The sequence below is a fragment of the Staurois parvus genome, unplaced genomic scaffold (genome assembly GCF_062004578.1).
Source record: "Staurois parvus isolate SC_StPar_1 unplaced genomic scaffold, SC_StPar_1.0 ptg000059l, whole genome shotgun sequence".
Lineage (NCBI taxonomy): Eukaryota > Metazoa > Chordata > Amphibia > Anura > Ranidae > Staurois > Staurois parvus.
The window spans coordinates 3,520,381-3,792,282 of NW_028317855.1; the positions used below are offsets into that span (position 1 = coordinate 3,520,381).

Genomic DNA, 271,902 nt, shown 5'->3' on the forward strand with positions numbered 1-271,902 from the left:
TTCATTTTTGAGATTTTTTTTTTTTTCATATTTCAGCATACATTCAACCGGCTGCTTCTGGCCCTTGGAGTTAGCTTACATACTAACTGCCTTCAAATACATAATATTATTTTGGGCACTTGCCAGATAATCTGCCAGTGGGTTTTACAGAATGTGGGAGGAAACATGCAACATATTCCATGTACATTGTGTTTGTGGTAGGAATTGCATCCTGGATCTCATAAGGCAAAATGTCCTAACCACTAAGTCATAGTGCAACACTCTGCTACATATTTGTAAAAATGCATAACCATTTTTTTTATTGATATGATAACATCAGCAGCCTATGTCCTTAATTTTAATGAGCCATCACTCTAACAATGTTTTTTTGTCTTTGAATGTTCAGCATGTAGATAAAAACATATTGCTATGATACTCCTAGCAGCTTTAATAAACTACTTTTGACTGCAGTTGAGTCTTCACACAGTAATTTGTGTGAATATTCATTTCAACTATCAAATCACGTGCGGAGGAAATAAGTGAACAGGCATCGCTTCTCACATGATTGGATAATGGAAGTGAATTTATTGTATGAAGATTCTCAACTGTTTTGGTAAATCAGCCTCAATGTGTGAAGTAGAGCTCTGTAGCATTTTGCATATGCGTGAGTTACCTGCAGTGTTGAACAGGTATTGTTATGAAGGATGCTTTGGTGCGGATTTAGAATTAGGCTGTCTCCTATGATTTTAAAGATATATCTACCTAGAACATGGCAATCTGACATAATATGACAGCAGTAAAAACAAACTTCTGATTGAGCTTGTGTTAGCAAGGCAGGTTAATAGCGCATAAGAAGCGTATGTTACGTATTGCTGTTTGTTTATGTGGGTGTACAGAAACATACCCAGGTAAGTTTAGAAACTTTCTTACAGATGTGAAAATGTATTTGTATATATACACCTTATTAATCAAATTATATTTCCATAAAAATATCCATTTTGTTCATGTACTGTGACATTTAATACATGAAAGATGTTTTCGCATGATTGTAATCAAAATACCTCCATAAGTTACATTGATGATCAAATCACTATCCATTGGGGGTTGATTTACTAAGGGAGTAGAAGCTGTTCACTTAGCAAAGCAAATGCTTCCTCTGCAAAGTTTATGTTCATGTATAGCAAATAAAATGAAGTTGTGTTTAATTTTACATACACAATCAAGTGCAAAGTAACTTAAAAAAAAAAAAATAGAACATCGAGCGAACTCAACTTCATCTTGTTGGCTAAACTTAGTAAGCAATGTGTGCATATACTTTAAAAAGTGCACACAAATCTATAATGCATTCTCCCCAGGCACTGCCTTCGGAGTAGAGCCATACACACATGGATTTGTGATCAGTTTAGGTACAAGTGATCACAAAAAATCAATTCATCACCAATTAAAATATTGATCACTGCAAAACATAAGGTATTAATTAAAAATGCTACCAGAAAAAAATTATTAAACGATCATTTAATTGATCTGGACCAATGGTAATGGTGGATCTCACCAGTAGGGACACAGACAGCAATAACGAAAAAAAATCTCTCTCTCTCTCTCTCTCTCTCTCTCTCTCTCTCTCTCTCTCTCTCTCTCGTTCGTCCTCAGGACAGTAGAATAGGGGAAATCTTCCAATGAGAACATTTGTTCTGCTAACAACCAGGAATTCCCTCACTTTGGAGGGATTACCTCCTACTTCTTCTTTTGGCTCTGAGACAGGAAGTGAATAGAAATCATCACAATGTGACACAGATGGCAAAAAAAAATTCTGATGGAATAAAACCTTCCTTTCATGATCCTAACTGAAAAAAGGTTTTAGTTTTTTGTTCTACTTTACGCAAATTATGTTTTGTGAATCTGTTGCAGAATTTAAGTGGGCCATAGAGGAGTAGAAAAATGAACACAAATTCAGCAAGATAGACCAGTCTTTTGATTAGTGTGCCCGCTGCAACAGGCACTTTTCTACTGCCATTGGAACTGAATGAACAAACATGTTTAGGAATTTTTCCAGGACAAACTATTTTCTAATCATTAATTGGTGACTTGTTCAAGAAACAAAATAAAAATGAAATGCACATGAGCTAAAGATATTGATTAAAAAAAAATCTATGTTGAAAACAATTGAAAAAAGTTACATTGCACTGCACAAATACCATAACAATGAAGGGAGTTTGCATTTTAAATCGAACAGAAATCGATCATTCTTCTCATCTATGGCTTGCTTTACGTGAAAATTCTCCCTGTAACAACACTTCATTCTTCAGGCTGACAATGCTAAGGTAGCCCATAGATGATTCTTTTTTTTTTTTTTTGTTAAAAAAAAAATCACACTTCTGAGGTGGATTGGGGAAGCCTCACTTTGTGCCTTTTTATTCTGACAGCAGGGAGACTTCCCCACCATCAGGATAGACTGATCATCACCACTGGCTATATCTGGTGGCGCTGATCAAGTGAAAATTTTCCAACAGGGTGATTGTACAGAAGTTGATCCGTAGATCGATTTCTGTACCACCACCCTACACATACATGGATTGAAATTCAGCTGGTCTCTTTTGATCCAGCTGAATTTTGATCCATGTATGGCCAGCTTTAGGCACTGTCTTGCAGTTAGCCGCAATGTTGTCAGTGGCATACGACCACATCTAAGGACTTGTAACGTTAATTTATATTTTTGGGTTTAGATACACATTAAGTTGAGGTGAAGACCTTATTACAGTTCTCACAGGTTTTTCCCAAAGCCTGAGCCTATTCACTGGTCATAGGTTAGTCAATGTTTCAGATTCATTGAGAGTTATTAATGGGTTCACTGAACATGTTGCCACGGCACCACCTGCCTGGAGTTTGCATGTTCTCCCTGTGCCTGTGTGGGTTTCCTCCGGGTACTCCGGTTTCCTCCAACACTCCAAAGACATGCTGGTAGGTTAATTGGATCCTGTCTAAATTGGCCCTAATATGTGTATGAATGTAAGTTAGGGACCTTAGATTGTACACCCCTTGAGGGTTAGGGACTGATGTGAATGTACAATATATATGTGTAATACGCTGCGTACATTGACGGTGCTATATAAGTACCTGAAAAAAATAAATGTTGAATCTGTATGAAATCAGATCAATTTTATGAACGTAGGTAGGTAATTCCGCACACCACACATGAGAGGTTTGTTGTCAAAATCAGGAGTGTGTGGTCATGTTCTGGGCAGCGAAATATCAGTTGGTCATGGAATGCCATGATCTAAATAAAGGCAGAGTCAAGAAGGAAAAAAGAGACTGGAGGCATGCCAATGAACAAATCAATGGTAGGGGTAGTGAGACCCAAAATTGTATTCATCATCTAAATGGTTATTTATTCTCTTTTAGGACTTGAGTATGGCCAAACCACACCAGATTTATAGCAGGCCTCTCCAGAATTTTGTATCATGTGGAAATAGTTCCAATGTGTTTAGTTTGTTTTGGGAGTTTGTATACAATGTGTATTTATCATTTTTGAGAAAAGTATTTGCTAATTTTGTTCCAAAAATCTTCATTGGCTGCATTGCTTCCTGGGTTGTAACAAAACTAGCCGATAAAAAGAGAATGATCACTGCTCATGGCGATCAACACAGTATAGTCCTAGAATGAGGACAGTGTTAGGTAAAAGTAAAAACAACTTTACAAACAAAATTACCTCTAATGTGCAGTATTTAAAAAAAACAAAACTGCTTTTGAAAACCAAAAAGAGCAAATGTAAATTTCTAATTTCATCTAATGGAAGTATATGGAGGCATCCCACAGCATACCATATTGGAAGGATCAGGAATTGCCACATGAAAGGTGATGGGGATGCCTATAGTCTTGAAGCTCTACAGTGCTGTAAAGGGACCATTGGTAAACTTAAAAGCTCCAAGTAGCTAATTCTCTATTTTACTCAGTGTTCCACTTCCTCCTCCTGCTCCCATCTTGACAATCCCATACTCCTCCACTTTGGTTTGTTCTCCCCAAAGTTCCACTGCTTCAGCTTGGTGCTTTCTTCTCCTTGACCTATGCTGCAAACTGTTGTCATCTTCACTATATCTCCAATGTGATCCAGTTACAACTGGTTCTGTGCTAGAGACTCTTTAGCTACATTTTTGCAGTTTCACTCCTTTGCTGTGGGCTCTTCTCTCCCTGTCTCACTACTACAAGTGGTGGGATGTCATCTCTGTTCCATTAATTTTGGATTTTTTAACTGGTTCTGTGTTGCAGGCTGTATCTTTTCATCTGCAATGTTCTACTTAAGCATTGTGGCCACTATTCCACTTTGCTCTGTGCTTGAAGTTGTAGGCTGTTTTTTTTTTAAATTATTATTAATGTTCTTTGTTTTCACTGCAGCCAATGCTTGCTCTGCTTTCTTGACATTCTCTAATTTATCATTCGGTATTCTTCTACTTTATCATGCCTGCTGTTTTCTCTGTTCATTGTTCTCTGTCTTTCCATGACCTTCCTCTTCTTTCCATTGACCTTCCTCTTGTCCTCATTATCATCTTCCTTCCATGACCATTCTCCTTTCTTCTCCACTTCCACTATCCTCCATTCTGTCTTTTCACTTCCATCCGTGCTTTTTCTCCTCTCTGGTCAACCTTCTGCATTTATATTCATGCCTGCTCTCCTCTCGTTATTTTCATATAACTCCATAGTTTATAAAAGGCACAGGTCCCGTCAGTTCAACTTATATGTGTGTAATGTTTATTCTCTAATAATTTCCATATCCCTGAATATTCTGCTTCCTGAGGAAGACATCTAAAAGTTTTTTGTTTTTTTTTCGAAACTGAGCTAGTACAAGTTCCCGGGGAAGGGAGTTTCCTCTTTATCTCATCTATGTCTATACTTCTTTCTGCTGTGTTCAGTCTTTTTCATTTCCATCCACAAATGATCTCAATCCTAGCCTTTGTTTCCCATCCATGTCTACACACCTTTTCATAGGATTATCCTTCTCCACGTCCATCGGTGTCTGGTTTTCCTCAAATACAATTAAAGTAAGTTGATAATCATAGGTGCTGGAACTGGTAGGATTTATTTTTAAAATACTGGTTTCAATCCAACCGATGATAGAACATCATCGCAATTTTCCCTGTGTCAAACATATGAATTTTCCCTACAGAATATTGACTTGTAGAAAGACAGATTTCCAGTCTCAGATTATTTGATTACTATAAGAAAATGTGTGTGCGTAGATTACCTCTCACATTTGGTCCAGGTAATAGCTGGCAGTAAGGTGTATATTGCTGTGTCAGTGTTGCAAAAGTTTCTGCTATCCCTTGTGGTGCCACAAATATTACCTTTGCATTGCATGCCGTACAGTCCTGGCCAACAGTTTTGGGAATGACACAAATATTAATTTACCTGCAAGGAAACAGGGCAGTCATCATTGCTTTGCATAAAAAGGGATTCACAGGCAAGGATATTGCTACTACTAAGATTGCACCTAAATCAACCATTTATCGGATCATCAAGAACTTCTAGGAGAGAGGTTCAATTGTTGTGAAGAAGGCTTCAGGACCCCCAAGTAAGTCCAGCAAGCGCCAGGACTGTCTCCTAAAGTTGATTCAGCTGTGGGATCGGGGCACACCAGTGCAGAGCTTGCTCAGCTAAGGGAGTGGACTCACAATTTTGCCTAAGAACAGAGCCATGAATAAGGAATGTTACAAAAACATCCTCGGTGAGCAACTTCTCCCAACCATCCAAGGACAGTTTGGTGACGAACAATGCCTTTTTCAGCATGATGGAGCACTTTGCCATAATGCAAATATGATAGCTAAGTGGGAACAAAACATTAAAATTTGGGTCCATGGCTAGGAAACTCCCCACCCATTGAGAACTTGTGGTCAATCCTCAAGAGGTAAGTGAACAAAAAAACCCCACAAATTCTGACAAACTCTAAGCATTGATTATGCAATAATGGGCTGCCATCAGTCAGGATGTGGCCCAGAAGTTGATTGACAGCATGCCAGGGGTGAATTGCAGATGTCTTGAAAAAGAAGGGTCAACACTGCAAATATTGACTCTGCCTAAACATAATGTAATTGTCAATAAAAGCCTTTGACACTTATGAAATGCTTGAAATTATACTTCAGTATACCATATTAACATCTGACAAAAAGATCTCAAAACATTGAAGCAGCAGACTTTGTGAAAATGTATATTTGTGTCATTCTCAAAACTTTTGGCCAGGGTTGTACAATGCTAAAATGAATACTGGTCACCACTACTATCCCTTATTTTTTCTCATTCTTGTGTAAAATATATAGCACATAAAAATATAGCATATACAATTGCTACACAAACCATACTGTATTTAGATGTTATTAAAAATTACCTTTCCTTTTCAATCTACAGCTGCTGTAAAATTCAATGCAATATGGCAACCTAGAGGTGTTGTATACGCTGTTGGTGTACAGAATGCAGCAGGAAATGGCATTTCCTTCTTGTATCATAGTTTATTATAAACATGTGCATGCCAGAAATTTTCATTTCGGATGCATTCGTTCATTGAAGAATTTTGTTTTGTCGTATTCATTATGTTGAACCAATTCAATTTCTGAATTCATTTCATACTGTATCTTCGGTGTTTTGTTTCATATATTCGTTAGTCTGGGTGGATTCTGAAAATATTGCAGCTTTTTCAGAAGATATATATTTCGGGTGGATCCGATATTCATAGATCGAAACAATTCGGAAGTATTTGAGATTTCTGTACGCAATGGAATAAGCCTTGGTTCACATATGTTTTTAGATGCGGTTTGTCTGAATTTGGATGACAGTGTATTGAAATGTGTGTTTTTGGGGGGGGGGCGTTAAACTGTATGCAGTTGAGCCACACTGTGTTTTGCAAAAAGGGTTGTATGCAAGTTCTGGGCATTGTGATACGATTTTGCAGTTCAATACACTATCATCCAAATTCAGACATTGCAAACCGCATCTAAAAACACATATATGTGAACCACATATGTGGTCCAAATTTGATCACACCAAAGCTGATCAAATTCGGACCACATATGTGTGAACCTTGGCATGATAATACAAAAATCAGCAGCTCCTAATTTTTCAAACTTAGGAATTGAATTTGACTGTGGAAGAGAGCTGACTGACAGTGACAATTCAAATTCAATTTAAATCACAAATTTACTTGAATCCAAATTATCAAACAAATTTGAAAATTGAATTCATTTCCCCGTGGGCCCGAACTATTATTGCATCGTGACATCATCTTTATGAAACAAATGCATTTGTTAATGTCGATTATAACTTTTTTGGATTAGTTGACATTCATTACTATGTCCATTCGGAGGTTCATATATATATATATATATATATATATATATAGTGTAGTAGTTTGTTCGTGTTTTGACGTGTTAGTAAAACATATCATCACAACTACTTTGTACATCCAGGTGAATTATACCTTTTTTCATGACAAATTGGGCTTTCATTTGGTGGTCAATGGTAATGGATATATCCTGATTTTTTTTTTTATTATTATCAAAGGAAAAATCTTTTTTTTTTAAATTTAGCGGTGTGGTTCTTGTTACTACCATAACCTACCACCAAAGAACAACCCAAAATAAATTTTCCGTCTCTTGACGATTGCAGCAATACCATATATGTGTATAATATTTGTTGTTTGTACCTGTACTATGGCCCAGAAACAATAGTGTGCATTTTGTTTTTTTACCTAAAACACACTGACACTGATACAAATTTTTTTTTAAATCCTGACCTTGACCCAAACACTAACCCTGGCACTGAACTAGATCAAACATTCTTTTTTTACAAGATAATGCAGCCAGTGCAGAATCTCTTAAACCAAAAAAGAACCCTCAAGTGATTCAGTAGCGCAAAAAAATGTCAATAAAAAACGTATACTTATATAGATATGTAATTAATCAACATAAATAAAAAGGGAAAGTCCATAGAAGAGACTTTTATGGACTTTCCATTTTTATTTATGTTGATTAATCACTTATCTATATATGTATACGTTTTTTATTTATATTTTTCGCGCTACTGAATCACTTGAGGGTTCTTATTTGGTTTAAGAGATTCCGCACTGGCTGCATTATCTTGTAAAAAAGAATGGTCCCAGAGCTAGTTGCAACAATGCTTAAGACACTGGTAACATTACAACAGACTTGCAATAAATCTCCCGCCTGGCAGCAGTTAAATGGATTATCTCCTGAGCTGATGGGAAAAAAATGAGTGCTCATATGTTCATCGTGCTAAAGACCGTGGATGGTACTGCAGCTCTTAGAGAAAGATTATAGGGGAGAAGGATGGAAGGTCTCCCAAACTGTTCTAGAACACATTAGGGGCTCTGGGCATTTTGCAACTTTGCCTACAATCCCCCCTCCCCCATACCAGCTCTGTATGCATGTTAGCTGAAAGAAGGGAGGAGTAAATGCAAGGGATGACCATCTGGGTCCAAACAATCAGATACATTCATCTACAACTAGCTTAAAATCTGCTTTAGGCTAATATCTTCATGGTTTAGCAATGCCACCTTTGCGCAGGCACAGCAGCCTATTTAGTTGAGTGGACTACTGGTCCTGTGTTCCCTTTCGGCAAAAGGTCTCTGAACCTTTTTTTTTTTTTGTTTTACCGCAGCAGCACGGAAACCACATGATGCTGTGTCAACATTTCCATGCTTGGGAAACTGCACTGCATTTTTCAGTTAACAGTTAACAGTTAATGGCATTCTGAAAAGCAGCTCATTTTTATGTGGTTGCATACAGGTGCAGGAACGGGTGTGATTTACACACATTTCTGCACCTGTACAGATGTGAACCTAGCCTTGGTCAAATAGTGGTTTTGAAAAGAATATTGTAGTTCACTGAAAAGCCTGGTTTAAGAAAAGCGAAGGAAGAGCACAGTGTAATGAAAAAATGTCAAAAGTTCTGGACACACATTTTGCTGTATTTGTTTTTGGGTTTTTTTCCTCATGCAGGAAAACATCATCATAACATAAATGCCAAGCAATATCTGATAAGTAGTAGGGCCACACTTTATATCCATGCAGAGTTTTTATGTTTCTTTACCACTTCACTCCAGCCGTACGCATATATGTGGTGTTAATGTTCAGATGGATAGAATAAGGGAGGTGAAAGGTTAAAGTGATTCTAAAGGATACAATAAACAAAAAAAAAACCTGTTATGCATACCAGTTCTGTGCAATGGTTTTGCACAGAGCAATACTACTTAAAAAGTAAAGTTGGCAACGAGGTGAGTATATATAAAATCACTCTTTATTCCATCATAGGAGAATAATGGTTTTAAATAAAAGTCAGCTCTGATGCGTTTCAGCCTACAAAGGCCTTACTCATAGTAAGTAGGATGAAATGCATCAGTTGGCTTTTATTTGTAACCAATATACTCCTTTGATGGAATAAAGAGTGGTTTTATATACTGTATACCTGGTTGATGATTTTACCTTATACTGAAGGACTATGTTGTGGATTGGAACCCGCTTGTCAGGCATTGTGAGTGCACAAAAACAGCTCTAGCCCATTCAATTGTATAATCGGGTTCTAGCACCATATCTTTTGTTATTTGTTTGCACAGCACTCCTGGCACCTCTCCCCTGTTGATTGCCCCCCTAGCAAGCCACTTGCTATTGGGGCACTCGTGCAAGCTTGTTCCCAAGCCATGCTCTGTGTTTCCAGCATGGCTCGGCCCCACCCCCTACTCCCTCTTCACTAGCTGTGATTGACAGCAGTAGGCGCCAATGGCTCCCACTGCTGCCTCTCTATCCAATGAGGATAGAGGTCTAATGCACAGCGCTGGATAAATATTGGGCTCAGGTAAGTATAAGGGGGTCTGGGTGGGGAACTGCATAGAGCAGGTTTTTTAACCTTAATCCATACATGCATTAAGGTAAAAAAAAATTACCTTTAGAGCCACTTTAATTAACAAGTCCCTAGAGACAGCATTGTAGCTAGTATGTGTAAGAGAGGGGGGGGGTTAATGGGTTAAAAAAGATCCCTATGTCACTGCAACAGAGTAAATGCAGCTGCTAATCCATTCATTCTGTGTCCTTTCTTAGGTACTGATCTCTCTCCTGTGGTAAGGAAAAGGGGAGGAATCAGCACTGTAAATGGGTGATTGGTGTTGTGACCAATCACAGCATTCAAGTGGTACCAACCCCTCAGATCAACTGGGTACAGTGTCTCTGTGCAACCAGTGTAGTTCATAAATGGCACTGGGTAAATAAAGTGCCACTAATCCATAGCTGAAAATGTACACTGTTACATAAGTAGTTAATCAGAAAAAAATCGGAAGCAAAACAGCTTCTGCTGTATTCTTTAGAACCCCATAGTGCTCTGTGACACCATTTTCATGGTTGCCCCGTTTCTCATTAAACAGTACCAGTCATATTGGAAAGTTCTCTCTCAAGTCATGAACTGTATATTGGGTTTTTGCACCATTTGTCATTAAATTAAATCGAGCTCTTGATAGGATCAAGGAAGATAATATCTACCTTGTGACCTGCAACTGCTCCTGTAATATAAATTCATATTCCCTAGCCAATTTACAACTAACAAATACTGTATGTAGTTCAGACTTATGATTCTTTGTCCAATCCATTATGGACTCCTACCATGTTAAGAGTTTGCAACATTGTATGTTGAAGGCACAGACCTTATTACTTTTTTCTACTGCTCTGAGGTCCAGACTATATGTTTTTTACACCAGGTAATGCTTTTCCTTAAATGCAAACAATTTCTGAAAGACAGTCCTGTAACAAATTCCATTTCTGTGAAGTTGAAAATGTGTCCCCCCCCCCCCCATTGTAAGTGCAGGGTGACATCCTCTAGTGGCAGGTCCGTGATCTCCTGAACTTACAGTATGTCCTCAATCTTCCCAGGCTTTATTTAACCTGGAAGACTAAGAACATCTAATGGCAAAGAGGAATTGCTGCAGGCGACAGTCTTGAGCAAGAGGCAAGTATTGCAGTCCAAGCTGCTTTTTTATTTTAAAAGTTTATTGGGCATCTTAATAAAGGATAAGTTCACCTTTTAACAAAAAATAATACATGCACAATTTTTTACCTTAAAAAAATGTGCATTTATTATTTTTTGTTTCTGGAGTCGCTAAAACATTGCACCAGCGATCAGCAGATCCGTTCGTAACATGTTACATGTTACACCCTGAATATGGGTGCAACATGTTACAAAAGGTGAACTTATCCTTTAAAAAATTGAGCTTGAAGTTGGATTCCAAATCTTTACAATACTTCAATTGTATATACAGACCATACACCATATAGGGTCCCATTATGTCTGTTACAATGTTATTAAAGTAGGGATTTAATTTCATGATCATATTTATTTAGTTAGAATCTATATCCGCATAAATTTTATCAGTTTACTTATAGTTCATGCATGATTTGAGCTCTTAACGGTATCATTACACACTGAAGCTCCCGTACATACTGTATATACACCTTATGGACCACAGCAATGCTTATGTTCTATGAGCTTATTGATTTAGCGATAACTTTGTAGTTACTTGACATTTTGAATAAGGCCCGGTTTGCACCATACATGCAGATTCCATCATGTTTTCATGTGTGTTTCAGTGGATTTTATGCACACCGCAGATCCCTGCACAGAAAAAATCTGCACGTGATACCAGTGTTGTGGTGTGAACAGGTCACATAGAGAACAATTGTTTTCTTTGTGCCTTTGCAGAAAGCTTGCAGAAAAGCTCTGCACCCTGGTGTGAACGAGGCCTAATATTTATTTCATATACTGTATATCTGAGGGTATTCCAAACACTTCAGTCTCACCCCTGCCCCCATTCTGTTTTCTCTTCTCTTACCTGTTATCCAGGGTTGTCCTTAAAGTTATAGTAAACCTCAGACATGAAATATCCCTCTATAGCAGGGGTGGGCAACTGTGGCCCTCCAGCTGTTGTAGAACTACAAGTCCCATGAGGCATTGCAAAACTGACAGTTACAAGCATGACTCCCAAAGGCAGAGGCATGATGGGATTTGTAGTTCACCAACAGCTGGAGGGCCACAGTTGCCCACCCCTGCTCTATAGTATGTACTTGTCTCAAGAGCACGAAGTTTCATTTCTGACAAGTTTACCTGACACCAGGAGAAAAGTCACATTAAGTCAGATACTCACCTTCACAGGGAATCCAGCATTGTCCTGCTGCAATCCACTGCTCAGGTGCCACAGTCCAGGTCCTGCAACACCATCTTTACCTCTGACCCCTGGCAACTGTGCGTCCCAGTTTGTACAGCCTTCTGCGATATGTGACAGTGTAACAGCAACATTTTTACGGGTTTGAGATCACTAAAACCTACCTGTAGCCAGGTGCTGGCTATGTCATTATACAATGCAAGACCATTTACAGATGAGACTATGATTAAGCCTTTTTACCCCTTGTGCCTAGTACTGGGAGAGCTATATCACTTCCTATTAGCAGAGTGGATCCAATTCTTCTGACAGCAGGGGATCTTGGAACCGGTAGTCCTATTGCCATTACATACTGTATTCCTGAGTGCTGATTGAATTACACATACCAGAGAGCTGAAGAACGAGAAGGATGCTGGGAAAGAAGATATATTCTACAGCTAGGGAGTGGCTCGCTCTCTTGGCATGGGATTCAGAGCTGGACACAGGGACCGCGATTCTACAGAGACAGATTGCGGGCTTACTACTGCAGGACTCAGCAATGATGCCGATCATCACACCGGGATCGCATTAGCCTTTTCTGCACCAGGATTGTCAATGTCCAATCCTCACACAGGCATCACTACTTGAAGCGCTGACAGGCTGTCAGGCGGTCACTCTGCACATCCCTGTAAACAGTCAAGAGCCTGTGCAAGAACTCTTGTTCCTAGGAGGCCGTGTTATCCATAGGATTGGTGAGCAGGCATATCAGGAACTCTTAACATAACAGGACTCAAGCTGCAACATCTAGTTAAAGGAACCTTTTCCGTTCTAAGGCCATTGTTACTCAAACTAGAGTACCTAAGTATATTTGTCAAAGTATATATTTATCTAATTCTCTGCATACCCCTTGTAGCTCTGATGTTCCAGAGGGAGCTGATAGTTCAACAAGTGTTCTCTCCCCCCACTTACTGCCAGTGTTGCAATTAAATAGTTTTAGTGCTGCAAAGCTTACCTCTTAAGACTGTATACCTTGATAAACATTATTAATTGATTGTTTCTATTGTACCAGTGTTATGCTTTTATGCGTTAACTGGGGTTGTGCAGCATAAACCTATTGTTCCTGTGATCTACTCTTTTGAACAAGTCTAACATAGAGGTGTTACTAAAGGACCATTATTTTCTACTATTGAAATATGCCTGAACCCAGAGGGGTTTATTTACTAAAGCTGGAGAGTCCAAAATCAGACTCCCTTCTGCATAGAAACCAATCAGCTTCTAACCTCAGCTTGTTCAATGAAGCTTTGGCAATGAAACCTGGAAGCTGATTGGTTTCTATGCAGAAGTGAGTCTGATTTTGCACTCTCCAGCTTTAGTAAATAAACCCCAGAGTGTCAGGTGTCAGGAGGCTTGCAAGGTCAGGGCAACCACTGGGGACAAGCATTATCAACTGTCCCTTTGTGTGTAACGCTACATACAAAAAAAAAATACTTTTTTGACTGAAATTATTCAGGCTTGGTTGCTGCTGTATGTATCCAAGATAATTGTAAAATAAACAAAACATTTCAAGTATGTGCTGCCAGAGTATGCTGTTTGTGAGGTTTTGTGTAAAAATGGTACTGTTCTGGTGCACCATGCAAAGGTTTAAAACATCCCCAAACCTGTAATTTAAATAATTAGGGGTTTTTCTAATATGTTGCCCTCAAATCCACATGAAAGAGACCCTCTCTCCACTGTACATTATATTTAAAACAACATTTTGGCATTGGTGCATGTCCCCCTTGTGAGTGCCCAGCCTTTTTTTTTCTTTTGCAATAGCTTGCCCCAAAAATGGTCAGAATACCTTTAATAGACTTCAACAGGATTTTCCACTAGGTTCGAGTTCTGAATTTCAAACACGATTCACTGAACCCTCAGTGAATCAAACCTCAGCAAATTCACGTATTCCCCTGTCCCTACTTCCACTGTCTCAGCTGGCACTAAAATCCCCAGTTTTGAATGGTTGCCACTAGGGGAGCAGTGGCATACACACACTGGCCACTTTATTAGGTACACCTGTTCAATTGCTTGTTAACACAAATTGCTAATCAGCCAATCACATGGCAGCAACTTAATGCATTTAAGCATGTAGACGTGTTGAAGACAACTTGCTGAAGTTCAAACCAAGGATCAGAATGGGTAAGACAGGAGATTTAAGTGATATTGAACATGGCATGGTTATTGGTGCCAGATGGGCTGGTCTGAGTATTTAAAAAACTGCTGATCTACTGGGATTTTCACACACAACCATCTTTAGCGTTTACAGAGAATGGTTCAAAAAAGAGAAAATATCCAGTGAGCGACAGTTGTGTGGGCAAAAATGCCTTGTTGATGTCAGAGGTCAAAGGAGAAAGGGTAGACTGGTTCGAGATGATAGAAAGGCAACAGTAACTCAAATAACCACTCGTTACAACCAAGGTATGCAGAATACCATCTCTGAATGCACAACACCTTGAACCTTCAAGCAGATGGGCTACAGCAGCAGAAGACCACACCGGGTAGCAAGGTGTACCTAATAAAGTGGACAGAGAGTGTAACTCACTTCTTTATGTGATGGGCCTAGGGGTAGGCTGCTAGATCCTAGCATGGTAACAAGGGAGGATGTCACATGATCCCCTATACCCATGAGAACAGAGTATAGTTATCAGCTGCAACAAAGAAACAACTGATTTCTCTGCTTCACATATATCTTTTTTTTGAAATGTAGTTTAGCACCTTGGACACATCAGCTGTGGATATTGGACTCTGTATATGGAGGGCTTCTGTTTATTTGTTTTTTTTTCTCTCTATTGATTAAACTAGATGTACTTGTGTTCAACTTTACTATGTAACTCTGCAGCCATGTCCATTCAATGGAAATAAGGTATCCTAGAAAAATATAAAGACCAGAATCAGGAGCTATATAATTTGAATAATTGTTGAGATTAATCTGATATCAAGTATGATTTGGCTGTATACATAAAATAGTTTCATAGCTTACATGGACCACTGAAAATAGACAGGGGAAATCCAAGAAGAAGGGAATGTAAAGATAATATATAGCAAACACATACACGAACATACTTTGTATGGACAAAAACAGAAGACAGACATTGACAAGAACATTGGGATCACACTGCAGAACCTTGCTTTCTATAGTATAGATGAGCCGAGTAAGAGGAGTTTATCAGTTTATTATACAGTATGTTAACTGACTGCATTATTAACTATTTATGAAAGCTGATTTATTAAATATTCAGATTAGTTTTATAATCTTATTGTATAGGTTGAGTACAATGCTCATCAACTGGTTACTTGATAAAGTAAGCCAGTTATTTGTTGTGCTAAACTAATTCATTACATAGATTGATCAGTTTTTTTAACATAATTTTTTATAACACATAAGTCTTTGACTGTGAAGGAGGCATATGCCTTTTGTGTTCTGACAGTGATGAAAGTTCAGTGTCAGATGGTGTTGAAGATTTTGAGGGTTTTGTCAACAACGACACTGAGAGCACAGAAGGTAGTATGCAATCTGGTCCATCTGCTAAAAATGTAAGGGCCAGTAACAGACAAACAGTAGGGACTAATAAAGAAAAGCAGAGTAACCAGGCTGATGCCATGTTTAAAATGCCCAGTACAGGCACAATATTGCAAGGCACTTTATCACAGATTAAGATCACAATGTATCAAAATGTGGTTAATGTAACACATGTGGTTAGTTGCATTAAAATATGGTAAAATTCATGTTAAAATCAATGTGCTAGAAACATGAACCCATCCTTGTAGATGGTTAAACAAGGAAATATCTGCTTATCAAACAACAACAAAGAAAAATTCCCAGCTCACCTACCAGCCAGCCTGCAAGAAACAAAATTGTCCTGTCTCAAAGTTTACGTTAAAAACGGGTTTAGTTTGCACACATTTGCAAATACATGCATAAGCTGCAGAACCACTTCACAGCACCCCAGTATTATCTGCAGTTCTAACGCTATACATTTTGAGAACCTCCTTAGTAAGAGAACATATATAATAATGGATAGATTGAGGGTAGGTATGCCTGGAGGGAGCCCACCCCTCCTCAAAGGCACAGGGGCACCCTGGACACCCAGCATGCAGTACAATGGCAGTAAAGGTGTCCAGTGCTCCCCCTCACCAATTTACCAATGGTACAAATAAACGGCAAATACCCCAACCTATAACTGGCCTTTACAGCAAGGAGCACATGGAAAGGTGGCACATGTCAAACAACAGCATAGAAAAGTATCTGCTTATATCGGCATACAGACTGGTATAAAACCCTGTTTTTACCCTCTACAGCTCTCGTACCTTTGTAACCCTTATAGACCAGAGCAGTTTTTACATTATCACTGTTGGCCTGTTTATTTAATGTCATTAATGTGGATAAGAAATTAATACTTTTTTTTTTAGGTGGGGGGGCGCTGGGCTTTCTTTTAGCAATATTGTCTTTCAAAGAAATTACTTTTCTATGTATTCTATAGACAAAAAAACATAGTAAATGAAAAAAATAAATTACACATTTTATTCTATAGTTTGTCTTGTTTAAAATGATACTAAAATTATGTTTCTTGAAGGTATTTGCAAGTGAAAATTGCTGTTTTTTTTAAATTTTCCACTTTTTTATGCGACACTGAAAAAAATAACAGTGCAGTGAAAAAAAACTTTCAGAATATTAATGGTAAAAAAACACAGAAACAGAAAAAAAACAGTATATAAATGATAGCTAAGATGAGGAAGGAATTAGGACTGATTAGTTATCTGCGAGTTATTAGGGGTAATTAGGAATACATTTTATAAAAAAATATATTTTTCTTTATTGTTGATTAAGGGACACAGGAGCAGTAGTATATTATAGACAGTTGGATTATACTGTCACTTACAGGAGGATTTGAATACTTGCAAACAAAAACCCACTGGTCATCCAGGTATACCCTTCCAGTCCCAGCATTCTTCAGTTTTGTAGACAGTAGTATATAGGAGTAGATCACAAACACAGAGGGTGGGACTTGTGTCCCTTAATGGATTTCACAATAATTGCAAAAATCAGTTTTGTTTACCAGTGTCCCAGGAGAATAGATGTCTTTTCTCTATTGAGAAAAATATATCCCTTTTTTTACTAACCATTATTCATATTTTTTTAACCAAGATGAATTTTTCTTTAATCAAGATATCTACATGTTGCAGAGTTGGGCTCTATACACAGCTATCCAAGTCAGTGCTGATGATTAGCCAATATTAACACTGTACCCGAACTCCCCTGAATCGAGGCCTGCCCAGAATATCTCATTTGGGCATTGGGCTCTGCCAATGCCACTTCTCAGACTTAGAGTATTGTTTTCGGTAGCTGCAGAGTGTGTTCAAGGCTCAGAGCCAAGCCACAGCCACTGGGGTGACACCAATGAGAACACCATTAAGGCCAAAAAGTGGAAGCTACTTCATTATCGGTAACATTTAACACCATCTTACTACCATATTTCACTGGTTACTGTGGACTAAAGCTGGCCATAGATGGATTGAAATTTGTCCAATTAGGCAGGGACCAACCAAATTTTGATCCATTTATGACCGTACCCACTCCAGAGAAGTCGATCTAATTATTAGTTCTCTCAAACAGAACTATTAAGAAATTTTCACTCGATCAGTACATGCAGCCAATTGGGTGCAGTGCTGATCAGTGTATTCCTTCTGTTTGAAAACAATAGCACAGCAGGGAGGATTTCCCCATCCATCTCGATTATGTAGATTGGGTAACCTGTTTGCTTTTCTTTTTACAGATGACTGGTTAATAAAAAAAGATCTGTCTATGGCTAGCCTAACATGCTGAGTAATGTTATGCTGCATCATTAGTTGAGAGTAGCCATACACGCTTTCCACTATCTTCCCACCTTTCCAGTGCAAGGCAGCTTTTTCCCACTATTGCTCCTGGATGCCATTGCTTGTGTCCAGAGACACATAGTTCACACTCAAGTTAATCCTTACTGCCACCTACAGTGACCTAGTCACCACAACCATTAACCTCTTCTGATGAAACTGTTATGTGTAAATCAAGGTTTTTACCTGGTGTCTACTATTGGTTGTGCCTGGTAATACAGTACAACATGCCGGATCCCAAATGCAAAGGTGAGCAGTTCCACTGCATTGGGTCTCTTCACTAACAGTTCTGCTGCGACCTAAAGTGAGCCTCTTAGGGGTTCTGACGATAGCCTAGATCAGTAGCAAATTGTCTGGGAGAAAAAATGTTTCAGGAGTGTCCCAGTCTCCTTATAAAACAGGCTGGAGTAAGGAGTATACAGGTAAAGTTTTGACAGCCTTTGGATCCCAGACTGGTAACATCACTAGTATAATCCACATGCTGCTCCATTTAAATGTGACTCTCACAACTTTATTTTAAATGTAACATGGCTTGACACGACTTGAGTCAACTCACTTCTCAGAGTTTCATACAGCTCTGTTAGGCGTGGCCCCTCTTCCACTTCATCCAGTCATAGTAGAATTTATGGGACAACTAAAAAATAGTGGTTTGTTCCTACTGTGGATCTGACAATACCCCACCCTAAAAACCACTGTTCATACCTATTGAGAAAGCTCCAGTGGTCCCATTGAGGGTCCATTCACATGGGGCGGACTGTGGCTGCCTTCTGCTTGCTCAGCAGGTGATCTGTTTACTGATCCCTCACTGAGTAGGTAGATGACAGGTCCATGTCCACTCCGCTTATGCAGAACAGACACGGACACAGCCCGCTCTCCTCTAGGGTTGGTCAGATGTAAATGGACTGCCTGTACATTTCCACCTGACTGCCATCCAATCCAAAGGACAGAAAGGAAACGGGATCCCCATCCGTCTGTTTTTGGCAGATTGGATGAAGGCCAGTGTAAATGGACACATGTAAGAGAATGCAGGTTCCGATCGGGTCAGCCTGAAAAACGGACAGGTGGACCCGATCAGAATGTTTGTGTGAAAGGGGCTTATTAATTGTTTTGAAGACTTTTCCAAATCCTTATTTTTTCTAGCAGGGCCTGTATTGCAACCTGGTATAATTGTAATGATGGCCTATCAGACTTTAGGGGAGTGAACTCAACTGTTGGTGAAGAATCCAGCTACAGTCTTTACTGACCCTGTAGTTTTAAAGCACTTAGAGCTTTTGCATTTAGCCCTACATTAATGCATTGATAGTCTTGCTGACATTTTTCATTCAGTCCTCTGAATAAGTCTCCTGTCTGTCAAGAAGCCCAAGCCTTAATCTGGTAAATCTTCTCCTGCCTCTGAAGCAAAAAAAGAGTTCCTTTCATTTCTCCCCAGTCTCTCATTCCAAAGCCCAGCCTAAGAGAGGGGTTCAGTACTATACCAGATGCCTGGGTAAAATACATATTAGGAGATTGACTAAAACTGGACTGTGCTAAATCTAGTTCAGTTCTGCAGAGAAACCAATTAGCTTCCAGGTTTTATTGTCAAAGCTTAATTGAACAAGCTGAAGTTAGACACTGATTGGCTATCATGCACAGCTGCACCAGATTCTGAGAGTTTTAGTAAATCTCCCCTTCAATCTCTAGTCTTCTACTCTCTGCCTCTCTCATGTTGTTCAACCTACCCATGTCTTTGCAATTGTTAGAAGACCTCCATTCTGCACTCGCAAACACTTATATTCGCATTCCAGACATGGACAATTAGCAAACTGATGTGGGGAAATGGTAGATAAACCTAGAGATGTTTCAGGACCTGTTTCACAGGTGGTAGACACCAGTTGTGGACTTCCTGGCCTTCAGGTTTAACACCACACTGAGCCAGTTTGTCCCCAGATGTGGAGATCCTCTGATAGAAGCAGTGTATGCCCTAGTACCTTATTGAGATCTATACAACCTGATCCACTACTTTCTTCCTCTTCTACTCTGAGATGGAAGGAATTCCATAGATGTTTATAGCTTAAACTGGCTTACATGCACGTGGAACTTCAACCTGATCAAATGTTCTGCAGACATAATGTGGGCTCTAACTTGATTGGATCTTTTATCTTAAGGTCCGAAACGCTTGAAGCCCAGGTCTTGATTGAGAGGGGTCTTTTTGTGTCAGTGATTCCCAAGCTTCTAAAAGCTACAAAAAGTACTCTCTAATATGGTCCAGTATCCTACATGGAATACTGGCTTTGCATGGTGTGAGAAAAGACAGTTTCATACCAGAAAACACACCATGGGATGAATCCTGACCTTTTTTGCAATCAAGTCTGAATCAGCATTTGGCTTTGAGTATCATCATGGGGAAAATCTTGGCTCTTGCAATCTAATTTCAAATACCATTAAAGAATAAGTTAATCTTTTATAAAAAATAAAAATAAAAGCACATTTTTTGCAGGTAAAAAAATGTGCATTTATTATTTTTTTACATAGCAGCCTGTAAGGCATTGCACCCATGATTAGCAGATTGCGGGTGCAATTCCAGGATCCTGAAGACTCTCAGTCAGCTGTTTGCTCCTACCTCCCATACGTTCAGGCAGCTACTGTAGTATAGGAAGAGTCAATGAACTATAAGAGCGCTCACCAGCACTCTTGTAATTCATTGAGAACTACAAGCCATCTGCTACAGTGGTTGACAGTACTTGCAGTTCATCCATTCACAGAACTCTGTACAGCCATGCATGTTTCTAAATAGTGCCAGTGGGTGGAAGTAAACCCCCCCTCCTCCCGTCACAGGGATTTCTTTTCTTTTTTTCATTCAGCCCACATGCTGCATAAAAAAAAAAGAACATAGCATATGTACCTAACAAGGACCAGTGATGTACTGGTACATCACTGGACTTTGAATGGTTATACCAGGATGATGCCGACAGGCTGCAGGCATCATCCTGGTATGTTTTTTTTCAGCCGGCGATCGGCTTTCATGTATAAGCAATCCTAGTGGCTAATTAGCTGCAGGATTGCTTTTACAAGCAGCGGGAGATGATGCCCCCCCTCCCCTGCTGCCTTCCACTGCCTTCTCAGGCAGTCCCGTGAAATCGGGGGAACCTGAGAATACAGCCGTGTTTCTGCCAGCTGACCATAGAGCTGCTTGGAGACCAGAAAAGTGGCAATCATCTCTATTGTCTAAGAAATCGGAAGCTACGATCATTTCATCACTTCGGTTTCGCAGGATATAAACAGTGCCATTTGTCAATTGGGAAAGCATCTGATCACACCGATCTTGATGAGATTAGAAAATGTAAGGGCAGAGGAGAAATCTACGGTCTAATAGACCCCATATTTTTAAAAAAAGAATACATGACAATGCCCATTGAAGTTATAGGGGATACTTGCATTCCCTGTAATAGCATTAAAAGTGTTTAAAAAAAAAAAATGAAAGGGACAGTGTAAAAATAATAAAAAAATCAAGTTAACTTAAAAAAAAAAATCACCCTCGCCTACCCATGCGCATGCGCAAATGCATGCGCGAGCGTAGACCATGTGTCGGTATGTAAACAGCGGTTGCACCATGCATGTGAGGTATCGCCGTGAATGTCACATCGAGGGCAGTAAATCTAGCTCTAGACCTCCTCTGTAAATCTAAAATGGTAGCTTGTAAAGGCTTTTAAAGTGTTGCCTATGGATATTAAAAATGTATTCAGTTTGTCGCCATTGCAAAGGGCATGTCATGTTTGGTATCTATTTACTTGACATACCATCATCTTTTATATGTTACTAAATAATTGGCCAATATATTGTGTTTTGGTGCATTAAAAGTAAAAAAATTAATTTTTTTCAAAAAATTTGCGTTTGAAAAATCACTGTGCGAGTACTATGTGACATAAAAAATTGCAGCACCCACCATTTTATTCACTAGGGTGTCTGCTTTAAAAAATATTTATAATTTTTGGGGGTTCAAAGTAATTTCCTAGCAAAAAATACTGTTTTTTTTTTCACGTGAACGAAAAGTGTTAGAAAATACTTGGTCTTCAGGTGGTTAGAAGAGTGAATGATGTGTGGCATAAACTTCTAATGCTGAGAATAAAATGCCTCCACCCCCCAAACCGACCCCTTTTTGGAAAGTAGACACCCCAAACTATTTGCTGAGAGGTATGTTGAGTCAATAGAATAATTTATTTTTTTACCACAAGTTTTTGGACAAAAAAAAACTTTTTCCTTTTTACACAAAATTGTCACTTAAATGATTTATTGCTCACACATGCCATGGGTATATGTGGAATTACTCCCCAAAATACATTCTGCTACTTCTCCCGAGTATGGGGCTACCACATGTGAGAGACTTTTTGGCAATCTAGCTAAGTACAGGACCCCAAAATCAAATAAGCACCATCAGGCTTTTAAAGGGCTTTATTTCTTCATTACACTTCCTGACTGCCTATCACAGTTTCGGAGGCCCTGAAATGCCAGGATAACATCAAACCCCTCCAAATGACCCCTTTTTGGAAAGTAGACACCCCAAGGAATTTGATAAGAAGTATGGTGAGTATTTTGCAGATCTCATTTGTTGCCACAAGTTTTTGGAAAATGAAGAAAGAAAACAAAAACATATTTTTTCTTTTCTATTCTATTTTTATATTTCAAAACCTTGTGAGAAAAAATGAGATCTGAAAAATACTCACCATGCCTCTTTTTAAATTTCTTGGGGTGTCTACTTTCCAAAAGGGGTCATTTTAGGGGGTTTGGGGCTATCCTGGCATTTCAGGACCTCCTAAACTGTGATAGGTAATGAGGAAGTTACGCACCGTCAGGCTTTCAAAGTTGAGTTTCAAGCTCCTGTATGTGGCTAGGCTCCCAAAAAGTCTAACACATGTGGTATCTCCATACTCAGTAGAAGTAGCAGACTGTATATTTTGGGGTGTAATTCCACACATACCCATGGCTTGTGTGAGCAATATATAATTTAAATGACAACTTTGTGTAAAAAAAAATAATGTTTTTGTCATTTTCCAAAAACTTGTGGAAAAAAAATAAATCTTCTATTGACTCAATATGCCTCTCAGCAGATAGCTTAGGGTGTCTACTTTCTGAAAAGGGGTCATTTGGGGGTGTTTGTACTGTCCTGGTATTTTAGCATGTGTCAGACAGTAAAAGCTGTGTAAATTCCATTATCTATACCATAGTTTGTAGATGCTATAACTTTCACACAAAGCAATCAATATACACTTCTTGGGATTTTTTAACCAAAAACATGTAGCAGAATACATTTTGGACTAAATTTATAACAAAATTTTAGTTTTTTGGGGTATTTTTTATGACTGACGTGATAAAATATTGTTTTTTTTTCAAAATTTTTTTGTTTATGGTGCCAAAAATAAAAAGCACACAGGTGATAAAATACCACCCAAAGAAAGCTCTATTTGTGTGAAAAAAGGTCATAAATTTATGTACCATATTGCATGACCACGCCATTGTCAGTTAAACTAGTGCAGTGCTGTATAGCAAAAAAGTGCTTAAATTGCAGTATCTATACCATAGCTTGTAGACGCTATAACTTTCACACAAAGCAATCAATATACCCTTATTGGGGTTTTTTTTAGCCAAAAAAATTGCAGCAGAATACATTTTGGCCTAAATGTATGACTAACTTTGAGTTTACTATATATTTTTTATAGCCGAAAGTAAAAAATATCTTTTTTCCTTCAACATTTTTGGCCTTTTTTTGTTTAGTGCATAAAATAAAAAGAGCACAGGTGATCAAGAACCACCGAAAGAAAGCTCTGTTTGTGTGAAATAAAGGGCATAAATTTAGTTTGGGTACAGCATTGCATGACCGCGCAATTATCAGTTGAAATAGTGCAGTGCCGAATAGCAAAAAGAGGCCTGGTCATGAAGGGGGGTAAATCCTCAGGATGGCAAGTGGTTAATCACCCCTGCTAGTAGTAAATGGACGGTCTTATCTATGTTAACTGATACATTTTGCTGGAGAGCTTGAATTTCTGAAAAACAGCTGGTTGCTGGCTGAAATAACAGATGAAAATAGAAGAAAAAAAGCCAAAAAAGAAAGTAATGCAGCCATCACATACAATATAATAAATGTTTGCTTTTGGGTTTAGTACTGCTTTGGGCATAAGATCCTCCAGGTAGCTCTTTGAGTTTCAGGTTGTCTACAGTTTTATTATGTTGTTTGTGGACTTGTTGGCATTTTGTTTTGCTGTGCAACCCTCAGTTGGACCACTTTTGCATATTCTAGTTGTCTATTAAGTATAACTAAATCTAGTGTCCCTTATTGAATGATAAAGAAAACTGTTTTTTTGTACTTATTGTAAAATCTGTTACCTGAAAGGGACAAAGGTTCCATCTTCTGTGTTTGTGATCTACTCCCATGTACTGCTTCCTACAAAAGTGAACGAAGCTGGGAATGGGAGTAGTTATACCTGGCTGGCTCATGGCTTTTTTTTTGCCAGTGTCCAAATCCTCTTGCAGGTGGCTGGATAACCCAATTGTCTATAAATTACTGATGTTCCTGTGTCCATTAACCTCTTCCAGAAATTGATTTTACAGAAAGTACAAAATTCCAGTTTTATTTTGTTACTTGTTAAATGTGCGTGTATTTGCGCACATTTGTGTGCACAATATATTTTTATGCAAAATTGATTACTTTTTTTGATATTTGCACATTAGCACCTATTAATCACTGACTAAAAATGTTGATTTTCTTTTTCTTTTTTTTTTTTTTTTTACTGAGGAATACTCTGCATTTATTTACCTACTTGTATGCAAAGGCACATTGTAAATAAAGGGCTACATTTTACCTCATTAGGAAAAAAAACTATGTACTGAGCATTTTCAAGTTACATTGTGCAAGAGGCTTTAGACTGGCTTTTTACAAGCGTTAAAAATGTTCCCCAAACACCCTATGTGCAGTTATGAAGCTTTTATAAGCATTTCACAAGCACGCCAAACCAAAACCAAAACCACAACCACAAACGCCTATAATAAATTGTAATGTTATTAAGGTACTGCAACTGCACAGCAAATGCCCTTCAAATGCCTGCCAGTGCATTTTTGGAGAGTCACCATAAATTTTAATGGGAGGCATTGAAACGATTCAAACCCTTCCTGACTCGACATGAGGCTTCAATTTTGAAGCGACGCAATGCTAACGCTTCATATTTTGATAAAAACTCCTCCTGACTTGATATGAGTATTCAATTTTGAAGCGGCGCTAATGCTTTATGTTTTAATAATGGGAACAATGCTGTGTGCTGCTAATAGTATCATTTCATAGGCATTTGAGAAGCGTTAAAAACACCCATCAAATGCCTGCTTTCAATGCCAGTATCAACTGCCTTATCCCCTTCCCTCCGATCAGGGGAGGACTGACAACTCATGGGGCCCCTGGGCAATAGGGGATCATGGGGCCCCTGTGTCCTCGCCCACACTCAAACCACACCCAAAAAAGCCTATAAAAGGTACCAGGGACATATCACGGGGCCCCCTACTGACCCTGGGCCCTCGGGCAGTGCCCGAGTTCCCCAATGGTCAGTCCGCCCCTGCCTCCGATATCACAAAAATATGCGGCCTCACGGAACTGGGCTTTTTTCCAAGGAGCCGCATATTTGCATACCTGTCTTTGTGCCAGGAGCACACCGCACAGCGCAGGTATTACTGAGAGCCCCGGGTCTCGTTTTAATGATCGGGACCCAGGACTCCCGATCCCCTTGTTTTTTTTTTCGCTATGAATGGAGGAGAGCGATACAACATATCTCTAGCTCTCCTTGTATAGAGGAAAAAAAAACTGTTTGTTAAAAAAAAAAAAAGAAAAGATAAATAAATAAATATTAAAAAATAAAAGAAAAAAAAAGAAAAATACCTAGATCAAGGTTTGATCTAGTTCAGTGCCAGGGTTAGTGTTTGGGTCGAGGTCAGGGTCAAAGGTCAGGGTCAAAGGTATGAGTATGAAATGAGTATGAGTATGAAATGAGAAATGAGAGTATGAAATGTACAACACAATGTCTATAGTGCAGGGGTTGGAAGTGTATAACATACAGAGTGCAGGGCTCAGAAGTGCATAACATACAGAGGGCAGGGCTCAGGAATATGTAACATACAGGGCGCAGGGCTCAGAAATGCATAACACAGAGAGTGCAGGGCTCAAGAGTGTATTTTGCACAAAATGCAGGCCTTGGGGTGCATGTGACACACAGAGTGCAGGGATCAAGAGTGTATAACACACATAGTGCAGGGGTCAAGTAAAGAGCTCAGAAGTTCAAAGCACAGAGTGTGCAGAGATCAGGAGTATATAATTCAGAGAGTGTAGAGCTTGGGAGTGCATAACGCACAGAGTACAGGGGTTAAGAGTACTTAACACAGAGAGTGTAGGACTCAAGAGTGCAGGGATCAGGAGCATATAATGCAGATAGTGCAGGGGTCAGAAGCATATAATGCAGATACTGCAGGGGTCAGGAGCATATAATGCAGATAGTGCAGGGGTTACTAGTGCATAATGCACAGAGGGCAGGGGTCAGGAGTGGGTATTACACAGAGTTCATTGCAGGGTTTTTGAGTGCTTAATGCACAGGGCAGGATACAGAGCACAACAAAAAATTACAGTACAAATCCTCCCACAAGCTCATATCCCCCACACTACAGATCTCTCCCCAGCATAGACTCCCCCTCCCAGCTCACCCCTTTAGTACAGACCACCCCTTCCCAGCCCCTCTCAGTACACGTCAAACCCAGTACAGTTCCCTCTCTCCCAATTAAACCCACAGTGCAGATCCCTCTCCCCCCCTTTCACCCCGTACAGATCTTCCCGTCCCTTAGGCGCTATTCACACAAGGACATTTTGAATTCTGGGCAGAACTGCCAGAATTGATTTCAAACTGCTCTGCTAAAGTGGCAAATCGCATTCATTTTAATGGCACCTGAAAACGCAGTGCAGTTCTGACGCAATTGTTGCGTGATTAATTGCACTGCAATTGTGGCAAAACGCATTGCGTGACACATGTCGTCCAAAAGAAGTGAACTTCTTTTTGAGAGACACATGTCATGCAATATGGTTTGCCGTGTTTCAGGTGCCATTACAATGAATGGCACCTGAACATGCAGTCCCGCGATTTGTCATTTTAGCAGAGCATTTTGAAGTTGCGGGCAGAATCGCGGCAATCCTGCCCGTGATTCAAAATGCCCTAGTGTAAATGGGGTCTTAAACTCACTCTCCAGATTTAGTGGCATTTCGGAGTGTAAAGTGACTCAGCTGTATCATGAAACCGGAGCTGAGGAGGAGAATCCCTTGGCTCTGAACTGCCACTGTCAGATAGGCAGAAGCGGCACTGTAGTGTAAATGCCATAAGCACTGCAGCTCTGTGAAACAGAAAAAAGTAACACGCAATCACTAGTCCCCTGCACTAGCAATGTCCTTGCGTGGTGACAAAGGTGATGCGAGGGTGATTCTAGGGACACAGACAACAATATAAACTATCCTTACTTTATGCAAAACTAACAAAAAGTTTTAGGTTTATATACACAATAAAATGTTTCGGTTCTGAGAAAGTATCAGGGGAACCACATAATCTATTAAAAAAACAGCATTGGGAGAAATACTGTATGTAGGCTATCATTCCTAACAATCATAGCTACCTGGCTGACATTGCTCAGTCCGTATTCAAACCAGACATATCCAGATATTTGGCATTCACATATCAACCTACACATTTTGTTTACTACAGTTATCAATTAAAGAGGAATGCCAGGCTGATATAAATAATCCCCACTTATTCGAATTACGGTATGTATTTACTGGAAATGATCATTCTTTTTTAATGCAGCTAACATAATTACCTTGAAAATCAAAGTGAAAAAATTATGCAGCAGGCTAGTCCATTATGCTGAAATTTCATTTCAGCAACTCTAAATAGTACTCAGTAGTTTGTATGGCCCCCACGTGCTTGTATGCATGCCTGACAATGTCGGAGCATTCTCCTAATGAGACGACGGATGGTGTCCTGGGGTATTTCCTCCCAGATCTGGACCAGGGCATCACTGAGTTCCTGGACAGTCTGAAGTGCAACCTGGTGGCATTGGATGGACCGAAACATGATATCCCAGAGGTGTTCTACTGGATTTAGGTCAGGTGAGCGTGGGGGGCATTCCATGGTATCAATTCCTTCATCCTCCAGGAACTGCCTGCATGCTCTCGCCACATGAGGCTGGGCATTGTCGTGTACCAGGAGGAACCCAGGACCAACTGCACCAGCATAGGGTCTGACAATGCGTCCAAGGATTTCATCCCAATACCTAATGGCAGTCAGGGTGCCATTGTCTAGCCTATAGAGGTCTGTGCATCCCTCCATGGATATGACTCCTCAGACCATCACTGACCCATCACCAAAACGGTCATGCTGAACGATGTTACAGGCAGCATAACAATCTCCACAGCTTCTCCAGACCCTTCGGGGTTTATTTACTAAAGCTGGAGAGTCCAAAATCAGACTCCCTTCTGCATAGAAACCAATCAGCTTCCAGGTTTCATTGTCAAAGCTTCATTGAACAAGCTGAGGTTAGAAGCTGATTGGTTTCTATGCAGAAGGGAGTCTGATTTTGGACTCTCCAGCTTTAGTAAATAAACCCCTTCATGTCTGTCACATGGGCTCAGTGTGAACCTGCTCTCATCTGTGAAAAGCACAGGGTGCCAGTGGCGGACCTGCCAATTCTGGTGTTCAATTGCAAATGCAATCGAGCTCTAGGGTGCCACTAGAGGACTTCAGGCCCTCAGGCCACCCTCATGAAGTCTGTTTCTGATTGTTTGGTCAGAGACATTCACACCAGTGCTCTGCTGGAGGTCATTTTGTAGCGCTCTGGCAGTGCTCATCCTGTTCCTCCTTGCACAAAGGAGCAGATACCGGTCCCACTAATGGGTTAAGGACCTTCTACGGCTGTGTCCAGCTTTCCAAGAGTAACTACCTGTCTCCTTAAATCTCCTCTCTGCTCTTGAGACTGTGCTGGTAGACACAGCAAACCTTCTGGCAATGGTACGTATTGATGTGCCATCCTGGAGGAGTTGGACTGCCTATGTAGGGTCCATTTATCGCCTCATGTTACAGTAGTGACACTCACCCTAGCCAAACAGTCAGAAAAGATTAGTAGAGAAAAAAAGTCAGTGGCCTCCACCTGTAAAACCATTCCTGTTTTGGAGGTCGTCTCATTGTTTCCCATCTAATGCACCTGTTGTAAATTTCATTAACACCAAAGCAGCTGAAACTGATTAACAACCCCCTCTGCTACTTAACTGACCAGATCAATATCCCAGAAGTTTAATTTACTTGATGCTTTTTTGAGCAGTGTATACATACAGTATGTCCAAGTCAAAACACCATCAAACAACACAATTTGTCTATTTAAATTAAAATTTTCTCAGTATATTCCATATTGAATTGTAACCCTGGAATGTTGTTATTCAAATATTCATTAAGCTGTGTAGGGTAGCAATTTCATCACCCCATATAGCAAATATATAATCGATAAATCTCAGCCAAAGGCTTCAAGTTTTTATTTTTAAAACAAAAGAAAATAGTTTCAACATGTAACATTTCCACTATATTTATGTAAGCATTTGCATATGGGGGTGACATTGCTACTCACTTTTGAACCCTGCAATTTAATTTCATTATTCATTGCATTAAATAAAAAGTAGTTGTTCTACAGTATAATTTAGAATAATTTCTTTATATAATCAATTTGTTTAGTACCATAGATAAGCTACCTCCAGCAATAAACTGTCTTTCTTCCCTTTCACATGATCAATCAAGGTGTACAAATTAGATATCTTATGTAACCAAAATTGGGCACACATGTAAATGTGCATTGTCCAGTTTCAACAAAAGACAAGTTGTATCTTTAACATACAAGGCTGTTTTCATTATCAAAGGTGTAAGTACTTTGACAAATAATTTAGCCAGAAATGTATCCGCAGAAAGCTGGTAGCTGTGTGAGATGTTTGGTTATTTTGGGTAATTTATAGTATACAGGTACTACAGGATATTTTCTATCAAATACACACTGGCCTTTTTTGTACATTAAGTGTAGGACTTGCTGTCAGTTCTTCACAGACAGTATTCTCAGATACTGTAACTGTCACAAAACTCCCTTTTCATAATCAACAGTGTTTACTACTACTATAGATCCACTTGTCTAAATAATGAGATATATAAATTAAGCCAGATGATAAATCTGGCTTAATTTATATATCTCATTATTTAGACAAGTTATGAAGAGTCGATTCCCATGGGGAAAATACACGAGTATAGAATAAATGTTCACATTTTTTAGCTCATAAGATAAAAGGTTGCTACCCCAGCAATCCTGCATTCATTGTTCAAATCTTATTAAAGGTGAGTCTTCTCCTCATCCTCTTATTGGTAGAAGGACTCAAATAAAAATTTCAATATACACTGGTGGCCAAAATGGTGGATACACCTTACATTTTTACAAACTTTTTCAGTTTAAAGTACTTTTTATATAAAAATCTCTAAAAATGTCATAGCACAAGTAAAATGTAATATAGTAAATGGATGCCTTAACAAAAAATCTTTAAATAAGTTCAATTTTGGCTGTAAATGTACCATAATGCATCTTGGCTACTATATAGCATAAAAATTATAATTTCAAGTTTGTCACAATGTGTTTTTTCAATAATGTGTTGGATAGCCTTTGGCCTTAACAACTGCCTGACACCTTCTAGGCATTGACTCTACAAGTCTTTTGACATCCTCTTCTGTGATGCCTGGAATTGATTATAGCCTCAATGAGTCCTCACTTGTTGCTTGGATTCTTGCTCGAGACCATGCTTGACCACAGATTTTAGATGGGATTCAAGTCAGGGCTATTTGCAGACCAGGAAAGCAGAGGAATTTTCTTGTTATTGAACCATTTAAGGCATTTACGAGTTGTATGGCATGGAGCTCCATCCTGTTGAAAAGTCAATTCTGTGCCTTTGTCCGCTAAGTCGCTTATTGATGGGATCAACTTTGGTTCCAGGACCTATTTGATGTATCCCTCTGCATTAATAATGCATCAATAACCTGCATTTATCCAACACCATACCAAGACATGCAGCTCCATATCATGACGCATTGAGGGTGTTTCATTGTTGCTGTCGTGCACTCAGGGAGGCATTCTTTGCCTGACTTTCTTCGCACGTATCGAACACCATCGCTTCTGAAAATAGAAATTCGTGTTTCATCACTCCAAATAATTTTTATTTCAATTTTCTGTTGTCCAATTTTGATGTTCCTTGGCCCATTTGAATCTTTTCTTTCTTTGTTGGCAGTTCAAATATGTTTTTTTTCTTGGTATTCGAGCTCTTAATCCAGCAGCAACAAGTCGACTTGTTACTGTTTGGTCAGACGCTGACAGTCCTCCATCTGACAACACCTTGTTGATATTCTTGGGAGAGGATTTTCTATTCTGCAAAGCAAGTCTTGCAATTCTTCTGTCAATTTTGGGTGTTGTAGCTTTTTTCCTTCCTCTGCCTTTCTGTGTTTTGATACTTTTGGTGTTCGTAAATCATGTACAGAACTTCTGGACTTTGGATGCAGAAACTCTTTGACCCATTTTCCTGGCAATTTCGCAAAAACTATAAGCTTCATTTCTTAATGCTATTGCTGTTGCTCTTTTCTTTGGTGACCAGTCTGACCTTTTAATTGATGGCAAATATAGTTATTTAAGTACATTTTAGGTCAAAATAGCACAATATTATTTTAATTTATTTAATTATTCTAATACATAAAATGGAAAATAGTTTTCTAAGCTGTATGTAAAATTGCAGGCATTGCAACTAGAACCTCTGTTATGCAACATAATGCTTTATTCTGACCAAATACTATAAAATATACACAATAACATACAAACAAAAATTGGCAAAATTTCCTCACATTTTCACCAGCTAGTTTTCTGTTGATCATTTTCAGTAAATCTGCTCCATTTAACTCAAAACTTGTATCATATGTTGTCAAAAAATATTTTGTTTACAAATTGCATAGAATAGCTGATGTCTAGAAGGAAAAAATAAGGGAGTAAGTAAAGATATCAACCAAAATTGACAAAATCAGAAGGTGTATCCACAATTTTGGCCACCAGTCTATGTCAAAGAAATTTTGTGATCTTGTAGTAAAATTAAATGTCCATGCAGTCTATTTTATGTGGGCGAAGTTACTCAAAAGGCTAAGGAATGTATAGCAAGACACAAATAACTGACTAAGAGTTCAAAACATAGCTGCCAGTTGATAGACACTTTATTGACCTTGGAAACAAAATACAGTGTTTCAACTCAAATGTATGATCATAGATGTTGTTCCCAAATTGAAATGGTGAGGTAACTGAGAACATATATTCAAACAATGTGAGATTCAATACTTAACTGGACTGAATACCCTTTAGCTGCAAGGTCTCAGTGTGAATATGATTTGTGCTTGTTTCTTGAATAGAATCTTGTATCATTGTAATTATAATTTTTATTGTTTCCTTTTAGATGCGATTATTTGCTTTTCATCCTCTTCTATGGATGGAGTATGCTATTATCATTACTGATCATGTTATGTTACACAGATGTATCTATTTGATTAAGATGTTATTTAAACTTACTGGCTACTTTGTTTCTAGGTAATTTCTGGATCATTTACATATAATGAAGTAGAATGCTTGACAAATTACATCTGCACAATACTGTTGTATCTGTATATTTGAGTGAACCACTTCCATACTGGGCCAATTTTGGCATTTCACTCCCACATGTAAAAATCATCATTTTTTTTGCTAAAAAATTCTCAGAACCCCCATACATTATATATTTTTTTGTAGCAGAGACCCTAGACCCTAGAGCAGGGGTGGGCAAGCTGCGGCTCTCCAGCTGTTGTGGAACTACATTTCCCATTAAGCATTGCAACATTACAAAACTGACAGTTACAGCTATGACTTGCAGAGGCATGATGGTACTTGTAGTCCTGGAACAGCTGGAGAGCCACAGTTTGCCCACCCCTGCCCTAGAGAATAAAATGGCGGATTTTTTTATAACACAGTATTTGTGCAGCAATTTTTCAAATGCAATTTTTTTGGAAAAAATACATTTTAAATAATTTTAATGCAAAAAAAACAATATATAACCCAAGTTTTTTGTAAGATATAAAAGATGGTGTTACGCCGAGTAAATAGACACCAAAGATGTCACGCTTTAAAAATGCGCACACTCGTGGAATGGCACCTAACTATGGTACTTAAAAATCTGCATAGAAGACGCTTTAAAAATGTTTACAGGTTACTGCTTTGGAGTTACAGAGGAGGTCCAGTGCTAGAATTATTGCTCTTGCTATAACGATCGTGGTGATAACTCATATATGTGGTTCAAACTTTGTTTACATATGCAGGAGCAACCTACATATGTGTTTGCTTCTGCACACAAGCACGAGGGGACAGAGGTGCTTTGAAAAACCATTTTTACATTTATTTTTTTTATTTTTACACTTTCCCTTTAATTTTTTTTCATCACTTTTATTTCTATTACAAGGAATGTAAATATCCCTTGTAATAAGAATAAGGCAGAGATAAGGTATCTCTCTTTATGGAGAGATCTGAGGCCTAAAAGACCCCAAATCTCTCCTCTGTACTGGAAAGCATGAAATACAAAAAAAAACATCGATCCCTGCTTTCCAGCAGAAAAAAAATAGCAGAGCCGAAAGTGACATCATGACGTTGCTTCCGGCCTCCCAGGGTCATAGAGACAGCCTGGGATGATCTGGTCCTCAGCAGGCTCCATGGTAAACCGATGTCGCCTCCAGCTCCCTTATCGCATGGGAGAGCATGGAGAGGTGCCATTGAGCAGCGAGAGGAGAGGGATGTCCCCTCCCACCTCCTGTAAAAGCAATCCAGTGGCTAATGAGCCACTATGATGGCTTTTACACAAGATGGAATCGTTGGCCGAAAAAAAGATATCTGGATGATGCTTGTAACTTCAAGCATCATCCTGATATCTCCACTGAAACCCAAGGACATCATCTGACGTCCTACAGATGGGAAGTGGTTTTTGTCCTAAGATCACTGCTAAAATGATTTACATTCTTGATTCATTTTAACCACTTCAACCCATTAGGATATACCCATACATCCTCGAGTTGAAGTGGATGTACTAGGATGATAGCTGCAGCTGCAGCTACCATCCTGGTACCAATTATTTGAGCAAGCAATGGGCTTTTCTGTAGAGGTGATCCATGTGGCTCGACAGCTGCCTGATCACTTCTACAGGGCATGGAAGGGGGGCCCCTCCTCCTCCCCTACCGCTGCTACCCGCCACCTTTACTGGGCTCTCCTGAGTGATCGGGGAGCCCAGTACTGCAGTCACTTGGATCAGTGAAGCACTGGGAGGGGAGGAAGGTACATCTGTTCCCATCTCTCCTCTGTGATGAAAGAAAGAAACTGGAAGCGTCAAGGATTTTGCCACTTCCGGTTTGTTGTTTGTAAGTTGTTGTCAGCTTGATCAGCATCTGATCAAACCAATCTTGGTTTGATCAGATGCTTTGGAGGCCAGAGAAGAGATGTGGTGTCTACTAGACTCCAGAGCTTTCCATAATGGGGACTTGTCACAGCCCATGCTATCACAAGGGGTAAATAAACAAAAAAGTTGATAAAAAATGAAAGGAACAAAGTAAAAAAAGTTTTAAATAAAATAAATAATAATTTAAAAAAAATCTGAAAGCGTTCCACTTTTGCTCTTGTGCAATTGCATACGTAGGTCCCACAAGCATATGGAACTGATGATCTCATGTAAAATATTGCTGTGAAAGTCAGAGCAAGAGGAATAATTCCAGTGGCAGAACTTCTGTGTAACTCTAAACTGGTAAGCTGGTAAAGGATTTTAAAGTGTCACCTATGGAGATTTTTTGGTCTGTAGTTTGTCACCATTCCAGGGGCTCGCACAGTTTTCAAGTGTGAAATGTTATGTATCTATTCAATTGGCATAACATCATATTTTCTATTTGAACATACAATTGGGTATTATATTGTGTTTTTGTGCACTACAATTCATTAAAGTGCTTTCTTCCTAGAAATTTGTGTTTTAAAAATTGCTGTGCAAATATTGTGCAAATATACTATGCAAATGATTTTAAAAATAATATAAAACAATATACACATGGTAATGAGAAAAAAACATTATAGCTTTTTATTAAATGCATACAATTTGCTATATATAAGGATTATATATTTGTAGCAAGGCCAAGCCAGAGTGCATAAACTCATGGTTCCATCCCTCTCATATTGTGGGTTGGGAATGTATGTGACAAAGTCACATGATCTTCATTTATTTTGAAATGCATAAACAATAGGTGCTGATTGCCCAGTGTCCAGGACCAACCTTGGTTATGTGAGCCACAGCCAACCTGGAACATACACAAGGATTTTGGAGTCTCTGTTGGGTAAACAGATAACCCATAGAGTTATTGGAAGGTAGGTATTTACTTTGACATAAATAAGCAAATACAAGTTTGCTTTATTGTAGGGCCCCATATTAGGGCCCCACAAATGACACAGGTTCATCACTTGTAACCAAGGTACCTAGGGATATTCTGTGCACATGAACTAGAAAGTATTTTCAAGGGCATGGATGCATATTGCCCATCTAAAAATGGGCCATTGGTATTGGAGTGTCCTAGGATATGTACAGTAGCTGGTTGGAAGGTATATTCTCTATTAGGTACTAACCTAAAGGGATTGAGCTGTAAAATGTTGACTACTATTTTTCACTCTCTTCCTTGCCTCGATTTCATAGTGTCTTGTTTTCACATGACTTGCATAGATATATGTTTTCTAGTCAACTTCAGTAATCCTGCTGTAATGATGATGGGTGAGGACACTATTATTACTTGCGTTCCACTCATTATTTTGTTTATTGGTTTAGGAATTGAACATGGCTACAGTCTGTTGATGTTTGTAAATGTGTATGGTATGTTTTCTGGTAGCTCCTTTTGCATCCCTTTTCCCCTGGCTTCCCTATATCCTTTATGATACATTTTGTAAACTACTGTATGAATAAGAACATCAAGGTTATGCACCTCAACATTTAAGGCTTTACTTCAACTACAGGAAAGTGCTAACATTTCAGCACATAATATTACACATACCTTACATCATGTACCTTGAGCCAGAGACTACCTGGCAGAGTAGAGAGTATGCCCAGAAACTGGGAGTAAGAACAATGGATAACATTCCTCTACCTGCTTTAATATGAACAGATGCAACAAATATGTGTGGAGGACATCTATTTTCAAGCTCTGTTAGTTGGATAAATAAATGGATCAATGTATTGTAACACATGCTGCACTACTATATCAATTTATGGAAGTTTGACATTTGATTTAGAGTATCCTAATTACCAGTTTGAGTTTTATAATCCCCGCAAAGGACCACCTAACTAGACAACTGTAGCGCTACCCCCTCAGGGGCTGATTTTTTTTTTTTACTGGTTCTCCCCCAAACAGCACAAATACAGTATAACCATGACACTATAATATCAAAGTGCAGCGCTAATAAAAATGTGTGTTATAATCAATGATGACCAGTGTGATCGTAAAAGAGAAAGGCAACATGTGGTGGTGTCTTACAATCTATCCTCTTTTTTTCCTATATGTCACCTTATCTCTATATTGCTACCTTTTTAATTATTTGTCAGGTCTATATTTAAATTTTTTGGATCTATATTTGTCATTTAGGGATTTTTTCCTGTTTGCTGCCTGTGTATTGTATTATATACATCATCATGTTTCTCATGTTTTCTATATGTGATATTGTTTTTATTTACATTTACATGCAGAACTTTGTACATGTTGTGACCAGTTTTTCATCACAGTCTTATGGAATATAACGCTGCTGGTTGCTATTATATATTCCATTTCTAGTTATGGTCGCCCACAATATTAACCACTTGGTGTTACATTTATATTGTTCTAACGCATGTTGCATTTTTTCCCATTATGCACATCACCTGCGTTTTGTGGGACTTGAATGCATTTATGGGTTCTGTTTTTTATTTTAGTTTTTTAGTTTTTCATTTTGAGGGGTTGCATCATAATGAACATTAGATTGTCCTTGTTATTAACCCCAGTTGTTAATTAATATCCATCTGTGGTTCGCATTCAGTACGATTCCTTCAATCTTAAATGCAGAACTGTTATGTTTTTTTCTGGTCTACAACAAAATGGCGCTTGTCCGACCATATGTCTTCTAGAAAATTGTGTTGGTTTGGTCACATGTCCTCAGATCTATATAAAGCATACACTGTTATGGCATCAGCACTAGGTGGATCCCTTTGAGAACGTGCGTGCGCACGAAAGCATCAGGGAGGAGCCTACGTGCTGACGTCACGCTGCAGTGTCCACTTTATGGTCTGGCAGCCATCTTTGTAAGTGCTTTTTATCCATTGATGATTTTATGCTCCAAGTGGTTGCTATCTTTTTAATAAAACATACTACACTATATGATACTGTCTCCGGGCTTGGTCTATGAGCTTGCCCTCTAGGAGGAATCCCTTTCCTTGGTGCACCTTGGGCTGGAGATGGAGACTTGGCTACTCTACTTTTGATTGTTCATTTGGTGTATCGCTGGCTTCTGGAGAGATCCCACCTTATACAGAGTCACCGGCAGGAGGAACAAGCAGGAACACCCCTTAGTGTCATTCGCTCTGGGCTTGCTTGCTACTTACTTCTTTATAAGCGCTGCACATTGATATTATAGTGTCTTGTTTTGGTGGAGACAGAGGGTTTGCCACATTTTGCTAGCTGCTTTACTTTTTCCTTTTTTGTCTTGTGCTCACTATTTATTCTTTGACAACCATGACACTACCTGCCTGGAGTTTGCATATTCTCCCTGTACCTGCATGGATTTCCTCCAGGTACTCCTGTTTCCTCCCACACTCCAAACACCTGCTGGTAGGTTAACTGGCTCCTGTATAAAATAGCCCTAGTATGTATATGTATGAATGTGAGTTAGTGACCTTGAATTGTAAGCTCCTTGAGGGTTAGGGAATGTGCAATATACATTCACCGGCCACTATATTATGTACACATTGCTAGTGCTGGGTTGGACCACGTTTGCCTTTAGAACTGCCTTTTTTGTGGCAGAGATGGTATTCTGCATACCTTGGTTGTAACGAATGGTTATTTGATTTACTGTTGCCTTTTTATCATCTTGAACTAGTCTGCCTATTCTCTTCTGACCTCTGACATCAGCAAGGCATTTTCATCCACACAACTGCCGCTCACTAGATATTTTCTCTTTTTTGGACCATCCTCTGTAAACCCTACAGATGGTTGTGCATCCCAGTAGATCAGCAGTTTTTGAAATACTCAGACCAGCCCGTCTGGCACCAACAACAATGCCACGTTCATAGTTACTTAAATCCCCTTTCTTCCCCATTCTGATGCTCGGTTTGAACTTCAGCAAGCCTTCTTCAGCACGTCTACATGCCCAAATGCATTGAGTTGCTGCCATGTGATTGGCTGATTAGCAATTTGTGTTACCAAGCAATTAAACAGGTGTACCTAATAAAGTGGCCTGTGAGTGTATATGTGTAAAGTACTGCGTAAATTGACAGCGCTATATAAATACCTGTAATAAATGCCACCAGCCACCCAAGCAACTGTCCATACACTCCGGATCCAGTAAACAGTCAAGGGGTTGTCTTTTTAAAGTTTATTGCTGGAATAGCTTGTAACTGGAGATGGGTTGAGGCATGGAATATACCAAAACCGCTCAGCAGTAGCCAGTAGAGGACAGTCTTCTATAGGAAGTAGTAATAGCTAATAGTGAACAGTCTAAGGCCCCATAGCTGTGGACCATAGGGCAAGAATTTGGGCATCTGATTACCCTGCATCAGTGTGCAACACTCAATACTCAGTGCAGTATCCAGCACTCAACCTCAGGGATCAACCTATGGTGAGATTCTGCAGTCAGATTTGAGCAATATCCATTTGGGCCTTTGATTCTAGTACCTCTAAAGCCTCCTTGAGCAGTTGTTGAGTCCATTTGCTGCCTGGCAACAGCAGCCTCTGCTCCTCTGGATCCCTTCTGGGGATAAGTACCCTGATCGCCAGTGTCTCAGATTATTTATCCACACCTCAGCCCCCTTCTGGAAACTTCACTGTGACAGAATATGAGAGACCTGGAGCAGCTGGCAATAGAAGAGTGGTCCAAAATTCCAGTAAAGAGGTATAAGAAGAAAACAGAAGGAGGCTGCACAGACGATTTTCGCCAGGCCGCTTACCCAGAGAAAATTTACAAAAACAGCTCCTGGACCCCAAGGCTGCTCCGGGCTTGGATCCTACGGATTCTGACTGGACCCCCTCATCTCTAGAAGACCAGGATAGCTCATCCTGCAGCTCTGGAGTGAGTATCCTATCCTCCATGTCTAATATGGTACAGGCCGCTTCACCTGTTGACATTGATACTGAGCCTACCCTTAGAGGGATTCTCTCTGCGGTCACTACCTGCACCTCATCTATTGTGGATCTTACTGGGGAAGTAAAAGGGATGACAGTGGAATTGTCCCTAGTGCATCAAGATATGCAAAAGCTGAGGGACTGCACTACTGCCTTGGAGGGGAAAGTGAGCACACTGGAGGATGACTGGCAACCGTTACACAGAGATGTGCATTATGTGCAATCAGTTTTCTCTACCAACACCACTAGATTGGAGGACTTAGAAAACCAACTATGCTGAAATAACGTGAGAGCAGTTGGTATACCAGAACATGCAGAAGGCAAAAACCCAGTAGCTTTCATTGAAGCCTGACTAACCTCCACCTTTGGGAGTGACTCTTTTTCCCCCATGTTTGCTGTGGAGCGTGCCCATAGAGTCCCGTCACATCCACCACCAGCTAGCGCCCCTCCTCGCCCCTTCCTGTTTTGTCTACTTAACTACCGGGACAGAGACACCATTCTTTCCAAAGCCAGAAGCAAAGTCAACATGTCGGTTGACAATGTTCAAATATCCCTATTTCCGGATTTCTCAGCGGAAGTTCAAAAGCAACGTGCAAAATTCCTGGATATTAAGAAACGCCTCCACGCTCTGGGCCTCCAATATGCCATGTAGTATCCAGCTAAACTCAAGGTGATTGCTGAAGACACATCTCACTTTTTGACAGTCCTAATGCAGCCATGAACTGGTTGGACGAACCAGAACGTCACCTTGCGAATCCTCCAAGAACATGATCTAGGGGACCCTGACAATGCCTTGAACTCAGCTTAGTAGTAAGGTGGGGTATTGTTGCCAATACTTTTTCTCATACTTGTGGCCTTCTCCCCATTTTATATCCACACACCTAACTACTGCTTGCATGTCCACGGGGCATTGTGTGTACCCATGTTTATGGTCCTGCGTGGACCTTTAGGCTACTTGCCTAAGTTTCAAGCATCCACGATGATGGCACTGTTGGCCTATCTGCTGGAGGCATTGTAAGTTTTTTCCTTTTGGTTTGTTAATGGTTTACCTGGGTGACCTACTGTATATATTGTATGGTGCTTGGTAATCTGCCTGCAACTCATGATTTTTTCACGAAGTAAACCAGGCCGGTTTAGATCTCATGGTCCTGGATATCGCTTGTATTTTTCTCTGCTCCAATTGCCCCCTAAAGTCTCCATGATTTTTGCTATTTGTATGTGGCTGTACCCGGCTGGGTTATTTCTCATACCCCTTCAAAAATAATTTTGTTTTTGCCATCTAAGGAACTGTTATTACTCTCCTGGAATGTTAGAGGTCTGGAGAATAAAACCAAATGGGATATTCTACATTCTCTAGAGGAGTGAGTATCCTTATCTCTAAAACCATCCAATTCAAACACATGCAGGAAATGGGTTTCGCTGCATCATGGCTGCGATATACATCCCCCCCACCCTTTTCCACGGAGGTCATTAAACGCTTAGCACAATTTATGGCATTATACCCCGACATTCCCCTTCTGGCGCTGGGAGACTATAATAATTATTTACTCCCTTCTCTGGATAAATTGCCTCTGGGCAATAGGGGTAGACATTTGTCCTTCCTACCTACCCCATTTGCTAATTTGTTGTTAGAATTGGGCCTCCGGGATGTGTGGAGAGTGAAATATCCACCTTCAAAATGTTATTCTTTTTACTCTGCTACTCATGATGGGCTTTCACGTATAGAAATGGGACTTGGTAATTCTGCTATCAAGCCATACAGTGAAGGAAATAAGTATCTGATCCCCTGCTGATTTTGAATGTTTGCCCACTCACAAAGAAATGATCAGTCTAAAAATCGAATGGTAGGTGTATTATAACGCTGAGAGAGAATAGCAACACAAAATTCAAAAGAAATGCATGTCTAACAAATTATATAACTGATTTGCATGTTCATGAGGGAAGTAATTATTTGATTCCCTTCACAAAACATGACTTAGTATTTGGTGGCAAATCCCTTGTTGGCAATCACAGATTTCAGTCGTTTCCTGTAGTTGGCCACCAGGTTTGCACACATCTCAGGAGGGATTTTGGCCTACTTCTCTTGGCAGATCCTCTCCAAGTCATTAAGGTTTGGTGGCTGACATTTGACAACTCGAACTTTCATCTCCCTCCACAGATTTTCAATCAGATTAAGGTCTGGAGACTGGCTAGGCCACTCCAGGACCTTAATGTGCTTCTTCTTGAGCCACTCCTTTGTTGCCTTGGCCGTGTGTTTTGGGTCATTGTCATGCTGGAACACCCATCCACAACCCAGTTTCAATGCCCTGGCTTAGGAAAGAAGGTTCTCACGCAAGATTTGATGGTACATTGCCCCGTCCATCGTCCCTGGTTTATTGTGCATGAAAAAATGTGAGAAAAAATGAGATCTGCAAAATACCGTGGTTCTTTTTAAATTCCTTGGGGTGTCTACTTTCCAGAAAGGGGTCATTTGGGGGAGTTTGGTGCTATCCTGGCATTTCAGGGCCTTCGAAACTGTGATAGGTAGTGAGGAAGTGTAATGAGGAAGTTATGCACCTTCAGGCTTTCAAAGTGGTCATTGGATTTCAGGCTCCTGTATGTGGCTAGGCTCCCAAAAAGTCTCACACATGTGTTATCCCCATACTCGGTAGAAGTAGCAGAATGTATTTTGGGGTGTAATTCCACATATACCCATGGCTTGTGTGAGAAATAAATCATTAAAATTACAACTTTGTGTAAAAAAAAAAAAAAATCTTTTGGTCATTTTCCAGAAACTTGTGGAAAAAAAATAAATCTTCCATGGACTCAATATGCCTCTTAGCAAATAGCTTAGGGTGTCTACTTCTTGAAAAGGGGTCATTTGAGGGTGTTTGTACTATCCTGGTATTTTAGCACCTCAAGAAATGTGATGGGCAGTCAGAAAGTAAAAGCTGTGTAAATTCCATTATCTATACCATAGTTTGTAGACGCTTCAACTTTCACACAAAGCAATAAATAGGGATTTTTTTTAACCAAAAACATGTAGCAAGAATACATTTTTGCCTAAATTAATAATGAAATTTTAGTTTTTTTGGATATTTTTTATGACCGAAATGAGGAAAGTTTTTTTTTTATTTTTTTTTTTCTTCAAAACTTTTTCTGTTTATAGCGCCAAAAATAAAACGGGCACAGGTAATCAAATACCAACAAAAGAAAGCTCTATTTGTGTGAAAAAAAGGATATAAAGTAAAAAATATTGTTTTTCTTCAAATTTTTTGGTCTTTTTTTGTTTATAGCATGAAAAATAAAAAGCGCACAGGTGATCAAGTACCACTGAAAGAAAGCTCTATTTGTGTGAAAAAAAGGACGTAAATTTTGTTTGGGTGCAGCATTGCATGACTGCGCAATTATCAGTTAAATTAGTGCAGCGCCGAGTAGAAAAAAAGAGGCCTGGTCAGGAAGGGGGGTAAATCCTCAGGAGGGCAAGTGGTTAAAAATCAGTAAATGTCATGGCTGTTAAAGAGCGGGAAGACCCAGCATCCTTAATAACCATGACTTAACTGCTGTCCGTGGGGCTCCCCGCTAACAGCAGAATGTATACAAGAGAAATGCCAGCATAAAAAAATAAAAAAACTGCATAGGTGTCCCCTCTCAATCCACACCAGGCCCTTGGTATGGTATGGATTTTGAGGGGAAGCCCACACCAAAAAAAAAAGTTAAAACTGTGTAAGGGTCCCCCCTCAATCCATACCAAACCCCAAAACAATATTTTCTACTTCCTGTTGTAAAACATCAAATTAAAAAAAAAAAAAAAAAATCAAAAAACCAAATTTCTCTGTTTCAAATTTAGACCAAAATGTATTTTGCTACATGTGTTTGGTAACAACAGTAAGCAAGCTAATCCTGAATGGAAAACTATTCATGACAGGTTGTTTACATTGTTAACGTTTGATCTCTAGGACTAATCAAAGCAATCACATGATACCCAGTTACTGGTAACAGCAGGCACACTGGCCTGCAAGTGATTAAGGGACTGTTTTTTGTGAATATTACTTTTTACATTAGTATTTAGCCACCCAGCTTTAACTTTTGTTCTTCTATATTTGTTGCCCAGTGGAATACACTGATAAATGCCATTTTTTAATATGTCCTAATCACTTCCCACCCAGCCACTGTACTTAAATGGCCGGATGGGACCAGTGCCGTTCTGACACAATGTACCCATATGTCCTGTTAGAACCTGAAGCTGCGTCCTGCAGACATAGCACATCACAGATCGGCATGTGTTTTGGGGTGTAACTGCATGTATGCCTATGTTGTGTGTGAGAAATCAAATGTTAAAACGACAATTTTGGTGGCGAATAAACCCACATTTTTTAAAATTACATTTTCCAAAGAATTATGGGAAAAAATTACAACCTAAAAAGAAAAACTCACCATCCCTCTTACTAAATACCGTAAACTGTCTACTTTCCAAAAAGAGTCATTTGGGGGGTATTTGTACTGTCCTGGCATGTTAGGGCCTCAAGAAATGAGATAGGCAGTCAGTACACTTGGTGTGATTAATATTCAGTGATACCTACCATAGCTTGTACACTCTAACTTTTACATTGACCAAATAATATACACTGATTTTTTTTTTTTTTTTTGTAACCAAGGAAATGTAGCAGTATACATGTTGGTCAAAATTTATGAAGAAAAATTACTTATTTGCAAAACGTTATAACAAAAACTGAGAAAAACATGCTTTTTTTCAAAATTGTCAGCCTTTTTTTTTTATTTAGCAAAAAATAAAAAACCCAGTGGTAATTAAATACCACCAAAAAAGCCTATTTGTGTAAAAACTTTGATAAAAAATCCCATATGGGTACAGTGTTGCATGAATGAGTAATTGTCATTCAAAGTGTGATAGCACCCAAAAGCTGTAAATTGGCCTGGGCAGGAAGGGGGTGAAGTTGTTCAGTATAGAGGTGGTTAAAGCAATCCAAATTCTCTTCAGTGTTCCTTGTTGCAGGCATATCATTCCTTTTAGCATCATGTAGTATGGAACAAAGCTTATTAAAGTATGACCTTTTCCTATAATTTATGACAACTGTCATTATGTGTGATCACAGTTATCTGAATTTACTTCCACATCTGCTTTATTTGTAGCTAGCAAGTCCAGCAAAGCATTATCTCTAGTTGGGGCTTCCACTATTTGATTCATAAAATTGTCCTGCATTACATAAAAAAAATTATGAGCCTTAGTTCTGGCTGCCCGACCAATATCAGGATAGTTGAAGTCCATAATGATTATTACATTTGTTTGCCATCTCTAACTGTAAAAAGCTAGATGGATCTCCTCCTTTAATGTTAGGTGGCCTATAGTCTACACCAGCAATGGGCAAACTACGGCCCGGCGGACCTTTTAATCCGGCCCGGCGGACCTTTTAATCCGGCCCGCGGAGCTAGGCTCCCGCTAGGCTCCTCTCACAGTCCGCCCTGAAGACCAGTGTAGCATGAAAATCTGTCTCCTATGAGGATCTGTTCCCCTCGACGTATCTGCGCATGTGCCAGAGATCGCCGATCGGCTGCTAATGCCTGAAACTGGCACATGCGCAGATACGTCGAGGGGGACAGATCCTCATAGGAGACAGATTTTCATGCTACACCGGAACGGCGCGGGAAAGGGCGAGAGGAACGCGCGGAGCAAAGGTAAGTGAATTGACACAGGGGGGACTTGGGGACTTAATATGGGGAATGAATTACTATAGGGGGGATGAATTACTATATGGGAGATTAATTACTATGGGGGATGAATTACTATATGGGGGATGAATTACTATAGGGGGGATGAATTACTATAGGGGGGATGAATTACTATGGGGGGGATGAATTACTATATGGGGGATGAATTACTATGGCGGATGAATTACTATATGGGGGATTAATTACTATGCTTACTATGGGGGAATATTACTATACTTACTATGGATGACACATACACATCATTCACCTACTCTTGGTCCGGCCCCCGGGTCCATTATATGAACCCATTGTGGCCCTCAAGTCAAAAAGTTTGCCCACCCCTGGTCTACACCCTCAATTAATTTGCCATTTGATTTGTCCCTTTGAAGTTCCAGCCACAGAAACTGCACCTCCTCACCAGGCCCTTTAGTAGTGTCATCCCTCATATTTACTATCAAATCGCTCTTCAAAAGGAAAAGGAAACCCATCCCCCTCTTCCATTCACCCTGTCCCTCTGATACAGAGAGTAACCTTAGAAAGTCCTCAGCCATTCATGTGAGCTGTCAAACCAGATCTGTCATATTCCCATGAAGTCAAAATTTTCCTCATAGTTCTCCCATTTTGTTACCCAGACTTTAAGCATTTGTGTACATACCTTTTAATTTTGTACATACACATAATACAATACAATAAAATGTTGGTTTCTACTGTATAAACTTGCCTATGTGCCTTCCAAAGTTTGTGGGTGGTTTTGCTGTCTGCTTTGCTGTTAAAGATTGGGAAACTACATTGGATGACTCATGGATATAGATTTTTCACAACTTTATTAGTTGCTGGCACTTAGATATTTCCTATGATTAGATGTTTGAGACATTTAGGAACTGCAACGAGAGAGAGATTTTCACAGTACACAGCAGGCACCAAGGATTTATTTTTATTTTACTAAACATGTTACAGAAAAATAGTCCATAAAAGCTTCAGATATAGTATGCCAGGCATCATTCAGTTATTAGAAGACATTGTTATATATTAGAATTAAACAGCCATATTATCCACTCCAAACATGTAAAGTATATAAGATAAACAAATATGAATAGTGGCTTTGATATGATGCATGAAGCCTTAAAACCGATGCTAATATTTGGAGATAAATACATTGACTTGTCTTTACTATGTTTCCTACACTTTATGAGGCCTACATTAGCTCTGCTATGTAAAATGATTTCTTAATAAATCTCATTTCAATAAAAAGACTGGAAGATTAATAATGTGGCACTTAATAAAGAAACATAAATTAATCTTATTGACCTTGAAAATAAAGAGAGAAAACAATACTGCTTAGCTAAATGTATAACTGAAATACACCTTTACTGTTTTAATTGCTTATGGATTTGTAACTTTGGCCAACTATTCTTGCAATACAAATGCAAATCTATTTGACAGCAAGATCACTCAGCTACTTCCTAGTTTACCATTACTGCTTCCTGGGTCAGCTTTACCACCTCCCAGGTCAGCTTCCATGCTCTTTTTTCCCATTCAACCAGCGAGGTGAATGAAAACTAACTCACAGATCCCCGCATCAATACAAGCGATGTTGATGCACGGATCTCTTTCGGTGTTCTATTATATTCTGACAGTGGGGGCTCTCCCCCCCACCCATCAGGACACACAGATCAGCGCTTGCAGCTATTGACTGGTTTTCCAGCATGACCATTTGAAGTAAGCTGGTCATGCTGCTGACCCGGCCAACCTTTGGTACATTTATACTGATAAAGTTGATTCAAAATGGAAGCTGGCGGTGGACAGGGGGCAAGAGAAGCTAAACTGCTGAAACAGTGACAAATTGTTACATCACAAAATACAATTTTCACCCATCTGGCTGTACAGTGTGAAAAATGTCTGTAGAGATTCCTAAATCAATTGGCATATAGAGAAGTAAACATGTATTTCAACTGTGCATTTAACCATTTGCTTAAAGCTTTGCTTTTAAATGAACATTTAGAAAATGAAGTTTCAAATAAACAATGAATATTGGGCTTGCTATTGAGTAAACCTCTAGCCAAAATCTAGACTAGAATAGATAAACCATAAGAAGCATACACTACACAATTGTAAAGTAGCTTCTACAGTACAGGCTGCTAGGTTTAATTTTTAGCCAGCCTGCTATAGATTGCTAATACTAAGCCAAAGCAAAATGGATATATTTTTTAAAGTGCTGATATTTCTGTATTTTTCTTAGCTTGTGTGGTTTAATGTGCCAAGTACAAAAAAGTAAAATGGAAAATTTTAGTAACTATTCAAAACATTGTCTAGAAACCAATTCCACATAGTTGGAATGCTTAAACTATCACATACAATGTATTATCTTTTTATAACAGCACTAATAGCAGTACTGGGTAGTAGAGCTATTTTATTCTTCTCACCCAAAGCAATCAATATGGCAGCTCAAGATCAGAATGTCAAATAAAAATTTAAAAAAAAAAAGTGTTTTGGGGGACCTGTCAAAAAACACAAGCTCTGTAAAATTAAAAGACTGCACCATTTAGAAGTTATTTTTATTGTTAAACCACTGATGTGGTGCCAGGATTAACGCGGACCAATCTAGAGGCATTTCTAAGATCCTGCAATTGTTTGGCTGGTTTTCCAACGCCCTCTTCAAATCGCTTTTCAACAACAAGCAGCACAGTGTCATATAAAAAGGATGCATTTTGTCTGATGAAATTTTTCTTTTCGGATTCTTGTTCACATCTTAGACTGTAGTCTACATGTTGAACAGCCACCAATATGATTTCCATCAAACTTTCCAGGAGAACCATATGCAGCTCAGGAAAGTACAGTTTAAGGGCTTCTTCTAAAAAGGCCATGATTTGTTTGGTGAAAGCCACAACTGTGTAACTTAAGTTGACCCAACAATCTTCGCCTGTGTATTGGTCAAAACTGCTTACTCCACAGTTTCTCATTTCTTCTTTTAACTTCCCCAAAGCCTCTGGGGTCATCAGGTTCATTTTCCTCCACATTTCTTCGGAATTACGGTGCTTGGTGGCCTCAATGATAATATCCTTGTTACTCTGCAAAGCAGCCTTTATGTCTTTCACTAGAAAAGTATGAAGTATGAATGTAAGGTCTAGACCTATTTCACCAAGCTGCTTACAGTGCTCCTTGGCAACTTTCACACACTCTGCTGCAGTGGCAAGACTTTCCTTACTATCAAAGACCTGTTTAGTAAAAGCATCAACAAACATCTTCAAGGAAGAACGGGACCATACAATGAAGGCAGAGTAACAACCACTGTTGCCAGCAAAGTCCATCTCAAACTCTTTGGCTGTCTCTAGTAAACTAGTGAAAAAAACATTACACAATTTATGAATATAAAGTATTGTTGCACCTTCAATTCTCAACTGACGTATAGCAGTTTGCACAGCCACAGCTCTGTTCTTTAAGAAAAGCTCACATGCCTTGGTAGACTGACCCAAACGTATAAGCTGAGAAACCGCTCTACGGGTTGCCTTAGGACCTCCTCTTAAAGACCTGTCAGGGGAAAGTTCAAACACCAAAACATCAGTTAATTGTCGAACACGCATATCTATTTTTCCTCTTAATTCCTGCACAGCATGGGTCGAAGGTTTATCTTGCAAGTAATTATTCAATGTATCCAGCAAATCAACTGCCCCTTCAAAATTCCTCTGGGCTATGCAGACATCCAAATCTTCAGGAAGCTCTTGAATCCACTCTAAAGAAAGATCAACCTCTTCCTCCTCCTCCTCCTCTTCATCTTGCTTTTCCTCATTCAAAAATGGGTTAGTTGACACTTCTGCAACAGCAGGAGTAACCATGACAGCTTCTTCTTTTTTACGCTTATCATTTAAAACTTTGTTCTTTTTTGTCTCTTCCAAAACTTCAAGCCACTCTTTCTTGATTTTTGCATTCTCTGCCTGAAAAATTCGACTTTCAGGAAACATAAGTATCTTGAACATATCTTTCATAGGTGGATTTTCCTTTACATTCACTACAGCGAGGTCATCCAAGTTATGCAGTGCATTATATTTGTACATGCCTCTGCGATTTGGTAATGCAGTAGCAATAAGCAAGCAGTCATTCATCAAAAATGCATGAACCTTCTGTATAAGGGTCATGCTGTCCACATCAAACTCGGTCAGGTCTCCATTATATACCAAGTACCTTAAAATAAATAGAAAAAGAGTTAAGTAAGCTATACACAATAACTTCATAATACCTTTTTATAGTTAAATATTTGTTCCTGGACAATATGGTACAATGATTTTTTCCCCCCTTCAGAGTTTCTTTAAAAAATCCAACTCCAGCCCAAACAATATATGTTCTGGCTAGTGCAGAGAAAGACTAGAGGCTCTGCTTCTATTTGATATCAATGTCCATAAGAAAGGATTAGAACTTCAGATTTTTTTTTTTTTTTTGCTTTCCTGTTCCAAAGACAACCAATTATTTTTGTCACAGGGACAAAAAGTGAGGGAAGATATCCCTAGTAGGGTCACTGACAGAAAAAAAGAAAAGTTGCAATTACTGTCAGATTTTTATTTCTATCCAAAACTAAAAAGAAAAAAAAATGCTTCAATATACCCTTTAAAGAAAAACTATGATTCCAAAGAAAGTAAAGTTATCCTTTTACCCTCCTTCCCCACCCTAAATGCATTTACCTGGATCAGATGACTGCAGCCCACTGGAATCTTCAGCAGCTCTGGCTAAAATAATCTTTCCCCTGGCCAGGCTTGCACAGTAAACTCTAAAGACCACTATGGTGACACCTATGGAGCTACACTGCAATGGGAAATGTCACTAAAGAAATCAATGAGGTTCATCTGTGCAAACGTGGCCAGGGGAAAGAAGATTTCAGCCGAAGGTGCTGAAGATTGCAGTGGGCTGTATTCATCCAGATCAGGCAAGTATGCATCTGGGGTGGGTTTTTTTTGGGTCAGGGGGCAAGACACTAACTGCACTGTCTATGAAAGCGTAGCTACCCTTTAACCTGTTGCTGCCGATGCGGTGCACATATGGTGGGCTTTAATGCCGAGCATCTACATATAAGCATGCATTTGTAAACAATTTACTGAGCTGAGTGCACTCACCACGCACTCCTAGCACAGAAACTAACAAATAACGGAAAGCTCCTAATGTATCGGAATGCCGGCCTCTGCCTCCTGGCATGTAGATCAAGTTAAAGGTCCAGGAGGGAGTTGGGAAGGGGTTGAATCACAGTTCTATAATTTAGGTAATAGTACTATAAAACAAGGATATATAACAGCTCTGTACGAAGTTTATGTGATGAGATGCATTTGCAGTCTAAAACAAGAACACACTGGCTGATACAATGTATTTCAGTAACATCGGATACAAATCTCTCACAAGGAGTCACCTGCTTTATACATACAAGATACATATTTATAGAAACCGGTTTAAAAAAAAATAGGATATAGTACACTAAAGTGAATAGTTCTTTTTATATCTTGCAACAATACTGTGCTGTCACCTTTACTAGACCCTGCAAAGAGCTGATCGTGTGTTGTTTCCCACTGGTGCTTACTTAAGGTGGCCGTACACCGCTAGATTTTTTTTCGTTCAGCCTTAAAAAAAAAAAAAAAAAAATCAGACAGATTCTGCTATGCATCCTACACAGACTGGATGAATGAACTGTAGTGCAGTCAATTTTTTTCAAGCCCTGGCGTTTGTCAGAATACTTGAACAGTAACTGCATCTGACTGGATGCAGCTGTTGTTCGGTACAATTCTCCGCCTAGCTTCCAGGGAAGTTGAATTTATATCGCCCAACAACTGGGACATGTAGTTCTGGGCGCTGGGCAGGTAGATTTATTTATTCTTTAGCCCTGCTGTGGGCAAGCAGCAGGGTTCACCTGTCAGGTGGAAGCATTTGGTTGGAAGCGCTGCTGCCAATTGTTTCCACAATGTCAGACTCTGCTCCCCCCAGGGTGAACCGCCCACTGTCTCAAGGGCTCCGCTTGCCCATCTGCTGGCTCGGGAGCAGCTCACCGCCTTCGGCTAGAGGGGAGGGAGGAGAAAGACAAATCCGCTCCCCTTCTTATCCTGACCCAGAAGTGACGTTATGATGTCACTTCCGGGTCCCCATTCAAAGATTTTCCAGCTATCATGGCCAGGAAAGAATGTAATGCAGTGTGATGTACACTGCATTACATTCAGGGGAGGCATCCAGGGTGTTTTAGACCCTGGATGTCTCAATAAAGACAACCTGTCACCAAAAATCATCACATAGGGGACAAAGTCCCCTATGTGATGAAAAAAAAAAAAATTAAGCAAAAAAAAAGTCTTTTTTTATTTAACTGTAAAACATCAAAGTTACACCCAAGCAGATAACCCCCCTCCAAAAAAAAATTTAGGTACCCCCACATATAAGCACAGGCTGGTGTGCCTACGCATGAAAACGTTGATTGCGATACACATTACATAGCGCCGCACACGCCAGAATGTGAGCAATAATTTTAGCATGAGACCTCCTCCATACACTATACTGATGACCTATAAGAGGCTTCAAAAATGTCGCCTATAGAAAATACAGGGTACTGAAGTATGTCGCCATTTCACTGGTGCATGCAAATTTAAGGTTTGACATGTTGGATATTTATTTACTCGGTGCAACCTCATCTTTTATATTTTACAATAAAAAAAAAAAGTAATTTATTCATTTTTTTGTGCCCTAAAATAAACTTGTTTTTTTTACTGAAATTTTGCGGTAATATCATGCGACATAAAAAATTGGAACTACCAGTACGTTATTTTCTAGGGTGTCTGCTTTCAGAAAATATGTTTGGGGGTTTTGTGTAATCTTCTGGCTTAAACTTATTTTTTTAAATGTGTGCAAAAGAATGCAAAAACGGCTCTGGCAACGAAAGGGATAAAGGATAAGCCAGACACTCCCTTTTCCTGACAAGCATCCAATCGGTGCTCATTACACTGCAATGTCTCTCCCCTCCCTGCTATTCTCCGAGTGCGGTACTGGAGACAGGCAGGGAGGGGAGGAGGAGAAAAACAGCACCATGTTAAAATTATTACACGTTTAATACGCCATAAAGCCCCTTTTGATTTTATAAGCCCCAGACATTTCTAAAAAGTACCTCAGATTTAAATACAGTTTTGGTTCAAATTTATTTTTTTCATCAGGACAAGTAGATTATCATGAGGGACAAGTAGATTGGGACACTGATTTAGTCCCTGGACAAGTCAATTTTTTCAAAAATTTCCACACCCCTGCAGCTCAAGTTTTTATGCAAAAGGGTGTTGGGCAGGTGGGTGCCAACAGGGCCACCCACAAAATTAAATGTGTGTGGCCATGTTTAATGCTCTCTGATGGCTGCAACCTTCTGCACTAGATTTTAATGGTCAGGCTGTAAAAATCAGAGGAGGGTTGGGGGGATGAGACACACAGTTTTGTGTATCCAGGGGGCTAGAGAGGGAGGCTGGCGGAATTTTGTTTTTAACGTGAACAGGCACTGAAATTTAGAAAAAAAAAAAAAGTGTCACCTGAAATATCTTGAAAAAAAGGAGCAGTGGTGTCAAAGCTAGTTTAGCAACATTACCTGTTGGATGCTCACATTTAATTATATTCAAATAAAGGAGATCTTCTGTTTCCCACACATCCTCTTCTGCTGCTGTGAACTTGCCTTGCAACTGGCCCTTCAATAAGATGGGCAACCTCACTGGCCACCAGAAATGTATAGGAGGTTGCAATCAAGCTGCATCTCTACCAAGCAGTACCATAGGTTTAATACAGATTTTATAGGGCTGCTTTGGTAAGCATGGTTTATGGAGATGCTACATACTGTAGTTAATTCTGTTAACCCGGCAGGTTGAAATCTCACCAGGTTCGGACAGCTCTACTGAAGTTTTATCAATGGGAATGTGTTTTTTGAGAATCAGTAACATGAATGCTGTGTATTGTCCCTTGCATCACCCTAAGCCATGTCCTTTGCTAGCTATACAGAATACCAGCCCTGCCTACTTGCTATGGAAGTACTGGAGGCCCTCATCTGGCTGCAGATCACTTGTCCAGCTACATCTGTCTCTAAGCTGCTGAGGGAGGGAAAAGGTACTTATCTTTGCTGGGTGTGTCCAGGAAACCAGGGAGCTGTGAGAAATGAAGTTAAAGGAGCCTGTGCCTGTATCTGAGCAAGCCGAGTAAATGCACTCCTACTCACTTAAATTTCCTGTCCCTGGCAAGGGGACTATTTAATTCATCTAACACAGTGGGTAAAAGTGAATCTTTGGAAGTTACATCTCTGGGAGTTCCTCCGGGTTTGGATCTTTGTTTCATCCTTCGGATGCCAGGAGCATCCATGGATGGTGGTTCAGGGAAAACCATAGAGGATGCATGGACCTGAGCTGGATGACCACTGGACTGTGTAATACGGTCAGGATCCATGGCATCTCCTGGAAGTCTTGGAAAAATTATGAAAGAGCCAGAGGCAGCCACAATTGAACCTCTGGAGGTAAAGACATTTATGGCCTTAATGGTTTTGAGGAGTTCACAGTGAAGGAGTCTTTTCCTTCTCTCAGTATAGCATAGATAGGCATGCCTAGTACGGGTCACTGTGGAACAACTCCAGTGACTTCCTTGCATAGTGTTCGCACGTTTCCACATATTGATGTGCGTGTCAGACTAGCAGCCCAGATTAAAAGTCAAATGCTTCCAATTTTGCTTGCTCCACCCATGCCTAACTGCTGGACTTCAGACAGTAGTCTTTTCTACTCACGAATCAAAGAAGTCGTAGTGTGTTTTTTTGTTTTTGGTCACTGTGCATGGAAAGGTTTATTGGGCTGTGGTCCATTTCCTTTGTTTCTCATGAGCTCACACCTCACTGCCTTTCGGGTGGTATGAGATAGTGTGCACCTTCTTAATGCCTAATGAATGGCACCACTTTCGGAAGAACTCTTTTCAGAAACAAGGTCCCTGGTCTCAAGTTATATTGTATGGGCAGTCATAAAAAAGGCAGATGTGCATTCACACCATCAGGGCAGCAGTTTTGGAGGTCTGGTCACAGGTCAATACTGCCAATGCAAGCTGGATAAAGTGGTCCACCATAGCTATATCGTGATGCTTTTGAATCGGGACAGAGTAATAGCTGTTGTGCTTGCTGAAATGCGGATATATAGCAAAGGTTGCTTTCAAGGTAGTTCAGGGTAGTTGGGTTTCGATTCCTGTAAGGCCTTTACTTTCTCAGATTGTGGAGTACAACTTTTCTGGAGATGAGGTATCCTATCTCGAACTAATGCTAGATGACACTTTTTGAGCTTAAACCCATACTGGTGTAGCCAGAAGAACACAGCATGCAAATGTGCAAAATGGTCTTCAAAATGTGTCAGAAAATGATGCTACATTGTCTAGGTAGATTAGGATATTATCCAGGTACATAACCCCAAGGCAAACTTCTGGAATACAAACAGGCATGTTATTCAGCCCAAAGGGCATCCTTCTTAACTATAAGAGTAGCAAAAGAAGTCTTCAGTTTGTCCACCTTGGTAACTTTAATCTGCCAATACCCACTTGCGAGGTCAAGTGTAAAGAAAGATTTGGCCTGTCCCAGTATGGCAACGGAATCCCTCAAACTCTTGGTAACAGCATTCTGATACCTATAATCCACACAAAATTGGAGGGTGTCATCCATTTATATCACCAAGACAAATGGAGCCGCCCATGGGCCATTATTTTTTATTCACCCCTTGTTGTATCATCTGTTTAATATCTGCTTGACTTGACTTGTAGAGGTGTGGAGATATGCTTTTCCCAGATCGAAGGGTTTTCTTTTTTGGGTACTTATGCTCAGTCTCATCGCTAAAGCTCAGGTCTAGTCCCTCTCTGAGAACATCTCTGACCACTTATTCATTAGTCGCCTTACCATTTCTTTTCCTTGGTGATCAGTTGTAGAAGTGGAAGTATTTACGCTCATGCCCACTCATGGTTCATTCCAGCTACCCACTGAGTCATATTCACTCTACGTAGCCACGGCAATTACACTCTCAGAGCTCTATGTGCCCCACCCTGGGGGCTGTCACATTAGTGATCAAGGTCAGTTTGACCACAGCTGTCCCAGGAAGACAGTGAAGCCTTGCAATCCATGGAAAGAGCTGAAAGGAAGTATGAGTTTTTGATTAAGTGGTAACACAACCTCTGTCTAAAATGTAACCCTGAAGATGCCAGCTTTTTTCTAGATGTTAAGAGATACGCAATATTGCCAAAAGTATTGGGACGCCTTTACACACACATGAACGTTAATGGCATCCCAGTCTTAGTCCGTAGGGTTCAATATTGAGTTGGCTCACCCTTTGCAGCTATAACAGCTTCAACTCGTCTGGGAAGGCTGTCCACAAGGTTTAGGAGTGTGTCTATGGGAATGTTTGACCATTCTTCCAGAAGCTTATTTGTGAGGTCAGGCACTGATGTCGGACGAGAAGGCCTGGCTCACAGACTCCACTCTAATTCATACCAAAGGTGTTCTATCGGGTTGAGTTCAGGACTCTGTGCAGGCTAGTCAATTTCCTCCACCCCAAGCTTGCTCATTCATGTCTTTATGGACCTTGCTTTTTGCACTGGTGTGCAGTCATGGTGAAACAGGAAGGGGCCATCCCCAAACTGTTCTTACAAAGTTGAGAACATGAAACTGTCCAAAATGTCTTGGTGTACTGATGCCTTAAGAGTTCCATACACTGGAACAAAGGGGAAAGCCCTGTCTCTGGAACACCACTGGAGGGAGACTTCCTCTTTCCATGACGTCATTGGAGCGAGTCTTCCCCTCACTTCCTGATCCTGTGATCCCACTGGAGGGAGGTTTCCCCTCACTTCCTGACCTTGTGACACCACTGGAGGGAGGATTCCCCTCACTTTCTGACCCTGAGACCCAACTAGAGGGAGAGTTCCCCTCACGTCCTGACCTTGTGACCCCACTTGTGGGAGACTTTCCCTCACTTCCTGATCCTGTGACCCCACTGGAGGGATTCTTGCCCTTGCTATGTGTTCCACACTTCCACCATTTTTGGTTTGAATCCCAACCACAGCACTATCTGCCTGGAGTTTGTAATTTAAAAACACAAAAAAAAACCCACACCCAGTCAGTTTAGGCAGAAAAAACACTTAACACGTGTAAACATTTCCAAGCACACATTAGTAGTAGGTGCGTTTAGCACTTGAGTGTTCAATCATTATAAAGCCCAGAATTATCATTCTGGCAATCAAATGAATTAATGCCCAAGTGTTTGACGTGCCTAAACATGCTACATACATTTACAGGCATCAAACTTTTTTTTCCCTCCAAAACTCCACTGCCAGGAGGAAAGCCATCTAGGGGAGATGGAAAAATGTTCAGTGTGCATGAGGCCTAAAAATGTTATGCTTCCATCTATTCCTCCTTGCACTGCTAATATATTGAAATGCATACCCACATTGTTATAGAGAGAGTACACCTGAATTGTAAGGGGCCTCCAGCTTTTAGATTTGCTTACCCATACTAACAACGTTCAGATCCCTGAAAACTATCTGTGTGCTCAATATGCTGCCTTATAACCAGCATGGTCACCCGTGCCACGTACCCAATGGATTACTTTTGCCATGCACTCGGCAGGGTCACCTGTGCCACGTACCCACGGATCACTTGTGTCATACACCCAGCAGGGTCTCCCGTGCCACGTTCTCAACGGTTCACCCGTGCCATACACCCAGCAGGGTCACCCGTGCCACATACCCAACGGGGTCAACTATGCCATACACCCAATGGATCAACTGTGCCATACACCCAGCAGGGTCACCCGTGACACGCACCCAAAGTATCATCTGTTCCATACACTCAGCAGGGTCACCCGTGCCACAAACCCAACAGGTTACCTGTGCCATACACCCATCAGGATCACCCGTGCACGTACCCAACGGATCACCTGTGCCATACACTCAGCAGGGTCACCCGTGCCACGCACCCAAAGGATCACCTGTGCCATACACTCAGCAGGGTCACCCGTGCCACGCACCCAAAGGATCACCTGTGCCATACACTCAGCAGGGTCACCCATGCCACATACCCAACAGGTTACCTGTGCCATACACCCAGCAGGATCACCCGTGCACGTACCCAACAGATCACCTGTGCCATACACCCAGCAGGATCACCCGCACACGTACCCAACAGATCACCCGTGTCATACACTCAGCAGGGTCACCCGTGCCACGCACCCAACAGATCACCTGTGCCTTACACCCAGCAGGATCACCCGTGCACGTACCCAACAGATCACCTGTGCCGTACACTCAGCAGGATCACCCGTGCACGTACCCAACAGATCACCTGTGTCATACACTCAGCAGGGTCACCCGTGCCACGCACCCAAAGGATCACCTATGCCGTACACTCAGCAGGGTCTCATACCTCCCTGGAGTCTCCAGCAGGTTCTTGCAGCCCTCCACCTTCTCCAGCAGCGTTGTCAGGTTCCTGACTTTCCCCTCCTCAGCCTCCTTGTGGAAAGCTGCCTGCAGCTCCCGGGCGGCCTCGGTGCGGTCAGTATGTAGCAGCGTCTGGGCCACACTCTCCATGATGCCTTTCTGCTCGGTCAGGATGTGACTTAGTTGGTACATCTCTCCCTCCAGGTAACTGATCTCCCGGGCGGTTTCAATGAACTGCCGGTAATTCTGGTAGACATTGCGCTTGAGGCTCTGTGCCGTCTCATCAGCCAGGCTCTGTATGCGCTGCCGGTGCTCCTGTAAGTCCCGATCTCCATCTGACTGCTGCGACAAGCCCTTCACATACTGCTCTGCATTGAATTTGTTGTATTCCAGCTGTCTCCTCAGCCGGAGGGCCCACGCACTAGTTTCAGTCATGATCACAACAATCACCGCTAAACGTTCCGCCGGTGAGAGCTGTCACTCTCCGGACTTCCGGTCAACATGGCAGCCTACACACCCTAGATAGCCGAGCCGCCATTATTGTTAAGGGAAAGAAAGTCCGTAGGCGTTCATATATATCCTTGACCAATCCATTTTGAACATCTTTTTCATATTGTTGGTAGTCACTATTATTCAAACGTCTTATGTAAATCTGAGTATTGATTTACAGGCTTAATACTCAATAAAATGCGCCACTTCCGGTCGATTGGCGCGGAGTACCTGGCGCCGCTTAGTGACGTTCTTCCTGGTCTTCTCGGAGTGAAGTGTACGTCTGCTTACTATGTACAGGCACGTTTTTCTGACAGGTCCTCCAGGTGAACACCATTTCATTATTGGTTCTGGGTTTCACTGCTACAAAGAAAACAAGTGTGTGGGAGGTTAGCCACTTGCCCTCCAGAGGATTTATTCCCCTTCTTGACCAGGCCATTTTTTGCGATATGGTGCTGCGTTTCTTTGACAGTAGCGCGCAGTCATGCAACACTGCACCCAAATGAAATGTATGTCCTTTTTCCCTACGAATGGAGCTTTCGTTTGGTGGTATTTGATTGTGCATTTTTTATTTTTTGCGCCATAAACAAAAAAAGACTGACAATTTTGAAAGAAAACAATATTTTTGACTTTTTACTATAAAACATCCAGTATAAAATATGAAAAAAATCAAATATCTTCATAAAGTTAGGCCAAAATGTATTCTGCTACATGTGTGTAAATTAATTGGTTTACGTGAAAGTTATTGCGTCTACAAATGGCGGTGTATATATACTGGAATTGGAGAAATTTTTTTAATGCTAGTAATGGCAGTGATCAGCGGCTTATAGCGGGACTGTGGCGGACATTCTGACATTGGAGGGGAACTGAGTAATTGCCACTGACACCCCCAGTGACACTAATACAGTGATCAGTGCTAATAAAAAGCACTGACACTATACTAATGACACTGGGCAGGAAGGGGTTAACATCAGGGATGATCAAAGGGTTAACCATGTGCTGTTTTACTGTGTAAGCATGCTGTGTTGTATTGCTCTGCTATGCGTGTGCTGGTGCTGACAGACCTCTCTTCTGTCACTGTTCCTCGGCAATCGTCAGTTGCCGGCTGGGAATCTCCGGCCGGGACCCGGTGATCGACAGCTGTAGCCACAAATGGCAGCGCACGCGCCCCCTACCCAGAAATACAAAATCGCATACATATATACGTGATTTTGCACAGCCCTGCTGCCCTGTAGCAGTACTTCTGCTATAGGGCGGTTAAATAAGAGCTCCAGTCAGTTCTCTGTAAATTAAAAGCAGCTACAAAAACTATCTGCTGACTTTTAATAAAAAGACACTTGTACCAGGATGCAGTGATATGCTCACCTGAGGGGGCGCTGGGGATTGTGTTTGGTGCTCAGAGCTGGCATCTTAACCGTGGACAACTGGCTGTGACAGGCTGTGGCTTCACAGCTGGAGTGCCCACTGTGCATGCATGAGCAGCATTGTAAATGGTCCCGAAGTCTTCTGGGACCTGTCATATGTCCCAAAAGACTGAAGGGAGGATGAAAATCTTCTGATCATCTAGGCGGTGGGAGCGGGTGCCTATCAAACTCCCCAAAAGTGGCAATTCTTTACCAGGAGTGGGGAAGGAGCTCCACTTTAAGGTCCTTAGAACTAGTCTTATATGAGAGCTGAAGTCTGTGGAACTTTCCCATTCTGCCCTCAGCCCCCTCCCACCCCTCGATGACCTGGCTAATTTTGATCCTTTTTGGACAACAGTCGTGGAACACTTTATGTGGCAACTTAAAGCCAGCTCTAGTTTTTTTTTTTTTAAAATCCAGTGTTGGCGAATCCAGTCTGGCGAATACAGTGTTGCAGTATGCCGCTGCACATTGAGTACTAGTGACCATCTTCTGTACATACACTGCCACCTTTACCGGGCTCTCCCTTTTCATCAGGGAGTCCTGCACCAGGCAAGTTGCATTGCCTTTGAACAGCGGAAGAAACGGAAGTTCTCGCCACATTTCTATTACATCAGAAACAATGAGGATTTTGTTTGTTTATAAGGCGTTACCCGTTTGATCAGATGCTTTGGACTCGAGGGGAGATATATGGGGTCTAATAGACCCCAGATCTCTCCAAAAAGATGAATTTTGTTCATCCCTTTTGATAGAAATAAAATAGATCCAAAATAAAGTAATAAAAGGTAAAAAACAATAACCAAACAAAATTTTATCATGAGACTTTTTAGGTACCAAAAAATGAACAAATAAAATGAAAAAGATAATTTGATTACATAATATCCGAATCACAACTTTAAAATCTTTCAATATACTAGTAGTCCTTGTGATTAAAGCGATTCTAAAGGGTAATTTTTTATTTTTGGAAAATAACAAACATGTCTATACTTACCTGCTATATGCAGTGGTTTTGCACAGAGGACCTTGAATCCTCCTCTTCTCGGATCCCCCGCAGGCTGTCCTGGCCCCTCCCAACTACCGGGTTCCTCCACAGCAAGCAGCTTGCTATGGGGGCACCCACTGCTTCATGTGTCCTTTTGCACACAGAGCCGAGGCTTGGCACGACCCCCTCTTGCTCCTCATTGGCTGACTAGCTGTGATTGACAGCAGCGGGAGCGAATGGCTCTCACTTGCTGTCTCAGCCAATGAGGAGGCAGAGACCCGGGACAGCCGAGGCTGTCATACATATCACTGGATCTCAATGGGGCTCAGGTGAGTATTGAGGGGGCAGGGGGCACTGCTGCACACAGAAGGCTTTTTACCGTCATGCATAAAATACATGAAGGTAAAAAACCTTGAGCCTTTAAAACCACTTTAATTTTAGCTTTCAAGTAAATAGATGTTTTGCTGTTGGTCATAATATACAGAAATGTGGAAATTTTTCATTGTAATTGTTCTTGTTTCATTTATATACACTATATTGCCAAAAGTATTTGGATGCCCCTCCAAATCATTGGATTCAGGTGTTCCAATCACCTCCATGGCCACAGGTGTATACAATCAAGCACCCAGGCATGCAGACTGCTTCTACAAACGTGAAAGAATGGGTCACTCTCAGGAACTCAGCTCAGCAAAGTGGAAGCAACTGGGAACAACAGCAAATCATCCATGAAGTGGTAGGCCACATTAAGACAGAGCAGGGTCAAGTCATAAGTCTCCAACTGTCTGCAGAGTCAATAGCTAAAGGCCTCCAAACTTTGTGTGGCCTTCAGATTAGCACAACAGTGTGTAGAGAGCTTCATGGAATGGGTTTCCATGGCCGAGCAGCTGTATCCAAGCCTCACATCACCAAGTGTAATGCAAAGTGTTGGATGCAGTGGTGTACAGCACGCCACCACTGGACTCTAGAGCAGTGGAGACGTGTTCTCTGGAGTGATGAATCACGTTTCTCTGGCAGTCTGATGGATGCATCTGGGTTTGGTGGTTGCCAGGAGAACGGTACTTGCCTGACTGCATTGTGCAAAGTGCAAAGTTTGGTGGAAGGGGATTATGGCGTTGGGTTGTTTTTCAGGGGTTAAGGCATCAGCATACCAAGACATTTTGGACAATTTCATGCTCCGAAGTTTGGTTGCGAACACGCACGTAGGTTATGCACACATATGTAGACCATGATCGCACCACACATGTGAGGTGTCGACTCAAACGTCAGAGCTAGAGTAACAATTCTAATTTGTTGCCATTCCATGGGTGTGTGCAATTTTAAAGCATGACATGTTTGGTGTCTATTTACCTGGCCTATCATCTTTTATTATTTTACCAACAAAAGGTGTTATATTGTGTTTGTGTTCACTAAAATTTATTAAAAGTGTTTTTTTTTCTAAAAAAATCCGTGTTTTAAAAAAACACTGTGGAAATATCAGGAATTTGCAATTCCAGGTCCCTGTTGACAGATTCCCAGCCATCGATTCCGGGAAAGAATGTAATGCATTGCAATGTGCACTGCATTACATTCAGTGGAGCACAGGGGAGACAAAAGACTACTTGTCACCAAAAAAATCATCACATTTAATCACATAGGGGACTTTTTGTCCCCTATGTGATTAAAAAAAAAAAAAGTTAAGAAAAAAAATGATTTTTTAAAAATGTAAGTTACACCCAAATATATAACCCCCCCCCCCCCAAATTTTTCAAGGCCTCCCACCTCCACATATGTACACACACAAATGTAAAAGCATGAGCTGCGGTGCCTATGCATGAAAACAGCGATTGCGATACATACCAGAATGAGAGCAATAATTCTAGCACAAGACCTCCTCTGTAATGCTAAACTGATGACCTATAAGGGGCTTTAAAAGCTCACCTATAGGGTAATAAAGTTTGTTGCCATTTCACGAGTGCATGCAACTTTAAGGTTTAACATGTGGTTATCTATTTTTTCAATGCAACCTCGTCTTCTATATTTTACAAAAAAAATGGATAATGTATTGCTTTTTGTGTCCTAAAATTACTTTTGTGATAATACCGAGTGGCATAAGACATTTTAACTACCACTATTTTATTTTCTAGGGTCTCTGCTTTCAGAAAATATATAATGTTTTGGAGTTTTGTTTAATCTTCAGGCCTTAAATGATTTTTCAAAATGTGTGCAAAAAACACAAAATGGCTCCGGCAGCAAAGTAATAAAGGATGTCAGACATTCCCCTTTCCTGACGAGCACCCAATCAGTGCTCATTACACTGCAAGGTCTCTCCTGTTAGTCCCTGGGTGCGGTGCTGAAGAAAGGCAGGGGAGGAGGAGATAAACAGCGCAATGTTAAAAATATTAACCGTTTACATAGCCATAAAGCCTCTTTTGTTTTTAAAAGCCCCAGACATTCCATAAAGCGCCTCAGATTTAAATACGGTTTTGGTTAAAATGTATTTTTATGTATCAGGACAAGTAGATTGTCATTAGGGACAAGTAGATTGGGACCCCAATATAGTGCCTGGACAAGTAGTTTTTTCAAAAAATGTCCACACTTCTGAAATATAGTGTGAAAAAATGGCAACACCCACCATTTTATTCTTTAGGGCCCCTGCTTAAAAAATAAACAGTGTGTCCCTAAAGTCTGGATACATAGGAAATATCGCTATGTTTTTTTCCTCAATATGCATTTTACCTATTTGTTCAGACTTTAGGGACACCCTGTAGAATTTATGGGGGTTCGAAGTAATTTTTTAGCAAAAAATGCAGGTTTTTACATGCGTGAGAGAAATATTAGAACTGGCCTGGAGGTCAGGTGGTTAAATAAAAATATTGCAATTGAGATTACTATTGGACCAGAGCCAGCAGAGATAATACAGATACTGATGTGGTGCAGTGAGTGGACAGTGTGCATGTGTTATACATTTGCTAGAGGCTGGTTTCTGAGAGATAACACCTGACTGGCTGCTGAGATGTTAACAAATGGTGGGTTCTGGCAGCTGAAAGATTAATGCACATAGGCAGAATAAGAGGTGCTGAGAAGCTAAAGTACATACAGTATATTGAAGCTAGTACTATCCCTCTTCATCAGTTTCTCTAGCACTCACATGAAACAGTTCTTAACCACTTCTCCTCCGCCCTATAGCAGTTTTACTGCTACAGGCCAGTATTCCTGTGCAAAATCACGTATATAAATGTAATTCTGCACTACTGCCACATGGGGGAAATCTTCAGCTGTGAACTGTTACAGCACAAAATGATCTGCAAGTCCAGACGAGCAGTTGCCTTCCGGCACTTGCAGATCATCGGTCAGGGATAGCTATAGCACTGTTGTAACGGGAAAGTCCTGAATTGTTTCTCTCTGTAGAGCTCTCTGTCTCTTAGTAGCAGTTTGCTTTGCATTTTATCATATTTCTTTGTGTAAAAATAAAGAATATCTTTTGTTTTGAATAAACTTTTTCTGATTTTATCTTTTTGTTTTTTTCTCTTTATATTATTGTAGCAAAGTTGTGTATTTTTCATTGGTACAAAGTAAGGCCTCTATTCTCCATGAGAATGGACGCATTACCCCATACTCCTGAAAAAGTGTGGCGTGTACTTTTCTTGCGCGGAAGGTAAAGCAGCCATTCTCCATGAGAATGGACGCATAACCCTACACACCTGAAAAGTGTGAACTGTGCTTTTTTTTCATAGGGGGTAAAGAGGCCATTCTCCATGAGAATGGACACATTACCTCGCACGCTTGAAAAAGTATGATATTTACTTTTATTGCGCAGCAGGTAAAGTAGCCATTCCACATGAGAATAGACACATTAAACCACATGCCTGAAAACGTGTGATGTTTAATTTTCTTGCATGGGAGGTAAAGCAGCAATTCTCCATAAGAATGAATGCAGTATCCTACACATAAAAAAGTGATGTGTAATTGTTTTTGCATGGAAGGTAAAACAGCCCTTCTCCATGCATTCTTATGCATGCATTATCCAACAAACAAAAAAAAGTATCCCACTTTGTGTTGAAGATTTATTTGCCATTTACTTTCTTTTTTCATTTAATTAAAATTCATTTTTTTTTAATAGAATGCCAACATGCATTCAGAACAATGGCCATAACAATTGCCCAAGGAAAAAAGTATAACTGTGATGACAAACTGGGTAGGGGGAGGACTGATCACCTTGTGAATAATCCCTTGGGGATCGGGAACAATCCGTAGAGGGATAGGGGTGTAAAGGTGGGGCAGGCGTGCAGGAGCTGAGAATTGGTGATAGGAGGAAGGGGCGCATGGCCCAGCTGTACATGGTACCTGGGTACAGTGGTGGACCTGGAGGAGCATTATATGGATAATGTACAGCTGGAGCAGATGGAAAAAGTGGCGGTGGCATGCAGTTCAGTTTTGGGCACCAATTCACAAAAAAGAACATTGGGGAGCTGGAGAAAGTACAGAGAAGGGCAACCAAACTGATAAGAGGAATGGAGGAGCTCAGCTATGAGGAAAGTTTAGAGGAACTGAATGTATTCTCTCTTGAGAAGAGGAGATTAAAGGGGGATATGATCAACATGTATAAATACATCAGTGGTTCATATAGTGAACTTGGTGTAGAGTTGTTCACCCTGAGGTCATCACAGAGGACAAGGGGGCACTCTTTACGTCTGGAGGAAAAGAAATGTAATCTCCAAATACGGAAAGGTTTCTTCACATAATAGCTATGAGAATGTGGAATAGACTCCCTTAAGAGTTGGCTCTGGCCAGCTCAGTGGATTGCTTCAAAAAAGGCCTGGATTCTTTCTTATATACACAGAATATAACTGGATACTAACATTTATAGGTAAAGTTGATCCAGGGAATATTCGATTGCCTCTCGGGGAATCAGGAAGGAATTTTTTCCCCTGCAGGAGCAAATTGGATCATGCTTTGCTGGGGTTTTTTGCCTTCCTCAGGATCAATTGTGGGTGTAAGATTATAACTTTTTTTTTTCATGGTTGAACTGATGGACTTTTGTCTTTTTTTCAGCCATACTAACTATGTAACTTCTCTTTGCTGCTCTGTAGGCCCCGACAAGTGCATCCATGCACTGATTTTCAAGGTCCCTGCCAATATCCCCATTAAATCCCCAAAAAAATAATCTTTGGCCCTCCATTCCTGCTGGACTTCCTCCAGCAACTCTGTTGCATTGCTCTGTTTCTACAGTCATCTCAGTCCCCCCTGATGTTGTCCATGCCTATGCACTGATGGGGATTATGGATCCTCTGCAGTAGCCTAGAAAAACAGAAAATTTAATATAGACAATGGATAGATTAGATAGACAGACAGAAAAAGATACCTGAAGTGAAACATCTGTGCTTTCCTGTCTAGATTTTCCAGGAGTGGCTGGTAATGAGGTTACGGGTGTGCTCACCTGCGTGGGTGGGTAGTAGGGAACAGCTTTACACTCTTCCACCTGCTCCCGCTCATCCGTTGACCGTGCGGATGTTGTACTAAAAAGAGAAAAAATTTGAATCAAACATGCAAAAAACATTTTTTTAAAAAGGTTAAAAAAGTATTTAAAAAACATTTACATAAAATAAAGTGTAATAACAAATCTAAAGAAAAAAGAATTTTAAAAAGAAAAATTAAAAATGATTAAAAGAAATTCTCCCTAATACGCTCCCCCACCACACACACAGACGGAAAAAAAAAACTTTGTCCAACTATTTTCTATATTTTGGAAAGTATATATACCTATGTGAATTATGCAGATTAATTTATACATTTAGGCACCGACATATGCTGCGTGCATCCCCGTGCCAGTAAAGGACGGACTTGCATGGGGCATGGAGCAAATCGTCTCTTGAATGGGGCCTTACCCCTATCCCCCTCCTTGCGTGCAAGACTGTCTATCCCACTCTTTCGTCAGATGACGGATGCCGGTCCAGATAGTGTGGGTGTTACAGGTCCCACAACTCAGGATCCATCTCCACAGCGGAGATTAGCTCACTCTGTCATATCTTTGGCCATGGCAGCACAGCAAAGCACAGATCTTCAGCACAGCCATCTGTAACAAACAATGTGAACCTTCTGCTCTCTAGTTCCCTTGTCACCTCCTCCCATGCTCGCCTGCAGAACTCCCGAGCCTCTCCCATCCTATGGAATTCCCTACCCTAATCTGTCCGACCATCTCCTCTGTCCACTTTTAGGCAATCCCTAAAAACTTTTCAGAGAAGCCTATCCTGCCTCTACCTAACAACTATACATGTATTTTCTCCATCAGCTCATCCTCCACATTTATTACCTTTTGTATCACTTGACCCTCCTCTTTTTAGAATGTAAGCTCTAACAAGCAGGGTCCTCTAATTCCTCCTGTGTTCAAGTGTATTGTAACAGTACTGTTTCCCTCATGTTGTAAAGCCCTGTGCAAACTGTTGACGCTATATAAATTCTGTATAATGAGGAAAAAACAAAGGCCACTGGTAACTTCCTGTATAGACAAGAATTTCCTGGATAGTCATTTTAAATATTCCAAATTAACTTTTTTTTTTTTTCTTGGCCACTGGAATCTATTTACGCCTTTAAACGCTTCATGCATTTTTTTTTCTACCCTTCACCTGAACATGCTAGTGATGTGTGTGTGTGTGGTTTTTTTTTTAATCTTCTAGATTGTAAGCTCGAAAGAGCAGGGCCCTCGATCCCCTCATGTTTTGCATTGTATTGGTATTGTTCTGTCACATGTTCTGTCCCCCTTTGTAATGTACAGCGCTGAGTGAACTATTGGCGCTTTATAAATACTGTATAATAATAATAATAATCAGCCTGTAAATGTTCCTCATCTAATATGCCTGTGAATGCCTATGTGCGCATGGACACATAGGCTAGCATTGTAGGGTATTTAGAGGCAGAAAAAAAATGTTAAGCTCCTATAAAAACTGTTTTTTTTAAGCTCAGTGTGCATGAGCCCTAAAAATGTTGTGCTGCAGCACCTTTTAACTCCATCTGTACTTCTTTTGGTCCTTTTAGTTTTTTTTCTTTGTCCCCCTGCAAAGTCTCATAAAAATCTGTGCAGTCTTCTAGTGAAGTCCACTTTTGCAGCTTCTGGCAAAGGTGTGTCAATGATGTTGCGCTGATGCTGAATTCAGAACAGAGTCATCACTCTTATATAGGCTTCCCCTTCTTGAACTACAGTTAGATGACAAAATGTTGTGGGGGGAAGTAACTATCAGCATGTTACTGCTGATTCACAAGCTTGTAACTTGCCAGTCAGCACCTTGTCACATATAGTTCTGCCCACTGCTTTCTGGATTGACAGTAGTGCTTCTTTTGATGGAACCTTCCCTCTGTGAGCAGCAGTGTCTGGGAGAGGGAGCATGTGAAACATAAATGAAGGAGTATTTGGTTCAGTGAAGTAAGGTAAATTAGGTTTTTGCTGACTTTGTGAAGCTTGTGTATCAAATAGTAACTGGATTTGGTACTTTAAAGTGTCTTATGGGAGGCTTTTGTTGTAATTGTTTAGGCATTTTGCACCTGTGCTATACTGCATTGCTAAAAATGATAGGTGCATTTTTATATGCATTGTGTGCCCATTTAGTATGAACAACTTGAATGAGTTTAGAGAAGATGACTCTCTGGTGTCCCTTGGAAGAGAATTCCAGAGTTTTGGAGCGTACCAGGAGATGGCTCTGTTTCCCACTGAGTGTAGGTGAGTAGGGTGGACAACAGAATTTGAGGAACAGAGGTTACGAGGGGGGGGAGTAAGTTGATAAAAGTTCAGATAATGAGGTGCTAAGCCATGAAGAACCTTATAGTTGAGCAAGAGGATCTTAAGGGCTATGCAAAACCTTATGGGTAGCCAGTGCATAGACTCTAAGATAGGCGTAATATGGTCACTTGTACTAGACCTAGTGAGGATTCTGGATGCAGAATTTTGTACATATTGTAGTCAATTAACTGTGTGCTGTTTTACATCATGTGCTGTGTGTGTTTTACTAGGGAAACATGCTGCTGTGTATTTGTCTGCCATGCAGAGAAATACACAGCAGCATGTTCTTGCGGGCAAGAGAGAGACCTGTGTTGTTTACACACAGGTCTCTCCCCTGTCATTTGTTCTCCGGCTGGGACCCGGTTATTGACATGCCTAGCCGCCAAAGGTGGAAATGCAAATCACGTGTGTGTGTTTGTGTGTGTGTATATATATATATATGTGTGTGTGTGATTTTACGCTGCCCTGTAGCAGTAGTTCTACTATAGGGCGGCTGGGAAGCAGTTAATAGTGGATTTAGGTACATCAGCAAGTAGAGCATTGCAATATCCAAGTCGGGAGAACACAAATGTATGGATCAGCTACAGTGTATGATAGTCTAGGACGCAGCCAAGCTATGTTTCAAAAGTGGAAAAAAGATGCTCTGACAACATTTTGTACATGTGGATCGAAGGTTAAGCAAACGTCAAATATTACCCCTAGATTTTTTAATTTTGGCTGGAGCTCAAATACAGTGCCATCGATAGGCTACCACAGCAATGGGCAAACTACGGCCCGCGGGCCTTTTAATCCAGCCCGCGGAGCGTGGCAAACATCGGCTGTCAGAATGTGTGTAGGCGAAGCAGCATGAGGAACGTGAGGGGAGCTAGGCTCCTCTCACAGTCCGCCCTGAAGACCGGAACGGCGCAGGATACATTGGCTGTCAGGATGAGTGTAGGTGGGGCAGCGTGACGAACGTGAGGGGAGGAGAGCTAGGCTCCTCTCACAGTCCGCCCTGAAGACCGGAACGGCGCGGGAACATGGCAAGAGTAACGCGCGGAGCAAAGGTAAGTGAATTGACACAGGGGGGACTTGGGGACTTAATATGGGAATATGGGGGATGAATTAATATGGGGGATGAATTACTATAGGGGGGATGAATTACTATGGGGGATGAATTACTATGGGGGTGAATTACTATATGGGGGATGAATTACTATATGGGGGATGAATTACTATATGGGGGATGAATTACTATGGGGGATGAATTACTATATGGGGGATGGATTACTATGGGGGATGAATTACTATGGGGGATGAATTACTATATGGGAGATGAATTACTATGCTTACTATGGGGGAATATTACTATACTTACTATGGATGACACATACACATCATTCATCTACTCTTGGTCCGGCCCCCCGGGTCCAGTATATGAACCCATTGCGGCCCTCAAGTCAAAAAGTTTGCCCACCCCTGGGCTACCAGGACTGGCCTTATACAATTGACGAGGGGGTGCCAATAAGCATGACTTCAGTCTTGTCACAGTTTAAAAGAAAAATATGAGCCATTCAAGTTTTTATATCACAAATACAGTTAGATAGGAGAGAAGCAGCCAAAGTAGAAACCGGTTTAGTGTGAATGTCTATGAGTGTTGTCAGCATAGAAGTGATAATTGAGACCACGTGACCCCTTTATACTGTATATAGTAGACAGTCCGGTATTTAGTAAGAGGCACGGGGAGCTTTTTGAAGCTATAGTTATTTGTCACAGTTTTTTCAAAAGTAATTACATTTTTATTTTTTAATATACTGCCACCAGTGCAGTACAGCATTCATCACATGACTGGTGTGGCGGTGATCAGGTATACTGACTAATGACATTATGTAAAAAAGAAATATATATATATATACAGTGGGGCAAAAAAGTATTTAGTCAGCCACCAATTGTGCAAGTTCTCAGACTTAAAAAGATGAGAGAGGCCTGTAATTGACATCATAGGTAGACCTCAACTATGAGAGACAAAATGTGAAAAAAAATCCAGACAATCACATTGGCTGATTTGGAAATAATTTATTTGCAAATTATGGTGGAAAATAAGTATTTGGTCACCTACAAACAAGCAAGATTTCTGGCTCTCAGACCTGTACCTTCTTCTTTAAGAGGCTCCTCTGTCCTGCACTCATTACCTGTATCAATGGCACCTGTTTGAACTTGTTATCAATATAAAAGACACCTGTCCACAACCTCAAACAGTCACACTCCAAACTCCACTATGATGAAGACCAAAGAGCTGTCGAAGGACACCAGAAACAAAATTGTAGACCTGCACCAGGCTGGGAAGACTTATTCTGCAATAGGCAAGCAGCTTGGTGTGAACAAATCAACTGTGGGAGTAATAATTTGAAAATTGAAGACATACAAGACCACTGATAATCTCCCCCGATCTCGGGCTCCACGCAAGATCTCACCCCGTGGGGTCAAAATGATCACAAGAACGGTGAGCAAAAATCCCAGGACCACACGGGGGGACCTAGTGAATGACCTGCAGAGAGCTGGGACCAACGTAACAAAGGCTACTATCAGTAACACATGACGCCGCCAGGGACTCAGATCCTGCAGTGCCAGACGTGTCCCCCTGCTTAAGCCAGTACATGTCCGGGCCCATCTAAAGTTTGCTAGAGAGCATTTGGATGATCCAGAAGAGGATAGGGAGAATGTCATATGGTCAGATGAAACCAAAATAGAACTGTTTGGTAAAAACACAACTCATCATGTTTGGAGGAGAGAGAATGCGGAGTTGCATCCAAAGAACACCATACCTACTGTGAAGCATGGGGGTGGCAACATCATGCTTTGGGGCTGTTTCTCCACAAAAGGGACCAGGACGACTGATCCATGTACAGGACAGAATGAATGGGGCCATGTATCGTGAGATATTGAGTGAAAACCTCCTTCCATCAGCAAGGGCATTGAAGATGAAACGTGGCTGGGTCTTCCAACATGACAATGATCCCAAACATACCGCCCGGGCAACGAAGGAGTGGCTTCGTAAGAAGCATTTCAAGGTCCTGGAGTGGCCTAGCCAGTCTCCAGATCTCAACCCCATAGAAAACCTTTGGAGGGAGTTGAAAGTTCGTGTTGCCCAGCGACAGCCCCAAAACATCACTGCTCTAGAGGAGATCTGCATGGAGGAATGGGCCAACATACCAGCAACAGTGTGTGCCAACCTTGTGAAGACTTACAGGAAACGTTTGACCTCTGTCATTGCCAACAAATGATATATAACAAAGTATTGAGATGAACTTTTGATATTGACCAAATACTTATTTTCCATCATAATTTGCAAATAAATTATTTCCAAATCAGCCAATGTGATTGTCTGGATTTTTTTTTTAATTTCGTTTCTCATAGTTGAGGTCTACCTATGATGCCAATTACAGGCCTCTCTCATCTTTTTAAGTTTGAGAACTTGCACAATTGGTGGCTGACTAAATACTTTTTTGCCCCACTGTATATATATGTATGTATATGTATGTATGTATGTGTGTGTGTGTGTGTGTGTGTGTGTGTGTATATATATATATACAGTTGTGACCAAAATTATTCAACCCCCACTGAAATTGAGTGTTTTGGCCAGTTTGACATTGCTTTTGATCATTCAGTCATCTTGCTTACATTTACATTAAAGAGGCACTTGTAGGTCAGACAAATATAACATAACAGTTATAATGAAATAACCACAAATGTCTTTTCTGTGCTCACAGCATTATCAGTTTTATTCAACCCCCAAGTGACATTCAATCTTAGTACTTAGTACAGCATCCTTTTACAGTTATAACAGCTTTTAAACGTGAAGCATAGCTTGACACAAGTGTCTTGCAGCGATCTACGGGTATCTTCGCCCATTCTTCATGGGCAAAGGCCTCCAGTTCAGTCACATTCTTAGGCTTGCGCACTGCAACTGCTTTCTTTAAGTCCCACCAGAGGTTCTCAATCGGATTTAAGTCTGGTGACTGCGATGGCCACTCCAAAATGTTCCAGCCTTTCCTCTGCAACCATGCTCTAGTGGACTTGGAGGTATGCTTGGGATCATTGTCCTGTTGAAAGGTCCAACGTCTCCCAAGCCTCAGGTGTGTGACGGACTGCATCACGTTTCCATCCAATATCTCCTGGTACTGAAGAGAATTCATGGTACCTTGCACACGCTGAAGCTTCCCTGTACCTGCAGAAGCAAAACAGCCCCAAAGCATGATTGACCCTCCACCATGCTTCACAGTAGGCAAGGTGTTCTTTTCATCATAGGCCTTGTTCTTCCTCCTCCAAACATAGCGTTGATCCATGGGCCCAAACAGTTCTAATTTTGTTTCATCAGTCCACAGAACACTATCCCACAACTTTTGTGGTTTGTCCACATGGCTTTTGGCATACTGCAGTCGACTCTTCTTATTCTTTGGAGACAGCAAGGGGGTACGCCTGGGAGTTCTGGCACGGAGGCCTTCATTACGCAGTGTGCGTCTTATTGTCTGGGCTGAAACTTCTGTACCCACATCTGACAAATCTTTTCTCAGTTCCTCAGCAGTCACACGGGGACTTCTCTCCACTCTACGCTTCAGGTAGCGCACAGCAGTCGAAGTCAGCATCTTCTTTCTGCCACGACCAGGTAGCGTTTCAACAGTGCCCTTTGCCTTGAATTTGCGAATGATGCTTCCTAAGGTGTCTCTTGGTATGTTTAACATCTTTGCAATCTTCTTATAGCCATTGCCCTTCCTGTGAAGAGAAATCACCTCTTCTCTTGTCTTCCTGGACCATTCTCTTGCCTTCACCATGTTTGTAACCACACCAGTAAATGTCTAGAAGGAGCTGAGTATCACAGTCATTTTAAAGCTGCCTAATTGGTGCTTATTATGCTTGATTGCTGCTCGGTGACATCCACAGGTGTTTTCAATACCTGATGGAAAGCACCTGTATGAACCTCTGTTCTTCAGAGTGGTAGTCTTTAAGGGGTTGAATAATTGTGGCAATGAAGAAACCACATAAGAACCATTTACTACTGTATTACATAAACAATTGATGTCATTTTAGTTGCATTTGGGTAGTTACAACGTCCTTGTAGGATTTGATTCTGAATACAATTCCAAATGTACACTATAGTCCCTAAACCCCTTTACAGCATTGGGGGTTGAATAATTTTGGTCACAACTGTATATATATATATATATATATATGTTAATTATTTATTTTTACTCTTTTAACTTTGTATTTTTTTTTTTACATTCTGTCATTGGAATAGCTCAGTGTCACTATAGTGGCAGTGTACTACTCTACTATTTTTACACTGTTACTGCTTATTCAGTGAAGATCACTGTACAAGCAATGGCTTTAGCTGTCATATGAATGGGTTTCCCATTCATAGACAGCTTGCTTTTGATTGTGATCTGTGATTGGCTAAGCTAATCACATGGTACTGGTAGCCAGGTACCATGTGATTGCTGTGGGCCAACCACAGATCATTACAGTAGGCAAGCTGTTCATGATGGAAAACCATTCATGACAGGTTGTTTACATTGTTATTGTGTGATCACTCTGACCAATCATGGTGATCACATGATATCCGGTTACTGGTAACAGTGACCCTCTGTGCCCGGTGGTCACAGGAAGGGCGTGCTTCCAAACAGGTGCAGGCTCAATAACGTATATATGACTGACTGAGCCTGCGCATGCTGCCCTGCCGCAGTAAATATACTGCTCAGGAACAACAAGTAGTTAAAAAAAAAAAAAAAAACACATTTTAAGCCTAAAGATTACCTAAACCCTCCAAACATATGTTTTCTGAAAGCAGGTACTGTAGAAAATAAAACAGTGGTAGTTCCAATTTTTATGTCACACAATATTAGCGCAACTGTTTAAGAAACTCAAAATATCAGTAAAAACTCCTATTTCAATTTTACGGCACATAAATCCAATATACTACCCAATTTATTGGTAATCTATAACAGATGATGTACCAAGTAAATATCCAACTTGTCTAGCCTTAAAATTGCATGTGCCTGTAAAAGGGTGACAAGCTTTCTATAGGCAACGCTTAACCACTTCAAGACTGGACTGTTTCACTCCATTCCTGCCCTGGCCATTTTTTCGAATTTCAGCGATGTCACACTTTGAATGACAATTAGTCAGGCAATACTATACCCAAATTAAATTTTGTATCATTTGTTGAGACAGATAGAGCTTTCTTTTGGTGGTATTTAATCACTACTGGGTTTTTATTGTTTGCCGTCGAAACAAAAAAAGACCGAACATTTTGAAAAAATAAGTTGTCTTACTTTCTGTTATAAAATTTTGCAAATAAATAATTTTTCTGCATAGATTTAGGCCAAAAAGTTTCCTGCTGCATTCCTTTGGTAAAAATAACCCAGAGCAGTGCATATTATTTAGTCTGTTTGAAAGTTCTAGAGTCTGCAAACTGGTGTATATATATCTGAAAATTGATAAGTGCTGATGTACTGAGTGCCAATCTCGTTTCCTGAGGCCCTAAAATGCTAGGGCAGTACAAATATCCTCCCCCCATGACCCCCATTTGGAAAGTAGACATTACAAAGTGTGTAGTAAGAGGCATGATGAGATTTTGAAAATGTATTTTCCTAATCACCTCAGTACCGCCATACATACAGTATATATACAAAGTCGTAATGAGGTGGTTATATCAGGATCATGGTTGCACCTACAACCATGATCCTGCTATGTTGTTTTTTTCAGCTGGCTAGTCTTTTTGGTAAAAGTAATCTGAGTGGCTATACATCCACTGGATCACTTTTACAGGTGGCAGAAGGGTGTTCCTGGTTTGATCAGATGCTTTGGTGGCCAGGGGGAGATATGGGATCTCTCCCAGAAGAGGACCAGTCACGACCCATCCTGTCACAAGGGATAAAGTTTTTTCAGTGTAAAAAAAAGAATTTTTTTTTTTTTTTAAAGCACTCTTTTTACCCCATGCTCGTGTGCAAATGCAAGTACCTACATAGGTCCCAGACACCTATTCTTCCCTAGGGCCTCTTTGGGGGTTCAAATCATTTTCTAGTAAAAAAATGCAGATCTTTACATGTATGAGAGAAATTTCAGAATTAGCCTGTGGGTCAAGTGGTTGAATAAAATTTGTTTGCTTTTTCTCTTATCACGGAACTATAAATCATTACTACCTGGGTTATACATCACCTATAGGTGAATGGACGCTGGCAGAAAAACAGACAGGAAGTCCCCCTATATAACCCCTCCCACTCTGGAAGTTCTTTTAGATCGATTTGGATAGCTGGAAGGCAAAGATGGATGGTGGGAAAGATTGCTGGCATGCTCACCTCCATGGTACAAGGTGGTAAAGACAAGAACTGTCCCCTTTGCCAGATCCTCCTTCGGTTGTGGAAGAGAAGTGGGTTGATATAGATGAGGATATGGTAGGGGTAAGATGGTGGATTTCACATCTGAGGACTCTGAACCTGGAGAAATTGGGGGGCTGTCCATCTTTCAAGCCCAGTGGGTTTTGATGCAATCCCTTTCTGAGACAATTCAGTCTGATTTCAAATTGCCTCCTGCCGAATCCTTGTCTGTTAAGTATTCCTCTTTGGGATCTTTATGCTCATTACAGGCTTTTCCCTTGTATCCTCCTCTAGAAGAAATGTTGTATGTGGAATGGGATCACCCAGATACGGTGTTTGTGCTACCAAAGATATTTTGTCAAATATCCAATGGAAGGAATATTTTTAAAAAGGTGAAGCATGCACACAGTTGACACAACAGTTTCCTATCTCAATAACAATTTGACTTGCATGGTTGATGATGTTCAGGTTTTCAAGGACCTGGCAAACAAGAGGCTGGAGACGCTGTTGAAAGCTTACTTTGCCGTGGCAGGCTCTGCTATGTAGCCAGTAGTGGCAGCCATTGATGTGTCAAAGCCTTAAGAATCTCATTAAGCAGTTAGTAAAGAAGAACCTGTCGCATGTTGAAGCAGATGCTAGTAAGGGGTTAGCAGACTTGCTCCAAGCCCAGGTTTTGAGGTAGATGCCCCTGATGGACTCTATTCAGCAAATTTCTCAGATTGCACTGGTGTCTATTTACATGTGCAGGGTTCAGTGCCTGAAAAGCTGGCCCATGGAGCTGACCTGTAAGAAGATATTAGCAGGGTTTCCCTTTCATGGGAAATGCCTATTCGGTGATAACATGGATAAGTAGATCCAAAAGATTTCCAGTGGCAAAAGCTCCCTGTTGATGCTGAAGAAAAAAGGCAAGCAGCCAGCATATAGGAGTTTTGACCTTCCAAAAAAGGTCCTTGTCAGCTAAACTGGAATCCAAGTTCTCTTCAATGTAAAGGGGTGCCCTACGCATTGAGTGTTGGCTTTTTAGATTGCCTGGCAAAAGGTGATTCCAAACAATTGGCTCTTTTTACAGTCTCTCATGTGTACAGATTGGAGTTTTGGACCTTCCCTCCTCAATTTATGTGGCCAAACAGTGAAATAGGGCATGAATATTTCAGTAGCTCAATCTTCTGTTGGCTTAAGGGGTAATTAGATCAGTTTAATCAAATCAATTCAGGGTCCCAAAGCAAAACAAGGATGGGTGGTTGCTTTTTGGAAATCAAAGGTCTGAACACGTTTCTCAAAGTTCAAACATTTCATATGGAGTTGGTTCATTCAATGGCGGCTTCGCTCCAGCAGGGAGACTTTCTTGCGTCAGTGAACATAAGGAATGTATAGCTCCATGTTCCAATTTTTCCTGCATATCATAAATTCTTACAATTTGCAGTAGCGGACCAGCACATTCAGTTGGTGTCCCTACCATTTTGGCTGTCCACAGTTCCTCGGGTGTTCACAAAGGTGTTTGCTTCAGTGCTGCACTTGTTAAGTGTTCAACGAATATGCTTTCTGGGGTATCTGGATGACCTGTTGCTCAAAGAGAACGGTCGGCACATTGGTTAATGCAAAATGTGTCTCTCACGATTTGAACCCTGAAAGGTGTGGTCTGGATTCTCTGCGTGCAGAAGTCAGCAAGGGAACCAGTGCAAAGTCTGGAGTATCTAGGCCTAATCTTGGACACTCTCCAGGCAAAGGTTTTTTTTACCTCCAGAAAAGAGCCTTTCTATGAGAAATCAAGTGTCCACACTGAAATGTCTCAAGTCTCCTTTGATTTGTCTTTGTATGAGACTGCCGGGGAGGATGGTTACCACGTTTGAGGCTGTCCCATACACACAGTTCCATTCCTGGCTGTTGCAGAGAAATACAATGAAACAGGAGGGTTAATTTGCTGGACTGTCCAATGTCCCTAGGTCCCAGTGTGTTTTGGACTTCGAGCTGGTGGATGGATCCTCAGAAGTTTGAGACAGGCAAGTCGTTTCTTCCAGTTGCCTGGAAGGTGATGGCTCCAGCTAGGAAGTTTCAACCCTGTAAATATGTGTTTGGTCGTATTTTTGGCTTTTCTCTTATTGGGGGTGGAATTGAATTTGGCCTCAGTTACATTTTTAAAGGCCAGGTATTGGCCCTGTCGTTTCTTTCCAATTTCTTCCCATTCAGTGGTACATACAGTATCTCACAGAAGTAAGTACACCCCTCACATTTTTGTAAATATTTTATTATATCTTTTCATGTGACAACACTGAAGAAATGACACTTTGCTACAATGTAAAGTAGTGAGTGTACAGCTTGTGTAACAGTGTAAATTTGCTGTCCCCTCAAAATTACTCAACACACAGCCATTAATGTCTAAACCGCTGGCAACAAAAGTGAGTACACCCCTAAGTGCAAATTTTCAAATTGGGCCCAAAGTGTCAATATTTTGTGTGGCCACCATTATTTTCCAGCACTGCCTTAACCAGAGCTTCACAGGTTGCCACTGGAGTCCTCTTCCACTCCTCCATGACGACATCACGGAGCTGGTGGACGTTAGAGACAGACGGTGAAGGAGCACAAGGTCTCTAACGTCCACCAGCTCCGTGATGTTGTCATGGAGGAGTGGAAAAGGACTCCAGTGGCAACCTGTGAAGCTCTGGTGAACTCCATGCCCAAGAGGGTTAAGGCAGTAAGTGTGGGAACTTCCTGGGCTATCCACCATCAGGCATCAGTGGCTAAGGTTTACCTTGTTACCTAAGCATTGTGGGGTGTTTACCCCAATATGTAATAGTTTTAATTGTTCATGTGGTGACTGCCCCTATTTTTGAACTGTATAAAAACCTGTATTTCTGCTCCGTAAAATTATTCCTTTGATTTTACCTCAACATCTTGTATATGTATGATGCTTGGGGTAAAGGGCTGGTATTGGCTATCAGTCTGCTTCAGAGGGTTTGGAGGGAAGGAGGCACTGTTTGGCAGAGGCACCTATTCGGGGTGCCAGGCAATCCGTCACACCTGTAAAATCCATTTTTTTAGGTACATCACAGAACACAGAGGCTCCTCCCCTCTTTTTTTGGGGTTCATTCGATGCTACTAAACTGATCTTATAACAGCTCTTGAATGTCTTTTTTTTTACATTCCCTGAAACTTCGTTTCATCCTAATAATGACTGACTGGTAGTTCCACACCTGAGTGGACTGGTTCCATCTCTGAAGAAACACTTAGGATTTATAGAAGATACTCTTTTCTATTCATTTTGAGGGGACCATTGTTTTGCGGCTGGTTGACAAATACTTGTCGGGTCTTTCAGCAAACAGTTGTATTTGCTAAGATGGAATGTGATGGTTTTAAAAAAGCACATTATCCTTTTTTCATGCACTGTTAAACAATCTTACAACTGGAGTTGAATGTTTGGACTTGATAAATATGGGTGTTTCTGTAGAGCTGAGCTTTCAGGGTTTCTCCGTGGTCATCTTGGTTAGCTATTACTTGGTCATTGTACACTAGGACTCTCTGGTTAACTAGTTATCGTTCATCAAAAATTGTTTTCTCTTGAAAAAAGCCATCTTGCCCTTAGTATTCTATTAAGGATTTGATTCAGGTATTTTTTAGGGTTCATAGTTCATCAGTTTTATAACTTTATATAGAAATTGCATAGGCAATCTTACAGAAACACCCCAAAACACATTATGCTGAGTATGGGAATACCATAAGTGTAATACTTTTTTACAACTGCCCTAGATGTACAGAGGGGCCAAGAATCCAAAGAGCACCTTCAGGCGTTCCTGGGGCATAAATTACACATCTAATTTCCTGACTACCTTTGACATTTTTGGAGGTCCTGGAGCACCAGGATAGTGTAAACACCCTCAAAACAACCACATGTTCTAAAGCCATCACTTCCAAGTATCCCAAGTATGACGATACCACATGTGTGAGACTCTTTCACAGTCTAACCACATAGGCTCAAAATCCAAGGAGCATCTTCAGGCTTTCTAGGGGTATAAATTATGCACCTAATTTCCTGACTACCTATCACATTTTTGGAGGCCTTGGAGTACCAGGACAATGGAAACACTCACAAAATGACCACATTTTGGAGAGCAAAGACAAAGTATTTTAAGAAGCATGGTGAGAGTTTGTTTTTTTGCCACAAGTTTATTGAAAAGGCAGAAAGAAAATTAAAATTATTTTTTTTATACAAAGTTGTCAATTTAAGAAGATATTTCTCACACACTGCATTGGCATATTTAGAATTACAACCCAATACACATTCTACTCTTCCTCCAACGTATTTCAATACCACATGTGTGAGACCTTTTCACTGTCTGGACTGATTATGTACTGGACATTGTATGTTGTTTATCACACACATCACTAAATTATACTGCAACAGTTGCCTCTATACAGTTGGTCAGGGAAATTAGCTTAGTGCAGCGTCACCTGTAGCAGTTCCCATTTTTATAAGCCAAGCAACCCTAGCCTACTGGTATGTGGCTGCTCCAAGGAATGCCATGATCACTGTCCAGGAAGTACAGTAGGCTAAGTAAAGGAAGAACAAAACCATTCATGCAGTTCCAGGAGTGCAGTTATCCGCAGGGGGTGGCTGGCACTTGTATCTCGAAAGAACATACAGTGAAGGAAATAAGTATTTGATCCCCTGCTGATTTTGAATGTTTGCCCACTCACAAAGAAATTATCAGTCTGAAAATCGAATGGTAGTTGTATTGTAACACTGAGAATAGCAACAAAAAATTCAAAAGAAATGCATGTCTAACAAATGATGCACTGATTTGCATGTTCATGAGGGAAATAAGTATTTGATCCCCTATCATTCAGCAGTATTTCTGTCTACCAGGTGTCTTTCATATAGGTAACAAGCTAAGATTAGAAGCAGTCTCTTAAAGGGAGTTCTGCTAATCTCATTTTGTTACCTACCGTATTTGCCGGCGTATAAGACGACTGGGCGTATAAGACGACCCCCCTACTTTTCATGCTAAAATTTAGTGTTTGAGCTATACTCGCCGTATAAGACTACCCCTCTTCCAATGCACACCAGTGGCAGGAATAGTGCCCCATCATTGGTATCAGTGGCAGGAATAGTGCCCCATCATTGGAATCAGTGGCAGGAATAGTGCCCCATCATTGGTATCAGTGGCAGGAATAGTGCCCCATCATTGGTATCAGTGGCAGGAATAGTGCCCCATCATTGGTATCAGTGGCAGGAATAGTGCCCCATCATTGGTATCAGTGGCAGGAATAGTGCCCCATCATTGGCATCAGTGGCAGGAATAGTGCCCCATCATTGGCATTAGTGGCAGGAATAGTGCCCCATCATTAGTATCAGTGGGAGGAATAGTGCCCCATCATTGGTGTCAGTGGGAGGAATAGTGCCCCATCATTAGTATCAGTGGGGGGAATAGTGCCCTATCATTGGTATCAGTGGCGGGAATAGTGCCCCATCATTAGTATCAGTGGGGGGAATAGTGCCCCATCATTGGTATCAGTGGGGGGAATAGTGCCCCATCATTGGTGTCAGTGGGAGGAATGGTGTCCCAACATTGGTGTCAGTGGGAGGAATGGTGTCCCATCATTGGTGTCAGTGGGGGGTGGAATAGTGCCCCATCATTGGTGTCAGTGGGGGGGGGAATAGTGCCCCATCGTTGGTGTCAGTGGGGGGGAGGAATAGTGCCCCATCGTTGGTGTCAGTGGGGGGGAGGAATAGTGCCCCATCGTTGGTGTCAGTGGGGGGGAGGAATAGTGCCCCATCGTTGGTGTCAGTGGGAGGAATAGTGCCCCATCGTTGGTGTCAGTGGGAGGAATAGTGCCCCATCATTGGTATTAGTGGGAGGAATAGCGCCCCATCATTGGTATCAGTGGGAGGAATAGTGCTCCATCATTGGTATCAGTGACACCAATGATGGGGCAGTATTCCTCCCACTGACACTTGCTGACCCTGTTCTCGTATGGTGCTGCTGCAGCCAGCATATGTGGTTGCAGCAGCACCTCTACACTGACCACTTACCTGCTGGTCCTGCACTCGATTTTCGCGGGGCCGCTCGGCTCCACCCCCTCGCCGGTGATTGGCCGCCTGTGTGCCTTTCCTGAGCTACAGTTCTGGCGGCCAATCACTGGTGAGGAGGCGGAGCCGAGCAGCCGCACGAACATCCAGTGGCCGAACTGAAGGCGCAGCCGCGCTTCCTGGACCGGATCGTCGTGGGACCGGAACCAGGTAAGAAACAGCCGCTGCCCACCCCTGTACTTAGTGTCCCTTCCATTGGGGGAAGGGGGGGGGGCGGCAACGCGCCGCCCCCCCAAAAAGTGTCAGTATGCCGTATACCGGCGTATAAGACGACCCCCGACTTTTGAGAAGATTTTCAAGGGGTAAAAAGTCGTCTTATACGCCGGCAAATACGGTATATAAAAGACACCTGTCCTAAGAACACCATCCCAACTGTCAAACATGGTGGTGGAAACATTCTGCTTTGGGGGTGTTTTTCTGCTAAGGGGACAGGACAACTGCACCGCATCAAAGGGACGATGGACGGGGCAATGTACTGTCAAATCTTGGATGAGAACCTTCTTCCCTCAGCCAGGGCATTGAAAATGGGTTGTGAATGGGTGTTCCAGCATGACAATGACCCAAAACACACGGCCAAGGCAACATAGGAGTGGCTCAAGAAGAAGCACATTAGGGTTCTGGAGTGGCCTAGCCAGTCTCCAGACCTTAATCCGATTGAAAATCTGTGGAGGGAGCTGAAAGTTCGAGTTGCCAAACGTCAGCCACCAAACCTTAATGACTTGGAGAGGATCTGCCAAGAGGAGTGGGCCAAAATCCCTCTTGAGATGTGTGCAAACCTGGTGGCCAACTACAGGAAATGTTTGACCTCTTTGATTGCCAACAAGGGATTTGCCACCAAGTACTAAGTCATGTTTTGTGAAGGGGATCAAATACTTATTTCCCTCATGAACATGCAAATCAGTGCATAAGTTGTTATACATGCATTTCTTTTGAATTTTTTGTTGCTATTCTGTCTCTCAGTGTTATAATACACCTACCATTCGATTTTTAGACTGATCATTTCTTTGTGAGTGGGAAAACATTCAAAATCAGCAGGGGATCAAATACTGATTTCCTTCACTGTAGTTGGATGTGCAGATGGGTCAGTTCAGGCAGTAGGCAGAGCCATTGTCAGCAAACAGGCAAAGGATTGGTACAGGCAGCAGACAGAAACGTGGTCAATAAACAGGCCAGGGGTAGTGCAGGCAGAGACAATACTGCACTAGTGCTACAGTGATCAGGAATACTGCTGCTGGCTGCACTGGAGTGGTGACAGTGGGACTTGTGTCACAGCAATCAGGAACACTGTTGTTAGCTTACACTGGTCTGGGGACAGTGGAAGACTACTGTCGTAGCAATCAGAAACACTGCTGCTGACCTACGCTAGTCTGGTGACACTAGGTCTGGTGTGGTGAAAATCAAGGACACCATTGTTGGCTTACACTGGTGTGGTGACACTGCGACTGGTGTGGCGGTGATAAGGAATTCTGTTGCTGGCATACTTTGGTCTGCTGACACTGGGACTGGTGTGGCAGTGATCAGAAAACTGTTGCTTGCTGCACTAGTTTGGTGTGATGGCAATCGGGAACACTGATTCTAGTTACACTGGTCTGGCTGCACTGTGGCTGGTGTGGTGGTGATTGGATAACTGTGACTGGCTGAACTATTAGGAATCGTTCAAACATGAGCTACAGTTTTACTGCTCCACAACCACTACCCCATTTAGCTCTCAGAGGCAGCAGCCAGGGGTGTACAAATGCCACAGCTATGAAGCTTTGCTTAAGTGTAACACTTAACAGCTAGTGTTGTGTTAGTTGTGATTGATTTTGTGTGTGTGTAGATGCTTAGATATTATAACCTCACAGTATACATAAATATTTGTATTTATTTTATTTTTGAAGGAATTGGAAAAACCACCTTAATCCATAAAGCCTCTGAAGCTTTAAAGTCATCTGGTACCCCCATTGATGGCTTTTACACAGAAGAGGTTAGACAAGGAGGCAGGAGAATAGGATTTGATGTTGTTACTTTATCTGGAAAACACGGAATTTTGGCAAGAATTGGGTATGTTTTTTTAAAACTAATTGTAGCTATAAGATGTTTACACTCTCAACCTTAGGCCCCTTTCACATGGGGCTGATTCTGTTTCTGTCAGCAGGGGATCTGCTCACAGATCCCCTGCTGATCAGAGTAGAACAGGCGGATGACACATCCGTGTCCACTCATTTTTTTCAGAGCAGACATGGACAGAGCTGATTGTGCTTTTTGGGCAGCTGGTAGTAAACAGACTCTATTGTCCATTTACACCCAACTACTGTACCTTTCCAATTCAATCCACTTAAATGGAAGAGGGCAGATCCCCTTTTTTTTTCTTTTTTCTTTTTTTTAGAGGACCGGATCAGACCCAGAGGTAGGCGGGTGTACACAGAAACAAGTCCTGTGCATAGGAATGCATAGACCAGGGTTTCTCAACCATGGGTTCATGGAACCCTAGGGTTCCTCCAGTTGCTTGGGGTTCCTTGAGCAATGGGCTATTTCTACCTCTCAAGTTTTCACTGAAACTATCATTTTAGCTATCTGTAAAGGTTTTTTTTTTTTCTTCCCATTCTTCACAAGTGTAAGGAGCATTCTTCCCACTATCTTATTAATGTATCATGAGTTGTAGATATAGTAATTTTTAGCAGGGGTTCCCCAAGCCTGGAAAGGTATTTGAAGGGTTCCTCTGTGTTGAAAAGCTTGAGAAAGGCTGGCATACACCTTCCGATCAGGTCCACCTAAAAATCTGACAGGCGGACCTAATCGCATCGTCCATGGGAAAGGGGCCTAAATGTTAGATTGAATTAATTAAAGGGATTGTCTTGTATGCTATAAAAAAAGGAATTTTTGAACTCCTTGTAAATTCCATGAAACAAAATAAAACAAAGGCGGTGCGCATCTAAAAGTATTAGAGGTATGCTCTGAAACATGTTGAGTTTCACTGATTTTAATACATTGGGGACTTTTGTCTATCTAACATTTTTGTGATCCACCTCCTTTGCACCATGTGGACTCCCATTATCCAACAGCATTGTTGTTGTGTGTGGTACACCCAACCTTGGGATGTGTTGTTGAAGACCTGGAAATTGACTATGGGTTCTATCCATGTAAGTTTGTCAGCCCGAACACAAATTGGTGCTTTCATGGCTACTTGCCAAGGTGAGATGCCTACATTTATTTTAGTTTTTCTATTCACCTACTGATACTTAGATGTCCTTCGTCTTTGTTTTGTTTTTCAGTATACATTTCCTTTGTGAAGATTTGCACTCAGCTGCTAGAGGAAGAAACTATATATACAAGACTTTCATGCTGGATTGCTAATGTGGGGTGTTGGACTATAAAATCCATGTCTTGGAGTTCATTGATTGACACAGTATTTCAGAGACTATAATGTCACACTGTCACATATAGGAAGATTTCGACACTGGCAAACAAAAAATTGTGGCCAGCCAGGTATAGTTACATAATTAGTCAGGTTGAAAAAAAGACACACGTCCATCTAGTTCAACCAATAGAAAAAAAAGAAAACCTCAATATATTCTATTCCACAGCTGATGCTGAAGATGCAAAAAAAACAAAATAATGCATGTTCCAATTTTCTTCAGCAGGGGAAAAATATTCCTTCCTGATCCCCCAAGAGGCAATTGGATATTCCCCAAATCAACTACCCCTGGTGTTATTACCTATAAATGTCAGTATCTACTGACATTTTGTGTATTGAGGAATGCATCCAGCTCTTTTTAAAACAATTTATTGAGCTGGCCAGAACTACTTGTTGAGGGAGTCTTCCTGGGAGTGCAGCAGGTCTAGCACCGGGGCCAGCAGCTTGGTGAACACATGAGGTGCAGAAGATAGGGGGGAATGGCCGGGCCACAAACTGGAACTGGAGAATCTCAGCATAGCGGAGGAATCACTCATGCACTGGAAAAATGGGAACTTGCAAGTATGCATCCTTAAAATCCAGAGGCTAGAAAGTCTTCCTTATGGAAATAAGCTATGACAGACCTGGAGGATTCCATACACACTTTTTGGGACCAAATGATGTCATTTAGAGACTTGAGATCCAAGAAAAGGTGGGTGTCACCTTTTGGTTTAGGAGCTGTGAACAGGTTACATAGTTAGTCTGGCTGAAAAAAGGCAAATGTCCATCCAGTTCAACCATTAAAAAAAAAAAAAGTTATAATCCTAAACCACAGTTGATCTAGAGGAAGGCAAAAAGCATGATCCAATTTGCTCCTGCGGAGGGAAAAATTCCTTCCTGATTCTCCAAGATTCAATCGGATATTCCCTGGATCAACCTTACCTATAAATGTTAGTACCCAGTTATATTCTGTGTATCCAAGAAAGTATCCAGGCCTTTTTTAAAGCAATCCACTGAGCTGGCCAGAACCAACTCTATTCCACATTTTCACAGCTATTACTGTGAAGAAACCTTTCTGTGTTTGGAGATTAAATGTATTTTCCTCCAGAAGTAAAGACTGCCCCCTCGTCCTCTGTGATGACCTCAGGGTGAATAACAACACCAAGTTCACTGTATGAACCACTGATGTATTTATACATGTTGATCATATCCCCCCTTAATCTCCTCTTCTCAAGAGAGAATAAATTCAGTTCCTCTAATCTTCCCTCATAGCTGAGCTCCTCCATGGCTCTTTTGGTTTGGTTGCCCTTCTCTGTACTTTCTCCAATTCCCCAATGTTCTTTTTGTGAATTGGTGCCCAAAATTGAACTGCTTATTCCAGATGAGGTATTACTAATGATTTGTACAGGGGTATATGATATCTCTCTCTCTGGAGTCTATACCTCTTTTAATACAAGAGAGGATTTTGCTCACTTTAGAACCCACAGCTTGGGATTGCATGCCATTATTAGGCTTGTGATCTACTAGAACTCCCAGATACTTCACCATTGATTCCCCCAGTTGTACCCCCCTCAGTATGTATGATGCATACATATTCTTGGCCCCCAAGTTCATAGCTTTACAGTTATCAACATTAAACCTCATTTGCCACATAGTTGCCCAATTAAACAGTGCATTGAGGTCAGCTTGTAAGTTGAAGGCATCCTGTAAGGACGTTATTCCACTGCACAGCTTGGTGTCATCTGTAGAGACTGAAATGGTATTTTTAATCCCAGACCCTACATCGTTTATAAATATATTAAAAAGTAAGGGTCCCAACACTGAACCTTGGGCTACACCACTAACAACCCTAGACCATTCAGAGTATAAGTCATTAGCCACTACTCTCTGAATACGATCTTCAGCCAGTTTTCTATCCATTTACATACAGATTTTTCTAAGCCTGTATACTTTACCTTACACATTAGCCGTGTATGGGGAACTGAGTCAAACGCTTTTGCAAAATACAAGTGTACCACGTCCACTACCACCCCTCTGTCCAAGGTTTTGTTCACTTCCTCAGAAAAGGAAATCAGATTTGTTTCACAACTTCTGTGTTTCAAGAATCCATGCCGTATGTTGCTTAAAATATTTTTTTCCAGCAAGAACTCATCTATGTGGTCTTTTATTAAATGGTTACCCTATAGCCCTGTTCACACTGTTGTGTTTGCTTTGCTTAAAAAATTATATCCCTTTGCTTTGCTTCAAAAATTAGATCCCTTGTTGTTTTCTTGGTGCTTCAAAGCTTCTCCAAAGCCTCCATAGACATCACAACACTCACTAACAGCACCTACAGCATTTGATGGGTATTTATTCAGAGTTAGCTATATTCTACACCTTCATAAGTACTCCACAGGAGAATGCCCTCACCTGTAGCTAAGGCGGAAATCAGTTGAAAGGGAGCCACGGCTAAACCCTAGGTGAGAATTCACTCTGCTGAAGCAGCACTCAGCCTAAGAGTGATGATACTTCCATAGCACCTGAGCAGGAACCACTTTTATAAGTGATCTCTGCTTCTGATTCCAGATATATGGTATGTCAAGCACGCAACAAGCAGCCTACCTGACAAAATTAGAATTTTCGGCATCAATGTCACAATCATTCAAACTACGAACTTTCTTAATACAGCCTTACAGTGGGGATCGAAAGTTTGGGCACCCCAGCTAAAAATTTGTATTAATGTGCATAAAGAAGCCAAGGAAAGATGGAAAAATCTCCAAAAGGCATCAAATTACAGATTAGACATTCTTATAATATGTCAACAAAAGTTAGATTTTATTTCCATCATTTACACTTTCAAAATAACAGAAAACAAAAAAATGGTGTCTGCAAAAGTTTGGGCACCCTGCAGAGTTAATATCTTGTACTGTCCCCTTTGGCAAGTATCACAGCTTGTAAACGCTTTTTGTAGCCAGCCAAGAGTCTTTCAATTCTTGTTTGAGGTATCTTTGCCCATTCTTCCTTACAAAAGTCTTCCAGTTCTTTGAGATGTCTGGGCTGTCTGTCACGCACTGCTCTTTTAAGGTCTATCCATAGATTTTCAATTATGTTGAGGTCAGGAGATTGTGAAGGCCATGGCAAAACCTTCAGTTTACGCCTCTTGATGTAATCCTCCGTGGATTTCGAGGTGTGTTTAGGATCATTATCCATTTGTAGAAACCATCCTCTCTTTAACTTCAGCTTTTTCACAGATGGCATCAAGTTACCATCCAAAATTTGCTGAAATTTATTGAATCCATTTTTCCTTCTACTCGTGAGATGTTCCCTGTGCCACTGGCTGCAACACAACCCCAAAGCATGATTGATCCAACCCCATGATTAACAGTTGGACAGAGGTTCTTTTCATTAAATTCTGTGCCCCTTCTTCTCCAAACGTACCTTTGCTCATTCTGGCCAAAAAGTTGAATTTTAACCTCATCGGTCAAACGATGATTTTTGTGGTGAGGACGTAGAAGAGGTTTTCTTCTGATGACTCTTCCATGAAGACCATATTTGTACAAGTATCTCTTTATAGTGGAATAGTGTACCACAACTCCAGTGTCTGCCAGATCTTTCTGGAGTGACCGTGCAGTCACGTGGGTTTTGAATTGTTTTTCTCACAATCCTGTGAGCTGTTCTGTCTGATATTTTTCTTGGTCTTCCAGATCTTGCTTTAACTTCCACTGTTCCTGATGACTGCCATTTCTTAATTACATTCCGAACAGAAGATATTGACATCTGAAAACGCTTTGCTATCTTCTTATAGCCTTCTCCAGCTTTGTGAGCGTCAACTATTTTCAGTTTCAGTTTTCTAGACAACTGCTTAGAAGAACCCATGGTGCTGATTGTTGGGGCAAGGTCAGATGAGTCTGGGCATTTAAAACCTTTGAGATTGACATCACCTGGTCTTCCCAGACGATGATTGAGAACAATCCATGACACTGGCAGGTCTCAGCTTGGCAAAGGGGGCAGTGCATGCTATAAATCCTGCAGGGTGCCCAAACTTTTGCAGATGCCATTTTTTTGTTTTCTGTTATTTTGAAAGTGTAAATGATGGAAATAAAATCTAACTTTTGTTGACATATTTTAAGAATGTCTAATCTGTAATTTGATGCCTTTTGGAGATTTTTCCATCTTTCCTTGGCTTCTTTATGCACATTAAAACAAGTTTTTAGCTGGGGTGCCCAAACTTTCGATCCCCACTGTATTTGTCCAAGGACTTTAAAAAGCCACACCCCTTCACCGGCTCCTCTGTCTCTACCTGAGTTGGATCCTGATATGCCTGCCTTAGACAAGGTAGACACAGAAGGAAATGATAAAATTATAGAAACAGGGCTAGAGGAGGCTGAGGAAGATATTTCTCCCCCATGCTTTTTTAATGTCTGAAGTGGGAGTTTCACACAATGTGCTTGCTAATGTGGATAAACTTGCTGCTGCCATGCGCAAAAGCCTTGGGAGCTTAGAGAACTGAATTAATGGCTAAAGACCTTGTGTAAGAGGGAAGGATTCCTAGATCACTGGGATGACTTTTTACTGGGGGTACAACCTTTATGCTAAAGATGGTTTGCATCTAAAATGGAGGGGGTCTTCTCTGCTGTGCTCCCTCAAGAACTGGCTCTGGCCAGCTCAGTAGTTTGCTTTATGCTGGATGCATTCCTAAATGACTACAAATGAATATAACATAATTGGATATTAAACATTTGCCAGGGCTTGTTGATCCATGGAATATCTGATTGCCTTCTGGGGGATCAGAAAGAAATGTATTCTTCCCCCACTAGGGGAAATTGGACCATGCTTTATAGGACGTTTTTTGTGGGTATGGGATTTTGTACAGTATATGGTGAAATTCTTTATTTACTCCATTTTTTTTATTGGTTGAACTAGATGGACTTGTGCCTTTTTTCAACCTAACTATGTACTTCTTGATTCTTGCCAAGCCTCTTTGGACACAATAATGAAAGTGCACAAATTTTAACCGGATGATTTAGGTGTGTATGTGTATGAAAAAACTAACGTGACTCCCCTAGACTGAAACAAAATTACTCAAATACACATATAAAATTTAGTATTAGAAGTACATGTAATTGAACTGCACAAAGATCATACCTTGACAGCATCTGCAGTCTGTCCTTTGAGCAGGATCTCTCTGCCATGTAAAAACAAAGGAAAAAAGGAAGGGGAGAGAGAGCACCACTGTCTCAGTGTCATATTTATTAAATCTAATGAAGGTAAAAGATATTGCACCCACATATTAAATAAAGGGTAAAAGCATGTCTCCAGTAGGTGGCAACCTTCCAGATGGGCGATGACATGGCAGCAAGTTCCTCTGTGGATGCAGTGTCAGGTGCTTGAACTAGGAAGATAGCCAAGGAAAAAAACAGGAAAACCCAAGAGAAATAGCAGGCACTCTGGTGTAATACATTACAGAAAATATATTGCACACAAAAATAGTTGGCTAAAAAGTTGTCTGTTCCTATAAATGAGCTTGCAGTCTGCTTTAAACAGACATCTCAATGTACTGATTAAAGATGTTCCTTCATTAAAGAATTTTGCAGGTAGAAAATTTAAGACACTTCTGAAGGTTCTATTTACTCTGGCAGGCCCAGCCCTGCAACCAACTGCAGCTAACTGGACTATAACAAAGAACAACCAAGAAAGTCCTGTATTCCAGAACCATATATTAATGGAGCGATTTCAGCTGTGCACTTTTGTGTGGATACCGTAAAACATGTCTTGAGACAGTCCCTCATGGTGCAAGGAACATGGTCACCCAGAGAAGCGAAGTTCCTATTAAAATAATGAAGCATAGAGAAAAGTGAAGGGCTCTGCAACACTGCCCCCCCCCCTTCTGCGAGGACACACAATCAGGGTGGGGTTAGACAATGTCACGACTGTGGCCTACAGTAACCACCAAGTGGGCACCAGAATCATGCAGCCTTGAAGGAAGCAATCCAGATAATCTCTTGGTATGAAAACTCACTAGTAAGGTGCGCTGTGCGTGCAATCAGCGTCTGGAACGCCTGAGCGAACTGAACCAACAAGAGATCCTGCTGATCAAGTCTGGCAACCAACATAGGGAGTGAGGGCGTACCTGCACAGTCAGGATTCATGGCATTCGTGTAGTGTCAGGGAGCGAGGAGCCAGACACACAAGGAGGTGCAGACACACAAGACAGAGTCTATGGAAGTCCAACAGCAACAGCGGATGACTTGGTAGAACAGTAGCCAGGAAGGATGGTCGCCAGAGCCGGGGTCAGAAGCCAGGAAGGATGATCGCCAGAGCTGGGGTCAGAAGCCAGGAAGGATGATCGCCAGAGACGGGGTCAGAAGCCAGGAAGGATGGTCGCCAGAGACGGGGTCAGAAGCCAGAAAGGAGTCTTGGCAAAGCCGAGTCGGTATCCAGGAGAGCAATGAGAAACTAAACAGGAGCTTGCTGCTGTGCAACAGACAGGACACGAATGCAATGGACAGCTACTAACAGCAGACTTATATGTGATAAGCCTCCACCTCCTGGGGGAGGAGCCACAGAGGGCTGAAAGCATAAAGGATCCCACAATGCTTTGCAGACACCTAAGATGGATGCCAGCACATGGAGCAGCACAAGCCCTGAGGAAAGGTAGGACCTTGACACCTGCTTCACAGTCTTTAGCTTTAGCAGTATGGCTGTTGAAACCCAGGTTGTTAACGATAGAGAGGTCCCTGAGTCAGTTATCTCTACCTTGCTAAAAGTAAGAAAAACAACTTAGAGAAAGATTAACTGTCATACTTTGGAAATCCTTTTTTTGCCTGGTGTGAACACAAACAATTAAATCTCAGGGATTACTCTGTGCCTCACATTCTGGCCTTCATACAATCAGCTCTTAACTAGAATTTGTCCTTAAGCACTCTGAAAGGTCAGTATTCGGCCTTCTCCATTCTTTTTCAAAGACCTCTGGCTCCGAACGTCTTCCTTTGTTCTCTCCGCTCTGCAGAAACCTCCCTGAACCCATTAAGAATATTCCCTTAGATGGCCTCTCCTGCAAAGTAGCATTTTTGGTTGCTGTCAGATGTTTCTCTGAGCAGATGGTTCTGTTTTGTATGGAGCCATTACTCATCCTTCACAATGACAATGTAGTCTTACACCCAAGACCATCCTTTCTTCCTACAGTGGGGATCGAAAGTTTGGGCACCCCAGCTAAAAATTTGTATTAATGTGCATAAAGAAGCCAAGGAAAGATGGAAAAATCTCCAAAAGGCATCAAATTACAGATTAGACATTCTTATAATATGTCAACAAAAGTTAGATTTTATTTCCATCATTTACACTTTCAAAATAACAGAAAACAAAAAAATGGCGTCTGCAAAAGTTTGGGCACCCTGCAGAATTTATAGCATGCACTGCCCCCTTTGCAAAGCTGAGACCTGCCAGTGTCATGGATTGTTCTCAATCATCGTCTGGGAAGACCAGGTGATGTCAGTCTCAAAGGTTTTAAATGCCCAGACTCATCTGACCTTGCCCCAACAATCAGCACCATGGGTTCTTCTAAGCAGTTGTCTAGAAAACTGAAACTGAAAATAGTTGACGCTCACAAAGCTGGAGAAGGCTATAAGAAGATAGCAAAGCGTTTTCAGATGTCAATATCCTCTGTTCGGAATGTAATTAAGAAATGGCAGTCATCAGGAACAGTGGAAGTTAAAGCAAGATCTGGAAGACCAAGAAAAATATCAGACAGAACAGCTCACAGGATTGTGAGAAAAACAATTCAAAACCCACGTTTGACTGCACGATCCCTCCAGAAAGATCTGGCAGACACTGGAGTTGTGGTACACTATTCCGCTATAAAGAGATACTTGTACAAATATGTTCTTCATGGAAGAGTCATCAGAAGAAAACCTCTTCTACGTTCTCACCACAAAAATCATCGTTTGAACTTTGCAAATGAACATATAGACAAGCCTGATGCATTTTGGAAACAAGTTCTGTGGACCGATGAGGTTAAAATTGAACTTTTTGGCCAGAATGAGCAAAGGTACGTTTGGAGAAGAAGGGGCACAGAATTTAATGAAAAGAACCTCTGTGCAACTGTTAAGCATGGGGTTGGATCAATCATGCTTTGGGGTTGTGTTGCAGCCAGTGGCACAGGGAACATCTCACGAGTAGAAGGAAAAATGGATTCAATAAAATTTCAGCAAATTTTGGATGGTAACTTGATGCCATCTGTGAAAAAGCTGAAGTTAAAGAGAGGATGGCTTCTACAAATGGATAATGATCCTAAACACACCTCGAAATCCACGGGGGATTACATCAAGAGGCGTAAACTGAAGGTTTTGCCATGGCCTTCACAATCTCCTGACCTCAACATAATTGAAAATCTATGGATAGACATTAAAAGAGCAGTGCGTGACAGACAGCCCAGAAATCTCAAAGAACTGGAAGACTTTTGTAAGGAAGAATGGGCAAAGATACCTCAAACAAGAAATGAAAGACTCTTGGCTGGCTACAAAAAGCGTTTACAAGCTGTGATACTTGCCAAAGGGGACAGTACAAGATATTAACTCTGCAGGGTGCCCAAACTTTTGCAGACGCCATTTTTTTTTTTCTGTTATTTTGAAAGTGTAAATGATGGAAATAAAATCTAACTTTTGTTGACATATTATAAGAATGTCTAATCTGTAATTTGATGCCTTTTGGAGATTTTTCCATCTTTCCTTGGCTTCTTTATGCACATTAATACATATTTTTAGCTGGGGTGCCCAAACTTTCGATCCCCACTGTAGTATCAGTCTTCCACCTCAATAATGACATATTCTTGCCTTCCTTATGCCCTGCTTTTAAGCATCAAAAGGAAATTCCTCTTCAATGCCTGAACAGTCAGAGCCATTAGAGTCATCAGAGTTTACCTCAAAGGCAACAACTTTGATCAGTAAGACTCCATCCCCATTTGTCTTGTCCTCAGGAACTCGCAGGGGACACCCTGTTTTCAAATCCACCATCGCTCAGTGGATAAAAATACTGATTGCTAGAGCTTACACTCTCAAGAACAAATCCATTCCTGTTTCTTTACATGCCGGTGGCAGTTTCCTGGGCTTTCTTGTATCTCTGTAGTCCAGCTTTGTAATGCCAACACCTGGCCTCTCTTCATACCTTTTTCAATGTTCTACCAGGTGGATGTTCCTTCTTCTGTGAATGCTGCTTTAGGCCACAAGGTTCTTGTGCAGAACTCTGAAGTTGAATCTTCTTGTTGTTGGGCCTGTTGGCACAGTTCTGTTTGAATGGTTGTTGCCCACCCTTTTCATTCATCGCTTGGGAATGTACTAAGGTCTATGAATACTTTGCCTGTGTCATGTACTGTACGATTAACCACTTGCCTACTGGGCACTTATACCCCCTTCTTTACCAGGCCAGCTTTCAGCGCTGTCGCACTTTGACAATTGCGCGGTCATGCAAGATTATATAATGAAATTTTTATCATTTTTTTCTCACAAATAGAGCTTTCTTTTGGTGGTATTTAATCACCGCTGGACAGTTTTTGCGCTATAAACAAAAAAAGTTTATTTGTTTCTATTATAAAATTTTTCAAACAGGTAATTTTTCTCTTTCACTGATGTGCGTTGATGAGGCGGCACTGATGGACACTGATAGGCGGCACTGATGGGCACTGATAGGCGGCACTGATGGGCACTGATAGGCGGCACTAATGAGGTGGCACGGATAGGCGACACTGATAGGCAGCACTAATGAGGTGTCACTGATAGGTGGCACTGACTGGCATCACTGCTGGGCACTGACTGGCGCAACTGCTGGGCACTGACTGGTGGCACTGACTGGCAGCACTGGTGGGCACAGGTGGGTGGCACTGCTGGGCACAGGTAGGTGGCACTTCTGGGTGGCACAGGTGGGTGCACTGCTGGGCACAGGAGGGTTCACTGCTGGGCACAGGTGGGCGCACTGTTGGACACAGGTGGGACGGAACTGGTGGGTTGCACTGCTGGGCAGTGCCCTGATGATCGGTGCCGATCCCTGCTCTGACATCTGCCGGTTCTCAGCAGTACTTTCCTCACGCTCTGACAGCGTGAGGAAAGTGCAGCCGAGAACCGGCAATTGCATTTCCCGGTGATCAGCGTGTCATTGGACACGGCTGATCACGTGGTAAAAGGCCGCTGTGATTGGCCTTTTACCACATCACGTGATCAGCTGTGTCCGAGTGGTAAAAGGACACAGAGATCGCCCAGGTGCGCGCCCCCAGGGGCACGCAGGAGAGCACGTTCTGGGAGGACGTCATATGACGCCCTTCCAGAACTGGCCGGCCGAAGTGTAGCCGGCATTCGGCTATCTACAATTGGCAAGTAGTTAAGAAAATAGGCACTTTGACTTATAGGCGTACCGAGGTTGAATGAAAATCCATTGAAATAATGCCTCGGTTTACAAATTTTTTTCACAATACGAACAGATTAATTGGTTTTCAAAGCATTTACACATTTTTTTTAATCATGTCCCTGTACAGTACTATGCCTTTAAAGTGCACTTTATAAAGAGTTTTGAACAGATAAGACTTTTTTTTACTTTTTTCTGACCTCCGGAACGGATTAATTGGTTTTCTATGCATTCCTATGGGAAACCGCATTTCGGTTTACGAATTTTTCGCAATACAAAAAGTCCTGCAGAATGCAATTCGGAAACTGAGGTACACCTGTACCTGTGAATTGGAGTACAGTACAGGATGCAGACTACCTTCCTTTCCATTCTTTGGTTACTCTACATTGCTTGCTACAAAACTGAGGACTCAACAGATTGGGTTGAGTTATAGGGGAGGCTCCCAGTGTTTATAGGAAAATTTGCAAGTTTCCAATCACCGAAAGGTATGTGCCTATAACCCAGGGTCTATGAATACTTTTCCTGTGCCCTGTATTGTACTCCAAAATATGGAATTTACAAGTAAGTCAAAATTATTTTTTTTACAAGCAAATATGGAGGCTGCCACTTGCTAACCTCTCCTTTAAAAATGTTAGTTGCCTGGCTGTCATTGCAGGCCCTTTTCCTTACATATTCCTATAATATTTAAATATGTTGTTTAGGTGGCATGAGATCTGCTTCCTTGCCCCTGTGACATAATCATTGGGCCACAGAAGTCTTCAGCCAACCAGATCTGGGAGGAAGGATCCAAGTGGCCCAGTGCACCAGTTGGCAGTGAGAGAGAGGAACATCAGTGTCACAACTCTCTTCTTCAGAATGCATACTGATGAAGCTCTGTGCAGCTGCAGAGGGTGACAGCACTGCAGTGAATTTACTGCAGGTCCTGCTCCTGGAGACCTCAGGCCTGGCAAGATTACCAGCTATTTTTTTTTCTTTAGAAGAAACATGACTTTTATATTGCATTTATTTGTATTTATATTGAAGGACTACATGGGCGTTATTTTTAATTTTGTGTATAGTTACACTTTAACTGTATTGTGTTACCTTTCTGAGAATAGTTTCAGCAGGAAATTCTCTTTCCATTTTAGAACTAATCAGTCTGAAGGAAAACGTGAATACAGAGTCGGGCAGTATGTTGTGGATATTAGTTCATTCGAGCATTTGGCACTTCCTATATTGGACTGCATGGTAAGTTGTCTTGTTTTCATTGAAGTTGCACAGAAATATATTGTTTTCCTGAAAGGGGATTGTAAGGTAGAGCTGTTTGCGGTTGCCACTCTCTTAAAAGGGCTTTAAAAATAAAAAAGTCAATCCTTTTTCTACACTGTATTATCTCTTGTACAGGATAGGGTCTTAAAATCTTCACGTGATTTTTTTTTTTTTCCAATGTGTTCTTTTTATTTTCCTTTTTTTCCCAAAGCGTAAAACAACATACTGTTATAGTTATCAAATGGGAAATACAAACCATTCCCGTTTCCTCACCAAACCCACCCTCCTCCATCCCCCCTCCCCACCACCATTTTTCCCCAGTCCATATGAGTCTATCCAACTCTCTCCATCAATTCCTATCCATATCTGTATCTTTTTTCTTTACTCCTCTCCTCCTATTTATTTCTTAGTCACTCAGTTTAATTCTCCTACATCAGTCCGTCTGGGGCTCCCACTACTTCCAGGTATTTTTTCGATGTCTTAAAATCATACCAGCTACTCCATTCCTTTCTAAACTTTTCCATTTTATCTTCATCTATATGGCATAGCTCTTCCATCTTATTTATGGGATCGACTCTATCAATCCAGTCCCGCAATGTTGGGGGTTCCTGCACCTGCCAAATTTGGGAATAAGTCCCTTGGCTATACTAAGTAAATGATATAATATACTATTTTTGTATTGTTTCACTGGTATTTCTGACTTATAAAATAAACATCGGTTCTTTCTGCATAGTGATCCCCAGTATATCTTGTATGACTTGTATTATATCTTGCCAAAACATCTGTATTTTGGGACAATCCCACCATATATGTGCCATAGTTCCCTTTAGTCCACATTCTCTCCAACACAACTGTGAAACCTCCGCTCGCTGTCTATGTGCCACATATGTGTGTAAAATACCATCTGGTTAAACAATTGTAATTCATTTCAACCGTGCTCATATTCATTTCCCCATGTTTCAATTTAAACAATTTATTTTTCTGCTCTTCACTTATTTTCGTTCCCAGCTCCCTTTGCCATTTCTCTAAGAACAATGGAGGACCCGCTCCCTTCAGTTCAATAAGGATCTTATATATCTTGGAAGTAATATGCTTTGGTGCTCTTTCAGAGCTCAGCATTTTCCCAAATGGTAGCATATCCTCTGTCATCCTTAGCGGCTGGGGAAGCTTTGAAACAAAATGTCTTAATTGATCATATTTCAATTAATCTAATACAACAAATCTTTTTTTCTTTTTAAATCTTGAAACGTGTACAACTCCCCCTTATTTCTATATCCCCTAAACGTGCATCCTCATTTTTAAGCCATTTCCCTGATTTATTGTCATTCCCTGGTGTAAAAAACTCCATCCCCACCAAAGGAATCAATAAAGAATTATACTTCCATCCCGTATGCTTGTATATTCCATCTCACACTCTCAAAACCTCCCGTGTCAACATGCTGCTAATTTCATTCATAGTGCGAAACTTTCGTGGTATCCAAATAATCTTCTCAAGATGTGTATTACTTAAAATACCTTCCATTTTAACCCAGCTTTTCTCCCGTGAATTATATGTTCAATCTACTACTCGTGACAGCATCACCGCAGTAATAAACCGTAATATTGGGCAAATTTAATCCCCCTTTCCCTTTAATATTACACAAAACTTCATATTTAATTCTCGGCTTTTTATTAGCCCATATATATTTAAGTATTCATTTTTTTATTATCCTTTTATTAAAAAAGGATCCTGGTATATAAACTGGGAGCATATGAAATTTATACAGAATCTTAGGGACTATCAACATCTTAACCAAATTTTTACTCCCGATCCAGGAAACCCTACCCCTTGAAATTTTTCTCAGCTCTTCTTTTATTTCATTTAATAATGGCATATAATTTGCTTGGTATATATTTTTTATTGAGGGGGTTATCTTTATTCCCAGATAACCTAATTCCTTCTCCCTCCATGTAAATGGAAAGTCCTTTTGAGGGTCTGCTTCTCTTTCTCTGAAATATTCACATTCTAGATCTCTGATTTTGTGGGGGTTTTTTTCAAGTTTGAGAGCTCACTATATTGTTTTAGTAATCCCATTAGGTTTGGTAGCGTTAATCTGTGGTTCACCATATAAAACAGCATTTCATCTGCGTACGCTGCTACTTTATGATCTACTTCTCCTATATTAATTGCTCTGACATCTACACTCTTTCTTACTGTCACCAACAGGGGTTCTAGGGATATAACAAATAACAACGGGGATAATGGGCATCCCTGTCTAGTGCCATTTTACATTTTAAAAAATCCTGAGAGGGATCCATTTATCTTAACCGCTGCTGATGGGCAATCATAAAGTTCCCTTATCCACTTCATCATCCTGGTCCCTATTCCTAAAGCCTCCAGCGTGTTTATCATGAATCCCCAGTCCACCATGTCGAACGCTTTATCAGTGTCAATCGCTGTCGATTTTGTTGGCAGTTTTTCTCTCCTTACTTTTTGTAAGAGGAGCAATGTTCTTAAACCATTATCCCTTCCTCCTCTTCCTGGGACAAAACCCACCTAATCTAAATGTATCTATTCCGGCATCAACTCCTTCAATCTGGTAGCTAATACTTTTTGTATCTGCATTTAATAACGCATTTAATAACGCTATAGGTCTATAACTAGCGCATTGTGAGCCATCCTTCCCCTCTTTAAGAATGATTGTTATGTATGCTTGTAGGGATTCTTCTCTTGTTCCCATTCCTTTTCCTAGGGCATTCTTAAATATACAAAGTTTAGGGGTCAGTAAGTCTTTAAACTTCTTATAATACCCCACCGTATACCCATCAGGTCCTGGACTCTTTCCTCCCGCGGTATTCTTCAGGGCTATACTTATTTCATCCTGGGAGATTGCTCATTCTAATGATATTAACTTTTCCTGTGGTATTTTTGACAGATCTGCTGCCGGTAGATATTCCCACCTTTTCCCTTTCTTTACTTCCTCTGTTACCATCTGGTTCTTGGGGTTCACATGATGCAACCTGCTATAGTATTTTTGGAATATTTTCATAATATCAGTGGTGGAGTATATCAGTTCTCCTTTTTCATCCTTTTATTTTTTCAATATAATTCATCAAATTCTTTTCTTTCAGTTTTTTCATCAGATGTTTTCCTGGTTTATTCCCCCACTGGTATCTTTCCTTGGAGAACCTATTAAATATCCTCCTCGTCTCCTGTTCCAACAGGTCAAGATCCCCTTGATGTAAGCCTTATGTGCCTCCCAAATAGTAGCCATAGAGACTCCTTTCGTCTCATTTAGAAGAAAAAATTGCTCTAATTCATCCCTTAGCTTTTTCTCTATCTCGGGGTCCTGTATAAGCGTCTCGTTTAGTTTCCACATAGCCCTCTTATTCCCCTCCCCTCCTACCTGTAGTCTCACTGTAACAGGTGCATGATCTAAGATACACATAACTTCTATATCAGATTTAACTATTAAATCCAGTTGTTTATGCTCGATGATTATATAATCTAAACGTGTATACGATCTATGTGCTAGAGAGAAGAAGGTATAATCTTTCTCTGGGATCTTTTCACCCTCCATATATCTATTAATTGACTTTGATGTAACATCTTTTTTAACAATCTTAATTTCTTTCCCCCTCCTCTCGGCGCATTTGAAGACGTATCCATCCATTGATCCAAACATAAATTAAAATCTCATGCCAGAATCAGACTACCCTTCTTAAAGTCCATACATTTTCCCACCTCTGCCTGCAAAAACACCTCTGGATTTTGATTCGGACAATGGATGTTGACCAATGTATAATTTTGTTCCTGCATTTTTCCTCTTACACACAAAAACTGGCCTTCTGGGTCTACCAATTCCATCTCCACAGCAAAGCCTACCCACCTTGAAAACCCAATCGCTACTCCCTTAGCCTTCCTTATTGGTGAGTCTGCATAGTACCAGCTTGGGTAATGCCTTGAGTATAACTTAACATTAGATTCGTATGCGAAATGTGTCTCTGTAAGAACACTAGATCTATAGAATGTTGGTGGATATATCTTATGCCTTTTAGTGGGAGAATTTAAACCGTTCACATTATAGGTCATGGGATTAATCCTACTCATAGCCATTTGATGTTTTTTTTATCATTCTACATTTCTGTTCAAAGGAAGAGAGATATGTACAGCTCAACCTTCCCTCTACCTCATCTGTCCTGCCTCCCCTTCCCTCCACTACTTCTCCCTCCCCCTCCCTACCCTAACCTACTCCTGAAAAACCCCTGGCCTACACATTGCCCTGGAATCTGGCATGAGATTCCCCCACTAATGATTCCTATTCTGGGGTACAACTTTGAACATGTGCACCTGATCTTACCCCCAGTTCTCAACATAGGGTTGAAAGCTATTCACCTATTTATCCTCCTGACACACTGCCCTCTCTATTTTACAACTTCCTCAGCAACTCACTAAGAGTACTAAAAGAGGGAGAAGAGAGGAGGAGAGGCAGGAGACAGAGAGAAAAAAAAAAAAGAAGGAAGAGGGGGGAGTTGATGGGGGGTGGGAGAAAGTTTACCGCCCCCCCTTCTCTCCACTCACCCCAACATCTCTCCGTCATCCATCTCCCCCCATTCCAAACTCCATCTATTTTTTTTCTTTTTATAAACTGGCTTCACTTCTCTTTTCTCAACCTTACACTTTTGTTTAGCCCCTCTGACCATCCCTCAATGTCCACATTCTACAGTTCCAGTTTTTCACAAAAGTCATCCTTCCATCCAATCAGGCATGCCAGGAACCCCCAGTTGTATCGCAGTATTTTCTCCCTCATCTGATCCAATAAAGGTTTCAACAATCTTCTTCTCACTAATTTCTCAGATGCAATGTCCGCAAAAACCTGCACGTTTGATTCTCCGAATATTATTCCAGGGTTCTCCTGCAAGTTTTTCCATATTCTCTCCCTATCCTCATAATGGTGAAAACAAACAATCACGTCTCTAGAGATGTCTGATGCTAATCCTGGCGGTCGTCTTAGCCTGTGTATTCTCTCAATTTTCAAAGGATCTAAGACTGACCTGTCAATTATTGGGTTAAACACTCTCCTTATTTTTTCCCTGAGGTCCTCCTCATGCAAATCTTTTGGTAACTTCTGGTAACCCTTAGATTATTTCTTCTCTCTCTATTCTCTTGATCCTCCAGTTTAAAAGAGAGCTTCCTCTGTTCCCTTCTCATCTCCTCTAACTGCTTCTCCAGATTAATGATCTGCTGGGCTTTTATCTCTGTTTTGTCCTCTACTTCTTCTACCCTTGTTAACATTAATCCCAGATCCTTATGAAATATCGCCATTTCATTTTTCATGGAAAACTCTTAACTTTGCGAACATTTCCGCCATCTCTGTTCTTGTAGGAATCTGTGATATTGTTCTCTGTTTTTCCAAAACTTTTTGATCGATTTACATTTTCGACAATTATAAATTCGGTGATCTTATTCCCTTCCCTTGATCATCTAGACTGCTCACCGTCATATTTCCTACTTCCTTCCTGTGGTTTCTCCATGCCTTGCAATGGCATATATTTCTTTATTGTACTAGTATTTGCATTGGCTTGCTGGGTTTTTACTCCCCCATTCACACGTTTAAATGTGGCTGTTAGTGGGAGACCCAGCGGGTGTTCTCGGTGACTAGCTATGAGCAGAAGCCCCATTGAAAACAACGGGAAGCTGACAGCTCCTGCAGTTATTCACAGCTGTAATCACTCATGGAGACTGCATCCAGGATCGATCGTTTGCAGGTAATTGTTTTACGAGCGATTACTCGCAAGCAGTCATGAATACCTGTGGGAGCTGTCAACCTCCCATTGCATTCACTAAGGCTTCTGCTCGCAGCTGATTGCTGAGAACCCCCACTGTCTCCTGCATCTAATTGCTAACAGCCACATTTGAAAGTGCGAGTGGAACCTTATAGGTAACAATACCTGAGATTGTTGATCCAGGGAATATCCACTTACCTTCCGTGGTTTTAAAAAGGAATTTATTTTTCCCCCACTGAGGCAAAAAAAAAAAAAACAGGATTTGTTTGCCTAGCTCTGAATCAGGCATGGGCATAGTAAAAAGGTATAGTATTCTGTATATGGAGATTCTGTATTTAGGTATTTTTATTTTATTTTTATTTTTGTATGTGTGTTGGTTGAACTAGATGGACTTGTGTCTTTCTTCAACCTAATTACTGTATGTAACTGTGTATGCAGCCAGAAGATGGAAATTACTTTAAGTATTATAGAAAGTACTATAACCATGGTCATTTCTGTACTTGTGACTAACAAGTAATAATATACTGTTGTGAACCGATAAGGGCTCCTAATGACCCCTTTACTGGCTAGTTTTGTATGGGAAAATATTTGAAAGTTTTGTATTGAGAAATATATTTTTGTAGTTTCAAAGCCCAACAGATTACATCTAAGAAGACAGTGGCTTTCTTTTACCTGTGGCTTAAACGGTTTTATGCTTTTTGCTGTACACAAAAATTCATATTAAAACATGAATAATCGCATACAGTAATGTGCATTATAAACTACCTTTAGCTATGAGGAGTCTGGCTTCATGTAGGTGATTATTTTTTACTTTTAATAATAACAGCTTTGTTTTGCCAACAGCTGAAAACTGGAAATCTGGCACAAAAATCTGTTTGTGTCATAGACGAGATTGGAAAAATGGAGCTTTTTAGTCAGAAATTTATTTCAATTGTCCATAAAGTTTTGGATTCTGCAAATGTTGTAGTGTTTGGAACAATTCCAATACCAAAAGGAAAACCACTTCCACTTGTTGAAGAAATAAGACAACGTCAGGATGTTAAAATGTTTAACGTAAGTGACAGTAACAACAGCAGTACTTTGCCCATATACTGACTTGACAGAGTGTCAGAAATTTTTTCTTATGTTTCACTCACCTCCTGAACTATCAGCTCATCTCAGAGAAAAATCCAGTTCTTGTGAGTATAGGGAAAACGTAACTCTCCTGATGCATCCTCATTGCCTGTTAATTTGGACAAAGTATAAATTTGGCTATGTTTTGTTAAGAGTTTTTTTGCCTTATCGAGTATGGGTTAGGAAAATGTAGGGTGCTTTTTTCTCTTAAAGTGGTATCAAACTCAAATGCAAAAGTATTTTATATTGTAGGTTACTAAATCTTAGATGTGATGGCTGCATTCTCTTTAAGGCTTTCTTTCCTTTCCTTTTATCTGGTGATCCACCCAGTAAGTCTGTTGTTTTTCAGTGTTGAGACACTTCTTAAATGTATTTCTGTGTCAATTGGTGGTTACCCCAACAAGAAACAAGGCTCTGATCTAATTACTAATCACAAACAACCCAGATCTGATAGCGGATGTGGAAATGGGGGATATCCTAGGAAACAGTGATCACAGGGCACTTACATTCACTGTAAGGCACAGGAAAAGCAAACACCAGGGCAGGGCAAGCACAATAAATTTCTAGAGAGCAAAATTTACCAAATTATGCTGTGTACTGCATGACATTAAATGGGAAACTATTCTAGAAACAAAAAACAAAGAGAAAAGTGGGAGTGCTTTAAGAACATTTTAATTAATGACAATAGCCAGTGTATTCCAATAGGCAACAAATATAAAAGCACGAAGACTGAACCTGGGTGGCCAAATTCAAGTGTAAAAAGGCACATTAAAGAGAAAAAATTGTCCTTTAAAAACTGTGTCAGAGGGGGCATGGTCAGCATTCCAACATTACAAAGAATGCAGTAAGACATGTAAGAGAACAATCAGAGCTGCAAAAATAGACCATGATAAACACATAGCAGAGGTGAGTAAAAAGAACCCCCCCCATTTTTTAAATATAATCGTAAGACAGAAAAGTCAGAACATATTGCCTCCATAAAAGATAATCAAGGGAAGTTGGTTACTAGTGACAAGGAGAAGGCAACTATATTAAATACATTCTTCTCCTAAGTGTTTACTACGAAAAAGGAGGCGTACAATAGACAAGACGGTATTATTAGCAACACAGCAGGGAGTGTACCCTTGCGGCTAACAGAAGACAGTGTTCTAAAATGATTGGAAAAACTTAATGTGAACAAATCTCCAGGACCAGGTGGCTTACACCCGAGAGTCCTCAAAGAAGTCAGCCAGGTCATTGCTAGAACGCTGTTTCTAATCTTTAAGGAAAGCTTAGTGACCGGAATGGTCCCAGCGGAATGGCAAAAAGCTAATGTGTAACCAATATTCAAGAATAGGCCGAGATATGTACCTGGAAACTACAGGCCAGTCAGCCTATCATCAATAATTTGTAAACTATTGGAGGGAATGATAAGCGACCGTATCCAAGAATTTTCTGACAAGAATAATATCATTAGTAGTAACCAGCCTTTTAACATTCTATGAGGAAGTGAACTTTAATCTGGGTAAAGAACAGGCTGGTGGATGTAGTGGATCTAGACTTTGCCAAAGCATTTGACACTGTCCCCCATAAACGCTTAATCCACAAGTTGAAGTCTATTGGTGTTGACAATAGTATATGTTCCTGGATAGAAAACTGGCTACAGGGGTCCAGAGGTTGGTGATAAATAATGTTTCCTTAGAATGGTCTGGAGTTATAAGTGCAGTACCCCAGGGCTCTGTCCTGAACCAATCCTGTTTAACTTGTTTACACCCTGTTCCAAATTATTATGCAAATGATATTTTTCTCATTTACCTAAATAACTGATGTAAATAACAGTCAGCATAATTCTCATGTTATCAACTATTAAGAGTACAATTCAAATTTTATTGAACAAACCTCCTAATGATAACAGTTTTTTTTTTTTAAACATAAAAAACTTACAATGCACTGTTCCAAATTATTACGCACAGTAAGTTTCAAAACACTTTATAGGTTGTAAAGAACTGAAAATTGTCATTTGTTGTGTTTGCAGCATATTTACTGAAATCAAAAGCTATTTCAATCAAACTTTTAACAACATTTTAACTTTTTAAACATTTTAACAGGCCACGTTACATTTTAACATAGGACCCCTTATTTGATAGCAGCTTCACAAGTCTTGCATCCATTGAACTTGTGAGTTTTTGGACAGTTTCTGGTTGAATTTGTTTGCAAGATGTCAGAATAGCCTCCCAGAGCTGCAGTTTGGATGTAAACTGCCTCCCACCCTCATAGATCTTTTGCTTGAGGATGCTCCAAAGGTTCTCAATAGGATTGAGGTCAGGGGAGTATGGAGGCCACACCATGACTTTCTCTCCTTTTTATCCCCATAGCAGCCATTGATACGGAGGTATTCTTTGCAGCATGAGATGGTGCATTGTCATGCATGAAGATGATTTTATTACGGAAAGCATAGTTCTTCCTTTTGTACCAGGGAAGAAAGTGGTCAGTCATAAACTCCACATACTTTGCAGAGGTCATCTTTACACCTTCGGGGACCCTAAAGGGGATGACCAGCTCTGTTCCCATGATTCCGGCCCAAAACATGACTCCACCACCGCCTTGCTGACGTCGCAGCCTTGTTGGAACAGGGTGGCCGTCCACCAACCATCCACTACTCCATCCATCTGGACCATCCAGGGTTGCACGGCACTCATCAGTGAACAGGACTGTTTGAAAATTAGTCTTCATGTATTTTTCTGCCCAATGCAGCCGTTTCTGCTTGTGAGCATTGGTTAGTGGTGGCCAAATAGAAGGTTTTTGCACAGTTGCAAGACTCTGGAGGACTCTACACCTTGATGTCCGTGGGACTCCAGAGGCACCAGCAGCTTCAAATATGTGTTTGCTGCTATTTAATGGTATTTTAGCAGCTGCTCTCTTGATCCGATGCATGGATCTGGCAGAAATCTTCCTCAATGTGCCTTTATCTGCATGAACCCGTCTGTGTTCTGAATCAGCCACAAATCTCTTAATAGTGCGATGATCACGCTTAAGTTTTCGTGAAATATCTAATGTTTTCATACCTCGTCCAAGGTATTGAACTATTTCACTCTTTTCGGCAGCAGAGAGATCCTTTTTCTTCCCCATATTGCTTGAAAATGGTGCTCTGCTTAATAATGTGGAACACCCTCCTTTAGTAGTTTTACCTTAAATTGGGCTCACCTGCCAATCTAATTATCAAAGGTGTCCGAGATTGTTTTCAGTGATCAAAAGAGCCCTGAGACACAATGCCATCCATGAGTTAAACTGAAAAACAAAATATATAATCTTTGTGACACTTAAATAGAATTTGCATAATAATTTGGAACAGGGTGTATAAATGAAATAGAGATTGGGATAAATAGTTCAATCTCAGTGTTTGCTGATGATACTAAGCTAGGCAGGGCAATAGCTTTAGAACAGGATACAGCAACTTTACAGGAAGACCTTGATAAAATACAGGGGTGGGCAAAGAAGGTTCAATGTAGGTAAAAGTAAAATAATGCACTTGGGAGGTAAAAATACGAATGCACGCTACACACTAGGGGGAGAACCTCTGAGGGAATCAAGGAAAAAGATCTGGGGGTCCTAGTTGATGGCAGACTCAGCAATAGCATGCAGTGCCAAGCTGTAGCAAGCAAGGCCAGTAAAATATTAGCATGTATTAAAAAAGGGTATTTATTCAAGAGATAAAACTATAATTCTACCACTTTACAAACTCTGGTCCGGCTGCGTTTTCAGTTTGCTGTCCAGTTCTGGTCAACAGTCCTCATGAAGGATGTGCTGGAACTGGAAAGAGTTCAGAGAAAGGCAGCAAAACTAATAAAGGGGCTGGTCAAACAATTACAAACATTGCATTTATTCTTTTTGGAAAAGATAAGCTTAAGAGGGGATATGAGGGGCAATCTTCGAATATCCTAATGATCATTCCAACATCAGGAGGAAACTATTCGGTCTCAAGTCACTCAAGAAGACACATGGCCACTCAGTGAGGTTGGATGAGAAATGGTTCAACCTTAAATGGTGTAGAGGGTTTTTTTTTACTGTTGGAGCAGTAAGTATGCGGAACTCCCTTTAATAATTGGTGGTTTCTGTGAGCATTGTCACTAATTTAAAAAAAAAAAAAAAAAACGCGCACACACACAAAAAACTCTACTTGTTGTAACTGCTGTGTGAGTTGGATTTTGGCTTCAATTTGTTAGTGTATCTAAATCTGCTAGTACATCTAACACTCCCCTCCCCCCAGACTGACCATGTCACTGTCCAAAGTTGCCTCTGTGCTCCTTCATCCAATACAAAAGGTGTGTTACTGGCCAGATTACCAGGTAAAAACCGAGGGGGGGAGATTCAGCCATCACATCTAATAATTGGTAAGCTACAATATATTACATTTTTGATATTGGGTTTAATACCGCTTTAAAGTGGACATTGCATTTTTTTATTTTTTTAATGCAAGGTCCACTTTATCAAAATCCTCTTCACTATCAAGAATAGCTGCTTTAAATAAAAAAAGACGCTAAATATACTGACCTAATACCTGTCTTCCACCTGTGGCACTTTGGAAGGGGTGATCTCACCTACCTTCAGACTTAGATCCCAAAAAGTCATGTTGAGTATCAAATATTGCACAGGTTTTGGTACTCAGGTTGTATGTAGCATGGGTAAGCAATATTTTTGGAATCCAGTGTGCCAATATCGTAAATCATCTTTAAAGAGTTATCCATGTTGCTTGCTTTTTCTTTAATTTGTTAATTTTTTAGGTCAAGAGAAAGCAATAATAATATGAGAAATAGAGAGAAAAAAAAGCGCCACAAACTAAATAGAACAAAAGCTGCACTCCTAACCAAAAAAAGGTAAAAATGTGAATAAATCAAAGAGTGCGCTAAATATAAGTAAATACAAAAATTATTAGTTTAAAATAATGATGTCCGTGATAGAAAATTTTTTATATAAAAGTCCATCCACCATAACAAAGTAATTAAACAGTTCTGAAATCTTGTATAAATCAAACACCGAGCAAAAAAAATCCACCACCGAATGAAATGGGTACACTCACCAGAGCTCCATGCTGACCAGATTATAAGTCAGCAAAGATAGCGTTTGCTCTGGGAGCTATGATCAGCAGAAGTAATCCAAACTGGGAGCAATATACTGCAAGCAGCCAGTCAGCACAATATGGAATAGCCTTTAACAGCAGGTAGTCATCACGTCTCCATACCATAGATCATGTTCGGGGAATCAAAAAAGGAAATCATGGTGCAGTACGTTTAAAACCAAAATGTTTTATTAAAACGTCAGAAATGCACTCACAAACAGGGTGTCTAGTTGACACCAGCAATGACAGCCTCAAAAAAACAGGGACGAACCTCACAGCCGACAGTCTACGAGGAGCATCCGGACGTCACATCCAAAAGAAGCCCCGCCCTACTAGTTTCGTTATCCAACGTCCTCACGGGGCGGAATGATTTTGTTTGGCTGCTTGCAGTATATTGCTCCCAGTTTGGATTACTTCTGCTGATCATCGCTCCCAGAGCAAATGCTATCTTTGCTGATTTATAATCTGGTCAGCATGGAGCTCTGGTGAGTGTACCCATTTCATTCGGTGGTGGATTTTTTTTGCATGGTGTTTGATTTATACAAGATTTCAGAACTATTTAATTACTTTGTTTTGGTGGATGGACTTTTATATAAAATTTTTTCTATCACGGACATCATTATTTTAAACTAATAATTTTTGTATTTACTTATATTTAGCGCACTCTTTGATTTATTCACAAGAGAAAGCAATGCACTATGCGTGTTGTGGTATGGTGTAGTGGAGAAGAGACCTGGAATCAAAAGGCCAGGTCCTTGTCTATCCAGAGTAGATGGTGGATGAGAAGGTGCCATGTAGTTCTGAGTTCTTGTAGCTGAAGAAAAAGTGTTCCTGTGTGACCTTTGATTAAACAATGAAAAAGAGATTTGTTAGTGGTGTTGAGTGCACAAAGTTGGTTGAGACCACAGCAGGAGCAGCTGGGTTCAGGAGGCCCAAGTGACTGAGATGGGTGATACACTGTCTGTTAGAAGAGGCACAGGTGGAATGGGAGGAGACATGAGAGCCTTTTATTTGGAGCACTCTTTTAGTAAGTTCCCTGTTCGTTTTATATTATAAGCTGACCACAGTCTAAAATGTTAAAAAAATAATGTAGTACAGGCAGTCACCAAGTTACAAAAAGATTCTGCTTGTTCTTAAAGCGGAGTTCCAGTTAAACTGTAAAAAAAATAAGTCAGCAGCTACAAAACCTGTAGCTGCTGACTTTTAAAAAACAGCCACTCACCTGTCTCTCGATTCCGCGGTGTCCTTCCCGGAGCCTGTTTCACTGGCCTTCCGGTGTTCCCGGCACCGGCATCTTCTGTGTGGGCACCCGGCTTTGACAGTTTTGCGGCTTCACAGCCAGGTGCCTACTGTGCATGTGCGGGTAGCGCTGCACTTTCTGAATGGTCCCATAGTCCCTGTCACATGTCCCAAAAGACTACAGGTAGGGGGGTGGAAGAGGACAACTACAACTTCTGATCGCCTAGGCGATTGAAGTGGAAGCGGGTACTTTTCAAACAGGGGTACCTGCTCTCCCCCCTACTTTCCAAAGGTGCCAATCTTTAACAGGGAGCAGGGGACCAGTCCTTAAACGGAACTTCCCCTTTTGGGTGGAGCTCTACTTTAAGTTGAATTTGTATGTACGTTGGAACAGGTACATTTTTCTCAAGTTTAACTCCAGGCCAAAAATTATTTTTACATTTTGGATAGCATACGGAAGGGTTAACTAGTCATGCAGTGATGTGGGATGGCTGACTTGTCTGCTGGACAGTAGGTGGCAGCATGTGGTGAGCAGCAAGATGGCTGCCCATCAGTTTGCAGATCCAGCATGACGTCTTAAGTATGAGTAGTATGTAAGTTGGATGTTTGTAATTCAGGGACTGCCTGTACTGGTTATTTTACACATTACAATCAGATTACAGTCTTTGCACTCTTGAAGACTTTTGGGTTTTGCTGCTATCCAACTCTTTTGGATCTGTCAAATATCTTGTTGCCTGCTGGGTGATCTGATTTGTCCAGAAGGGCACACATCCAAATGTTTTGGATAATAATAGCACATAGTGTCCTTTAAAAAAGAAAAAAAATTAGCACACCCAACAGAAACGTAAGTACAAAGTTTCTTCTTTTACAGTCTGAGATTTTGATTTTTCTTAACACAGCAACAGATTTGCTTTAACACAAAGAACAAACATGCAATGTTCCTGTATTTAAGAAAACAGGATAACTAAAATACCCAAAGAGAAAGGTGCAGCATTTGTCTTTTACAATTGTGACTGTGTTCTCTTACATAAAAATGCACTTACGCAGCATCCCTGTATTCAGATAAAGTACTCATATACAAATGTTCTTAGAGAAATGCTATTTTTGTAAAAGCAGTCTTGGGAAAATATGAAGGAACTGCTCTCTTACTTTTACTATTCCTTTCTAATTAAGGCCTCCAAAAGAAGTTTAGATTTCAACTTGATACAATATGAAGATCTTTTCTGTCTTGAAATACAAAGTGCAAACAGATCAATTTTCAAAAAAGTTGTTTAGTTGAATTTAGCACATTTCTGAAACAAAAAGGAGCTTCATTAGACTTTGTCGTTTTACATGGGTCAGGGGGCACTAATAAATAGTGGTAAGTTTTTTATTTTCATGCAAAGCCCATTTTGCAGAATAAAAGCTATTCATAGAAGAGCGTTAAATCTGTAAACATTGTTTAATATATTTCATTTTTCATTTTAGATTACAAGAGAAAATAGAGATGCCATGCTGCAAGAAATTGTGACCACTGTACAGAACTGCATATAAGAAGGGCTGTGGTTCAGAAGAGGAGTGGAACTTTAACACTGATTACATAAGCGTATATTTATAAACCATTGTATCTGACATTCGCAAAATATTCTCTGCAGATGCATGTGTTTTAAATGACATTGATTCACTATCAATGAACATTTACTGAACCTCACATGCACTGCTTTATAAATATGCCCCATAGTAACATAGGTTGAAAAAAGACTCCAGTCCATTAAGTGAAACCAAAAGCATAGCATTAAGTTCTTTTGTAAATACAATGTGTGTTTTCTTTGATTAAACTGTCTATTCTATTCAGTTATTTGGGTATGTTTTATTGTTATCCATTTACCTACCGAATGATAGGGCAAGGGTGAGCAGGCATGTAGAGACTGCAATTTTCATATTCTGAACTGAAAAATTGTTTAATTATGTTTCTATTATACAGGCAGTCCCCAGGTTAAGAACAAGATAGGTTCTGTAGGTTTGTTCTTAAGCTGAATTTATATGTAAGTTGGAACAAGTACATTTTTTGAGTGTAACTCCAATGATTTTTAAGTTTTGGATAGCATAGGGAATGGTTAACTGGCCATGCAGTGATGTGGATTGCTGACAGGTCCGCCGGACAGTAGGTTGCAGCATGTGGTGAACAGCAAGATGGCCTCCCGGCGATTTCCAGGACCAGTGTGATGTCAAGCTGCCTCCCTTCTTAAGTATGAGCCATATGTAAGTTGGATGTTTGTAACTCAGGGACTGCCTGTACTGGTACCAATATGTTGATACCAGCTTGGACTTTCAGAATACCAGTGTTTCCCATGTAATAACTGAAAGTTTGAAGTGTTGGTAATAGCCTTTATTGTGTAACTTAAGTTAAGAAAGATGCAAGTTTTTGGGACTCATTGGGTCTCTACCTCAGGCTTTACACAATTGCAAAACCTACAAATCTATAAACAAAGTTACAAAGAAGAGTAATAAAAACCAACAATAATACACAGCAGTTTTTTTTCCTTCATACACCCACATAGTAATCGCTCAAGTGGATTACTATTCAAGTATTTCAACTGAAAAAATAGTTGTGTTTTATTAATTATTGTAATTTATTTTCCCCCTTTGTAAATCAGGTTCTGAAATCCACATAAACATTCTCAGAATTATATGAAACCTGAAGGACCTTATGTTTCACTAAAGTGTGCATCTTAACCACTTCAGCTGACACACCTGCATGCTCACATTGTGCAGGTTTCAGACATCATCAGAACCATTCTAGCTTCTGGGCCCATTCACATTCTTACCTCCCCCATCATTTTCAGTAGGGGTACTCTACTGTCCTGGAATTTTTTGTAAAGCTAGGCAAGATGGGAGATATTCCTTGTTTATTGTAAGCTGACCTGTAGGTACTAGCGGTGTTTACTACTGCTTTAATAGTTTACTTTTATCAATTAACAAAAATATGAAGTAAATCAAATCAATATTTGGTGTGACCACCCTTTGCCTTCAAAACAACATCAATTCTTGCTCACAGTTTTTACAGAAACTCAGTAGGTAGGTTGTTCCAATCATCTTGGAGAACTAACCACAGATCTTCTGTAGATGTAGGCTGCCTCATATCCTTTTGTCTCTTATGTAATCCCAAACAGACTCTGATGATGACCAGGGCTCTGTGGAGGCCAAACCATCAATTCCATGACTCCTTGTTCTTTTTTACACTAAAGATAGTTTTTAATGACATAGGCTGTATGTTTGGGGTCATTGTCCTGCTGCAGAATCAATTTGGGGCCAATCACACTCATCCCTAAAGGAATGTCATGATGGATAAGTATCTGCCTGTATTTCTCAGTACTGATAACACCATTGACCCTGAACAAATCTCCAACTCCATTTACAGAAATGCAGCCCCACACTTACAAGGGACCTCCACCATGCTTCACTGTTACCTGCAGACACTCATTATTGTACCTCTGTCCAGTCCTTCAGTGAACAAACTGCCTCCTGATACATCCAAATATTTCAAATTTTGACATCACTCCTGAGCATCTACTGCCATTATTCTGCACTCAAGTTCCTATGTTTTGGTGCATAGCTGAGTCGCTTAGCCTTGTTTCCATGTCGGAGGTGTGGCTTTTTGGCCACAATTCTTCTAAGGAGACCTATTCTGGCCAGACTTCTCTGGACAGTAGATGGGTGTACCTGGGTCCCACTGGTTCCCATCCAGTTCTGTGCTGATGGCACTTCAACGGGACATGATGTCTTTCATCTGCTGCATTAAGTTTCCTTGGCTGACTACTGGGTCTACGCTCCTCAACGTTGCCCATTTCCTTGTGATTTTTTAAAAGAGTCTGAACAGCACACCTTGAAACCCAGTCTGCTTTGAAATCTCCTGGGGGAGATCTTGCTGATGCAGTATAACTACCTTGTCCCAGATTCACCAGACTAGTGTAAGCCAGCAACATTGTTCCTGATTGCTGCCACAATAGTCCCCAGTCTCCTCAGACCAGTGGAAGCAAGCAACAGGGTACCTGATTGTCACCATGCCAGTCCCAGTGTCCGAGATCTTACATCCACCACAAAGTCATGAAGTGTCAGATACACCACTGGTGAGTGACGCAATTACGATCTCGCAACGTATGGTTGCCTCCATATCTCCAACATGCTGTCCTGCTCTTACCCTTGTGTCATCTGAAGCCCAACATCTATAATCACTTGTACTTCTTTTGGAACTGACATGTTTTTTCCTGCAATCTATGATCCTCAGCACATGATTAGTCTACAATGACTGCTTTATAACATCATATCTGACCTCTGTTATATTTTCACGGATGCTGGATTGACTGAATTGTGTTCTTGTGGACTAGACGTGATCCTCACTATCTCCTATGCATAGGATGACCGAAACCTATATCACTCAGATTCCCATCTATATTTTTTCTTCCAACTAGGTCATTACCTATGATGTCAACGGTTTATTTTTTGATTTTTACATCCATGACAACTTATATTTCCGCTGGAATTGGCATGTATTTTCCTGCAGTCCCTGATGACTATATAACGATTGCTTCACAACATAATTTTTTACCTTTATGATGTACATACATGAATATGGGACTGACTGATTTTTGTTCCTCTGGATTATGTACTTGATCCTTAGTATTTCCTTTTCACAGGATGATAGGAACCTATATCATTCAGATGTCTACCAATTTTTTTTATCTAACATGGTTACTCTTTATGATGTTGATGATTTATCTTTTGCTTTAGTAAAGCTAATTATTGAATTGCTGTGTGATTCCACTACAGGGTTGTGTTTACTATATATTGATTAGAATATATTCGTGATGATTGGCATACTATAGTAGCCAGTGGATATCGCAATCCGGATTGTTGATTCTTTTAATATTTGTGGTGTGTGTGTTTTCACCTTGCAAGGTTTCACCTTACTGTGAGATTTATAATAAATAATTTTTTGTATTTTGAACTACTCTGCCTGGGTTCATCTAAAACCGTTTCTTCACAGCCTCTCTTCATGGTTGTTTCTTTATGCTATAGTCTCCCTCGGTTATAACCCACATCTTTATATATGATGAGACAGAGAGTGTCAGGAATGGACTCAGCACTGGTGGTGGGACTCACCTGCCGTGTGGGCTGCAGTACCAGGGCTGACCAGCGGGTGCTCTCAGCAGCCAGAAGCTCACTTCTGCAGTCTGCCAAAACCTGGGGCTGATTACAGCAGGTGTATTTAAGGAATGACCAGGCCTGTGATCTGTGCCTTGGTGTAAATGTTTCCCATGAGCCCTTGTATCCTGTATCCTGTTCCTGTGTTGCTGTATACTCCGTTGCCGACCTCTGCTTGTTACTGATCCTGCTCTTCTCCTGTTTAACCCCTGGCTTGCCTGACTACTCTTCCGTCTCATCCCTGGTACTGTATTTACTCGCACCCTGCTGAACCTGGCTTGTGACCTGACCATTCTTAGCTCGCTCCTCTTGTACCTTGCTGCCCGCATAATACCGACCCGGCCTGTCTGACCACGCATACTGTACCCGACCTTCCATCCATCCATCCGGCTCGGATCAGACCAGTGTATCTGTCTGCCTCTTCCAAATTAGATTCCGTTCCTGCACTCCCCTGTTAGTACTCTCTACCACCGCAGGTTGCACTCGGGGGTCGCGACCTGGTTCCAGTCTGCACCAAGTCCATCCCCACCATCAGGGGCCCTGGTGAACAGCAGGCTGGGAATTAGATCCCGGGCCCTGAGGGCGTCCGTGCGGTGGGCTTCTAGAGACTCTGCCAGACGGCTTAACAGTACCAAACGGCCTGCCTGACCATTCCACCTCTCCAGCCCTGACTACGCCTGTGTTCTTGAAGCCTGCTACTTCCCTGTGTCAGTCCACACATTTCTGGTCACACCCGGATCCCTAACCAAACACCAAGGCCAGTCCTGACCAGAAGTGGCTGCACAGGGAAGCCATCTTGGCTTATTGTTGTGAAGGATGCATCCTGAGGATGTTGTATATTTGTGTCTGCTAGTCTTTGATGACAGAGATTATGCCTATGAGACTCTGCAGGAGTATACCAGGGATCAGCTGCTAGAATGCATACGGATCGCTCATTTTCTAGTGGATCAGGGCACAGAGTTCTCTGAGGTGCAGCCATTAATTCAGGTTTGTGCAGAGTTGGCTTCGTCTGGTGCCCCTGAGGGAAGGGATGACTTTTTGCCGCCATTTAGTGCAGACCAGGTAGAGTCCCTGGTATGGTTATTAGAGGATGATCCGGAGTGCTTCTTGGAGCATTATTCTGCATGTTCACAACAGGTGCTTAGGGATTGTATAAACGCAGTGCAGTCTTTGACCAGACAGGCTTTGTGTAAGCTGAGCTTTGTTCAGCCAGTACTGCAGACATGGACAGATTTGTTACATCCAGCCTCAGTCAGCTTGCAACAACCCAGTCCTGCTTCTAACCATTACTCTGCTCAAAGCTCTCTTCCTCCAGTTCCCACAGCACCCCGGTGACAGCCCAGTATACTCTGCTAGCTACCACATGTCAGTCCCCTGTTCCCACTCGCTGCACCTATCCTGCCTTTTACCCTGTAAAGAAGCCCTCTGTAGCAACTGCTCCCTCCTTTGTTCCATCCTCTGGCTCTTCCCTGTCTTCAGCTGCTCCATCCGTTTACAAACCTGCACTTACTTACAGTACTCCGGTAACTAAAACCAGGAAAAGGCGAAAATTCTTTTTAACCAATACCATCCTGCCAGTATCCAAACCGGTCAGCCTGCCATCTGAGAACCTGCCTTCCGTGGTGCAGCCTGGTGCCTCGGCGCCCACAATTCAGCCTGATGCCCTTACCCAGCCTGATGCCCTTACCCAGCCTGATGATCCTATTATGCCAGACGACTCGATTCCCGCTGTTCCGCCAGTTGACTCGGTGCCCGCAGTCTTGCCAGACGACTCGATGCCCGCTGTTCCGCCAGTTGACTCGGTGCCCGCGATCTTGCTAGACGACTCGGTGCCCGCAGTCTTGCCAGACTATTCAGTGCCCGCTGTTCCGCCAGTTGATTCGGTGTCTGCGGTCTTGCCAGACGACTCGGTGCCCGCAGTCTTGCCAGACGACTCGGTGCCCGCTGTTCCGCCAGTTGATTCGGTGCCCGCGGTCTTGCCAGACGACTCGGTGCCCGCAGTCTTGCCAGACGACTCGGTGCCTGCAGTCTTGCCAGACGACTCGGTGCCCGCTGTTCCGCCAGTTGATTCGGTGCCCGCGGTCTTGCCAGACGACTCGGTGCCCGCAGTCTTGCCAGACGACTCGATGCCTGCTGTTCCGCCAGTTGACTCGGAGCCCGTGATCTTGCCAGACGACTCGGTGCCCGCAGTCTTGCCAGACGACTCGGTGCCCGCAGTCTTGCCAGACGACTCGGTGCCCGCAGTCTTGCCAGACGACTCGGTGCCCGCAGTCTTGCCAGACTCGGTGCCCGCAGTCTTGCCAGGCGACTCGGTGCCCGCAGTCTTGCCAGACGACTCGGTGCCCGCTGTTCCGCCAGTTGATTCAGTGCCCGCGGTCTTGCCAGACGACTCGGTGCCCGCGGTCTTGCCAGACGACTCGGTGCCCGCGGTCTTGCCAGACGACTCGGTGCCCGCGGTCTTGCCAGACGACTCGGTGCCCGCAGTCTTGCCAGACGACTCGGTGCCCGCAGTCTTGCCAGACGACTCGATGCCCGCTGTTCCGCCAGTTGACTCGGTGCCCGCGATCTTGCCAGACGGCTCGGTGCCCGCGATCTTGCCAGACGACTCGGTGCCCGCGGTCTTGCCAGACAACTCGGTGCCCGCGGTCTTGCCAGACGACTCGGTGCCCGCAGTCTTGCCAGACGACTCGGTGCCCGCTGTTCCGCCAGACGACTCGGTGCCCGCGGTCTTGCCAGACGACTCGGTGCCCGCAGTCTTGCCAGACGACTCGATGCCCGCAGTTCCGCCAGTTGACTCGGAGCCCGCGATCTTGCCAGACGACTCGGTGCCCGCAGTCTTGCCAGACGACTCGGTGCCCGCTGTTCCGCCAGTTGACTCAGAGCCCGCTGTTGTGCCTGGTGACTCGGGGCCCGCGGTCTTGCCAGATGACTCGGTGCCCGCAGTCTTGCCAGACGATCCAATGCCTGATGACCCAGTGCCCACTGTCATGCCTGGTGACCCGATGCCCGCTGTTGAGCCAGACGATCCAATGCCTGATGACCCAGTGCCCGTTGTCATACCTGGTGACCCGATGCCCGCTGTCGTGCCAGTTGACTCAGAGCCAGCTGTCACGCCTGGTGACTTGGTGCCCACTGCCTTGCCAGATGGCCCGGTGCCTGCTTCTCCGCCTGGGGGCCCGGTGCCTGCCGCCCTGCCTGGTGGCCCGGTGCCCGCCGCTCCGCCTGGTGGCCCGGTGCCCGCCGCTCCGCCTGGTGGCCCGGTGCCTGCCGCTCCGCCTGGTTGCCCGGTGCCCGCCGCCCTGCCTGGTGGCCTGGTGCCTGCTGCTCGGCCTGGCGTGCCTCCGCCCGTTGCGCAGCCTGATGTGCCTCTGTCCGCTGTGCAGCCTGTTGTGCCAGCCCCTGATGTCCAGCTAAACTGGCCAATAACTGATTCCCAGCCTGCTCCTGGAAATCCTGTGTCCAGCGACCTGCCTTCCTGGGTTCCCCTACATAAAGAGAAGTCTGCCAGCAGGAAACCCAGCCAGCCGGTTGACTCCGGCAATAAGATAGCCAGCCAGTTACCTGACCCGGGCGGTGGAACATTTTGCCCACTAGGGACTTGAGGCCGCTCCTTGAGGGGGGGGGGGTACTGTCAGGAATGGACTCAGATCTGTGCCTTGGTGTAAATGTTTCCCATGAGCCCTTGTATCCTGTATCCTGTTCCTGTGTTGCTGTATACTCCGTTGCCGACCTCTGCTTGTTACTGATCCTGCTCTTCTCCTGTTTAACCCCTGGCTTGCCTGACTACTCTTCCGTCTCATCCCTGGTAGTGTATTTGCTTGCATCCTGCTGAACCTGGCTTATGACCTGACCATTTTTAGCTCGCTCCTCTTGTACCTCGCTGCCCGCATAATACCGACCTGGCCTGTCTGACCACGCATACTGTACCCGACCTTCCATCCATCCATCCAGCTCGGATCAGACCAGTGTATCTGTCTGCCTCTTCCGAATTAGATTCCGTTCCTGCACTCCCGTCAGTACTCTCTACCACCGCAGGTCGCACTCGGGGGTCGCGACCTGGTTCCAGTCTGCACCAAGTCCATCCCCACCATCAGGGGCCCTGGTGAACAGCAGGCTGGGAATTAGACCCCGCGCCCTGAGGGCGTCCGTGCGGTGGGCTGCTAGAGACTCTGCCAGGCGGCTTAACAGTACCAAACGGCCTGCCTGACCATTCCACCTCTCCAGCCCTGACTACGCCTGTGTTCTTGAAGCCTGCTACTTCCCTGTGTCAGTCCACACATTTCTGGTCCCACCCGGATCCCTAACAGAGTCATTCCATGTGATCCACCTATTTATTGTGGCATTTTCTTAGTATGTTTTCAGTCCCAGTGTCACCTGATCAGTGTATCCCAGCAAACGTGTTCTTGATCGCTAGCCACACCAGTCCCAGTGGCACCACTCCAGTGTAAGCCAGCAACAGTGTTCCTGCTCACTAACCAGGCCAGTGTCACCAGAGCCAGTGCAGCCATCAACAGTGTCTCTAATCACCACCACATCAAGTACAGTGTCATAAGAGCCAGTGCAATAAGTAATAGTGGTCCTGATCACCTCCACACTAGGGCAGTGTTGCTTCTGCTTGCCCCCTGTATTAACCCTAGCCTGTTTGGTGACCATATTTCTGCCTGCTGTCTGGACCAATCCTTTGCCTGTTTGCAGACCATGTCTCTGCCTGCCACCTAAAAGGGGCCCATCTGCACCTTCCACTTAATACTTTCCCATAAGACACCAGTCCCAGTCATCCCCAGAACAACTCACAACTGAACTAAAACCACAGGAATTCATTTGTTCTTCCTGGCCAGTGAACACGGCATTCCTGGGGGCAGCCACATATCAGTCGGCTAGGCTTGCTTGGCTTATAGGAATGGGGTCGGCTATAGGTGACGCTACACTAAGCTATAGGTCCTGACCACTCGGACAGGGGCTACCATTACAGTATAATAACCATGTAAATGGAGGCATAAAAATGGTGGGTATCGCTTTAAATATTGCCCAGTAACCAATGAAAAAAGCAATGTGAACAGACTGTTCACAGAAGAAAAGCGGTTACATAAAGGACAATGTGATACATGTGACTGTAATCGTGATGCTTTTATTAGCAAAATAGCAATATGAAACAGTAAAGACTGCAAGGTAGCCATCACCTCAATGACAATACAAAACAACCTAAAAACAAAAAATAAAATGGAGAGATATCATGGCTAGGCCAAGCTCAAAAAGTATGCTGTGAAAGGAATGACTCAAAGGTCTTTTGCCTATACAGCAAACACATCAGGGTGCACCACCGGAAATAGGATACATATATTGGTATGGGAGATACAGTAACAGTGCTGTAGGACCAATAGAAAATAAAATGTTGGAGCAGGTGTAACCTCTACTATCAGGGAAACAGGGAAACAGGCCCCACTTAAGGAGAGGTCACATGGTGAATATATTCCTGATATACGACATGGGTGAGAAGAGTCAGTGTGCATACACATGTAACAAAGTGGTGGCAGATAAGGCACTGGATGCAGCCCAGATAGTATGTGGCCCCTTTGGCTAATCGCCGAGATCAATATACATATACTGTATGTATCGTACAGTAGTAGTCTTGTGAGACCCACAAAGGGTCAACAAATATAACAAAGTGATGTCCTTTGATATAAGTGACATGTCATCGAAATACAGGTGGAATATGCAGCTCACCAACTTAATATAGAGATATATAGTCACCATCCCTGGAGTAAATGGTTACCTTTTGTGATGTCCGTTTAAGCAGCTGCCGTGTCAGGACTTCTATAGGCAGAGCACTGCCTTCGTATAGTTGCAACGAAGGTGAGGAGGGTAGGTGACAGTCTGATGGATTGGGGTAGGGAGTTCCGGAGGATGGGGGAAGTCCTGGAGAAGTCCTGCAGTCGGGCATGGGAGGAGGAGACTAGGGAGCTGGAGAGTAGGAGGCCCTGTGAGGAGCGAAGGGCACGGGTAGGGTGGTATTTGGGTATCAGGTCGGTTAGGTAGTTCGGGGCAGCGTTGTGAATGGCTTTGTATGTCAGATTTAGTTGTTTGAATTTAATGCATTGGGCAATAGGGAGCCAGTAAAGGGACTGGCAGAGGGGGGTGGCAGAAGTGGAGCGGTTGGTGAGGTGGATGAGTCTAGCTGCTGAGTTCAGGATAGACTGGAGTGGGGATAGCATTTGTTTGGGTATGCCAGTGAGAAGGGAGTTGCAGTAGTCTAGGCGTGAGATAATAAGGGAGTGTACGAGTTGTTTAGTAGTGTCTGGTGTGAGGAATGTACGTATCTTGGAGATGTTGCGAAGGTGGAGCCTGCATGACTTTGATAGTGATTGGACATGAGGTTGGAAGGAAAGGTTTGAGTCCAGGGTGACACCCAGGACTTTGGCGTGTGGGGTGGGATTGATGGTGGCGTTGCTAGTCGTGATGGGGGGGGGGGGCGCGGGCTGGGGGGAAAACTAGAAGCTCAGTTTTGGACAGGTTTAACTTGAGGAAATGGAGCGACATCCAGTCTGATATATCTTTCAAGAGGTGGGCGATGCGGGCAGAGAGTGAGGGGTTGAGGTGAGGGGTGGAGAGGTACATTTGTATGTCCTCGGCACACCACAGAAACTGCCCAATTGGGATACCATTAATTAGAACGTGGGTGATGACTTCCAGCCTCTAATAATGTATTAGCTGCTGTAGGTTTTCGAAAAGTATTTGTGATGGCAGCCTCCGTGTCAGGGTCCCCAACGGCAAAGCCCTGCTTCCAGAAAGGTGCACCGTTGCGGAAGGTCTGTACCGGAAAATTGCGTGGTGCTCCATATCCCAACCCGAGACTGGGAGCGTGAATCCGTTGTGCGTGGCCAGACGTATGACATCAGTGCGTTTCACGGTAGGCATATCTTACTCAGCTTCGTCAGGACCAATGGGAGACAAGTTAGCAGACTCATTAGTACATCAATTAAAACGGTCAATACAAACAATCAATGCATTTCAAAGCAAGAGGATAAATAGACTAATACATCTGTAATGAGCAAGAAAGAACAAGGGATATTCAGCATTAACATATACCAAACTTAGCCAGTGAGAAAACATACTAGGCCAGTCAGATTCCCTAAGGATTCAATAATGCAGGAAAACTTGGAGGTCTAGTTCTACATTTAACCCTTTAGGATGCAGAGTATTCAGTTTGTAAATCCACGTGTTTTTCACATTTTAACAATTCCCTATCAAATTCTCCTCTTCTTAATGGAAAATGAAGGGCATAAAATCCTTTCACTTTAGTCGCCTCCAGTTTACTGCAATGGAATTTCAGAAGATGTTGAGCCAGATTACTATCTGGTTCTTTAGACTTGATGTCCCTAAAATGTTCACCTATACGTATTTTAAGTTGCTTCTTGGTTTTCCCCACATAAATCTTATTATATGGGCATGTCAACATATAAAGAACTTTGGATGTAGAACAATTGATAAGGCTCTGGATTCTATGTTGAACTCTATTACCTGAATCTGAGAACCTGTGCGATCAACATATCTACACATCTGACATTTACCACAACTAAACATTCCTTTTGTACGGGAGGTTAACCAGGTAATCTGCTCCATGGGGTTATAATCAGAATGGATAAGGCGATCACCAAGATTTGGCGCTCTCCTTGCCACCATCTGTGGATGATCACCTACAATTCTAAGTTTAGGACATTGCATAAGTATCCTACAATGTTTTTCTAGCACCTTTTTAACTTCTTTCCACTGTGCTCCATACTGAGTTATCATCCTGACTGGTTGAGAATTTTGACTCTGAATATTTTTATTAAGATCTTCCTTGGGGGCCAATAATGTTTTCCTATCAGTTCCATATGCTCTTTTCCTTGCCTTCCTGATTTGAGAATGTGAGTACCCTCGCTCCCTAAACCTCTTATATAGATCTCGTGCCTCATTATCAGAACAATTCCTGCAACACCGCAGAAACTGCCCAATTGGGGTACCAATAATTATAGAACGTGGGTGATGACTTCCAGCCTCTAATAATGTATTAGCTGCTGTAGGTTTTCGAAAAGTATTTGTCACCAATTTACCATTCTCATGCCTAATATTGCGATCCAGAAACAAAATTTTAAATCTATCATAGACATAGCTAAGCTTAATGTTCATTGCATTATAATTCAATTCATCTATAAATAGATTCAAATCCTCAACATTCCCCCTCCAGACAAGGAAAATGTCATCAATATATCTCAACCATATTTTGACATGGGTGAGGAATAGTGACAGTCGGTAGACAAGCTTCTCTTCCCAGAACCCCAGATGCAGGCATACTTGTGTCTCTAATTTGTTGATAGAAGCAATTGTTGAACTGAAAGAAATTATTATGCAACGCAAAATCCAGAAGTTCTACAATAAATTCATTTTGCCCACCCATATCCGGGTAATGCATGTCCAGAAAGTAACAGATAGCTCTTAATCCACATACATGAGGAATGGACGTATAAGGGGACTCAGCGTCAACCCCTACTAGAATGGAATCCCCAATAGCAAGTCCTGGATTTTTGCCAGGACATCTTTAGTGTCTCTAACATAGGATTTTAGATTAGGAACCATTTCCTTAAGAAACAGATCATCTCTCAAGGGGGCCATGAATACGAGAAACTATTGGTCGACCCGGCAGATTTTTTGGATCCTTATGGATTTTAAGGATTATATAGAAGGACAGAAAGTTAAATTCATCAACCTTAAGGTATTCGAGTTCTCTCTTAGTAAGTAAATTAGCTTCTTTCCCCAGAATTAATATGGAGTTAAGTTTTTTAACCAGAATAGGGAATGGATATTCAGGTAGTTTACGATATGTATTAGAGTCACCTAATTGGCGTTTGACTTCCTTCACATAGTTTTGTTCTTTTAATATTACGTTTCTCCCTTTGTCACTCCTTTTTATTATGATGTCTTTAGCCTCTCGCAATTCTTTGAGAGCTCTTCTCTCACATTTGGTGAGATTATCACCAAGAGGCATCTGCCACTCCAGGGATTTTAAATCTGTTGACACAAGGTCTAGAAACGTTGCAATCCATCTGTTACTATGAATTTTAGGCATTTTCATAGATCTAATTTTTAAATTCACTTTCCTTATCGAATGTGCCTGGTCATCATCTTCACCACCATCATCATACACTCCACCTTCCTCAGCTAGAGAGATTAGCATCTCGAGAGTTTTCTATCTTCAATGAATGACTCTGGTATACATGCAGAAGGATCATCTGCTTTTTCATGTATCAATCTGAGAAACACCTTCCTCAGGAATAAATTCACATCTTTGAATACTTCAAATTCATCCATTGAAGTCATAGGGGAAAAATACATTCCTTTATTTAATAATTTTATATGTTCCTGCTTCAGTGGAAACTCAGAAAGGTTAATAACCTTCTGATCACCACAGTTATTAACACCTACCTGCTCTGACTCCTTGTCTTGCCTCTGCCCTCCTGAGGTGACTTTCCCTTCACCTGTTCCTCCTTTCTTTTTTGTATTCCTCTTCCTACCTGATCTGTAGTGGGTAGGGCCCCCTCCCTTTGTTCTAAAAAGGATATGGATTTAAATACATTTTCTGAATCACTTTCACTAGCCTGGACTTCAGCAACCGATCTGGAGTGAGAACAAAAAAAACTGCCTTTGGAACGACTTCTTCCTCTTCAAATGAGTCAGTTCAATACACAGAGCCTTCCATTTGTTTAGAAATCTTAAATTGTGTAAATGTTCAGCTGGTACCACCTTACTTCTTACACCTCGGGGAATGATATTTTGTTTAATATAGGCTTACAAGACGCAAACATCCCATTTCCGGTTAAGATGCTTAATTACTAATTTCTTATGCTGTTTAGACCGAGTCTTAATTTCTTCATCCTCGGTCGTTATTTTAGAATTTTCAGTAAGGAAAGCTTCTTGTATTTCCTGTTCAATATCTTCACCAGGTATAAACGCCATAGATAACCTCTAAAATTTTACCAGAAGTGTTAACAATAAAAGTCCGATTAAGGTGATGGATAACACAGTATCAATAGATAAGCATTGGCCTCCTTAAAATAAGGTCCATATGAACCCAACAATCATAACTATAATAACCATGTAAATGGAGGCATAAAAAATAGTGGGTATCGCTTTAAATATTAAATATTGCCCAATAACCAAAAAACCTATAGAAAAAGCAATGTGAACAGACTGTTAACTGTGACTGCCATATTGACTTCCAGTACAGAACTGTACCTTCAAGGCAAGGTCACTTTATGTCCAACTGACTGAGTAGGTGGTGAGTTGTACGCTTTACTCACACCTGGAGGATACGTTGCATCTATACAAAGGCAGGGCTCTGCCTGTAGTAGTCCTGACACGGTGGCTGCCTAAACAGACTTCTCAAAAGTAACCATTTACTCCAGGGACAGTGACTATATATCTCTGTCTCTCTATTTTATTGTTTGTTTTAGTACTATACAGCAGACAAACTAAAACTTCCACGCTGTGCCCTCTCTCCTACCGGGTGCAACGTGGAAGTTTTAGTTTGCCTGCTGAGGGGACAAGTATTTTAAAAATCCAAATCCCTAGCAAGCGGCTGGGGCTTCGGAATTTGCCGCACTTCTGCTGGGGTGCAGCGCTGCCCCCTCCCTTAAATATGCCACCCTAGGCAAATGCCTTGTTTGCCTCATGGTAAATACACCCCTGCTCCCACCTTCACACAGGAACAGAGCAGAGGCAGTCATTCTGCTGGAAGTCTCTCACTTGTCCTGATTTTTCTTTTGGTATCAGAAAAACTTGTCAGTGATTCGTGCTGATATCAGAGAAACAAAGCAACAGACAGAAATGACACTTAGTGATCCTAATTGAGACAAGTACACACTATAGAGGGATAGGCTTTGTTCATATTTCATGTCTGAGGATTACGACCATCCCTGAAGGTTACATGTTTAAGATCAAGAAGCTCCCATAATCCATCTTTGCTGTACTGCTTGTTTATGATCTAAGAAAGTGAGATAAAAATGTAATTACATTAATAGAAAACTAGCTTGGGTATTTCCAGATAGAAAGTATATTAATTCTGCAGTGTGCACAGAATTATAGGTGTGTGATTTGGGAATGCTCTTTGGTGTTCATAATATAAAAGCACTATAATCATGTCATTCTTTCCCACACTGAAACAATGATCAGCACTGAGAACATTCAGCAATGAGTTCACTATAGTTATTTCTGTTAATGGTACATACTTATTTCATTAACATTTAGCATCACATACATACTACCAATGTGACACTTTTATGGGTTTGTCTAGACATTCTTTTGTTCTACCTGTTGTGGTATATAGAAGAATCTCTCTTTAAGAGCCAATACTTTAGAAAATGACTGACGCAGATGGGGCACATATTTGGGTTGATTTGCAAATGGTTTTACATACAAAGTGAGTGTTAGCAATTAAGGTGAACCTGTGTATAATGTACCCACTTGAGCTCCAAAAGGTTTTACCCCCTACATGACCAGGCCATTTTTTGCTATTTTGCACTTTGCTACTTTACCTGGCAATTGCATGGTCATGCAACACTGTACATAAAAATGAAGCTTACATATTTTTTTCACATCTATGGTATTTGATCATCACTGGGTTTTTGTTATTTTTTATTACACAAAAAAACCCAATATTTTCTACTTTCTGTTATAAAATATATCCAATGAAAAAAAAATCAAAAGATCAAAATTCTTCATAAATTTAGGTCAAATGTATTCTGCTACATGTCTTTGGTAAAAAAAAAAAAAACCAATATTTTAAAATTGATCAATCCTGATGTACCGACGGCCAGTCTCATTTCTTGAGGCCCTAAAACACCAGGACAGTACAATTGCCACCCAAATGCACAGCAGTACCCAAATTACATTTATATCTTTTTTTTACACAAATAGAGCTTTCTTTTGGTGGTATTTGATCACAATTGTGTTCTTTATTTTTTAATATATACAGTTGTGTTCAAAATAATAGCAGTCAGACATCACTAACCTGATCAATCACTGTTTCTGGTAGAAATGATATTTCTATATGGCAAATAATTTACTAGCGGGTGTAGTAGAGTAATAGAAATCCAACAGACCCAACAGTCATGACATGCATGCTGCTGATTCTGTGTAAATGAATCACTAATTGAAAGGGGCATGTTCAAAATAATAGCAGTGTGGAGTTCTATTAGTGAGGTCATTCATTCTTTGAAAAACAGGTGGCAATTATTGCCCTTATTTAAGGAAGGAAGGCAGCAAATGTTGTATATGCTGGTTACAGTGCATTTCTCTCTGAAATTCTGAGGAAAATGGGTCGTTCCAGACATTGCTCAGAAGAACAGCGTACCTTGATTAAAAGATTGATTGGAGAGGGGAAAACATAAAAAGAAGTGCAGAAAATGATAGGCTGCTCAGCTAAAATGATCACAAATGCTTTAAAATGGCAACCAAAACCTGAAAGACGTGAAAGAAAGCGAAAAACTACCATTTGAATGGATAGAAGAATAGCCAAAATGGCAAGGACTCAGCCAACAATCAGCTCCACGAAGATCAAAGAATGTCTAAAGTTCCCTGTGAGTACTGTTACAATTAGAAGATGCCTATGTGAAGCCAAGCTATCTGCATGAAGTCCCCGCAATGTCCCACTGTTAAAAAAAAGACATGTGCTGAAGAGGTTACAATTTGCCAAAGAGCACATTGACTGGCCTAAAGAGAAATGGCGCAACATTTTGTGGACCAATGAAAGTAAGATTGTTCTTTTTGGGTCTAGTGGCTGGAGACAGTTTGTCAGACGACCCCCAAACACTGAATTCAAGCCGCAGTACACTGTGAAGACAGTGAAGCATGGTTGTGAAAGCATCAAGGGGATGTTTCTCATACTACGGTGTTGGGCCTATTTAACGCATACCAGGGATCATGGATCAATTTGAATACATCAGAATACTTATGCTGAAGAGGAAATGCCCTTGAAATGGGTGTTCCAACAAGACAACGACCCCAAACACACCAGTAAAATTGCAACATCTTGGTTCCAGACCAACAAGATTGATGTTATGGAGTGGCCAGCCCAATCCCCGGATCTTTATCCAATAGAAACCTTTCAGTTTCTGAGGCAAAACCAAGAAATAGAAAAGAACTGTGGAATGTAGTCCAATCATCCTGGGCTGGAATACCTGTTCACAGGTGCCAGAAGTTGGTTGACTCCATGCAACACAGATGTACAGCAGTTCTCAGAAACAGTGCTTATACAACTAAATATTAATTAAGTGATTCAAAGGAAAGCAAAATCTTCAAACATTTTTCAGTTTATATAGTGAATGTTTGAGTTTGTAAAGAAGAATACAAACACTGCTATTTTTTTGAACAGTCTAATAGTCACTTTTCTTCAATTTGAGGAACAACACAAATTTGATATATTTTTCTTCATGTTTTGATTTGGAATAGAATGTGTAGTGTTCCCAATGCATTTGTGTGTATGGAAATAAAAGCTATTAGAAGGATTATGAGCTTTATTCACTTTTTTTCAACACACTGCTGTTATTTTGAACACAACTGTATATACAAAAATATATGTGTATATGTCCAAGCACAATAGGAGTCGGGGGGGCGCATACACCTTGAACCTGGAAGCAGAGAGCGATGTACAGGTACGTTGCTGTGCCTGTAGGAGCCACCCATCCACAGTACAATGCGGGCGGTCCTGAAGTGGTTAAACACCTAATCATTTGAGAGGAAAATTAGAAAATAGAATTTTAGTTATTACATAACTGCATATTAGGTGAACTGTCTCTCCCCTTTAGTAAATCAACCACATCGTCTATCAGAGATGTACTCTTCACAGCATTTTATGCAAAATACTAGAATACTTTTAAGAGAAACTCTAGCCAGCTTATATATGCTTATTTAGACATTACTGTACTATTCTAAAAACCAGATGAGCTCCAGTTGAGCACCAAAGGTGGTATACCTGCAGGAACTAGTAATGGAAATCTGACCCTGCCCAAGTGACACCACTATATCCAAGCTGAGTTGCAGTTTCCACTATCACAACTCCATCACTCCAGTTTGTTAATATTATTTATTATCACACTGTTTATAGTCTAAAGTGCAGGCAGGTGACATAGAAAAAGGGTCTCACAGACACAGTGGTGTAGGATTATGGGGCGGGGGGTTGGTTTCCAGGGAGGCCTGTCCAAAAGCTTTGGTAGTGTCTAATCACCAGAAGGTAGCAGCATATAACCTATGGTCTATAGCCTGTGTCCTGTACTGTACAGTTAAGATAAAAGAAGTAGCAAAGTCAACTGCTTTTCTTCTAGAAATGAGTGGATGAATACTGTGGCTGGAAAATCAAGCATGCACCATACATGTGCTTATTTTTAGCGATACACATCTGAAATAGTCTGATTTCTGGTTCATTTATGGCTATACAAATGTACAACATTCTTGGACAATGTACAAGAAAAAAAGTCAACATATTAAAACAGTGGTAGTCAACTTACCTATTTAAGGGGTCTGAAGTACAACCCCTGACATAACTTAAGGGCCACACATATTTGGTGGGTGTAATGCTACAGTAAGTTGCTAGAGGCTGCAGACATGTAGCAAAATTAGTCACAAACTACAGGCATGCTACAGGAGATGGTCAGAGACTGCAGACCTGTATAGGTAGATGTTGTAGACTGCAGACATGTATAGGTAGATGTTGTAGACTGAAGACATGTATAAGTAAATGATGTAGACTGCAGACATGTATAGGTAAGTGATGTAGACTGCAGACATGTATAGAAGCTGTTGTAGTCTGAAGACATGTATAAAAGATTTTGTAGACTGGAGACATGTACAGTATTGTAGATGTTGTAGACTGGAGACATGCATAGCAGATGTAGCCTGCAGACATGTATAGTAGATGTTGTAGACTGGAGACATGTATAATAGATGTTGAAGACTGGAGAAATGTATAATAGATGTTGTAGCCTGCAGACATGTATAATAGATGTTGTAGACTGGAGACATGTATAGTAGATGTTGTAGACTGGAGACATGTATAGTAGATGTTGTAGACTGGAGACATGTATAGGTAGATGTAGACTGGAGACATGTATAGGTAGATGTTGTAGACTGCAGACATGCATAGTAGATGTTGTAGCCTACAGACATATACAGTGTAGTAGATGTTGAGGACTGGAGGCATGTATAGATAATGTTGTAGACTGAAGACATGTATAGATGATGTTGTAAACTGGAGGCATGTATAGGTAGATGTGGTAGACTGCAGACATGTATAGATGATGTTGTAAACTGGAGGCATGTATAGGTAGATGTTGTAGACTGCAGACATGTATAGTAGATGATGCAGACAGGTATAGAAGATGTTGCAGTCTGAGGACATGCATATAAGATGTTGTAGACTGGAGACATGTACAGTCTAGTAGATGTTGTATACTGGAGACGTGTATAGCAGATGTTGTAGCCTACAGACATGTATAGTAGATGTTGTAGACTGGAGACAAATATAATAGACGTTGTAGAACGGAGATATGTATAATAGATGTTGTAGACTGGAGACATGTATAGTAGATGTTGTAGACTGCAGACATGTATAGTAGATGATGTAGAAATCAAACTTTCACTTTTTAATACTTGGTTGCAAATCCTTTGCAGTCAATTACAGACTGAAGTCTGGAACGCATAGACATCACCAGACGCTGGGTTTCATCCCTGGTGATGCTCTGCCAGGCTTCTACTGCAACTGTCTTCAGTTCCTGCTTGTTCTTGGGGCATTTTCCCTTCAGTTTTGTCTTCAGCAAGTGAAATGCATGCTCAATCAGATTCAGGTCAGGTGTATTGACTTCTACATTCCACTTCTTTCCCTTAAACTCTTTGGTTGCTTTTGCAGTATGCTTTGGGTCATTGTCCATCTGCACTGTGAAGCGGCGTCCAATGGGTTCTAAAGCATTTGGCTGAATATGAGCAGATAATATTGCCCAAAACACTTCAGAATTCATCCTGCTGCTTTTGTCAGCAGTCACATCAATAAATACAAGAGAACCAGTTCCATTGGCAGCTATTTCTTGGTTTTGCCTCAGAAACTGCATTTGTAATGTCACCCCACAAGTTTTCTATTGGATTAAGATCCGGGGATTGGGCTGGCCACTCCATAACGTCAATCTTGTTGGTCTGGAACCAAGATGTTGCACGTTTACTGATGTGTTTGGGGTCATTGTCTTGTTGGAACACCCATTTCAAGGGCATTTCCTCTTCAGCATAAGGCAGCATGACCTCTTCAAGTATTCTGATGTATTCAAACTGATCCATGATCCCTGGTATGCGTTAAATAGGCCCAACACCGTAGTCTGAGAAACATCCCCATATCATGATGCTTGCACAACCATGCTTCACTGTCTTCACAGTGTACTGTGGCTTGAATTCAGTGTTTGGGGGTTGTCTGACAAACTGTCTCTGGCCACTAGACCCAAAAAGAACAATCTTACTTTCATCAGTCCACAAAATGTTGCGCCATTTCTCTTTAGGCCAGTCAATGTGCTCTTTGGCAAATTGTAACCTCTTCAGCACATGTTTTTTTTTCAACAGTGGGACTTTTGCGGGGGCTTCTTGCAGATAGCTTGGCTTCACATAGGCGTCTTCTAATTGTAACAGTACTCACAGGTAACTTTAGACATTCTTTGATCTTCCTGGTGCTGATTGTTGGCTGAGTCCTTGCCATTTTGGCTATTCTTCTATCCATTCGAATGGTAGTTTTTCATTTTCTTCCACGTCTTTCAGGTTTTGGTTGCCATTTTAAAGCATTTGCGATCATTTTAGCTGAGCAGACTATCATTTTCTGCACTTCTTTATATGTTTTCCCCTCTCCAATCAACTTTTTAATCAAGGTACACTGTTCTTCTGAACAATGTCTGGAACGACCCATTTTCCTCAGAATTTCAGAGAGAAATGCACTGTAACCAGCATGTACAACATTTGCTGCCTTCCTTCCTTAAATAAGGGCAATAATTGCCACCTGTTTTTCAAAGAATGAATGACCTCACTAATAGAACTCAACACTGCTATTATTTTGAACACGCCCCTTTCAATTAGTGATTCAATTACACAGAATCAGCAGCATGCATGTCATGACTGTTGGATTTGTTGGATTTCTATTACTCTACTACACCTGAAAAACCCAGGGCCTGACGGTTTCACTAAAGCTTAGTATACGAAGTTCTTCCCTCTGCTCCAACCCCATTTGTGTAGGTACTTTAACTCCCTAGGTCACATCCCTTCATGTGCCTTATTAGTACACATTATTGTCCTCCCAAAAGAAGGAAAGGACCATACCCTGCCTCAGAACTATCACCCAATCTCTCTGCTTAACACCAACTTAAAAAGATCTTTGCTAAAATCCTCGCCAACCAGCTGAAACATCTCCTTCCCTCCATAATTCATCCCGACCAAATGGGATTTATTGTGGGACATGAACCTAGGGACAACTCCATAAGTGCATTTATATTATAAAAAATGGAAAAACCCAGTGATGATCAAATATCACCAAAAGAAATCTATATTCGTGTGAAAAAAAATGACAAATTTAATTTGTGTAGTGTTGCATGATCCCACAACTGCCAGGTAAAATAGTGCGGTGCTGAATAGCAACACTGGTCTGGTCATGAAGGGGTTAAACCCTTCCAGGGGTCAAGTGGTTAAATACAAGTTTTATTTTTTATTTTATTGACAGGTTAGTATACTTATCTTTGTAGATGTGCACTAGCACTGCTCTCACAGAAAGAGACAGAATTTCCAAAAGTTGCCAGTTTTTATTATACAAAATATACACAAAAATTACAACATTATTGTTCTTATTGAAGATATTTTTAGGCTGAGTTGAAGCAATGAATTGTAATCATTTCTAGCATTTTTATTAACTTCTAAAATGTGTACTAATTACAAAATGTACACATAAAATACACTAAGGGCTTGTTCACACGTGTGTGTTATAAACCGCGATATGCATTTTTTTAAAAATACATTGCATTAACATTTTTAATGCAGTGCATTAAAATTTAGCAAAACGCATATGCATTTTACATGCATTTTCAGCACTGGTCATCTAAGAAAAAAATGCACCCAAAAAAACCATGGTGCTTTTTTGGAGCATTTCCGTTGACTATAATGGAAGGTGCATTTTTCAAACCAGTGCACCCAAAGATGCCGCAAGCAAGACTTTTTTAAAATGCAACACACTTAAAAAAACACAGCACAAAGATGTGAACAAATAGAATTTTTTCATACACTTTTGCCGCGCTGAAAAGGTTCGTTTTAGCATGGCAAAAAGGCTCTAGTGTGAGCAGGGCCTAATTCAGGATAATTGCTATATCCAAACTAGTGTTTTGTACCACGCAGTCATAGTTACATCATAATAAAGAGACCACTGCGAGATTCCTATTTTGTATGTGTCAATTCAGCACTTTCAGTGAATCATGACAAAAAGTTACAAATAAGTTTGACTAATGTCTTTGTCCATATGTATGGCCCATCATAGTTGTACATTTTTAAGGCAAAATACATACTGTATATTATAACACTGTATATTTTTCTTCTACTTGGTTTCTTGTTTTGTGTTGGTGAGTATATTCCTGGTACAGTTCTTTGAATACTTCTCGCACTCCCATTTGTAGGGATGCATTTAGGAACTTGATATCACGGTCAATACACAGGTCCAATATGTGAAAAATACCTCCTGTGAGATGCTTCTTCACAGCAGGTTGAAGTGTAACCTGAGCAAAAAGAGACTTGTTATAGCATCAGTCATTCAATTACAGAACACATTTTAGATATTTTTAAAACACACTGTGTGTGTTTTAGGCAGGTGTGAAAAAATGCTGTAAATTCACAATGCCTTCAAAATTGAAGTGTTAATAGTTTATTTTTATCAACTAACAAAATATAAAGTAAAGGAACAGACAAGAAATCCAAATCAAATTAATATTTGGTGTGACCTCTCTTTGCCTTCAAAACAACATCAATTCTTCATTTTTTCTAGACACACAGTTTTCGAAGGCACTCAGCAGGTAGGTTGTTCCAAACATCTTGGAGAACTAACCACAGACCTTCTGTGGATGTAGGCTGCCTCAGATCACTTCTATTTCTGAAAGCATCTTTAATTTACAGCATTTTTTTCACACCTGCCTAAAACTTTTGCAGTGTGTGTGCGTGTGTATGCATATATGTATGTATGTGTGTGTGTGTGTGTGTATATATATACAGTCAGGTCCATAAATATTGGGACATGGACACAATTCTAACATTTTTGGCTCTATACACCACCACAATGGATTTGAAATGAAACAAACAAGATGTGCTTTAACTGCAGACTGTCAGCTTTAATTTGAGGGTATTTACATCCAAATCAGGTGAACGATGTAGGAATGACAACAGTTTGCATATGTGCCTCCCATTTGTTAAGAGACCAAAAGTAATGGGACAATTGGCTTCTCAGCTGTTCCATGGCCAGGTGTGTGTTATTCCCTCATTATCCCAATTACAATGAGCAGATAAAAGGTCCAGAGTTCATTTCAAGTGTGCTATTTGCATTTGGAATCTGTTCCTGTCAACTCTCAAGATGAGATCCAAAGAGCTGTCACTATCAGTGAAGCAAGCCATCATTAGGCTGAAAAAACAAAACAACCCCATCAGAGAGATAGCAAAAACATTAGGCGTGGCCAAAACAACTATTTGGAACATTCTTAAAAAGAAGGAACGCACCGGTGAGCTCAGCAACACCAAAAGACCCGGATGACCACGGAAAACAACTGTGGTGGATGACCGAAGAATTCTTTCCCTGGTGAAGAAAACACCCTTCACAACAGTTGGCCAGATCAAGAACACTCTCCAGGAGGTAGGTGTATGTGTGTCAAAGTCAACAATCAAGAGAAGACTTCACCAGAGTGAATACAGAGGGTTCACCACAAGATGTAAACCATTGGTGAGCCTCAAAAACAGAAAGGCCAGATTAGAGTTTGCCAAACGACATCTAAAAAAGCCTTCACAGTTCTGGAACAACATCCTATGGACAGATGAGACCAACATCAACTTGTACCAGAGTGATGGGAAGAGAAGAGTATGGAGAAGGAAAGTAACTGCTCATGATCCTAAGCATACCACCTCATCAGTGAAGCATGGTGGTGGTAGTGTCATGGCGTGGGCATGTATGGCTGCCAATGGAACTGGTTCTCTTGTATTTATTGATGATGTGACTGCTGACAGAAGCAGCCGGATGAATTGTGAAGTGTTTCGGGCAATATTATCTGCTCATATTCAGCCAAATGCTTCAGAACTCATTGGACGCCCCTTCACAGTGCAGATGGACAATGACCCAAAGCATACTGCAAAAGCAACCAAAGAGTTTTTTAAGGGAAAGAAGTGGAATGTTATGCAATGGCCAAGTCAATCACCTGACCTGAATCCGACTGAGCATGCATTTCACTTGCTGAAGACAAAACTGAAGGGAAAATGCCCCAAGAACAAGCAGGAATTGAAGACAGTTGCAGTAGAGGCCTGGCAGAGCATCACCAGGGATGAAACCCAGCTTCTGGTGATGTCTATGCGTTCCACACTTCAGGCTGTAATTGACTGCAAAGGATTTGCAACCAAGTATTAAAAAGTGAAAGTTTGATTTATGATTATTATTCTGTCCCATTACTTTTGGTCTCCTAACAAGTGGGAGGCACATATGCAAAGTGTTGTAATTCCTACACTGTTCGCCTGATTTGGATGTAAATACCCTCAAATTAAAGCTGACAGTCTGCAGTTAAAGCCTATCTTGTTAGTTTCATTTCAAATCCATTGTGGTGGTGTATAGAGCCAAAAATGTTAGAATTGTGTCAATGTCCCAATATTTATGGACCTGACTGTATATATATATATATATATATATATATATTTTTTTTTTTTTTTTTCTTTTGGCACATGGTGGAAGTGTGAACACCTTTCATTTGCATTGCATGGATTGGTTCTCTTTGCAGATTGGATCCAGCATCTTTAAAGTTGGCAGTTTAATCATTAGCACCATATATTGGCTTTTAACACCAATATTCATATTTAATGAATTTTCATGCATTTAAAGTGGTGGAAAGGCTCAAGGATTTTACCTTTATGCATTCTATGCATGAAGGTAAAAAACATTCTCTGTGCAGCATCCCCCCCCAGCCCCACCTAATGCTCACCTAAGCCCCCTTTCCAACTAGTGATGTGCACTGGAGTCCAGGCTGTCCCGGAACTCCCTCTCCTCATTGGCTGAGAAAGCAGCGGGAGCCATTAGCTGTCAATCACAGCCAGTGAGTCAATGAGATGAGAGAGGGGAGTGGGGCCAAGCCACGGCTCCATGAGTCAATAGACACACAGAGCAGCGGGAGCACCCGACAGGAGGGAGTGGCCAGGAGCGTCGGCGGGGGACCCAAGAAGAGGAGGATCCGGGCTGCTCTGTGCAAAAACACTACACAGAGCAGGTAAATATAGACATGTTTGTTATTTTTTTAAAAAAAAGCCTTTAGAATCACTTTAATCACTTATACCCCCTTCCTGCCCAGGCCAATTTTCAGCACTGAAACACTTTGAATGACAATTGCGTGGTCATGCAACAACGTACTCATATGAAATTTTTATCATTTTGTTTCACACAAATAGAGCTTTCTTTTGGTGGTATTTAATCACCACTGGGTCTTTTACTTTTGTGCTATAAACAAAAAAAGAGCAAAAAATTAAAAAAAAAAAAGTTTTTCTTTGTTTCTATTATAAAATTTTGCAAACAAGTAATTTTTCTCCTTCACAGATGTGCATTGATGAGACTGCACTAATAGGCAGCACTGATGGACACTGATAGGCAGCACTGATGGGTGGTGTGACAGGAGTGACTTTTGGGGGTGGGGGACCCCTGTGTCAGCTCATGTTCCCTTCATTATGTTTAACCCACCCTGTGCCTGTTAAGGGGTACAGGGTGTGAATGTGAATGTCTTAGTATTGTGTATTGGTGTGGGGATTGTCCTTTGTTCTCTGCCATGTGGTTGTCCATGGTTGGGTGGGGGGGGGGGGGGTGTTTCCTGTGAGCCCTTACCACTGATGGGGCGGGCTGATGTGTTTCCTGTTCCTGATTGTGTTTCCCCCGCCCTGTGTGTATATCTTGTGTTTGTGTAAAAATAAAGGAGTTGACTTCCTGTCTTAAGAAGAGTCTGTTGCTGTCTATTTCCTACATGATCAGTGGGTGGTGTCCGGCGATTTGTGTTCGGACAGGGAAGCTGGAGTATAACGAAAAATTGGCCTGGGCAGGAAGGGGGTATAAGTGGTTAAAGTGATTCTAAAGGCTTTTTTTTTTTTAAACAACAACATGTCTATATTTACCTGCTCTGTGTAGTGTTTTTGCACAGAGCAGCCCGGATCCTCCTCTTCTTGGGTCCCCCGCCGACGCTCCTGGCCTCTCCCTCCTGTCGGGTGCTCCAGCTGCTCTGTGTGTCCATTTACTCATGGAGCCGCGGCTCGGCCGCACTCCCCTCTCTCTTCTCATTGCGGTCTGGTCCCTTTACAGGCAGTACTGATGAGCTGGCACTAACTGGCGGCACAGGTGGGTGGCACTGATTCGCACAGGTGATTGGCACTGATCATCAGTGCCCTGATCATCAGTGCTGATCTGTTTTCTGACAATTGCCGGTTATCAACAGTACTTTCCTCACGTTGTGACAGTGTGAGGAAAGTGCAGCAGATAACCGGCAACTGCATTTAACCGGTGATCTGCTGTGTCATTGGCCTTTTACCACATCACGTGATCAGCTGTGTTCATAGGACACAGTGATCATGGAGATCGCTGAGGTCACACGGGAGGGGACATTCTGGGAGGACGTCATATGACGCCCTCTCAGAACTGGACAACCACACTGTTGCCCAGTTGTCAAGTAGTTAATAAGCTTAATTTGAATGAGATTTTTTTTTAATATTATTTATTGTGTATGTTATAACTGCCAACTACTTGGCAATATTGAGGAATCTACATAGTTATTGATTCTAGCATGTTGCATTTTTATCCTTTAAGAGTCAGAGCTTCTGCATCACGTGACCAGACTGGAATGGATTGAATAAATGTATTTACACAAACTTTCTTTTTACCAGCACTATAATGCAAAGGTACGGGAAGGGAGAAGCAGTGGTTTTAAGCATAGCCTTTACTTCCACTTCATGAAAAAGAGAGGAAGGCGCCTCTAAGTGAAGTATAAACAATTTATTAATGAACAATAGATAAATTGCACTTGCAAGATAAATAGTTAAATAGACTCATCCTGTAGTGTGTTAAGATCCAGGTGAGACATCCAGCCGTCCAGCAGCAGCTCAGTTCATAGGATCAGAAAGTATGAACTAGGATGTGTTACATCCTACTGCAACATACTGATCCTATGTACTGAGCTGTTGCTGGACGGCTGGATGTCTCACCTGGATCTTAACACACCACACAATGAGTCTTTTTAACTATTTATCTTGTAAGTGCAATTTATCTATTGTTCATTATTAAATTGTTTATACTTCACTTAAAGGCGCCTTCTTCTCTTTTTCGTGTTTACTGCATTACAGCCTTGCTTCCACCATAAGAAAAGCTGCCTCAGTGTCATTGCTCCTATTCATCCATCCCTGATATCCATCTGGCACCTTTATCCTTCAACTACAGAGGTTGGGCTCTAATAAGCGCGCCCTATATAATATACATTTACTTCCACATAGATAAAAGAAAACATTGATCATACCTTCTGTAGCTCATTAACATACTGTGAAACCATGAAAGCAGAAAACACAGTGAATTCCTCTGTTTTAGCTGCAATATGAGTGTACATTCGTTCCACCAATTGTGCGCATTTCATTACGATTTCCAATTCATGACCTGTACCTGTTAAAAAGATGAAGAACAGTAAACTAATGATGCTTCGTTATTTAACAAGAATATACTAGCAGTGACCCCATTTTTTACACTGTACATTTCTAGCATTTAAACAAATGCGAAGTGGAAAAAGTGTGCACATTTTAAAAATGTGTACATCTGTGAAAAACTGAGCTATTTACATGCTAAAAGATCACAATAAAAATAATAATTAGTAAACAATTTTTTTTTTTGCATTATATGTGCAAGTGTGTTGCAAGGTGTTCCTGCCTGAATCTGGATGCCACACCAGACCAACATTCAGCATTCTGTGACTTAAAAAAACCTCTGGAAAGCCCCTTCCCCCAAATCCAGACACTGACTACTAAGAAAATCATCTTCCACTCTGCAGACTCCCGTTGTTGCCCCCTTGATGAATAATGTAGACCATGGCATTGTCCTTTTGGATTCTCACCAGGTATACAGTTGTGTTCAAAATAATAGCAGTGTTTTGAAAAAAGTGAATAAAGCTCAAAATCCTTCTAATAGCTTTTATTTCCATACACACAAATGCATTGGAAACACTACACATTCTATTCCAAATCAAAACATGAAGAAAAATATATCAAATTTGTGTTGTTCCTCTAAAAAAATTGAAGAAAAGTGAATATTAGACTGTTCAAAAAAATAGCAGTGTTTGTATTCTTCTTTACAAACGCAAACATTCACTATATAAACTGAAAAATGTTTGAAGATTTTGCTTTCCTTTGAATCCCTTAATTAATATTTTGTTGTATAAGCACTGTTTCTGAGAACTGCTGTACATCTGTGTTGCATGGAGTCAACCAACTTCTGGCACCTGTGAACAGGTATTCCAGCCCAGGATGATTGGACTACATTCCACAGTTCTTCTCTATTTCTTGGTTTTGCCTCAGAAACTGCATTTTTAATGTCACCCCACAAGTTTTCTATTGGATTAAGATTCGGGGATTGGGCTGGCCACTCCATAACGTCAATCTTGTTGGTCTGGAACCAAGATGTTACACGTTTACTGGTGTGTTTGGGGTCATTGTCTTGTTGGAATACCCATTTCAAGGGCATTTCCTCTTCAGCATAAGACATCATGACCTCTTCAAGTATTCTGATGTATTCAAACTGATCCATGATCCCTGGTATGCGTTAAATAGGCCCAACACCGTAGTATGAGAAACATCCCCATATCATGATGCTTGCGCAACCATGCTTCACTGTCTTCACAGTGTACTGTGGCTTGAATTCAGTGTTTGGGGGTTGTCTGACAAACTGTCTCTGGCCACTAGACCCAAAAAGAACAATCTTACTTTCATCAGTCCACAAAATGTTGCACCATTTCTCGTTAGGCCAGTCAATGTGCTCTTTGGCAAATTGTAACCTCTTCAGCACGTCTTTTTTTCAACAGTGGGACTTTGCGGGGGCTTCTTGTAGATAGCTTGGCTTCACATAGGCGTCTTTTAATTGTAACAGTACTCACAGGTAACTTTAGACGTTCTTTGATCTTCCTGGAGCTGATTGTTGGCTGAGTCCTTGCCATTTTGGCTATTCTTCTATCCATTCGAATGGTAGTTTTTCACTTTCTTCCACGTCTTTCAGGTTTTGGTTGCCATTTTAAAGCATTTGCGATCATTTTAGCTGAGCAGCCTATCATTTTCTGCACTTCTTTATATGTTTTCCCCTCTCCAATCAACTTTTTAATCAAGGTACGCTGTTCTTCTGAACAATGTCTGGAACGACCCATTTTCCTCAGAATTTCAGAGAGAAATGCACTATAACCAGTATGTACAACAACATTTGCTGCCTTCCTTCCTTAAATAAGGGCAATAATTGCCACCTGTTTTTCAAAGAATGAATGACCTCACTAATAGAACTCCACACTGCTATTATTTTGAACATGCCCCTTTCAATTAGTGATTCAATTACACAGAATCAGCAGCATGCATGTCATGACTGTTGGGTTTGTTGGATTTCTATTACTCTACTACACCTGCTAGTAAATTATTTGCCATGTAGAAATATCATTTCTACCAAAAACAGTGATTGATCAGGTTAGTGATGTCTGACTGCTATTTTTTTGAACTGTATTTGCTGTAGAGGAGTCCAATGCTGGAGGGACAACTGAGTTCCAGAATGTAATTAGGAAGGGGAATGCATGGCACCCATTATTCAAGCTGTCGTATACAATAATAAAAATGAAAAAAAAAATATCTTTATAGACTCAAGGCACCCTTGTTCTTAGCACGTTCCTTAAGTTTAAATTCATAGGGGTGTTTAACATTAGGCCAAGTACTCTAATCCATGAGATAAGTGCAGCGGTGACTTCATCAGATTGAGGATCTAACTGAGGCTTTGCAGAGTCTGTACTATCTTTTGGATGTTGGCTTACAGGGAGGACTGGTCCTTTAACAGATCATTCAGGTAACCCGCAATATGAATCCCCTGAGCATGGAGCAGAGCCCACAGCCAGGCAGACACCTTGATGAAAACCTGAGTGGGGATGTACAGGGGACAGACCAATGCAAAGGTGACAAACAGGTAATGCTTATCGCCCAATGCAAACTGCAATAGTGTTAACAAGAAGATGGGACACATGCAGGTAAGAATTCCTGGTGTTTATCGAGGTCAGGAAATATGTGGGGAGGCAATGACATGACTGATTTGGCATTTTAAATGTGAAAATTTGGAACCCGTAGGAACAAGCTGACAGTCTTCAACAACAGAATGTGCCAGATTCTTCTGTCAGGTTTGGGAACCTTAAAAAGGTTCAAGTAGAAACCTTGAAAACATTCTCCTGTTTGTACAGAAGTAATGACCTTATGAGACAAGAAAGTTTGAAAGTATGAAGCAAGGAAGAGGCTTCCCATGCCAAGTGTAAGACAGGAACTTTCCTTTGTAAGATGTCATGGCCCTCCAAGCCATCCAAGACTGGTATCAAGCCCTCTTCATAGTGCTGTGGCACCCACACCTCTCAGAATGATGAGAGGGGACATCTGTTGGCCTTCTGGTCCCAGAGAATCTCAGATGCCTGTCTGGTTTGTTGGTAAAAAGACTAGAAAAACTTAATGTAAATAAATCACCAGGACCAGATGGTCTACACCTGAGTGTCCTCAAAGTACGTAGCCATGTCATAGCTAGACCATTATTCCCAATTTGTAAGGAAAGCTTACTTACTGAAATGGTACCAACTGTTTGGCAAAAAGCAAACATGGTACCAATAATCAAAAAAAGGGCCAAGATATACACCTGGAAACCTCAAACCTGTCAGCCTGACATCAATAGTATGTAATATATTGCAAGGAATGATAAGGGGCCATAGCCAAGAATTTGTTGATGAGAATAGTACCAGTAGTAGTAACCACCATGGATTTATGAAAAACTCTTCTTGCCAGACAAACCTTTAACCATTCTATCAGGAGGTAGGCTGTAATTTGGATAGATGAAGGCCTGTGGATGTAGTGTATCTAGATATCCCTAAGGCATTTAATACAGTACCGCAATAATGCTTAATTTACAAATTAAAGTCTTTTGACATTGATGTTGCATGTACCTGGATAAAAAACTGGTTACAGGGGCGCATCCAGAGAGGAGTGATTAATGGCATGTTTTCTGACTCATCTAGACTTGTAAGTGGTGTGCCCCAGGACTCTGCCCTGGGAGCCACTTCTGACTACAACAATTCACTGTCATCCACCATGGACATATATGCCCCCCTCAGTACATACCGAATTAGGCCCTGACAGCTACAGCCCTGGAAAACAGACAATATCAGATGCCTAAAACAATTTAGCCATTTATGGCGTAAGACTAAGACCCAGCAAGACTTCGACCAACATAAATCTGCCCTTCAAAAATACAACTCCTGTCTCCACACTGCCAAACAGACCTATTTTATCACTCTCATTAACACTCTCTCACGCAATCCCCGTAAACGCTTTTCTACCTTTAAATCTCTACTTCGTCCTTCTTTACCTCCACCCACTAACTCACTCATTGCCCAGGAGATTGCTAATCACTTCAAAAATAAGATTGATACAACTCATGACGAGATCTCCACTGTACAGATATCTCCCTCACCCTACACTCCTTGTCCACCTGCACAATCTATACTTCCCTTGTTTAACCGAGCTACTATAGAGGAGGTTGGTAAACTTTTTCTAAAGCCCAGCTAACCACCTGTCCCCTGGACCCTGTTCCCTCGCAAATACTACAGTCACCCTCTGTCTCTATCCTTCACTCTTTAACTCATATCTTCAATCTCTCCCTTCCTACTGGCATATTTCCCAACTCTCTAAAACATGAACTAGTCACCCCATACTTAAAAAGGCCTCACTGGACCCCACCAATCTTAGCAACCTGAGACCCATCTCCTTACTCCCTTTTACCTCCAAACTCCTTGAACGTCTAGTCTACAACCGGCTGAGCTGCCACCTTATTGAGAATAACCTTCTCGATCCCCTTCAGTCTGGATTTCGTCCACAGCACTCCACAGAAACTGTTTTCCTAAAACTCACAAGCGACTTGCTAAGCGCTAAAACTAATAGTCACTATTCCGTACTCTTACTCTTGGACCTCTCCGCTGCCTTTGATACAGTTGACCACTTTGTCCTCCTCAAAAAACTCTATTTACTTGTTCTCCGTGACTGTACTCTCCGTTGTTTTGAATCTTACCTATCTCACCACACCATCAGTGTCACTTACAACTCTACTTCCTCCTCTAATACTCCTCTTACTGTCGGGGTCCCTCAAGGTTCTGTCCTTGGACCTCTCTCGATCTACACCTCTTCCTTGGGTCAGCTGATAGCTTCCCATGGTTTCCAATACCATTACTATGCTGATGACACACAAATATATATCTCTTTATTCCTCAACTCACCCCATCAGTTTCCTCACGTATCACTGATTTACTGACATCAGACTGGATGTCACACCACTTCCTAAAACTCAATCTATCCAAAACTGAGCTCATAATATTTCCTCCCCCACGTGCCTCTTCCCCTGGTTTCTTGGTCAGGATCAATAGCACCACTATCAACCTATCCCTGCATGCCAGAGTGCTAGGGGTAACCCTGGATTCTGAATTATCCTTTGAGGCCCACATCTAATCGCTGTCCAAATCATGCCACCTCAACCTCCGCAACATCTCCAGAATACACCCCTTTTTAACCAATGATAGCACAAAGCTCCTAATTAACTCCCTGGTTATCTCTTGCCTTAACTACTGCAACTCCCTCCTCATTGGCTTACCTTTACATAGGCTATCCCCACTCCAGTCCATCACGAATACTGCTGCCAGGCTCATCTACCTTACCAACCATTCAGTGTCTGCTACCCCTTTCTGCCAATCCCTCCACTGGCTTCCACTCGCCCAACGAATAAAATTCAAAATACGAACAACAGCCATCCACAACTCTGCCCCCAGCTACATCACTAACATGGTCTCAAAATATCTACCAAACTGCTCTCTTCGATCCTCCCAAGGCCTTCTGCTCTCTAGTTCCTATGTCACCTCCTCCCATGCCCGCCTCCAGAGCTTCTCCCATCCTATGGAACTGCCTACCCCAATCTGTCCAACTATCTCCTAATCTATCCACCTTTAGACGATCCCTGAAAACCGTTCTCTTTAAAGAAACCTATCCTGTTTCTAACTAGTAAACTGCCTTTTATTTCTTCCATCAGCTCATCCCCCCCACAGCTATCACCTTTTGTATCACTCAACCCTTCCTCCTAGATTGTAAGCTCTAATGAGCAGGGCCCTCTGTTTCCTCTTGTACCAAATTGTATTGTAACTGTTATGTCTACCTTCATTTTGTAAAGCACTGTGCAAACTGTTGGCGCTATATAAATCGTGTATAATAATAATAACTTGTTCATAAACAATATAAACGTGGCATTAATATTTAAATCTCAGTGTTTGCTGATACAAAGCTAAGCAGGGCAAAAACATCACACCAGGATATAGAAACTTTACAAGAAGACCTCAAGAAATAGAGGGGTGGGTAGCTAGATGGCAGATGAGGTTTCATATTAATGTACTGCACTTGTGAACTAAAAATATGAATACAAATTACTCACTATAAAACTATATTTGTACCTCTACAGCTCTGGCTCAGCCACATCTTAACCAGTTCTCACCCGGCCAATAGCACAAAGGCGGCTGGGCAAGCAGCTCGTCCCTCCGGGTGGACGCCATATGGCGTCTTTTCAGGCATGTGCAGGTTGCCTGCCCGCAGGGCCGCACTGCGGCGTGATCTGTCACCGGCCGTGTACCTCAGACACGGCCGATGACAGATCTGTGTACCGGCCCCGTTTCCAGTACCATGTGACCTGCTGTGACCAATCACAGCAGGTCACATGACAGTTGTATATAATGGATGGCTTCCTTTCATGCCATCCATTGTATACTAGTGTGTCTAGCTGTGAATGGTCACAACGATCACATGCACAAGCTGGGCCAATCACAGCCCAGCTGTGTCATGTGATTAGCCGTGGCCAAATCACAGCTAAGCACAAAAAAAACCCTGAATGAATCGATGTCATTCAGGTAAATGCTTGCTTGTAGCAAAGTAATTATTTACTATAAGCAAATTGTGTAAAAAAAAAAAACAAAATACTGATCACTACCCCAAAGTATTACAATGTTACTATGGTAACACTACACTACTTTGGTCATAGTGAAATATGAAAACAAAATCTTAAAAAAAGAGAAAAAAAATGTAATAAAAAATTAAAACTAATAAAAAAATAAAAAAATTAAATTTTTTTTTTTTTTTTTTTCGTACTGTCACCAGTGTCCCTGATCACTTCCATGCCAGTTATATGATGATGCTGTACTGCACTGGTAACAGTATGTAAAAAAAAAAATTGTGAAAATAATTTTTAATTTTTTCATTTTCTGAAAAATAACAAAAAAATTACAACTTCAAAAAACTCGCCATGCCTCTTATGAAATATGTTGGACTGTCTACTTTGCAAAAGGGGTCATTTGGGGGATATCTGTACTGTTCTGACATTCTTGGACCTCAAGAAATTAGATTGGCTGTCAGTACTTCAGGATTGATCAATATTCAGCTATATACTATAGTTTGTGAACTCTATAACTTTCCTACAAACTAAATAATACATCCTAATTTGGGTTATTTTCACCAAAGACATGTAGTAGAACACATCTTGGCCTACATTTATGAAGAATTATTTATGTGCAAACTTTTATAACAGAAACAAAGAAAAATGTGTTATTTTTTTCAAAATTTTCGGTCTTTATTTGTTAATTTAGCAAAAAATAAAAACCTCAGTGTTGCTTAACCGTTTCAATACCGTGCAATTTTACACCTTCCAGCCCAGGCCATTTTTCAGGTTTCAGCGCTCTCACACTTTGAATGACAATTGCGCGGTCATACAACACTGTACCCAAACTAAAATTTTATCATTTTCTTCACACAACTAGAGCTTTCTTTTGGTGGTATTTAATCACCGCTGGGGTTTTTATTTTTTGCTAAATTAACAAAAAAAGACCAAAAATTTTGAAAAAAAAAACACCACATTTTTCTTTGTTTCTGTTATAAAAGTTTACAAATAAATAATTGTTCTTCATAAATTTAGGCCGAGATGTATTCTGCTACATGTCTTTGGTGAAAATAACCCAAATTAGGATGTATTTTTTAGTTTGTAGGAAAGTTATAGAGTTCACAAACTATGGTATAGATCTGAATATTGATCAATCCTGAAGTACTGACAGCTAATCTAATTTCTTGAGGTCCAAGAATGTCAGAATAGTACAGATATCCCCAAATGACCCCTTTTTGCAGAGTAGACAGTCCGACGTACTTCATAAGAGGCATGGCAAGTTTTTTGAAGTTGTATTTTTTTGTCATAATTTTTCGGAAAATGAAAAAATGAAAAAAATTATTTTCACTATTTTTTTTTTACATACTGTCACCAGTGCAGTACAGCATCATCATATAACTGGCATGGCGGTGAACAGGGACACTGACTGGTGACAGTATGAAAAAAAAAATATATATATATATTTTTTTTTTATTATATTTAATTTTTTATTACTTTTTTAAAGATTTTTTTTCATATTTTACTATGACCAAAATAGTACAATGTTACCATAGTAACATTGTACTACTTTGGGGAAGTGATCAGTATTTTTTTTTTTTTTTTTTACACAATTTGCTTATAGCAAAGAATTACTTTGCTATAAGCAAGAATTTACCTGAATGAAATCGATTCATTCAGCTTTTTTTTTTTTTGTGCTTAGCTGTGATTTGGTCACAGCTAATCACGACATGTGCATGTGATTAGCTGTGACCATTCACAGCTAGGCACTAGTATACAATGGATGGCATCATGAATGAAGCCATCCATTGTATACAACTGTCATGTGACCTGCTGTGATTGGTCACAGCAGGTCACATGGTACCAGCAACGGGAGCCGGTACTCGGATCTGTCATCGGCCGTGTCCGAGGTGCACGACCGGTGACAGATCGCACTGCTGCGCCGCTCTGCATTAGCGCAAACGGCGCATGTGCGGGAGCACGCCAAATGGCGTGCACCCGGAATGCAGAGACACATCTGAAGCCGCCAAACGGCCATTGGCCGGGCGGCTAATGGTTAAATACCACCAAAAGAAAGCTCTAGTTGTGTAAAGAAAATTATAAAATTTTAGTTTGGGTACAGTGTTGTATGAACACGCAATTGTCATTCAAAGTGTGAGAGCGATGAAACCTGAAAAATGGCCTGGGCAGGAAGGGGGTAAAAATGCCCTGTATGGAAGCGGTTAAGTATGTGGTTCAAATTTGGTCGCTAATCCTCAATAAAGATGTGCTCGAACTGGAGAGAGCCCAGGTAAGGGCAAAATAGCTAATAAGGGGGCTGGAGGACCTCAGTTAAGAGAACTGCCTACAAACATTAAACTTATTCTCCCTAAAGAAGAGACGTTTCAAGAGGGGCTATGATTGCGATATACAAATCTTCAAATTGGGACACATTAGGAGAAAACTATTTAACCTAAGGTCTCCAAAGAACACTTACAGGCACTCAATGAAGTTGACAAAAGGAATTCATTCTTATCCACCTCAATATTGGACTCTTTCACTCTCTTCCTGTCCAATTTTCAGCTTTCAGCACTCTCACACTTAGAATGAAATTTGTATCATTTTTTTCGCTCAAAAAAAGCTCTCTTTTGGTAATATTTAAATCACCAATTGGTTATTTTTTGATAAATAAGTGAAAAAAGACAACATTTTGGGGGAAAAAAGCTTTTTTCCTAGTTTTTATTATAAACTTTTGCAAAGAAGTAATTTTTCTTTACAAATTTTGACCAAAATGTATACTGCTACATTTCTTTGATGAAAATAACCCAAATCAGTGTATATTATTTGGTCTGTGTAAAAGTTAGAGAGTCTACAAGCTATGCCACGTATCACTGAAAATTGACCACATCTGATGTACTGACTGCCTATCTCATTTCTTGAGACCCTAGCGTCCCAGGAAAAAAAAAAATTCCCCCCAATATGAACTACTTTTTGGAAAGTAGACAGTCAAAGGTATTTAGAAAGAGGCATGGTGAGCTTTTTGAAATTGTAATTTTTTCCCCACAATTGTTTGTATAGTGAAGAAATTAAATAAAATGTGTTTTTTTCCACAAAATTGTCATTTTAACAACTTATTTCTCACACATGAACTAAGCATACTTCAGGGCCATCTTTAAAGCAGGGCAAAAAGGGGCAGCTGCCCTGGGCCCAGTTATTTTTGTAGGACCCATATTTTCCAATTGTCCCAGTTTACATACCCTTATCCCTTGAAGACTTCCTCCTGCGCTGTGTCCCGATATCTCAGTGGGAAGTGCTGTCACTTATACTGCCCAGCTCTGCCCTATTGCAGTGTACAGATGACCCAGAGTATGTCAGCATTTACATGTAAATATCTGGCATTCACATGTAAATAGCAGCAGCATGCATATGTATATCATGTCCCCCTGAGGTTCCATCCACCATCACCTCTACTGAATGCTGCCCACTGGGGTGGTAAAACAGGGACATGCCTAAAAGTCCTGCCTGCAACCATGGTCATTGAGCCTACCATCAACCTGTTCTGCAAAGATAAGCAATGTGGTGCGGGTGGGGTGTGCAGAGGTAGACAGAGAAGGAATTAGTTTGGGGTGCAGAGGTGAGCAAGGAGGGGATGTACAGAGGTAAGGAAGGTGGGTGCAAAGATGAGCATAGCAGGCATGTTGAGTCAAGGTGGGGGAGGAGGTTGGAGTGGAGAGGTTGGGGGAGGGTGGGGTGCATAGGTTATCAATTAGTGAGCTGTAATGTTGTGTTGTAATTTTTAGCAGCCAATGAGTAAGTGGTAATGATGCACAGTAACCTATAGAAACCAATCGGTGAGCTGTAATGATGTGCTGTAACCTTTAGCAACCAATAAGTGGTAATAATGCACAGTAACTTATACAAGCCAAATAGTAAGCGGTAATGATATGCAGTAACCTCTAGCAAGCAAACAGTGAGTGGTAAGGATGTGCTATAACCTCTAGCAACCAGTCAGTGAGCAGTAATGACATGCTAACACCTCTAGCAACCAGTCAAAATCGCTGCCTGATCTGCTGAAGTAAACTGATTTTGAGTCTAGCTGCTAATTGTTTGTCTCAGAGCAGGTGGAGAGCAAAATTGCAATGTGGGGGGGGAGTGGAGGGGAAACCAAGAAAATGTTTGCCCAGGGTTCAATCAATATTAAAGACGGCCCTGGCATACTTGCAATTACACCTCAAAACACATTCTGATACTTCTCCCAAGTAAGGGGATACTTACTTGAAATTTTTTCACAGCCTAGCCACATCATCAAGGGGCCCAAAATCCAAGAAGCACCTTTGGGCTTTCGAGGAGCATAAATTACGCATCTAAATTTCTGACTACTTACCACACACCTCTGAAGACCCTGGAGTACCAGGACAATGAAAACACCCACAAAATGACCACATTTTGGAAAGTAAACACCCCAATGTATTTTCTATGAGGCACAATGAGTCTTTTAAACATGTCAATCTTTTTCCACAAGTTTTTGGTAAATGTGTAAACAAAATGAAAACTTTTTTTTGTTTTTTTACACAAAGTTGTAAATTTATAAGATATTTCTAACACACAGCATGGACATTCTAATACACCCCAAAATACATTCTGCTACTCCTCCTAAGTATAGCGATACTACAGTGGGTAAAATAAGTATTGAACACGTCACCATTTTTCACCACATCAGTAAGAACCCATGCAAGCCATACATACAAACAAACCAAAAACAAATACATTCAAAAATTAGATTATGTGTAATAAAATGGAATGACACATGGAAAAAGTATTGAACACGGTAACTGAAATTTATTTAATACTTCGTACAAAATCCTTTGTTGGTAATGGCAGCTTCAAGACGTCTCCTCTATGGAGAAACTAGTCGCATGCATTGGTCAGCAAGACAAAAAGTCTTCAAATCTTGAAGGTTCCCTGGGCCTCTTCTATGAACTATGATCTTAAGTTCTTTCCATAGATATTCTATTGGATTCAAGTCAGGTGACTGGCTGGGCCATTCTAGCAGCTTTATTTTCTGTCTTTGAAACCAGTTGAGTCTCCTTGGCTTTGTGTTTGGGATCACGGTCTTGCTGAAATATCCACCCTCGTTTCATCCTGGTATATGGCAGCAGATTTTTATCGAGAATTTCTTGGTACATTTTTCAACTCATCCTTCCTTCAATTACATGAAGTTTGCCAGTACTGTATGCTGAAAAACAGCCCCACATCAAGATGTTCCCACCTCCAAATTTCACTGTTGGTATGGTGTTTTTGGGGTGATGTACAGTGACCTCCAAACATGGTGTATATTATGGCATCCAAAGACTTCAATTCTGGCCTCATCTAACCAGACTATATTCTCCCGGTATTTCACAGGCTTGTCTAAATGTTGTGCAGCAAACTTTAAACGAACTTCAACATGCTTTTTCTTCAGCAATGAAGTTTTACGTGGTGAGTGTGCATACAGGCCATGGAGGTTGAGTGCATTACTTATTGTTTCCTTTGAAACAATTGTACCTGATAATTCCAGGTCTTTCTGAAGCTCTCCACAAGTGGTCCTTAGCTCTTGGACAACTCTTCTGATAATTCTTTTCACTCCTCTGTCTGAAATCATGGAGAAGCACCTGGTCATGGCTGGTTTATGATGAAATGATGTTCTTTCCACTTCCTGGATTATGGCCCCAACAGTGCTCACTGGAACATTCAGAAGTTTAGAAGTCCTTCTGTAACTATTGCAATCAGTATGTTTTGCAATAGTAAGGTTGCGAAGGTCTTGAGAACGCTTTGCCCCATCATGAGATGTTTTTTGTGTGACAATGAGACACCTTTTTATAGGCCATCAGCTGAGATTAAATCAGCTGATATTACTTTGCACTGACAATGTCCAGGATTGCTTTCTAATTACTAACAGATTTCAGCTGGTGTCTTGGCTTTCAAAGCCTTTTTGTAGCTCCCTTTCTTCATGCCTTCAATACTTTTTCCCTGTGTCATTCCATTTTATTACACATAACATAATTTCTGAATGTATTTGTTTTGGTTTGTTTGTATGCATGGGTTGTTACCGACATGTGGTGAAAATGTCATGTCAATAGCACCTTTAGAAATATATTTAACGAGAAAAATGGTAACATGTTAAATACTTATTTTACCCACTGTACATGTGAGACTTTTTCACAGCCTAGTCACATAGAGGCCCAAAATTCAAGGAGCACCTTCAGGTATTACAGGGGCATAAATTACACATCTAATTTTCTGACTACCTATCACATTTGTGAAGGCCCACTGGGGACACTGACAAATGTTGACAGTCCATAGGCACACCGACAGATGTTGATGGCCCAATGGGACACCAACAAATTTAGATGGTACAATGGGGCACTACTATGTGACAGATGTCGATGGACACTGATACACTGTGACAGATGTTGAAGATCCACAAGTGACACTGACAGATGTTGAAATGGGACACTATTTCAGATGTTGATGGGACATTGTGAGAGATGTATTGTGCACTGGTATACTGGTACAAGTGTTGATGTGCACTTGGATAAGGGACAGATGGTGCTTTGTGCACTGGTGTGGAACGGCTGCACTCTGTGTGATCTGTGTGTAGCTGCACTGTAAAATTATTTTTACTGATGATTAGCTACACACAGATAAACATAGGCTGCAGCGATCCCACTCTTCCTCTCCTCAGTGAGCTCAGGAAAGCCGATACAATGGCATGTGCCTCTGTTTACATTGTGTGGTGGCTGTGATTGGGCACATGATTGGGAGGGCCAATCAGAAAGCCCAAGTCCCAATCTGTGATGCTCTGTGCTCGAGAAATCCAGAGGCCACGTGGGAGCACAGGTTCTGACAGGATGTACGGCTACTGCCTGTCAGAACAGCGCCTGTCCCACCCAGCCATTTACATACAGTGGAGGGGTGGGAAGCGGTTAAACTGCATAAGGGGTTCTTTACTGTTAGGGTGGTAAGGACGTGGAACTTCCCTCCACAGTTGGTGGTGTCAACGAAGTGTTTGGATAAATTAAAAAAAAACTTTTAGAGGTGTTTCCTATTGAACACAATGTACAAGGATATTGAAAATGGTAGTGACAAAAAACCGCATATGCGTGTTGAACTGGATGGACCAGTATCTTTATTCAATTATGTCTAGTGGACAGATGCTCTGCGTTTAGAGACACTAGGAGATCCCGAAGAGGGTGGTTTTGGAACCTTCTTCTGTGGAAGTAAAACCTTCCCACCTGTGACCTCCTCCTTAAATTGGTCAAATGCCTCATTAAACAGACATCTTCCTTGGAAATGCACCATTTACTGGCAGATTCAGCTGTCCAAGCGTTTACCCATAAGATCCGGGCAGGTGAATAGAAATTAGAGCCATTCTGGAAATTTGTCCCATGACCAGGCGTCTACATACAAAAGCAGAGCAGAAGGCAACTGCTGTATTTGCTGTGCAACAGGAGTCATGTTGGTTATTCATTGTCCTATTTCAATCACCTGTAGTTTGACATACGAAATTACAGCAAGAGTTGGTTCCAGGGCTGGGTATGCAAGACTGAAGAGAGCTTTCAGGAGTGTCTTAAACTTTCTATTTGCAGAATCTTTAAAGAAGGAAGATCTTAACAGTAAAATATTTGTTTAAGACCTAATTGTGCAGGATCTAGATAGGAATAGACCACTACTTTCAGAACTCTTTTTCCACTAAGTGGAGTTTGGTAAAGATTTTGAGGGGAGTAAAAATTCTTTCAGACATGACCCAGTAATTATGGACTGCACATTCTATCTCTTCATGAACAGGGAATGTTTTTCAGGGTTTTGTAGGTCTCTTTGAACCCAAATGCCAAGACAAATTTGGGTCAGCTTGCACAATGCCAAGGCTTTTGGTGACAGAGGCAGCTTTTCTTCATTATAGCGACAACCTGGGGCATACAAATCTTCCAAAGCTTCCTCTAATACCACTTCAGCATCCTCTTCATTTCCTCGTGTCCTCTAGGAGTGGCAAATTGGGATCCGACACCAGTTGAGAAACAGAAGTAAGAGAAGAGGCATGGCGTTTTGGGGCCTGCTTAGAGATGGCTGTATTAAAGATGTTAATCTAAGGAAATGTGACAGATGCAGAAAATTCTGGTTTAGTCAAGTGAGCATCTGGTTGTGTGGCTGAAACAGAGCTAAAATCAGATGAGCAGATCATCAGAGCCAGTTCTTGCTCTAGTGCAATTTCCTACAAAATAAAATATCCGAGCAGCTAACGGGGTAAAACCCCCTCCCATTGCCTTTGTTGGGTTCTCAGGTGTGATCAGGGAGCCTGCCAAGGACACGTCCCACGGCATCCGGCTCCCGACACACAGTGGGATTTCGTCACTTCCTGTTCTGGTCCTGGTTTACTTGGCCATTAATCGCCAGGGAAACAGCAGATCAGAAATTAAATTGGGAAAAAAAAAACCAAAACAAAAGTGCCCCCGTTTTCACACTCAAATGCGAACACACACGTAGGACCCATACGCATATGTAAAACGTTGATCGCACAACACAAGTGAGGTATCGACGCAATTGTCAGAGTGACAGCCATAATTTTAGCACCAGACCTCCTGTGTAACTCTAACTGGTAACCTGTTAAGGCTTTTAAAGTGTTGCCTATGGAGATTTTTAGGTACTGTAATTTGGAGCAGTTTCAAGGACGGACACAATTCTAAATATGACATGTTTGGCATTGATGTACTCAGTGTAACATCATATTTTATATTCTACCACACAATTGGGTATTATATTGTGTCTGTGCATTAAAGTTCATTAAAGTGTATTTTTTTGAAAAACCATTGCGCAAATATTGTGTAACATAAAAATATTCAATACCCACCATTTTATTTTCTAGGGCCTCTGCTTAAAAAAAAAAAATACAGTGTATGGGGGTTCTAAGTCATTTTCTAGGAAAAAAATTATGTTTTTTTCCATGTAGGAGAGGTATGCCAGAATTAGCCCAGACTGGAAGTGGTTAAAACAATTTACTAAGCTGGACAGAACTACTTATTGAGGGAGTGTATTCCTTTTTTAGAAGAATCCTTTCCACATGTGGAGATTAAATTCCCTTTTCCTCCACCTGTAAAGTGCCCCTTGTCCTCTGTAATGACCTGAAAGTAAATAACTACAAGTTCACTCTATGGACCACCTATGTTTTTAAATATGGTAATCATTTCCTACCATTGACCTCCTCTTCTCCAGAGAGAATAAATTAAGTTAAGCTAATTATTCCTCATAGCTAAGCTCCTCCATGCCTCCTATCAGTTTGGTTGTCGTCCTCCACACTTTCTCCAGGTCTCTAATATCCTTTTTGTTAACTGGTGCTCAAAAGTGAACTGAGGTCATTCTAATGATTTATAGAGGGACAAAATTATCTCTCTCTCTCTCTATGCAGTCTATACCTCTTTTAATACAAGAAAGTATTTTGCAAACTTTAGAAACTTGGCCCAGCATGCTATTATTGGGTCTATGATCTATCAGAACACCCAGATGCTTCTTGACCATTGACTCCTACAGCCTGTTCTTCTCCTATAATATATGAAGCATGAATACTTTTATACCTCATTTGCAACAACAGTATGTGACCAATTTTGTGATGTGACCTGGTCATCCACCTGAGTCTGAGCTCTGAGTAGCTGAATTTTAGCCACTTGTTTACAAAGTGAGGTGAACACAATTCAAGCATAGTCTTTTTGACAGTAACAGTGAGAAATACACGGTGACCCTGTCACAGTGGGCGTACCCTCAAAGTGGTCTTCAGGGACTCGGTTCCATAGCGATGGTTGGTCCACAAAGGGCCAAGGTGAGCGCCCATGCAGGATTCAGTGCCCAAAGTAACATTTCAGACTGTCCCTAAACAGTGGGGTATGGTTATGGCTTCCAAGGCTTTATCACGGTTGTGTTAATCCATATCCACTGCTTCTATGCTGGCATGTGGACTCATGGAGTTGGGTAGGGTTAGGGAGAGGTGCTCAGGAGGCATGTTCTTTAATGCTTTGTAAGTGTCCAATCAATTGAAAGTACATGCCTAGAAAGCATGGTGTATGAATACAATGCCTGTGTCCTGTACGATTAAGATATTTCTGTTATTTGCCAGAAATACACTTAGGAATTGATTAACTAAAACTGAAGTGTGTAAAATTTGGTGCAGCTCTGCACAGAAATGAATCAGCCTCCAGGTTTTTGTCAAAACATAGCTGCGCAAGTTGAAGTTAGAAGCTTATTGGCTACCATGCACAGCTGCACCAGATTGTGCACTCTCCAGTTTTAGTAAATCAAACTCTCAGGTCTTAATCCTTGTTATGGGCTTCAAATATGGATACCAGGGTACAGAAATAACAATCAACTTTAATTTACAAATATATTGAACTACAATTTGTTTAGACATTTGGATACCACTATCCATGAAAATATTAAAATATTTTACCTTTCTCTACTTTTTGTTGTCCCTCATGCATGGCAGATGAAACCAATCTATGGAATGTGCTCAAGAATGGTGCAACTGATTTTAGCATTGCCTGGGGTAGAAATAAAAAAAAAATAGCATAAAAAAACATTTATAAAGAGAACCGATAATTTTCAAAATACCTTCTATCAAAACATGGTTTAATATGAGGCTTCTAAATCTTTTGTAATACTTAATTTTAAAAACGTGCCCCACTACGTTAACATTCTAACAAAAGTTTAAAAATGATCTGCAAAATATTGGCTTTAGAATGCAAGAAAATATACCTTGGAATGACACTGCAGTATTGAAAACAGCACTTCATGCACTGCCAGGAATATACTGTAGTATTCTTCAATCTTCAAGTGATCCAGAGGCACAGTGAGCAGTGTTCTGAATGAAAGAGTCACATGGTGAGGATTAATCAGAAACATCTCTCCACGCCTCAGTAACAAGGCCATAGTGTCTATTACAGGCACAACAATATCAGAGAGCAGTGAACGGTCCTTGCAAGCTTCATTGCCAAGAGTCTGCAACAAGAAAAAAAAACATTAATAGCAGGACAGTGACTATAATATGTAATTCATGAACTACAATCAAAGAGATTAATATACTTATTGTAACTGCATATTCACACAAATTAACATTATTTAGGGCAGTAAGGCATGTTATGGTTTACACTACTACCTCTCAGCACTGGAATCCTGGGTTCAATTCCTAATAAGGCAATATATGCACAGAGTTTGTATATTCTGACTGTGAGTTTCCGTTAGGTCCACAATCCAACTCATACTTGTATATTTAAATACCTTCTCACCAGAGATCTAGGATAGTATGTCTGTACAATTGTTGTTTTGACATCACATGGTAAAAGCACCTTTAGGGACAGGAACTAACATAAAGGAATTAGAATTGCAGTATACAGTGTTCAGCATAAATGAGTACACCCATTTTGAAAAGTAAGATTTTAATCAATCTCAATGAACACGAGAACGATTTCCAAAATACTGACAAAACTGAGTTTTATAGAACATTTGTTTAGCCCATTTCCTGAAAGTAAGGTTAATAATATAACTTAGATTACAAAATCTTCAGTTTTACTCAAATTAGTTGATGCAAAAATGAATACACCTCACAACAAAACCTACTGCATCTAGTATTTTGTATGACCTCCATGATTTGTAGGGATAGCACCAAGTCTTCTAAGCATGGAATGAACAAGTTGGCAACATATTACAATATCTATCTTTTTCCATTCTTCAAGAAGGACCTCTTTTAGAGCCTGAATGTGGTCTCTTCAGAATTCCCCATAGGTGTTTGATTGGGTTCAGATAAGGAGACATACTTGAATCACTTTCACCCTGTTCTTCTTCAGAAATGCAACAGTGGTCTTAGGTGTGTGTTTTGGATCATTGTCATGTTGAAAAAGTGCATGACAACAAGGGCACGGAGTGATGGGAGCATCTTCTCTTTCAATATAGAGCAGTACATCTGTGAATTCATGATACTAACAATGAAATGCAGTTCCCCAACACCAGCAGCACTCATGCAGCCCCACAGAAGGACAAGGCCATCACTATGTTTCACTGTAAGCACCATGTATTTTTCTTTGTACTCCTCACCTTTGTGACACCATACAGTTTTGAAGCCATCAGTTCCAAAACCATTTGTCTTGGTCTCGTCACTTCAAAGTACAGAGTCCCAGTAGTCTTCTTAGCAAATTCTAGGTGGGCTTTTTTGTGCATGGGCTTTAGGAGAGGCATCCTTCATTGACGATACCCATGCATGCCATTCCTTTGCAGTGTACGCCATATGGTGTCATGGGAAATAATCACCCGTTGGGCTAACTGCAGTGAACTTGCATGGCGATTTTCCTCAACACTTCTCATCAGAAGACACTCCTGTCGAGGTGTTAACTTCTGTGGATGACCTGGACATCTCTGTGAGCTGGCTGTTGTTCCATCTTTGTTAAATTTGTTTCACTTTTGCTACAGTATTCTGACTGATAAGTAAAGCTTTGCTGATCTTCTTGTAGCCTTCACCTTTCTTGCGTAAATAAATTATTTTCTTTCTCAGGCCTTGTGACATTTCTCTTCCATGGGGGTGCCATTGCTGACAGCATGAAATGGGAAGGGGTTATCTTTGTTAAGTAATGCCCTTTTATAATCAACTGCCTGCTGAACACCTGTTTAACAATTTGACTCACCTGTAGCTGAATTCTTGTTAATTAGGATTTTGTTGTGTAAAATTTAGCTTGCTCTTAAGACTTTCATTGAGTGTATTCATTTTTGCAACATGGTCTTAAATGAATTTGTTAGGAAAAATACTTTTTTGTGTGTGAAAATTAACAGATCATGTTTGCAATCAATGGCCCGCGTTTGTGGGAGTATTTTGTAGTATAATGTCCCATAGAAAATGTTGATTCTGAAAGGAAAGGTTTTCTGACAAATCTGTTGGGGTGTACTCATTTATGCTGAGCACTGTATGTAAAAAGCTGTATGTTAGTGTTCTATAAATAATAAAAAAATAAATTTTTTGCAACATTTCAGTGGTAATGTTTGTCCCTTTTTTCTTATCTCATTAAACAAAAATAATGGGTGAAAGTGGCCATTGCTACCATGTGCCATTCTAAATTTTAAGAGTTTTGGTGAAGGAGTTGTCTAAAATGATAAGATAGGAGATCATACATTATCATAATTTTAACTGTATTGTTCTTAAACCAATTGCTTAAAAGTCCAATTTATTCTACCAAAGGTCTTTTCAGCATCCGATGATAAAAGTTTTTGGGGTTTTTTTACATTTTGGATCAAAGATGTAAATTTAGAGTATCAATAGTATTGCGTTTTGCCTCTATTTACTGAATTAATCAAGATCATTTAGGTTAGGAAGAATGTCTTTGAAACTTGTAGTGATCATTTTTACAAACGGTAAAATGCCTATTATCAGATCCTATGGTCATCCTATACATGAAATTAATTGTTTTCAAGATACAAACAATAGACTTTGCAATATTCAATAGTGATGCTGTCCAGGCAAGGGGTTAATGTATCTTTTTTTGAAATGATAGATTTGACAGATCTTGCTATTAAAATAATACTTCATAATATCCCCTGGCTGGTTTTAAGTTAACTATATTTTCATCTGATATTAGATCATAAAAACTCAGAAATAATTCAAAAGACAGTCTTCTGTATATTTTCAGGCAAATGAACCAACTGCTCTATGTTATTTTGAATAGCATATTGTTTATCTAAAATAATAACTTGCATTTATTCCTGTATTTACCCTCTTTTTTTATAAAAGTTAAATGTATAGAAAGTGAAAATATTTGTCTAAGTATTTCCTTAGGTTTAATGATTATCTTTCCAAAGAAATAAACGTTTTGTCAATATATGATACAACCCAGCCACATCCCATCTCCTCCACTTAACCTCCTCCTTTGCACTTGCACAGTGCATACAATCCACCACCCACACCGACGGTAATATCCTTGATCTCGTCTTCTCCAACCGCTGCACTCCCTACAACCTCACTAACACCCCCTTCCCGGAACATGGCGGCACAGGAGAGCAGGGAATAGACACTCTCAGATAGCCTTCCCCACCTACCCTCCCTAAAGTGTCCTGAGGGTCTAATTAGCTGAGCTGGTGGGCTACTGGAGACCAACCTGGAGAAGGGGGAGATCCCGGCGGTGGTGCGGTGACTTGTCTGGGAGCAGGGAGTCGAGGCGGCCGTTCACCGGAGGTCTGCCTGTGGTGATCCGGGAGAGCGTGGGGTTGCCGGGCAACGAGGAGGAGCGGCGTCACCACGTGGGCTGCCGCGGTGGACTGATGGGAGAGAGAGAAACCGGCCGGCGTCCTAGAAGGCTGGGGAAGCGCTGCCCGACTGTCATTACAAAGCTGTCCCCAGGAGAATTTGTGCAGCACAAAGGAGAAGAGGAAAAAGGGACCCAAAGGAACCCCCTTGAAGAAGAGGATACAGTCGCAGGAGATAAAACAACTCAGGACTGCAATTCTGAAGCTGCTCCATAGAGGAGGGTGAGTGAGAGTTGTTGATCTGCCTATGTGATAGCTGTTTAGACTGTGTTATAGGCTGATATTCAGCTTAAGAATTAAGCAGGGGGTTCCCAGAGAGGGTCTGAAGGATTGGAAGAAAGAAGTGACAGTTTAAATATATACCCCAGAGTCTTAAAAAGCCTTAAAAATCCTACATGTGACATGAAAGGGAAAAACAGCAAAGGAAGCATGCCCAAGAACTCCCAAACCCAAACTGTAACGATAAAAAAATACACGTCGCAGGGGAAATTGACTCCAGTAAGATCCCAGGAAATAAGTGAAAGGAGTGACCTGGAAATAAGCTTAGATAATAGCTCAAGAACCTTCCTGGGAGCAGTTAACAATAGCCAACAAACAATGGAAGGTTTGGAGACGGGAGAAATTGAAAAAGATTTGCAAATACCGAATAAAAAGGAAATGGCGGAGATGTTTAAAAACCTGGAAAAAATCAATAAAGCAAGAAATGGGGATAATTCGGAAAGAAATGGGACAGCTGTTAACTAGAGTGGAAGAAACGGAGGAAACAGTTAAATATCACACCCAAATTATCCCAAAACTAGAGAAATTGATAATAGATACCCGGAAGGAACAAAAAAGACTGCTTTATATGATGGAGGATCAAGAAAATAGGGAAAGGAGAAATAATATTAGAATAAGAGGAGTTCCAGAGCTGTTACAGGGGGAAGATTTAAAGGAGACCACATGCAAAATCTTGAACTCCATAATGGATAGAACTGTTGCAGAGACGTTTAAATTGGATGGAGTTTATAGGATAGGAAAGATCCAACAAGAAAAAGGCCCAGAAAAATCAAGAGATATAATCGTTCAATTCCATAACTATGGAGATAAAAATGAGATATGGAAGAAGATCAAAGGAAGATCAAATATTAAATACGGAGGGAAAAATATTCAAATCTTTGCAGATATAGCAGCCGGGACACTGAGAAGAAAGAGGTCACTGAAACCATTACTGGAACTGTTGAAAAAACATAATGTGCAATATAGATGCATGTTTAATCGGTTGGAGAGATGGAGTCACAGCAGTTTTGAGATCCCCTGAGGATATGAAAAACTTCTGTAATAAATTTGAACTGCAGAGAATAGAGATCCCGGGATGGGAAGAGGAGGAGGGAGAGTCATATATGTTGGGAAAAGAGGAATGGCAGCTAGTTAGAAGAGAAAATAGAGAGCAAATAGATAGAGGGACACCAGGGAGGAGGGGGAGAAGGTGAGCGGTACATGGACGGAGCTGAGCCCCCAGGTTGGAATCAAAAGTGGGACCTTTTCCACAAATGATTCATAGGCAAACAAAAAGCCTAATAGGGGGGAGGGGCATCTATGGGGGGGTGGGACCCTCAAAAGATGAGTAGGCAAATGGAAAGCCTAAATAAGGGAGGGGTGGGAGAGGGAGGGAGGGGAGGTGGAGGGAGGGAGGAGGGGGTGGATGGGAGGGAGAGAATTGGGGAGGAAGCGAGGAAAGGGAGTTTTATAATTGACATCTTGTATGAGAGAAGAGGTATAAGGAAGGGGAAGAAGAAAGGAAATGGTAAAATAGGAAGAAGATAAATAAAATATGGAGGAAATACGGTTTGTAACCCATAATGTAAATGGGTTAAATTGCTCGGGTAAAAGATTTAGACTATATAGAGAATTACAGCACAGAGAGGCCTCAGTTGTATTTTTGCAGGAAACTCACCTAGAGCTAAAAAAAAACATTAAGCTGAACTCTAGACATCACCCGACATGGTATTATGCAGATTCCCCAGTTAAGAGAGCGAAGGGTGTGGCTATGGGATTTGCAAAAAACATCAGGTTTGAACTGGAGGATAGAAAGACGGACCCGGAGGGGAGGTTCTTGTTCTTGAAAGGTAAATTGCAGGACACTGAGTGTACGCTCGCAAATATATATTGCCCTAATAGGAAGCCGGAGATGTTTTTGAAAGGGGTTATGAGAAGATTGATGGACTTTGGAAAGGGATATTTAATAGTGGCGGGTGACCTTAACATATGTATGGATCCACAAATAGACACAACATCTGTAGTGCAGAGGGGAAAATAGGTCGATGGGATCATTGAAAAAGGTGATGAAAGAGAGTCAACTGGTGGATAGCTGGAGAATTGTCAACATGAGAGATAGAGATTACACTTTTTTCTCTAGTGTACATAGGACATACTCTAGATTGGATTACATACTGGTGGACCATCGACTCATTGAGGATTTGATTAGGGTAAAAATAGAAGCAATGACTTTTTTGGATCACGCACCTGTGGTAATGAAATTAAGATGGGGAGGGAAGCTGTCCAGAGGCCCGTCATGGAGGTTGAATGAGGCACTCCTCATGGACCAAGATACTGACCGGAAGATCAGGGAGGAGATAGAGAGGTTCTTTGAGGAAAATGAAACGGGAGATGTATCACTAGCTACAGTGTGGGAGGCACATAAAGCATATATAAGAGGAATCCTTATTGCGATTGGGGCAAAGAAAAAAAGGGAAAGGCAAGAGAAGATTAGTGGGCTTTTGAAGGAAATAGCTAGAACTCCTACATAAAAACAACATAAGGAAAGAGATAGAGCAAAAAGTGATAAAAAAGAGGGAAGAACTAGAGAAAGTAATGGAGGAAGAAAAAATGAGAACTTTTAATAAGATCATTGGGGAAAGATATAGATGGGGAGATAGATCGGGAAAGCATCTGATGAGAGCCTTGAGGAGAAAGAAGAATAGGAACTACATAGATAAAATAAAAAACTCCAAGGGAGAGTTAGTCCATTCAACCAAAGATATTGCAAAGGTATTTAAGGATTACTATAGTAAATTATATAATATTGCCCCCAAGGATGTTATAAATAAGGATAAAATGGTAAACATTGAAAAAAGAAGGGATTATTTAAGAAATGCAGGATTACCAAAATTAAGTAAAGAACTATTAAACTCCTTAGAATCTGAAATTACACAGGAAGAACTAAAAATAGCATTAAAAAGCTTTATGACGGGAAAAAGTCCAGGCCCAGACGGGTATACCGTGAGGTATTATAATACAGTGACTTACTGCTACCTAAGTTAAAGATATATATGGACTCACTGGGGGGAGAGATGGAGATGAGACAGGAATCCCTACTCGCACAGGTGGTTCTAATACATAAGGAAGGTAAAGACATCACCCAGTGCTCAAGTTATAGACCGATATCGTTATTGAACATAGATACGAAGCTGTATGCAAAGGTATTGGCGAATAGGTTAAAAGATCTGATGCCAGATTGGATACATGGAGATCAGGTGGGCTTTGTTAGAGGAAGAGAGGGTCGAGACAATGGGTTGAGATCCCTGCTGCTAATACAGAAAAGTAAAACGGAAAAAAATCCAGTGGTGCTGCTCTCGATAGATGCGGAGAAGGCGTTTGACAGGGTCAACTGGAGTTTTATGATGGATACACTAGAGGTCCTGGGATTGGGTAATAGGATGAGAAAGTGGATTGGAAGGTTGTATGAAGGACCGTCTGCGATGGTAATGGTAAATGGAGAGAGATCAGAGACTTTTTCTATGTCAAACGGAACCAGACAGGGCTGCCCACTTTCCCCATTGTTGTTTGTCCTATCTCTGGAACCCGTTATCAACAATTAGGAAAAACATAGATATAAGGGGAATTAATGTAGGAAAGATAGAACATAAGATAGCCGCTTTTGCGGATGACTTATTGTTCTATGTTGGAAACCCTAGGATAACACTTCCTAACCTAATGAAAGCACTGAAGGAATATGGGGAAATGTCAAATCTAAAAATTAACCCGAGCAAAACAGAGATATTAAATATAAATCTTCCAAAGAGTGAAAAAGAAAAAATACAGAGAGAATTTCCCTTTATATGGAAAGATAGAGAAATAAAGTACCTGGGAGTAAAACTCACTCCTTCACAGAAAAACCTTTATAAAACTAACTATATCCCATTGTTAAACGAGATTAGGGAGGAATTGAAGAAAATTGGTGGAGGAAATCCTGCCTGGCTAGGTCGTATTAACCTGATAAAAATGGTAATTGTCCCTAAGATACTGTATAAATTCCAGATGATTCCCATTAATCTCCCAGAAGTGTATTTTAGGACAATTAAGCGAATGGTAACAAAATATATATGGAAAAATAAAAAACCTAGGATATCATATGAAGTGCTAAGTCGAAATAAAGAAAAAGGGGGGTTGGGAGTACCGGATTTTAAAAGATATCACAGAGCAGTTATTTTAGCAAGAATTTTTGATTGGACGTACAACTCAAAGAGTAAACATTGGGTCACAATAGAAAATACACTTAGTAGAAAGGATTTGAGTAGGAGTGTGTGGGTGCCAGTACAGTTTAGAGAATTAGGGGAGAGCACGAGTATATACACGAGGATTGTAATAAGGGAGTGGGATAAAATGCACAAACAGAGGAAATGGGATTTCAATTCATTGCTAATGCCACTAAGAAACTCAGAGTTTTTTCCCCCAGGTAAAGAGGAAATTACAGGCAGATGGATTAAAAAGGAAGACGCCCAGTTGAGAGATGTAATGGAGGGGGTAAAATTAAGAACACTGGAGGATTTGAAAAGGGAAGAGGGAAAGATTTTCACTAAGATAGATATATGGAGGTATAATCAACTGAAACAATTTGTGGAGAAACTGACGAAGCCCCTTAGAACTAGGAAAGATTGGAATGTATTTGAGAAATACTTAGAAGCTCGAGGTGATGGGAAACACAGCACTGCTAAAGCATACAAAGCTCTCACGGATTTAGATAGTAAGTCAAAACTAAAGTACATAGGAAAATGGGAAAGGGACTTAGGAGTGGAGTGGGAAGAGCACACACAGAGAAAAATATATAAAATGGTACACGAAAATATAAGCATGTTTGACAAGGTGGTATGTTACACCGATGACTGAGCACAAGATGAGTGGGGAAAAATAACCTTGGTGTTGGCGAGGATGTGGAGGGTTGGGCACGATGTACCACATATGGTGGGAATGTTTAAAAATACAAGTATATTGGAAAAAAGTTATAAATCAAATTAGGATTATTACTGGAACGGAGATCGGACTGGACCCTGAAACCTGTCTTTTTCATAACTCAATAATATCTGAGAATAAATATAAAGAACTGGGTATAGGGAGTTACCTAAATGCAGCAAAAAGTTTGATCCCCAGGTTTTGGCGCAAAGCTGAGGCACCGAGAGAAGAGGATTGGATGAATAGAGTCGACCAGATCGCTAGATTGGAAAAACTTTATTATATACAGGAAGATAGGATGGTAGCATACTATATGAAATGGGAAGAGTTTAAGGTAAAGGTAAAAGAAGGTACTGAATAAGTAAGTGTAAAGAAAGGGGAAAGAGAACGAGAAGAGAGAAAGGGAAAAGGGGAAAGGAAAAGAAAAAGGAGAAAAAATAGTAATTGGTCTTTCTTTCTTTCAATTCTTTGTATCCAGAGGATGTGAGATATAAGTCGATCAGATAGATGTCATGGGTTTAAAGAAGCGGGATGGGGTGGAGGGTGGGTTGAAAGGAAGGGAGTTAGGGGGAGAAAATGATACAAAATAAGGGTTTTATGAGATTTTGTTATGTTGTATTTTCCATTGTAAAATTTTGCATTGGTCTATTTGAAAATGAATAAATATTTAAATTAAAAAAAAAAAAAAAAAAAAAAACCCAAAAAAAACCAAGATGTTCCACACAAGAAGAAAAAAAAAAAAAAAAAACAAAAAAAAAAAACCACCCCCTTCCCTCTCTCTGACCACAACCTGATTACCTTCTCTATCTCCTCATCCTCCAACGCCTACCCTTCCAAATGTCACACTACTACCAGCCGTAACCTCCGCAACCTTAACCCTGCCCCCCTCCACTCTGCAGCTGATCAAATCCACGACAGCATCCTCCCCCTGTCCTGCCCCGACTTGGCTATGACTGCCTACAACAACGCACTGTCAACAGCCCTTGACTCACTAGCGCCTTTAACCACACGCAACATCAGACCCCGACCGCTCCAGCCCTGGCAGACTGATCACACCAAAACCCTCAAAACGACACAGTCGGGCCCTGGAGCGACTGTGGCGCAAAACCAAATCCCAAGAAGCCTTCACCCGCTATAAATCCGCCTTCCACTCCTACACCTCCTCCCTCCACGCAGCCAAACAAGCCTACTTCCTGACCCTCATCAAGGCCCTCTCCTCCAATCCTCGCCGACTTTTCTCCACCTTCAACTCTCTACTCTCTCCACCCCCACCTCCACCCAGCACCTCACTCACCGCCCTTGAGATTGCCAATCACTTCAAAAACAAGATTGACACAATTCGCAAGGACATCGCCGCAACTCACACTCCCTCTCGACCCGTCCCCTCTCACACAGCTACCCCCTCATCCCCCCTCTCCCTTAACATAACCCGCAGGGACTTCGTCACTGCTCAAAATCCCTCCAATCCTGTTTCCCCTCACCCAGCTACCCCCTCATCACCCCTCTCCCACGGCCCCACCACTGCTCTGACCTCCACTTCCACCCCACCCTACATTCCTCATACTGAAGCCCCCTCAACACTCCCCACCTTTGACCTTACTACCATCGAGGAAGTCTCCAAGGTCCTCTCTGATGCCTGCCTCACCATCTGCCCCCTCGACCCTATCCCCTCACAACTCCTACAACCCCCCTCCCCCTCCATCCTATGCTCCCTCACCCACATCTTTAATCTCTCCCTCTCCTCCGGCACTTTCCCCTCCCCTCTAAAGCATGCACATATCACCCCCATACTTAAAAAGCCCTCCCTGGACCCCAATGACCCGAACAACCTCAGACCCATCTCCCTGTTCCCATTCACATCCAAACTCCTCGAGCGCCTAGTCTACACCCGCCTAAGCTCTCACCTCAACGACACCAACCTCCTCGATCCCCTACAGTCCGGCTTCCGTCCCCTACACTCCACCGAAACTGCCTTACTCAAACTCTCCAACGACCTGCTAACCGCCAAAGCTAATGGCCACTATTCAGTGCTCCTACTCCTTGACCTCTCCGCGGCCTTCGACACAGTCGACCACCCCCTCCTCCTCAGAAAACTACACTCCCTCGGCCTCAGAGATTCTGCTCTCTTCTGGCTCTCATCCTACCTGTCACAACGCTCTTCCAGTGTTACCTATAATGCTACCACCTCCCCCTCTCTGTTGGGGTCCCTCAAGGCTCCGTCCTCGGGCCCCTTCTCTTCTCCATCTACACCTCCTCCCTTGGCCAACTCATACACTCTCACGGCTTCAACTACCACCTATATGCGGACGACACACAAATCTATCTCTCAACCCCCCACCTCACCCCCTCAGTCTCTGCCCGAATCACACACCTACTGAGCGACATATCAGACTGGATGTCGCTCCACTTCCTTAAACTGAACCTCTCCAAAACCGAGTTTCTTGTCTTCCCCCGAGCCCGGACCCCACACCCCACTGACTTCTCCATCACGTCCAACAACGCCACCATCAAACCGGCCCCGCAGGCCAGAGTACTTGGTGTCATTCTGGACTCCAACCTATCCTTCCAGCCCCAAGTCCAATCTTTAACAAACTCATGCAGACTCCACCTTGGCTACATCGCCAAAATACGCACGTTCCTAACCCTAGAAACTACTAAACAGCTCATCCACTCCCTCATCATATCACAACTCGATTACTGCAACTCCCTCCTTACTGGCCTGCCTCGCCCCTGGCTATCCCCGCTTCAGTCAATCCTGAATACGGCTGCCAGACTCATTCACCTTTCCAACCGCTCCATTTACGCCACCCCCCTCTGCCAATCCCTCCACTGGCTTCCGACTGCGCAACGGATCAAATTCAAAATCCTAACACTGACGTACAAAGCCGTCCACCATACTGCCCCGAACTACATCTCCGACCTAATATCCAAGTACTACCCAGCACGCACACTCCGCTCCTCACAAGGCCTCCTTCTCTTTAGTTCCCTGGTCTCCTCCTCCCATGCCTGCCTCCAGAACTTCTCCAGGGTGTCACCCATCCTCTGGAACTCCCTGCCCCAACCCATCAGATTATCACCTACTCTCCTCTCCTTTAGGCGTACCCTGAAAACCCACCTCTTCAGGGAAGCCTACCCCACCCCCTGCTAACTTGCCGACCTCCTCCACTCTTCCTACCACTCCATCCCCCACAGCTTTCTCCTCCTGTGCCACCATCCCCTCCCTCCTAGACTGTAAGCTCGGAAGAGCAGGGCCTTTGATCCCCTCATGTTTTGCATTGTATTGTTATTGTTCTGTCACATGTTCTGTCCCCCTTTGTAATGTACAGCGCTGAGCGAACTATTGGCGTTTTATAAATACTGTATAATAATAATATGTCTTTTATGCTCTGCGACCAATATCAAAAAACACTACTCTTATGACAGATTAACCCTGGGTTCACATATGTGGTACGATTTTGGGGTCAGTTTTAAGTGTGAATTTCCAAAGTAGTTGTTCAGAGATTTGGGTGCTATTTAGATGTGGTTCTGATGCGAATTGGCAAGGCTCAAATCATGTTCATAACTGATGATGTGCGATTTTAGAAGCATTCTCATTTAAGTCAATGAGCCTGTAATTCGCACTGTACCCAAACCACGCCACTCTGCTCAGAAAATGCACAGGACTCTTTTAAAATTCACACTGCAGGTGCACAGCATATATGTAAATAGCCACAATAGAACCCAATGTTATTTTACATGTCATGTGAAACAATGCGTTCTAAAACTCATCTGAATTTGCACATGTGTGAATCGGGGCCTATGTGCCTCTCAAGTTGTTGGCTTAGATCCATTACCATTTATACATATTTTTATATATTTTCCGAAAAATAAGATAGGCACATGGTCAGGATATAGGATTTTGTCGATTTTTGTATACAATATCAAATTTAAGATTTTGTGCTGGAACTGGAAGAGATTGCCCATGCTTATGGGTAGTTATCAGAGTTATAAGTATATAAAATAATAAAATAACAAAAATTACATTTAGAGTTATTTTTGGATGTGATTTCAATTAAACTACTAAGCGCAGCCCATGGAACTTTTGTAAATTTTCTGCAAAGCAGGGTAAGAAAGCTGACCTGCACCCAAAGACAAATCAAAGGATTAAGAGCAACTAAAATCTCCTCTCACCACTAACAATGATCTAAAATTATACTAATCTCATTCAAAATTGAGAGCTGTTCTCTAGTAGGTATTTGTTTACATTACAAAGTATATATGGCGACTTATTATTGGTTAAATAAACCCAGGTTTGAACATGGATTTCAATATTGTTTTTTCTAATTTAAAAACTTTCAGATTTAAATTAAATATTAACTTTTTGGGGATTTTGAAGATTCTTGCATTAAAAGAGATATTAAAAAAAAAAAAAATCTTGGATGAGCCATTTTGGAATTCAAAGTCTTTTTTTTTTTTTAAATGGAAATGGAAAGTGGGAAAATATCATAATGAGCCATTTCTAGAAGGAGAACCATATAATGTTATTTTAAACATAAATGATCATATACTGCTAAATATATTTAAAGTGAACTAAATGTAAATCTAAAAAACACCATTTACATATTTCTGCAAACGGAAATAAGTTAAATGCAATTTACAAAATTAACCACTAGATGTCAGAACTGATCCAGTTGATAGAGAAAAAAAAAATATGAGTGTGTTGAAGCGTTACAATCCCAGACAAATTTATGTAGGATGGTGCTAAAAATCTTCCTGGATAGGTTACCTAGGGATCCAATGCTGATTATACTTCCTTGATTTTGAAGTAGGAACAGATTCCCACCCTCAACTGAAAAATCCAGATGTGCTACCATGAGTAAATGCACAACATGCTGTGATATCTTTTGTCATGTAAAGCCTGCAAGTCAGATTATTTTTTATAAACATTCCTTTACAGTGCACTAGTACTTGTACTGCCTATTAAACTGAGTCTGGTATGAGCATTAGCCCATAAAATTAAAACAAGGGGCATATGGCGTGTTTATGACCTCTGCCAAGCTGTTTCCAAATATCATTTGGGTTTGCTGAACTTCATGCCCATTCCTATTGACCTGTACTAATTTTCTTGATGGGAAGCTGCCTGGACAATAAAGGTGGAGCAGCCCAAGCATGTACACTAAAAGATCTGATTGCTTATCCAGCACCCGTGTACACCCAGATAAATTCCGTGTACACCCAGATAAATTGTAATCACCCTAAAACTGTTATATCAGGTTTAAAAAAAAAAAAAAGACAATATACTCTGGATCAACAATCTCTAGTGTTATTACCTATACATGTTAAAATCAAACTATATTGTGTGCATTTAAAAATGCATCCAGGTCTTTTTTAAAACAAGTTACTGAGATGGTGAGAACTAATCTATAACACATTTTCACTGTTTTTGCTACCCTATATGAGTAAACCTCTTTTCCTCCAGATGTAAATAATGTCCCCTTGTCCTTTGTAATGACACCAAAGTAAAAAAAAAAATAAAAAAAAAACAAAAAAGTAAACTTTGCACCAAGTTCACTACATAGACTACTTACTGTATGTATTTATACATGGCGATCATATCCCCCTTAATTGCCTCTTTAGAGATAATAAATTCAGTTCTCTAATAAAATAATTTTCTCTGCATGTTCTCCAATATCCTTTTTGTGAACTGGAGTAGAAAAACTGAATTGCATATTACAGCTGAAATCTTACAAATGTTTGTACAGAGGCAACATGTCGTTTCTCTCTGGAGTCTACACCGCGTTCCAAATTATTATGCAAATTCTATTTAAGTGTCACAAAAGATTAAATATTTTGTTTTTCAGTTTAACTCATGGATGGCATTGTGTGTCAGGGCTCTTTTGATCACTGAAAACAATCTCGGACACCTGGGATAATTAGATTGGCCGGTGAGCCCAATTTAACCACTTGACCCCCAGAGGATTTACCCCCCTTAACCTCCTTGGCGGTTTTCCCCGAGTGTAGCTCGGGGTAAAATTTCTATACCAAGAACGGTAACCCCGAGCTACACTCGGGCTTACCATGCAGCGTTCTCTGGGGGTCCCTGCAGCACTTACCTTGTCCTTCGCGACCACAATGGGTCCCCTGCAGCGTCCCCGTCCATCTCCTCCGGCGGATGCCGGCATCTGGCTTCCGTGTTCTGGTTCCTGTGACGTCGGAACGTTCGGGCGGCGGAACCGGCGGGAAATTTGAAATTTTTTAAAAATGACATTTTTGCTGTCATTGCTTTTTCACTGCATTTCACATACATTTTGTCCCCACTGCTTTGCCCTGTGCCCTGCCTGCATTTTGACTGTTCTCTGCCTGGAAACTTAGAAAAGTCCATGGCGGCCAAAAAGCGTCCCTTTACGTCAAAAGCGGTTTTAGAACAGCGATAGTAAATCAGAACCACTTGCAGAATTGAGTGATAATGATTTGTGGGGAAATTCGTCATCAGACACTGAAAACGATTTTGCGACTTTGCTCAGCGATGTGAGAATTTGCCTCTGTATTTCAAATTTCAGTGTTTTTGGTTTGATTATATTATTGAATTAAATTTATTATTATTATATTATTATTTTTTATGATTATTTATTAAATTATAACTTATGATTTCGTGTTTCAAGTTTTATCATATCCGGAATGTTTAAGTAAGTAATTACTAAGAATTGCAGGCCTACAATACATAACACCAAATTTCCATGCAAAAAAATGGTACCGCTTTTGGTACAAAATTCCTGACATAATCATACCGCCAGGGAGGTTAATGACCAGGCCTCTTTTTGCTACTCGGCGCTGCACTAATTCAACTGATAATTGCGCGGTCATGCAAAGCTGCACCCAAACTAAATTTACGTCCTTTTTTTCACACAAATAGAGCTCTCTTTCGGTGGTATTTGATCACCTGTACGCTATAAACAAACAAATGCCAAAAATTTTGAAGAAAAACATTTTTTACTTTCAGCTATAAAAAATATATAGTAAACTCAAAGTTGGTTATAAATTTAGGCCAAAATGTATTCTGCTACATGTTTTTGGTAAAAAAAAAATCCCAATAAGTGTATATTGATTGCTTTGTGTGAAAGTTATAGCGTCTACAAACTATGGTATAGATACTGCAATTTACGCCATTTTTTTTCTATACAGTGCTGCGCTAGTTTAACGGACAATTGCGCAGTCATGCAATACAGTACATAAATGAAATTTACATCCTTTTTTTCCCCACAAATTGATCTTTCTTTTGGTGGTATTTGATCACCTGTGCGGTTTTTATTTTTTGCGCTATAAAAAAAAGGCTGACAATTTTGAGGAAAAAAAAACAATATTTTGGACTTTTTGCTATAAAACATGTCCAGTAAAAAAAAAATGTAAAAATCAAATTTAGTAATAAATTTCTGCCAAAATGCATTCTGCGACAAAAAAAAAAAACCCAATACATGTAAATTAATTGGTTTATGTGAACGTTATAGCGTTTACAAATGGCGGGAAAGATACTGGGATTTTTAGGTTTTTTTTATACTAATAATGGCGGCGATCATCGACTTATGGCGGCGATCAGGGACTTATGGTGGGACTGCGGCGGACATTCTGACATTGGGGGGTACTGACTTGGGGTCACTGACATCCCCAGTGACACCAATACAGTGATCAGTGCAAAAAAAAAAAAAACCACTGACACTGTACTAATGGCACTGGGGAGGAAGGGGTTAAGTTTATTTTTCAGGGAAGGGTTATCTGTGTGAGGGGGAGTGTTTTACTAGGGGGCGGGGGTGTGTACTGCAGGGGACACCGCTGATCGGGAGAGAGAAACTCTTCTGTCCCGATCAGCTTGTCCTGGAGCTGTCAGAGAACTGACAGAAAGCACAGCTACTGCAGCTCTCTCTGTCAGGTATAGCCACCGATCGCCGGGACATAGCCGGTAACGATCGGCTGTGACCCGGCGACTGACATCCGTGGCTGTGATCGGCGGGACAGGTAGGGCGGCGGCGCGCCTCTTGCGCGCACCCAGTTTACAAAACACACGTTTTAAAACGTGGTTTTGCCTGCCCGTGCCGCTCTGCCGCCATATTTCTACAGTAGCTGGGCGGCATGTGGTTAAGGAAAAACTACTAAAGGAGGGTGTTCCACATTACTAAGCAGAGCACCATTTTCAAGCAATATGGGGAAGAATAAGGATCTCTCTGCTGCCGAAAAGAGTGAAATAGCTCAATGCCTCGGACGAGGTATGAAAACATTAGATATTTCACAAAAACTTAAGCATGATCATCGCACTATTAAGAGATTTGTGGATGATTCAGAGCACAGATGGGTTCGTGCAGATAAAGACACATTGAGGAAGATTTCTGCCAGATCCATGCATTGGATCAAGACAGCAGCTGCTAAAATACCATTACATAGCAGCAAACACATATTTGAAGCTGCTGGCGCCTCTGGAGTCCCACGGACATCAAGGTGCAGAGTCCTCCAGAGTCTTGCAACTGTGCATAAACCTTCTATTCAGCCACCACTAACCAATGCTCACAAGCAGAAACAGCTGCATTGGGCAGAAAAATACATGAAGACTAATTTTCAAACAGTCCTGTTCACTGACGAGTGCCGTGCAACCCTGGATGGTCCAGATGGTCCAGTGGATGGTTGGTGGACGGCCACCCTGTTCCAACAAGGCTGCAACGTCAGCAAGGCAGTGGTGGAGTCATGTTTTTTGCCGGGATCATGGGAACAGAGTGGGTTGGCCCCTTTAGAGCCCCTGAAGGTGTAAAGATGACCTCTGCAAACTATGTGGAGTTTATGACTGACCACTTTCTTCCCTGGTACAGAAGGAAGAAATATGCTTTCCGTAATAAAATCATCTTCATGCATGACAATGCACCATCTCATGCTGCAAAGAATACCTCTGCATCAATGGCTGTTATAGGGATAAAAGGAGAGAAATTCATGGTGTGGCCTCCACCCTCCCCTGACCTCAATCCTATTGAGAACCTTTAGAGCATCCTCAAGCAAAAGATCTATGAGGGTGGGAGGACGTTTACATCCAAACAGCAGCTCTGGGAGGCAATTCTGACATCTTGCAAACAAATTCAAGCAGAAACTGTCCAAAAACTCACAAGTTCAATGGATGCAAGACTTGTGAAGCTGCTATCAAATAAGGGGTCCTATGTTAAAATGTAACGTGACCTGTTAAAATGTTTAAAAAGTTAAAATGTTGTTAAAAGTTTGACTGAAATAGCTTTTGATTTCAGTAAATATGCTGCAAACACAACAAATGACAATTTTCAGTTCTTTACAACCTATAAAGTGTTTTGAAACTTACTGTGCGTAATAATTTGGGTAAGTGTTTTATGTTTAAAAAAAATACTGTTATCATTAGGAGGTTTGTTCAATAAAATTTGAATTGTACTCTTAATAGTTGATAACATGAGAATTATGCTGACTGTTATTTACATCAATTATTTAGGTAAATGAGAAAAATATAATTTGCATAATAATTTGGAACACGGTGTATGTCTATTTTGATACTAGAAAGTATTTTGCTTGCTTTAGAAACTGCAGCCTGGCATTGCATGCTACTATTAAAGTGGAAATAAAGGCAAAACCTAAATAACGCTAGACCTAATCTCACCCACATTCTAAACCTAATCTATCTGTACTGTAAAGAAAAAAGATACTATACTTGCCTATTTTGCAGCCACTCTGGTCTGGTCCCATGCTGAGCTGTCAGCGGCAGGCTCGGCATGTTGGAGTGTGAAGGAGAGGTAGCCGACGACGGAAGCCCCATAGTAACTCTATGGGTGACGTCACTTCCCAGCCATTGTCAGCTATCTTTGCAGAGACTGCCGCTACTGACCAGACCAGAGCGGCTGCAGAACAGGCAAGTATAGTGATTTTTAGTTTACAGTGTTAGACAGATTAGGCTTAGAATGTGGCTGATAGTAGGTATGAGTTAGGCTTTGCCTTTACTTTCATTTTAAGTCTATGATCTACCAGAACAACTAGATCATTCTCGACCATTGAGTCCCCCTGTTGTACTATCAGAATGTATTATGCATGCATGCTTTTATCCCTCAATTGCTAACATTTATTAACAGTAAACCTCATTTGTCACATTTAAACAGTGCAAATCTTGGAAGTCACCACTGTTGAATTGTTTAACCTCTTCTTGCCCTGCCTATAGTCAAATGACAGCCGAGCGGAAGCGCTGCCATCTTCCCAGGATCAGACTGCGCAGTGGCAGGTCTGTCACCCGCCAGACACAGCGGATGACAGATTGGTGTACCAGCCGCTGCCTGTACCATGTGATCGCTGCAACTAATCACAGCAGGTCACATGACAATTGTACAACATGAACAGCTTCCTCTCATAGCCATTCATTGTGTATTATTGCATTGATCTCTATGATTGTTCACAGTGATCACATGGTACAGACAGGGCCAATCACAGTCAATTTGTACCATGTGATTAGCTGTGGCCAATAACAGCTAATCACAATAGTACACACTGAATGAATGGATTTCATTAATAAAAAATGGTTGCTTATAACAGTGATTATGGTTATAAGCAATTATGGTGTGTAAAAAAAAAAATGCTGATTACCTCCCCAGTGTAGTTCAATGTTAAAATGGTAACACTGTATTGTTCTGGTCACAATATAAAATAAAAACTAAAAAAAAAAAAAAATTTAAAAAAAAAAAAACTGTCACCAGTGTACCGCCACACCAGTTATATGACGACGCTGTACTGCAATGATGACAGTATTTTCATATATATATATATATATATATATATATATATATATATATATATATATATATATACACACACACACACACACACACACACACACACACACACCGTTTGTAAACTCTATAACTTTCCTACAGACTAAATAATATACACTGATTTGGATTATTTTCAGCAAAGAAATGTAGCAGAATACATTTTGGCCTAAATTTATGAAAAAATATTATTTGCAAAATTTTATAACAGAAACGAAGAAAAACACTTAATTTTCAACCATTTCTGTCTTTTTTCATTTATTTAACAAAAAAAAACAGTGGTGATAGAATACTAACAAAAGAAAGCTCTATTTGTGTGAAAAAAAAATCATAAAAGTTTAATTTGGGTACAGTGTTGCATGACCGCGACTGCGCTGAAAGCTGAAATTTGGCCTGGGCAGGAGGGGGTTGAAAGTGTCTGGTATTGAAATGGTTAATATGTAATCTTAGGGCTGTCATTCTCATCCTTACCTCTCCACCTACTTATTTACTAACAAAAAAAGCAGTCAGTGCTTGTAGGGACATTTGATCTGTGCACTCACTCCAAAGCAATGTCCTATGAGGTACTGAAGGATAGCTAACAGCCCTGGAACATGAATTTCTGGCAAGGTCAAGGAAAACGTCTTCTATGCATATTCAAATCCCCGTACTGAAGCACTGATCTGTGGATCATTCATATATTGCGTACAGTGTGCCTAGGTTTGGGGCTCATTGTGTTCCTCCTACCTAAGTACTTATTCTTATAGATGATAGATACACATACACATGACTATATACTGATATGCAGGTTCCCCAGTGCTGGCTCTTCGGTTTTTAAAACCGGCTCCCAGTTCTTAATGAAACTTGTCCAGGCCTGGGTTTATGGCAATTTTCTAGGTGGTAAGGCACCCATCTGTTCTGATGAGGTATCTTCATCTTCTGTATCAAAGCAATCATCTACATCAGAGCAATCAAATTGCTATAGATTTCAGTGAGATGGAGTGTTTTTTGGCCTCCCACTTTTGTTGTGATAGCACTAATTTGTGCACTAGCGATGGACTCGGGCCTTGAAGGCAGCTTCTCAGTAGCCAGTTCCCCAACCTTTGTACTCCTAGGTGTTTTGGAGAGCTATGCCATCTTGATTGAACCCTTGCTCATCGATCAGTGGGCCATGGTGTTTCTCTGGTCCACCTGTGCAGAGGAACACTGCCTTGTTGCCAGTCTGCTCAGTAGATGGCCAGATTACCTCCCCTTTTCTTTTTTTAATGGGGTACATTATGAAGTTTATTTTACAAGTTAATTTTTTAAGTAGCCTAGTATTATATACACACTTATAAATTCCACCAGGGAAAGCTTCTAAAATGAGGTTCGCGCATGAAGGAGGTTTCCCATAGATATATAAATCACACAATCAGTGAAAACATTGCTCTTCCCCACATATTCATGTCTTTTGTACACGACACACTATATGGGTCACAAATACTGTATATACAAATGACAAAAATATTTTAATATATATCATACTACTCACAACAAGTGCTGTCATAATCTGGGAGGCGGTAAACCAGAACACTTTTCCTTTGTCTTCTTTTAAAGGACAATCAAGTAGCAGTTTGGTTATTGTGATGCCAGCAACAATTTCCTGTAACAAAATAATAATAACCCATTTACACAAATTTGGTTAATAATTATTAGAGGTGAACAGATTATCAAAACTGTGATCTGCCATCAATTCATGAGGTCACATTTCTCCAATTTTCATTTTCAATACACAAGCTCAGTGCTGAGATGCATGGGGGCTTCACAGGCATTTCTGACACCCACAGAATACCTTCCCCCTCCTTAATAGCTGGTTACCCACAGGGAGAGAAATTTGAGCAAAGGAAATTAACATCTGAGCTAGTGGCATCCAATGCTGTATCCAAAGTCTGAAAGCACAAATCCTAACATTAGTAAACATCTTAACATTTATTAACATTCCCCACAAAAAACACATGGTTCCTTTGCTTCATAGCTTAGAGCAGCATTTTATTTACCTTTTCAACACAAAGGAACCCTTGAGATAGCTTTCCAGTCTCAGGGAACCCCTGCTAAAAATACTATATCAACAATTTATGATACATTAGTGTGATGGTTGCTGTAAAGAAAGCTCCTTTCAATTGTGGCCATTGGGAAGAATTCCCCCCTTAAAGACAGCTAAAAATATCAATGGTGTCAGTGGGATCTGAGAGGCAGAAATTGCCAATTGCTCAAGGAACCCCAAGTAACTTTTGGAGGAACCCTTGTTAAGAAACCCTGGCTAAGAGTGACTCTTGCCAATCCTCTTGCTATGAGCTTGAATTGTACCACTTGTAATCCTTCTGGTTCTCCTACTCTTGTGATAACTACGTGGCAATCCAGAGAGCAGTTATGAAGACTTTATCTAAAAAATTACTTTAACTTCAGGATTTCAATCCGCAGTTTGTATTCAGTCTGTCTGGAAACACAATCCCTCTTTTCCCGACTGACTAGAATTATTGTATTTTTTCTTTTGGCTGATCTCTTAAAGTATTGTGACAGCAGCAACAGAAAGCATTTGACTGAGGTTAATGCCAATATAGGAGGTTCAACTAGTTACTAAATAAGAGATCTGCTTAGTATTGACCACAATCAAGGCACACATGCTCCAACCCTACTTCAGGTACGAACTCCCTGATGGCCCGTCTCTAGTCACAGGCACAGCTTTAACAAAAATGACACAAAGGGGTTTATTTACTAAAGCTGGAGAGTCCAAAATCAGACTCCCTTCTGCATAGAAACCAATCAGCTTCTAACCTCAGCTTGTTCAATGAAGCTTTGGCAATGAAACCTGGAAGCTGATTGGTTTCTATGCAGAAGGGAGTCTGATTTTGGACTCTCCAGCTTTAGTAAATAAACCCCAAAGTGACCATTCCACAATCATTTTCTTATTCACAGCACAGTCCAGACCAGCTGGAGCAAACCCTAAAGCCTAGTACACAAAGGCCGAATGTTGGGTGGCACTGGCTGGTTCAATAGAAAAATAGACAATTCGGCCCATGTGTATGGCAGCCGGTCCGACAGAAGCCAGCTGTTCTGCCAGCTACTGTCGAAGGGGCATGACCGAAAAACGTCTGCCGATCGGCTCCTGATCAGTGTTCTCAGCCAAGGGCCATCCCCCTGTCAGAACAAAACAGAACAGGACAACATAGATGAGTTCTTGCTAGAAAAAAATATTTTAAGCAACAGACAGCATGGATTCATGAAAGACAGAAGTTGTCAAACAAATTTGATTTCTTTTTATGAGGAGGTGCGCAAAACCTTAGACAGAGGGGGGTGACTGTGGACGTGGTTTACCTGGATTTTGCAAAAGCGTTTGACACAGTTCCCCACACACTGTGTACATAATGTGTAAGGTAAAGTCTACAGGCTTGGAAAAATTAGTATGTAAATGGATAGAAAACCAGCTAAAAGATCGTATTCAGAGAGTAGTGGTTAATGATGCATACTCTGAATGGTCTAGGGTTGTTAGTGGTGTACCCCAAGGGTCAGTGTTGGGACCCTTACTTTTTAATATAATTTATAAACGATATAGGGTCTGGGATTAAAAATACCATTTCAGTCTTTGCAGATGACACTAAGCTTTGCAGTGGAATAACATCCTTACAGGATGTCTCCAACTTACAAGCCAACCTGCACTGTTTAATTGGGCAACTATGTGGCAAATGAGGTTTACTGTTGATAAAAGTAAGGTTATGCACTTGGGGGCTAAGAATATGCATGCATCATACATACTAGGGGGAGTACAACTGGGGGAATCAATAGAGGAGAAGGATCTGGGAGTTCTGGTAGATAATGAGCTTATTAATAGCGTGCAATGCCAAGCTATGGGCAATGTATAGATAACAGGGATACGGCAAGCATCAGGGACTAAATATCTAGATTCCTTATCATTTAAAACTTTCTTCTTCACTCTTTTTTTCACTAAACGATAAGGAATCTAGATATTTGGTCCCCGATACTTGCCGTATCCCTGTTACCTGTACATTGCCCAAGATCCAAAAAGATAGCCTTAATCCACCAGGTCGTCCCATTGTTAATGGGATTCAGTCCGTAGGAGCAAGATTAGATCAATTTATTGACCATTTTTTACAGCCACTAGTACAAAAAACCAGATCTCAGATCTTACCTTAGAGACCCGAAGCACCTTATACTTGATGATTTACATTTTGAATCCCAATCCATCATTTTAGCCACTGCAGATGTATCCTCATTATACACCATAATTGTGATGCAATCAAAGCCGCAAGTTGTGCTATGAGAGAGCTTGGGAGTTTACAATGGACGCAGAGGAAATACTTGTTGGAATGTTTAGAATATTGACTCAAACGTAACTATTCTTGGCATAATCAAGAGCTTTTTCAACAAATAAAGGTAATTGTCATGGGAGCACGTTTTTCTCCCAGTTTGGAAAACTTATTTATGTCCCCATGGGAACAGGAAACTTTGAACAGCAACCCTCCAGAGGAATTAAAACTTTATAAGCGTTATATTGATGATGTTATTATTACTTGGGAGGGAGGGAAAGCCGATCTAATGAGGTTTTTGAATGATCTTAATCCGAACACTAAGAACATTCGTCTTTCAAGGGAATGTGATGATATAAGAATTAATTTCCTGGATCTGGAGATCATGTTGAAAGATGGTGGTTTAGTTACCAAAACATTTTTCAAGACGGTAGATAGGAACGGTTATATTCCGTTCGATAGTTGTCACCATTTACGTTGTTATTGAATATTCCAAAGGGGCAAATTATACATCTACGAAGGAATTGCACCCATAAAGAAGATTTTCATGACCAAGCTAAATCTATAGGGGAGCGCTTCATTAGTAAAGGTTATCAACTAAGTTCCATTGAAAGGGCGATACAAGGAGTAAATTGGATCGTAAAGGGCTTATCGAAGACAAGAAGAAGGATGATGTGTTATGGGACCAAATACCAATTATTTTAGACTATAATGTACACCATCGGAAGATGGAAAAGATTTTCAAAAAATATTGGCTGTTGCTTAGGGCTATTACAGGAGATCATACCAGTTCACACTAAGTTTGTGTACAGAGGAGCCCCCACCCTGAGGGTTAAACTGGCTAAGAATGTACTAAATACCCCAAGTTTAAGAAACAGGTGACCTTTCTTAATAGCAAAGGGTTTTTTCCGTGTAAACGATGTTATGCCTGTATGGCCACTAGGGGTCAGAATTTAAAACAAAGTGTTTTTGTGTCACATACCAATGGGTTGGAATTTCCGATTAAGGATTTTATCATGTGCAGGAGTGGTGTATGCACTCCAATGTTCTTGTGGCCTGCAATACATAGGGACGACAAAAAGGCCTTTGTGGAAAACACATTCAGAATATTCTAAACATAGTGTATCCAGGCATATTACCACTCACCATGGGAAAGACCCCTCATCATTATTTTTTTGGGGGATTGGGAAATTGCAGCCACATTGGAGAGGGAGTAATAAGATTAGATCCCTCAGTCAGGCTGAATCACGGTGGATTTTTACGATGCAAACCCAGGTCCCATTTGGACATAATATTGAGTTTGACATTAACGGTTTCATTTGTGATTTTTAACGTTACTGACAGTTCCCCCCTTTCTCTTTCCCCTCCTCCCCCTTCTTTTGGTGGCTTATAGAGGTGTAATTGTTATCATCATAGTTTTATATATACATATATATTTTTTATCTTTATACATTTTTATCTTTATTTCTCTTTCATGGCTACTGTTGGATTTGTAGTTCCTCATGGTCACTCCTCTCTCATTTCAATTTCTATGGTTTAGAACATATTCCATCGATTATGTGATAGATTCCCGGTCTCTCTCCTTTATTACAGATGTTTAGATATCTGTTCCCCTTTTTTTATTTTGTTTGTATCTATTTTATTTTTATATACATTTGTCTCTTTCTCCTTGTGAGGCAGTGATTTTGTCTATATATGTGCTTTTAGATAATCTATGCCTTGGTTTTATAATTCTTTTTTATGTTCTCAGAAATCTTTTATTTATGGTTGTAGCCTGGGCTTCAAGGTAATGGCCACCGTTATTACAGTGTTGCTTCTTTTTTTTATATATTTAATGCTTGTGTCTCTATGGGAGAATGTTCCAGAGCTGTTATCTATATGGATGTCACTGGGACTTCTTTAAAATGGCCGCCGCGGTCTGCCCCTAAAGTGATTACTGCCTGTACTCTATATATGAAGTTTCCCATCACAACTCGTGGCGCAACTCGTAGGATTGTGACGTAATTTCCAGTGCAGACAGCAGCCACCATCTTGATACACCCATACAAGTACACCCTGTGTGCTCTCTGCAGGATTAATGCTTGTGGGTCTGCCGAACTTGTGTTTGTTTGTAAGTAGGTTTTTGGCTTTTTCTATTTTAATAAATTTTCAAGTTTACTACACTATGGGAGTCCTTCTTTTCTAACTTCTTTATGGAGACTGCTTGAGAGGTGTTTGGCTGACTACCTTCGTGAGGGGATACCACCACTATTGTTACGGTTCCTGGATTGCTGCCAAGGGTACAGATGTGATTAGGATCACTCTGCTGAGTGCTACATTGAAGTGTGTTAACACCTGGGGGTCGCAGCGTGGGGGTGAGCGTGTTGGAGTGATCATCGGACGTTGTCACCAATTGAATGAACACAAGAGTTGTTTTTTGGACTGTGCACAATATATTGTTGTTGGTCACATTGTCGTCCATTTCACTTTTTTTTTTGCACATTTGATTTTTTATGTCATGTGATTCTAGATGTTTTAGTACCTTGATATTTATTTATTCACTTCATTTATTAGCTTTTTGGTTGCATTCACTTTAATATTCACTGCATTGTGCGTATTCCATTTATGTTTGTGCATCTGTTCCCCTGATGATTTTTTCATTCCTTTTTCATACTTTTGTTACCACATGTATGATTCATATTTTTTTCATCTCATGTTTTTTGATTCACGAGAGTGAGGTATAGTTCAATATACACGCATTTGTTCATATATTTCATTTCCTCACTTATCTATTGGGTTGGAGTAGTGCAGCACCATCCCCCTTGTTCATTATTTCACTATTTTGGTATTTTAGTTAGGTGCTAGCAGCCACTCTGGTTTTGTTTTTGGTGTCAAGATTGGCAACGCAGGAGGTTCTCTTTGTCGATTAATCTCTGCTAGCCTCATGTAACATGTTCCCAGTTTCGTATTATCTTCTGTAGCACATCCCCAGCCAAAAATGTAGCATGTGCATACTCTCATTTTCTCTATTAGGTTTGCAGTTTCTGACAGTCCTCTCAAGCTTTACATATACTGAACATTATGTGCAGCCCTTTGGTGATGTCAGGGGTCACATTTGAGGCCCCCTTTAACTTATAAGTTGACACCATTGATCTAACAGCTCTCACCATGGCAATGAAGAGTTTCTTTTGGATGCTTAGGAGCAGGGCACAAACATAGCATAACAATGTTCTCATTGAGATGAAAGACTGGAACCACAAGAAACAAGAAAAGGCTGCCAGTTCAAAGACACATTTGAAACACAATGGCTGCCAAAAAAGCTACTTTGCTAGCAAGAATCTCCAAGGGAATACCCCTGATGAGTTCAAAGGGTGGTTTCTGCAGAGCATAGAGAACTTATTTAAGGTCCCAGGGTGCTACTAGGGAGGCCTAGTACGAGAAACACCTTGAAAAAAGGTTTTCACAAGGGAGTGCTAAGCCAAAGGCCTTTGAAAAAAGGATGGACAAGGCCCATACCTGCATGTTTATGGTAATAAGTGATAGATTATGGTCAAGACCTGTTTGTGCATTGCATTCTAGCCTTCCTGCAAAGTAATCTCTGGGACTGAAATGACTGCGCTCCCACCAGGCAAATTAAGATTTCTAGATACAATAATACATCTTTCTAGAAGTAGTCTTCTTTTTGTTTTCAACAGGTTAGCAATCACACATGCAGAAATCCCCCTATCTTTTAAAACCTGGGTTTCCAACAGTCATGCCGTTAAAGCTAGAGATGAAGCATGATGGCATAGAGGGCCTTGAGATAACAGATCTCGTCCTGTTGAGAGGAGGCCAAGGACTGTCTGCTTGAAGTCTGAGTATAGCTGTGTACCAGGTTCTTTAGAGCCAGTTCGGTGTAATAAGAATCAATGCATTCTTCTACTACTCTACTTCTGGAGCAGGTGAGGCAGAATTCACACTGGAGGAAAGGCATAGATTAGCCTGAACTGAGACTAGGGGATGATTAGAGCATCCAAGGCCAGAGCTGGAGGATCCCTGGTTCTTGCCATAAACAGGGGTACTACTGTATATTTGATGACAGATTGTCCACATATGGAGTCCCATATCTTTGTCATATCTGATGGAACACATCTGGATGAACAGACCATTCCCCTTGGTCTAAGCGGTGGCAGCTGTGGTAATCCACTTGAAAATTTTACACACCTGGGATGTGGACTGCAGAAAAATCACTGGGCAATGAGTTTCTGTCAATGAGAGAATCTGGTTTGTTTCCTTGACGGCAACCAGGCTCCTCGTGCCCCCTTTAAGTTTGCTATATGCCACTGTGGTTGCATTTTCTGACTGCCCCTTTAGAAGACGGGTCCAGTGCTGGAGGGCAACCTGACTGCCCTGAATTCCAAGATATTGATGGAGCGTTTGGTTTCCTTTCTAGACCATATTCCCTAAAAGGTTAAGGATTGAAATATTCCTCCCCAGCCTGACAGACTTGAGTCTATTGTAGGAACTTTCCAGCTTGTAGGTAAGGAAAGATTTTGCCCTCTATTAGGGCAAAATAGTGATCGCCTGAACAAGAAGTTCTTGCTTGGCAGGAGAGGAGCATGGGTAAGTTCAGGGAAAGAGCCAACTTTTTACATGCTGATAGAATGTTTAGTTGGAAATTCTTGCATGGAACTGGTCAAAAGGTATTGCCTCAAGAAAGGTGACCATTAGATCCAGAACTCTCATTACAGATCTCACTGTGGGATTCCTCTTGGATCTCAAGTTATCAAGCATGAGCACTTAACCACTTGCCGTCCGCCTGCTGTTTATAAACGGCAGGACGGTGGCACTCCAGGGGCGGGTTGCTGTTCATAAACGGCACCCGCCATTTCTAGCTGTGCGCACTCCCTGGGACACAGTGAAACACCGATCGTTGGACGGGACCTCTGTACGAGGTCCCGATCATGTGATCACTGATAGGCCAATCAGGGATCACATGCAAAGTAGTAAGCAAGATGTCACTTGTGACATCATTGCTTACTACGTGTGAAATCTGTGAATGATCACAGAGGTCACATGGTACAAAGCTATTCACAACAGCCTTGTACCATGTGACAAGCTGTGACCAATCACAGCTCACTCAGTATTTCTCAATTGCTGCAAGAATGCAGACAAAGAGAAAGATAAACGATTGCTTTTACATCCTATATGGCTATAAAAGCAATCACTGTAAGAAAAAAAAAAAATCTTCATCACCCCCCACAAGTAGTACAGTGTCACTGTGGTGACACTGTACTGCTACGGTGACAGTATGTAAAAAAAATAATAATATAAAGAAAATAAAATAAAATGTAAAAAAATTATAAATTATAATTTTTGGTTATAAACTAATTTGGCTTATTTTTTTTTACTAAAAAGATAACGGAATACATTTCGGCCAAGATTTATGATGAAAGATTATTTATTTGCAAAATTTTATAAGAAAAACACTTTTTTTCAACATTTTTGGACTTTTTCATTTACATAGAAAAATAAAAATCCCAGCGGTGAATAAATACCACCAAAATAAAGCTTTATCTGTCTCAAAAAAATGGTAAAAAATTCATATGGGTACAGTGTTGCATAACCGCGCAATTGTCATTCAAAGTGTGATAGCGCTGAAAGCTGAAAATTGCCCTGGACAGGAAGGGGGTAAAAGTGTCCGGACAGGAAGTGGTTAAAGGGTTACTAAACCCACAGAAGTAAAATCAGTCTGCAGTAAAGCATGCTTGTCATACTCACTGTGGAACCTAAGGGGTTAATTCTCTGCATTGTGTAAAAAGGATGTTTGATCCTGTCTTCTCTGATCCTCCCCTTCGTCCACAGTCCCCAATCCATCTGCTGAAAGAACAGAGCCTTGGAGGCAAGCTACACATGCTCAGTTTGGGGTGTACTGCTAGAGTTTTTCTTTTTTCTTGGGAGAGTGCATGTGCAAAACTCCTCCTACAAGGTTTAACCAGTGATCTGCTGGACACTGATAGAGGTCACAAGACTGCTCTAACTGCTGATGAGAAAAGGTATTTAGCAGTTTATATTTACTAAAATAATGTAATTTCTATGCTCTGTGTACTGTGGGAGACCAGATATAGTGAATGCAGGGTCATGGGTTTAGTAACACTTTAAGCAAAAACTTTCTTTTTTGAAAGAGAGACTTTTGCTTGGGATGTATCCAGGATCAGACCAATGTATTTGAAGTGTGCGGAAGAGGATTTCTTTAAATTGACCACCCAGCCAAACACCTGCTGCAGCCGAATGGTCACTTGAACACTTGCTGAGAACTGCAAGGGAGATGAATCCTTCAGGAGAAGGTTGTCTAGACAGCCTGTCATTTGAATGCTCTGAATTCTAAGAGGGAAAGCAAGGATGCCAAGATATTTTGAACATTCAGGGAGCAGAAGTTTCACAAACTGGAAGTGACTGCAAAGAGTAGAAATTGCTGATGAGGTGGGTAAATGAAAATATGCAAATAGGTACCTTGGATGTCCATGGATGCCATGTGTTTCCCTTGTCTCAGAGAAGTACTGACCTTGTAAATTCCATGTTAAACTTTAGAGTTTGAAGTAATGTGTTTAGGGATTTTAAGTCCACTATAGGATGAATATCCCTGTTGGGCTTTGGTATCATGAACAGGTTTGAGTAGAATCCCTTGAACCTGTCCTGTGGCGGCACTGGGGACAAAATGTGGTTCAGGGCATTCTGCAAATCTGAATGTCTTGGGAAAGTTTTTGGTTGATTTGAAAGAAGAAAGCAGTGAGGCGTTTTGAACTCTATCTTGTACCCTTTTCAAACCACCAATTGAACCCACAGGTCTGGGATATCTGGGTCCCAGAGAGACAAACTGTAACAGATGCCCCCCCACTCTTAAGATTGAGAGCACGCTTCAATGTGAACAGGGCTTTGGGGAAGGCTTGGTGGCCTCTGCACGTCAAGTCTTGTGTTGAAAGGAAGTGCCAAACTTAGGTTTTGAAGTTAAAGCCTGGTTAAATCATGCAGGTGATCTGCGCCATAACTAACCATAACTGGCAAAGAACGGGGTCTGAAATGTAACTGTGTGTGGGAAGTTGTAGGTGAAGTCAGCCAGAGGGAGAGATGGAAAAACACCCGAGATATTGTTTCCGAGTTTGGCTCTTTCCCTCCGTTTGACCATTTGTTTGCATTTGGTAGCCAGATGACAGAGAGAATTGAATATTCAATTTCCTTCCAAAATTTGGAGGTAAAATAGACTTCTTTGTCAGAAAAATGTCACTTGCTACCCAGTGGAGTCTCACAATAACTTTAATGAAGATGTTGGAAGTGGTAGGAGCTGACATTGTGCCTTTCAGTGGAAGAAAGTGCACCATTTTAGTGAGATGATCCACCACCACCAAAGTTAAATTATGCCCTTCAGATGGTAGATGTTCCAGTATAAAATCTATTGCCAACATGCTCCAGTGGCATATAGGGACTGCCAAAGGGTGAAGAAGATCCCATGGCCTAGACCTGCTACTCTTGGAGGAGCTAGGGACTCCCGAGGAGGGATGTTTAGATACTTTCTTCTGAGGAAGTAAAACCTTCCCACCTGCAACCTCTTTGATGAATTGACCAAGTGCCTAACCACACATCTTCCCTAGAAGGGCATACATGTGAGTCATCTTTTATAGGCAGCTTTCGCTGTCTCAGCCTTTAGCCATAAGATTCTGCACCTACAAATGGATGTTGCAGCCATTGTGGATATTTTTTCACATGATGTGGTCCAGGGCATTTACACACACAAAAAAAAAAAAAAGAGCAGAAGGCAATTATTATAATTGCTCTGAAACAGCATGGTCCTGGAAAAAGAGGGTCATGTTGGTTATTCATTGTCTTTGTCCAGTTAGCTACAGTTTGACACACAAAAATAGCAGCAAGAGCTGGTTGCAGGACTGGGTCGGCCAGGTAAAGAGAGCTTTTTAAACAAATGTCTCAAATTTTCTGTCATCAGAATCTTTGAAACCACCACAGAAATAACCCACTTCTTTCAAACTCTTTTTCCACTGGATAGAGTTTAGCAAAACTTTTGAGGAGTGAAGATCCTTTCAGGTGTGACCCAATTGTCATAGACTGCACATTCTATCTGTGTTCATAAACGGGATATTTTGAAAGTTTTTGTAGGTCTCTTTGTACCCAAAAGGAGCATTGCAAGATAGAAGAGGACCAATTTACATAATACCAGGGCTCTGAAAGAAAGAGGCAATAAGCTTATCAACGTTAACAAGCATGTTGCATGAAGCTCTCTCTTCACTAAACTGGCAATCTGGAAGAGAAAAGTCTTCTACAGCTTCCTCCAACACTGCCTCAACATCTTCATTTCCCTCTGCTTCTGTATTCTCTAGGACTGGGCAGCACAGTGGCTAAATGGTTAGCACTTCCTCCTGGCAGTACTAGGGTCGTTGGTTTAAATCCCAGCCACGGCACCTCCTGCCTGGAGTTTGCATGTTCTCCCTGTGCCTGCGTGAGTTTTCTCCGGGTACTCTGGTTTCCTCCCACACTCCAAAGACATGCTGGTAAGTTAACTGAAACCTGTCTAAATTGGCCCTTGTATATGAATGGGAGTTAGGGACCTTAGATTGTACGCCCCTTGAGGGTTAGGGACTGATGTGAATGTACAATATATATGTAAAGTGCTGCATAAATTGACGGCGCTATACGAGTACCTGAAATAAATAAATATCAGGGTCTGATTCCAGTTGAGAAATTGGAGCAGGAGAAGAGATGGGTGTTTCTGAGCGCTGAACAAAGATGGCTCTATTAAGGCCATAATCTGTCCAAAGAATTGAAATACAAATGCTGAAAATGCTGCTTGTTGCATGCCTGAAATAGAGCTAGAATCATATTCTGAGACCGGTTAAAACTGGGTCCTGATCCACTGCAAGGGATGCATTGCCACTCTGAAGCTGAGTGCTGTGTGGGCCTTCGGCAAAACAAAGTTTGCTCGCTGTTTAGAATGGACACTAGTGCACAGAAATGAAAATTCTTGGACCGAAATGGAAAATATATAATTGATTCATATAATGAATGTAAATGCTTATGAATTTATTTTTGGCTGCTTTCACATTAAGCAATTTTTGCAGTACTTATGAGTAAAAAAAAAAAAAAAAAGACAAAACAAAGGCTCAAAAAAACCGCATCCCTTTAAATTCAATGTATGTCTTCACACTGGTCCCTTGCACCTCCCTTGCAGTGTTATAAATCCTGAATAAAACAAACTGATCAGTGAGCGCTTAATGGTAGTATAGCAGCTATTAGCACAAAAAGCAACCAGAATAAAACCCTTGCTGAGAAAGTGCAATTGCACGAAATGCGTCCAAGGGGCCATAACGCTGTGACGTCAAGCCACCAGTCCCTGATATAGGTCCGGTGGCCTCCTTTACTTTTATGTACGGTCAGTGTACTTTTTGTTCTTATACAAACCTTGATTTTATTACTTTTTCTTATGTACCCACGTGGATTAATAAATTATTTTTACTTAAATACTGCACTATGGGCTACTTTTTGTGTTGACTCCCCTGTGAGCCAACAATTCATCCCCAGAGCCCACACATCATGACAAAGGAGGTTTTTTCCATACTGCTGACATCAGCCTACCACCACTAGAGGAAACCGCCAGGTGCAGTACAATCCACCCAGGCCGCATTTCTGAGCAGCTCCAAGGTGGCGTTCAGGGTTACCCCAAGAGAGACGACTACTGACCAGACCAATAGCAAGAGGGGGAGAGTCCGTTACAAGTGGTTCAGCTCATCCATCCCATCCCATCCCATGAGGGGGACCTCTGGTTATTGATTATATGCGTATATAAAGATACGCATCTGGTGAGTGCATATTTTAACTATTTTATCACCTCGCCACCTGGAACGTAAAGTCACCAACATCTCCTGTAACCATCACCTGTCACAGACTATCACCATTTTTCTATATTTATTTTAGAATATTGGGAGTAATGTATTTATAATGATTTGTTCAGCTGGTTTTATGGATTGATAATATTAATTTGCATGTGTTGTAACGCTGCACTTTCTTTTCAAGTGTTACAAATCCTGCTTTCCGCATTTTTGGTGCATACTTGGCGAGTTAAAAATAAAAAAAAAGCGCACCAAAAAAAGCAGCTCCCTGTTGAAGCCTGGTTCACACCAATGCATTTTTTAGGGCTTTTCGCAGTCCATTTAAAATGGTTTCCTTCGGGCGCGTTCACATCTATGCTTTTTGAGCTGCTGCATCTTTGGAAAGGGTCAGTGACTTTTTTAAAAGCAAAATGTTGCATTTTTGGTTCAATAGACTTCAATGGAGATGCTGCAGAAAACTCATGTAGTACGTTTTTTATGCATTTTGTGTTTTTAATCTGCCAGCAACAAGTTGGCTTCCCCAAACAAAAATGCAAAACACATCAAAAAAGTGTCAAAAATGTGTGTGTAAAAAAGCAAAAACATACTGCAAAAAGCACTGCAAAGTGGACAAAACACAAACTGTGTTGGTGTGAACCAGGCCTGAAATGCATTGAAAATGCACCAATACGCACACATGTTGCGTTGTTAGTGCGTTTTGCATTAATGTCCAGCAACAAGTTGGCCAAAAAGAAAGAGAAAAAAAAAAAAAACCTGCATCAAAAAAAGTGTCAAAAACGTGCGTGGAAAAACACAAAACACAAACTGCCTTGTTGTGAACCAGGCCTTAAAAACACACAAAACTGCACATGTGTTGTTGTAGTATGTTTTTAATCTGTCCAGCAAAAGGTTAGCCAAAAAGAAAAAAACATCCAAAAAAAAAACCACATCAAAAAAGTGTCAAAAACCAGCGTTCAAAAACACAAAACACTGCAAAATGGACAAAACACAAACTGCATTGGTGTGAACCAGGCCTGAAATGCATTAAAAACCCATCAAAAATGCACAAGTGTTGCATTTTGATATGTTATTTGAATCACGTGACCTATGAAAAATGCACCCTAAATGTAGTAAAATCGCAGCAAAATTGTGGGTAAATTCGCAGCAAAATTGTGCGTTTTTGGTGACCATTATCGGCACCTTTTTTCCCAATGGAAAAATGCCGATAACACTATTTTCTGGCAAAACATTTCGATATATTACTGCATCCCTAATTGACACCCTTTTGACTGGTCTCTACCATAGCTACAAGTGGGGGGTTTAGCTTGTGGGGTACTCATGATGTAGAGTGTGGGAGATAGGGTAAGCGTGTCCAGAAGGACTATGTGATAACCCAGGTGTAGACCATCCTGCAATTAAATCCTCATGGCGAAAGGGCAGGAGCAAGCGCCCATGTACCTTATAAGGGCTCTAGGTGGAATTAAAGTGTGTGATCAACAGTGTGATGTAACACCCGAGACTGAGTTCTGAGTGGTTGAATTTCAATGCCAAGTTTGAAAAAGCTGTACTGTGAAGTGGATACATTCCAAACAGAGCCCCAATTTCACAGTAACAGTCAGGATACAGGGTAATCCTGTCTTACTTGCCCAAGATGCTGGACTGTACCTAAAATCCTTCAGCAGTGGCCATGCCCACAAATGAGTCTTCAGAGACTGGGTTCCATCGCAATGGACAACAGCCCTGAATCTGTATAGCACCCTGAGCGCATTGCAAGGTGAGTGCCCCATCCAAGATACAGTGTTCTAAGCAAAATTACAGGTCATCCCCACAGCACGGGATCTGAGTACGGCTCCCAAGATTATACCGAGGTTGCACCAATCTGTATACACTGCTTCTGTGCAGCCATTTCAAAACAGTGAGGGTTGATTGAAGAATACAAAAAAAAAAGAAAAGAGAAGAGGCCCATCACCTTCAGACACTAGCAAAAAACTGAGGATTCACAGAGTGGCATAGAGTTATAGGAAAGGTGGCTCAGGGTGTGTCCTAAAAGCTTGCCAGTGTTCAATCACCTGAAGGTACAAACCTATATCTCATGGTGTATGAACAAGTTGTCTGTGTCCTGTACTGTATGATTAAGATAAAACTGTTCCTCAAGGCAGACATTTCATTATGCTTATAAACCTGATCCACAACAGCAGAAGGGTCTGAGAAGAGACTAGAGTACAGCAGGTGAGGATTTTCCAATGCATAATTCTCCTGCTACACCTGAGAGATGAGCAGTTCCCTGACCTGACCACTCTATGATTAAGCTCCTAACAAAATGAAATGCCTAAGAGGAGCAGGTTGATCACCCCTGTAACGGACTATTTAAAAAAGTTTATTCTGGGTTTTGGTGCTATAACTCTGACTAAGGGAAAGGTAGATAAGAGCAAGCATTCTGTAGATTCCCCTAACCATTCTGGTATAACCTACCTGCAGGTGATGAAACGTTTCTTTCTGACAATACAAGATCCAGCCAAATCTTGGAGACCCAAGTACCACATTGTCCACTGGAGCCTATGTCATCTGTTTACTCCACAGGAGGTCCTCTAAACATTCCTTAATGGGCGTTATGGGAGGATGATGTTCAGTGAATATGCATCCTGACTGAACACAAAAGTCAGATGGTCCTTCTGGGAAGGAACAGAGATAGTAGATTTGATGGGTACCATATAAATCTATTGGACTTATATGACTCAAAAGAGCCAAGCGTCGTCTCTATTAGATAGAAGCAAATGCAGATTGAGAAAGAGCGAATATCGAACTGGCACAGGAGCTAGGACAAGTATCTTTAGGTCCAGGAAACCCTTAAGGGGACAGAGGTCTTTTAGTGTGTGCGGTGGCACAGGAAGGTAGAAGGTGCCAGGCTGAAGAGAACACTGTTGGCAAGGTTTCAGTCTGTAATCCTGAAAGGGCATTCTCTGTATCTAAATGCCTGAAATCACACAGCCCAAGGTCCAACAAGGAAGGAACAAATGCCCCCTCACTTAGAAAACTGGGGAACACCTTTATGCTAATTAAGTTTCCCTGAGGTTTTAGCAGGCTTCTTACTCTCTACCTTCAGGGGGAATGGGAAACCAGGCTTGGAAAACCTGAGTATGTCTACTCTTGAAGTAGGGGGATGAAAAGGAAAAAGCTGTGGACCTTGCCATAGACTTCTGCTGAAGCAGGTAAACAATCTAGCCTCCAGTGATATCCCTGATATTAATGTCAAAGGTAGGCCTAAAGAGACCAATTCAGGTGATCCGTGGACGATCACATTCCCGCATTTTAACCAGAAGAGTGCTCTACAGATTGTTATGGACAACAGACTCATACAGGAGTCATCTTTTTTGAAGGATTTAGACCATTTTGCCATTGTTTGACAAATTATGTCTTCAGCCAGAATAGGACGAATGGCAGGGCCCAATAGTTAGAACCGTTACTCTGTTGGTTGGTAGTATGCTCGAATGTGAGGATGAACAAATGGCCTGGTGGTTTCCCTGTTAAGATGGGTCACTGGCAGATCCATTGTGGGTGTAGTCCACTGTTTAGCAAATCCATCCCAAATGGGAACAAATGCAGTAACAATGCAGACTTGGCTGGATCTTGTATTGTCAGAATGTGGCACTGGAAACTTTTCATCAGCTGTAAGCGGCTTAAACCAGAATGGTTCTGTGTAAGGGGAATCTATAAATTCCTTATTCCCATCTCTCTTTCTCTTAGTCAGGTACACAGAAAGTGCCTTATGCAGAATTCAGTGGAATGCATGGTTCTAACAACCAAAGAATTAAAACTATAGTGAAAACTATTCAGTCTCAGGTCCCCCAAGAAGACATGTGGCCACCCATTGAAGTTGGATGAGAAGCGGTTTAGCCTTAAACTGCATACATTTTTTCTTGTTTTGTTTTTTTTAACTGTTAAAACGGTGGAACTCCCTTCCACAATCAGTGGTATCAGCGGGAAGTGTTGATAATTTAAAACTTTTAGATGGGTATCTTGGCAAACACAACAGAGAGGGACATGAGAAGTGGTAGAGAATAAAAAAAACATACACACACCCACACAGTTTGAACTGGATGGACTGGTGTCTTTTTTTAAACCTTGCCAACTATATAAATTCTATCAAATGAACAGCAGAAACAAATGCAATTTTGATCAAGGAGTGGAAAATTATTGACCATTTGTGACAGATAATTATGGTTGAAAACTTGAACAAAAGCTCCCAAATTGCCAAGTGTATTGCTAGCTTAAGAAAAAAAAATAATGATTTGCGTCTGATTTTCAACCCAAATGTTTAACACCTTCCCACCCGCAATATGTATATAATTATTTACTTGTACCATTTTATTGAAATACTGCACCAAATAAAAGCCCTATAGAGCCTGTAGGCTCTATGCACACTAGCTTTTTTTTTAAGATCAAAAGATGCTAGAAAAAAGCTGGATAAAAAAAAAAAAAAAAGGATGTAAAATCATTTTCTTAGTAGTTTTAGAAGCTTTCAGGAGTGTTAGCGTTTTTACAATACATGTATGGGTGAAAAAGATAGAAAAAAGCCGTTAGGTGCATTTTAGTAGCGTTTAGGAGCATTCCGTGTTTTTTTTTTTCAGGCAAACTGCTCCCAAAAACGCACAGAAAAAAAAGTGCTTTATTTCTACTCCTAGAAGATGAAGCTTAAAAACCACTTCTACAATAGTGTGCATGGACACATAACACTATTTGCTTCTAGGGACAGGAAAAAAAATACTCATAACTAGCTGCTAGGAGCCTAAAAATAAGCTAGTGTGCATGGAGCCTTAACATTCATTCAAATTATTTAAATATGTAAATTAGCAGTAACTTTATTATCAAGGTAAATTATGCATGTTGAAGCTGGCCTGGCCATCTAGGCTTCAATGTGCTCTGGTCATAAAAGTGTTAAATGCCACTAAATAAAGCAAATAGAAAGATTTACATTACATTGACATTACATTTACACTTAAAAGGATACAAAAAAAAAGTTAACCTTATTGTTGTTTTCCCACAGATTGCTGACTTCTAGTCCTTGAAGTGTAGATTGTAGAACTGTGTTAAATTCTTCACAGCTACAGCACTCCATCATCTGACTGAATAAGTCATATAGCTCCCTTTCTACACTCTGAACAATCTCATTATTGATCCAGGGACCTAAGAGAAGAAAGTATTATTTAAGTGTACACTGAAAACAAATTATATGTCTCTCCACACACACATTGTATGCACATGATGAGCAGGAAAAAGACACAGACCAAAGAAGAAATACCTCACAATCACAACTACAACATACTTCATTTATCCATATCTGTGCAAGGTATGAGAGAGCTGTTATATCACTAGGCTATATATCGGGGGTCAGCAACCTGTAGATCACGATCTAATACTACCAGGTGACTGATAGATTGCGGTCTGGGCTTGCTGACACACTATCCCAGGGCATCGGAGTGCAATGCAGAGAGACTGCTTGTAAAGTTGGAGCTGTAGTAGGGAGCAAGAGCAGCAAAAGACGATGCCTCCTCTGTAGTGCTGGCTCCTGTCTCATGCAGAGTGATACAAAACTGCACTTCACCTTTTATCCCGGCTAGCAGTCTCCAGAATGGCCAGCAGCAGTAAAGAAGATATCTTCAGGTCAGTATGAAGCAATACACGGAGCATAATAGTATAAAGCTGCTTTCATACTGATAAGTTGCAATTTACCCACACCATGGGTGCAGTGCAGTGTACCTGCAGCTTTCCTGCGGGTTTGTTATGCTTAGCCATAGACTTCTATTATGTCCTACGGGTTTGGTGCACTCTTAAAGCGCATCAAAACTCTTCTATGCAAGAGTTTTGGTGCGCTTTCAGAAAGTGTGCCACACCTGCAGAATATAATAGAAGTCTATGGCTAAGCATAACAAAGTGCAGCTAACCCAGGAAATTTGCAGATGCACTGCACTGCTCTCACATTGCAGGTAAATTTCAGCACATCAGTGTTTAAGCAGCCCTATAGGGGGCTCAGAACAGTAAGGGTTCATTTACATTTGCAGTTTGAAGATGGTATAACCAAATAGTTAAGACGTGTTTTTACCACCCCTTTACCACACCCTTTGGCTGCAGTGGCCATGTGTGTACACGTCGCAGCTGCAGCAGGAGTTATACGCCCTGTCATGTATGGTGGGTGTAGCACCTTCCAAGCATGGCCTGATCAAGTGAATGAGGCCACTCTGCAAGTGCTCTGCAGTACAACAAATAAGGGGATAAAATAGGCAACATTGTGTTGCTTTCTCACCACCTGGTTTAACCCCTTGGACCCCGCGGAAGCATGGAATTGTGGGGCGCTTGCAGAGTGGCCCCATTTACTTGAATGGGTCGCGACTGGCAGGTGGTTGCACCCACCAAAAGCAACAGGGGGTTTAATTCCTGCTTCTGCATGTGTACATCTTTGGTTGCTGCCTCAGCAGCTAAAAGGGAGTAGGGATTAGGGGCGGTAAAACTGCAATTAAAATGCATGGTTGTATTACCCCCCCAACTTTATGCGTGAATGAGCTCTAAGGGTGCCACTGCCAAATACAACTAAGGGTTCATTCACACTTGCAGCAGACACTGCTATTCCTCTGAAAAGTGATCCAAGTGTGTTTGACAGGTGATGGAAAGGCAATAGGTTGCCTTCTCACCATCTGATTTTAATCCGTGATTGCTGTGCAATGCAAGCGATTGCGACATGGTAGTATGGCAATTAAACATTTAAATCAGGTGTGTGGAGGCAACACTGTGCCTGGTGATATTGGACTTCTTGAATATTGTTCAGGTAGATCTACAACTCTTTAAGGTTACCTATCCCTGCTATATATGAAGCCCTGAATGACTAAAGAGAAGGAAAATGCAACATTTTCTTCTGTCCTAGCAGAGAAGGTGCCATCTGCATTGTCAGTCTACAGGTGCAATCAGTCAACAAATACAAAGATAGTGGTGGGTTATCTGATTAAAAGTGTGTTTTACCTTTAAGTCAACATTAAAAATAAAATCCATTAGCTGGGATTTAAAGGGTAAAAAAATGTGAATTTATTATTTTTCTTGCAGGAGCCTGTAAAGCATTGCACCAGTGATCAGCAGATCATTGGTGCCGTGCAGTTCTCCTGCAGACCTGTCCGTATATATGCTTGCCTGTACGGGATGTACAGGCAGCAGCTAAAAACGAGTGGAACCTGTAACATCTCCCAAAGGTGAATTTTTTTCCTTTAAGCAATACAGATACCAACATGTCACTTCTCACAGAGCAAAATCACCTTGAAGTATGCTTTTGCCACAAGCTTTGCTAATCCTGATATAGATGATGTCAGATGATTTATATTTTCTAAAGAAGAATGACTGTGCAGATACTGGAAGTTATCTTACCCCGTCCTTATTGTTAAATCAGTCTGAAGAGTTCTCACACACCTTGGTTAAAGATAGCCATGGACAGGAAATGTAGGTTTGATTTTTAGATTATATAGCACAAAACATACAAATTTGCATTGGTCAAGTATGCATTGATGAGAACATTCCCAAGGCACTAGCTTCATCTTGGAGAAGCAATAAGAATCAGCCTATCATGGATACCTTTGCAGAAAAGCACACAAGCAGGCAGGCACACACATGCTTTAGTTTAACTGTAGAAAACAAAATAGATTGAAAATTTTATTTTATACATAATTAAAAAAGAAAAAAAAAAAAGAAAAATACTCACTAGATAGCAGCTTTTTCACAGAATTAAATATAGAGGTGACTAGCATTTGTTGGGCCGCATAGATTTCTTCTACAGTAATAGCAGATGCCAAATAGCGAAAGGCAGCTTTCAGAAACAGAGTTTGTTTCTCGGCATATGGAAGTTCTCTCAGAATTTGCAAGCAGAAGCATTTGTAAAAGTCAATGTTCTGAGCTTTGATTTTATCTTGGCAACTGAGCTCTGCTTCAAGGACAGTGGTTGTGCAGGATACAAGAAATGAAGGTAAAATCTGAGCTGGGGCACTGACCTTCAGGCATTGCTGAACAACTATATTCATAGTACTAATGGACTGCTGCAGCAAAGTACAAAAGGTTTCAGTCTTTTTTTTATCCACAATGTGTTCTTGGATGCAAGTTGTTAAAACTCTGCATAAGCCACTAAGAACAGAAATAAGTAACTGACCTATACAAGAGTTCCAGTCTTTGCTTTTGGGATTTGGAACAAATTCAAAAACAAATTCTGCAAATTTCTCTAAGTTCAAGAGACAGCTCTGTTTTCGCTCTAAGACCAAAGCAAGCAATGTGTCAAAAAAAGACTGTATAGTGGAAACAAATTCAGGCCAGTACTGTTTGTTCTCCATGTCATCATAAAACTCCAATTCAGCTGGCTTAAAGCATATCATACAAGTTTTTAGAATGTCACTAGCAAAGAGCAGTTTGAATATTGATTTGGCATGTTTACCATTTAAAAGACATATCATAAGTCTATAACAAACACCAGCAAGTTGGAGACTCCTAAGGGACGTTGCCCTTGCTATAGACAACAGCAGAAAAAAGCAGCGACACTGGTCTGAGGGTGTCAAGCTGTCAGGTTTTAATGCTGAAATAACTTCTATAACATTGGTTATATGGTTTATTTCAGAAATAGATAATTCAACAAATTTCGTTTCATTAGTCAATGATAATATACACTGTACAACAGTCTCTAAATTTGTTACACATTCAGAGATTTTAGAATTGAATGCATCTGCCACATCACTGGTAGATATTTTATTTCCTCTACTGTAGGTTGAAAGAAAATCTTCATGCCAATGCAAGTCTTTAGCAGAGAGAAGATCACAAACAACATGTAAAACATTTTTCTCTTTTAGAGCCATGGCACACTTGTTAATAATGCTGGTTATAAATGCACATTGCAATACAGGCAGCTCGGAAAAATGATCACTTTTCAAGAAAGCCAGTGAAATATCCTCAAACAAAACTGAACTTTCTTTATCAATTTGATCTTTTGTGTACTGTGTAGACAGCATTGTTTCCAGCAGAAAATCTGCGATATTGTAGATATTTGGCAGTGGAATATATGGGAGGATAATTAGAAGATTTGATACAATGAGGTGCCAGTGAGCTAAATGGAAGGAACTTGTATCAACCAAGTTAGCACTTCCAGTCCAAGGTTTGTGATGTTTCAGCACCTTAAGATCACTAACAGGATGGATAATTAGAAATGCAGCATTCTGAAGAGTAAGTTGCATGGATTCAGTTGGGGATGCATAATGCATGAGAATATATTTCATTTTCTGAATAGAAAGCAGCTCCAGGTAAAACATGCTGACTGGAGTTGATTCAGTGCAATGTTTATAGATTTTGTTCCAACAATCTTTATCTCCACAGAACAATGAAAAATCCCACCCTTCAATAGATGATTCCAAAAGGAGGGGCAGTTCTCTTATCTGTGAAACATATTTATTGCAATTCAGTTTAGTCACAGTATTTACTTCTATCCATGTATAGAGAAGCAAAAGGACAGCATCACAGATTTTGGGAAGCCAGGCCACAGATACAGTCTGTACACTACCCTCCTGAACAAGAATTAGAGTAGGCAATATCAGATTATCCATCATTTGTTTCATGAGATCATTGAACCTTACTAGAACAGGCGTTGGAGTATAATTGTCTAAACTCTTCATGTTAAACAACAAGCAATGCAGAAGAGAGCTGAGAGAGACCAATTTCAAACAAACATCTGGGTCATCTTTAATATCTGGAAGGATGTCACAACCACACTTTTTCAAAACAGTGGCCCACACATCTAAAATTTGATTAGGTGGAAGCTGAATAAGAAAATCTGAGAGTTTCTCACTCAGACTAGAAGTAAGAATCGGCTGTCTTAATTCATCAGCTGCAGGACGGCATATCAATATCACAACTTCCTGAAACAGTTTTGGAAACTGCCGAAGTTTAGTATAGGTCTGGAAAAGACTTGAAATTAGAGCTTCCTGTGCTTTCCTAATGCGCAGATCTGAAATGTCTGCATCAATCCATGCACATGATAATAGGTCATCAAGATCTGGTTCAACAATCATGTGATTTAATAAGATTAAATTTTTCAAGCATCGAAACCAAGATTGTGAAGAGGTGCAGGGGCTGCATATTAGCATTTCTGCTAGCTTATGATAGAACTGGTACTGAATATCCTTATACCTTATGTGGTCTTCAGCAACATTGTAGATATCATGACTGAGAGCTAGGCTAAGTAGCTGCTCTAATGCAAGAAGACCTGTAGAGTAGCACGAAGATGTTGCTTTGTCTTCAGGCCTAAGTGGAATAGATGATTTAAGGCAATCAAACAGCTTGACAAGCATGTGAAAGCAGAATATTTCTTTTCCATCTTTGCAATATGAGTCCAAAAACAATTTAAACACAAGAGAAACGGAATTGGCTAACAGTGAAGCATAGGCGTCTGGGTTACAGAACGTGCTATCCTCCAGTTTTGCCAAGATGGAGGATACAGGTGTCAGAAGTATTTTTGGTGATATCTTTTTCTTTTCTGATCTGTCTCCTTCAGAAAGAAGCTCTTCTTTGTATGAAGCCAGAAGTTCCGGTTGAAAAAGGGCACTGTAAAGAACAGTCTCAATGTTACTGCGGAGGTCCTTGATTAGTTGGTGGCGTACTTGACTATCCTCATCCTTACCCCAAACACGAGCATTCAAGGTATTCCTTAACAGCAAGCATGGCTGAAAAAGATGTGCCATTACATATGTAAAAACTCTATTTGGATTACTTTGCTGTCTCTGTACTTGTAGATACTGGATGAAAGACAAGTGTAGGGTTTTAAGTACTTGGATTGTGAGGAGTTGTTCAGATGGGATGTTCAAGTAATGACAAGCCAATGTGCACAGCTTAGTTAATAAGTCTACTATCAATTCATATTTTGTTGTGTAGACATAAGCAAGGGCAGGAGTAGAAAGAACAGTTTGACAGCAGCTTAAAATAGTTGTGATGCCAGCTGGAGGGCCTTGTTGCATTGATGAAGCAATGAAGTCATTCATAACCTAAAAATAAAACAAATTCCCATAAATGAACTGTACAATGCTAATAACCAGAATAAACATTTAATACATAACATTTGTTATTATTAATAATAATAATACATTTCTTAAGGTACAGTGCTCAGCATAAATGAGTACACCCCTTTTGAAAAGTAAGATTTTAATCAATATCTCAAAGAACAAGAACAATTTCCAAAATTTGACAAAACTGAGTTTTATAGAACATTTGTTTAGATCATTACATGAAAGTAAGGTTAATAATATAACTTAGATTACAAAACCTTCAATTTTACTCAAATTAGTTGATGCAAAAATGAATACACCCCCCATAAAAAAAACTACTACATTTAGTATTTTGTATGACCTCCATGATTTGGAAGGATAGCAACAAGTCTTCTAGGCATGGAATGAATAAGTTGGTGACATAATGCAACATCTATCTTTTTCCATTCTTCAAGAACGACCTCTTTTAGAGCCCGGATGTTGGATAGAGAGTGATGCTCAACTTGTCTCTTCAGAATACCCCATAGGTGTTCGGATCAGGAGACATACTTGGCCACTTAATCACTCTCACCCTGCTCTTCTTCAGAAATGCAACAGTGGCCTTAGATGCGTGTTTTGGATCATTGTCATGTTGGAAAAGTGCATGACGACGAGGGCATAGAGTGATGTAGCTTCTTCTCTTTCAATATACAGCAGTACATCTGTGAATTCATGTTACCATCAATAAAATGTAGCTCTCCGACACCAGCAGCACTCATGCAGCCCCACAGGACGACACTGCCACCGTCATGTTTCACTGTAGGCACCATGCATTTTCCTTTGTACTCCTCCCCTTTGCAACACCATACAGTTTTGAAGCCATCAGTTCCAAGAACATTTATTTTGGTCTCATCACTCAGGAATACAGGGTCCCAGTAGTCATCTTTTTCAGCATGGGCCCTGGCAAACTCTAGGCGGCTTTTTTGTGCATTGGCTTTCGGAAAGGCTTATTTCGTGAACGACACCAATGCATGCCATTCCTCTGCAGCGTACGCCATATTGTGTCACGAGAAACTATTACCCCAGTTTGGTTTTCTACTTCTTTAGCTAACTGCAGTTAACTTGCATGGCGATTTTCTTCAACTTTTCTCAGCAGAAGATGCTCCTGTCGAGGTGTTAACCTCCATGGACAGCTTGGACGTCTTTGTGAGATAGTTGCAGTTACATCTTTGTTAAATTTTTGCATCGCTTTTGTAACAGTATCCTGACTGATTAGTAAAGCTTTGCTGATCTTCTTGTAGCCTTCACCTTTTTAGTGTAAAGAAATTATTTTCTTTCTCAGGCCTTATGACATTTCTCTTCCATGTGGTGCCATTGCTGACAGCATGAAATGGGAAGGGGTTTTCTTTCAGTAACGCCCTTTTATAATCAACTGTCTGCTGGACACCTGTTTAATGAATAATTAGACTCGCCTGTAGTTGAATTCTTGTTAATTAGAATTTTGTTGTCTAAAATTTAGCTTTGCACCTAAGACTTTCATTGGGGTGTATTCATTTTTGCAACATGGTCTTGAATGAATGTTAGGAAAATACTTTTTTGTGTGTGCAAATTAACAAATCTAGTTTGCAATCAATGGCCTGCATTTGTGGTAATATTTTGCAGTACAGTGTCCCAAAAAAAATGTTGATTCTGAAAGGAAAGTAAAGGTTTTCTGTCAAATCTGTTGAGGTGTACTCATTTATGCTGAGCACTGTAATATATATATATATATATATATATATATATATATATATATATATATGGAAGCATATTTCGGTTTCCTAGAAGGAAATATACCTAAATAGTTTCATGATTCTCTTTCATCCATTAAAATCAAAGTAATATAAACAAATCTTCATATGACTCGCAAGCTACTCTCTAAGTGGTAAATAACTATAACAGACTAGCATGAAAAGCAGCTCTACCTTTCTCCTAAAACTGTGATTGTGTGTACCAAATGCACAGTAAGAGTATATGTAAACCAACACACTAGTATCTGAGAATCCTAAATATATAAACCACTCCGCGCCTATAAGGTAAAACAAATCTTAATTCCCAATTAAAATCTTGGAACTTGGACATGTAATAATAAAACCGTACATATCATCATATCCACTTTGTACATCCAATTATACCTTGTTTTTTTTTCAGGACAAACTGGGCTTTTATTTGATGATAAATGGTAATAGATATCTCCTGATTTTCTTTTATTATCAAAAGGAAAATTGGCCCAATATAGTAAAAAAAAAACTTTTTTTTGTGTTTCTTGTTACTATCATAACCTACCACCAAACAACAATCCCAAATAAATTCTCCAGCTCCTGATGATTGCAGTGATTTCACATATGTGTATGTTATTTGTTGTTTGTACCCGTAGTACAGCCCAGAAACAATAGTGCGCATTATGCTTTTAACTTTTTATTTTTGTCCTACCTAAAACCCTGACGCTGATACTAATTTTTTTAAAATCCTTACCTTTGACCCTGACCTTGACCCAAACACTAACCATGGCACTGACCTAGATCAAACCTTGAGCTAGGTATTTGTTCTTTATTTTGATATTTTTTAATATTTATTTTTTTACACACTTTTTTCTCTCTGCAAGGAGCGAGAGAGATACAATGTATTTCTTCCTCCATTCACAGAGAGAAAGAAAACACAGGAGAGGAGTGACTGATCACTGTGATAGCCAATCAGAGGCTATCACAGCGATCTGGTGACCCACAATCGAGAGTTTCGGGTCCCAATTATTAGTACAGGACCCAGGGCTCTCTGTGACACCCCAGTCTTTGTTCTGGGAGCGTGCCGTACAGATACACAAATATGCGGCCTCATGGAAAAAAGCCCAGTTCTGCGAGACCGCATATTTGTTTGATTTTGTCACCAAGTGGTTATTGTATTTTCAAATGTTTTTTCAAAAACAATTTTCAATCCGTTTTTAACCTACAGCTTTAATTTAAATAATACCTGGTGATCCTGACACGAAGACCCTGGTTTAGGCACTGTTATGGGGTGACAACACTTTGTCCCTTTTTCAAAAATGCCATCCTGTGTTGTCACCCTGTCAAATGCGCCCGATTAAGAAAACAAGCCACCATGCGTCAGGACGTACGGGGGACGAAACCGTCGGGAATTTCAAAAATTTTAAAATTTGACATTCACTCACACTAAAATCTGATAGTATTACATTACTGTATCAAACCATTTCACATACATTTTGTCCCGAGTGCTTTGTCCTGTGCCGTGCTTGCATTTTACCATTCTTTCTGCCTGGAAACTGAGAAACATCCATGGCATCCAAAAAGCGTCCCTTTAGGTCAAAAGTGGTTTTAGACCAGCTAGAGAACAGCGATAGTAAATTAGAACCACTCGTAGGGGAAACTCGTCATCAGACACTGAAAACGATTTGCAATTCAGCTCAGTGATGTGCGAACTTGGCGCTCTATTTCAAATTTCAGTGTTTTTGGTTTGATTACATTATTGAATTAAATGTATTATATTATTTTTTTATGATTATTATATTATAATTTATGATTTCGTGTTTCAAATTTTATCATACCCGGGATGTTATACAAGACTCTTGTTCGGACAGATTTCAGTGAGTTATTCCTAAGAATTACAGGCCCACAATATAAAACAACATATTTCCATTGCAAACAATGTACCGCTTTGAGCACAGAAATACTGACATAATTAAACCGCTAGGGAGGTTAATCATACAGTACAACAGAGGTCCCCAACCCCCAGGCTGCAGACCAGTGCTGGTCCTGCCCCTGCTGGGGGTCCAACTGCACGTCAGGGAGTAGGCAGTGAGTGAAGGAGCCAGCACAACCTGCACTGCCTACCTCCAACCAACAGGGGGCGCCTGCTCCCCTTCTCCCAGCACCACTACTCCCTTCCCTCTCTATGATCCCATCTGTGACATGCCAGAAGAGGAGGAAGAGAGATGAGGAGAAGGGGAAGAAGAAGGAGAAGGGGAAGAAGAAGGAGAAGGGGGAGAAGAAGGTGAAGGGGGAGAAGAAGGAGAAGGGGGAGAAGAAGGAGAAGGGGGAGAAGAAGGAGAAGGGGGAGAAGAAGGAGAAGGGGGAGAAGGAGGAGGGGAAGGGGGAGGAGGAGAAGGGGGAGGAGGGGAAGGGGGAGGAGGGGAAGGGGGAGGAGGAGGAGGGGAAGGGGGAGGAGGAGGAGGGGAAGGGGGAGGAGGGGAAGGGGGAGGAGGAGGAGGGGAAGGGGGAGGAGGAGGAGGGGGGAAGGGAGGGAGAAGAGCTGGGCCAGGAACAGGACTGTAATAGAGCACTGGTGAGACCAATACACCGCCACAGACTATAAGAGAGTGAACACCATGTCCTGTGGGTCTTAATACTGAGCTGACTTCAGGTGACAGGCTACACAAACCTCCCCCTTCCCCCCGAGGTGACAGGCTGCACCGCCAACACCCACCACCCCCCCAGATCCATGGAGGTGTTGTCTTCCACAAGGCTGGTCCCTGGTGCTGGGGAAGTTGTGGTCTGCTGCAATAAAGGGCCGGAATTCATAGATCTTGGGACTTCCCCAAACAAACTAGAGGGGTGGACAAGATCATATTAAATAGCAGCAAAACAGGCCCACAAAAGGAAAGGTCAACAGCTTCATGGTAGATAACAGCTTGAAGTATCTAGTGACTGAAGCTAGCATCAGCAGAGGCCTGAACAACTACCCAATAATACTCTAAAAAAGTATGAACAGAAGACCAGATGGTGGTCTTGCAAACCTCAAATGGATGTTCGATGCTAAAAATCCTAAAAAAACACTGACAGACCTGGTGGAATGGGCCGTGATAGGCAACAAAGGAACCTGTTTCTTGAGGGAGTAAGCCCTGAAATCAAGCAACCTGAGCCACCTATCAATGGCGAAAGAAGCAGCAGGAATGTTCCTTTTTGGCATGGAATGTCCTTTTTATTTATTTTAAGGAAGAGATTTTGGGTGTGCAGACTCTAACCGCTCTGACCACAACTAAGTGCAATTTATTCTGCATGTTTCGGGGACACATTTTAGGTGAATAGCTTTGATCAGCAGATTGTCATCTGCTTATCAGAGCTGTCCAGCTGGAAGCAGTGCTGTAGGTCCATACGCCATACGGACTGGGCAGTGAAAGGGTTCATGTTTTATATAGGGCTGGGGGACCAATATCAATACTCACTAAAGTTACATTGTCAAACAATGCATTTCATAAGGGCCTATTCACACCTATGCGGTTTACCCCCTTATAAGTATTATTTTAAAATCAATATAAAAATCAAAATGCTATTAACATGAGTTGCAAAGTACGTCTTATTGGATGGCAATACACATATTTCACATGCATTTTGATGCATTTACCATCAGAGTCTATTCACACATCTGCTACAGTGCATGAACATTAATGCACCACAAGGGTTTGCTGAAGTGTGAATCCAGCCCCAGGACTTTGACATTAATTTTCTATGCATATTAAAGAGTACATAAACTGATATGTGCCTTCTGTAGCATGTACATGTATGAAAATGTATCCTGTTCTCTTTGTATTGCTTCCTGTGTGTGAAATCCCTGGTGTTCCTGTCAGTCCTTCTGCTCTCCTAATAAAAACTAACCACACCTAAGCAGGAAAACACACTGTAGTCAGTTCTCTAGTTGTGCTGTGAACCCAGCCTGCTGTCCTTCAAAGATCAGAATTCTCCTGACCCCCCCCCCCCCCATATATATACTTTTTTTCTATCTATTCACAAATATTTTGCCTTTAATTTCTATTTTAAACTGAATGGGTTGTTTTACAAGGTGAGGGTTTACATATACCTTTAAGCATAATTTGCCTTACTGCATGTAACCGACTGTGGTAGTGACATTGTATTGTTTCTGTCAAGAGCACGTACTGGTTAGAATTATTCAGCATTCTTTGTAAACTACTAGAGGAATACGTCAGTGCCATATAAACTAGTAAATGAAACATATGCTGAGTAATTCTTGTGGGTAACTATACATTTTTCTTGTGTGATTATTGGTACTGCTGGCCAGCATAGTTCACTATGTATTCAATAAATGTAGACATTGTGACAACTTAATTTTTCTCTTACATACCTGTGCAATAGCAAAGCGAAGTTTCACAGACTTTCCCTCTTTCACTACACATTCCAACCTTTTACTACGTAAAATGCTGTCCAGAAAACTCCAGAGCTTCTGCTGAACATCTCCTTCCAGATTCAGTTTCTTGGAATGAAATCCAACCAAAGCATGGCAGACCCAGTCAAGTAAGACCTGTAACAATTATTATAATATAGGATATAGTGCATGATAACATTGTTGAGCACACTAAAATGTCCCTAGGCATGTCCATTCAGCACTGGGGAGAGATTTGTGAAAAGACTTCATATCAGTACAGAACTTTTGCAAAACATATACTATACATCCATATATAACACTGGAACAAACAGCATAAAGTCCAACATATATCAGCAAACAGAAAAACAAGTCCTGATACAGTCTTCTCAGAATAAATGGTACACTTTCAAACAAAACCTCTTGATAAGTGGTCTTTCTTGGTTGATAACAAAAGTGATGTATGTTGCTACAAAGTTTCAGTTTAAAAATGTATATAATACTGGTGCTGGTCCAAGTACATTTGAAGCTGTCGTAAGCAATTAGGGAAAGGGCTTTTTAGGATAAAAAATCCTCCAGCAGCCAAGGAAGGTAAGTGGCAACTGGGCAAAGTCCGTTTGCCAAGGAATGCAGAATAAGTAATCTGGTACCTGGCATTAGGAGTATAACATGTAACAATGCTATTAACAACAATTGAATTAGGTATGCATTGGTTAAACTTACCAATCCAGAAGATTGTCAGAAGTGGTGGTATGCAAACCTAATTCAGTTTTTGGACTGGCTCTTAAAATGTGATTTTCCAAGTAAGTGATCAAATGAGGCTGACAGAATGACAGAATGCATGCCATGAATAAATTAGATTCCTTAAATACACTTTTTCTGGAAGATGTGAAATCCCAACTCTAGGCAAAAAGCTTCCCTTGCAGTAGGACTGTGCTTGTTTTGGTCGAGGGGAAAAAGAAAAAAGAAAAAAGGTTTACTCACCCGATCCCTCTGCTCCTCCCCACAGCTAGACAGGTCCCTGCAGCTTCTTCCCCACGTTCCAGTGGTCTATGGTCATGAAGTCATCAAGAATAAAGCACTGAGGTACAGTCTACCTCTGGAGCGTTAAGGAGCACCATCTGCCATGACAGCGGAGGAAGCAGAAAGGCTCCTTTCACTCTTGTGCAACTTTGTGTGATTTTCGACTCTGAATGAGTACGACTTTGGCTTTGACTAAGGATGATTATCTGTGCTGTACAAAGTCGCATACAAGTTGCATATATATCATTCAGGTGCGACTTTCATGTGACTTTGGAGGGTTTACATTGAAGTCTATGGCCCTCAAGTCGCATTAAAATTGGACCAAAGCAGTGCAAGAAATGACTTGAAGTCGCAGATATGAATGGTTCTCATTGAGAAACATGGAGTGCTACATGTCTTGCAATTTTGGACCCCAAAGTTGCATGACAAGCCGCACAAGTGTGAATGGGCTCTAAACTGATTCTCCTCTACCTTAGTGTTGTCATTCCCATTCTTAGCAGAATATGTGTACACAATTATTAGGTAACGATTAGTGTACAGAATTATTATGCAACTAAATGAAAAACAACATTTTCCCATCTCACTTGTTTATTTTCATTTGTTAAAGTGAGAATAATAAACAAACAACTCAAAATTTACAAATAAATATTTCTGGCATTTAAAAAAAACAAAAAACAAAGTCTGTGACCAATATAGCCACCCTTCTTTTCAATAACAGTCATAAGCCTTCCATTCATGGAGTCTGTCAGATTCTTGATCTGTTGACGATTAATTTTTTGTGCAGCAGCAACCATAGTCTCCCAGACACTGCCTAAAGAGATGTACTGTTTTCCTTCACTTCCTGTTTAAGAAAGGCCCACATGTTCTCAAAAGGTTTTAGGTCAGGTGAGCCATGACATTATTCTTTCATCTTTAAGACCTTTACTAGCTAGCCCAGCAATGGGCAAACTACGGCCCGGCGGACCTTTTAATCCGGCCCGCAGAGCTAGGCTCCTCTCACAGTCCGCCCTGAAGACCGGTGTAGCATGAAAATCTGTCTCCTATGAGGATCTGTCCCCCTCGACGTATCTGCGCATGTGCCGGAGATCGCCGATCGGCTGCTAATGCCTGAAACTGGCACATGCGCAGATACGTCGAGGGGGACAGATCCTCATAGGAGACAGATTTTCATGCTACACCGGAGAACACGGCGAAAGGAACGCGCGGAGCAAAGGTAAGTGAATTGACACAGGGGGGACTTGGGGACTTAATATGGGGGATGAATTACTATATAGGGGATGAATTACTATGGGGGATGAATTACTATATGGGGGATGAATTACTATATGGGGGATGAATTACTATATGGGGGGTGAATTACTATATGGGGGGTGAATTACTATATGGGGGATGAATTACTATGGGGGATGAATTACTATATGGGGGATGAATTACTATATGGGGGATGAATTACTATATGGGGGATGAATTACTATAGGGGGAATAATTACTATATGGGGGATGAATTACTATAGGGGGGATGAATTACTATAGGGGGGATGAATTACTATGGGGGATGAATTACTATGGGGGATGAATTACTATGGGGGATGAATTACTATATGGGGGATTAATTACTATGCTTACTATGGGGGAATATTACTATACTTACTTGGATGACACATACACATCATTCATCTACTCTTGGTCCGGCCCCCGGGTCCAATATATGAACCCATTGCGGCCCTCAAGTCAAAAAGTTTGCCCACCCCTGAGCTAGCCACTCAGTGGAGTACTTGGATGCATCCGATGGAGCATTGTCCTGCAAGATGCAGACTTTTTCCTGTACCACTGATTGAAGAAAATGTTTTCTAAAAACTAGTAGAAGGTTTGGGAGTTGATTTTGAGTCCATCTTCAACCCGAAAACGTCCAACTAGCTCATCTTTAATAATACCAGCCCATACTAGTACCCCACCCTTACTTTACTGGCGTCTGAGTCGAAGTGGAGTTCTGTGCCAGCTACTGATCCAGGCACAGGCCCATCCATCTGGTCTTTCAAGAGTCACTCTCATCTCATCAGTACATAAAACTGTCTTCAGATGTCTTGTCCCAGTCGTGACATTTCAACTTATGTGTCTTGTGCAGCGGTAGTCAGGTTTCAGCCTTCCTTACCTTGGCCATGTCACTGAGCACTGAACACCTTGTACTTCTGGGCACTCCAGGTAGGTTGCAGTTCTGGAATATGACAGCACTGGAGAATAATGGGTTCCTGGTAGCTTCATGTTTGATTCTTCTCAAATCTTTGGTAATTAATTTGCATCTTTTTTTCTCAACTTATTTGTTGCGACCCTGTTTATGATTTGCAACAAAACGTTTGATGGTTCTGTGATCATGCCCAATATTTTAGCAATTTCAAGAGTGCTGCATCCCTCTGAAAGACTTTTTACAATTTTTGAATTTTCAGAGCCAGTTAAATCTCTTTTTTGTCCCAGAAGCTGCCTAATATTTATGCACACACCAATAAGCATTCACGTTTATACAGCTTGGAGTTAGACAATATGCATGTTGATTTGGTAAAAATACCCACTTGCCTAATAATTGTGCAGTGTAGTGCTAGCTGGGCATAGGAGATCAGAGCCGTATGAGACCGGACTCTGGAGCTGCTGACTGCACAACGAGAGATGGAAGAGAACCAGGAGGAGGAGGGGAGAGATAGCGCCACCCAACAGAAATGCCTCCACCTGGACAACCTGGCCTCAACTCCACCAGCGGGACCGACACCTGGACTGGCCCTCATATCCGTCAGCGGTTGGTGACCCCTACCTCACATCACTTCTACTGGGGACACTGACCCCCGACCCTCCAAACCTATATGGGGGACTCAACATATCACTCATTCAGGGGGATGATGACACCTATCGACACCTCTTATATCAGCTATATTGGGGACACTGACACCCCTCTTATCACTTATACTGGGGGGGGGAGGGAGAGAGATTTAACAGGGGTGTGTAGACTTTTTATATCCACTGTATAAACATGTGGGGGTTCTAAGTAATTTTCTAGGAAAAAAATGCAGATTTTTACATGTGAGAGAGAAATGTCACTCCCCTTTCCTGACTAGAACCCAATCAGTGCTCGTCACACCGCAAGGTCTCTCCCATCCCTGGGTGCGGTGCTGGAGACAGGCAGGGAGGGGAGGAGGAGATAAACAGCACAATGTTAAAAACAGACATTTAAGTCACCATAAAGTCCCTTTCATTTTTAAAAGCCCCAGACATTCCTAAAAGCACTGCAGCCTAATAAAAAAAATCATCTCTTCCTGCTATCAATAAATACCTTATTTAAATATGGTTTTGGTTTGTCATGAGGGACAAGTAGATCAGGACCCTAAATTAGTCCCTTGGACAAGTAGTTTTTTAAATAATTTCCACACCCCTGATTTCTTTGCCCTATTTTATATACTACTCATGCTTATTATAAGGTTGTGTGCAGGAGGGAATAACAATCATATCTGATGGAGGAGTGACATAGCGGACTCTCCATGATTCTGAAAGGTATTATGAAAAGAGTAAGGAGAGTGAAATAAAAATATCCCTCTAAGGTAAAAGAGATGACTGAAGTTAATGGGGAAGTTGAGCAATGCTGGGTACATATCATCAGTTTATTTTTTCGCTCAACCCAGCAACTGAACAGGAAAAAAAAAAACTGAAGAGCTCGGGAGGAGTTCACTGCACTAACTATCCAATGTAAGTACAGCGATCTCCCCACTGAGCTATTATGTTCTGATAGGGGATCTGCCCCATCTCCAGAACACAGTGGTCAGCGCTGACAGCCATTGGCTGCCAGCACTGATCAGATGTCGATCAGATGCTAGTTTTCCAGCATACCCATTCACAGGTGTACACCTGGGCCAAATGTCGGTTGGTTTCTATTGGCACCTATTTGGAAATCATAGTTTCTCACCATTTTTGCAAGCACACCTGATTTTTAGACTGCATTTGGTATTCGTTATTCAGTTGACTTTTATATTTAGTAGAAAATGTGATTATGTTGTGTTTGTGTGTACTTAATTAAAGCTGAATTCCAAGTATGGCTAATTTTGCAGCTGGGACCAACTCTGCAAGTGCCATACTTGACTAATCCCTATGGAAGCTGAAAATTACTGTGTTAGCCACTGCTACTACAGTTATCTCTGCTGTCTACAGGGTCCTGTGCCGAGCAGCTGCCCTAATGCTTAGAGAACATAGGAGGTCACTCGCTTTGCATGGGCACCAATCAGAGAACACCTTACAGTTTCACACCTGCCTAAACCCATTGGCACAGTACTGTATTACTGGTGTAAAACAAACATGATTAGTATACAACAAACACAACTGCATTGTTCCAAAATGCATAAAAATGTTACATACAAAAAGAGTTGTGGCAAAAAGCATAAATCAAGAATATACACATACAAAAGCTTATTGATTTCTTTTGTAATATTTGTAGTTACCTGTTCCTTATTTGGGAGAAAACACTGATGAGAAATCCAAGCAAAATGAGCTAGTTTTATTTTGTCTTCCCATGGGATTTTGGCATTTTTCAGTTTTATGTGGATTCCAGAGTAGAGTGCAGACATTTTCCAAGTTTGTCCACTCTAGAAGTTAACAAAATAAATAATACATTCAATATGTAACCATGTCACTCAAATCTCACAAAAAAAAAAGGAACAAAAATCACAAAATGCCTTCATCTGTAAATGTATCTAATCTGCCATGCAGAAATGGAAGCAATTGTCTGATGTGGTGCATATAGTGCATTGCAGCCAAATATGGGACCAACAGTGCCATGGTTTGGGGAGTGACAGGGGCTTAAATTATATATTAATATGATCCTCTTAACAAACAGCACTGATCTGACAAAACAGAGCCATAAAAAAGGCTTTACTGATAATACCAAGATAACAAATGTTAAAATTGGTGGCAATATGCAGGCAACAAATGGGCAAATGTGACAATCTGAGAACAACAAATAAGCAATAGTAACAGCGCACAAGCAACGACACACAGGGGAAAATTTGCCAAAATTGGAGCACTCAATCTGGTGTGGCTGTGCATGGTAGCCAATCAGCTTCCAACTTCAGCTTGTTCAATTAAGCTTTGGCAATAAAACCTGATAGCCGATTGGTTTCTATGCAGATCTGCACCAGATTTAGCATTCTTCATTTTTTAATAAATAACCCCCAAAGTGACAGGGGTAGCAATAAAAATTATATTCAAGTCCTGCTGCCTCCTCTCCATAGTGGAAATACTAGTTCAAATTCAGTACAAATGTTGGGAAATGTAGTTCCACAGGGACCTGTCCATGGACAGGCTGGTAGCAGCGGAATGAATACAGGACTGGAGTTTGGTAATGTTGTTTACAGAGAGAGAAGGCTGTCTGCTACCTAGCTCTTTTATCCATACTTTTCCAGTGGGTCACTTAGCCAAAGCCCACTGTCAGTTGATGTCAAAGAGCCAGTCTTGGCTCTACAGGGATCCCAACAAAAAAGTCAGGATCTACCCAGATGCCTGACTGGCAGCTGGCTCAGACCCTCAGTGTGCTGCTGAGAGCCTGAGCCAGCCACTCCCGCTCCCTGCACAGCCCAGTGCTCTAGTGAACGTTGGAGGGGCAGAACACAGAGCGGTGACTGACCATCGCCATTCTGTGTTCACAGCAGACCCAAGACCACTCAAAAACCATTGATTGCTCAGTTCTCGTGCAAGAGCACTCCAACTTACAGACAACTTCTGTAGGGCAAGAAACAGTCACAAATGACATGCGTTTTGCCAGTGGAGGATGCTGTGAATTCCTTACACCTCTTTAGCATAGGAATAAGCTGTCTATATGTTGGAGCGCCCTTGCAGCCTCCAGTATATAGGGAGGACAACAAGAGTATGTGTTTACGGGAGCATATTTATATTAAAACAGGATATAAAAAACATCCTATCATTTTAGGACCCAACATGCCCATGACCCTAGAGGGCTCAAATTCTGGGGCATTGAAAAGGTCCCTAAACAATGGAGAGGAGGGAAATGTTTTAGGGCATATTAAGTGAGCAGCAGTCATAGTGGATTTACACCACTCAATTATTGGTCCCAAGAGGGCATAATGCTGAAATTGACATTAATTGTTTTATCAGTAATGCCCAATATCCTCAGTTTTAGCTTGATTTATTTTTTATGTTTTAACCTATATTTAAATTTTTGAGTAATATTTGATTAATATCCAATCATACCTCTCCTTTTGTGTGTTAAAATTATTAAAATTGCGCAATTTAGTGGGTTTGTGTTTTTCCAGCCATATATATATGATATACATTGTATTGCCAAGAGTATTGTAACACCTGCCTTTACACGCACATGAACTATAATGGCATCCCAGTCTTAGCCCATAGGGTTCAATATTGAGTTGGCTCACCCTTTGCAACTATAACAGCTTCAACTCTCTGGGAAGGCTACCCACAAGATTTAGGATTGTGTCTATGGAAATGTTTGACCATTCTTCCAGAAGCGCATTTGTGAGGTCAGGAACGGATGTCAGACGAGAAGGCCTGGCTTTGCACAATACAGTCAAGCAAGTACCGTTCTCCTGGCAACCGCCAAACCCAGACACGTCCATTGGATTTCCAGACAGAGAAGCATAATTCGTCACACCAGAGAGCACGTTTCCACTGCTCTAGAGTCCAGTGGCGGCGTGCTTTACACCACTGCATCCGACACTTTGCATTGCACTTGGTGATGTAAGGCTTGAATGCAGCTGCTTGGCCATGGAAACCCATTCTTTGAAGCTCTCTACGCATTGTTGTTGTGCTTATCTGAAGGCCACATGAAGTTCGGAGGTCTTTAGCTACTGACTCTGCAGACAGTTGGCGACTTCTGCGCACTGTGCACTTCAGCATGCGCTGACCCCGCTCTGTCATTTTACGTGGCCTACCACTTCGTGGCTGTTATTCCCAGTTGCTTTCACTTTGTTATAATGCCACCAGCAGTTGGCCGTGGAATATTTAGTAGCAAGGAAATTTCACGGAGAGGTTTCCACCTGTGCAATAAGTCCATCACGGTACAATGCCTGAATTCACTGAGCACCTGAGAGCGCCCCATTCTTTCACCAATGTTTGTAGAAGCAGTCTGCATGCCTAGGTGCTTGATTTTATACACCTGTAGCCATGGAGGTGATTGGAACACCTGAATCCAATGATTTGGAGGGGTGTCCCAAAACTTTTGGCAATATAGTGTATATGATATGTATTTTAGATTTTTTATACTTGTATTTTGCTCTATAGTTTACACATATCTTAACATTTTTAGTGAGGTGTTATATAGATTCAGGTTTTATTATATTGAGCAGGATATACTGCTTTTAAATATAGCAGCAAAATAAACTTTGCAGTTGTGATGATAATTATGTTATTCAGACGTTAAGGCCTCATGCACACAGGACGTAAAAAAAAACTCCTAGAAGCTGTCCTCCTTGCAGCAGCGTTTTTTGCAGAAAAAACACCGGACGCTTGTAAAAGTACCTGACGCTTTTACAAGCGTTAATTCATTTCATTGGCCAGAATGATCATTTATTCTGCCCATTGAAATGGCCTAGCGTTAGATGCGTTTAGCCGCATCAAATGTTTTTCTGCCAAAACGCTGCTGCTCCTGCAAGCACTGGCCCTGGGGTTTTTTTCCTGTTGGTAAACGCTACTGCTACTAAAAGCTTCTAAATGTCTATGTGTGCATGGACACATAGGATAACATAGAGGGCCATTTGGAAGCAGAAAAAAAAAATACCTGATGCCTAAAAGTGGCTGCAAAAACTCCCTGTGTGCATAAGGCCTTAAGAATTAAGCATTCAGTATTAGTATAGTATAAGAAACAATGGAGGAGTGGCACTTAAGGAATATTATGTATGGGCATCATGAGATTTGTTTACATGTATCCATGGAGGCCAGAGGTACTATATAGCAGGGTGATGTAAGTATTCCCCCACCCTCTAATGAAGTCTCCTTCCAGGGATGCAAAGCGTAAGGGCAAGGTTATGGAGTGACATCAAAGAATCACATCTAGCAGCTCGGCTTGGTCTGCGAACAGTGTTTATTGGAGTTTGAGCTAGTTGTTCCAAATCATCAGGGAAGCGGATGTGCACTTTATATACAGTGGGGAAAATAATTATTTGACCCCCAGCAGATTTTGTAAGTTTGCTCACTTACAAAGAAATGAAGGGTGAATAGTTTTAAATCATAGGTGTATTTTAAGCCTGGGTTCACATTTGTGCGGTGCGGCATGTCGCATGTGATTCACCCAGGAACTGTACTCTGAATTCTGTGCAGTGCGATTTGAAACATACATTTTGTACGGCTCAAATCGCAATGCATCTGCGGCAAAAAGGCGCAGGACCCTTTTTTTGGTCCGCACTAGAATCGAATCGCCTGGGTATTCACACCTATGCGATACGATTCTGCACATCGCACCACATTTTGCAGACCGTTTTCGGGGTGTTGTTAACTTAACATACAAACCCGCACTAGTTCACACGAACGGGGTGCGGAATTCATACAGAAACTGCTGTGAATTTCGCACCGCATCAGTCTGAACCCAGTCTAAATGATAGAGACAGAACATCAGCCAAAAAAAAAAAAACAGAACAAAAACACATGATGCAAATATTACAGAGTTGCAGTTCAGTGAGTAAAATAAGTATTTGATCCCCTACCAGCCAACAATAATTCTGGCTCCCACACACTGGCTATGTGCTCATGTGGTACACAGATTAGTCCTGTCAATTTAAGAAGGTGCTCTCAATGACATCTCGTTATGTGTATAAAAGCCACCTGTCCACAGAATCTCTTTCATCCATTTAAACCTCACCATCATGGGCAAGACCAAAGAGCTGTCAAAGGACATCAGGGCAGGATTGTAGACCTGCACGTGGCTAGAGTGGGCTACAAGACCATCAGCAAGAAGCTTGGTGAGAAGGAGACCACTGTTGGCATGATTATTTGCAAATGGAAGAAATACAAAATAACCATTAATCACCTTCAGTCTGGAGCTCCATGCAAGATTTCGCCTCATGGAGTAAGGATGATCACGAGAAAATGGAGGGATCAGCCCAGAACTACACGGGAGGAGCTTGTGAATGATCTCAAGGCAGTTGGTACCACAATCACCAAAGAAACCATTGGTAACGCAATACGCCACCACAGATTGAAATCTTGCAGTGCCTGCAAGGTCTTCTTCCTCAAGAAGACACATGTATAGGCTCATCTGAAGTTTGCCAATGAACATCGAAATAATTCAAAGAAAGATTGCGAGAACGTGCTGTGGTCAGAGGAGATCAAAATTTAGATCTTTGGCATTAACTCGACTCGCCATGTTTGGTGGAAGAAAAATGGACTTAACGGTGGAGCAATATTTGAATATTCATTAAAGGTGCAGACATGGAATAACCCCCTTCTTTGATATACTTTATAATATTGGCAGCTGCCCCTTTAACCGCTTCTACGACACCCTATAGCAGAAATACTGCTACAGCGTGGCACGGGTGCACAAAATCACATATATATACGTGATTCGCGCTCCCTCAGTTTTCGGAGGCGGGGGGGGGGGAGGCGCTCGGCCTAAGTTGGATGATCGATCCCTGTCCTATCAGGGATCTTCCTGTACCTGTGTTTACAGTTAAACAGGTACAGGAAGTGATGACATCTTCTCTCTCTGGGCATATTTCGTCCCGGAGAAAGAAGATTCAAGACACAGTGAGTAAAAGTAGCACACTTTTCAGTTAGAACACTTTAGGACACATTTAACCCCGTGATCACCGCCCCCCCCCCCCCAGTTAACCCCTTCACTGCCCTGCCACCAGTGTCATTAGTACAGTGTACGGATTTTTTGCTGATCACTGTAATAGTGTCGTCGGCGACTTCAGATAGCATTAGCACCCCTCCCACATAGCATCAGATTTCCCGCCAGTACACCAGTAATCATATTTAACCCCTTGATTGCCAGGAACACGCTCATACACAATAAACCTCCATTGCTAGTATAGTGTCTGAACGAATCAATATCTTTGATCAGATCAGCTCTATACAAGCGTTCACATTCGTATAGTGTCCCCAAAAATGCAGCATTAGCGGGATCAGCCCCGGAACCTGCCAGCACCTGCATTTAGCCCCTATGCTTACTGCCCTTCTCCACTTGATACATTACACACAAAAATGCATTGTTCACAGAATCAGGCCTGATCTCTGTTAGCACTTGCCAGTAAATTGTTTTGTAACGGTTCAAGCAGTCCCTGACGGCCAGGTGCTCTTTTTCCCGTGAGTCGCACTAGGTACCTATAAATTTAGTTACCAAAATGTCAATGGAAAGGTACTCTAGTAAGAGGCCTACAGGATTCTGAGCACGTCAGATGAGAGTGAAGGGGAAGACTCACTGGCAGAACCTGTACACAGCAGTGGCACCCTGATAGCTCAGACGATGGAGAAGAGGTCCCTGCTAAGATCAGGCATACCCGACCCCGTTCCCAGGTTGCTGAGATGTTACAATCGCATGATGACTCTCATATGCAGCAGAGTGCCAGTACTATTGCCGCTCTACCTTTTGGTGAAATGGTGAGCACCAGCGGCCTAGTACATCCTGGTCTTTCACATATTGCACTGCAGTATCACTTAGTGAAGTGGAGTCCCATAAGACCCATATGCAGTTAGCCGGCTGCATGAGAGGCATTTTCCAGATGCCATTTCTGGTAGCCCAACCCAAAGGACACCCCAAAAAAATATGTCTGCAGTAGACATGGAATTAGGCGCGACACCCACTTTTTTTTGTCCCTCCTGTCCTGGCCAACCTGGTCTCTGCCTCAAGGACTGCTTCCGTCGCTATCACACACTAGTGTAATATATTTACACAGGGTTTCAAAAGATGTTAGGTAGTCAGGAAACTGGCTGAGAGATCCTTCAATCTGTTTTAAAAGTTAAAGTTTAAAAAAAAAAAAAAGTAAAAAAAAATAAAAAGTACAAATCCCTCCAAAAATTAAAAATTTTAAAAACCAAAAACAGTTATATTTTACTTTGTTGTTACTGTTCAACGGTTACAATTTTACTGTTTTATTGTTAACCATTGCGGTTTTCTTTGCAGGAATGTCATTCAGCTGCAGCACCGACTTGTTTATTCTCACAGCAACAGGGTCCCTGTTGCCCTCAGGATATACAGTGGGGCAAAAAAGTATTTAGTCAGCCACCAATTGTGCAAGTTCTCCCACTTAAAAAGATGAGAGAGGCCTGTAATTGGCATCATAGGTAGACCTCAACTATGAGAGACAAAATGAGAAAAAAAATCCAGACAATCACATTGGCTGATTTGGAAGGAATTTATTTGCAAATTATGGTGGAAAATAAGTATTTGGTCAATATCAAAAGTTCATCTCAATACTTTGTTATATATCCTTTGTCGGCAATGACAGACGTCAAACAATAAACATAAAATTAGTGAAGCGCTTGTATCTCATGAATACAATCATGTGTCTCCATAAAGTATAATAGTAAATCAAAGTGACCACTATATATATTAATATGTGAACTCCCTCTAGTGGATAGAAAAAATAATGTCAACCGAAATGACTATAATAGCTAAATATCACACATTAAGAACCTAAATATGTAGTGCATAAATCAGATATACTAAACAAAGTATATATACATGAAAACAGAATAATTGGCCACATACAATGGTGTCTAAATCAAACATAACTAATATATGCCATAAGTGAAAAAGACAATATCAAAGGTGAAAAAATATTCCATGCATGTGACTGTGCTTTAAACTGGAACACACACGTGATCTCCACTTCTAAGTGCAAGTACTCTCCTTCAAATGGCAGCAATGCCTGCTCACCTCCCTTCCTCGACCCACACAGGGCCTCAAAGCAGTTACCACCTCAGTGGTGTATTCCTCTGGCAGACTCCTTAATCCTCCTCCTCTCTTATGCAACTCATAAAAAGACAAGAAAGCCTTCCATAGTGTAGTAAGTTTTAATAGGCAAAGTAAAAAGTGACAAAGTAAACCACTCACATGCTCCTTTCCATAAACAAGCGTTTTTTCCAGCCTGTGGGTAGATATGCATGCACCTGGGGGAATCCAATATGGCCACTGCGTCCGGACATACGTCACCAGGAAGTAGACAAACCGACGCGTTGCGTCACGTGCGTCGTGACTTCATCAGGGTTTCACCTTTGATATTGTCTTTTTCACTTATGGCATATATTAGTTATGTTTGATTTAGACACCATTGTATGTGGCCAATTATTCTGTTTTCATGTATATATACTTTGTTTAGTATATCTGATTTATGCACTACATATTTAGGTTCTTAATGTGTGATATTTAGCTATTATAGTCATTTCGGTTGACATTATTTTTTCTATCCACTAGAGGGAGTTCACATATTTTTAATATATATAGTGGTCACTTTGATTTACTATTATACTTTATGGAGACACATGATTGTATTCATGAGATACAAGCGCTTCACTAATTTTATGTTTATTTCTTGCACTTATTGGTATTAGTTAAAGTGACAGCAGCTGTATTGTGTTAGTTATTCCCATGAGCGCAGGAGGATCCCATACCATTTAGCTTCTTTTTACACCATTATACCTTTTGCAGCCAATATGGAGATTTTGACAGACGTCAAACGTTTCCTGTAAGTCTTCACAAGGTTGGCACACACTGTTGCTGATATGTTGCCCCATTCCTCCATGCAGATCTCCTCTAGAGCAGTGATGTTTTGGGGCTGTCGCTGGGCAACACGGACTTTCAACTCCTGCCAAAGGTTTTCTATGGGGTTGAGATCTGGAGACTTGCTAGGCCACTCCAGGACCTTGACATGCTTCTTACGAAGCCACTCCTTCATTGCCCGGGCGGTATGTTTGGGATCATTGTCATGTTGGAAGACCCAGCCACGTTTCATCTTCAATGCCCTTACTGATGGAAGGAGGTTTGCACTCAAAATCTCACGATACATGGCCCCATTCATTCTGTCCAGTACATGGATCAGTCGTCCTGGTCCCTTTGCGGAGAAACAGCCCCAAAGCATGATGTTGCCACCCCCATGCTTCACAGTAGGTATGGTGTTCTTTGGATGCAACTCAGCATTCTCTCCTCCAAACACGACGAGTTGTGTTTCTACCAAACAGTTGTATTTTGGTTTCATCTGACCATATGACATTCTCCCAATCCTCTTCTGGATCATCCAAAATGCTCTCTAGCAAACTTCAGACGGGCCTGGACATGTACTGGCTTAAGCAGGGGGACACGTCTGGCACTGCAGGATCTGAGTCCCTGGCGGCGTAGTGTGTTACTGATGGTAGCCTTTGTTACGTTGGTCCCAGCTCTCTGCAGGTCATTCACTAGGTCCCCCCGTGTGGTCCTGGGATTTTTGCTCACCGTTCTTGTGATCATTTTGACCCACGGGGTGAGATCTTGCGTGGAGCCCCAGATCGAGGGACATTATCAGTGGTCTTGTATGTCTTCCATTTTCTAATTATTGCTCCCACAGTTGATTTGTTCACACCAAGCTGCTTGCCTATTGCAGATTCAGTCTTCCCAGCCTGGCGCAGGTCTACAATTTTGTTTCTGGTGTCCTTCGACAGCTCTTTGGTCTTCACCATAGTGGAGTTTGGAGTGTGACTGTTTGAGGTTGTGGACAGGTGTCTTTTATACCGATAACAAGTTCAAACAGGTGCATTTGATACAGGTAATGAGTGCAGGACAGAGGAGCCTCTTAAAGAAGAAGGTACAGGTCTGTGAGAGCCAGAAATCTTGCTTGTTTGTAGGTGACCAAATACTTATTTTCCACCATAATTGGCAGATAAATTCTTTCCAAATCAGCCAATGTGATTGTCTGGATTTTTTTCTCATTTTGTCTCTCATAGTCGAGGTCTACCTATGATGCCAATTACAGGCCACTCTCATCTTTTTAAGTGGGAGAACTTGCACAATTGGTGGCTGACTAAATACTTTTTTGCACCACTGTACATAAGTAGGTGTGTGCAGTGCTGTTGGATGAGATTTTTCATCCGCAGTTAAAAAATGAGCATATATGCCGAAGCATGGGGGCCTGGGGTGCCCAGTGGGTGGATGGCCCCTATGCTTCGGCATACATATTTTATAATATTTTTTGGCACATTTCATGTGTGCCCACCATTATAAGTGGGTGGATGCAGGGTGGTATATTCCAATGATGGGCATACCACACACTTTTTCTGGCAGAGATATTTCAATAAAAAGGTTGTTTTATTGAGTTACTATTTTATTGTTAACCATTGCTATTTTCATTGCAGGAATGCCATTCAGCTGCAGCACCGACTAATCTGACAGGAACTGAGTCTTGCTCTCAGAATATACATAAGTAGGAGTGTACAGTGCTGTTGGATGAGATTTTTCATCCGCAGTTAAAAAAAGATCATTAATAAACAAGGTGCTTATGCGCTTAATGGATGTGTGACTTTTTTGAAGATTATGTATAAGTGATATCCAAATAAACCTATTGCTGCAGTCCTCCACTTGTGTAAATTAACACATTAAAATGATAATATAGAAAACAATGAGACCGTGCATAATTAAAAATAATAGTAAATAAAAAAAATAAACATATACACATTAAGTCCCGAAAAAATATATAAACCCAGTGCTGGTGCTCAATGTATTATCTTCAAAAAAGGGTTCCGCTATGTTTGACAAAAGTGTCCCACATGGACTGACACTACTAATCAATGACCATCTAACTCTATAATGGTCATAAACACTTGTTCAGGGTAATTCCCAGAATGCCGGTGGTCTCCAATATATGATCCTATACTCATATCCTAAGATGATTCATAAGGCTCGATAAAGTGGTTGCCAAAAAAATTGGTGGTCTCCAGACTCACACAGATGCAGAGCATTGAGCAAATATATATCACCATATGAAAAGAAAACAGAAAAGAAAGGGACATCCCATAGTGTAAACCTGTATGGTAGATTTATTGTGGTAAAATCAATAAAAACACACTCACAGACTGAGTGCCTAGACCAGGCACCTTTTGTATTCAGCTTTGTAGCCCAAAATATAGTTCACTGTACTGGACGCTCACTAGAGCAGCGTGCGTTCCACAGGGAGGATGTGACGTCGGCGGAAGTTGCATCATCAAAGCTCAACGCATTTCGATACAAGATCGTCATCAAGAAGTGCAATTCTGGGAATTATCCTGAACAAGTGTGTATGACCATTCTAGAGATAGACGGTCAGCAATTAGTGGTGAGTGTCAGTCCATGTGGGGCACTTTTGTCAAGCAACAGTGCAACACTTTTTTGAAGATAATACATTGAGCACAAGCACTGGAATTATATATTTTTTGGGACTTTAATGTGTATACATCTATTTATTTAATTTACTATTATTTTTAATTATGCGCGGCCTCATTGTTTTCTACAAAAAAAAAAAAAAAAGGATACATGCCGAAGCATGGGGGCCTGGGTTGGCCAGTGGGTGGATAGCCTCCATGCTTTGGCATATATATTTTATAATATTTTTGTGGCACATTTCATGTGTGCCCACTATTAGAAGTGGGTGGATGCAGGGCGGTATATTCTAATGGTGGGCATACCATACACTTTTTCTGGCAGAGATTTCTTTTCTTTTTTTCATTCAGCCCACAGGCTGCATAACAAAAAAAAAAAGACCATAGCATATGCACCCAACAAGGACCAGCGACATAATGGTACATCACTGGACTGGTGGTGTTTATACCAGGATGATGCCTGCAGAAAAGATGCCCCCCTCCCCCGCTGCCTTCCACGGCTTTCTCAGGCAGTGGAAGGTTCCCATCAGGGGAACCTGAGAATGAAGCTGGTGTTTCTGCCAGCTGACCATACAGCTGACTGGAGACCGGAATGGTGCCAATCATCTCTATAGTCTAAGAAATCAGAAGCTACGAGCATTTCATCACTTCAGTTTTGCACGATATAAACAGCGCCATTTGTAAATTGGGAAAGCATCTAATCACACGGATCATAGTGAGATTAGATAATGTAAGGGCAGAGGAGCTATCTAGAATCTGATAGACCCCAGATTTCTCAAAAAAGAATATATGACAATGCCCATAGGCGTTATGGGGATATTTTGTTTATTTTTTTTATTTCAGGTACTTATATAGCGCTGTTAATTTACGCAGTGCTTTACACATATATATTGTACATTCACATCAGTCTCTGACCCTCAAGGGAGACCTCCTCTGTAAATCTAAAATGGTAGCTTTCAAAGGCTTTTAAAGCATTGCCTATGGGTATTAAAAATGTATGCAGTTTGTCGACATTGCACGGGGCATGCACAGTTTTAAAGCATGTCATGTTTGGTATCTATTTACTCGGCATACCGTCATCTTTTATAATTTACCAAATATTTGGCCAATATATTGTGTTTTTGTGCATTAAAAGTTAAAGTGTATTTTTTTCAAAAAATGTGCATTTGAAAAATCACTGCGTGAGTACTATGTTACATAAAAAAGTGCAACACCCACCATTTTATTTACTAGGGTGTCTGCTTTAAAAACATATATAATGTTTGGAGGTTCAAAGTAATTTCCTAGCAAAAAATACAGATTTTTTTCATGTGAACAAAAAGTGTCAGAAAAGGCTTGGTCTTCAGGTGGTTAGAAGAGTGAGTGATGTGTGGCATAAAGTTCTAATGCTGGGCATAAAATGCCCCACCACCCAAAATAACCCCATGTTTGGAAAGTAGATACCCCAAACTATTTTCTTAGAGGCATGTTGAGTCAGTAGAAGAATTTATATTTTTACAAGTTTATGGAAAATGACAAAACTTTTTTTTTTTTTCAAATGACCCCTTTGTTGAAAGTAGACGCCCCAAGGAATTTGATAAGAAGCATGGGGAGTATTTTTCATATCTCGTGTGTTGCCACAAGTTTTTGGAAAATGAAGAAAGAAAACAAAAACATATTTCTTTTTTATATTTCAAAACGTTATGAGAAAAAAATGAGATCTGCAAAATACTCACCATGCCTCTTTTAAACTTCCTTGGGGTGTCTACTTTCCAAAAAAGGGTCATTTGGGGGGGGTTTGGTGCTATCCTTGCATTTCAGGGCCTCCGAAACTGTGATAGTGAGGACGTGAAATGAAGAAGTTACGCACCTTTAGGCTCCTGTATGTGGCTAGGCACCCAAAAAGTCTCACACATGTGGTATCCCCATACTCGGTAGAAGTAGCAGAATGTATTTTGGGGTGTAATTCCACATATACCCATGGCATGTGTGAGCAATATATCATTTAAGTGACAACTTTGTGCAAAAAAAAATGTTTTTGGCATTTTCCAGAAACTTGCGGAAAAAAATAAATCTTCCATGGACTTAATATCCCTCTCAGCAGATAGCTTAGGGTGTCTACCTTCCGAAAAGAGGTAATTTGGGGGTGTTTGTACTGTTCTGGTATTTTAGCACCTCAAGAAATGTGATAGGAAGTCAGAAAGTAAAAGTTGTGTAAATTCCATTATCTATTCTATACCATAGTTTGTAGATGCTATAACTTTCACACAAAGCAATCAATATACACTTATTGGGATTTTTTTGTACCAAAAACATGTAGCAGAATACATTTTGGCCTAAATTTATGATGACATTTTAGTTTTTTGGATTTTTTTAATGACAGAAATGAGAAAAAATTGGGGTTTATTCAAACTTTTGGGGGGTTTTTTCCCCGCTTATAGCGCACAAAATAAAAAGCGCACAGGTGATGAAAACCACCATAAGAAAGCTCTATTTGTGTGAAAAAAAGAACATAAATTTTGTTTGGGTACAGCATTGCATGACCTCGCAATTACCAGCTGAAACAGTGCAGTGTTAAAAGGCAAAAAAAAAGGCCTGGTCAGGAATGGGGGTAAACCCTCAGGAGGGCAAGTGGTTAAGTATGCAAAAAACTTTAAATCTGTGCAAAAAAATCAAAGATAGGTTCTAGCCCTGCACAACAACTAAATATAAACATAAAATTTAAACCTAAAATATTACCCACAATATATTCAAATTCAATAAGCAGTCCAAATCCAATAAAACGTCCAGTGCAGTAAATACAGAAGTCCCCAATCACGGTAATCTTGTGGAATAAATGAAGTGACAAAAATCTCTTTAAAAGCACAAGTAAGGTGTTCTCCCACCTGCTCAGTTAAATGACTCACTCACCAGATAACATCAGCCTACAAAGCAGCCATCAAGTGTTAGTTGTCAATTCCTGTGTGTAGGATGTCAGCTCCTCTACTGAGAACTCTAAAGCCCACCAGCTCTTGGATATCACTGTCATGTATTCTCATACAGCCAAATTGGATTAGCAGGAAAGCCCAGAAAAAATCCATAGTATAGTAAAGTTGCAGGCAGGGGGAAGTGGGGGGGGGGGTGACAATTGTGGATGTAGGGGTGGGTACCTCTCAGAAAAAGGTACCCGCTTCCCAAAAATAAAAACAAAACTTTCAAATAAGGTGGAGAATAGCAGTACTTTCATTTTAAAGTGAAGGTCCTTTTTAAAGGTAAACGCTTAGCCTTTAGCACCACTTTAAAGTGGTGCTAAAGTCAGAAGATTTTTTACTTTAATGCATTAAAGTAAAAAAACCTTTCGGGTCCCCCCCATATACTTACCTGAACCCCATTTTGATTCAGAAATGTGCATGAGAGTAGTGGCTTTCCTGGGTCTCTCTCTCCTCACTGGCTCACAAAGCAGCAGAAGCCATTGGCTCCTGCTGCTGTCAATCACAACCAGTGAGCCAATGAGGAGAGAGCAGGGCTGGGCCACAATGCGTGTGTGAACGGACAATGGGAGGAGCCAGGAACTCCGGCTAGGGACCTAAATAGATAGGGATTGGGGCTGCTCTGTGCAAACCATTAGGAGCACTTTCACACTGATCTGTAGCAAAAACGCATATGCATTTTTGTTGCAATTGTGTGTTTTTCATAGGGCACGTGACTCAAGAAAACGCAATCAAAAGCACAACACAGGTGCATTTTTATGTGCTTTTGCCGCATTATCAATGGGGTGGTGTGTTTTTTATTTTTTAAATGACTAATTATGCCCCAAAAATGCAGCAAGCAGGATATTTTACACTGCAATGGAAGCACAATGGACCAGTGTGAAAACATACATAGGGAAGTATTTTCTTCCAGTTTTTCTTGTGCTTTTGTTAATGCAAAAGTGTTTCAAAAACTCCTGTGAAAGCAGCCTTACACAGAGCATATAAGAATAATGTTTGTTATTAAAAAAAAAAATACAACCTTTAGAATCACTTTAAAGTAGAGTTCCACCCAAAAATCAAAGCTCTGTTTGTCTCCTCTCCCCCCCCCCCCCCCCCCCTCCACTGCTATATTTGGCACTTTTTTGGGGGAGCAGATACCTAGTTTTGACAGGTACCCACTCCCACTTTTGGCTCAGTTCGCCGCAGCGAACTGAGACAGAGTTTCGGCACCCCCCTCCTGCAGTCTTCTGGGAAACTTCAAAGGTCCCAGAAGACTGCCGGACCATTCATGTGCAGTGGGCACCCAGCTATGAGGCCGCAAGCTGTCACAGCCTGTTGCCCACAGTTGAGATGCTGGGGAGAGAAGAGGCGGTGCAGGTGAGCACATGGCTGGACCATGGGACAGGTGAGTGTGTGTTTATTAAAAGTCAGCAGCCAGTTTTTGTAGCTGCAGACTTTTAATAAACACAAAGATGACTGGAGATCCGCTTTAAGGTCTTGTTCACATTTGGTGTACTATACTGTACACCCATGCAGGGCTGTGTTTGCCAGCACAGGAGTGCACAGATGTTCCAATCCCATGCAGGCAGGCCCACTGATGTCCACTGGGCCGCACAGACAAACCAGTACAGGTGCATGGCCCCAAACGCACACTGTGTTTGGGCCATGCACCCACACAGATGTCAGAATTGGGAGCAGCGGCTGTGTCCATGCAGACCCTACATCCGGATTGCCATCAATAGGACTGCCTGCATGGAGATGGAACGTCTGTGCACCCCCCCTTCCCCCATAAGGGTAAACAAGGCCCTACATGGGTGCTCGCTATAGTACGCTCCGTGTGTACAAGTCCTAATAGTGGAAGTACAAAGCGCTTGCCAGTATAAAGTAGCCAGCTGGTCTCTCCCACTAGCACACTCTGGCACAACCTTTAATACTAAATAATAATTAACATAGGACCGAAGCAGTGGCATCATCATTCAGGTATGTCTATGGCTGCATCAAGTATAGAACTCTCCGAGGAACAATGTAAGCTAAGCAACGTTTTTATGACCACAAAACTATAACACAGCCACTCGCAGCTATAATATATCTCTAGTCTGTTACCAGCAATGCATTGTACCAGGAACCACATGTAAAAGAACAACATACACCCGTTCATCACATTGCAACTACTTACATAGCAAAAACGCGCACATGTCACAAATGACTTCCGGTATAGCCACACGTGGTATCCAGGAAGAGCCAAGACTGGAGCTGACGTCAGCCACGTGACTAGGCTGTATAGCAAGAGGGTGGGGGAGTGTAGACAGGCGGAGAATGGAAGGAGTGCAGCCTCCATAAGTTAGAATGACAGTAGTGGACAGTGGGTGTTGCTGTTCGGGAGAAGACATGTTTATTAAACGTGTTTAGGTCAGGAGTGGAGGGCTGTGCCCAGCTTGATGAATGGGCTGACTGATAAGAGCAATTTTTTGTTACGAAGATGTGTATGGCAAGGAACATTTTTTCACTTTTTTTTGTTTTGGTTTTTGGTATTTTTTTATTGGTTATTTTTGCACAGGAGAGTAGATTTAAAATAGAACTATGGGCAAAGCTGTTTTAGGCAGAGTTTCCATAGTGCATTTATACCTGTGAATGCATCCTACCTCCAATTAGACGTGAGAATCACAGCGAAGGGGTTGAGGTGAGCAAACAAGACAAAATAATAAACCAAAGTGCTTGAGGGTTCCCAATAGCATTACATGGTGACGGTTGTGAAGAAAATGGCTTCACAATGGTTGCTGTATCGGCTGGCTAATCCCAAGTGTAATGCTATTGGGAACCCTCAAGTGCTTTGGTTTATTATTTTGTCTTGTTTGCCTGCCTTTCTGTTCTAGTGGTTCGTCCAAAGCAGCTGTGGATGCTCCCTTGATTTTCAGCAAGGTTTTACTTGAAATCAACAAAATAGATCATGGTGCCAGACTTTATTTGACTTGTTTGGGTTGAGGTGATGCAGCCCCATTGAAAGCAATGACTGCCTGTGTCCAGGGCCGATCACTTGCATGGGATCACTGTGTGAGCATTTACATGCGGTTGGGTGCAATTAGCTGCAGAAGTGCTGGCAGCCTCACTTTGCTTTCACTGGAGTTGCCTCTTGCAGCTAATTGCAGGGAACCCCACTGGGATCCTCACATCTAATCACCAAGTGGGTGCATTCGGAAGTGTGAATGCACGCTTATAACCTGTGTTTCTTTTTTTCTCATCTGTGTTATGTAGCTAAAACAGGAAGTGAGAGGAAATCCCTCCAAACTGAGGCAATCCCTTGTCACTAGAATTAGAAGATTTCCCTTCTATTACTATTCCAAAATGTAGGATTTTCTTTCAGCTTTTTGATAATGGTAAACATGACGGTGAATCTTCCTAATGAGGACACAGACAGCAATAAGAGTTTGATAATCCTTCTCCACTCTACCTACGTCTAGGTTCACATTTGAGCAAGTGGATGCTGTGGCAGGAATCGCAGATGTTACCGCAACCAAATCACACTGCTCTGTAGGGATGTGTGGGGCTGCCATTAAATCTTAATAGAACCCCATTCATTTGAACCTGAAGCACGTTTGCGGGTGCAGGAATCAGAGGGAAATCACCTAAAGAAAAAGCACCAGGCAATTTTCCTGCGCCTGCAGATTTAAAATGGTGCAGGCACTTTTTTTTTTTTTGCAGAAAATGCAGGCATGGCAGCCCATTCAGAGGAATACAAACCCCCCTAAACCCCCTCAAGTGTGAACCTAGCCTAAAACTAATAAAGTGAACTTGACTTTTTACTCTGTATTTTTAGCTTCTCTTCAACCCTCTGTTGCCCTTTTGCCAGCTGGAGCCCTCCGTTAAAAGCCGTGTATCAGAACTTACATAAGGCTGTTGCCCCCTCCTCCATGTCTGCCCAAACGGTGAGCTCTATGGGGTGGGATGATGGTTCAAATGCAGGCATGGCAGCCCATTCAGAGGAATACAAACCCCCCTAAACCCCCTCAAGTGTGAACCTAGCCTAAAACTAATAAAGTGAACTTGACTTTTTACTCTGTATTTTTAGCTTCTCTTCAACCCTCTGTTGCCCTTTTGCCAGCTGGAGCCCTCCGTTAAAAGCCGTGTATCAGAACTTACATAAGGCTGTTGCCCCCTCCTCCATGTCTGCCCAAACGGTGAGCTCTATGGGGTGGGATGATGGTTCAGTGATCACATGCTCCTCCATAGCTTGAAGTACCAGGTACTCGCAAGGGCTTTAGGGTATCAACAAAATGGGAAAAGGTTAAAGAGGGAATCTGAATGAGGAAAGTGACAATTGTATTTAAAAGTAGAGAAAAGGGCAAACTTTTTTTTTTTTTTTCTATACAGGTGAAACTTGAAAAATTAGAATATCGTGCAAAAGTTCATTTATCTCAGTAATGCAACTTAAAAGGTGAAACTAATATATGAGATAGACACATTACATGCAAAGCAAGATAGTTCAAGCCGTGATTTTTCATATTTGTGATGATTATGTCTTACAGCTCATGAAAACACCAAATCCACAATCTCAGAAAATTAGAATATTGTGAAAAGGTGCAATATTCTAGGCTCAAAGTGTCCCACTCTAATCAGCCAATTAAGCCATAACACCTGCAAAGGGTTCCTGAGCCTTTAAATGGTCTCTCAGACTGGTTTAGTAGGAATCACAATCATGGGAAAGACTGCTGACCTGACAGTTGTGCAGAAAACCATCATTGACACCCTCCATAAGGAGGGAAAGCCTCAAAAGGTAATTGCAAAAGAAGTTGGATGTTCCCAAAGTGCTGTATCAAAGCACATTAATAGAAAGTTATGTGGAAGGGAAAAGTGTGGAAGAAAAAGGTGCACAAGCAGCAGGGATGACCGCAGCCTGGAGAGGATTGTCAGGAAAAGGCCATTCAAAAATGTTGGGGACTTTCACAAGAAGTAGACTGAGGCTGGAGTCAGTGCATCAAGAGCCACCACACACACGGATCCTGGAAATGGGCTTCAAATGTCGTATTCCTCTTGTCAAGCCGCTGCTGAACAACAAACAACGTCAGAAGCGTCTTATCTGGGCTAAACAAAAACAGACCTGGTCTGCTGCTCAGTGGTCCAAAGTCCTCTTTTCTGATGAGAGCAACTTTTGCATTTCATTTGGAAACCAAGGACCCAGGGTATAGAGGAAGAATGGAGAGGCACACACTGCAAGATTCTTGAAGTCCAGTGTGAAGTTTCCACAGTCTGTGTTGATTTGGGGAGCCATGTCATCTGCTGGTGTTGGTCCACTGTGCTTCATTAAGTCCAGGGTCAACGCAGCCATCTACCAGGATATTTTAGAGCACTTCATGCTTCCTTCCGCAGACGAGTTTTATGGGGATGCTGACTTCATTTTCCAGCAGGACTTGGCACCTGCCCACATTGCCAAAAGCACCAAAACCTGGTTCAATGACCGTGGGATTACTGTGCTTAAATGGCCAGCAAACTCTTCTGACCTGAACCCTATAGAGAATCTATGGGGCATTGCCAAGAGAAAGATGAGAGACATGAAACCGAACAATGTAGAAGAGCTGAAGGCCGCTATTGATTCATCCTGGTCTTCCATGACACCTCAGCAGTGCCACAGGCTGATAGCTTCCATGCCACGCCGCATTGAAGCAGTAATTGCTGCAAAAGGGGCCCAAACCAAGTACTGAGTACATATGCATGCTTATACTTTTCAGAGGTCCGATATTATTCTATGTACAATCCTTGTTTTATTGATTGCATGTAATATTCTAATTTTCTGAGATTGTGGATTTGGGGTTTTCATGAGCTGTAAGCCATAATCATCACAATTATGACAAATCACGGCTTGAACTATCTTGCTTTGCATGTAATGAGTCTATCTCATATATTAGTTTCACCTTTTAAGTTGCATTACTGAAATAAATGAACTTTTGCACGATATTCTAATTTTTGGTTTCACCTGTAAGTATCAACTGTAGTATTTCTACTTACACTTAGGCTGCATTCACTCTTGAGCAATTTTGTATTTGAGGCTGAAAGCGTTTTTGGCTCAAACTTAAAAAATCAATTGTTCTCTAAGGTGCCTGTTCATGTGATCAGGTGTGAACAGGCACCATAGAGAACAATTGATTTTTTAAGTCTGAGTTTTTTTGAAACTTCAAGCTACAAAACGTTCAAGTGTGAATGCAGCCTAATAGCTGTGATCTTCCAAGTGCTGCTCTTGCAGCGTTCCCTCTGAGTACCAGGGGTTGCTCATTTGGCACCCCCGCCATTCATAGGACACCTTTTATTTTTTCAATGAATACAAGGTGTTCTCTGACTGAACAATGTGAAGATCGAGATGTGATTTACACCACCTCGTCCAATCAGAGAACAGCTTGGAAAAAATACAACGTGTTCTCTAAAGATGACAAGGCCAACCAAGCAGCCCCCTGTGTACAGGAAATCGCTGGAGCAGCACCTGGAAGATTATGGCTATTACTGTATGCAGTGCAGATCACCACAGTAATTTTCAGTATCCTTAGTAACTTTTCAGATATGGGTACTTGCATCAAGCCAAGCAGCACCATTGTGAGTTTGCAGAAAAGTTGTATTGAAGGATAAGTTCATCTTTCAGAAAAAAATAATAAATGCACATATTTTTGCAGGTAAAAAAAGTGCATTTATTTTTTGTGTCTGCAGGAGCCTGTAAACCATTGCACCAACAATCAGCAGATCACCGTTGCCATGCAGGTCTCCTGCAGATCTGTCAGTATATCTGCTTGCTCGTATGGGATGTACAAGCAAGCAGATATACTGACAGGAAGAATGAATGAACGGTGTTTCACAGCGCCATGGTAGTTCATTGAGGATTACAAGCCAATAGCTGTTCGGCTGTTAGGACTTGTAATCTCTCATTCACAGACAACTGTGAATGAGCGATTCAGCCGTGTGGGCCACGTTTTGTTTTGTTTTTTTTAATTTTTGATAGCGAGGGGGTAAAGCAGGGAGCGGGAGGGATCGTAATATGTTGCATCCTGAATATGGGTGTAACAGGTAACATGTTTTGAAAGGTTAACTTATTATTTAACCACCAAGGGCATGACCTAAACATCATGGCAGTCATGCAGTAACAACAAACTCAGCACTGCAATAGATTCTACTGACTGTGGACTTTCTAGTGGAGCTGATCTTGGTGACTTTTAGAGGGCTTTCCCCTCTGCAGGAGAGCCTTGGACCACAAAAAAGTATGACAGAATGGCAAGTGGTGGGACTTGTCAGCACCTTTGTGATGGCAATAAAGTTAAGCAAAAAAAAAGTGGTTCAAAATCGAAATATAATAAAATTTATAAGAGTGTTTTTTGTTTTTTTTTTTACTTTAAATTTATTCATGATACCAGTATGAGGCATATAAGCCAGTGTGAGATGGGGAAACAGCTCTCATTGTTTGAACACTGTGTGGAAGTAAATTAATGTTTTGACTGACATTCTGTGGTTTAGCCACAAGATGTCACTGTTTTTCTAACAGCCTCAGACTGCATAGATATTTGTATATTCATGAAGAGGTGGGGTTATGCACACAGAGTTGGAGAGAACAGGAAGGAGAGGGAGAAGCCATGTTTTGGAGCATGGTGAATGGGGGGCCGTGTGAGCTGAGAATCTGATGACATCCAGGTGTGGGGGCGTCCCTCAGTGACCAGAGCTGCAGCTGAGTGAAGCTGATGAGATTGCTGCCAGGAATGCTGATGAGATTGCTGCCAGGAAGGCTGATGAGAACAGAGGAACTAAGCAACATATACTGCAAGACCTCATGCTTGTTGGAGAGACATTTGTTCTGTTCAGAGACACCAGTGCATGCAAAGCAGACCTGGGTCGGTAAGATCGTGCATGCACCTCATTTCAGTGTTGGCGCCTTGAGACTGAGTCCAGGCCTATAGTTAATTAGGGTCTCTGTGTCAGGCCACAAGTGTTGTTACTGATTATTGGAAGGACTCCACAACTTAAAGTGACATTTCACATTGGAGAGCTGATAAAATCTTACAAACTCAAGCCAGACTGGCGTTTTGCTCAGAAGGAATACTCAGGCACATGCTACAGGACCAGTTATGGGAGGGGGAATAGTGTAGATTTGTGTAAGATTGTAAGCTGTTGTGCTGCACCACAGGCTAGCCCATACCATACACCCATACAATGATTCCTGCTCTTTTAGGGTAATAACAGGTAAGGTGTGGCAGCTTATTTGTGCCCGCCAGTAGGTAAATTTCTTCACTTTCTACCTTCATCCATCAGAAGGGTCTATGCTGTGCAGACAAGGGTCTCAGCCTTTGGGCTGGGTGTATGTAAATTTATTGTATGTTTCCAGCATTTGTGGTTGTGTTTATTTGCCACATCTAAGTAAAATTCTGTTGTGGCAAAAGCTGGTGTTGGGGTTGCTTTCCTCGTTCGCGACTTCACTGTATCCTGGGGAGCCCACCCCATTACACGGCTTACAACTTGGCGTAGTCGGCAGGATATAGCGACCATTATGGACGGGAATGCGGCGGGAGATCCCCCAGGCACCAATGGCACCGGTCCAGGACCCAGCTCAGGGTGCTCCGGTGCAAGGCCAAGTTGCCCCAACACCGCTGATACAGCTTTCCCCCGCCCTGCCCGTACCAGTAGGGTACATTCCCGTGGGGGCGCTGTTGAGTCACCTGCCAAAATTTGACGGTAAAAATATGACGTTGCAGGACTGGACTGAAAGAGTGCGAAGTGTGGTTAGAATGTGTGACCTGACGTCCGAGCTGCGGGCAGAGATTGCATTGGAGGCTCTAGAGGGTGACGTCAGACGGGCAGTAATGGTAAGGCCCGAATCTGAGAGAGACACCCTAGAGAAAATCTTCTCCCTGCTGGAGAGAGCCCAAGGGGGGCGTGCTAAAGCAGTGCAGCTGCGGAGCCACTTCTTCAACCGACCACAGCAAGAGGGCAAGACCCTGATGCAGTACTCTAATGCCCTACAGAAGACGCTAAATGAAGTACAGTGGCGAGATCCAGAGGCCATGGGAGCTTTCCGAGAGGTGGACCAGCTACTATGAGACCAGTTCATAGTGGCCCAAGATGACATTCTACAGCATCTACTTAGCCGCCGTGGAGAGACAGGAGGAGTGCATACCTGTGGTGGCGAGAATAGTGAGTAGTACCCATGCTACAAGAGGTCAGTCTGCATCTGAAGACTCAGAATTCTTAAAGGATGTGGTCCAGGCCCTGCGGACAGAATTAAGAGAACTTCGGCTGGAAGTGTCCCAGATGAAAGCAGAATCTCCCCGGTCTCCGGAAATGACCTCAGCACCTCACGCCACGCCACTCCACTCAGGATAACTCAGCTGCGGGGGCACGTCAAAAGGGGACCCCTCTGTTGAGCTTGTGGACAGTACGACCACATGGCCAGAGAGTGCCCAGAACAGATGAAGTCCGAGCCGACGCTAAACTTCCGACCGCCGCAGTAACTGGGCGTCCTGCGGCGGTACACCAGAAGCTAAGCCCTAAGCATGAGGAACACGACCTGTATGCCAGCAGCCCCGTATGGAAGCCGAGTTGGAAAGCCAGAAGGTACGCTGCCTAGTTGATACAGGGTCGGAGTGCACCCTTATGCCTCTGGAGTTCTTCGAAAGACACTTTGGACATATGATGGAGCCGGAAGACGGGAGCGTCATCAAGCTGACGGCTGCCAATAACAGAGAGATGGATGTCCGAGGAATAGTCTGGATGCGGGTCCAGCTGTGTGGGCAAGATGTCGGCAAGAAGGGGGTCGTGCTGGTGGATCATTCGTCCTGGAGAGGGATGGACGTGACACTAGGTATGAACGTGCTGAGGGACCTAGACCACCAACTTTATGCCAAAGAAGGGCCGAGGTATTGGCAACGGGCCACCACACACCGGCCAACACAGAAGGTTCTACAGCAGATGGTGAGGAGCTGTAGTCTGCGAAAGGGCGACATGTGCGGTCGACCCATTGGACACGTGAGGGTGCCACGGAGGACCCCGGTGAAGATCCCGCCTCGACATGAGCGAATATTGATGCTGCCGGTTGGGGCTGGACGACAACTGAATGGACTGGAGATCCTGATCGAGCCCGCTTACCAAGAAGAAATGCAGACTCATCCACTGGTAGCCCGGGCCCTCGCTATTGTGAAGGATGGATGTGTGGCTGCACGCTGCCTCAACGTTAAAGACTGTGAGTTAACCGTCCCTGGGAATACCTTGCTGGCCGAAGTTCATGTGTCCGAAGGGGATATTGCTCGACGGAGGAGCTTCACGCTACGGGCAGATAGATCAGCCTGGACCTATGCTGTAGAGGTCCATCAAAGGGAGACCCCGACAGCAGAGTGGAACGGTCGAGTGATCATGGCCCGGATGGGGGTGGACTGCAAGATCCTGACTCCAGGACAACAGAAGTTGCTGGAAAATACCCTTTGAGAGTTTCAGGAGGCCTTCTCGAGACATGATGAGGACTTCGCATGGGCCTCCACCATCGAACACGAAATCCCCACCGGCAATGCTGCACCGATCAGGGAACGTTACCGGTAAATCCCGCTTAAAATGTACCAGGAGGTGAAGGATATGGTGGCCAGCATGTTGGAAAACCAGGTGATCCAGGAGAGTCAAAGTCCTTGGGCTGCTCCAGTAGTCTTGGTGCGGAAGAAAGATGGGAGTCTCCGCTTCTGCGTGGATTATCGGAAGCTGAATGCCAAGAACATCTGGGATGCCTACCCCCTTCCGCGGATTGAGGAGTCGTCATCCGCCCTGAGTCATGCGAAGTTCTTCTCGACTCTTGACCTGGCCAGTGGGTATTGGCAAGTACCGCTGGCCAAGAAGGACAAAGCGAAGACAGCCTTCATCCTACTTATGGGTCTCTACAAGTTCAACCGGATGCCATTCGGCCTGTCCAATGCCCCGGGAACATTCCAGCAGTTGATGGAGCACTGTTTGGGAGATCTCAACTTCGAGTCGGTATTGATATACCTGGATGACGTAGTAGTGTTTGGGACCTCTTTTGAGGATCACCTCCAGAAACTGCGACAGGTGTTAGGACGGCTGCGAGACCATGAGCTCAAAATCAAGCCCAAGAAATGCCAACTGTTTCGACAGCAGATAGAGTATTTGGGACATTTGGTTACCCAGGAGGGGGTAAAGCCAATCCCGACAAGGTGGAGGCCGTCCAGAAGTGGCCCCAGCCGAGTACACTACGAGAGGTGCGGGCGTTCATTGGATTGGCCGGCTACTACAGGAGGTTTATACCCAAGTTTGCTCATTTGGTGGGCACGTTAAACGAGTTATTAAGGGGCACTGCAGGGGGCCCGAAGAATCGGCCCATCGAGTGGGGACCCCGGCAACAAGGGGCCTTTGAAGCAGTGAAGAGGGCGCTAATCAGTGCCCTGATTCTGGCTTATGCGCGGTTCAACACCCCATTCCTGCTGTACATTGACGGAAGTCTACATGGTCTGGGGGCTGTGTTATCCCAAGTCCAGGATGAACGTGAGAGAGTCATTGCCTATGGCAGCCGAGCTCTGAGGGAGTCAGAGCGCAACCCTGACAACTACATCTCCTTTAAATTGGAACTACTGGCACTGGTGTGGGCCATGACTGAAAAGTTTGCGGAATACCTGACCGGTGCAGAGGTGTCCGTGCTGACGGACAACAACTCGTTAGCACATCTGGAAAATGCCAAACTCGGTGCACTTGAGCAGAGGTGGTTGGCTCGCCTTTCTAAGTACCAATACCGCATCAAGTTCCGGTCAGGTAGGGAAAACGGCAACGCTGATGCACTATCCCGAGTCCCTGTAGGGTTGTCCGCTCAGAGTGCCGATGAGGAGAGGGGAGGACACTGAAACTCCTGACCTTGATTGATTACCCATGTTCCAGGACGAGGCACATTCAAGTGGGGTGGCGTCCGGGATGCCAATGGTGCTGGGAAAGATGTTGGCTGATTGGGAGAGGGTGCAGGATAGCTGCCCGGACCTGTGGAAAGTGAAAGAATGGGTCCGGACCAAGATCTGGCCTCGGTCAGAAGAGCGGGCTCACCTGACTCCCGAGGGCCAAAAGTTGTTGAGGCAGTGGGATAGGCTAACTGTTACCCAGGGCCTCCTGTGTCAGACCATATACTTGCAGTCAGAGTTGCAGTACTGGTGACAGATTGTCATCCCCATGTCATTGGGACCGGAGGCTGCCCGGGAGGCCCATGAGAGGGGTGCCCATTTTGGGAGCAATAAAATGTTCAAGTGGCTCCAACGGCTCGTGTACTGTCCCGATTTGGCAGACATGGTGGCAGAGGCATGTCTTAAGTGCCGGCCCTGTGGGCTGAGTAAGAGTACTGAACAGTGGGCTCCTGTCCAGGCCATCCGGACATCAGCACCCCTAGAGCTCCTTATGATCGATTATGTACAGATTGGATACTCTACCTCGGGACACTCGTACTGTCTAGTCATGACAGATCATTTCACAAAGTATGCGGTGGCTGTACCCACCAGAGACCAGACGACAGAGTCGGCCGCTGAAGCGGTCTGCAAACACTTTATACAGGTGTTCGGGTGCCCACAGAGAATACATTCTGACCAGGGGGCATGTTTTCAGGGTACTCTAATGAATGAGTTGTACCAACTGTATGGGAATGAACATTCCCACACCACCCCGTATCACCCCCAGGGAAACGGGGCGTGCGAGCGGTTCAACCACCCCTTGCTCCAGATGCTGCGGACTCTGGAGGACCGCCAAAAAGCTCGGTGGCCCAAATACCTACCTGAACTGATGTGGGCCTATAATAACAGGGTACACAGTACCACCGGATACTCCCCACATATGCTCATGTGTGGGAGAGCCGGACGGGAGATTGAAGATCTCCACATGCCCGATCCGATGGAGCCACCACCAAGAAATACTACCGCATGGGTGCAAGAGCACCGCCGCCGGCTGAGAGCAATCCACAAGGTTGTGGGGGAGTGCCTTAGACAAGTGGTATACCCCAATCCAAGACCAGTGCAGAAGGAGGGGTATGCCCAGGGTGATCGAGTGATAGTCAAAGCCAAGCGGCCATCTGGAAAGTTGGATGGGTGGTGGGAGGCGGTCCCATACACGGTGAAGAGGAGGGTAGACCCTGCCATCCCGGTCTATGAGGTAGAGCCAATAGGGACTGGGGGGCTGTCAGGGCTCCCAGGTGTGACCAGAGGTGTGTGACTGACGCAGGGAAACGCAGACTTCAGATATGTGATACACAATATAATTTATTAACACTAACAATACAAACATAAACGCAGTGCAATACTAAACATAATACAGTGCAAACAAACCAAACCAACCACCCACAGATAACAGTACATACAAGCAAGCGTCGTCAGGCAGGCCGGGTCAATATCAATTGGGCAGGTAGGTACAGGGGGAGCAAGCGGAGATTGGTCGGGGTCACAGGCCAGGTTCAGCAGGTAGCTAGCAGCGTAGTACAGAGGGTCAGGCAGAGGGATGGTCAGGGTCACAAGCCAGGGATCAGAACAGGTAGCAGGCAGCGTAGTACAGAGGGTCAGGCAGAGGGATGGTCAGACAAGCCAGGGATCAGAGCAGGGTCAGCAGAGAATCAGACAGGAACAGAGAGCAGGAACAGGATACAGGGCCCAAGAGAAACACAACACCAAGGCAGAGTCTGCAAGTCTGGCCATCCCTTAAATACCCCAGCATAATCAGTTCCAGGTGTTAGCTGGCTGCAAAGTTGAGTCTCTGATTGCTGGGAGCACCCGCTGGCCAGCCCTGGTACTGCAGATCAAAAAGCAGGTGAGTCCCACCATTGCTGGCTAGTCCATTCCTGACAGTACCCCCCCCTCAAGGAGCGGCCTCAGGACGCTCCAAACAGTCCTAGCTGGGCAAAATGTTCCACCGCCCGGGTCTGGTAACTGGCGGGATATCAAAGACTGGCACACCGGGCAGGACTCCGGGCAGCGGCACACCGGGCAGGACTCCGGGCAGCGGCACACCGGGCAGGGGCACACCGGGCAGAGGCACATTGGGCAAAGGCACACCGGGCAGAGGCACATCGGGCAGGACTCCGGGCAGAGGCACATCGGGCTGGACTCCGGGCAGAGGCACATCGGGCTGGACTCCGGGCAGAGGCACATCGGGCTGGACTCCGGGCAGAGGCACATCGGGCTGGACTCCGGGCAGAGGCACATCGGGCTGGACTCCGGGAAGAGGCACATCGGGCTGGACTCCGGGCAGAGGCACATCGGGCTGGACTCCGGGCAGAGGCACATCGGGCTGGACTCCGGGCAGAGGCACATCGGGCTGGACTCCGGGCAGAGGCACATCGGGCTGGACTCCGGGCAGAGGCACATCGGATTACCAGGCGAAGCAGCAGGCAGCGGGCCACCAGGCGGAGCGGCAGGTACCGGGCCCCCGGGCGGAGCGGCAGGCACCGGGCCCCCGGGCGGGGCGGCAGGCACCGGGCCCCCGGGCGGGGCGGCAGGCACCGGGCCCCCGGGCGGGGCGACAGGCACCGGGCCCCCGGGCGGGGCGACAGGCATCGGGCCCCTGGGCGGGGCGACCGGTATCGGGTCCCCAGGCGGGGCGGGCGCCGGGCTCCCAGGCAGAGCGGCGGGCGCCGGGCCCCCAGGAGGGGTGACAGGCGTCGGGCCCCCAGGCGGGGCGACAGGCATCGGGCCCCCAGGTGGGGCGACAGGCATCGGGCCCCCAGGCGGGGCGACAGGCATCGGGCCCCCAGGAGGGGCAACAGGCATCGGGCCCCCAGGAGGGGCGACTGGTCTCGGGCCCTCAGGCGGAGCGGTGGGCGCCGGACCCCCAGATGGAGTGACAGGTCTCGGGCCCCCAGGCGGAGCGACAGGCGCCGGACCCCCAGGTGGAGCGACAGGTCTCGGGCCCCCAGGCGGAGCGACAGGTCTCGGGCCCTCAGGCGGAGCGACAGGTCTCGGGCCCTCAGGCGGAGCGGCGGGCGCCGGACCCCCAGGTGGAGCGACAGGTCTCGGGCCCTCAGGCGGAGCGGCGGGCGCCGGACCCCCAGGCGGAGCGACAGGTCTCGGGCCCCCAGGCGAAGCGACAGGTCTTGGGCCCTCAGGCGGAGCGGCGGGCGCCGGACCCCCAGGCGGAGCGACAGGTCTCGGGCCCCCAGGCGGAGCGACAGGTCTCGGGCCCTCAGGCGGAGCGGCGGGCGCCGGACCCCCAGATGGAGCGACAGGTCTCGGGCCCTCAGGCGGAGCGGCGGGCGCCGGACCCCCAGGTGGAGCAACAGGTCTCGGGCCCTCAGGCGGAGCGGCGGGCTCCGGACCCCCAGGTGGAGCGACAGGTCTCGGGCCCCCGGGCGGAGCAACAGGTCTCGGGCCCCCAGACGAAGAGGCGAGCACCGAGTCACCAGGCACGACAGTGGGCACCGAGTCATCTGGCAAGACTGCGGGCACCGAGTCGTCTGGCAAGACTGCGGGCACCGAGTCGTCTGGCAAGACTGCGGGCATCGAGTCAACTGGCGGAACAGCGGGCACCGAGTCGTCTGGCAAGACTGCGGGCACCGAGTCGTCTGGCAAGACTGCGGGCACCGAGTCGTCTGGCAAGACTGCGGGCACCGAGTCAACTGGCGGAACAGCGGGCATCGAGTCAACTGGCGGAACAGCGGGCATCGAGTCAACTGGCGGGACTGCGGGCACCGAGTCGTCTGGCAAGACTGCGGGCACCGAGTCGTCTGGCGGAACAGCGGGCACCGAGTCGTCTGGCAAGACTGCGGGCACCGAGTCGTCTGGCAAGACTGCGGGCACCGAGTCGTCTGTCAAGACTGCGGGCATCGAGTCAACTGGCGGAACAGCGGGCACCGAGTCGTCTGGCAAGACTGCGGGCACAGAGTCGTCTGGCAAGACTGCGGGCACCGAGTCGTCTGGCAAGACTGCGGGCACCGAGTCGTCTGGCCTAATAGGATCGTCGGGCTGGATCAGTTCATCATGCTGAGTAGCGGCATCAGGCTGAGTAGAGGCTTCAGGCTGAGTAGAGGCTTCAGGCTGAGTAGAGGCTTCAGGCTGAGTAGAGGCTTCAGGCTGAGTAGAGGCGTCAGGCTGAAGAGAGGCGTCAGGCTGAAGAGAGGCGTCCGGCTGAAGAGAGGCGTCCGGCTGAAGAGAGGCGTCCGGCTGAAGAGAGGCATCCGGCTGAAGAGAGGCATCAGGCTGAAGAGAGGCATCAGGCTGAAGAGAGGCTTCAGGCTGAGTAGAGGCTTCAGGCTGAGTCACGGAAGGCAGGTTCACCGGTTTGGATACTGGCAGGATGGTATTGGTTGGAAAGAATTTTCACTTTTTTCTGGTTTTAACTACTGGAGCACTGCAAGTAAACGCAGGTCTGCAAACGAATGGAGCAGCTGGAGACAGAGAAAAACTGGAGGATGGAACAGGAGAGGGAGCAGTTGCTACAGAGGGCTTTTTTACAGGGTTAAAGGCAGGATAGGTGCAGCGAGTGGGAACAGGGTACTGACATGCGGTAGATAGCCAAGTATACTGGGCTGTAACTGGAGGAGCTGGTGGGAATACAGGAGTAGAGTTAGAAGCAGGACTGGGTTTTTGTAAGCTGACTAAGGCTGGGTGCAACAAGTCTGTCCATGTCTGCAGTAGGGGTTGAACAAAGCTGAGCTTACACAAAGCCTGTCTGACCAAAGACTGCACTGCGTTTATACAATCTCTTAGTGTCTGTGGTGAACATGTGGAATAACGCTCCAGAAAGTAACCCACATCATCCTCTAATAACCACACCAGGGACTCTACCTGGTCTGCACTAAATGGTGGCAAAAATTCATCCCTGCATTCGGGGGAACCAGATGAAACCAACTCAGCACAAACCTCAATCAAAGGCTGCACCTCAGAGAACTCTGTGCCCTGATCTACTAGAACATGAGCGAGCCGTATACATTCTAGTAGTTGATCCCGGGGATACTCCTTCAGAGTTTGATAAGCATACTCCCTGTCATCAAACACTAGCAGATATAAATACACAACCTCATCCAGATCCATCCTTCCCAGCAACAAGCCAAGATGGCTTCCCTGTGCAGCCACTTCTGGTCAGGATTGGCCTTGGTGTAATGTCAGGGCTCCCAGGTGTGACCAGAGGTGTGTGACTGACGCTGGGAAACGCAGACTTCAGATATGTGATAAACAATATAATTTATTAACACTAACAATACAAACATAAACGCAGTGCAATACTAAACATAATACAGTGCAAACAAACCAAACCAACCACCCACAGATAACAGTACATACAAGCAAGCGTCGTCAGGCAGGCCGGGGCAATATCAATTGGGCAGGTAGGTACAGGGGGAGCAAGCGGAGATTGGTCGGGGTCACAGGCCAGGTTCAGCAGGTAGCTAGCAGCGTAGTACAGAGGGTCAGGCAGAGGGATGGTCAGGGTCACAAGCCAGGGATCAGAACAGGTAGCAGGCAGCGTAGTACAGAGGGTCAGGCAGAGGGATGGTCAGACAAGCCAGGGATCAGAGCAGGGTCAGCAGAGAATCAGACAGGAACAGAGAGCAGGAACAGGATACAGGGCCCAAGAGAAACACAACACCAAGGCAGAGTCTGCAAGTCTGGCCATCCCTTAAATACCCCAGCATAATCAGTTCCAGGTGTTAGCTGGCTGCAAAGTTGAGTCTCTGATTGCTGGGAGCACCCGCTGGCCAGCCCTGGTACTGCAGATCAAACGGCAGGTGAGTCCCACCATTGCTGGCTAGTCCATTCCTGACAGGGGCCCTCACGAAACTTGCACCGTAACATGTTGAGGCGATGTAATTTTGATGAACCAGTGTGCGTGGAGGGAATGGCTCCTCCTGCTCAGAGTACTGAGGAAATCCCCTTTAGAGGAGGGGGAGGAATGGTGGGTTGTCCCTGCCCCGGTACCCACAGAGGCTCCAACCATAGCAAGTTTGCCACCAATGGAAAGTGTTGAGCGGTAAGCAGCTCCTCTCCCATTAAATGTGCCTGACGTCCCCAGTGCTTCTGAGCCTGTCACTCTACGAAGGTCAACAAGGCCCAATGCTGGTGTACCCCCACAGCGTTATGCCCAGAATGAGTTTGTATGGGGAGGGTTGCCGAGGACGACAACCTCTAGTGGGGTGGCATGGGAGATGGGAAGCAGCTCTCATTGTTTGAACACTGTGTGGAAGTAAATTAATGTTTTGACTGACATTCTGCGGTTTAGCCACAAGATGTCACTGTTTTTCTAACACAGCCTCAGACTGCATAGATATTTGTATATTCATGAAGAGGTGGGGTTTTGCACACAGAGTTGGAGAGAACAGGAAGGAGAAGCTATGTTTTGGAGCATGGTGAATGGGGGGCCGTATGAGCTGAGAATCTGATGACATCCAGGTGTGGGGGCGTCCCTCATTGGCCAGAGCTGCAGCTGAGTGAAGCTGATGAGATTGCTGCCAGGAATGCTGATGAGATTGCTGCCAGGAATGCTGATGAGATTGCTGCCAGGAATGCTGATGAGATTGCTGCCAGGAAGCTGATGAGATTGCTGCCAGGAATGCTGATGAGATTGCTGCCAGGAAGGCTGATAAGAGCAGAGGAACCAAGCAACATATACGGCAAGACCGCATGCTTGTTGGAGAGACATTTGTTCTGTTCAAAGTCACCAGCAGATGCAAAGCAGACCTGGGTCGGTAAGATCGTGCACGCACCTCATTTCAGTGTTGGCGCCTTGAGACTGAGTCCAGGCCTATAGTTAGTTAGGGTCTCTGTGTCAGGCCACAAGTGTTGTTACTGATTATTGGAAGGACTCCACAACTTAAAGTGACATTTCACATTGGAGAGCTGATAAAATCTTACAAACTCAAGCCAGACTGACATTTTGCTCAGAAGGAATACTCAGGCACGTGCTACAGGACCAGTTATGGGAGAGGGAATACTGTAGATTTGTGTAAGATTGTAAGCAGTTGTGCTGCACCGCAGGCTAGCCCATACCATACACCCATACACTGATTCCTGCTCTTTTAGGGTAATAACAGGTAAGGTGTGGCAGCTTATTTGTGCCCACCAGTAGGTAAATTACTTCACTTTCTACCTTCATCCATCAGAAGGCGCCGTGCTGTGCAGTGCAGCACAAGGGTCTCAGCCTTTGTGCTGGGCGTATGTAAATTTACTGTATGTTTCCAGCATTTGTCGTTGTGTTTATTTGCCACATCTAAGTAAAATTCTGTTGTGGCAAAAGCTGGTGTTGGGGTTGCTTTCCTCGTTTGTAAATTCACTGTATCCTGGGGAGCCCACCCCGGTACACGGTTTACACCAGCACAACACAAGTTAATCAGGAAAAAATAATAGTCAAAGTGTATTTGTAAAACAATACATTTAATTTCAATATCTAGAAGTGAGATTTGGAACTCCCAGTAATTTCTTGTGACTTTATGATTAAATTCCCCAAAATGTCCATAAATTTTAAAAGTTTAGCTGTAGCTCCTATCCATATAATCAGGATGTCTGTATCTGTGCAATGCCAGGATGTGCACAAGTATACTCAGAAATAGAGATGAGCGAATTATTCAAAAATTCGATTCGGCTGATTCGCCAAATTTGCGGGAGAAATTTGATTCGATGCGAATTTATTCGCCGCGAATTTAACTTATTAAAAGGGTTTCTAGGCTTCAGAGAGCCTTTATATTAGTGCAGAACACTGTACCTTTAATTTAAATGCCCTTGGAGTCTGCTGGGGAAGAGAAATAATACTGTCAGTCAGTATGACATGCAGATGAGTGCCGTCGATCTTAGAATCACCGCACACTTCACTCATTTGGGCAGTCACGGGGCATGACGAAGAAGAAGAAGAAGAATGAAAAGAAGAATGAAAAGAAGAAGAAGAAGAATGAAAAGAAGAAGAAGAAGAATGAAAAGAAGAAGAAGAAGAATGAAAAGAAGAAGAAGAAGAATGAAAAGAAGAAGAAGAATGAAAAGAAGAATGAAAAGAAGAAGAAGAATGAAAAGAAGAAGGAGAAGAATGAAAAGAAGAAGGAGAAGAATTAAAAGAAGAAGAAGAATGAAAAGAAGAATGAAAAGAAGAAGAAGAAGAATGAAAAGAAGAGGAAGAATGAAAAGAAGAATGAAAAGAAGAAGAAGAAGAATGAAAAGAAGAAGAAGAATGAAAAGAAGAAGAAGAAGAATGAAAAGAAGAAGGAAAAGAAGAATGAAAAGAAGAATGAAAAGAAGAAGAAGAAGAAGAATGAAAAGAAGAAGAAGAAGAAGAATGAAAAGAAGAAGAAGAAGAAGAATGAAAAGAAGAAGAAGAAGAATGAAAAGAAGAAGAAGAATGAAAAGAAGAAGAATGAGAAGAAGAATGAAAAGAAGAATGAAAAGAAGAAGCAGAAAGAAAAGAAGAAGAAGAAGAATGAAAAGAAGAAGAAGGAAAAGAAGAAGAAGAAGAATGAAAAAAGGAAGAATAAGAATGAAAAGAAGAATGAAAAGAAGAAGAATAAGAATGAAAAGAAGAAGAATAAGAATGAAAAGAAGAAGAAGAATGAAAAGAAGAATGAAAAGAAGAAGAATGAAAAGAAGAAGAACAAGAATGAAAAGAATAATGAAAAGAAGAAGAAGAAGAATGAAAAGAAGAAGAAGAAGAATGAAAAGAAGAAGAAGAAGAATGAAAAGAAGAATGAAAAGAAGAAGAAGAATGAAAAGAAGAAGAAGAATGAAAAGAAGAATGAAAAGAAGAAGAAGAAGAATGAAAAGAAGAAGAAGAAGAAGAAGAATGAAAAGAAGAAGAAGAATGAAAAGAAGAATTAAAGTACAGCAAAAAGTGTATCTGCAGAGAGCTCCGCTATTTCTGACAGTTCTCTGACAGTTCCTTCACATTTACAGCGGTTGAAACATTGTATCTATTTATTTCCGAATAAAAACATCTGTATCCTAAATGGAAACAAATAGATACAATGTTTCAACCGCTGTAAATGAACTGTCAGAACTGTCAGAAATAGCGGAGCTCTCTGCAGTGACACTTTTGCCGGCTGATCGGGAAAAATTCGATTCGTGCACCCGAAGTTTGCTAAAATTCGGATTCGATGCGAATCGAATTTTTCCTGATATTTTCGAAACGAATTCCACTTCGCCAGGTTCAATTCGCTCATCTCTACTCAGAAACCCTAATGGGAAAACACTTTTCACTCCCACCACCACAAGTACAGGTTTGTATATGATGGGGCACAGTCTGGGGAATTATCTAAGCTTTCTGCACCATTATAAAGGAGCATGAAATTGTTGGAGTGGCGTGAGCCACAATATCTAAGCACGTCTCAGGTCTACCTGCGCCACTTGCATCAGTTTCTATTTCACAGTGAAACACAAGTCCATTTATATCCAGGCACCCATAGAGGAGAATGGAGGGTTCAGTCGGGTCCATCTGCAAAACGGATAGGTGAACCCGATCAGAACACACGTGTGAAAGGGGCCTATAGTGACACTGTAACTGGTGTGGAGATCAGGGACAAAATGATTAGTGTGCAGTGATTAGGGACACTGAGTGGGTGGCGGTGATTGGGGACTGGGAATGACTGATGCATACAGTGATATCAAAGCAGCCAGTCATTGTACATTATCGCCACCACAGCGGTACAATGTCACCATACAATATATATATTTTTTTTTTTCCCCCCTCCCTGTCTTTCAGGACAGCACCTCAAGAGACCTCGACTCCTCCCCACCTGAGGAAACACTTCCACCCAAAATAAAAGTACGGCCTCCCCACTCCGGCCTCAGTAACTGTGTTTCCTCCGGAGGGGAGACACGGATTTGGAAGCTCTTTCAGGGGTGGTCAGAGGATCGCCCTGTGCCTGGAAGAGGGGGGAGCGTATAGACCGGGTGCGGTCTGTTCAGGTGCCCCCCACTTTGCAGAAACCCCCTCCGTGGGGGAAGGGGGGTGTCCCTTACCTGCATTTTTGCTCCACACCGGCCCCCACCGAGGGAAGTCTGGGATGCCGGGAGCCCACACTCCTGTGTTTAGGTGGACAGAGGGAGAGGTACCGCCGCCCCACTAAGTGCCGGCAATGAAGCCTGGGCTGGGCTGAATGATGGGGACATCACTTTCAGTGGAAGGGCAGGACTTCTCCCGGGATGCGGCTTCTGGCCATGTCCCTTGGAAGCGCGGGCCGGAGTTCAGCGGTGTGGAGGGCTGCATCCTGCAGAGGCCAGTGACGCAGCATCCGGGGTAGACCACCACCTGGAGCATGTCTGGAGCGGAGGCACCAGGACCAGACGATGCCAGTATCAGCCAGCCTAAGGTAGGCGGCTCAGAGGAGCCTTGTGTCCCTACCTGTTGGGCTCCTAGCTCCAGGGGGTGTCCTCAGCCCTCCTGGTGGTTGGAGGGGCTAGAGCAGGGGGGGAATAGGGCTCAGGTAGTAGTCTCCCACACCCTGCCAGGGGGAGCGGTCAGCCAGTGCCTGTGGTAATGGGACCCCAGTTCTGTTTACATATTACAGGTAAAGGCCCAAGAGAAGCCCAAGCCGCACCACGGGGCTAAAAGGTGACTCTCAGGGACTTCTGGACGAAGGTGCTGTGTGAGTCCTGTATTGAGGGCCTGATCAGGGAGGAAATTCCTTCTCAGGGGGATCTGGTTAAGTCGGTTAGGGAGCTGACGACTACCTTTTGATTCCTTTAGGACTCTAGTCAAGAATTTAGCTCTGCCCCAGACACCTGCACCTCCCCCCCCCAACAGATCGGGGTTGCCCCTACGACCAGTAAGGAGGTGGGGGGTCCAAAGGGGGACGCATCCCCGGACTCGGATTTGGAGGCAGACTCGAAAGGGGAGGGCCCCTCGAGCGAGTCTAGAGGCCCCTCTAGATACAAGTTGTCCCTAGAAGAGGTTGATGACTTACTAGGTGCCATTTATGCTACCTTAGACATTAAGGAAGATAGGAAGCTCCTTACGTTGCATGATCAGATGTATCTGGGTATGGAGGAACAAAAAGTCTTTCCTATCCACAAAGTACTGGAGTGCAGGTGCAGAGGAAGGGGCAAAGGAGGAGCAATTTTCCATCCTCCTGAGCAGCCCCAAAAATTGCCATGACAACGTTCCCCCGGTGGGAGGAAGATTGGGGGTCTTCCACAGTGGAATTCAGAGTCCTCCAGTCCCTTTATCCTAGGCATAGTGAGGGGGTACCGCCTACAGTTTTGAAGGCCGCCACCACAGAGCTTATTAGTGATGGAGCTCCCAAGGTGTGCAGAGAAGGCGTCAGCCCTATTCTCTTCTTTGCAAGAGCAAATTGGATCATGCTTTGCTGGGTTTTCTTTGTCTTCTTCTGGATCAACTGTGGGTATAGGATTATAACTTTTTTTTTTTTTAATGGTTGAACTGGATGGACTTTTGTCTTTTTTCAGCCAGACTATGTAACTATGACTTGGAGGAGCAGAGGGTCATTGTCAGGGTCCCTGCCGCAGAGATCGGCAAGGGGTTTCTATTCACACATGTTTGTCATCAGAAAGCCCTCAGGAACGTACAGGCTGATTCTGAACCTCAAGCCCTTGAACGAGACCATCAAATACAAAAGATTTTCTTGGTCAGGTTCCTTCTTTCCCCCAACTGCTTTCTGAACTCAATAGACCAAAGGTATACTTACTTACACATTCCTATTGCAGAGGCCTTTCAAAAATTCCTCAGGTTGGCAGTTCGGGGCCCCAGGGAAATACTTCACCTGCAGTTCCAAGCCTTGCCCTTTGGACTTTCCTCCTCACCCAGGATTCTCACAAAGATCATGGTCGAGGCCCTGGTGTCTCTTCGTCTAAGTGGAGTCTCGCTGCTGGCCTACCTGGATGATCTCCTATTGTTTGCAGACTCAGAAGAACAGCTGTTGTGGAACATAACCTTGGTGATGAGACACCTTGAAAATCTTGGCTGGCTAGTAAACCTAGCCAAGTCCAATTTGGTCCCAGCCCAAAGGATGGTGTACCTGGCCTACGGACTGGATTCCACCCTTCAGAAAACCTTTCTGCCCCTGGAGAAGATCCTGAAGTTGGACAGGGGAATCAGGCAGTTGCTAAGGAACCAGGCCGTGTCCCTAAGGGAATCCATGTCAGTATCGGGCCTACTAACCTCGTCCATCCCGGCAGCACAATGGGCAGGTTTGCACTTGCGGCCCCTCCAGCTGTTCATTTTGGATGTCTGGGATTGCTGGCAGGCATCCTTAGACTCCTTGATACAGGTACCCCCCTGGGTGAAGAGAACCCTCTGGTGGTGGAGGAGGTCAGCCAATCTGACCCAGGGGTTGTTATGGGCCTTACCCATCTCCAGGGAAATTGCACGGATGCGAGCACCAGGGGTTGGGGAGCGCACTTAGGGGAGTTTATAGCGCAGGGTTCTTGGCTACCAGAAGAGAGGAAAAGATCCTCAAACTGGAAAGAACTCAAGGTGGTATCGCGGGCCCTTGTGGCCTTCTGGGAGCAGCTACGGGGCCAGCACATGTGGATGCGAAAGGACGCTGTCTCAGGGTCCGGTCCTGTGTCCCCAGGTAGACAGATGGAACCTAGCAGCCTGGTTTCTGAGGAACAGCTGCTGAGGAGCAAGGGGTTCTCAGCTAGGGTAGTATCCACTCTCCTAAATAGTAGGAAAGAGGAGACCCGTTCTATCCAATTTAAGGTCTATAAAACTTTTTAACAAATTGTGTGCTCAGACTTGCTTGGAAACATATAGCTTAGTTTCAGTCCTGGAATTTTTGCAGGCGGGGCAGACAAGGGGCTAGCAGTGAGTCTCCCTTAGCCTGAGAAGAGCTGGTGGCAAGATTCTTGAAGTCCTAGACCAGACAGAGACCTGTAAGAGACCCTTTCCAAAGAGGAACCTGATTACTGTACTTAATGTGCTGACAGGCCCCCCCGGTTTTCCTGGTAGCAGTTACGACAGCAAGGAGAGTTAATGAGTTGGGAGCCCTTCTTCCTCCAGATTTTTGCAGATAGGGTGACATTTAGGATGGACCCGGCCTTCTTATCCAAGATAGCCTTGGGATTTCATCAAGGCCAAGAAATAACTTTACCTTCATTTTTGTTCTAACCCCTCATGTGACCAGGAAAGGAAATTTCACATGTTGGATGTTAGAAGAAGATGTGTTCTCCTTTATTTAGATATGACTAAAGGGGTCTGGAAGTCGGATTCCCTTTTTGTTTCTTTTTCAGGAGCAAGTAAGGGCTGTAAAACCTCTAGGCGCACTTTAGCTAGATGGCTGAGACTGGCAATTAGACAGGCATATCTGGGTCTGGAAGTCCACCTGGGCAATGGCGGCCACGTACGTGGAGCTGGCTGGTGAAACCCCGGGACAGATCTGTAGGGCTGCTACTTGGAAGAGCAGGCCTTTGGATGCAAGGTTCTACAAGTGGTGGTCCTGCCCTAGGGGTGTGCTCACATATCCTCTTAGGGTGCTGTCCTGAAAGACGGGGAGGGGATAAAGCAAAGTTACACTTACGGTAACATCTTTTCCAGGAGTCTTTCAAACTGCGCCAGTTACCCACCCTTTGTAGCATTTGGTTATAAGATACGGGGGGGGGGTTGTGACTTGTATTTTTGTGTCCCCCCAGGTGACCGGAGGTGCTAGAACGTGAACTGAGGTCGGAGCGGGGAGATCGTACTTTTATTTTGTGTGGAGGTGTTTCCTCAGGTGGGGAGGAGCTGAGGTCTCTCGAGATGCTGTCCTGAAAGACTCCTGGAAAAGGCATTACCGTAAGTGTAACTTTGCTTTTATTTTTTATTACATTTTTACAATTTTTGAAATTACATCCTGGCCTCAGAGCAGTGCAGTGTTGCCATAGTAACACTGCACTATTCTAGGGATGTCTTTTTTTAAGTTGAGTGTGTGTATGTATATATATACAGTCATGGCCGAAATTGTTGGCACCCTTGATATTTCTCCAGGAAATCATGTATTTCTCACGAAACGTATTGCATTAACACATGTTTTGCTATACACATGTTTATTCCCTTTGTGTGTATTGGGACAAAACAAAAAAAGGGAGGAAAGAAAGCAAATTCGACATAATGTCACACAAACCTCCAAAAATGGGCTGGACAAAAGTATTGGCACCCTTTCACAACTGCGGATAAATAAGAATGTTACAAGCATGTGATGCTCCTGTAAACTCACCTGGGGCAAGTAACAGGTGTGGGCAATATAGAAATCACACCTGAAAGCAGATAAAAAGGAGAGACGTTCACTTAACCTTTGCATTGTGTGTCTGTCTGTGCCACACTAAGCATGGACAACAGAAAGAGGAGACGAGAACTGTCTGAGGACCTGAGAACCAAAATTGTGGCAAAATATCAACAATCTCAAGGTTACAAGTCCATCTCCAGAGAACTAGATTTGCCTTTGTCCACAGTGCGCAACATTATCAAGAAGTTTGCAACCCATGGCACTGTAGCTAATCTCCCTGGTCGTGGACGGATGAGGAAAATTGATGAAAGATTGCAACGCAGAATAGTCCGGATGGTGGATAAGCAGCCCCAAACATGTTCCAAAGACATTCAAGCTGTCCTGCAGGCTCAGGGAGCATCAGTGTCAGCGCGAACTATCCGTCGACATTTAAATGAAATGAAACGCTATGGCAGGAGACCCAGGAGGACCCCACTGCTGACACAGAGACATAAAAAAGCAAGACTACAGTTTGCCAAAATGTACTTGAGTAAGCCAAAAGCCTTCTGGGAAAACGTCTTGTGGACAGATGAGACCAAGATAGAGCTTTTCGGTAAAGCACATCATTCTACTGTTTACCGAAAACGGAATGAGGCCTACAAAGAACAAAACACAGTACCTACGGTAAAATATGGTGGAGGTTCAATGATGTTTTGGGGTTGTTTTGCTGCCTCTGGCACTGGGTGCCTTGACTGTGTGCAAGGCATCATGAAATCTGAGGATTACCAAAGGATTTTGGGTCGCACTGTAGGGCCCAGTGTCAGAAAGCTGGGTTTGCGTCCAAGATCCTGGGTCTTCCAGCAGGACAATGACCCCAAACATACGTCAAAAAGCACTCAGAAATGGATGGCAAAGAAGCGCTGGAGAGTTCTGAAGTGGCCAGCAATGAGCCCAGATCTAAATCCCATTGAACACCTGTGGAGAGATCTTAAAATTGCTGTTGGGAAAAGGTGTCCTTCCAATAAGAGAGACCTGGAGCTGTTTGCAAAGGAAGAGTGGTCCAAAATTCCGGGTGAGAGGTGTCAGAAGCTTATTGATGGTTATAGGAAGCGACTGATTTCAGTTATGTTTTCCAAAGGGTGTGCAACCAAATATTAAGTTAAGGGTGCCAATACTTTTGTCCAGCCCATTTTTGGGGTTTTGTGTGACATTATGTCATATTTGCTTTTCTGCCTCTGTTTTATATTTGTTCCAATACATACAAAGGGAATAAACATGTGTATAGCAAAACATGTGTTAATGCAATACCTTTTTTGTGTGAAATACTTGATTTTCAGGAAAAATATCAAGGGTGCCAACAATTTCGGCCATGACTGTATATGTACATACACACACACAGGTAAAACTCAAAAAATTAGAATATCGTGCAAAAGTTAATTTATTTCAGTAATGCAACTTAAAAGGTGAAACTAATATATGAGATAGACTCATTACATGCAAAAGCAAGATAGTTCAAGCCGTGATTTGTCATAATTGTAATGATTATGGCTTACAGCTCATGAAAAACCCAAATCCACAATCTCAGAAAAATAGAATATTGTGAAAAGGTGTAATGTTCTAGGCTCAAAGTGTCCCACCCTAATCAGCTAATTAAGCCATAACACCTGCAAAGGGTTCTTGAGCCTTTAAATGGTCTCTCAGTCTGGTTCAGTAGGAATCACAATCATGGGAAAGACTGATGACTTGACAGTTGTGCAGAAAACCATCATTGACACCCTCCATAAGGAGGGAAAGCCTCAAAAGGTAATTGCAAAAGAAGTTGGATGTTCCCAAAGTGCTGTATCAAAGCACATTAATAGAAAGTTATGTGGAAGGGAAAAATTAAAGGAACACTTTGAAAACACATCAGATCTCAATGGGGAAAAATATCATGCTGTATATCTGTACTGATATGGACTGGGTAATGTGTTAGGAATGTAAGGATGGCCCATTGTTTAATGGAAATTAAAATTATCAACCTACAGAGGATTGAATTCAAAGACACCCCAAAAATCAAAGAGAAAAAATGATGCAGCAGGCTAGTCCATTTTGCTGAAATTTCATTGCAGCAACTCAAAATGGTACTCAATAGTTTGTATGGTCCCCACGTGCTTGTATGCATGCTTGACAATGTCGGGAATGCTCCTAATGAAACAACGGATGGTGTCCTGGGGTATTTCCTCCCAGATCTGGGCCAGGGCAGTGTTGTGCACCAGGAGGAACCCATGACCCACTGCACCAGCGTAGGGTCTGACAATGGGTCCAAGGATTTCATCCCAATACCTAATGGCAGTCAGAGTGCCATGGTCTAGCCTGTAGAGGTCTGTGTGTCCCCCCATGGATATGCCTCCCCAGACCATCACTGACCCACCAAAACGGTCATGCTGAATGATGTTACAGGCAGCATAACATTCTCCATGGCTTCTCCAGACCCTTTCATGTCTGTCACATGTGCTCAGAGTGAACCTGCTCTCATCTGTGCAAAACACAGGGTGCCAGTGGTGGACCTGCCAATTTTGGTGTTCAATGACAAATGCCAGTTGAGCTCTATGGAGCTGGGCAGTGAGCACAAGGCCCACTAGAGGACGTCGAGCCCTCAGGCCACCTCATGAAGTCTGTTTCTGATTGTTTGGTCAGAGATATTCACACCAGTGGCCTGCTAGAGGTAATTTTGTAGGGCTCTGGCAGTGCTCATCCTGTTCCTTCTTGGACAAAGGATACTAGTCCTGCTGATGGGTTAAGGACCTTCTATGGTCCTGTCCAACTCTCCTAGAGTAACTGCCTGTCTCCTAGAATTTCCTCCATGTTCTTGAGACTGTGCTAGGAGACACAGCACACCTTCTGGCAATGTCACGTATTGATGTGCTATCCTGGAGGAGTTGGACTGCCTGTGCAACCTCTGTAGGGTCCAGGTATCGCCTCATGCTACCAGTAGTGACACTGACCCTAGCCAAATGCAAAACTAGTGAAAAGCAGTCAGAAAAAATAAGTAGGGAAAAAAATGTCAGTGGCCTCCACCTGTAAAACCATTTCTGTTTTGGGGGTCGTCTCAGTGTTACCCATCTAGTGCACCTGTTGTTAATTTCATTAACACCAAAGTGGCTGAAAATGATTAACCACCTCCCGTCCGGCCGTTGTATATAAATCCGATCCGGTGCCCGCTTTGTCCTCTGGTTACAGTGGAACACCGATTGTCATACGGGACCTCGGTGCGAGGTCCCGATCATGTGATTGGCCAATCAGTGACATGCGGAGTAGTAAGCAAGATGTCACTTCTGACATCATTGCTTACTACGTGTGAAATCTGTGAATGATCACAGAGGTCACATGGTACAAGGCTATTCACAACAGCCTTGTACCATGTGACAAGCTGTGACCAATCACAGCTCACACAGTAGTTCTCAATGGCTGCAAGAGTGCAGCCAGAGAGAAGGAGAAATGATTGTTTTTACAGCCTTTATGGGAGTAAAAGCAATCAGTGTAAAAAAAAAAAAAAATCTTCATCACTCCCCACAAGTAGAATAGTGTCACCATGGTGACACTGTACTGCTAGGGTGACAGTATGTGTAAAAAAAAAAAAAAAAACAACCCCACAAATAATATAAAAAAATAAAATAAAAATGTAAAAAAAAGTTTAAAATTATAATTTTTGGTTATAAACTAATTTTTTTTTTTACTAAAAAGATAACAAAATAAAATTTGGCCAAGATTTATGATGAAATATTTATTTGCTAAATTTTATAAGAAAAAAACTTTTTTTTCAAAATTTTTGGACTTTTTCATTTACATAGCAAAAAAAAATAAAAATCCCAGTGGTGAATAAATACCACCAAAATAAAGCTTTATCGGTCTCAAAAAAAGGCTAAAAAATTCATATGGGTACAGTGTTGCATGACCGCGCAATTGTCATTCAAAATGTGATAGCACTGAAAGCTGAAAACAGGACAGGAAGGGGATAAAAGTGTCTGGACTTGAAGTGCTTAACAACCCCCTCTGCTATGACCAGATCAATATCCCAGGAGTTTAATTGACTTGATGCTATACTCTGATTAAAAAGTGTTCTTTTGGCTGTGTGAACAATAATTTCTTACACTTCTTGGCTGCATTCCTGCAGCCATTGAGAATTCTGCGATAAGCTGTGATTGGCTTACAACCAGGGTGGATAAAAATCAATGATTATTTTTTTATTTAAATCAGATTTTTTTATTTAAATCGGATTTTTTTTAATAAAATGGTTTTTGAGGAAAATATATTACCATCCAAAGGTTATTCCATCATGAAATAAAGATTCGTTTTTTAATTATGTAGAATAAGGCTGTATATGTTTAATTTTTTTGGTAAATAAATTCCATTAATCCATTCACAATGTCATGCTCTTCCAGAGGTTTTTGTAAGATTATTGGGCAGTTTCTCTGCCTACAAGATATTATCACAGATGCTTGGTTTACTTTTGCAGTTCTCAAAACTGAATTTGACTCAGCGGAGATCACATGCCTCTTCTTCACAGCAAAAATGTTATAACATGAACAGAGTTAAGAAAAAGACCTTAATCCTAACTTCTACAAACCTATGAATACAGAATCAACCCCTTCAGTGCTAAATTTCAAGAAGTTCAGTGAATAGAATAGAAACAATATTTTTCTGATTGTTTGGAGTAGAATAGATCTGCACAAGAAGAAAGTGAAACTAAGTGTGAGGAGGAAGGGGCTGACAATCTAAGTTTCTTAAAATATATATATAGTGTTTAGCCAAATTAGTTAACAAACATGGATGTTTGTTTAAGCAAATAACGTATGCTGTAATGTTATTGTTTCAGATGAATAAATCTATTTAAATTGTTATTATTAAGGTAATGATTATTTTTCTCCTTCCTAAGTACAACAGAAAAGTTGTCCAAATATGAATGATTAACATATTAAAGTGGGGATAAAAAAACTAATATGAAAAGTTGTTATTCTAAAAATCTTCATCTACTTGCATATTAAAGTTATACCAGCAAGAATTAGTCTATGTAGAAAACTATGATTTAAATCAAGCCTTATTGACTAGTGATTTAAATCAGTTTGATTTAAATCAAATCCACCCTGCTTACAACTATCACATAGTACAAGGAGGCAGTGCTTGACCCTGTACCATGTGATCACTGTGACAAATCACAGGGCTCACAGTAGTTCTGAATGGCTGTATGAATGGCAGCCTTCTTTACTACTGGGCCTATGATAGGTCACAGCGAACACATGGTTCCACCGCTCGATACTCAGATCGGTGGACACTGCGTTCATGCAATCATTCCAGTGCACACCCCTGGGGACACGCAGGAGGCGCAGATCTGGGAGGAAGTACGGGTATGTTCCCCTGGATTGGCGCTTGTCCCACCCAGCTGTTTATGCACAGTGGCCAGGTGGAAAGTGGTTAAGGTAAAAACCTTCAGCCTTTGGATCCACTTTTAAGCACAAATTTGTTATATGGGTTTTTCTCTAAGAACAGTCAACACAGTTTGGATCCCTAAGTCATGCGGAATACTTGAATAAAGAGCTTCTATGCTTTTTGTAACCAGCAGAGTGTCAGGAGGGACCAGCATCCCCTCTACTGTTTTTAGAAGCTCTATTCTTTCCTTAGTATATGGCAGTAAGCGGCTAACATGAGGCCCTAGATAATCATTTACCACCAGGTGGCTTGCATCGGTCATTTTGTAGCCCACTCCTGAGAAGATAGGTCTTCCTGAGGGCATTTGTAAGTTCTTATGTACTTTAGGTAATACATAGAATGTAAGAGTTTCTGGATACTTATTTTTTTTATCAATGAATGCTTAATTAACACCTCATACAATTCTTGAAAATTCTGTCTGGAATTCACTAAGTTTGTCAAGAGAAAGCTTTCTATACCAGTCTTTAGATTTTAAAATATAAGTTCACCTTTTGCACAAAAATAATAAATGCACTTTTTTTTGCAGGTAAAAAAATGTGCATTTATTATTTTTAGCTGCAGGAGCCTGTAAAACATTGTACCAGCGAACAGTAGATTGCTGGTGCCATGCAGGTCTCCTGCAGATGTCAGTATATCTGCTTGCTCGTACAGGATGTATGAGCAAGCAGATATACTGACAGGAAGATTCCGTTAACTACCACAGCACTCCACAGTGCCGTGATAGTCCATTGAAACCTACAAGCCGCTAAGGCTGTCGGAACTTGTAGTGCATTAATTCACGGAACTCTGAGAATTAAAGATACGCCCATTTGGGTGGAGCCCTGCATGCTTGTGCTGTTTTTAAATCTAACACAGTACAGGGAGACAGTGGGCAGCAGCAGCAGCATTGGGAACACATAACATGTTCCACCCTAAAAACAGGTTACTCATGATCCATAAGTTTCCCCCTTTATCCGTCTGCTTAACTGTAATATTTTTTTTTTTTGCAAATTATTTGCAAGCCTGGGATTGGGGCTTGGTTAGATTACCAAAGTCATGTTCAAATATCGGCAATTTCTTATCACTTTTAATGCTGGGAGGTTAAATCTTTTCTTTTCACATTGACCTCCTTAGGGGTAACTCACTTCTACTAGAAATTGGTCAGCCAGCTGTTCAGAGTCCTCAATCTCTTCTCTAAGGTCTGGGCTAAAGGATATTTCCTTCTAATGATTTAAAGTGATTGTAAAGGCAGATTGTTTTATTTCTTTAACATAACAAATATGTCATACTTACCTGTTTTTTGCAATGGTTCACAAAGAGCAGCCTCGCTCCTCCTCTTCTGTGGTCCCACGCCAGTACTCCTGGTTCCTCCGTCCTTGTACTCTCTCCCAAGCCAACTCTGTGAGTCAGTCTATAGGACACACAGGGCCTGGCTCGGTCCCACCCCCATTCCCTCCACACTAGCTGTGATTGACAGCAGCTGGGACTAATGGCTCCTGTTGCTGTGTCCAAGCCAATGAGGAGAGAGAGCTACTGCTCTTGTGCACATCCCTGAACTGAGATCAAGCTCAGGAAAGTACTTGGGGGGAGCTGCATGCAGATTGTTTTTTTTTCCTTAATGCATAGAATGCTTTCAGGTACAAAAAAAACCTTCTGCTTTTTGAACCACTTTAGGTAAATCCTTTAGTGCATTAAAGTCCTGGATGCAGAAATTTCTCCATTCCTGCATATTTTCCCGCATCTTGAGTGAATTTGGTGTCTGATGTAATACTTTTAATGTCAAATTTCAAGCAATTAAATGTACACTTTGTATATCTTTGTGTAACCTGGACTGTACTGATAACACTGTTCAACAGGTAAAAAGTTTTGGGCATAAAATTAGCTAATCTTACATAATTTTGGGGTGCTGAAAACGAAAATGACCCTAAAAAATGTTGATTGGCTCTAGTTTCCATGATATATTCACCCATCTAATGACGTAAGCCATTCAAAATTATGATGCAACTTCAGCTGCATATTGCGCAATTGATACTGGTGACCAATAGAAAATTGCATGTATACTGAGATGATGCAATATTAGCCTTTAATTGCATCACTTCACTGCATAAAAGCTGCAGTATCTGTAGCTGATTGTAGTTCGACAGCGTCTTTACATTTCGTTTTATGCTTATATAGGCTACTCAGTAATGCCTCGAACTTGTGTGAATAAAGCAGATAATTTCTGCTATATCTGCGGTGAAATAACGTTTATCTCACAAAAAAGGAGGATAACAGGAATGATTAAGAAAGCCTACAACTTGTATTTTGGCTGCAAGATAGGAGACCAGGACAAGAGCTGGGCACCACATATATGCTGCAATTCTTGTGGGACGGCACTGGAGCAATGGTTGAATGGAAAAAAGGCATCTATGCCTTTCGCTGTGCCAATGATTTGGAGAGAGCCAACAGATCATGTTAGTAATTGTTACTTTTGTATGGTGCCTCCAATTGTAAAAGGGCTAAATAAGAAGAAAAAGTTATCTGTGCACTATCCAAATATTCCATCGGCAATATGTCCAGTTCCTCATGGAGAGGGGCTACCAATTCCTAAAGCACCAGAATCCTTCGTGGTTGAGTCAAGTGAGGAAGAACCTGAAGCGTGTAGTCACGTGCAGTTGTAAGAGATAGCCCTTTCCTCGAATACAAGAGAAAAGCCAAGAGAAGCAAAACCGACACAAACTGAAGACAAAACTAGTGAGAATCCTAAGTATTAAAATGATTCAACTTAGCTTATGGCTATAATTTTTCTTGGTAATCCTATGCAATATATTATGCCATTTAGGCTTTGTTATGTAGTCAATATCACTTGCTTTATATTTGTGGAAAGACATCTATCTATATAATTATTGTGCATTATGTAGTCATTACGCCTATAGTAGAAAACTTTCCGTTTACAGAAAAACTAGAGCCAATTGACAAATTTCATTGTTATATTTGAACTCAGAATGTGAAATTCATTAAGAAATGGATCCTTTTGTTTCCAAAACTGGCAAAAAATAAAAATTTGTTGAACAGTGTAATTGCTGTGGAACTTTTTTGATGCTGCTGTATTATCCTTCTGCAATGTGGACGGGCTTAAATTTAATATTCATTAACACAGAAGTGAAGGATCCACCTTTAAGGAGACCACTTTGCAATGCTCATCTATGGAGTTTCTCCAGGACTGGGGACAGCCATCTTAGACAGGGATTGGCTAATGCAACAAAAAGGAGAAGTGTAGTGTGGAGGCTGCAGAGAAGAAAGCAGAATTTGCACCACAAGGATGCTGTGAAGGGGGAACAGTGCTGTGTGGCCAGAGTATGTGGGAGCTATCTGATGCTGTGCTGCCCTGGGGAAGAGTGCTGATTAGAGGCTACTGCCATTATACTCTGTGCAGTTCTACCTGTGAGGGGGCCTGGATCCTGGAGAGCCCAAACTGGGGATCAGTGTTACACTTGTTGTACACATCCAATGACTGTGACCATCAGAAGACCCCTGACCATCAGGAGAGAACCACTGACTACTACTGCTGGGCAATAGCTTACAAAGTAAGAGCCTTTTGTAAACCTATGTGGAAACACCTGGAGTTCAGAGGGTGTCTACAATGGTGAGAGGCCTTTTGAGCACTGACTTTTCTTGGTTCCATGAAATAGTTCTTCACCACTGAGGTTGTCTTAACTCTTTTTTATTTGGGAAAAATCTGATACCGTGGATTACAAAGACTGTACTAGAGAGAACTCCCACCACTTGCAAGGAAGGAAAAGTGGGATTGTTGCAGTAGGATTGAAAGAGAGCGTTCACAGCAACTTCTATCCCTGTCTGACTTGAACTCCTGCTGCTGTCCATCAAATCCATTGAGGAGGGAGCATAGAGCAGGGACCGATCAATAGATATACACATCTAAGCTTGCTTCTGCTTCTGTCAGTCAAATCCTGTAAGAAAGGAGTTGGGGATGTGGCCGAGCTACGCTCTGTGTGTCTATAGATGCATGCAGCCCAGCTTTAGCACGCACCTGCACAAGTGCCTTCTCAGCACACAGCTCGGAAGTGTGCTGCACAGGGGAAGCTGCAGATATTTCTCTTCTTTCTGCCTGGTGACTATTTGATGTCTGGCTAGTGCTGGTCACCTGAATATTGCAGGGTTACTGCAAGTTTAGCCAAGTGTAAGTTGGTTTACCTCTTCTTACCTTGTAACCACAGCTGCTGCCAAAAACAGTTCAGTGAAGTCATGGCATGTCAGTCACCTACAAGGAAACTGAAAACCCCACTGCTGAATATACAGGAAATTAGCAGACCGTAGCATACCTTTGATTGCATCACGTTTTCCACTTTTCTTGACAAGTAGGGAAAAAAAGTGTCCCACTAATCCCCAGGAGGCATCAGAATAATCTTAGTAAATATATTGTTAGACATCTCCAATTACTTCTGTGCCCAACTGCCCAATTTTGCTAGGTTACACTACAAAACACACAGTTGCATAATAGGCTCACTTCACCTACCTGTAACACCACGATAAGAAATTTTCCAAAAGTATATGGTTATTTTCAGCAAAGTGCAAGGAGATTTGAAAATGATAGGCACATGACTGCACATAAAGATATTAACTTTGTTGTATGACTCTGGTTGCATACTTGCCATAGTGCAGTAAAATTAAACCCAGTCACTTGACCTATTAGTTTTGGATAGCATGCGGAAATAATGTTAAAATGTCTGTAGGGTTTTTGTTTACTGTTTGCCCACTTTTGAAATGTACCCTTTACACCAGGCGACCATTTCCTCCAGTACAGAAAGTGATGAGAAATCCAAAAAGTTTGAGGTGTTGCAGGAACTAAACATGAGCTGAAATGTTTCTGTAAGGACACTTGTTATGGTGAGAATTGTCCATAACATTTCCCCTCATTTTGTTGTTATCTGAGGAGTACTCTTGGATAGCTTGCCAAGAACCTCGGGGGAGGGGGGGGGTCTCTCCCCATCCCTATATTTCTACTGCATGGAACCACCTGTACGCACCTACCCATTTCTCCACTTTGCCTGGATTGGGTTGCACCATTATTTCCTATCGAATCTCCCCATTTTCCTCCTAATTGCCCTCTTTTCCAGGTCCCCCTTCTCCCCCCAGCCCTTTTTTTTTTATTTTTCTTTGTCTTCATTTTCTAGTCTTCCTCTAATGTTACCTGCTTAGTGATTCCTAAGGTCTTTTTTCCTTTTTTTGTGTATTACCTAGAGCGGTCAGTAAGAGTGCTAGGAATCCCGAGTTCTATTAGACTTTTCGCTCCTTATTCATCCCGTTGTATGGATCTACATATACCTTTTGTTTTTATGGATGATGCTGATCATTATTCTAAACGGTTTGGAGTCTTATGCTTGCCAGTACTGAGACTTGTGAGGTTTTCATTGTACATGTTGACTCCTATATGATATTCCTATTGGGCATTATCCTGCTGCTGTACTTTGTGATACCCACATAAGGCTTTGTGTGCATTTATTATTTTTAATAAAGTTATTATGGAAAAAAAAAATTTCCCCGCATTTTGGAGACATGAGAATGAAAGCCTATCTTATTCTACACTCTGTTCCAAATTATTATGCAAATTCTATTTAAGTGTCACAAAGAGTAAATATTTTTTCAGTTTAACTCATAGATAGCATTGTGTCTCAGGGCTCTTTTGATCAATGAAAACAATTTCGGACACCTGTGATAATTAGATTGGCAGGTAAGCCCAATTTAAGGAAAAACTACTAAAGGACAGTGTTCCACATTATTAAGCAGAGCACCATTTTCAAGCAATGTGGGGAAGAAAAAGGATCTCTCTGCTGCCGAAAAGAGTGAAATAGTTCAATGCCTTGGATGAGGTATGAAAACATTAGATATTTCATGTAAACTTAAGCGTGATCATCACACTATTAAGAGATTTGTGGCTGATTCAGAACACAGACGGGTTCGTGCAGATAAAGGCACATTGAGGAAGATTTCTGCCAGATCCATGCATCGGATCAAGAGAGCAGCTACTAAAATACCATTACATAGCAGCAAACAGATATTTGCAGCTGTTGGCGCCTCTGGAGTCCCACGGACATCAAGGTGTAGAGTCCTTCAGAGTATTGAAACTGTACATAAACCTTCTATTCGGCCACCACTAACCAATGCTCACAAGCAGAAACGGCTGCATTGGGCAGAAAAATACATGAAGACTAATTTTCAAACAGTCCCGTTCACTGATGAGTGCCGTGCAACCCTGGATGGTCCAGATGGATGGAGTAGTGGATGGTTGTTGGACGGCCACCCTGTTCCAACAAGGCTGCGATGTCAGCAAGGCGGTGGTGGAGTCATGTTTTGGGCCGGAATCATGGGAACAGACCGTGTCGGCCCCTTTAGGGTTTGCGAAGGTGTAAAGATGACCTCTGCAAAGTATGTGGAGTTTATGACTGACCACTTTCTTCCCTCGTACAGAAGGAAGAACTATGCTTTCCATAATAAAATCATCTTCATGCATGACAATGCACCATCTCATGCTGCAAAGAATACCTCTGCATCAATGGCTGCTATCAAATAAGGGGTCCTATGTTAAAATGTTTAAAAAGTTAAATTGTTGTTAAAAGTTTGATTGAAATAGCTTTTGATTTCAGATAAATATGCTGCAAACACAACAAATGACAATTTTCAGTTCTTTACCACCTGTAAAGTGTTTTGAAACTTACTGTGCGTAATAATTTGGAACAGTGCATTGGAAGTTTGTTTAAAAAAAATACTGTTATCATTAGGTTTTTTTAATAAAATTTGAATTATACTCTTAATATTTGATAACATGAGAATTATGCTGACTGTTATTTACATCATTTAGGTAAATGAGAAAAATAGCATTTGCATAATAATTTGGAACAGGGTCTAAAGTGTATTTGTACCCTCTAGGGAAAAAAACATCTTCTATTCAGGCTTTTTAAAGTGAAAGGCACTGTACCAATTTCCTGTATTTAAGTGTTGAAATAACATTATCCAGCTTTACATATCCTTGTGGCTAGGCAGCTCCAGCCAAGCCATAATAGTGTGTTCTGTGCAAGTCACACTGCAGTGGTTTGACACACCTCTCTAGGAGTCCAAATTTTAAGCAGCATGGTGTATCAACTGCAGCAGTACGCAGAGTGCAGTAGCCTGGAAATGCAGTCACTGCCCAGCAATATTTAAAAGCCTACATTCACCTTTTAGGGGAATTTTTTTTTTTTTTTTAAAGCACGTTTTGTGCAGATAAAATAATATGCCTTTATTATTTTGTTACACAGGAGCCTGCAAAGCATTGCAACAGGTATCAGTGGATCATGAGTGCAATGTCAGGCTCCTGCAGACACGTCCTCTAGCACTCTGCCCATACCTGCTTACAGGCTTTCAGTTGCTGAACTGCAGAAACGGTCAATGGAATAGGACTGCACTGGTCAGCACACTTGTATTCCATTGAGAACTCTACCGGTGGCAGAGGAGACATAATTTATTATTTCACAGAATGACACTGCTTTGCGGACAGAATCACACCAATGTGGGACCGCCACTGTCACAAAGGGTGAGGGTTGGGGTGCTAAGCAACTTGTTGCTAAAAGGTGGATTAAGCCTTTGCCTAAAGAGGCTATACAGTGCGATTTAGAATCCTGTTCCAGTATATCAAAAGAAAAACTCCACACTTCTATTATGTATGCAAGCATGCATAAATATCCAAATCCGGTATTTCTTTACTAGGGTCCTGTAATCTCCCTGCACAAAAGAACTCACACCATGAAGGGAGGGGCCACACTGACATATACAGTGAAGGAAATAAGTATTTGACCCCCTGCTGATTTTGAATGTTTGTCCACTCCCAAAGAAATGATCAGTCTAAAAATCAAATGGTAGATGTATTGTAACACAGAAACAGAACAGCAACAGAAAAATTCAAAAGAAATGCATGTCTAACAAATTATGCACTGATTTGCATGTTCATGAGGAAAATAAGTATTTGATCCCCTATTATTCAGCAGGATTTCTGGCTACCAGGTGTCTTTCATACAGGTAACAAGCTGAGATTAGACGTAGTCTCTTAAAGGTAGTGCTGCTAATCTCATTTTGTTACCTGTGTAAAAGACACATGTGCACAGGAGCAATCAAACAATCAGATTCCAAACTCTCCACCATGGCAAAGACCAAAGAGCTGTCCAAGGAAGCTGACAAGATCGTAGAACTACACAAGGCTGGACTGGGCTACCAAACTATCGCCAAGCAGCTTGGTGAGAAAGTGACAACAGTTGGTGCAATCATTCACAAATGGAAGAAACACAAAACAACTGTCAGTCTCCCTAAGTATGATGCACAATGCAAGATCTCACCTCGTGGAGTGTCAATGATCATGAGAACAGTGAGGAATCATCCCAGAACTATACGTGAGGATCTTGTCAATGATCTCCAGGCAGCTGGGACCGCGGTCACCAAGAAAACAACACACTACGCCGACAAGGATTGAAATCCTGCAGTTCCCGCAGGGTCCCTCTGCTCAAGAAAGCACATGTCCAGTCCTGTCTGAAGTTTGCCACTGAACATCTGAATGATGCAGATGAGGACTGGTTGAAAGTGTTGTGGTCAGATGAAACCAAAATCGAGCTCTTTGGCATCAACTCAATGCGCCGTGTTTGGAGGAGGAGGAATGCTGCCTGTGACCCCAAGAACACCATCCCAACTGTCAAACATGGTGGTGGAAACATTCTGCTTTGGGAGTGTTTTTCTGCTAAGGGGCCAGGACAACTGCACCCCACCAAAAGGGACGATGGACAGGGCAATGTACCGTCAAATCTTGGGTAAGAACCTCCTTCCCTCAGCCAGAGCATTGAAAATGGGTCGTGGATGGGTGTTCCAGCATGACAATGACCCAAAACACACAGCCAAGGCAACAAAGGAGTGGTTCAAGAAGAAGCACATTAAGGTCCTGGAGTGGCCTAGCCAGTCTCCAGACCTTAATTCGATTGAAAATCTGTGGAGGGAGCTGAAAGTTCGAGTTGCCAAAAGTCAGCCACCAAACCTTAATGACTTGGAGAGGATCTGCCAAGAGGAGTGGGCCAAAACCCCTCCTGAGATGTGTGCAAACCTGGTGGCCAACTACCGGAAATGTCTGAACTCTGATTGCCAACAAGGGATTTGCCACCAAGTATGAAGTCATGTTTTGTGAAGGGAATCAAATACGTATTTCCCTCAGGGACATTCCAATGAGTGCATAATTTGTTAGACATGCATTTTTTTAATTTTTTGTTGTTATTCTGTTACAAAACACCTATCATTCGATTTTTAAGACTGATCATTTCTTCGTGAGTGGGCAAACATTCAAAATCAGCAGGGGATCAAATACTTATTTCCTTCACTGTAGGATGGTATCTGTAGAATGGTGCTGTAACTGCAGTCTAACAATCTTTCTTTTAATGGATGGGCAGTCATGCACAGAAATCATATTTAAAGCTGCAATTGCACCGTGTATGGTGGCAGAGTACTAATCCTGCTTTTAGAAGTGTAAAGAATAGAGATTATGCCATCTATGTGCTGGTGTTCCTCCACTGTCCAATCAGTAGGCTGGGGGAGATAATATGACTAGGAAGCTGAAATTCAGTAACCATCTCCATTACAATCTGCACATACAATCAACTTTAGATTGACCAAAACTATGTAATATGAGCACTACAAACAAGCAAAGGATTTCCCAGCACACTTACGAGCCAGCCTACAAACAACCAATTTGACTCCCTCTAACAGTCTGCATTAAAACCAGAGAATTTTGTTTGCACACATGTAATTCAATATGAGCACCTATTCTATCTAACCTTTCAATTGCATCCGATCAGGCAGGTCCCTGTACTACACAGTTTTTGCTAGATCCAAGAGACTGTACATTGTAATGTGTGTGGAAAAGTGGAAGCTCCGCTTTTTTGCCTCCTCCCCCTGCCACATTTGGCACCTTTTGGGGGGGGGGGGCACCTGGTTTTGACAGGTACCCACTCGTTTCTGGCTCAGTTCGCTGTGACAAACTGAGCTGGAAGTTGACCCCCCGCAGCCCACTGGGGCACTTCCAAGGTCCCAGAGAACTGCGGTCCATTCACAAAGTACAGCGTGCTTCGCACATGTGCAGTAGGAAACCAGCAGTTTCCCTTAGTCAAGATGGCGGCGCTAGCACCCAACAGCCGATTTAAATATCAGCTCGAGATGAAGACATCACTGGATCCCTGAACAGGTATGTGCCCTAATATTAATAGTATTTTTTTTTCACAGTATTTGTAGCTGCTGTTAATTTTTTTTTTTTTGTTGAAAGGGGCAGAACTCCGCTTTAAGATTTTGATTATCACTGGCAGTTCTGCTTTAATGTGAGAGAAAAGGGCAGATCTATTTAGATGAAAATTTAACCATTTGTATGCACAATATCCTGGCAAATGATGCAACCAAAAATTTTACAAAGCTGAGTTTGGGAGAACTTTCAGCAGAAAAACAGTGGGCAGAATGAATTCAACCGTGGACCAGGTCCAAGATCTCCAAATACTTGATGTAAAATTGTCTTAAATGCAATTAAAATAAATTTATTCAGATATTGTTTCTTGCATGGACTTTATAATCAAAGAATATGCCAAATTACTGAACCACTATCTCACTCTGGAGTCCCTTGTGCACAGTCTGTACACAGGACCTCAATTTTTCTTCCAGGTCTTACCCATCTCTCAGCACTGTGCCCATCCCACTGTAATTCAGATGTTAAATGGCAGATCCTCCTTTGACTGCTGAGCTTTTGGTATTGTCAGGGCTTAGCACTGGGGAAAATGGGGGTCTTAAAATGTAACCACATGGTTGCTTGTATACAGAGAATATATGTATGTAGAGAAAAAGTGAATATAGTTACCGTTTACACCAACCAGTGTGTTGCTGCTTTGCTCGTGACCACCCACTGCAAGCTGAATACTTGCTTCCCCCCACCACACACAGTTTCCTCCTGCCAACCCTTGCACCCAATGTACACACCAGCAGGAGAAAGCACTGTGTGCAGTGGAGACCAGGTATTTTACACATTCAAAAGTGTGAAATACTGGAAGTATAACAGAAGGGCTGCAGGAAAAGTAAGCATATTTACCACTCTTTACATTACTTTTACTTTAAATCTTAAGGTTCACCTTTACCTTGTTTTGGAGAAAGATAAGATTGTTGTGCTCACCATAAAATACTTTTTTCTGAGTCTATTGAGGAAGCGAAAACTGGGGAGTGCTGGCAGCTCAGAGCTGCCTATTGATCGTAACACATATAGGAGTGGAGTCAGTTGCTGGCCACCTTGATGTCAGCAGTGGATGTGGTGAGACAGAAAGCTGCCTCTGTTTGATACGCGCTGTACATAGCATTGTGTGTGCAGTGACTTTCCTCATGGTGGTCGTTGGAGATTGTCAAGCAAGCATTTCTGCACTGATCTGGTTCTTTCCGGGGAACACACTTCACCAATAAAAACTCATTTGGCTCTTAAGCCATACAAGCTAAGAGTCCATCATATCTGGCGAGTGTGGATTGTACCGGAAGGTGATCACGGATGGTGAGGGGATATTGTTTAAAGGAATACATTTGTTTTTTTGGCACCGTTTCTTTGACTGGAACACTGTATCACCGTTTATTTGGGACAGTGGACTTTTTATTATCTCACCACTATTGATATAATCACTATTGTTTGTTTAATTTTTACGCTGTAATTTTATTTTTATGTTTGGTAGTTTTTTACTCTATGAACAGCAGCATTAATTATTTGGATTACATAGAATTAGGATTTTTTTTTTTTTTAGGCGAGGGTTAATTTCACATACGTTTGCAAAATAGTCAGCACGAGGCACCTAGAAGTAGTTGAACTAGAAACTGAAGCACTCTTTCACAGCCCCAATCTCATCCAGACAATGGAAGGAAATTTCCTCTGGGTGAACAGCCAGACAGTGGGAGAGATGAGCAATATCCTGGTTTCCATGAAGGCAAAAAGAAAATGTCCTTAGGTAAGGAAAGCCTATGTCGTAACACCAACTTGTCGCTTGGCAAGACAAGAAAACAAGCCAGTTCAGCTATTTGCCTAACAGTGTCAATGGAAACAAGGAATACCACCTTGTGGGTAAGAATAAAGAGACGTGTCTGATTGGTTAAAAACAGCTATTTCTCAAGCATAGAACACCAAATTCATATCCCACCAATTCAGAGGAGAATGAACAAGGGGAGCTACATGAGCTACTACCTGTACAAAGGTCTTAAAGGTTTAAAGACTGATAGTCTCTGAAACAAAAGAGAAAAATGAGGAAACCGGATCCTAGAGAGAGTATAGAGAGTCATATGCTGGTGCAGACCCAGCTGCAGGAAAGAGAATGTTTGTACCTTAAAGAACAGAAACGAAGTGTGCCTTCCATGTCCAATGCTAAACCTAGCCTTCATAGCTTTTAGCATTACAGATTCAGAAATGCCTTTGTCTTTCAAAATCAAGGCTTTAGAAAACATGCCATTTAAGCCAGTGATCTTAAAGCATTATGGCCCTTGTGGCACTGTCTGGCTGAATTGGGATCAGTTGACCCTCCAAGAAGGATAGTCCAACGTGCAGAGACAGCCAGATCACCCAAAGTTTTGAAATGTTAATCGGGAGTGAAATTTCAATGACAAGTCCCCTGTACCAAGAGAGATCCTAGGACTCCAGCCCAACCTGAGAAGATGGCATCTTCCGTGAGGATCTTCCAGGAACCGCCAGGCCAGGACACCCTTTGTTCAGCCAGACTATGTAGTCCTGGTCTTCAGTGAAAAACAAATCAGTCTTTCCAGAGACTAGACTGACTATTCCCAAGACAGCAGTTGCATTGTAGAGGTCTGGAGTGAAACTGGGATAACAGATTGCCTTGAAAGAAGATTCGGACAACTCCCGCGCTAAACTAAAATTGAAGAATTTGAAGTTTCCCCCATGTGGGAAAACACTCTGCCAATCTCCACTGTGTTTAGAACTAGACACAGATATTCCAAACAATGAATTGTTCCATAGACAATTTCTGAAGGTTCAGGATTCAGCCACAACAAAACTAATACCAGGGTCAGCACCTTGGTGAATCTCTAGGTGCATCCTCCACCAGTATAGTGATTGTTTTAAAGCAGGACACTGCCAGATCCACAGTGGGGGCAGACCACTTTTTTCAGGGGGCACAAGCAGATCAGATGCATAATCTGTGAGAGAAGGTTCAGTGGCTCACATTTGGCCTCTGTGCTTAAAAGTCAAAATTTGACATGTTGGGACTGCGTGGCAGTAAAGGAACATAAGGCTCAGGATACGAGTCAAGGCCTCTTGTACCCATAAAACCAAGACCGGTAGTAGCAAGTGAGTGCTGGATGGCCTGAAGTGATCAAAATCATTGTAGGTAAGCAGCAGGGAGCTCTATGTGACTCTCTGCAAAGTAGGGGAAATGGTTTCTCAATGCTGTATGGCAGGAAAGAGTGCAGAGCAGCACTCCACCCAGTGAATAAAATCAGTGCTCAGTTGCACAATGCTAACCCTTTCCGCAGTGGGATCTGGCAGAAAAGGGGAACTTTAGAGAGGCCCAGCGACCTATATGTTTAAGGAAACTCCAAGAGCTCGGTCTGACTGAGTCACTTACAAAGAGTCTTTAGACATGACAAGCGCTGAGGCAATACCAGAGGTTCTTGACTTGAACAGCACTCCACGGCTTTTTACCTGAAGGTATTCTAAAAATCGCCCTACATGGAACCCAGTGCCCGAAGGTCACTTCCAGGCTATCCCAGCAATTGTCAGTCCAGTGAGATCCGAACATGGCACGGAGGAAGCCAGGATGAA

The 271,902-nt window shown here is 41.9% G+C and overlaps 3 protein-coding genes across 3 annotated transcripts; 1 reads left to right on the top strand and 2 right to left on the bottom strand.

Annotated features, from left to right (window-relative positions):
- Nucleotides 1-46,190: 46,190 nt before the first annotated feature.
- Nucleotides 46,191-58,261, bottom strand: EXOC8 (exocyst complex component 8). The gene is made up of 2 exons (XM_089668551.1): nucleotides 57,685-58,261; nucleotides 46,191-49,451 (listed from the first exon to the last, which is right to left on the bottom strand). Exons 1-2 carry the CDS (start codon nucleotides 58,131-58,133, stop codon nucleotides 47,834-47,836), a joined length of 2,067 nt encoding a protein of 688 aa, XP_089524677.1. The 5' UTR covers nucleotides 58,134-58,261; the 3' UTR covers nucleotides 46,191-47,833.
- Nucleotides 58,262-58,386: 125 nt separating this feature from the next.
- NTPCR (nucleoside-triphosphatase, cancer-related) lies at nucleotides 58,387-111,804 on the top strand. The gene is made up of 5 exons (XM_089668552.1): nucleotides 58,387-58,513; nucleotides 83,640-83,802; nucleotides 96,634-96,733; nucleotides 103,364-103,573; nucleotides 111,435-111,804. The coding sequence occupies exons 1-5, from the start codon at nucleotides 58,480-58,482 to the stop codon at nucleotides 111,498-111,500; spliced, it is 573 nt and encodes a 190-aa protein (XP_089524678.1). The 5' UTR covers nucleotides 58,387-58,479; the 3' UTR covers nucleotides 111,501-111,804.
- A 21,179-nt stretch (nucleotides 111,805-132,983) lies between these two features.
- On the bottom strand, nucleotides 132,984-228,777 carry URB2 (URB2 ribosome biogenesis homolog). Its single transcript, XM_089668553.1, has 10 exons — nucleotides 228,702-228,777; nucleotides 212,747-212,890; nucleotides 207,231-207,407; nucleotides 197,813-201,122; nucleotides 195,098-195,258; nucleotides 177,469-177,579; nucleotides 156,433-156,675; nucleotides 156,128-156,218; nucleotides 138,971-139,110; nucleotides 132,984-133,963 (listed from the first exon to the last, which is right to left on the bottom strand). The coding sequence occupies exons 2-10, from the start codon at nucleotides 212,870-212,872 to the stop codon at nucleotides 133,763-133,765; spliced, it is 4,560 nt and encodes a 1,519-aa protein (XP_089524679.1). The 5' UTR covers nucleotides 212,873-212,890; nucleotides 228,702-228,777; the 3' UTR covers nucleotides 132,984-133,762.
- Between the last annotated feature and the right edge of the window lie 43,125 nt (nucleotides 228,778-271,902).

Bases quoted from the DNA above. Each gene is read 5' to 3' on its own strand.
- EXOC8 (XM_089668551.1), bottom strand. From the start codon at position 58,133: ATGACTGAAACTAGTGCGTGGGCCCTCCGGCTGAGGAGACAGCTGGAA. The intron at 49,452-57,684 runs GTATGAGACCCT...ATTTATTTTAAG, and splicing joins CTGCTGGAGACTCCAGGGAG to GTACTTGGTATATAATGGAG.
- NTPCR (XM_089668552.1), top strand. From the start codon at position 58,480: ATGTACAGGCACGTTTTTCTGACAGGTCCTCCAG. The intron at 83,803-96,633 runs GTATGTTTTTTT...TTTCCATTTTAG, and splicing joins GGAATTTTGGCAAGAATTGG to AACTAATCAGTCTGAAGGAA. The intron at 103,574-111,434 runs GTAAGTGACAGT...TTTTCATTTTAG, and splicing joins AGGATGTTAAAATGTTTAAC to ATTACAAGAGAAAATAGAGA.
- URB2 (XM_089668553.1), bottom strand. From the start codon at position 212,872: ATGTCTGCACTCTACTCTGGAATCCACATAAAACTGAAAAATGCCAAA. The intron at 201,123-207,230 runs GTATGTAAGAGA...TTTTATTTTTAG, and splicing joins TTCGCTTTGCTATTGCACAG to GTTATGAATGACTTCATTGC. The intron at 156,676-177,468 runs GTGAGTAGTATG...TTCTTGTTGCAG, and splicing joins AGATTATGACAGCACTTGTT to ACTCTTGGCAATGAAGCTTG.